General features: G+C 52.0%; 7 protein-coding genes and 2 pseudogenes across 11 annotated transcripts; 2 read left to right on the top strand and 7 right to left on the bottom strand.

Annotated features, from left to right (window-relative positions):
- Positions 1 to 25,209: 25,209 nt before the first annotated feature.
- Positions 25,210 to 35,394, bottom strand: GHRHR (growth hormone releasing hormone receptor). The gene is made up of 13 exons (XM_016222256.2): positions 35,338 to 35,394; positions 34,831 to 34,933; positions 34,601 to 34,708; positions 33,852 to 33,949; positions 32,724 to 32,821; positions 31,894 to 32,026; positions 30,325 to 30,478; positions 29,982 to 30,042; positions 29,344 to 29,413; positions 28,565 to 28,656; positions 27,893 to 28,022; positions 27,020 to 27,061; positions 25,210 to 25,335 (listed from the first exon to the last, which is right to left on the bottom strand). Exons 1-13 carry the CDS (start codon positions 35,392 to 35,394, stop codon positions 25,210 to 25,212), a joined length of 1,272 nt encoding a protein of 423 aa, XP_016077742.2.
- Positions 35,395 to 51,449: 16,055 nt separating this feature from the next.
- Positions 51,450 to 62,308, bottom strand: AQP1 (aquaporin 1 (Colton blood group)). Its single transcript, XM_016222249.2, has 4 exons — positions 61,855 to 62,308; positions 53,121 to 53,285; positions 52,707 to 52,787; positions 51,450 to 51,926 (listed from the first exon to the last, which is right to left on the bottom strand). The coding sequence occupies exons 1-4, from the start codon at positions 62,242 to 62,244 to the stop codon at positions 51,747 to 51,749; spliced, it is 816 nt and encodes a 271-aa protein (XP_016077735.2). The 5' UTR covers positions 62,245 to 62,308; the 3' UTR covers positions 51,450 to 51,746.
- An 18,276-nt stretch (positions 62,309 to 80,584) lies between these two features.
- Positions 80,585 to 160,900, bottom strand: MINDY4 (MINDY lysine 48 deubiquitinase 4). The gene is made up of 18 exons (XM_087821244.1): positions 160,838 to 160,900; positions 156,436 to 156,555; positions 153,300 to 153,535; positions 150,111 to 150,357; positions 147,768 to 148,198; positions 127,114 to 127,172; positions 122,780 to 122,886; positions 120,286 to 120,402; positions 119,664 to 119,752; positions 113,374 to 113,475; positions 111,798 to 111,861; positions 110,859 to 110,924; positions 107,316 to 107,383; positions 95,230 to 95,293; positions 93,125 to 93,286; positions 88,695 to 88,875; positions 88,041 to 88,113; positions 80,585 to 81,447 (listed from the first exon to the last, which is right to left on the bottom strand). The coding sequence occupies exons 1-18, from the start codon at positions 160,898 to 160,900 to the stop codon at positions 81,399 to 81,401; spliced, it is 2,298 nt and encodes a 765-aa protein (XP_087677370.1). The 3' UTR covers positions 80,585 to 81,398.
- Positions 82,882 to 84,400, bottom strand: LOC148092304 (oxysterol-binding protein-related protein 9-like; annotated as a pseudogene).
- A 1,648-nt stretch (positions 160,901 to 162,548) lies between the features above and the next one.
- Positions 162,549 to 163,596, bottom strand: INMT (indolethylamine N-methyltransferase). Its single transcript, XM_087820876.1, has 2 exons — positions 163,578 to 163,596; positions 162,549 to 162,967 (listed from the first exon to the last, which is right to left on the bottom strand). Exons 1-2 carry the CDS (start codon positions 163,594 to 163,596, stop codon positions 162,549 to 162,551), a joined length of 438 nt encoding a protein of 145 aa, XP_087677002.1.
- Positions 163,597 to 172,650: 9,054 nt separating this feature from the next.
- Positions 172,651 to 201,462, top strand: CRHR2 (corticotropin releasing hormone receptor 2). 2 transcript variants are annotated; one of them, XM_087821433.1, is made up of 14 exons: positions 172,651 to 172,737; positions 176,500 to 176,527; positions 180,143 to 180,208; positions 183,916 to 184,041; positions 191,332 to 191,417; positions 192,447 to 192,556; positions 192,867 to 192,984; positions 194,573 to 194,726; positions 195,253 to 195,313; positions 196,638 to 196,710; positions 200,009 to 200,094; positions 200,195 to 200,330; positions 200,723 to 200,764; positions 201,322 to 201,462. In XM_087821433.1, exons 1-14 carry the CDS (start codon positions 172,651 to 172,653, stop codon positions 201,460 to 201,462), a joined length of 1,314 nt encoding a protein of 437 aa, XP_087677559.1. The 2 variants fall into 2 exon arrangements, with proteins under 2 accessions (XP_087677559.1, XP_087677558.1); XM_087821432.1 differs by lacking the exon at positions 176,500 to 176,527 and adding an exon at positions 174,644 to 174,664 and having other exon boundaries at positions 180,133 to 180,208.
- Positions 201,463 to 214,351: 12,889 nt separating this feature from the next.
- GARS1 (glycyl-tRNA synthetase 1) lies at positions 214,352 to 247,307 on the bottom strand. Its single transcript, XM_087821243.1, has 17 exons — positions 247,059 to 247,307; positions 242,540 to 242,641; positions 241,684 to 241,786; positions 240,160 to 240,301; positions 239,052 to 239,140; positions 238,592 to 238,668; positions 235,723 to 235,868; positions 233,582 to 233,731; positions 228,891 to 229,053; positions 227,650 to 227,814; positions 225,386 to 225,521; positions 224,557 to 224,695; positions 221,376 to 221,461; positions 219,328 to 219,437; positions 216,809 to 216,902; positions 215,992 to 216,182; positions 214,352 to 214,645 (listed from the first exon to the last, which is right to left on the bottom strand). The coding sequence occupies exons 1-17, from the start codon at positions 247,290 to 247,292 to the stop codon at positions 214,520 to 214,522; spliced, it is 2,253 nt and encodes a 750-aa protein (XP_087677369.1). The 5' UTR covers positions 247,293 to 247,307; the 3' UTR covers positions 214,352 to 214,519.
- Positions 247,308 to 259,330: 12,023 nt separating this feature from the next.
- Positions 259,331 to 263,002, bottom strand: LOC107544419 (ER membrane protein complex subunit 5 pseudogene; annotated as a pseudogene). 2 transcript variants are annotated; one of them, XR_001603908.2, is made up of 3 exons: positions 262,834 to 263,002; positions 261,350 to 261,448; positions 259,331 to 260,585 (listed from the first exon to the last, which is right to left on the bottom strand). The product of XR_001603908.2 is annotated as an ER membrane protein complex subunit 5 pseudogene, transcript variant X1 (transcript). The 2 variants fall into 2 exon arrangements; XR_001603910.2 differs by lacking the exon at positions 262,834 to 263,002 and adding an exon at positions 261,688 to 261,730.
- GGCT (gamma-glutamylcyclotransferase) lies at positions 262,032 to 266,851 on the top strand. 2 transcript variants are annotated; one of them, XR_001603907.2, is made up of 4 exons: positions 262,032 to 262,219; positions 263,780 to 263,837; positions 265,111 to 265,246; positions 266,273 to 266,359. XR_001603907.2 is itself a non-coding variant. In XM_016222308.2 (4 exons), exons 1-4 carry the CDS (start codon positions 262,079 to 262,081, stop codon positions 266,414 to 266,416), a joined length of 567 nt encoding a protein of 188 aa, XP_016077794.2. In that variant the 5' UTR covers positions 262,037 to 262,078; the 3' UTR covers positions 266,417 to 266,851. The 2 variants fall into 2 exon arrangements, 1 of the variants encoding a protein (XP_016077794.2); XM_016222308.2 differs by having other exon boundaries at positions 262,037 to 262,219; positions 263,780 to 263,925; positions 266,273 to 266,851.
- The last annotated feature ends 1,654 nt before the right edge of the window (positions 266,852 to 268,505 follow it).

Raw genomic sequence — 268,505 nt, 5'->3', positions numbered from 1 at the left:
AGAACCCACAATCCCCTCTGGTTTCATTTGTTCTACCTTCCCTCCTCCTTGCACTGAGAGGTTAAGACAGCCTTTGTGACTAGAGTTTCACATCCTCTCAAGCTACCCGCTCTTGAATAAACCTGCTTTCCTTCCATTTCCAATTTTTGCTCAGCAGGCTGCTTCAGGTGCAATTCGGGTTCGGCCCCCACAGAGATGGTAAAGGCCAGAAATCCATGCACTGCAGAGCCATGTCTGCCCAGAAAGGGTGACTTTTTCTAATTTTCACAACGGGGGCCAGAGGGGCTGACAATATCCTTGCCTATCTGGCTGCCTGTTGCTGCCAGGTGCCCAGTCCCAATGGAACTCCCCATTGAAACAGTGGTCCCTTCTGGTGCCTCTGGACTTGCTGGGCCTCGTGAGACCCAGCTTGGATGGGAAATGGCTGGATCTTTGCTCTAGACCTGGGAATCTGCTGGAGGTGGGACACACCTCCTTACCCCAACCTCACCTTGTGGGTGCTGGGAAATCTCCCCCACTCCCCTCACCCTCACCCTCAGCTATCCAGATGCAGAAACAGCAGTCCCCAGGACTCTCTCTCTCCTCTCTTCACATCTCCCTTGGGTCCCACCTCCCAGGACCAGCTCCAGCTTCCACATCTCTCAGGACCTATGTGGAATGGTGGCCTTAACACAAGAGTGACTGTAACCAATGAAAGAACTGCCCAGCTACCAGAACCTTTACATCCTGGCAGTGGCCAGGGGATAGGCTAACAGCAAAGCCAGCTGGGAGAAGGACCCTCACCAGTGGCATGGAGTAAAGAGCAGAAGGTGGCTTCTGGATCTTGGAGCAAATGGTTCTGGAAACCCTGTTTAATAAATGTTCAGTGTCCTGTTAGGACTGTTGGGACAGCTCTCTGAAGACTGTTCAGGGCCCATCCCACAGGCCTCTGACATCCTGGCTCTTGTCTCAGACCATTAAAGTCTGGAAGCCTAGAGATTATCCCCCACCCTTCCATACATGGGGAAACTGAGGACTAGAACCGTGAGATTCCAAATAGAGTGTTCTGGAAAGAAAGGGTCACTGAGAGGGCAGTGCTAGGAGGATGAGGTGTAGGGAGGGCAGCCAGGGACTCTGAGCGACTTTCCCAGGCCCCCTGGTCCCAGCCCTCCCCCTTCCTGACCCCACTCAGGCTTTGTCTGATTACTCCCTGTGACAGCTGGGGGGGCTGGGCCTCGCCCCGGCTCCTGCCATCAGCCATCTCTGTGTGGCACTAAAGATGTGTTCGGAGCCAGGCCCCGGCAGCGAGCTTGGCAGGCAGCTCGGCGTTGCCTGGGAGACCACAGAGGAGGAAAGCTGCTCCACACAGCTACAAGGCTACCCAGGGACAAGCAGCGGGTGGTCCCAGAGGTGCCTCTCTGGGGGGGCTACAGCCTCAATATACTTTGCTGGGGTCTCCCACACACCCATGAGGCAGACAGAAAAATTGAGGTGCCAAAGCATGGAGAGGCTCACTCTAGTCACACTGAGGGTCAGTGGCCAGGAACTGAGAACACAGCCCTGGGCTCTGCCCATCTCCTGGAGCTGCAGCCCAGGAACACACAGCCAGGGGGCATGTTGTTATCTGAGGCCAGCTCCCCACTCTGCCCCTCTGGAAAGACCTCAGGCTCTGCTAAAGGCCAAAAACTCCCAGCTCTGGCCCGGGATGAGCAAACACCGAGGAATGGAAGCTGGGCTCTGTGCTGGGCCCATGGGGAGCCAAAGCGGGGGGGGGGGGGGGGCTCAGAGCCGGGAAGTCCACCCCTTTCCTCCACACAGGAGGAAAGCCAAGTGTGTGGGCTTGGGTGAGGGGAGAGTGTAAGCTCCTTAAAAAGGCTGTCTGGCCTGGTTCCCTCCTCAAAGCTGGAGAAGCAGGGGTGGGGCCTCCCTCAGACCTGCAGAGACCCACGGCGGGGGGCCTGGATGGAAGGTTTGTTCTCAAGGTGCATATGGGTGTTTTGCTGCACGTGATTCTAAAATAAACACTCCCTTTTTAAAAAAATAAATAAATGAGCCATTTCAATACTCAATATTGTGGGGGCTGGTGGGGGTGGGCTATCAGCAAGGAATGGGGAAGGCATGGAAGTCGAGTCAGAGAAGGGGAGGGACAGGGGACAAGCCCGTCCTGGGGGAGATCTGGAGATAACCAGGGCAGCTCCAAGCACAGATCTAGACCAGTCTCTTCTCACCCAGGAGGGGGACGGCTGGAGCTTTTCAGCACTGACATTCAGGCATGAATTAAATGGGGACACAGCCAGGTGGCTCTCCGGTTCACACAACTGAGTGAAATTGCCCCACAGCCCTCTCCTCCATGTGGCAAACGGAAATCCCCGCCTGCTGGAGGTTGTCAGTTGTCTCCCAGGCAGTGTCAGCACCGTGGAGCTGCCTGCAGCCCCGGGGCCTCCCACCCCCAGCCCCCACCTGCTGCCTGAGCTGTCAGCCGACTCCCCAACAGGCTGATTATCCCCATCTAGGGAAAACAAAACCTGTCAGCAGCTGCCTGGGAACAGGCCTGTCTTTTTGTGAAAAGGAATCCAGGAACACTCCCAGCTCTGATCTGCAATAGGAAGTGAGTAAGCACCCACGGCTTTCTCCTGACGCAAGGCAGCAGGCTTCCACCAACATCACCTCCTCCGGGAAGCCTTACAGGCCTAGGCTGACCCTGCCCAGGCCCACTGCAGGCTTCACTGAGCCCTCCCAGGCTCTGCAGTGAGTTTTTAGTCAATATCCTCCTGTGCAGCCCCAGAATTTGGCCTGTATTTCAAAAGTGGATGCTTGGCCCTGGCCAGTGTGGATCAGTGGTTAGAGCATCGTTGGGAAGGGAACCAACATTCTCTGAACGCTTGCTTCTTCCACTGTGCCAGGTAAAGTGATAGCATTTCCCACACTGATCTGATCTAACACTCACAGCATCACGAAGTGTTTGGTGTCAAGCTCCCCACTTTACAGATAGAAAAACTGAGGCTCAGAGAAGATATAGGTCCTCAGTGGCAGAGCAATGATCTGAATCCCAAGCCTCTTGCTTCCTGAGCCAGGGCTCTTTCTTCACCATTGGAACAGGGTTCCAAAGACCAAGCCTCAGGAAAGGAGCACTGTTCCTGGGCTGGCCGCCACACAGGCGTCACCATCGGCTAACTGTTAAGAGGCCTATGCCTAACGCCAGGTGCACTGCTAAGTGTTTTGCCAGAACTGATGCGTGATAAATTTCACAGCAACTCTTTGATATTCGTGCTTTTAGAATCTCCACATTGCAGATGAGGAAACCAAGTCAGAGAGGTTAGGAAACTTGCCTAAGATCACAGCTAGCAAGTGGCAGAGACCATATCCTTAATAACATTCAGGCTGGAAACAGAAACTGCATTAGCCAGAATGATGCCCTGGGGAGAGCTCCCATCCCCCCCACCATTTGGCAAAGTGCAGGGTGCCAGCTCTCCTGTCCAGCCTGCCCGCAGCTCCTGAGGGGGCACCCAGAGTTCACCACACTCTTTCCCTGACTCCCCACCCCTGCTGTGAGTTCATCAAGGGCAGGGACCAGATTCACCCTCTTTTATTTCCTCTCTGGGGAGCAGAGACCAGCACTGAACAAAAAGGGAGCATAATGCACTTGCATTTACATTTTACACATGCATTTACGTTTTACACATGCATTTACACATGCATTTACGTTTTACTCTGCTTCCAAGTAGATGGAAGGTGGCTCTGGATATTGGGATGCGGAACTAGGACAATACAATTAATTCTTTCAGGCAGAGCTTCTGGGGTCCAGCAGCGGTCTGGGAGATGGAGTTCTCTGGGGCAGCTGTGAGGCCCCAGGAACCTGGGTTCACGTCCCTGGCTTTGCCACAACCAGTATCGTGTAAGTAGCTCCTCCCTCTGGACTCTCAGCGTAAAACAGGTAGGTGAGTGTATCACACAGAGATTGAAGGCAATCGCTGATTTTGCTAACTGCCGGAGCCCTGGGGGTTAATCAGGGACACTGCAGTGGCTGCTGTGGGTGGGCCAGGAGGCCGGGGGTCAGTAGGTGGGCCCAGCGCCCACCCCCACCACAAGCAGAGTGACTACTCTCCTGTATCTCAGTCACTGAGCTTCTGCTAGAAATGTTTGGAAAACTACACCGGAGAAGACGTTCCCTAAAGTCCTTACACTATAAAGCCGGCTCCCCCTCGCCTTGCTGCAGGGCCCTCTGCCCACACCAAGCCTCTGTTCTGGGCACAGCCCCTTGTTCCCAGAGGGATGTTTGAGCCCAGGGGTGACACCCTGGTGCCCCTTAGCAAGGGGGATACAGTTCAGGGGCTCGCACCTAGCGGAGGTTGAAACAGCAGAAGCTGGGACCCTTTTCTCCCTAGACTGGAGCTCGCCCTGGGGCTTGTGCACTGCTCAGGGAGCCATGGATTTCTGGGGCCACCCTCACCCCTCCTCAGCTCAGTTACACAGTCCCCAGGCTGCAGGCAAGTTCGAGGACACTGTCTCCTCAAGACATCACCTCGGACATGGGCAGGAAGGCGGGTGGCCCAGATAAGCTCCTGTCCACCTTCGGGGACTGGATGTTCCAGCCACCGCGGCTTCGGGGATGACTCAGCACCGCCTAGAGGGCCGGTGCTCCCAGGTGCTGGCTCCTCTCAGCCATCGGCATGGCTGTGGTGCTGACTTGGATCACGGTGGCACAGTGGGTGGCACAGAGCCATCCGCTCTCCCAGCCAGTGTCCCTGTGACAAATTTGCTGGTATACTTTGTCACCTTAAAGCCTGAGCCTCCCCCATGACCTTGCCCTCAGCCTCCTTGACTGCACTCACCGCCACTCCTGCTCTGCCTCCCCTTCAATGATGGTGGCCCCGACCCTCTTCTCACTCTTAGCAGAACCTCTTAGGCAGCACTTATGTCACCTTTTTACTTTACAGCTGGGAACAATTAGGACAAAGAGAGGTTACCCAAGGTCTTTAACAAGGTCACACAGTAGGGAAGTGGTCCAGGTATAAGGCATCTGACACAAATCAAGTTTCTTGGGATGGTCTGCTCAATTTGGAACCCCTGTGGTTGGGTGGGGGGCTGGGGAGGGGCATTGCTACCTGTGGTTGGGTGGGGGGCTGGGGAGGGGCACTGCTACCTGTGGTTGGGTGGGGGTCGGGGAGGGGCATTGCTACCTGTGGTCTCCCTCCCCAGACCACCAGGGTAGTACCCACGTGGGTACTGCAGGGGAGGAGCTGGCCTTACCCACCTGCCAGGCTCAGAGAGTACAAGGCCAGCTGGAAAAAAAACAGTCGTGCTCTGGCAGTGGCTCAGTTGGCTGGAGCATCACCCTGTGTACCAAAAGACGACAGGTTCGACCCCCGGTCAGGGCACATGCTTGGGCTGTGGGTTCAGTCCCTGGCTGAGGCATGTACGAGAGGCAGCCCATCGATGTTCCTCTCTCACATTGATGTTCCTCTCTCTCTCTCTCTTCCTCTCTCTGAAATCAATAAAAATAAATAAAAAATTATGTAACATTTAAAAAAAAAAATCACACCCAGACACAAAGAAGTTTTGATAAAAGAACAGAGAACAAAAATGAGCTCTGGGAAATTAAAATAAAAAGAGTGATACATTTAAAAATCAATCAAAGGCCCGGCTAGCGTGGCTCAGCAGTTGAGCTTCAATCTATGATCCTGGAGGTAAGGGTTCGATTCCCGGTCAGGGCACATGCCCGGGTTGTGGGCTCGATCCCTAGTAGGGGGTGTGCAGGAGGCAGCCGACAAATGTTTCACTCTCACATTGATGTTTCTCTCTCTCTTCCTTCCTCTCTCTTTAGAAATCAATAAAAAAATATTACATTAGAATATTAATTCTCTTGATGACGGAGTCTGGGTGCCTCTTAAATTTTGCACCCAGGCCAGCACCTCCCTCTCCCTGCCCCTAGTTCTGGCCTTGAAACTGGCATTCTTGTCCGACCCCCTTGCCTGGGCCTGCAGCTTGGGACACACGTAATCCTTGCTCCAAGCCTCCGACGCAGAGGGGGCTGCCCGCGGCGCCGGCCTGCCCGGGGGGGTGGGCTGCAGGCAGGGCAGTCTTGGTTTCTGGAGACCTTCCCGGGAAGACCCAGCACAGCCGGCCTTCCTGGCTCCCTCTGCTCCCGGGGCAGCCTCAACATGAGCGATGGCTGTACTGCCCTATGTGGGCTGGGAAACTCCTGTGGAGGGAAAACCCGCATCCCTGCAAACCCCTCTTTCTGGAAAAGCCATCCAAACAGTCCGGGCACAGAACCCTTCAGCTTCCTGAGAGAGGAAGCTTAATGCCTGCTCCCGGCTTGACCAGCTAATGCTCCTGTGTTCCACACTGGGCTCAGGGACCTTTGAGATCCAGTGTGGCTGATGTTGCGTGATAGTAATTATCACTCACCACGCACCAGATGTTATGCTGGGCTTCAGGCAGATCTCTCAGTGCACTCTCATGCCACCTCATGAGGCAGATACCATTTTCACCTGTGTTGTATAGACGAGGAAACTGATGCCCAGAGAGGTGAAATGACTTGCTGGAGGTCACACAGATGGCAGAGGGTGGAGCTGGAATTGGCACTCTGTCACCCTGGCCCCCATATTTGGAAGCATTCCGTCATTCAGACTCTACAAGAAGTGTCTAGAGTTCAGATGGGAGCCAGGCCCACTTGTCTTTGATCTGTAACCTCCTGACCACGGCGAGGTCCCACCCTCCCACTTCTCCCACCCACCCCTATTCCCTCCTTCCTGGCCCTCTCCTTCCAGAGCATCTTGGTCCCCAATTAGTCAGAGCTGCAGGAGGCCTGCCAGGGAAGAAATTAGAGTCACGCATCAGCTATTCTTTACTTACCACCTGACGACTAAGGAGGATCTATCTTCTGCACAATTAAATGAAAAGAGTTTTAATATCGGCAGGCAAAGGACTCGAGCGTCGATGGAGAATTAGGTTAGAGCCGGCAATTGGATTAGCACCGAGCTGCAAGTCAAATGAGGACTCGGACACGGCTGGGTCATCTTTCTCCCTGTGACAGACCCTTGGTGGGTGGGGAGGCTGGGCTGCTGGGACTGGCCTGACCCCCAACGCTGAGGACCAAAGACTAGGAGGGGCAATCCTCTGTGAAGAGAAAGCCCTGGGCCAGGGGTGGTAGATGAACAGAAACAGGGGTCCTCCCAGCCAGGCAGCCACCCCCTCACCACTGAGAGTAAGAGCTTATCGGCCTCTCATTCATTTCCCCTCTGTCCTGCCATCATCTCCCTTCCCTAGAGCTGCTGCAGCCAACCCCCCACCCGCCTCTTCCGCCCACTTCTAACCCAACCTGTAAACCTGCACACACCAGTCTCCCCAAGCCAGCCTCCTGCCCTGAAGCTGAGCACAGCAAAGACGCCAGTCAAATAGTTGTCCTTTCCTTGTTTTCTTCCAATTTTTCACTGAGTTCTTGTCTTTAAACTTAACCATGTGGCCTGGCTGGCATGGCTCAGTGGTTGAATATCAGCCCATGAAACAGATCACAGTTTGATTCCCGGTCAGGGCACATGCCTGGGTTGTGGGCTCAATCCCCAGTCTGGGGCGTGCAGGAGGCAGCTGGTCAATGACTCTCTCTCATCATCGATGTTCCTATCTCTCTCTCTATCTCCCTTCCTTTCTCTGAAATCAATAAAAATTTTAAAAAATCAATAAATTTAAAAAAAAATTTATCCATGTGAATTGCACGAATGCACTCTAGCTTTGCTAAGTGACTATTTGGGGGGCAAATCCCTGCATTGCCTATAAAGAGACGGCATGTGCATGTCACTCATTTGGTTTCTGGCGCTCTCTGCCTTTCCCATGCACCACAGCTGCCCTGACAGAGCAAACACAGATCCATGGCTGGAAAGAAGGCAAGTTCTTCCTATCAGCTCCCTGGAGGTGGGCATCACATCTCCCATTCCAAACAGAGCCCCGAGAGTCAGGCAGTCCAGCCCTGCCTTGTGAAAACATGCCAGCCAGTCCATTTGTGCAGACATCCAGAACCAAAGATGCAGCAGCCAACGGGGTCTCCTCTGGTTGAGGCCCTCCCCTATCCCTGACAGCAAGTGCTTCCTTCCTCTCCCCTAAGTCTCTCTGGGAGGAGTCCAAGCATGCTGGCATCATCTCAGGAGAAGACAGGAATCAGCTGATGATCACCAGAGAACGCCAGCCATCTCCCCCCAAACTCACAAATCCAACAGCCAGGGTGTGAACTAGGGGTCCCGGGTTGGTATCTGCATCATAGAGGGTAAAACTGAGGCCCCAAGCCCTGGCCAGTGTGGCTCAGTGATTAGAGCATTGGCCCGTGGAATGCAGGGTAGTGGGTTCGATTCCTGGTCAAGGGCACATACCTGGGTTGCAGGTTTGATCCCTGGCCCTTGTCAGGGCGTGTGTGGGAGGCAAACAAGCGATGTGTCTCTTTCACATTGATGTTTCTCTCCCCCCCGCTTTCTCCTTTCCACTCTCTCTAAAAATCAACGGAAAAAATATCTTTGGGTTAGGATTAACAAAACAAAACAAAAGAAAATCCCTGAGGCCCCAGGAAGTAAAACGACAACCAGCAAATTAGATATGGGATGGGACTGTCCTGAAATTCCCTGATCCCAAGATCAGCAGGTGGAGAGTACACCTGCTATTGTCCGTCGGCCCACTCTGTGCCCAGTCCTGTGCTGAGCTGTGCTTGGCAGTGTCAAGAACAGTGCAGGGTCTGAGACTTTGCCCTATTTATGAGCTCACAAGTTAGCCTGCTACTGAAGATACAGGACTTCTGCCTGGGTCAGAGAAAAAGGACTTTGCTACTCAGGGCAGAAGCAGTAACCAAAGTTTCATGTTGATTAACTCTGGTTCTCTCATGCCACCCATAAAGGCAGTGCAAGGGGCCATAATGGGTGGGCCACTCAGTGGGTTATGTTATAGGAGAGGAACACTGAGCTTGAGAGAGTCCTCACTTTTCTATTAAGTGGAAGGAAATTTCCTCTCTGCATGGTGACAGATGTATCTCTCAAGGTTGCTCATGGCAAGCATGACCTTGAGGAATAGCCCAGGTGAAGAGTGATCAGGGTCTTGCATTTTTGGCATACCCAGGAGGAAAGTTCTGGAATGCCCAAGGTCCATCACAAACTGTCTCTCTCAACAGGGGGAAGATATAGGAGGAGGGGCTGGCATTGTTCCTGCCCTGAGCTTACTCCAGATGACCATACTCAGGGGGGGCTGCCTTGTACATGCACAGGGGACATCTCCTTGGAGTCCCACCTTTTCATCACAGAAGCAACATCATGAGTCAGGGCTGGGTTCCCGGGTATCCCACAGTAAAAGCAAGTAGGCGAAAAGAATCGTCAAATGAGGTCTGAGTAAGACCATCTGAAAATACTGGAGAAATAGATCTAAATACATGCAAAATCCCAGACTAAAACTGGACTCCTATTACTTCATGAGTGTATCAGTTAGGATGAGCTAGGCTAGGCTGCAGTAACAAAAACTCCTCCAAACCTCAGTGGTGGAAAATCACGCAGGAATTTTTCTTATTCATGCTACATGGCCGTTGTGGCTCGTGGGGGCTCTGCTTCAGGCTCCAGGCCGGTCAGACTGATGGTCAGCCACTATCTGGAACTTTGCCAGGAACCAAGGCTGAAGGAAAAGAATGGATGGGGGAGCCTGTGCTGGCTCTTAAAGGTTCTGCCAGATGTGACCCCCATCATGTCCACTTACATCCATCACCCAGGGTAAGCCATATGGCCATAACTCACTTTAGGTGGCTGGAAAGGAAGAAAGCCAGAGAACGTGCACCCTAGACCACCCCATCAAGGATCTGCGCTCTCACTACTCTATAGAGAAACCAGAACAGGGAGTCAAGCCTGGGGCATCTTGAGTGTGGTTGATGAAAAATAAACAAAACAAAGTTCCAATCAGCACACTCCTGCCCCGGCTCTGCATCAACAGTGGGTCATGGATACACACATTTTTTAAGTTGTCCCAAAATATTTAAGATACTCGTGTCCCAAAGTTGCTGATTCTCTACTTTAACTGACCATTTCAGTTAAACGATAGTCTTGTATCTTCCTTAAACTAAATACTCCCTGGACCCCAGGGGATAGTTAAGTAGCTCTTTACTGAAGGATTCGAATAAATAAATAAACTTACTCCAAACTGGGGGCAGACTTTGAAGGGGAGCCCAGGTGGCCACTCTCTTACACCCTAATCTTTCCCTTCTCTTCAAGTCTCTTCGCCTGACAGCACTGCTCTTCCTCTTATCAGATGAGTAACCTTTGCCAAGTCACGTAAGCTCTTTGTGCCTCGGTTTTCTCACACATAAAATGGGGGTGCCAGCAGTGTCTACCCCATAGGGTTTTATGAGGACTAGTTAAGATGACACATGCAACATACTTAGAACATACAGCCTAATGTCTAATTATAGCCTAATATCTAATAACTAATGTCTGAGATAGAAAAGCATTTGTGGTTTTTATCATTGGTCCATGGACACACACCCTGCTCCCAAGATTAGGAAGTTTCCTGACCCCACTCCCTCCTGGAGCCACGTAAGTGATGCCACCTTAGGCGTTTGCTAGGTATCTGTGATGTCCTCTTGTACATTTTCTGCTGCCCCCAGGTGGGGAGAAGGCACCTCTACCCCTTCCGTGTCCATGAGGAAGTCAGTGGGCGCCTCTGGCTGCTCTTTCTGTCCAAGCAGCGCTGTGTCTGGTTTTCTCCCTCACCCCTAAAAGCAAGTACAACTCCCACTGAGAACTGAGTTCCTGTCTAGTCTCTCTGGAGAGTATCAGCTTCTCCAGCCACCCCAGTTTGGACCCTAATCCCTGGGAAATAACAGGCCAGGTGTGTGACCCGAAGGGTGGATTTGTCTCTTTCTTGGCGGAGCATCTGGACAACTGGGTTTCCATGGGAACTGACAGTGTTGATGCTTTCGGAGGCACCCTGTCCAGAGAGCTTCCCACCTGTCCTAGCTGCTGGGCTGCTCTCACGAATATCACAGACCCTGCGGCTTAAAGAGCAGGCATTTCCTTTCTCACAGTTCTGGGGGCTGAAGTCCTGGATCAAGGTATCAGCAGGGTGGGTTTCTTCTGAGGCCTCTTTCCTTGGCTTGTGGATGACGGTCATCAGTCTGTCTTTGAGTGGTCCTCCTTCTACACCTGTCTGTGTTCAAATTATCTTTATAAGACACAGTCAGATTGGATTAGGGCCCCACCCCAATGACCTTACTTTACGTTACTCACCTCTTGAAAGGCCCTATCTCCAAATACAGAAACTGGGGGTCAGGACCTCACCATATGAATTTGGAGGGCCAATTAGGTCCATAACCCCTCCCATCCTCAAGTCTCAGCCCCAACAGCAGGGTGGGGGCACGTTTTGACCCATCTCAGTCTGTGCTATGAGTTGCCTGCTCTGTTATCGCCACTCAACCATCTCCTCCATTGCCCCCAACTATTTCACTCTTCCCCCTGCTCCAGTCCACACTCACCTTCCCACCTCTAATCTCCCAGCTGGTTCCCCAACTGTCCCTGGAGAGCAAGCTCCCATGGGCTCAGCCAGCACCCCTGCCCCTGCCCCTCAGCCTGGGGTTCCTTCAGGAGAGCCAACATCCCCACTGCGCCCCATAGAGACCCCAGGATGTGCACAGGATGGACTTGGGCTCCTCTGAGAGGCCAGAGCTGCAGACAGGAAGAGAAGGGTCTTGTGGGGAGGCTGGGGAAGCGCCAGGCCCCCTGGCTCTGGCAGTGACATTGGGATTTGGGAGCAGGAAGAGGCCTGTGGAATCTGCTTTTCCTCCCGGCCCCACCCCTGGCCCCAGTGAGCCCTGGCCCAGGCTTCCTCCGTGGGAGATGACGGCTACCAGATGTTCCAGATGCTCCCAGGGGCTCCTCAGCCTCCAAGTGCAGCAGAGGGTCAAAGGGCAGCCTTGTCATTTCCTGGCAGAGGAACCTGGGCTAACCATGGGCCTACGGTTTGTAAAGTTTCCGTGTGCCTCGTCGCACTTCTGTTTTGAATACTTTTTCTGTGTGTGTCTCTTTATTGCCCTGATTGTCTGCCCTTCTCATTGTCGGTCTCGCAGCTGCACACGGCTCTGTAATGGAGAGGGAGAGGCTACATCAGAGACCATGCAAGTCTTGTTCTGCTCTGATATTTACGTGTCTATACCCCGGGTGCCTGGAACAAGTATCTGGTACATAGGAGAACATGTTCAAAAAAATTGTTTGAATGAAAACAAGGATGGGCAAACCTGGTCTCAGGCCCCTGGTGTGCTGTTTAGACTAGAGAAGTGGTACCAGGGGGACACAATAGCCCTGTAAACGTGGAGGGACAAGCAGCATGTGAGGGTCCTTAAGAGCACCAGCTGGGAAGACAGGGAACTTGAACTCTAAGGCCTGGTTCAAAAAAGGTCAGGAGAACAGAAACAGAGAGAGATCAAGAGAAAGCACAGTTGGTAGTAAGCTCCCTGTCACTGGAGGCATGCAAGGTTAGCTAGACACCAGGAGTCCAGGATACTACCCAGAGGGAACATACCAGAGGTCCTGAAAGCACAGACACCGAACTCTGACTCCAGACCTGGCCCTACCTCTGGGCCCCTGGGACCAGGGCAGGCTCTCGCCTTCTCTGGGCCTTAGCTTCCCCCTTTATAGTATGGCAGAAAGATGTATGGCCTTGAATTTCATGGCAGCCCCTCTAGCCCTGAAGACCCATATTCTTGAGCCTTGGGAGAACTGGCCCAAAAGGGTGGGCGGTCATCCCCCCCAGACTGCTCTCTGGAGGGAGAAGGAGAGGGAACAAGGCAGCAGGGAACCCTGGTGGAGGCTTACAAGGCCTCGGTGAGAACTGGCTTTGCCCTGACTCCCACCCCTCCAGCCAGCCCCCAAAGGCCCTGGGCCCTGAATCGGTGGCCCCGATGGTGCTGGAGGACTGCATGAAGGCTTAGCAGGGTCAGGGGCCATGCATCCTCTGGGGCGGCCCAGGCTGGAGGCAGGGCCTCCAGATAACATCCATCAGGCCGTGGAAGGGACTAGGGCGAGGAGACAGGAGGCCTGGGCCTGGGCCTGGCCCAAACTCTGATTCTCTGTGTGGCAAGTCACTCTCCCTCTCTGAGTCCCAGTGTCCAAATTGACCAAGGCCAGGCCTGGGCTCTGCTGAGAAGAGGCAGGACAGAGGCAAGGTGAAGCAGACAGGGTCCCAGCCTTCAGGAGCTCGGGATGGGGCTGACATTTGGGAAAGGAGCAAGCAGTGACACGTGACAAAGGATAAACATGGCAAAATCTGTAAAATGGGTTTGCTATCTCTGCCCTGCCTTCCCGCCTCTTTGCGAGAGCAAAGCAATAAAAGCCTGTATCTGAGTGTCACTTTCCAGTCCTGGAGTGTCCTCTGGTTTATCATCTCATTTGATCTCAGCAAGGTGACCTAGAAACTTGGTGTCACCATGAGGAAACAGGTGTCACCATACGAGCTCTTCTCCCTGTCCCTGCTTCATATCCCTGGTGCTTCCCTGTCACACTCATGTCATTGTTTCCTGTTCCCTTGTCAGCCTCCTCACTGGGCTGTGAGCTCCAGGAGGGCAGGGTGTGTCTCGCTGGTTCACAGCTGTATTTACAGAACTGGGCACCGAGGAGGGAACAGGTGGGGCCAGGCCCTGAATCTGAGCTGGATCCCACCCAAAGAAAGGCCTAGAGCCACACGGGAACGTCAAAGAAAGGTTCCTTTGGATGACTTTGGTTTCAGAGAATTATATGCGGAAGTTTCAGAGAAGCCCTGGGGGAAGTCAGAATTCTGGACCTCTTTACATGTGTTTTCATTCTATTTCAAGTCATTTCCACACACATTTTCCCACGCCAGCTCTGTGCTGGGCACAGTTGAACAAACTAAACAAACCCCCGCCTCATGGAGCTTACGTTCTGCTGGAGGGAGAGATTATAAACAAGGCAGATACGTAAGTCTTGCAGAATTTTAGCAGCAGGTACCATGAAAAAGAAAACAAAGGGAGGACATGGCATAAGATACATGCCATAAGGCACGTCTGGTGTGAGTATCTGCGGGAAGACTGCTCTGGGCAGAGAGAGCAAGTGCAAAGGCCCTGGGGCAGGAACAGCAAGGACGCCAGCATGGCCGGAGCCAAGCAAGTGAAGGAAAGAAGGAAGCGGGGGCCAGTAACAGAGCACCCAGGCCTTCGAGACCCTGTGTGGGCCACCGTAAGGCCCTTGGAGTTACTTTGAGGGAAACGGGGAGCCGCTGGAGAGTGTGGCAGATATTAGGGTTTATTTGGGATTACACTGTTGTGGAAGGCGGGGCAGGGATAGCCGCCTTATTGCTCTCTGAATCCAGGTCCAACTAACTCCAAGCTCAGTGCTCACTCTGGTCATGCCTCCGAGAAGAGAGAGGCTGGGGGTGGAAGGGACCTGTTAGCTGTGAGGGCCGTGCCCTAGGTGGGGGGCATGGGTCAGGGCGGAGGGAAGAAAGCCAGAGGCCCTGGGCAGCCTTACTGGGCTCTGAGCGGCTCTGTGAAGGAGTGTGGCTCCCTCCGCAGCACAAGAAATGCGGCTCCTGCCCTCTGGCCGCCAGCTGCGGATTGCGTGGGGAGAGGGAAAGGAAAGAAACGAAAGCCGGCGCGAGCCCAGGATTGCTCAACAGATTCCGCTGGAGTCGGGTCCAGGCTCTCCTCACGCTGGTCCTCCCCACCCCGTGCTCCCAGCTCCCTGGGAGCCTCCGGAGTCACACTGCCTCGGGGTCACAGAGCTGCTTCCAAACAGACCCCAGAGTCCTGCAGGCCCCTGGGGGAGGGGCCTCAGGGGACCTTGGCAGGAGCCCCCTTGGGGTACAGGAGGGGGGAGAGATGGACATGGAGGTGGGGTGGGAGGGTCAGAGCACATCTGGCCCCTGCCTACCCGTGATCAGAACCTCCCTGGCTGCCATCCAGACCTAGATTTGAACCCAGCTCCGATGTGCATGAGTTGCCTGACTTGGAGCAAGCAGATGAAGCTCCTGGAGCCTCAGTTTCCTCATCTGTGGAATGGAAAGAACACGCTACTTAAAAGATGGTACAAGCTGAGTGCTTGGCACAGAGCCGGGCACATGGTGAGCATCCATGGCACAGTGGTCCCTTTATCATCGCTCAGTCAGTAAGGTCACCGCTCTCTCCGCATGGCCCCCAGCCTGGGCTTGGCTCCACGGTGAGGGCCGGGGGACTTCTGGGCTCAGCATGATGGGAAACCTAGGCTGGCTGGGTTGATGCAAGAACCTAAATAGGACACGAGAAGTGAGGCACAACCCTCAGGACCATTTTCCAGACTTTTGGTTTGCTTCACCCACAGCGAGAAACGCATCTTTCATTAAGAAGCCACATAAACATGCGCAGATATGCAAAATGGGAATTAAAGTTTCATGAAACAGTACGCGCCCTCACTAGCTGGGCTGCACTCTCCTTTCGATTCTCTTCCATTTCATTAAAATTATTAAATGCTGCTCACAACCCACACATAAAAAAGATTAACGAGCTCATGTGAAGCACGGCCCCAGGTCTGGAACGCGGTGGGGCTCGCAGTTAGCCTGGCTCAGGGCTGTGTGGGCTGGTGGGGAGCGTGTCCACAGCCGCGTGATTGTCCTCATCAAGTCCCTGCGGGGCCGCTGAGAGACCTGGAGAGAGGGCCCGGGGCAGACGCTCCCGAGAGGCTGCTGCAGACCCTCTCGAGGAGGGCCCTTCCGTAGAGCAGAGGCACCTGCAGGGGGCCAGGGGGGTTGTCTCTGGGCAGAAGAGACCAGATGGCCGCTCACCAGACGGACTGCACAGTGTGTATCTGGCCTGGGAAGGACCAAGGGACTTGGGGACCGGAGAGTGGCAATATAGCATGGTGGTTAACGCAGAGCCTTTGTTGCCAGACTGCCTGGATCCAAACTCTGCTCCATGAACTCCTAGCTCTACAGCCATTGGCAACCCCCCTAACCTCTCTGTGCCTCAGTATTCTTGCCTATAAAATGGGATGATGGTAGTTCCTCAAAGGGTTCTGTGTGTGTGTGTGTGTGGGGGGTGATCTAGAAAAGTCCCTGGCATTAACATTTCTATTGCTCGGTCAGATGGAGGGGCTTGCTGGTTCAAGGCCAGCCTGGTTGTGTGCCAACATATGCCATATGGGGCCTCTCTGGGTTGTCTCTCTCCACGGCCCTCACACCACTGAGCCAGGTTCTCACTGAGACTGAGGGGTAGGGACCCAGAGAGCCCAGCTCAGGCGACACGGATGAGTGTCCCCCATAACTGCCCTCTGCAGAGGAAGTTCTCTGCCCCACAGCCTTGGCCCTGGAGTCAGACAGCCCTGCGTTCATAGCCCAGCTCCACTAGTCACAGCTTCATGCCCTGACGCTTGCTACCCGATCTCTGTGAGGCCAGGTCTGGCACGGGAACCACTGGCAAGGTCCCGACCCTGCAGGGCCGCTGCGAGAACCCAACACCGTGAAGATGGAATGAACCAGCGCCGTGCCTGACACTCGCAGGCTCGTGACCAACACTGTCCTCCCCCTCCGTGGCCTCTCCGCCCAGTCCCCACCCAGCCCTCCCCGGGAGCCCCAGCTCTCAGCACAGCCTCCCCCGAGGCTCTTCCGGGCGCTCGCTCTGTAAACCGGCCTGGTGGCAGCATCAGGGCCTTAATTTTAGTTCTGCGCCGGGTAATTTTCCGTGATTACAGGCCCTGTCGATGCACGGCACTGCAGCTGCTGGGAAGCCAGCGGCCTCGCCGGGCAGGGCTGGGGCCCATGCGCACATGTGCCCACACACGTGCCCACACACGTGCCCACACACACATCTTCCAAGAGTAGGACCCAGGGGACCTGAGCCAGGCTGCACACACACCACACACACACCCGTTCCTGCAGGAGGGACTTGAAGCAACACACAGGCGCTCTACCTTCCCTGCGACGGATGACGGGCCTGACGCAGGGAGACGACAGGGATAGGGAAGGTTGTAGGACCAGGGCTCTCACCTACGCCCCCCTGCAGAATCTTCCTTCTCTCCCCTCCTCATCTTCTCTCACCTCCCTCCCCTGTGCTCTGTCCTGGCCACACCCACTTTCTCATGGCCCCCCAAGACTGGGGGGTCTGAGTGTGTAGGTGTGAGGCAGGTCAGTGGATGGACAAATATTCATGAGACATCTGTGAACCTTGACCCTGACCCCGGGGCCAGCAGTGAGCAAGATAAAGGGAGGCCTGCCAATACACAGGAGCACATATAGGATGCAGCTGGTCTGCATCACTTGCAGATTCCACGCTCGTGAATTTGCCGCCATCTGACACTCGCTAGTCCCCCGAAAGGCAGCACTCAGTGGTCAGTCGTCCTCGACACGCACAGAGTGGTAAAGAGCTCGAGTGGCCCGATGCTGTGTTCCCAGCTGAGGTCCCACAGGCGACACTCTGCCTCCCTGTTCCAGCTCCCACGCTATGAACTGGTGTCCTTTCTGTGGTCTTTGTGGGGCCAGCTTTTTCTCCTTGGGGGGCTTTTTGGTGGCGATTTTGTTGATTCAAAGCGGCCCTAAGCGCAGAGCTGAAGTGCTGTCTAGTGTTCCTGAGGGCAGGGAGGCGGTGAGGGGCCTTATAGGGAAAGTATACGTGTTAGATAAGCTTCACTCAATCACAGGGTGTAGCCTTGGCCTTGGGTTCACTGTCAATGCATCGATGATATACAGACGGTCCTGACTTATGATGGTTTAACTTACAATAGTTCGAATTCTGAATTGTGAATTTTGATATTTCCCTGGCTAGCGATATGTGGTATGACACTCTCCCGTGACACTGGCTGGGGGCGGTGAGCCGAAGCTCCCCGTCAGCCCCACCACCGCGAGGGTCAACGGCCCCTGCTCTACAGTGCCCGGTGGTGTCAGCATTTCTGGATATTGTGTTTTGTATTTTCACGTCCCATCGTGGTCTGCAAAACGCCCATCTGTGGCTCCTACTTGTGGTGACAGGAGGAAGGCAATGGCTCTTGAGATGAAACTCAAGGGTATTTCACTGTAGGGTAACTGAAGTGTTCTGAGCACATTTAAAGGAGGCGAGGAGGCTACGCTATCCTGTTCGGCAGGTTAGGTGTGTTAAATGCATTTTCGACTTACTATATTTTCAACGTGTGGTGGGTTTATCCAAACGTAACCCCATCGTAAGTCAAGGAGCACCTGTGTATTAAATAAGGTGTCTGTACACAGACACACACGGTTGTGAATTAATGGGTGGACAGACATGTCGCGACACAGGCATTCAGGAACCCCAGGCTGGATTTCTCCCGGGGGCTGCGGTGCTGTGTCTGCTCGCTCAGAGTTCACGGCGGCTTTATAGGGCATAACCACCGTGAACAATGAGAATTGGCTGTAATTACTGCTAATTACACGTGGCAAATCAAACAAGGAAATGCAAAGTGGCGGTGAGGGATGTCACGGGGAGGTCAGGGTGGGCCTCTCTGAGGCGGTGGCATGGAGTGGGGATTGGGGCTAGGACCGCAGTCACGGAGAGCGGTGGGGAAAGAGCGTTCCCAGCGACAGTTGTGTTGAGATGAACACAGGCGGCAGGGTGGGGGTCTGGGGGCGTGAGAAGGTGGTGTGGCCAGGGCAGAGCACAGGCGAGGAGGGGCAGAAGCTGAGGCTGGGGGGCCGGCTGACCCAGGCCGCGCAGGGCCCTGCCCGCTCAGGAGAGTAACTTGAGTGCCCGGACTGATTGGCTTTACCCCCGCCGTGTGGGCCGGAGCCCGGGGGCCGTAGCAAAGGCAGGCTCTGAGCTTGAACCTCCTAATGGAGATTCAGGAAATACTCCTGGGGTCGGGCAGGAACCCCTGGGCGGGTGGGGTTAACACTCACGGAACTGGGGGGCCAGCAGGGGAGCTGGCCTGCGGCCTGCTATGGGAGGGATGCCCAGACACCCGCGTGGAGCCGTCGAGGGGACGGCTGCACCCGGAGCCTGGGCTTGGTAGGGGCACAAGGGTGGGAGTCTCATGTGTGCCCTGGGTGGAGGGCCTCGCACCCGGCTGCTGGCAGGGCCTGGCAAGGCCCCCCCTGAGGGATTTCACAGGGCCCTGCTAACCTACCCCGACCCTGTCCTCCGGGCCACTTCCTGTGCTCGAGCAAAACACAGCGAAATCCCAAGAAACCTCCACAGGCACAGATCTTCTCTTTTCGAAAGATCTAATTCAATCCAATAGTCATGTGCTCTGGCAGCAGCTCCTCCTCCAGATCATTTCTTTCTTCAAATACTACTCATCTTTTTCGGCCCCGCACCCCACCGTCTCTGCCAGGGCACTTCTCTGCCTGCTCTGCCCCACGCCGACCCCCGACGTTCGACCCCCACAGCCCCTGTTCTCAGCAGGCATACATGCCCCAACAGCAGGGCGGAGGTCTCCCGGTTTTCCCCTCCACTCACTGCGGTCCCCGGGGCCCAGCCCTGGCGAGAGGCCGGCAGGAGATGAGATGAGACTAAGGCAAAGGCCACAGTCAAAGCCAAGATTCCTGCAGGGCCCAAGTTGAGGGCCGAGGCTGTGCTCATTTAGGGCTCCAGTTGGGCCTGAGTTCAGACTGAGGAAGGGGCTGCAGAAAGGACTGGGGCTGTAGATGGGGCTGGGGCTTGGCCTGGGGTCAAGGCCAGGACTGAGCTTCAGGCTGGCCGGAGCTGAGTCAGCTGGTGTGGGAGGCAAGTTTGTCCCCATGGCTGCTGGGCTGAGCAGAGGCTGGCCCGGGGCTGGTTGCCTCCCACCTGACTCCTCTGGCCCATGGATGCCCGGGAGGGACCCTGCCTGGCAGGGATCTGTCCAGTGCGAGCCCAAAGCTGCTCCGTGCCAGCACCGTGCCTGGCAGTGCTGTGGGCCACATGGGTACCATGGTGATGCCACCGCAACTAGCCTTTCCCATCCGGTAACCATGGGAATGTGCGCAGGGCTGCGGATGCTTATGCAACACCTCGATGCAGGGAAACAACTGCCCCTCAACTCCATCCCCTCTGCCTGCCTGACCCGCTCCTGGGGGAGCCTACAGGGGGATCTGCGAACTTGGGTTATGTCGTCCACCTGCCATCCCCAGGACCACCCCCCAACACACACACACAGCACCCTGTCTCTGGAAGGGACGTTTGGGTTAGAATGGCCCTACAGGCCCTACAGGTCTGGGGGTAGGGGGGAGATGGCGGGGAGAAAGCAAGCCACGGTTGTAGGGGGTGGGCAGAGGGAACCAGAGGAGAATTCTGACAGCTGGGGCAGCTGGCCGTCTGCATGCATGTGAAAAGCTCCAGCCACCCTCCACCAGCCCCAGGACCCAGATGTCCTGTGTCACAGAGACAGGCCAGCTGCTGATGGGCTGTTCTGTCACTTCTCACAGCTGGAGGCTGGGGCCTTACAAACAGAAAGAAACAGAGACAGAAACAGAAACAAAGAGAGAAACAGAGACAGGGACAGACAGACAGAGAGAGAGACAGGGAGAGGGAGACACAGAGAGAGATACTGAGAGGTAGAGAAAGAGACAGAGACACAGACACACAGACACACAGAAAGAGAGGCGCAGAGAGACACAGAGCAGGGAGAGTGCCAGAAGAGAAATATCCACACAAAGAGACTCACACAGAAGAGACAGAACAGACTGTCAAAAAATAAATTAAAAATCCCAAACATCTGCGGTTTGCGGCTTCTTGCTGGTTTCCAAAGCCTGGCTCTACCTCTGAAGGCAGCCCAGCTCCTATTGGTCCCACTCCTCCTCCCCACCTGTTGGTTCTTGTCGAGACCCCGCACCCCCCCCCCCCCCCCGCACCCCCCAGCGGACAGCAGCCAGGGCGGGGAGGAAGTGAGGCAGGGCTCCCAGCGGCAGCAGCAGGCCCCTCCCGGCCTTAGGCAGAAGCACCGAGTACGGGGGACTTGAGGGAGCTCACCTGTCCCCAGGAGCGCAGCGGGAGGGGCGCCCACCCCGCACCAGGAGACCCCTGTGGAGAATTTCCCACTGACCGCTTTAGGTGGCAGACGCAGCTGTTCACACCAGCAACACTGAGGACGGAACACCAGACACGCCACGCGGTGGTCCCGAAAGGCCAAACTCATTCACCACCACGCCTGCCAAAAACTCACTTCCACCTGGCGCTGGCTTCCACCTGTTGCTCTCTCCCAAACCCTCAGCCTCTTGAGTTCGAATGTTCTGGAGTTGTCGGCAGCTGTGTTTCTAGGCTCTAGCAACGACTTAGGAACTACTTAGTAAGTGAATGAATGGGTGGCCCAGCAGAGCCCAGAGCCCCAGCAAGAAAGGCCAGGGGCATTCTCGGGAAAGGCAAAGCTTGGGTGTGTCGCCCACCATCCTTTCCTGCCAGACCCTACCTGCAAGCGGTGCTCCCCGAGCTGAGATCTGCCATATTCCCGCTTCCTGCCCAGCAGAGGGTGGCGCTTGGCCTGGTGGGGTTCTAGGGTCTATACAACCAGCCCGTGTCCCCTCCTCCAGGAAGCCTTCCCCGGTTGCTCCTGCCCTCACCCACACCCTGTCCTCTGAGCTTCCACCACCCAGAGAGTCTGAGCCCACATCCCTGTTCTTATTCACACCCAGGTTATGACTCATCCCTAGGGATCTCCCTGACATTTCTGGGGGCTCTCCAGGGACAGGAAACGGGCCCCTCGCTTTTGTTCTTGCCTCCTCCTGGCAGCATAGAGGAACACAGGCTGGCCACAACGGGAGGGAAGTTTCTTCATTCCCTGTAGGAAATTCCTTCCAGGACCTGAGTGGAGGCCCCAGGAGGAGGCTGCAGTGGGCGATGGGAAATCTGCTTTCCCTGCACAGAGCCAGGGGCCCTGGGGGACCTGCTCTGCTCAGAACCCTGCCCAGGGCCTGGGCCTCAGCCAGGGAGCACCGGTCAGCCCCGCCAGGGTCCTCGGCCGGGTCGTTCTGCCACCTCGTGGCGAAGTTGAGCATTGCTCATCTCAACGGCCCCACTGCAGGCGGTCCCACATCCCGCTGAAGAGTCCTGGAAGTCACCTACTGACTGACTCCTTACGGCCGCGCAGGGGCGTGCTGGGCCCCTGGAGGAGGGTGGGGTTTGCCAGTCAAGGGACCGGCCCGGAACCCTCACTGTAGCCTCAGTGGAAGAGACTAGACAAGGGCAGGAATTGGAGGCTCCGGTTGAACCAGAACGAAGCAAGGAGCCAACTCCCAGCCACAGATGAAGCCTCTAGGGAAGGGACAGACAAGTCGCATGAGCGGACTGCTACTGCTGGTCACCACCACGAACTCACTGCGAACACTGACCTCTAACTACCAACTGACACTAACCCCTGACTGCTAACTACTCACTAACACCCCTATCAGGCTGACAGACATTAATGATCCTAACGATGTAGAAACCAGCTCCCTTACGTGGCTTATCCGACACACCTGGGCCAGCTCTTCCCGGAGGCAATTTGCCAACAGGAATTAAAAGACTTATCATGCGAATGACATCTGCTCAAAATTTGTAGGTCTCAGAGTTCATTCAGAATTTTTATCTCTTTGAGATGCACATGAAGAATTGTATGCAAGAAAGTTAATCACGACTATTTATTTAAAAAATTGGGAGCAACCTCCACCGATAGATTTGATGCATAATTATTAGCTAAATAAAAAACATATACAGACTTCACAAATTACGCAGCAGAACAAAGGTTGGCAAGTGCTCTGCAGCAGCCATCCACTTACTCTTTTTGGTGACAATTTTAGTGAGATATAATCCACGTCATAAATTTCACCTGTTTAAAGTGCACGACTCCGTGGTTTTACCACGTTCGCAGAGCGTGCGACCATCACCACTAGCTAATTGTAGAACATTTCGTCACCCCTGAAAGAAGCCCGGTACCCGTCAGCAATCAGCCCCCATGCCCCCTCCTCCCACCAGCTGGAAACTTCTAATCTATCGTCTATCTCTGTGGATCTACCTATTTTGGACATTTCACGTAAATGGAACCACACACTATGTGGCCTTCTGTGGCTAACTTCTCTCACTTAGCGAATTGTTTCCTGGGCTCATCCATATTGCACCCTGTGTCAGTATTTCATTCCTTTTATTATAGAATAATAGTCTGCGTGGATATGCCTCATTTTGTTCATCCATTCACCAATCGATGGACATTTGGCAATTACGAGTGATGCGGCTATAAACACTCATGTGCAAGTCTCTGTATAGACACGTGGGTTCAGTCCTTTTACCTGCACACCAAGGAGTGGGTCTGCTGGGCCCTACAGGAACCCATTGGTGGACTTTTTGAGGCACTGCCAGGCTTTTTGAGCAACTGCACCCTTCGACACTCCCACCAGCAACATATGAGAGCGCCGATTTCTCCACACCCTCATCAACTCTTGTTTTTGCCCATTTGCTCATTGCAGCCGTCCTGGCAGGTGTGAAACGGTATCTCACTGCGGTTTTGTCATTGACTGTGGTTTTCCCAATGACTAATGATATCGAGCATCTCTTCATGGACTCATTGGCCATTTTTAAATTGTGTATGTTACTTTTAAGCATAAGAAACAAGACACAAATTTATAAATATCATATGATCCCAGATGTTTCAAAAATGTACAGAAAAAATGTTTTCAGAAAACCTACAAAAATATCAATGGTAATTGTCTCTGGGTAATGAGGTTGGGGATGACTTTTATTTTCTTTTTTAACCCCTTCTCTGTCTCCCAAATGCCCCGCAATGAGTATGAATTTCTCTCGTGATCCGAGGCTGAAGGAAGGAACGCACGATAGGGTTTTTAGCCTGGGGTGCACCTTGACATTGGTGTGGCCAGGAAGGTGCTGGGCTGTCGGGCAGCACGGCCCCAGTGTGACCTTGGGTTTCCTGTGGCCGCACCTCTTTTCACTAGGACTCCATGACTAGGCAGGAGGGTGTCCGTCAGAGGGGATGGCAGGGAGGGCTTCCTGGGGCCAGGGAATGGGGCCAAGCGTGCAGGGAGATCTGCTTTGCGTAGACCAGGAAAGGGAGAGACCTCGTTCTGACCTCAGTGTCCATTTCTGCTAGTTCTCTGTCCTGAAATCTCCCTCATTTTCCTCCCTCCTGCCAAGGGACAGGGTGGGCAAGGGATGGACCATGACGCTGTGTGACATCAGGGGCCGCATCAGGCCGGGGGCACAAGAAGGCACACAATGGAGATGACATAAGAGAGAGACCTAGAACTGACTCAGCTCCACTCGAAAAGAAAATATACAAATGGATGGACCTAAGCCATTTCCAGAAGCATTAACCCAAAAGGCTAACAGGCCCAAGGAGAGCCGCTCACTCACTAGTCACCAGAGAAATGCAAATGAAAACAACTGAGATGCCACTTTACACCCGTCTGACTTGCAAACGTTAAAACGCTGGGTACTGCCAAGTGTTAGCGGCGCTGCTGGAGGGAGCGGAGACTCTGCAGGCATCTGCAGCGCCATCTGTCGCCCTGTCACACTAGGAAAAGCTCTAACCATGACCGGGGCGCGTCTACTCACAGGCCCATAAGGGGCCTGTGAGCATCCACCTGGAGGGAGGGGGACACAGGGCAGGTCACACATGGGAGGTGGCACCATGTGGCACCAGACAGCTGGCAAATCAAGGGGCCGGATGAGCGCGCGGCACCGGGGAGATCTCTTAAAACCCAGCGCGAAGGGGAGAGGCGCCCTAAGCAGGGTGTCAGGCACGTAACGGGCCGCATGTGTGTGAGCGAAAACACTGCGTATTTCACAAGAAACACAAATGTTCACGTTGAACACATTGGAATGTTTGCCTGTGGGAGGAGGGCAATGGGAGTGGAGGTGGAAACAAAGGAGAATTCATGTTAAAATAAACTAAACAGGAGATCCCTGCACAGGCAAATAAATGATGGTGATGTCGCATGGACTGAGGAGCGACGCGTGCGCCGTGCCCCAGAGATCTGAATGAGGCGGCCGATCCCTCACCTGCGAGGCAGGGGCATCCACTCACATGGGGATCTACTCATCTACAAGTTTATTGGCTCCTCTGGCCTCGAGCTACGGCCCAGACGCTGGGAAGGGGCACATGAGAAGAACAGAGACAGAGGAACCAGGGAACCTGGATTAGACACGCGGGGACCTAGGGAAAGTGTCAGGGACAGGACAGGGAAGAAAGGCTGCCCTGCCCAGCCTGGGTGGCCGTGTGAACTGCGGGCTCCCAGGTGGCCTTGGTCCCACTCCTCTGGAACGTGGTGGACCATCTGTAGCTGCCCAAGTTCAGGCGTAGACTCCAGGCAGGGGATGTAGCCGGCCTAGCACACAGATGTCAGCACCTTAGTCCCTGAGCGGAAGGGCACTGTCCACCTGGCGTGAGTCCTCCGGGCTGGCAGAAGCTCAGGGTTGTGGCCATGCCATCTCCGTGAGAGCTCAGTCCTCACCTCCAGGGACAAGGGGGGAAATGTTAGAAAGGTCCTGCTGCCACTCTTTACTCAGTCCCAGGGGCCTGAGAGTGTGGGGAGAGACCATGCAAGAGAAACGGACAGGGGTGCCTGGGGCAGCAGAAGCCATGGTTGGCCACAGCCTCTGCTAAGTACTGCCTCTGAAGGATACTACTTCCTCCTTCCTGTATATATTTCTGGCCATTCCCTTTAGCTCCTTTCTCTGTGTTTTAGCACTGCCTTTGTCTGGGCCCAGATAAAGACATTTCTGGGTGTTTTCTTGAGTTTCTGGCCAGATAACTATTCTGTCCCCCCTGAATAGCTTAGATTATCCCCTGCTCTGGGGTTCAGCCCTTCTGTGGCCCACTGAGCTGAACTGTGGCCACTGGGAAACCTGTCCAGCAGACACGACCTAAAGGGTGAGAGGACCCCACACTTTGCCTGAGGATCTGCAGTTGAGGAGACTGAGAGCAACTGAAAGAAAAATAGCCTGGGAGGTGCAGGAGGAAATGTCTGTATCTTCACATCTCCAAGGGGCTGTCGGGGTGGAGGGACCTGAGGCTGTGGCCTGCCTGACAGAGCTGAATTAGGCTGTGGTGAGAGACAAAAGGGAAACAGGTTTCTGTCCAGCATCAGGTGAGCTGTCTGACAACAGAAAGAGCTATAGAGATAGTGAGCTCCCCATCACCAGAAGTATGTAACTCCCTGGTCCCCAACAATGCTTCCTGGCACAGAGTCCTTTACAACTCTCTGTGGAATCCCCTTTCTCAGGGCCCATCGGCCTCAGCCAGGGCTGTTCCTTGCCTCTCCCTGCATCCCCAGGGCCCATCAGCTAGAGTCTGGGGTGTGAGCAAAGACTATCAGAGGAGAGAGAGCCAGTCAGATGTAGCAGGTGAGGGGAGAGCAGCGCCCCAGAGCTGGGGGACAGGCACATGCACCCGGGTCTCCAGCAGAAGGCAGAGCCCGCAACAAACCCATGGCCACTAGAGGGAGCCATAGCGCGGGGCCTGGCTGGCTGGGCACCGGGCTCAGATCTCCCCCGTCTCCCCACAAAGCAAGCCTGTCCTAAGGAAAGCATACGAGGTGCCTTCTGGGTGGGATGCTTTAACTGGCTCCTCCGCCGCCTTTCCCTATTTCTACATGTGCATCCACACCGCCTATTCCGTCTACTCCGTGCGTGTCCACCTATTTGGGCTGCTCTTTGTGTGTCTCTCTTCCATGTTCCCTCTCGCTCGCTCTCAGTGTCCCTGGTCCCCCCTGTTTCTGCACCCAACTCTTTTTCCTTAGGTCTCTGTATATCTATCTACCTCTGGCTTTCTCGGTTCCTCTGTCTCTTTGCTCTTTCTTCTGGGGCTGGCTTATTCCCTCTCCCACTCTCCCTTTTTGTTCATTTTTAGGAACACAGAGCCACCCCTGGATCCCTCTTCTGATCCTAAAAGGCCTCCCCACCCCTTGCAGAATGGAGAGTAAACGTGGCCCAGCCCAGAGGAGGGAGGGGTAAAAGATGTTTACAGGAAGCATTCAGGCCCAGCTTGATCCAGAAGCTCAGGACAGGCTCCTACAGAGGATCGCAGGAGTCAGGGTTTGGCCTGAGCTGGGACTGACAGAGTGTGAACAGACGATAGAGGCCCTGGGACGGGTGGGAGGGAAGGCGATGAGTAAGGATAGCTGCAGAGTCACATACCTCTTGGTTGAGGAAGCAATACAGAGTGGCAACAATGAAGCCCTGGGGACCAGAGAGAAAGGACCCAATCAGAATAGCTTGGCCTGGCCTCAAGGTGTTTCTGCCACCTTTCCCCCCACCTCCCACCCTCAGGCTGTGGCTTGAGCCAGGTCTTTGAGACAAAGGGAAGGTAGCTGCATCACTTACTACGTGCCAGCCTATTGTCTCATGTAATCATTATAGCAAGCCTGTCATCTGCACGGTTGGTCTTATGTCTCTGATTTTCTTTATCTGTGCATCCCCCAGCACTGAGCACAGAGCCTGGCATATGATAGGTGCTGAGTAAATATTGAATAGATTGGATGGATGAGTGGATGGATGGATGGATGGATGGGTGGATTTGTGGATTTGTGGATTTGTGGATTTGTGGATGGATGGATGAATGGATGGATTGGTGGATGGATGGATGAATGAATGGATTGGTGGATGGATGAATAGATGTGTAGGTGGATAGATAAGTGGATGGATGGATGGATGGATGGATGGATGGATGGATGGATGGATGGATGGATGGATGGATGGATGGACCAATGGATGAGTAGATGGGTAGGTGGATAGATAGGTGGGTGGGTGGGTGGATGGATGGATGGATGAGTGGGTGGATGGGTGGGTGGATGGATGGGTAGATGGGTGGGTAGGTAGATACAGCGTAGTTGAATGAACAGGAAGATGGACAGATGGAAAATGGACAAATAGTTGAATAAATAGATGAGGGGCCAGGAGGAAGAATAACCAGCCAGCAGCCCTCACTCTACCATGAAGCCGATCAAGCCTGTGGCGGCAGCATTTTCCTCCGGCCAAGGACTCCGAGGGAAGGAGTGCCTGCGGGCTCACCTGAAAGGAGCCCAGCCCCAGCTCCAGGGGGAGGCGGATGCCCAGGCCAGCGCTGTCGGGCAGGAAGTTGAAGACGATGTAGTGGATTCCAAACAGCGGGATGAGGAGAAGGGTTGACTTAGAGAGGCGCCTGCAAGAGAGGAGAAGCCTCATGCTCCAAGGCTAGAATCGCAAGCTCCCACCTGCCCCAGCCTGCTCCACTTTCCACCAGCTCCGCATGTCAACTCTACCCAGCAAACTCCATCCCCCTACATGCGCCCTGCACTTCCTTACTTTGGGCCTCAGGATCCTGCTATTCTCTGTGCCAAATGCTCGTCTCAGTTTACTCCAGTCAAAGTCTATGCATGTTTCAAAGTCCAGTTCAAAGACCACTTCCTCCAGGAAGTCTTCCCTGACCATATCCCATCCCCACCCCCTATCTAGAAAGGATCTCCCCCTGCAGGCTCTCACAGAAATTGATCCCCACGCTCATTAGTCTATTTGGCCTGGTAACTGGACGTTTGGGGCCTCTATCCTTCCCATCCTATGATCTCCTGGAAGACAGGGACCAGATCTGTTCGGGCTCTGGGAACACAGGGAGGAACATGGGTCAGGATCATGAATAAAACAGAGCCACACTGACTCCTGCTGCGGTTATGTCCCAGAATCCCCCAATACATGTGTGCACGTTACCAGTACTGAGACTGGGTGTGGAGGCTGCCCTGAGCTGGCTCCAGTTTCCTCAGCAGGATGCGAATAATATTGAGAAAAAGCCCAAAGTTCACCTGGAAATAGATGTGCAGAAAGGTGGAAGCAAGGGTCAGGGGGTGGCCCTGGTGGAATGTGGTGGGGCTCTTTGGCAACCAGAAAATCCAAGTCCTTGAGACACAGGGCTGTGCAGGTGGATGAATGCACAGATCATTGCTCTAGAACCTGTATCCTGGAGACGGGGAGGCCCCACGAGCCAACTTCAGAGGGCAGTGGCTCAGGGTCCCCCTCCCCTTTCCATCCTGGGACCAAGGGTAGGAGGCCAGGCCTTGACATCTGCATTCAGTAGCTCCCAGGGGCTCCTCTGGCACAAAGCTCTGGCCTTCATTTTGCACCATTGTGAAATTGGGAAAATGGGCACATTTGCCAAGGCCATGCAAAGCAGTCCTGGCCGCCCTGTTTCCTTGTGGGAGCAGGTGGTGGGTTTCAGGTGCAGAGGTCCCCCCCACCCCTGCACACCCAGCCTCTCAGTGCAGTAGTAGATGAGCTCTAACCAGAGCACCAGATTCATCCTAGAAGGGTCCCGAGCTCTGAACTAGAAGGGGCCTGAGCGCTGGTCGAGACCACCTCCTGGTTTTATCAATAGGATTGAGGTCCAGAGGGGGCCTCACAGCCTGGAGTCGTGTTTCCTACTATGTAGGGACCCTCAGTGGACCCAGGGAGGTTGGCTGAATAAAGCAGGGGCACTGGCCCCAGGGACTGACCCCAACAGAGAAGACAATGGGCCCTTTGATGATCCACCAGTAGGGGGAGCTGTCGTTCAGGTCCCAGCACCTAGGGAGAGGACAGGCCAGGACAGAGGCTGGTGCCCTTTTCCGTGGTAACCCCATGCACCTCCCTTCTCCCCACCCTCTACCTACTGGCCTCCTGGCTCCTGGCTCTGGCACTGGAACCTCCCCCTCCCCCTCCTCACCGCCCATGCAGCCTATCTTGCCTTTCAGAGAATTGGGTCCCTTTTAGAGGGGTGCCCCCATCCATGCTGGGCTCACCCATTCTCTCTACCTAGATGGATAAGCTTCTGGAAAGTCAGTCTGCTTGCTGATTTCTTGCTGGCCCCAACACTCCCCCTGTTCCAGGAGGCCCCCACTAATACCAGCCCCTCCCCCAACTCTCCCTGAGCCCCAAAGTCCTAAGAATCTGAGGCCCCTTCCCACCCAGGTTCCTATTCCTCCTGCGCCATCCATGGACGGCCTCCACATCTACCACCCCTCCCAGCCTGGGGGACCCTGAAGGCAGGACCGGGCTCCTCCTCCCCAGCCTGGAGAACAGCCACCTTGCCTGACTGTCCAGCCCACGCCCACTGGGGACTTGGGACAGGTGTGATGAGGTCACCCAGACTCACGCAGCATCCTCGAAGGCCAACTTGCAGCCCACCCATGTGCCAGTGAAGAGCAGGGGAAACCCTGTGGGGTAAGAGGGGACACGAGGGAGGGGTCTACATCTTTGGCTTGAAGACCTGCCCCCACATCCCACCACCACTGCCCACCGCACAGGACACAGTGAAGGTGGGACCAGGCGAGAGCCCAGAGGTACCTCCTCCAACAACTTGCTGTAGGGCTTCCAATATCCCTTCCCCTCTCTGGTCACTGTCACTGAGCTAAGGGGATCTTTGTGTGAGCTCCCTGGGCATTTGCAGCCCTCCACCTCACCCACGCTGCGCCCCCAATCCAGCCCTTGGGACTCACCCCAGCTAGCGAGAACCAGCCACCAGAAGGTTCTCCTGGTGCTGGGCAACGTGGAGGCCAAGAGGCAGGTCAAGTAGACAGCTTCTGCCAACAGCCAGCTGAAGTTGGTCATGGTGGCGAAGTGGCAGGTGGCTACAGAGACCTTGCACAGAACCTGCGGGCCGGGGACTGGGTGCTTCAGAGCTGGGACACCCATGGGAGCCCACTCAAGTCTCCCTACCCCACGCAGGCCCCCTCCACGCTGGCTGCCGCAGAGGGGCTGCAGTAATATAATGTGGCTGTTAAGAGCACGTATGTGGGATCCGATGCCCTGGGTTCAAATTGACCACCTATTAGCTGGCTCACTTCCCTTCTCCTTAGCTGTTCATTTGTAGAAGGAAAACTTCCAGTACCTATGGCCTCGCCATAGGGACTAAACAGAAACTGTATGATTGCTGCTACTTTCACTTTCATCACATCTCTCCTGAGCTCAAGTCAGTCCCTAGAGCTGTGGACAGGGAACACCACTGACTCATGCACAGCTCTGTCCAGCCAAAGTCCATGCATCTTTCAAAGTCTAGTTCAAAGGCCACTTCCTCCAGGGAGTCTTCCCTGACCATGCCCCATCCACGCCCTCATCCATCCCTGCAGGACTCATTCATCTGCCAGGGGTGAGGAGCACCACCTCTGAACTCACATGACCCAGGCTTGGCCCCAGTCCCACCACTAAGCAGCTGATGACATTGCCAACTGTCCCTCATCTACAAATGGGACTAAAATGGAAACACGTAGGAAAGAAAAGGCGATGATACATGCAAAGCAGTTAGTGATAGACCCAGCACGTGCGTAAGTGCTCAATAGACATTGTTATTCATCTTCCTTTCATTCATTCGTTCAGGTCATCGCTTGGTTTGCTCTTTACTTGTCTGTTCAGTTCTAGCACAGCCTTCGAGCACCTTCTAAGGGCGGGGCCCCCACAGTCCGCCCTTCTTTCTTTCATTTTCAGTCTCCTCCAATTCTCCCACCTCCCCTCCCCCATGACGGCTTCCCAGTTTCTTGGACAGGCCCCAGGTTCTCCTGGGCACAAGTTCATTCACCCTGGTCCTTCCAGATACCGTGTCCCCGCTCCCCTGCTCCGTCATTGCTGCCCACCCAGCTCCCAAGCCATCTCCCTCCTGAAGCCCCTCTTGGTCTCTCCCAGCTCTCAGCTCCCTTCGCCCGGTGCCCCCATAATCTGGTGCATTCTGTGTCCTAGGAGGGAGGTACCAACTCAGGCCCCCCCTTACATACCCACACCCATCCCAGACAAGCTGTGCTCGAGGGCGGGTGGAAGGAAAGACTGGGCGAGGTGCATGGTCTAGGGTGGCATATGGGATGGGAGGTGCCACGTGGCATGGAGTGGAACGCGGGAAATGACATGGATGGGCACCAGGGTCCGTAACTGGCAGCTCTAGGACGTGGGTGGGAAGGCAGGGGCCATGCCAGAGCCCGGGTTAGCCAACAGGGCTGCCAGGCTGGGGCAGGCGCCTGGAGGTGTCTACCCGGGCCTCTGCCCCCCCCCGCCCAGCGCCCCCCACCCACGGCTGTTACAGTGGAGAGGCTGCAGTGGTCCGTGTTCTCGCCGTGGAGGAGGGTGGTGTCCTTTAGGATCACGGCCCCGGCCTTGAGGATGAAGGTGGTGAACAGCTGAGTGTGGATGTAGTTCCGGGGGCAGTGGAGCCTCCTGCGGGGGTGGGAGGGGTGCGGGACAGATGGGAGATGGAGGAGGGCAGGTGTGGGAGGCTGAGTGGGGAAGGGGAGGAGCTGAATTGGCTTGGACTGAGGAGTTATTAAACTGGGTTGGGCTGACCTTGAGTTTTAGCCTTGCAGGACAGCTGACTAACCACTGCCCAGGGCTCAGAGGTGAGGGGACAGAGAACTCCAGTCTCTGCCTCCAGGGAGCTCATAGTCTGGGGACAGAGGCAGAAATAGCAGGACATTGCCCAGCGGAGCCTCCTGGGTGATTGTGGAGACGAGGCTCATCCCCATGGACAGAGAACAGCACAGGCCAGGTCCTGGGGCTCAAACCCTAAAGTCTGGTAGGGGGAGTGGGGTGCTTAAAAGGGCCAATGGTCAAAGGGTTGAAACAGTCAAGAAGGGCTGCATGGAGGAGGCAACGAAGATTCTTAGAAGAGGGTGGGAGCTGGGCTTTGAGTTTGGACAGCTGCAGATGCGTGGAGAAGAAAGCAGGCAGGCAGCACACGCATATAGAATAAGCTCCCCGTGAGCCACGGTGTAGATCTGGGCGGGAGTCCCGGGAGGGTCTACCCGTGGGCGAAGGAAGGGGGGAGCTAGAAACGGCCGTGGCCTAGGTCTGGGGACCTCCTGCATAACCAGGAGGGGGGAGCAAATGGTCTGGAGCGGGTGGTGCAGGTGCGAACCTGAGAGCAACCAGGATGGCAATGGCCACCAGGAGGGCCACGATCGAGATGCTGTGGCCCAGGGTGTAGATGATCTTCACCGTGGAGAAGTAAGATTTCTGGGGAGAGGGGAGACAGAAAGTCTCAGAGACGGTGCCTCTGGGGGAGGGAGGCTCGGCAATCTAGCAGGTGACGGTCTCAGTTCTCCCCCGAAACTCCCCACCTGGGGCCAGGAGTGCCAAGGGGACCACGGCAAGCTCCCTCCGTGAACTGAAGCGTTTGTTTTTAACCTGTCCTCTGCTTGACCCTCTGCTGCTGACAGAGGGGCGGGGACAGGGGTGCTTCGTTCCCCCTGCTCGGGGCTGGATGGGGCGGGAGCAGCAACGCCGCATCCCTGGGGAACCATAGAGGCCCAGGAGGAAATTGGGCTTGTTTATTGACATCCAGCTTGCGTGTCAGCTTGGGAACAAGATGTCCTCAAATAAAGGGGACAGCCAGCGACAACCATAAGGAAAAGCTCCTTCTCTGATCAAGTGTTTGGATCAGTCAAGGTCCAGCTTGGACCCCAGAGACAGAGACAGGGGTTCAAGAGGAGAATGGGAGCAATCACGGGCCCTCTGACTCGGTCTTTTCACCTGAAAAATGGCCAGACTCATGCTTTACCCTGCAGGGCTAGGGGAGAGATATGGGGTTATGGGCGTGGAGGCACCTCGAAAAAGCCCCGCTCAATTCGGAGGTGGGGGGCGTGCCAGCTACAGTAAGGGTGACTGTGGCCACTTCTGGGCAGGATTTTCCCTTTTGCCCCCAGCACAGCCAAGCTCACTGCTCCACAGCCCGACTAGACGGGGCAGGAGCTGGCCCAGGATCACCTGGAACCACCCAAGACTCCCCGCCCTGGAGGCCTGGGCACAGAGAGGGCACACCAAGGAGATGGTGACCAGTGCATCTCCTACCCTGCCCTCTCGTCCCCACCCTCCTAGCCATGTGGCCCGCCTGCCACACTTGAGCAGATTAGCAAAAGACCCCTCTTCCAGGCACTGGCACCTTCTGGGCATCTGCTGTAACTGCTGTTCCAACCTGCTGGCTGCAATGGACATGCAGCCCCCACACAGACATCCACTGAGGCCTTGCCTTCAAGATGCCTCCTACCTCTTCTGTCAGCAGCTCCAGGGGCACCGGGCAGGCCACAGGATAGGGCGGGAAGGGCTCGGACCAGCCCACTATGGTGCAATCCCGCTTCACTGCGCCTGGGGGGCAAGAGGAGGTGGGAAGCAGCTTCCCCCCCAACCCCGGGAGGGATGGGGGAGCCATGGCCATAGGGGAGCCCTGGCAGGCTGCACACACAGCCCCTGTAGGTGGCAGAGAGAGGGGAGCCTGCTCTCCAAAGGCCTGAGTTCCAGGTCCTGCCTGGGACACATTCTGGGGCCCTCCTGCCGGCCTCAGAGTCCCCCCATCTATTAAACAGAGAGAATCGTTCTCTTGGGAGGCAGAGTCATGAGTTGGGCTCCCAGGGTCCTCAGGGCAGGGGGACTGCTCCTGGGGGGACTGCCCACCCCAGACACCCAGGCCAGGGAGTGGAGGCAGAGCAGTGCCCCCCCCCCCCCCCGCATTAGGCAGCTGGGGGCATCTTGGCACAGACAGCCCTCCGGCTAACATCCAGAGAGTGAGGCCCTGGGTCTAGCACCTCCCTGCTCTGCTCACTAACCCTCACCCCCTGCGAGGGCACAGGTCAGGAAGCCAAGGGTCGGGTCGGAGGCAGGCTGACTTGCCAAGGTCACCCCGAAGGAAAGGAAGTTGTTTAAATCCAGGTCTGCCTGCCCTCCCGCCAGGGATGTGTCTGCCACATTCTAGCACCCCGGGTGAAAACGGCCCTCCCTGCCTGCCACACCCCGCCTCACCTGGCTCCGAGCTGAAGTAAGAGAAGAAGGCTGGGCAGGGGAGAGTCACCCACTCGCCAGGGCCCGCCGTGGGCCAGCACAGCAGCCCGTCCCAGGTCCCGGGGCAGCCTGGAAAGAGGCGTGGGAGCAGCGTGGAGTCAGCCCGGGGACAGCCCCACCCGCATCCTGAGAGGTGAGGCTGGGGGGCAAAGGAATGTAAGAAGCCGTCCCCTCTCCTCCAAGGCCCGTACCCAGGGTGATGTTGGGCATCCCCTCTGCTGCTTGCAGACACGCACTCTCATCCTCTCTCAGCCGGGTGATCAAGTCACACTCTGGGTGCACATGGCCCAGTACCTGCAGGAAAGAGTTAACGGGATGGACCAAGCCAGTGGGGGAAGGGAAGGGAAGGGAAGGGAAGGGAAGGGAAGGGAAGGGAAGGGAAGGGAAGGGAAGGGAAGGGAAGGGAAGGGAAGGGAAGGGAAGGGAAGGGAAGGGAAGGGAAGGGAAGGGAAGGGAAGGGAAGGGAAGGGAAGGGAAGGGAAGGGAAGGGAAGGGAAGGGAAGGGAAGGGAAGGGAAGGGAAGGGGCCACAGGTATCAAGAGTTCTCCAAGCCACGGTGCCACCTGCTTGTTGGGGAGAGACTCCTACAGTTGGGAAGGGCAGTGGGACCCCCTGGGCTCTAGCTGGACCCCCTATGTCCCCATGGCTCCTGGGTCCGGAGCCCAGCCAGAGCAGGAGGATCTGAACTGGCTACTCACAATTGGTAATGGGCTCAGTAGGCAGAGGATACAGGCCCCCCACATCCTGCTGTCCATGGTGGGAGCTCAGCAGGGCTCCCTCAGCCAGCCTCGCGGAGCCCTGGCCCTCTCCTGTCCCTTTCCAGGCAGCTGATTGCGTAGGCAGAAGCCAAAAGAGGGGACAGAACCAGCTGAATATTCACCAGGACTGTAGGACACTGTGCCCAGCTCTGCCCCAGCCCTGGCGTGGGACTCCGTGTCCCCAGCTGGGAGGGGCTGAGCCCCTCCACCCCCTTCCTCTCTGTTTGTAAGTCAACACGGGTGACTGTCCTGATAGTGAGGGCCCAGGGAGGTGACAACTACAGGACACTTCTTGCCCCAGAGGTCAATTCTTTACCACTCTGCTGGCCCATTGTGGAAAGACGCCCCCCCACACACACAAGGAGTCTCAGAGAAGAGGCCAGAGACATGGACCAGCCCTCAGGGAGCTCCCAGCTTGGTTGGTGATCCCAGCCTCATCCCAGGGCTGGAGGGTGGGCTCAGGGCTATGGGGACCCAGGCTGGGTGGGATAGGGTGTCAGTGGGGTCTCTGGAGAGGAAGATGAGTTGAGGAAAGGAGGGTGACCACGCACCTGCAAGGGCGGGCCAAGCAGGTGTCATATCGGCAGGACCTGGTTTCTTTCCCCACAAGGGTGCTAGGTGGGATGGTGAGGGGAAGGCTGCAGATGTCAGGGCTCTGGGCTTCACGGGGGTTGAGGGGGCACTGGTCAGGGTCTTTCCAGAAGTCTCCGTGGCCACAGGAAGAAATGAGGCTGAAAGGTATTCACACAGCCCTTCGTGCACCGGCCATGCCCAACGGGGCAAGGCCGTTCTCAGCGGCGGAGATGCGAGGACTGCACAGCCCCTCAAGTTATTTTTCACATTTGTTACCTGATCATTTTTATTACACTTTTACACCTTAAAACGTGGAAGCCGAGTTGACCAGCTAAAGGCAGTGTTCTGAATATCCTGGGTCTTGCCCAGCATTTGGGGATTTGAAAGCGCATTGCAATGGCCCAGGGCCTGGGAGGTGCTGACACTGGTGTCCCCAGAGCTCACTGGGCTGGACGCAGGTGACTCTAGACATGTTTACAGCTGACAGGGGCCATGAATGATGAGGCCCCCGCCCCCGCCACATCTGGGTCCAGTAACCGGTTTGCATCAGCAGGGTTTTATGTTTCCACCTGTCCTCATCGGCAACAAGGTGTGAAGAAAAGTAAATTGAAAAGAAAACATGAGCCACCCCAAGCCCCAGACCCCCGGCCCGGCACAGGCTTGAACAGGATGCGGACAGGCTGCACACGCACGGAGCTCGGCCCGCGGCGGGGACCCGCGCAGCGAGCGCCTCTGCTGCAGGCCGGGGGCTCCAGGCAGGGAGAGCAGAGCCCTGAGAAGGTGCAACTTAGAGAAAAAGCCAGAACCTCTGTCCTTCAGCTACGAAGCAGCAAGAGCCCAAGGACAAATGTTATTCATCACTGTTGATCATTACTGTCAGCGTCATTCGCATTAATGATGGTTACTAATTGATATTATTGTCAGATCATAATAATTATCATAACAGTGTATCATAATAATTATTATGACCTGAACTAGTGGTTCTTAACAGAACGATGTATCCCCCAGGGAGCATTTGTCAATGCCTGGGGACAGTTTGCATTATCCCAGTCAGGGGTCAAGGTCAAGGAGGGGTGGGAAGGTGCTACTGATGTGTAACGGGTAGTAACCAGGGACGCTGTTAAACATGCTACACTGGACAGGACGGGCCCCCACACCTTAGAGCAAATGATCCCGTTCACGAGGGCAATGGGACTATGGTTAAGAAACCCTGATCTAACTGTTCATGTTCCCCAAGGATTCCCCCTGGCCCACTGTCCCCTCTGAACAGGGAAGGGTCACTGAATTCCCATCTGTAACTATCCCTGTGTCTACTCAGGGTTCAAGTTCTGCCTCCACCACCTGCTAGATATGCAACCTTGGGCAAGGTATTGAAACTTTCTGAGGATCAGTTTCCCCACCTGAAAAATGGGGAGGATTCCCTGCTTTGTAGGGTTGATGGAATAGGTGGTGAAGGAAAAGCAAATAAAACGCCTCCTACAGAGCCTAGCCCACCGTGGGCAATTATTAACGGTGATACGGAACCGGGATGAGCCATCAGCAAGTAAGGTCAGAACAATTGAGTCTTTGTGTGGAAAAAATAAGGTTAGATCTCTGGCTCCCATTTACGAACTATAAAGCCTAGAAGTTTGAAAGCCCTGACTATAAAACAATAAAGTAAGGTTTTTTCCCCCTCAATGATAAAAATTTGTTTTTATGACCTTAGAAGAAAGGAGACTTTCCAAATAAAAAAGGAAAACTATAAATAAAAGATTAATGTTCAACCACATTAACATTTTATAAAATATGTATGTTCAAGAAAAGACAAACAGGTAAAACTACAAGCAAGTCACAGACTGAAAGAATATTTGTGACCAAGAATGGCAAATAAAGAGATAATATCAAAAAATATTTTTAAAATACCTACAAATCAATAATAAAGGGAAAATAAACCAATAGAAAGTGAGCAAAGGACCTAAACAGACAATTAAAAAAATAAGTAAAATATAAGACCCATGAACAGAGACGCTCAACATTCCTAACACTCAACATTCCTAACACTCAACAAAAGAAGACTTAAAATAATAATGTCTACCCTTTTTTCACCTATCTTATTGCCTAAACTTGTAATGTCTGGTAATACGATGTTCGGAAATAATGTGGGGAGATGGTACTTCCACGCTGTGCAGGTGAGAGTGAACACTGGCAGGCACGCCCACCACCCACTTTGAAGAGCGGTGTAATATGACCTATCGAATCTGTAAATGAACATACCCTACAGACCAGAGGTTCTGCTGGGTCTTTACCCCAGAGGGCGGCGTTGGTTATAATGTGTAGTAAAAAAAAACACAACACAAACGTCCAGCAGCAATAGAATAGCTAAGTAAAAGGTGATATATTCACACAGTGAGATTCTTAGAGCCTTAAAAGCATGAATTAAATCTATTTATATCAACAAGAGAGAGTTCAAAATAACATAATTGAGGCCTGACCGGGCGTGGCTCAGTGGTGGAGCGTCGGCCTATGGACCAGGAAGGAGGTCATCATTCGATTCCTGGGTCAATGTTTCTTTCTCTCGCTCTCTCTTCTGTCTTCGCTCTGAAATCAATAAAAGAAGAAAGAAAAAACTCGAGACCCAACTATATGCTACCTACAAGAAACTATTTTCAGGAAAAGGAATAGTGCTATGCTTGTACAATTAAAAATTTTGGAAGATCGCAGTCACTGGTGTTTCATTTTTCCCTTCCACCGGGCGGACACTGAAGGCCTCGGGGTCGTCTGTCTGTCCCACAGCAGGGGGCTCCTTGAGGGCAGGGATGGGCAGTTTCTGCCCAGCATGTAGCCCACAGCACAACCCCAGGGCACCGGCCACAGGTGCTCTGCCGTCCTGTCCATGTCCGGTGCCCCCTGGTGGTCCTGCTGAGCAAGCGCAGCCCCTTCCTGACGGTGGCTGATGTCTCCGGGTGGCGGCTGCCTTGCCCGTTGCTGGGGCTGGGGTCTTGTAGCTAGTGATGGGCTTTGGGGAGCAGATATTTCTGGATACTTGGCCAGATATCCCTTGCTGGGCTGAGCTGGAGGCAGAAGGTACTCAGGACAAGGCCAGAGTGACCCCTATCCCTGGCCAAGTTTTAGCCCCTCACTCTGCTCCCCGACTCTGTCCTTTCCGCAGGGGCAGGAACCGTCTAGCACAGGAGCAGGGGCCCTGGCGCCTCAGAATGGATCCTACAGACAGAAGCCCCATCCTCAGCCCTGCAAGAGGGCACCCCACTTAGCTGGGGCTCTTCAGGGGCACCAGCTGTCTGGAGCCACCGGCCACTGTCACACAGACCCTGTAACTAGGCTCTCCATGGGGTCACTGTCAGAGTTCAATCTCTCTTCAGGGTTGGAGCTCAGCCTGTCATGTGTTTGGGGTTTTTAGGTGGACCAGTGTTGAAGCTGAGACTGGGGGTCAAGGTCAGGGCTAAGTTTGGGGCTGGCTCCGTCTCTGGCCAGGGTCAGGATCAGGGAGAGAACCAGGGCCGAGAGCCCTTGGGGTGCCACTAATCAGGATGCTATGATTTGTGGCCTCTGGATGGCAATGCGGGTTCTGCCTTGAGGCTTCCAGGTCAATTGCACAGTCGCAAAGTGATTTTTCTGCTGAACAGAAAGTATGGTTCCTGCAGAGCACCTGCTCGTTGGGGGGCAGGGGGCAGGAGGAGGGATGGCCTCCCGCCAGGCTACGTGAGAACAATGTGACACTTTGTTTTCCTCCAGCGGAAGGAGGTGCTTTGATTTGTACATGGGTAACTCATCTCTTGTAAATTTTAAACTTCGTCGCAGACTTTGCCCTTCTCCTGGAGCAAGCTTTACCTAGCCAGGCCTGACGGGAGGGGCTCCCCTGAGGGAAGCGGACCCAGCTGCCCCTGGCATTAGCCCAGCAAGGACAGTGTCCTTATGTTGCAGAAGAAGAAACTGAGGTGCCCGCGTTTGCACAGGAAATTATTCTTTCAGTTGGGTCGGGGACCCCAGTCCCTCCTGGCTCCCAGCCCTGGGTGCTGTCTGTGGACCGAGTTGCACGCTGTGACTCACCATGAGGTACTGAGTCTAAATTTCAGTGGCTTATTTGGTCTTCAAGGGGTTCTACACACAACCTCAAGGCGCTGGGAGCAGAGCCCCAGGCACTGGGAGAGCCTCAGAGTGCAGATGCCCACCGAGCCCCAGAGAGAGAAGGGAGCAGGGCCGCACGCCCCCCACGCTGTCCAGCCTGGCCCGCTCCCCGGGTGGGGCACAGCACCGCCTCCTGGAAGAGGAAAAGCCTGGCTGCTGAGAAATAACCGACCACTTTGCCTAATCTCTTCATAGGTGGGGACACTGTGGCCCCAAAAAGGCGGGAGACCTACCTAGGGTCACCCAGCCAGTCAGAAGCAAAGCTAGGGCACTAGCTGGCCAGCCACCTGCCCCAGAGCAACAGGAGAAGGGGCAGTGCCCATGAAAAGTGACCCCAGATCCAGGTGGGGACAGAGCCAGGGCTGCAGGCTGAGGAGGGATGATCAGAGTGCCGCCCGAGGGGGGCCGAGAGGCTCCGAAGCTGGTGGGGGAGGGATCTGTGCGGCATGGAGCTCTCCCTGGCTGCAGCGTGGCCACGGTCAGGAGGGGACAGGAGTGGCCGGGGAGAAACCAGTGGTGGCAGGTCCCCACAGGAAATGCCCTCCTGCCACAGGCAAGGTTCACATGGACAGATCTCAGGAACAGAAGGTAGAGGGAACATGCCAGGAAACCATCTACAGTATGCCACCATTTTTATCAAGTTCACAGGAGGGACATTAAGCAATAGATTGGTTAGGTGTGTATACATGCATGGAAACAAAAAATTTTTTTAAACCAAGGAATGACAGACACAAAATTCAGGATATTGGGCACCTCTAAGGGCTCTTTGGGGAGTAGGGAAATAGACACAAATTTCTGGAGAGGTTGTAGTTCTTGGAGGATGGGTTCGTGGGTATTTACTATATTATTAAACTTTATAGTTTATAATAATTACTATGGATATAGAGCTACAGTGTGTCAGGCCCTTTTAATAAGCACATTACATCCATAAGCTCAATTAATCCTCACAACAGCTCTATGAGGTGGGTCCCATTTTACAGGTGAGGAAACTGAGGCACCAGTGGTTTGTTGGAGATTGCAGCTAACAAGAGACCCCGGGTTCTCACCTGGGCAGCCTGATTTCAGAGCCCATGGTCTAAACCATTGTACTCGTGTAGCAACATGTATTATTGTATAAGTATGTGATGTTTTAATGTGATAGAAAATTGCAAGCGCACTGGGAAAAGTAGGAAGGAAGCTGCCCCTTTGTCCCAGGTGAGATACGGATGTCCCGCACCTGCTCCCTTCCCCAGGTAAAACCTCTCCCCTCCCTTCCCCTCCTGTGTCCCTTCCTTCCCTCCCTTTCCCCTCTACCAACCCAACAGCCCACCTCTGTCTTCTCTGGGCACCCCACACTGAAGACACTGTGCTTTCCTGGGCACCCTGGGTGGCCTGGTGCAGTCAAGGCAGCTGGACCGAGCCTGGAAGACTCATGGAGGAAGCAGCCCTGTTCCCCTCTGGGGGGGTTGCTGAGCCTGGGGCTAGGCCCAGGGGAGCCGGCCCTTGGTCCTGATCTGCAGGGGGCCTGCCCCTGGGGTGGCAGGGGGTGGTGAGTGCAAGGAGGGGCTGGATGTCCCTGCCCCTCCGAGGCCTTCTCCTGGCCTCTCCTGCAGCTCACCCTCCCCACCCAAACCAGCTCGGCCCCTCCCAGCCCCCGTATTTAGAAACCATCTGTGCTTGTGTCCCTGCCTGCCCCTACTGTTTGTGCAAAGCCTCAGCTGTTTCCCCTGATAACCCGAGGACCCGAGGTCCTGGAAAATGGGGAGGGGCTCAGGGCAAGTGGAGTTCAGGGGTGCTCTGCTTGCCCCTCCCTGCTCAGGAAACTTCAGGGGCTCCCCATGGACGCAGGGCCCGGTGCAGAGAATGTGCTCAAAAGGCAGTAGCTGTCCCCATTTAAAAATTGGATTCTGTTGTTGCCTCCAGGAGCAATGGCAGACGGCTTGGCCAGCCCCTCCAAGTCCCCGGAGGGAATTTAGAGTATCACCGGGAGGGGAAGGGACTGACCCCACTCACCGCAGGCCCCTGGGCGGGCTCCCTGGTTCACCGCACGCCTCCCGCCAGCCAACAGGGAGCGACGCGGGGAGCGCGGCCTGGGCTGTGGCTCAGCTCCCGAGCTGCCCTTTCGAGCTGCGGAACTGCATCGGTGGCCTAAACTCTTGGATTCGTACTTTCTTCATCTATAAAATGTGAGCCTTGTCGCCCGCCAGCGTGGCTCAGTTGGTTGAGGGTCATCCCATGCGCCAGGAGGTCGCCTGTTAGATTCCCGGTCGGGGCACAAGCCCAGTAGGGGGCGTGCGGGAGGCAGCCGATCAACGTTTCTCTCATCACTGATGTTTCTCTCTTCCTTCCTCTCTCTGAAACCAATAAAAACATATTTAAAAAAAAAAAATTAAACAGTAAGCCTTGTCTGTTTTGTTCAATACCCAGTACCCAGAACAGTGCTTGACACACAGTAGGAGCTTAGTAAATATTTCTCGGTGGATGAAGGCGGGAATCGCTAGCTCTCAGCTCATGTATGATCATCAAGCAAAGCATCGCAGATGGAGCTCCCACATAGCGCCCCACGTGGCAAGGACGTTACAAATGGCAAAATGCCCCTTCGCTGATCACTCGGGGTTCCAGCCTCCTTCTGACCCCAGCCCGGGAGTGCTGAGCCGAAGGGGCCTGCTCGGGGCACTCCAGGCTGACCTCCTCCTGCCCAGCAGAGCCTTAGGGCCATGACCCCACCTTTCTACCTACCCCACGTTCCCTCCAGATAGTATCTGGGGAAACAGTGCCCCCGGCCACCCCTTGGTGCCCCAGCCCCCTCACCCTTGGGGTCCCGCCTGCAATACCTGGGTCCCCTGGGCACCCTTTTCTCTCTTCTCTTTCATAGCGAATGTTTCTCTCCCCCTGTAACGGGTCAGGTGCAAGGCGGGCAGCTGAGCGGGCTGTGGTCGGAGCAGGGAGCCTGGACATCATGCCTCGGGCACCCACTGTGCTCCAGGCAGTTCTGGGGCGATAAAGGCCTTTGCAGGGATGGGTTAGGGCTTCCCCACGGGGACAAGGGAAGGCCAAGGCAAGAAATGGCCCCAGTAAAAGGCAGCCAGAGATGAGGCGCAGAGAGGAGACGGGCTCGTCCAAGGTGCCACAGGAAGTCGGTGGCAGAGGCCGACCTAGAAGTCCTGGCCCACTGCTCATCCACTTCCAACGGCCCTGGCAGCAAGAGCACCCTGGTGCGCCAGGCATGCCCGGCCACTTGGGTGGCCCTGGTTCTGGAGGCCCCGGATGGGGATCTGGCTCGGCTCAGGCTCAGCCCCAGCCTGTGCCACCTTTGCCCACAGCTCCAGGAGCCTGGCCGGGACGCCAGCCCCCGCTGCTTCCAGCACAATGGAAGGCCAGTCAATGATTCACAGAGGCTCTTTTGGGAGGCCTTCTCCCCACGTACCAGGCACCTGCTGCTGGCTCCTGGACAAGCTCCCCAGGGAGACAGGACAGGGCAGGATGGGGGTTAATCAGTGATGGGCCCAGAGGAAGTCACTGCGAGGAGGAAGGGCCTCCCCACCCATCCCCAGGCGGAGCACAGCCCACTCCACCCCCAGTCCTTCCTCCCTCTTCTCTCTCTCTGTGTCTCACAACCACTGTAATCTCTTGGTTTCTCCTAAAAGCCGGCTATTTCTATCTCTCCTGGGCACTGTCCCCCCCTCCCCCCTCAGTCTCTCTCATGCACACGCATACACACACTAGCTGCTCCCACTACCCTGTACCCCAGCCCCCTCACTCTGAACTCAGAACTTCTCTCTGGCCCTCTTCCCTCCACCTGCCCTCAGGAGATAAACCAAGCCACCTGGGGTTTTAAATTGGGGAATCTGAAAGCTAAGGGGCCCTCAGAAATAATGCCCAGGCCAACATTTGCAGGCTGTGTTCTGTAGAAAAGCAGTCCCCTGAAACAGCAATACGAGTTACTTCTGGGAGAGCTCTGTGGACAAATACGTGTGGTGAGCCCTGGCTTATAAAGTGAAGTGGGTTTTTTTATTGCAGGACTTGTCAGAGCCTTTACTATGGTTAGTCTCCTCCCAGAGGGCGATGTGTTTTCTTAAATTGCCTCATCACAGGAGCTGGGGCTCTCATTCTGCGAGGACCACAGAGGGCAGGTGACTCACCGAAGCCCAGCTGAGTTACCTGAGCCCATTCACTCAGGCCTTGGCCAGGCTCGAGAATGGCACCTGTTGGTAAAAGCCCCAGGCTGCTAAGCTCCATTTCAAATCTAACTCTCTAGGATTTTCACTCTGGAAAATCTACCTGAGGGCGGCCTGAGATGGCTTCACACTTAGGGAGGAGAGAAATGGGCATAGAGCCCTCAGAATTTTCTGGAACGGAAGATGTGGGCCCCATGGAGGCATCCTGGGCTTGGTGTCTCTGGGCCCCACATTCCTGGAGGCAGATGCCTCTGCTCCTCCAGCCCAGGAAGTCGCTGCCAGACGTGGAAATTCTTGGAGTTCGTTTCGGATGGAAGGAGTCCCGGCCCATTGGTCATGACCCAGGTGCATCAGCGACTCCTGGAACTTGACACAGCTTAACAGAGTCATTCTCACCATAGGGACCAGGAATCCTGGGCATGGAACAGAAACACCTCCCCGAGTCTGCAGAGAAGCAGAGAGGGGGAAAGTGAGGCAAGAGACAAAAAGGTACAGGTGTGCGGAGGACCAGGAACTCCTGCTTGTCCGAGTCTTCGCTGCTGAGACCCAGAAACATGGGCAGAAGCAGAGGGCACTAGACCAGAAAGTCACAAATACTTTGTCAGAGTTGCAGGTGCATGCTTGGCGTGGGCACGTGCCAGGGGGCCTGCCAAAATGAAAGGGCCTGTGCCCTGTGACTGTGAGAGGCTGCCTCCAAAACCAGCGTCAGGCAGTAATCTGATGGAGACACAAAACTAGCTCCTTAAACACTGAACTCACCCCCCAGTGCCTAACTTCACAGGGCACGTTAGCCAAGGAAACGTGAGACATGAAAGCAGAGGCTGCCAGCATTCTTCCCCAATGTGTGATTTATTAGGCGCTTCTCACTGAAAAAAATTCTCATTGGCCAAAAAGCCCCCCAAAACAAGAAAAAAAAAATGAACACCTTACGTGTAATCTGTCCAACAAGGGGACCTGACTTGGCGACGGGGAAGGGAGCCAGGCCTCCACCAGACCCCCCAGGAAGCTGCCTTTTCCAAAGGCAGATCAATACCGACTGCCTGGAACTGAGCAGCTGCTTGTCCACCCTGTGGGTCTGATAAAGTGTCCTTGTGTTGGTCACAAACTCAAGCTCGACTGAAGGGACATTTCCTTGGAGTCCAAATAATCAGAAAGCTGTGGTCGGGTCATGTCATCCACTGGTTACAATCCAGAAGACCCTGTAGGAGGTTCCACGGTCAACTTCGACATTACTGATTCCTTCTCCATGGGCCTCACGTCACTCTCCCCCACCCAACCCCACACCTACCAAAGTGATACTCAAAATACACACACACACACACACACACACACACACCCCTTTTCTAACTCGGACCTTACTGAATGGACTCCTCTCACACATATATGAATTGGATGCTTTTTGCAGTCCACCCAGAGGTGACTGCAAAATACATAACAGCCACATGTGTCAAGGGGACCAATCCACCAGAACTGCCCTCAAGGACAGTGATGGATAAGGTCCTGGTAGCCCCCTGCTGATGACAGGGTCGATCCCTCAAATCCTGGGCTGTGGAGAGGCCCAGAGGTGCCCAGAGCCTGGAGAAGGTAGCCAGGGAGGCGAGGCGGGGGGAGGGACGCCTAAGGAGCTCAGCCCAGATGGAGGTGTTTTAATATTTAAGAGCCCGGGGAGGCCGTGCTGACCCATAGGGCTGAAGGTCAGTCGTGCCCTCAGCTCGTTCCCGGTCAATACGCTGGAAAGGACAGAAAAATAAGCAGAACCCTATATGCAGAAAATGGGATTTGATTGGAATGAGGTAGAGTCAACTAAGCAGAACCAGCTCGTTAAAATTTCTGGGTCCCCTTCACCAGTGGCCTCTGCACACGAGGGCCCAAAGCATTGTGGGAACTATCTCTGGATTGCTGGGACGAAGGTCCAGCAAGCAAAGGCCTCAACTGCCTTCCTACCTCCAGAGTCGCCCCTTTCCAGCAGTAAGGACAGGGAACATCACCACCTGTGGGTCCTCAGTCCCCGAGAATGGCCTGGCCCTGGCCCCCCAGCTCGCAGCAAATTCCATTCATCGTCCTCATTGTATTCTAAACCTAAAGAAAACAAGGCGTCATGCCCAGCAGCTCGTCCATAAAACATTAATCACTGTCCCCCTCCTTGAGAGGCTCCTGACCAGTGAAGGTGTGAGCTACAGGAGGGATGGAAAAATCCTAATGGGTCAGCACGTGGCCGGGCCACGCCGAGGGCGGGGGCCCCTGGCACTAGTCCCTCCAGTGCTTTTCCAGACCAGCTCCAGACCTTGGTTCCAAGGACACTGAGGACCAGCCTGGGAACCCCAAAAGGAAGAGAACCCCCCTGCATCTACCAATTCCCCCAAAGGTGCTGTGGTCCTTGGGGCCAAGTGGCAAATGGCTGCATTGAGCCATTCATAGCCGTTCATTCAGTCCCTCCTTGAGCCCACAGGAGCTTTTGAGATAAATAAAGATGCTGGGATCAGAACAGGGTCACAGGCCCCACGGAGGCTGAATGGCATCTAAGCCTGACCAGTTGACTGACTCCAGTCCAGGGTAGCTTCAAAGATCCATCCTTCTCTGGTAGACCTCTCAGCACCTCTCCAGGGCCTGGAAGGAGGAATCCCTTTGATCATGGAGGAGAAAGGGAGGTATTAAGAGATATACGGATTCCTGGATGCTTAGAACCCAGGACTGATTAACCCAGTGCTTGAGGTCATCTATATGTGCATCTAAAAAGCTACTTGAGATTGAACTGAGCATTGATAACTGGATGATGTTCCTCTAAAAGGCTTTGGAAAATCAGGGTTCCTAGGAGGCCTCAGAATAGGTGGGGCAACTGTGGAAGTGCAATTTTTTTGCTCTTATGAGTTTAATGGAGAGACAAATATTCTAGGATTGAGTAAATGCTGGATTACATCCTGCTTCCTGCTGGGCCATGTGCAGAGGACACGGCCTTCCGGGCCAGCTGAATTCTCTCCATGTGCACATCTTGGGACCATGGGGGAGTCCAGTGAAGGAAGGGACTTGTTATCTGGTCTCAGCAGAGACCCAGTGGAAGGGGTGATAAGTGCCCCCCACAAAAGCACCTTACATGTTCATTTGCATGAATGCTAGGCATCTGAGGAATAAAGGTTGAGTCATGGAATCTTTCAGGAAATTTACTCTCCATTAAAGTTTGATGAAAAAAGTAACAAGGGCTCTGGTTGTTCCAGAAGCCCCATGCAAGTTCTGATTATTCCTCCCAAACCTCTCCTCTATGCTGGGCTGGATAGAACATGAGCAAAGCGGAGTCAGGAATGACCCTTGAGAGATGGGGTACCTGAAGCACTGAACCCACAGGCTGGAAGATGACAGGGAGTTTGGGACAGCCTGGCCCCAAAGCTTTTGCCCCCAGGCCCGAATGGTTTCTGAGGCCCCTTCATAGTTCACTATTATTCCTCAGTGTGCAGCATTGGCCTTCCCTTCCTCATGTACTCTGATGGGAGAGGACAACCTCTGGATAAGCAGGTTTAGCAGACATTTTCTTTCCAGATAGAGAAGCAGTCAGGACTTAAGGGCACTGGGGAGGCCATGATGGTGCCAGTGTCAGAGGAGCAGCCTGGGGCCAGGTGGTGCCAGTGTGTCTCAAGCAGACACTGTGTCCAGCTGCCCCCAGAATGAACAGCGCTTCTCCTAGGGCTAGAATCCCCTCTAGCCAGGTGTTCTTTTCCCTTCCTCTTTCCTCTTAACACATTTCAGGCAGAGGAAGCCTGGCTATCCAACTGGCCCAGAGCTAATCTTAATGGAGGTCATGAGAAAACAGGTGAGCACCATAGGGTAGAAAAAGCCCCATCTTTGAAGTCAGGCAGAGCAGGATCAAATCCCAATTCTGCCACCAACATGCTGTGTGGCCTTGAGGAAGTCGTTTCATCTTCAGGGGCCTCAGCAGCCTCTGTAATTGGGGGCAGTCATCTCTACCTTCCAAGGATGTTGGAAAGTTTTGAAAGCAATACCAGCTCCCCGACCTCTTCCTTGGGCCCTGTCTCTTGGCACCAGACAAGTTATAACTAAACAATCAATAAGAAAGGTCCTGTCCTGGAATGTCCAGGGGTGGCCAGGAAGAGCACGGATTGAGGTGGAGGTGGCTGGGGCCCATAGCGGGGAGTGGGAGGGCTTCGTGCCTGGGAGGATAGGACAAGATAAGAAGACAAGCCAAGAAGGGCTGTGTGAGATAGCCTTGGCATACTCTCACAGTTGGGCCTATGTTTCTGTGGGTTAGTCCATATCCTATTCCCATAGCCGGGCTGTACTCAACCTAGGAGATGCATGCACAGTTTAAATTGGCTGAGACAGCCCAGGTGCCACTCCCAGTGGCCCAGTGCAAATCCTGTTCCAACAGCACTGGCTCAGCCTTCACTGGGGTGACTTAGCCCCAGGCCCTGCTCAGCCACCCTCCCATCACCATCAGCCAAGCCCTCCAATGAGGGAGGCAGGAAGTGTGTGTCTCTCAGGAGCATTGTTGGGTTGCCAGACACCCCTCCTCTGCTCAGCCCACATCCATGGTAGCACCTACCTGTGTGGCCCCTGTGACCTCCGAAAGGTTGATGGTTCCCTGAGCCAGCCAGACTCCGGGCCACCAGCAAAATGCAAGCCTGCTCATTGGAATAGGGCCTGTCCCCTCTAATGGGGCCCCCACTTTCCCAATATAGTTGTCTCTGCTTGGAGAAACTAGCCCTAAGTGTGTGAGCATGCAGGGATATCAGGGTTCTGGGCCCAAGGGTCAGCTTGACATGGACTTTGTCCAGAGATTTCGGGGCATTCTCTGAGTATCCATCTCCCCTCTGTTGAATGGGGACATGCACACTCTCCAAGCCCCCCCACCCTGCAAGGGGAGCCATGAGTGGGGAGTGATTTTGTGAGTTCAAGAGGCCTGGGGGTGGGGGACAGGGCTTTTTTCAGCCCACACTGGCTTTGGGCTGCACAGGGACGTGTGGAAGGACAAGAACAGATAAAGGGGTCCTTTCCTGGCTCCTGTCACCCTCTAGGCAGAGGCCAGCCCACTCTGGCCTCCCTTTTCTGACGAAAGCCACAGGCCCTCCAGGGAAAATGCACATTCCCACTGAATGTGGCTCTTGATTCAGGAGCAGAGATGCTCACAAGACCTCAGGGCCGAAGCTGCTCTCTCTCCCTCAGCTTCTGCAGGTCACCCCCACCATGGCTGAGCATCACTGTGCGGGTGCTCACCTCACTCAGCTCAGATGGAGGAGTCCTGCTCGCCCATGGGACTGAGCCCTGGGCCCCAGTACCCAGCATAGGCATGGGTGAAGAAACAGAAGGAGGGACACCTGGGCAGTCCGGGGTGCCCCCTGAATCCTGCCATGAGCGCAGAGGGGCTAATGGGGCTGTCACCCTTCAATCCTGCCGATCCTCATCCCTTCACATGCTAGAATCAAAAATGGATCCTCTCAGGGGCAGGACCCTGCACCCCTCAGACGGAGTACTGGGCTGGGGTTGCATTCACCCCCTGAGACCAGGGTCCCGGGGCAGGAGGGCAGGCAGTGGCTCCCCTCAGACTGCATCCCGAGAGTGGGCCCCAGTTTCCTCCCAGACCCAGAGATCCTTTGCAGAAATACGGTGACGAAAGAAAACTCCAGGAAGCCTGGGTGACCGTAGACGTCATTTGCCTTTATTTTCTTAACATATAATGAAATTCCAATTCCAAAGAGATGTATATGCAGAGCAGGCAGAAGCAGGGTCCAGGTATACAGCAGCAGGGGCCCGAAGGGGTGCAGATCTGAGCCCTATTCCCCTCCAGCACAACCCTCAGCCCTCCTTGGCCCTGGCCATTGCCTAGGCAGAAACCAAGAAGCTGGAGATGAGAGGAGTGATCTCATGGTCCAGATAGCAGCCAGAGACATGGCCTTGGCTGCTAGGCCTGGCCAAATCACGACCTAGCTGTGGGACCTTGGGCCTCCGTTTCCTCATCTGTTTAGTGGGCTATAGGTCCCTGCCAGGGAATGGAGAAGAGTGTGCAGGTGTCATGATGGGTCGGTGACGGTTGAGGCCTCCTGCTCCTAGATGTCTGGGTATGGTGTCTCAGTTTTTGTCACCATTGTGGCTATGGGCCCGTGGGTGCACCTGCTCTGGCCCTGGTGGAATTGAATGGACTGTGTAGGTAGCTGCCCCTGAAACAGACTGGGCTTGAACTGTACTTGGGCTACAGCCGTAGCTCCTCCATCAGCTCAAGGCTGACTCTGCTTCCAGGTAAGTGAGGGGGGAAGGCTGTGGCCTGGGTAACACCGGGAGCCTGCGCAGGTCACCGAGGTGCCCGAAATGCCCCCAACCAGGAACTCAGCAGTAAGAGGGGAATCTGCCTCTCCTCCCCGCTCAGAATCGGCTGGGGGTGTGGTAACCCCCCGAGGGCCCAGCAAGGGCATCTGCTCCCGTGGGCTGAGCCACATCACGGTCATCTGTCCCCAGGCTTGGGGCTTCGGATAACAAACTATCCTTTAATAAGCTCACCCCTGTGTAACAGTGACCAGTTCTACTCTGGCAGGAGGAAGTGGAGAACCGAATAGTGGTCCAGATGATGCAGTGACAGGTGGAAAAGAGCAAGAAAAACTCAGTGAGGAAACGTGGGTGCTCCTCCTTTGACCTCTAAATGACCTTGACTTGGCAGCAGCAGGCCCTGTCCGGTGAAGCCGCTGCAGAGGGAAGCTCCAACGCCTGGGTGTCTGCTGCTCGCTGCTCTGAAACCGGCCCGCACGTGAACACATGTTCACATAGGCACAGGTGCAGCTCGGTGCTCGGGGGAGCACCCAGCGCAGCTGGGAGACACAGCACTGGTCCCGACTACACCTTCCAGAACCCACGGTGTGTCTACACTTACAGGATCCCAGAGAGGGACCGCAGGCCCACAGAGCTCTCTCCCTGGCCCTGCCCTTTACAGACGGGGTCACCGAGGCCCCCAGAGAGGGACGATCTCAAGCTCTGGCAGCACATCCGAGGGAGGGCCCTGGAAGCAAGCCAAATGGCAGGGACCAAGCTTGTCACCCCTTGCTTCTAACACGGCCCTTCCTGGGGTCTCTTTCCCTCAAAGCACCCTTGGGGGCAAACTGCATGTTCCCAGGAAAGGGCCATGCCCACCCAGAAGCACGAAACAATGGTCATGGAGCCCCAGGCACCTGCGTCAGGTGAGCTGCTTTGGGATGAGGGGGGCTTTCTGGCACACCTCCTGTCACACTCTGAGAGTGGGTCCCTCTCTTTCACCTCCTCTCTGACTTCAAGGGAGCGGGTGAGTGGGAAGTCTTGGTCTCCAGGAAGCCCCGAGGCCAGGAAACAGAGAAAGAGAAAGAAAATGACAGAAACAGCCCCAAATCAGGCTTGGCCATGAAAGTCCCCTGAATCTTTGACGAGTGACTTTGGCCAGCGTGTCAGAGTGTCTACAATATGGATTTCACCCCGCCCCCTCCACCCACCCCTGCCCCCAGCCCCGGGGATGTGCACCAGGCCCCTCTATTTGGGCTTCATCTCCACCCTGGAGTTGATGTCGTCTCCATCCAGGTCGTACTCCTCCACCTGGCCGCTGGTGCACACTTTCATGCGGTCGGAGAGGTCGCCGCTGCGTGGGGCCAGGATGAAGTCATAGATGAGCACAGCCAGGGCGGCCCCGATGAACGGCCCCACCCAGAAAACCTAAGAGCAGAGCACACACACTCAGAGGGCGTCCGGCCCAGCCGTCGAGGTGCCACCCAAAGCACCCCCGAGTCCCCTGCCCGCCACCCCGCTGGATAGCTTCTTTCCCACCTGTGTCTGGGACAGAGACAGGCAGTGCTGCACCCCAACATCCTGATTCCAGTGCTCCCCACAACCAGCTCAAGCCAGGATGTGGTAGTGGCATCTCCCTGCCTCTGAGGCCCAGCTCAGCGCGCCGGGCATGGTCAGACCAGCCCCTTCTTGAGGGGGCCCCACCCCGCCCAGCTGTGGAAGACCCAGAGGCTGGTTTGGTAGAAGGGTGGCCTGAAGCAGAAACACCAGCAGTGGCAACAGCCAGGTCCATGGAGTGCATGCTCCATGCTGAGCTCAGCTTACAGGCGGCGAGGCCCTTTGGCCTCCCGGCAGCCTGGGTGGGAGGGAGGTGCCACCGCACCCCCCACGTCACCGCTCGGGAAATAGGCATGGGGAGGGCCAGTAGCCTGCCCAAGGTCATGCTCCGCTGGAAAGTGGCCGAGCCAGGATTTGGGCCTTGCTCTCAGCCATGCTTCTGGGTGACTTGGGGTAGGTCTGAGCTAGGAGGGGGCGCCCAGCCCACCCTGGCCAAGGCACGGCCCCACCGGCCCTTTCATCTCAGGTCCTGGTGTCCTGATTCCCTGGGCCCTGGCTGCCTCCCAGAGCCTCTGTGATGGGAGACGTCGCTGAGCGGGGTCGGGCACCAAAGCCTCCAGCCCACCTCCGGGGCAGCCCTTCAACCCTTACCCAGTGGTCCCTGAAGTTGTTACTGATCACCGATGAGCCAAAGGAGCGGGCAGGGTTGATGCTGCAGCCGGTGTAGTCGATCTGGAAGGGGAAGGGACGGGTGGGCAGAGGGAGGGAGACAGAGAACCAGACAGGGGGAGAGGAAGAAAGAAAGGGACACACAGACGAAAAAGACAGACGGCAATCAGAACCCAAAAGAGAGGCATAGGGACCAAGAAAGATGGGTAGGAGGTCCCTGTGCTTCCCCCTCATGGGCAGAACCTGCCCCCCACAAGGCCCGAAGAGCTGATGCCCTCCCCATGGAATAAACCCAGTCAGGGGTCCCTTCCACTGTCCATGACAGGGCACCCCACCAGCCCCTGCCTGACCCTGCTCTCTCCACCCCCACCCCCACCTGGGAAGGTCCCCACTCACCGCCAGCAGGTGTCCCAAGGCCACAGAGAGGCCTATGGCAAGGGGGGCCGAGCCCCCGAGGTCGCGACGCCTCCGGTCGGTGGTGGCCAGCACGCACAGCACCAGCTGCAGGGTGGCGATGATCTCAATGCCCAGGCCCTGGCCTGCATTCACGCCAGAGGCCAGCTGCAGGGGACAGGAGAGCGAGGCTCGGTGAGCAGGGCAGGTGGGGACTGTGTCTCAGGGCCTTCAGGGCCCATCACGTCAGCCCCTGGCTTGGCACAGAGGGGGCTGGGCCCTGCCCACATACACACAGCTGGCAGTGGCCATCCAGCCTTGTCCCTTCTCACGCCTATTGAGGAAGCACCAGCTGGGCCCCTGGTACCTGCCTAGACCTTGGGATGCTCTGCCTAGTGACCAGGGAGGCCTGGGGTGAGGTGGGGAGTCTACATCCAGCCACACCCAGGCCATAGCTTGCGGGGATCAAGGCCATAGGCCAAGGGCCCAGGCATGGGAGGCCCAGGCATGGGAGGAGATGGTCAGGGACACTCAGGGACAGTCATAGGATAAGAGAAGCAAATGGGTGGGAGGGCCCAGCTGTAGACATTGCTTTTTATCCCAGAAGTCCAGAACACTCTATCCCATCCCTGGCTACATCCAGAACCCCCACAGCCGGGGAAGGTGTCCTCTGTTAGCTGGCCAGCTCCCTCGGTCCCTCTCTCTTTCATGTCTGTCTCCCCTGTTGCCCCACCTCCATCTCCTTCCCCACCTCTGTCTGTCCCTACCCTGGTCCAGGGTCTCTGTCCCATTTCCTCTTGGCTCTGCCCTCCCTAACTGCCCCCTCCCTCTCCCTCCTGGCCCAGCCCCCTCCCTCCCTCTGGCCACATAGGTCCCGCCACCACCGTTTAGCTGTCCCTTGCTCCTGGGCCACTTTTAGTAACATGACTCATGGAAAAGGAAGGGAACGGGAGCTGCCGTGAGGTCACCGGAGCCCTCCCCCTGCAGCTGCCCCAGGGAGACCCTTCCCAGGAGACCCTCCCCCTCCCCCATGCGGGGGTCTCAGGGGCCAGGTGAGCCCACACAGGGGAGCTGACCCACATCAGCAGGGGCCCACTCAACTCACAAAGATGCCTGGATGTGGCCACACAGGCTGCCTCCTCCCGGGCAGGGCTGGAGCGTCCACATGAGCCTGAACTTGAAGTCTCAAGCAGGGTAGGGGGATGTCTCCAAGGCACTGGGGCGTTTTGAAAGATCCTCGGCCGGGGACACTCCCCCACCCGCCCGAATGCTCTCAGCCCCACACTGAGGGCCTTATGAGAACAATTCTCTTCCCGCCTTTGTCTGCAGCCCTGGGTCATGGGGAAAGTGACTCACATCCCTGCCCCTGCGCCACAGCCCCAGCTCCGGGCCAACCCCAGAGCCGCGACCTCAGCCCAGCCAGCCCGCGGGGCAATGCCGAGGCCACGGCCCTTGCCTTCGCTGGTCCTCAGTTTCCCCAAGTATAAAGCAGATCAAAGGCAAGGGGGCTGTCTTGGGCCATTTGGAAAGGGCTGCAGGGGCAGGAGGATCAGGAGAGTTGCGGATTTGTCCTGGTTCTGGTTCTGGTTCTTTTGCTCTCACCCCGGGACGGGGGACAGGCAGGAGGGGAGGGGCCTTGCTGCACAGGGGTGTGGGGATGGGCGTGAGGCCTGCCTGGCGCCGAAACAGGCTCCACGGACGTCAGGCTGGCGAGGCAGGGCCGCTTGCACCGATGCCCGTCACACTCACACTCACACCTGCCACTACCCTCGTGTCTGAGCACTCGGGAAGCTCTGGGCCCCTTCTCCTGCCTCCGCTCTCCAGGGCCCATCTAATTGTAAGCTGGCCGGAGGCCTGAAGCCAGCCCTGCCACGCTGATTAATGGAGCCGTTGCTCTAAGTGGCTCCTGCCTCACACTCCCAGCCCCACCCGCCCCTCTCACAGATGCGGCCGGGATGAGCTCATCTCCTCCCCTGGTTCTTAACTAGGTCTGGGCATCCCAGCACCTGCTCTCTCCAGAGGCACCACTTTTCAAGCAAAGCGAGCAGGGACTGGTGCCATGGCCAGCGCTCCGTCTCCACAGGAATGGGCCACCTGCCCTGCGATCTTCAGGATGTCCCTTCCCGACTGCCCAGGCCCTTTAGAACCTGACTGCCCAGAGCCACATGCGTCAGTAACCTTCCTCTCCCAAAACCCATTACCACCACCACCACCAGGAAGCCTCCCGATTGCTTCACTGTCTACTGACCACTTCTCCTTCGACTGCCAATGCAGTTGTGTTACTTACATCTGGAAAAACTTGATAATTCAGAATTGGAAGGGGTAGTTAAAGGTCTGTTGAAACTTGATATCCAGGAAAGAGCATATAAAAATTCAAAACATATGTTACTCTTTATAACCCATTAAGTTGAAAACAATTCAAAGTAGGGCCAATCCCAGTTGTGGTCACTTGTTATTAAATATATATATATGTTTGCATACCCCCAGGTCGTTTTGCCCAGACTAGGTCTGAGAGTTCACTGATTAAGGCCGCCAAAAAAAGTCACCATCAGTTTTGTGAATGCAAATATAAACAACAGAATAATCCACACATTCCATGCGGAGCCCCTGAAAGATGCGAGCTTGCATGCCAAGCCCACCGAAGCCACCTCTCAAGGTGCATTCAGTCCTCTCCCAGCTCCAAGAAGTCTTCCCAGGTCCCCGGCTGGACTTGGCTTCTGCGGTTACCCTGTGCCCTCACTGAACTGACCTCCTGCCTCCTGTGGGGTGCTCCACCTCCCTGGCGAGAGCTCAGTGAGGACAGGGCGGGGAGATCTTTCCATCTCCCTGCCCGGACCTTGGAGGGGACATTTGCTGTGTGGTCACATAAGTGATGGAGGATGCTAATTATCTAGAGCTGCCCCCTCTCTGAAGGCAGCCTGGATCCAGGGAAGCTCTCTGACCCCAAGGATAGTTTGTTTTCTAGCTGGGGGACCACAGGCCAGTCTTAGTCTTTGTGGTCCTTGCAGGGCAGCCGGTGCAAGGGCTCTGTGAGATGGTGGGTGGGGAAACTGAGGCTCAGGGAGGAGACAGCAAAGCCAGGATCCTTGTCCTGGGGTCTGTGCCTTCCACACTCACAGGCCAAGGTGCTGGCTACCCACAGGCCCAGCCAAGGGACCTGGCTGTTTCCAGCATGAGCTGGGGAGCCGGCAGAAGATGGCTCTTCAGCTGCCAGTGTGTCCTGGCTCCAGAGTGGCACAGGGCTGACCTCTCCAGGCAATAAGCCTCAAACCCTCTCTGCTGCCATGGTCAACCCATGCACCAAGAGGTCGCCAGTTCGATCCCCAGTGGGGGGCACGCAGGAGGCAGCCCATCAATGTTTCTCTCATTGATGTTTCTCTCTCTCTCTCCCTCTCCCTTCCTGTCTCTCTAAAAAGCAATAAAAACATATTTTTCAAAAAAGAATAGGGGATGGGAGACAACAAGGCTGCCCCGCATACCCACTGCCTCCAAGACTCAGGACTCACAGTGGGGGGCCTCAGAGGGCCCTTGTGTGGCCCCTCCATGGGCATTCATGTGTGCATGTGCTTGATTTAAGGAAAATACCTAAAACCCTGCACATGCAAATTTGAGAATATACAGTTTTTCAGCCCACACGGGGCATTCAGACAAGCTGGCTGTGCACTGGCCCATGTGTCAGTTGATTCTGGGAACCCCCAACCCCACAGGGTCCCGGCTCTCACTGAGGTGGGCTGGGTGTGCGGGGGTGTGGGGGTGTCTCTGTGTAGCATGTGGCCCTGAACAACGACCATGCTGTGTGTCTGACGGCATTTCTGATTGTGTCCGTGTGTCGCACACCCACACAAAGGTGCCACTGCTGGCCGGGGAGTGGGGAGGAGACGGGAAGGAGGCCCCTCAAGTGAGAGAGAGAGCAGGTCTCAAAAGGCCCTTTATTTGCTCGCAGAAGCCATTTCTTCTTCCTGACAAGAAACAATACACAAAGCAATGGCTTCCTCCTGCCTCCCTCCCTCCTTTCCTTACTCGGGCAGCCCCTGCCCTGCCGCCAGGGAGAGGAAGAGGCTCCTGTGAGGAGTCCCTGCCCCACCCTCCTGGGTCCCGAGGCCTGAGTGGAGCCCCTAGACTTGAGAATTGCCCCACGCCTGCATGTGTGTGCCTCTGTGCTAAGTACCGGTGTGTGTGTGTGTGAGTGTGTGTGTGTGTGTGTGTGTGTGTTGGTGCAGCTTAAGCTTGTCCACTTGGGACAATGGGAGCCTTGGCTCTGATTCTAGCCCAGAGAGCTTCCAGGATCCCTCCCTTTCTGACGTGGACCCCTGCCTCCAAGACCCTCGGTCATCCTCCTGGCCAGGATCCAGAAACAGCCCAGCACAGCAGAAGGCCTGCTACAGGACCTCCCGCTGACCTGCTGAGCCGCACGGCCAGGCGCCCCGGAGCAGCCAACTGTCAGGCAGATTCTACGTGCACACCCCCAATGAAGGGAGCTTGCTAGCTCAGAGGCAGCCTCTTCCCAGTTAAAATGCCTTCCTTACTCTGAGCAGACAGTGGATGTCAGGCACTCAAGGGAACCGCTCTTTTTTCAGGCTCTTCTACCATCTTTTGAGTTGGGGGTCTCAGTCTCGGGGTGTGCTCACCCCACTGGGCAGCCCTGTGGGCAAGGAGGCCCTCTGGTCCCTGGGGAGAGGCCCTAGCTGAGGGGACCCTGGCCGGGACATTTTTCTGCCTATACCCACAGGTGTGTAGGCTCAGCCCCCCCCATTGGCTCTTCCACAGGACAGGGACCAGCACCCCCAGGGAGGCTCTGCCTATAAGGATGGGGGATTCCTGTGCCCGCATGAAAAGTTTCCCAAGCCAATCCCCAAGGCACAGTCAGGGGGCACATTTGGGCTGCCTGGGGAGAGCCCCACTGGGTGGGGCCCTAGAGAAAGCAGAGAGCAGGATCTGAGCCCGAGCTCAGGTTGGGGAGGCCTGAGGTGGCAGAGGGGCACTGTGGCCTGGGGAGGGAGGCGATTCGAGTCCCTTAGGTGGAGGCACTCCCTCAGAGCGTCACCCCTTCCAGTGCAGGTTCCCCAAGGCGAGCCCTGGTTAGGGCCAGAATTGAGGCAGGCAATGAGGGGCCAGCGGGGCTGCTCTGAGGGCTCTCAGGGGGGTAAACAGCCTCTGAAGTTTCCGTGGGGAGGGAAGTCTCCACCACAAAGGGCCTGTCTCTCTTTGTGCCCTCCCCCTCATCTGGTCCTGGCTGGAAACAGTAATTATAGGTCCCATCTGTGGCACCACCAGCCAGCCCCAGCCCCCTCCCTGAGCAGGCCTGGCTGGACAGGGTTTAGAAAAGTTTGGTTTCCCTTTCCCTGGCCCACCCCAAACTCTGGAGGAGGCAGGTATGTTCCCCAACCCTGGAAAAAGTGGTGGCACCGGGGCCTCTCACTCTGTGGTTGGGGAAACTAAGGCCCAGGAAACCAGGGAAGGGGCAAGTTTAGGGCTGAAGTCAGGCCCAGAATTGGCAGCGCTAAGAGAGACCCCCCCAAAGAGGGGAGGTTTGTGCTCTGTCTGAGCCCCCTAAGGAGTTGACATCACAGGCTGTGGGATGGCCAGGAATCTAGCCCCTCTAGAACAGTGAGACACTGGCCTGAATCCTGACCACTAGCCATCCTTGAGAGCCCTAGCCTCCCACCGTGACCCCAGGCTGGCCATCACCTCCCGCTGACCCCTAGCCTGTGCCCAAAAGCCCTTCCCTAGCAGGGTCTCCTCATTCAGGCTCATGTGGCACCTCCTCCCTGAAGCCTTCCTGACCTGACCCTCCCCGTAAGGTCAGAAGTTCCCTGGCTGCCCTGCCACCTCTTATCACACCTGCCTCCTGCCTCATATCATGGGCAGCTGTGCACGGGGCTTATCTCGCCCAGACCGTGAGCTTCCCTGGGGCAGGGAACCAACTGACTCAGCGCGCACTGAGCCTGCAGCAGTCCTGGCCCTGTGTACAGAGAGCCCAGGTGAGAGAGCTGGAGAGTGGAAGAGCCGAGCCAGAATGGTCAGGACTTCTGGGTGCACGAACAAGCATCTTCCACATCCCAGAGCCCAGCCACGCCTTGCTACGTCCCTAATTCACAGACAGGAACTAGGACCTTAAGGGCCAGGTCGCATGCTTAAAGTCACACAGGGTAACAGTGGCTGAGCTCTGGCAGGAGCAAGCCCGGGCACCAACCCCTGCCCTGAGCCTCTCACCTTGGCTGAAGCTGGGGTTTGACTCTTAGAACCAGCCGGGAATCCTGCAGGTTGGACAGAGGCCCGTGGCATCTCCAGGGCGTATCCTGAGCCCTGACTCAGTGGAGAGAAAGTTCTCCCCACCATGTCCCCGGGGGACACCCCTGACTCACTCCAACCACTTCCTGCCACTTCTTTCCCTGTTTTCCTTGTCAATCTCCATGTCAACGACTGGCTCCACCCGGCCTTGGGTCAGGGTGGGGCCCGGGGCCCAAGGGGAGCCTCCCGGAGGGTCTGCAGGAAAGAGTAAGCCCCCTGCTGGGTAAATTGGTCTCTGACCCTCTTGAGGCATTGAGGCCATCCCCCAGGTCCCATCAGGGCCTGGGTCCAGTGTGTGAGAGCATCCTTTGTTGGGTGGGAGACACTTTCTCTGTTTCTATCATGTGGGCGGATGGGGCGAGCCTGGGCCCCCACCACCATGCTCATACATTTGTGTCCAGCACGGCCCCTCTCAGGCCTCTTAGCCGAACCTCTGGGAAGGGTGATAAACTCCAGCTCACAAAGCGAGCTTGCAGGGAGTATGGGTGCGGCCAAGAGCTATCAAGACACCTAGGTTCCCTGCTAACACAGCAAGTTAGCAGCAGATAGGACCTGCCCCGCAGCACAGGGCTGGCCCTGAGCTAGGCTGCCGCTTTCTCCTCCCTGACTGCAACCTGCCCAGCCCAGGTATTGGGGTGACTCTGGAAAGTGGAGGCCAGAGAGGGGAAGAGACACTGGAGCAGGGCGTGGCCTGATCAGGATGGCACAGAGCTGCCGCCCTCCCGGCATCTGCCTGGGACGCCCGTGTCGGAGGGGACCAAGCCCACCAACAGAGGCTTGTCCTGCCTGTCCCTGGAAAAAGAGGGTTAAGGGGGGACCGGAAAGCCTGGGGAGACATAGCTCGTCCCCTCTGAGGACTGTTTCCCCAGTCCATCCTGCCTGCTGAGCTCCACCGTGCACCTGCCCCTGCCCAGAGGGCACACCCTGAGGTCACCTGGGTCTGCCCCGGTCACACTGGCACTGGAGAGAAGGGGCCCGGAGGGCCTTGGCCCTTACACCAGCGTGGCCACGTCTTCGCTGACTAGAGTCTAAACTCCAGCCCACGGGGCTAATCTTTAACTTTGGGCTGCACAGCGTTTGGCTCCGCAGCGGGCTGGCTGAGGTGTCACAGTGACACGAGAAGCGCTAATGCCCCGGTGGCAGGGCCATGCTAGCTGCCCTTTCCAGGGACCTTACCAAGCCGGGATCTGAACTTCGGCTGGGAAGCCAGAGGACAGTCACTATAATCACCCACTGCCATCTCCCTTACTCTTCCCACGCCCGCCTGCCCTGCCCAGGGCCCCGCCAGCTTCCTTTCTCCAGGTCCGATCCCTCCTCGCTCCTCCCTGGCCTCTCGGCCTCCCTGGGAGAGCACCCCAACCCAGGTGCTCCAGGACATCCTTCAAGCCTTAGTCAGCCTCTCGGGCCAAATCTCCCCTGCTGTGGCCCAAGCCCGGTCTGAGTATGCACTTGGCTCCGGGTCTGGAAAAGCCCAGGTCTGCGACAGCAGGCAGCAGCAGCCAAAGGCCAATTAGCTGTGCTAAGCGGCCCACGAGGAATTCTTTTCAGCGGCTGCCACCCAGTTGCCAACATCTGCTTATCGTTAGTGCCCCAGCCTAGGCCCCACTCAAGCCAGGAGCGGTAGGCACCACAGGGACACCCTCGCCCCCACCCAGGCTCACGCGGCAGCACTAACACTCTCAAAGACATGCTTGTAGAAACAGACACCCACGGGCGCTCACAGTTTACGCGAACTCGAGACCCACGCCGGCACCCACGTGTATCACCCGTTTACACACAGGCACACAGCCACACCTCTCAGTGCCCAGCGACAGAGTGGAGCACAGACAGGAGGCAAGATGTCCCAGCCCTGGCCGCCCTGCAGTCCAGGAAAACCACCTGCAAACAGCCCAGGAAGGATTTTCTACCCCCACTCTGTCCGATTTCTGGCGCCGGAGGAGCACAAGGGGATTTCCCTGAAGGCAGTTTGTTTGCAGACCCGTGTGAATGTGGGGCTCCCTGGAGGTCAGTGGGGCCCCCACATGAGTCCTGCCCGCACACCTGCAGACCTGGCTGCCAGGCATCTGGTTCGGGGAGGCTGGGGGCAGGGGCAGAGTTTCCCCGGGGTCCAGGCTGCAGGAGGAGGGAGCTGGCTGCACAGGCAGGGCTGAGGGGGGCCAGAAACGACAGGCGAGAGGTGAGGAACTGCCGGCCCAAGCATTAGCTGCCTCCAGGGCTTAGTCCCCACGATAGATGCCCTCAGGGGACGTTGGCAAGACTGTTTTTCTCTGGGCCTCAGCTTCCCACAGTGCCTGGCAGGAAACAGGCTCTGGGCTGCATGTGGAGCTGAGTTCCAGCCCCCACTCTGCATGACCTCCAGCAACCCCTCGTCCTCTCTGTCCCTTAGTGTCCCCATCTGCACGATGGGTGGAGGACGAGACTGGTGCCATGTCAGCACCCTACTCACCCCATTGCTGCCCAGTGAGTTGTTGGGCAGGGAAGAGGTGATGCCCGAGAGGATGGCGGTGGCGACGATGGCCCCCACACACTGGGCGATGATGTACAAGACAGCCCGAAGGACGCTGATCTGGCAGCTGAGCAGCAGCCCCAGGGTGACGGCCGGGTTGAGGTGGGCGCCGCTGATGTGGCCCACGCTCTGGGCCATCGTGGCGATGCTCAGACCAAAGGCCAGCGACACCTTCACATTGTCCTGAGCTGCACCTAACGTTTGGTTGCTCTTCACGGGGAAATTGAAGCCCAGGGCAGAGCCGATGCTGATGACAATGAAGAGGATCATGGCCAGGAACTCGGCCACCACCGCCCTCCAGAAGAGCTTCTTCTTGAACTCACTGGCCATGCTGGCAGGGGGCTTGGCTGGAGACCGCTGCCTGGTGCTCGACTCCCTCTGAGAGCTGAGCCACAGCCCGGGCTGGGCCTATTTATAGGGCCCCCCGGGGGGGGGTGAGGCGAGGAGGGGGAGCACAAAGGGAGGAAGGCCTCTCCTTGCTCCTGGCCCGCCCCACACCGCACGGGCCTCCTCTCCGCAATGGATGCAGACACAGCTCTGCTGTTGGCCTGCCAACTTTTTTCCCTTCCTCCTCTCACCCCTCCCTCCCTCCCTCCCTCCACCCTCGCCCTGCCCAGCCTGAGGAGGCAGGCAGAAGGCTGCCACTGCTCTAATAGGCTTTGGGAAATTCCTCCAAGTTGGCCCCACTCAGGGGGCCAGAGAAAGCCAGGTGTCCCCGCCCTGTGTACATAGCTTAGGGGGTGCCCGAGGGCAGAATGGGGCACTTCAGATGGGGCGGGGTGGGCAGGCTGGCCTCTGTGGGTGGACATTGCCCTCCCTGGGGGCGGGCACCATGACTGCTGGCCTGGCATCTCCATCCCACCCCAGACTGGCATTAGTCTGGAGTCCACAGGTCCAGGGATCCGGAGGGGCAGTCGGGGCCTCCTGCACTCCAGTCCCAGCCTGGCCACTGGATGCCACCTCAGGGATGTCCCAGAGCCTCCCTGCACACTGGCCGGTCTCAGCTGATGGGGGCACTGAGGCATCAGAGTCTCAGAGAGCTGGTCTGTGGACCACCCTGCACTCTGTGGCCAAGGGCAGGCTGAGGTGAGGGTGTGGCAGCCCCAACGCTAAGACGCTTCAAGCTTTCAGAGCATTGGAATCAGTGATTTGGGGGCAGAACCACTGGGGAGGCAGAGGCATGGCAGCCCAGCCTGGAGACTGGCTGGCCGAGAGGGAAAGGAGAGAGACGGGAGAGTGAGAGAGGAAGGACAGACAGGCCGGGAAGGGAAAGGGAGAGAGGACACAGACCAGCAGAGAGGAAGACAGACTAAGAGGGAAGTAGAGTCACCACAAGAATGTAAGTGAACGAGACAGGCCCCCAGGCAGGGCCAGTGACACAGGCCAGGGCTGAGAAAGAGACGAAGAGCGTGCACAGAGGTTGAGACCTGCTGAAAGAGGGGAGACCCGGCTGGACCTAGAGACCAGAAGCAAAAAGAGGAAGATGCGTGAGGAGTGGGAGGTGGGGGGAGGAACCAGACAAGCTCCCCCTCCCTACCCCCAGCAGAAGGGGGGAAGAAGGGATGCAGACCTCACAGTCCAGCCTGTGATCTGTGCGTCCCCAAGCAGAGGCCCAGCGGCAGCTGAAGAACTGCGCAAACATCTGGATTCCTGGGCCCCGAGGCTGGGGGGAAACCCACGGCCCAGTCTACCTGCCTGCGGCCCATGAGTGTGCAGAAGGAGCCTGGCAGAGCCCGAGCAGTGAGGCAGGCCCAGGAGAGAGGGGCCCTCCTTGGCCTTCCCCTCCTGCCTCCTGCTTGCCCCACCACAACCCTACGTGGAAGTGTTGGCTTCTCCCCATTTTATGGGTGGGAAACTGAGGCCCAGTGAGGGGAAGGACTTTCTTAGTTCTACATGTGGCAGGGGCGGGGCAGGGCACAGATGAGCCTGTGAGTCTTGTGCTTCCTATCCAGGGGCCATCTGCAGAGATGACACCAGGCACCTTCCCTGGCCACCCTCCTGCCCAGCCACAGCACAAACCAGGGCCATCCTGGCCCCCGCGATAAGCCACCAGGGGTCAGCCTGGTGTTTGCTGGGAGGAGGCCCGCTAGGGGTGGAGGTGGGGGGAGCGTGGTCTACCCACGTACACCTAAGTGCCTGTAAGTACAGGATGGAGTGGACACAAGGCTAGAGTCAGCATAGTGGCTGGCGGGTCCTGCCTGCTCAGAGACCCAGCAGCCGAGGCCCAAGGTACTCTGTGCCTGATTAACCATCCAAGACTGGGGGGGGGGGGGGGCGGAGCCAGCCCACTGGGCCAATTCCAGAACCTCCCCCACATCCGTTGCTCTGGGCAGCATGGACTCAGCTTTCCCCAGCCCCAGTGGCTCTCTCTCCCTTGGCCCCTCATCTCAGGGCTCCTTCCTCAGGCCTGAGATCCCCCCACACCCAGGCTTTGGAGGATGGCCCTGTTTCCCCCCCAGACCAGGCTCCAGGGACAGGGCTGGGGGCCCCTCAGCCAGGGTGTTCTGGAGCAGGGCAGGAGATGGGAGACCAGGGGTCCCATGGTAGGCAAAGCACTTTTGCACAGGCCAATTAGGCACCCACCAGTCTCAAGGTGATAAATAAGGTCCTCAGGGCATCCCCCTGGCCACGCCCTGCATCTCCCACCCTCTTCCCCATGCCAGCAGGGTTTCCACTTAAGTGCCACCATTACACTCCATTTAAGTGCCACCATTACACTCCATTTCCACTTAAGTGCCACCATTACACTCGTCCAAAGGCATTCACATCTCCAGAAAGTGCCATCAGCTTACAGGCATTTCCAGCATAGAGCCCACCTCATTCATCCACCATCTCCCATAATGTAAAGGGGCCTCTGTTGCCAGGACCTGACTATTTCAATGGGAAAGGAGGAAGGTCCCCTACTGGGGCCTCAGACCCAGGAAGGCCCCAAATCCCTCCACTGCCTTCTCTCTGGTCTGCCACAAATCTGGGCCAACCAGGAAGGAAGCAGCTTCTAGCTGATGGCCCATCTTCACCACAACCCTGGGAAGCTCAGATGCCAAGTGATTTGCCAAGGAATGGCAGTGCTGGCACTAGAACTCAGTGCCAAAGCCCAAGTCTGGTTCTCTGCCTGCCTGTCAGGTAGGGCCCTGATGGGCATGGTTACCAGGTGAACTCCCCAGGAACAGGTACACGGGCTGGGGAATCCAGGCCCCAGAGGTGCCAAGATGGGTGAGGAGTGACAGTGAGGAAACCTCTTCAACTTTCCTGAATAATTAGGGTGCAGTCATGGGGGTGGATGGAGAAGGAGCACGGGGTTAAGAAGGGCACACAGAGAAGCTGGGAGAGGCCAGAGTCACCCCTGCAGACCCACTGGCCTGGGAGCTGGGGCTCCATGCAGGGCCGGGCCTCCACCCCAGCTCCGCCCCGGCAGGCTCTGTGCCCCTCCCATGGACAATGGCACAGGCCCAGCCTCGAGAGCCTGTGGGCCTTAGTCAGGCTAAATAAGGGGGGGACTGCCGCCCACCCCAGCTTCTGAGCCCTGGGTGGAGCTTGAGGGCACCGTCTGGCCCTGCCAGAGCAATGCTCTCAACAAACGCTTTTCCAGATGTGCCTTATTCCTGATGTGCCCGGCAGGACCCAAATTCTTGTCACAGCTGGCTGTTCCCACAACAGCCTGGCCTCTGTCCTGTCCCCACAGGGACCCAGTGGGAGAACCTCAGGCTTTGTCCAGAGGTGGTGCATGAGCCTCAGATACCTGCTGGCTAAGGATCTGGACCTCAGGCTCTGTGGGGAGGAGACGCCCATGGGTGTGGTGAGGTTGTCACTCTCTTAGCCAGAAGCTTCTGTGGCTCGAAAGGCAGAGGGGCAAAGGGGCATGGAGCCTCCCTTCGGGGGCCAGGCAGGGATTGCCCATCACAGGCTGGGCTACAGGAAACAGTGATGTCACCACCTCCAGGAGGCCCACCAGGAAGATGGTGTTTGGGGCAAGAGGGAACTCAGCTGACTGGTAGGATCATTCAGGCACTATCAGCTCACCAGCAGATTGGATGAATTTTCCAGAATCACTCAGGCTTTCCTGAATGGAGGTGGAGATAGAGGGTAAGCAAACAGGACAAAGCCCCTGGGGGTCCTGGAAAGGCTGTGAGAACCAGAAGACACCCCTTCCAGACAAGCCCTCTGCCACCTCCCAGCTCTGCCCCTCCACAGGGAGCTCATAGCCATCTCTCCCCGACTTTAATCTTGGACCTGTGGGCCCTGTTTCTGAGCCACTCAGAAGGGGCCTGTCTCCCTCCCAGACTCTATAGGAGGCATGGGTCCAAATGGGCCTTTAGCACCAGTGTGGACCCAGCCTTCCCATGAGGCATGGCCATCCCCTCCCAGGGGAGCAGCGGAGGGACCCAGGCCCAGAGCACAGAGACCAAGAAGGACACAGGGTGTCCCCTCACACTCCTCAGCCCAGCCCTCCAGCTGTCCACTCGCCACCCTGGATGGCACTCACTGCTACCTCTTCCGACTCCAGACAAGGGCCCAGTTCCCGTGCCACCGGGCTTACTGCACCTGGGTGTTGGTGTGCACATCCCTCCTCCTTCCTACCTGCTCCAGGCCCCCTGGTCCCCTCCTCCACGGCAGCACCCACAGTTATGAGCATGAGCTCACCCAGCCTGGGCTGCCCCCTCATGGCCCCACAGGGTAAGGCTGTGCCCCCAGCAGCGCGGATCACAGCGCTGGGCGTGGGGAGGAGTGAATCCGCTCTCTATCTGACCCCCCCAAGGGCATGGCACCCACCTCTTAAAGCATGTGAATTCCTCCCTGTCTGACAGATAACTCCTGGCCATGCAGGCGTCACACGATCCCCCTTAAATCAAAACCGGATTTAGTGGGCCACCAGGGATTCACCAGGCAAGGAACAATTTAGTGATTTTCTAAGCTACTGCCTCCCATTCACTTCTCCTGCGCCCTCACCCCCAGCCCTGCTGCCCTGAGCAATGTCGAGGCTTATCGGGGGGACACAGGGGAGGGACAATATCCAACCTACTTCTGGAAAACAGGATTTTCTATTCTGATGTTTTGCCAACTCTCCAGAAATTGCCCCCCACTTGATGCCACAGAAGAGAGTCGGGGAGACCGGACAGGAAAAGGTGCCCCCAGCCCAGCTAGCATCTGCGAGAACACAGAGAGGCGACAGCCAGGCTGGGCTCCCAGCCCTGAATGAGGGCACTGTGAGCACAGGGCTGCCCCATCCCACCCCCCCTCTGCTTGGACAGAGGTCCTCCAAGGGGGGGTGAGGTCACGGTTTCCCAGCCCTGCCCCGCGGCGAGGAGGATGCTGGGCCAGGAAGGCGGCATTCCTCAGTTCCAGAAAGGCCTGGTGGTGGCATCTGTACAGGGCTGCCAGCCACGCCCTTGGGGGCCAGGGTGGGCTGGGTGGGGACAATCTCTGTTTTGCAGATCCCTGGAAGGGAAGTCGTCATGTGTGTGATTTTGGGTCATTTTCACACACACACACACACACACACACACACAAACACACACACACACACACACACACGGCACTTCCCCTGCCCCCACCTGGCTGCCACGTAGCTGCTCGCTCTAACTCTCCAAGCCCCCGGCCCCTCCTGCCCTAGGCTCTCAAACCTCTCCTGTCTTTGCCTTGTTAGATCATAAAACACCACACTTGGAGAAAGGGGCAGATAGCATTGAATCTGATGCCCTCATTTTGCTCATAGGGAAACTGAGGTTCCAAAAGTGAGGTGACACGCCTGGGGTCCTTTAGTGGGTCAAGGCAGAGGCAGGGCTGGGATCCAGGTCTCCTGGTCCCCCCCGAGGCTGAGTCTGCTGGCCACACTCAGTCTCTCCTGGCTCTGTTCTCTGATGACAACAGGCCACCTCCTTCTTAGACTCCAGCAAGGACTCAGCAAAGGGCCCTCCTTGACCCAGAAGCAAGAGGCCTCAGACAGCCAGAAAGCACCCATGAGGGAGCCTGCCTTCTACTCCCCTAGGTCCCCCAAACCTGACCTGTGCAGAGGCACCTCAATCCCCAGCAACACTGCAGTCCCCTCGCATCCACTCTGTGGCTCCTAGAGTTCTCCTCATCTTCTGAGGTTCCGTGCCCCTGTCCCAGCCCACTCCTCAGAATGGCCCATATTCCCAGAGGGAGTGTCAGGTGTTCACAGCAAGTCCTGCAGGTGGGGACTCTAGGCTCCCTCTCCTCCTGCTCCAGCCCCTCTCCTGAATGCCCTGTGCCATCTGGCCACCAGGCCTCGCCGCCCTCTGTGGGCCTCACGGCCTCTGCCGTTCTTACTGCATCTTTCTCAGCTCTGGCTCCTCTGGAGAAGGCCTGTGGCTGCTGGCCCCTGTTCCGGCCACACCTCGGTCCCATCACCCGTGCTGGGTTGGCCTTGCCTCCTCCGGGCCTTGCTGTTGGGACCAGCTAGGTGCTTCCCAGGGCTTTTCCCATGGGAACAGGCGCCCACCTGGTGCAGCCTCCCGCTCCCGCCCGGGCTCTACAGCAGGACTGCCGGGTGATGCCGCGAGTACCAGGGCTTCGGGGAAGTCCCTCCTTGATGGTTAGTGGCTGTTCCCACAGCTCACCTCCAGGATTAAAATACTCGTGCTAATACCAACCCAGGTGTGAAATTCAGTTCTTAGTATTGTTTTGTGGAGGAAGAAGCCACAACAGCAAAATGAAAGTTGTAATGTGGTTGTGACCACCACAGCCACCACCGCCACTGTGGTGGCCTGATGGCAGTGCACGGGACGGCTAGAGATGGGCACACTCCAGCCGTGCTCACTGACCCTCCGGCATGGAAAGTGCACTCCTGGGCTGAGTTGTATCCCCAGCCCTCTCTCCCTGACGACGAGTCCTCCATCCCTCTGACCTGCCCCCACCAAGTCACACTTGGCCAGGGCACCACAATATAGGCCTGGTTGTCCCTTCCTCCTCCCCGACACTGCATGGGCTTGCAGGCATGCAAGCACACATACACACATACACACATAGCACATGCTTGCACACACATACACGTGGGCATGGATAGTGCCATTATATACATGCAATGCATATACACTGGTTGCCTGTACAGCACATCATTGCATGTGTGCACATGTAGGCCACGTGCAAACACATGTACATGCCTGTACACATGCAAGTGCACACACATCCTCACATGGACACATGCATGCAAGCACACAGTAAACACATGCATCATGGCCGTGAACCCTGGCACCTCCTAAACCCTCTGTCACGTACACTGTAGCCTCTGCTGCCAGTATCCTGAGCCTGGGTCCTCTGCATGGTCTCTGTGGCACATAATCCAGGGCCTCTCTCATCTCATCCCATCTCATCTCATCTCATCCCATCTCATCTCATCTCATCTCATCCCATCTCATCCCATCTCATCCCATCTCATCTCATCCCATCCCATCCCATCCCATCCCATCTCATCTCATCTCATCTCATCTCATCTCATCTCATCTCATCTCATCTCATCTCATCACGGAGCTGAATTTAAATGGGGACGGCAGGAGCTGTGCACAGGAGTTATGCAGTGGTGGGCATCTCTGTCTATTGGTATGTGTCCTAGTCACTTCATCTCCAGATGGGAGCCCCCACCTTGGGTGGGGATGGGGACTGGGACTGGCCCAGCTCTCTGGTCACAGCCAGGTGGGAGCAGACTGTGTGCCAGGCAGCTCAGTTTTCAAAGGTGAGCAGAATGAGCCAGCTGCCAGCCGCCAGCCAGCGTCTGAAGGGGTATGCTAGGCACCCATGGAGCAGGGACAAGCAGGGCCGCCTATGGGACCACCCTCTTTCACTCTTTGGCTTCCTAGGATGTCAAGATGTTGTGCACCAGGGCTGGTGGGGCTGAGTCTAGGAGGGTGAGAGGAAGGGTGGACAGGACCCGCCTTGTCCTATCCACTGGAGACCCCTCCCCCTGTGGTTTGGTCTGGGGATTCTATTCATGTAAAGCCAACATTCCTGGAGCCCACGGGGCAGCGAGATCATCTCGCACAGGGAGATCGCTGTCTTGCCTAATGAGAAAATGATGACATGGCCCCCTGTCCCGGGCCCCTGCTCCCAGCTAGGCCCCTGCTCCCCAGCCCCCAGCGCGTGTCCTCAGCCAGCACACACATCTCCTGCTTTGTGCGAGTGCCTACAGGTAGGCCTACCAGTCCTGGGAAGCCAGCCCACAGGCCCTGGGCCACCTCCTCCAGGAGGGGTCTCCTGTTACCAGGGTTGGAGCATAGGGACAGGAGGGCTTTCCTATCATTAAGACCCTATAGCACAAAGGTAAACTGAGCCCAGGAGCTTAAGTGGCTCCTCAACATCGTACACAGTGAACCAGTCTCAATACCCCCAGCAGGGCATGCTGCGGACAGGAAGGACTTGTTGCCTGAGCAAGGCAGGAACCCTCTTCCTCCCCGAGCACCCCGCCCCGCCCCTGCCCCGGGCCGACATCACTGGGACCTCTGAAGAGCCAGGGCTGGAGGGCTGGGGCTGCAGTGTCGGGAAATCATATTGAACATGCCTCTGCCAAGGCCTGTAAGAGAATGAATGTAGTGTTCCAGCAGCCTAGAGGCGGGTGAGAGGCCTTTCCCAAGCCCTCATGTTTGAGAGCCAGAAGGCCTAGAAGTGGCCATTTTTAGAGCCACCAGGGAAAGAGGGACCCACCAGGCCCTGGGTCAGCTAACTGCCTGCATCTCTGGCTCACCAGTCTGAGGACAAGTTGGAAAAGGAGGAGACCCAGGCCCTGGGTTGCTAGGTTGGTTGGGGATCCCAGACATACACAAGGCATTCAGAGAAATGCCTGGGCAAGGTTATAAACTCAGGAGAAGGGCGTTATCGGTAAGGGGGGGAGAAGTCATAGAGGCCTTCCTGGAGGAGGCAGGACTTTGAATCATAGACTCTCAGGATCTGAAGGGATCACAAAGGCTGCCTAAAATTGCACCTCATCAGACCCAGGAACCTCCTTGACGCCGTTCCTTCCAGAGGGCTATGATCCCCTATGTGAGTCCCTCCCCCACTGGGGACCTATCTTCTCATGGTGGGACAGCTCAGACGGGCAGAGAGCTGCTCCTTACCTGTCACTTCCCAGCACTGCTGACACCTTTCCCAGTGCTGCCCTTTGGGGTCACAGACTAAGTGTATCCCCTCTCCAATCCCAAGTGACAACTCTTTAGAGCAGAAGCATGGACACGAGGACCCATTTTCCGGGGACCGCCACCTCTCAGGTGGGCCATCCCCAGGTCTCCCAGGCCCTCTGTGTTCCTTTGTCATCCTGGTGGCAGTGGGGGGCCCAGGCCCGGCCCCATCACACCAGAACAATCCCATTACTTCCAGAGTGGCCAGCAGCAGCCATTGCCACGAGCCCAACACCACAGGAGGATGACCTTGGTCAACGAGGGAGCACACAGCCGGCTCATGGAGGGCCCCCTGTCCAGGAGCACAGGCCCACCACCTGCCTCATCCCCACCGTAACCAGACCCTGCCGGAAAGCAGATCTGAGGGCCCGAATCAAAGCCTGGGCTGGCTGGAAGTGGTGGAGTCAGGCCTGGGCAGGGCGGCAGCAGAGGTGAATTCCTTAGGCAGAGAAATCGGGGTGGGAGGGGGAGACTCATTGCAGGTCTTGTTTTAGGGACCTATCTTACCTGGAGGACTCCATCAGTGCTTCTCAGACTTCGATGTGAACGTGAATCCCCTGGAGATCTTGTTAAAATGCAGCCTGATTCCTAGGTCTGGGGCCGGGCCTGCGATCCCACATTGCTAACAGGCCCCCAGGTGCTGCTGCTGCTGCGGGTCTCAGGACCCCTGGTCTCAGGGCTTCGAGCAGCAGAGGCTGAATTACAAAAAACAAACAAACAAACAACAACCAAGGACAACACCACCCAATCACAATGTAATTAAAATGAAAACACAGAGGGAGGAACCTTCTCACGATACCAGAAAGAGATCGCAATTGAGCCTCACTTTCCATCTGAGCTTCCTGGAAGCCACGGTAAGAAGGAAGGAAGGGTTCACCAACTCCTCCTCCGTGACAGCAGGGACAGCTGCCTGCTATCAGGAGAAAGCCTCTTGATTCTGCCGGGGAGCTGATCAAGCAGATATCGTCAGCAGATGTGAGAAGCAGGCTGTGTTTTAGGGGCACTGCAGGCCTTTCCATGAGCCTGGGTGCCTTAGTGGGGCGTAATCCTAATGGTGTCCAGTTGGGCCAGGCCATGGTCAGTGCCCATCAGAGACCATTCTTCCACCACTTACTGGCCCAGACATTAGCTGGCTCAAGTGCCCCTGATGACAGAGGGAAGTCTGGGTCTCGGATGGGCCGCCACGCAGCCCTGGATGTTCAGGGGAGGGTAGCTGAGGCCCAGGCCCTGAGCCTCAGGAAGGGGTGAGGTGGATCTGTGGGCAGCGGAAAAGCCCCACCTCGTTCCAGTAATCAGGAAAGGCTTCCTGGAGGAGGGGACGTGGCAGACAGATTTGTTTATGTAAAGGAAGGGAGGCAGTTTGGGGAAAGTCCAAGCAGAAGGAGAGATGAGATGGGTGGGCTTCCAGCCACAGTGGGAGTGGGGAGGCTCCCTCACGGCCCCTCTCTGCACGGCTGGCTCAGGCCCTCAGAGAGGGGCTGGTGGGGATGGGATGGCACACGGCCCACTGCCCACTTGTCATCCCCACGCCCAGTGTGCCCTGTGTGACTCCATCTTCACAGTCTGAATCTCTGCTTCCCCTCAGGGCCCTGCCCACCTCGGGGTGCACCCAGGCTAGGGGTGCAGAGGCTCTGTCCTCAGGGAGGTCCCTACCTGGGCTGGTCGGTGGGAGCTGGGGCTGACGGGAGAGTTTGGTCAATCAGGCCTCTTACTGTGACTGTGGGCACAAGCACGGACAGGACACAGAGTGGGCAAACTTGGTCAGCCTCGTGCCCGAGACCTCGGGAACTCACTGCCGCCGCAGCAGCGTCTCACCCGTAAATAGGTGCGTTCCTCTGACAGGCCGACCCGGTGGTCATCTCAGCCTGAAGGGGGGCCAGGGGGGCACAGCACAGGGGGGCACAGGTGCTGGGTTCTCAGCCCTCCTCGCTCCTCCCCCAGGTGACCTGGAACACCCCTTGTCTTCCCAGCCTCCTCTGCGATGAAAGGGACATGCAGGGCCCTGATGACTTTCGAGAAAAGGAAATGGAAAATCTTAGACAAATACAGCCGAGGTGTGTCCGCATTTGGGGGGAAGAAGGAAAAAGGCGGCGGGCGTTTTCTGTGACTGCCAAAGCCACCGGGGGCTGGGGGGCAGTGGGGAGCGGGGTTTGCTGGAGCCACTGGGGTTGGACGGCTGCTCCCACCGTGGCCGACCAGGCTCCCTCCTGGGCAGGGCCACGGGGGCTCCGACCCATCTTCTCTCCGCTGCTCGCAGGGAGAAGTCTGAATTGAAGGAAAGGCTGGGCTCCCACACAATAGCTCCTGGGGTAGAAACCAGGACGCTCACAGATATTCCCAGAGCCCCGAAGTCTCAGGCCTGGGCTGGTGACAGGGGAGGAAATAAGGGGAGATAGGAGAGGAGGGGTTCCAGGAAGCCCCACCCTCTTGTCCGCCCTGCTCGGGGGCTTCCAGGATGCAGGGGAGCCAGTAGGAAGAACTTGGCACCTGCCTTTTCTTAGCCTCTGCACCCTGGGCGAGCGCCTGACTGTCTGAGACTCAGTTTCCCCATTTGGAAGCAGGAGGTTGGGTGATTGGCCCGTCAGGAGCTGCACACAGGGCCGGCCACCATGCTGTGGGTCTCTGTCCTGGGGGTGATCAGTGATGAGAACACATAAGGCATCTCATCCAATCACTTCATTTTACAAGCAGGGGACCAGAGCCCCAAGTAGGGTTTGGGGGGCTGAGAAGAACCACCAGAGAGAAGGCATCTCTCCAGCTAGCTCAAGAGTAGCTCTGGGGCCCGGCAAGAGCTGAGAAAGGAGAAGATGCACTGCCACTGCGGGTGGGCTTGGAAAAGGGACTGATCACAGGGGTCAGGTGGCACGGCTAAGGTCCCACTGGCCTCACTCTGTCACAACATTGCATGTGGTCACACTTCTTTTTGCTTTTTTAAAAAATTTATTTTATTGTTTAGAGTATTACAGATGTCCCTCAATTTCTCTCCTTCCCCCCCCCCCCCATCTCCCTACACTTCCTGATGCTCAGGGAGTTAGGTCCACCCCAATCCTACTTCCTCCCATCCAGCTCCCAGCAAAACAGCCAACATCTGTCTCCTGGGTGCAGACTAGAAGCTAGCTCCTGTTCCAAGCACTGCACCCTCCCTCCTCACACCAACTCTTAGAGGTACAGGATACGAATATTCCCATTTTACAGGCAGGGACACTGACTCTCAGAGGTTTCTATTTGGTCTGTTTTGTAACCTAATTTAGGTTCCACAACTGAGAAATTGGAGCTAAGATCTAAACCGAGGTAGAGAACTCCAGGGATGAGCCCATAACCACTCCACCAGGCTGCCCAGGACCCCTCAGAGTGCACACTCCATGCAGTGAGGATCCCCAAAACCAGAGAGGACAGCAGGTGGACAGCCTTGGACCTTCTACCTACAGGTCCAGGAGAGCCAGGGAGGCCCCTGTCTGTTATCCTGCCTGGGAGATTCCTGGTCCTCAGGAGATGAGCAGTTTCCATAATGCCTGCTGATACCCCAAGTGGCCAGAGCTGGGGGTCCCAGACTCCAAGAACACAGATGGGGCCCAGAGGTCCTCCCCAGGGCCACTGAGGAACTGAGATCCATCCTGCCAGCCTGTCTGTCTTCCATGTGCTCTTGGAGGTGGCCAGGCGCAAGGGAACCCAATGGTCCCATCCAGCTGGCCCAAGGTCACCAACAGCTTCATAAACAATGGGCAGTGGGTCCAGCCGCAGCCGGAACCAGAACAAAGGCCTGGGCACTTCCTCGCATTGAGGACCCTCCTTCATGGTCTGCCAAGCCAGGGGCAAAGGAAGCCTTCATCGGGAGGGAGGGATGTTTTGCAGACTGTTCCCGGGAGAGCTGCGGCTGCCAGTGCCAACAGAGGAGCCGAAAGAGGGAATGACCACTCGAGGCTGAGATCTGCCTGCCAGAAAGTCAAGGGGGGCCTTGACTCTAGTTTGTGGGTCCCCCACCTTGCCCCCCAGGCTGAATCAATGCTTTGCAAGGTATCTCCCACCTGCTACCCTCTCCATGGCCCATGCTCAGAAGCTGGCATCTTCCCTCAGATATACTCTCCACACTGTTGCAATACCAGTCTTTTAAAACAGTTGGACTCACCACCACCTTGCTCCTGAAACCCCCCATGGCTCCCCAGTGCTCATAGGAGGCAGCTCAAGCTCCTTCACCTGACATTCAAAGCCTTCAGGATTCAGCTCTCAACTTTCCCACCACCCCAGACCCCCAAACCCCTTCCCCTGGCAGCTCTGGTCCTGCCCACCCTGCCTGGTGTGCCTCTGCCCCTCCTCCTCCCCAACCCTCCTTCAGGATCCAACCTCAACCCTCCTCCTCCAAGAAGCTTCCCTGACTGCTCCAGCCTATATAGGTTTCCCCCTCCCCGAGCCCTATGCCCCCAATAAATTCTAAGAAGGATCTGAGCCCAGGAGTTTGGAGAATGATGTCAGGAGATCCATCAGTAACAGAACAATCCTACTTTAGATTAAGTTCCCATACACAGCACGGTCTGTTTACACAATTGTCCTGATATGATTATTAATAGCACCCCCTCAGGCCTGTGCTGGGACAAAGGAGGGCTGAGGCCGAGGGGGCAGGGCCCAGAGATGATGCCCCGTGAGTCTACACTGGGCGGCCAGCAGGGCATGGGAAGGTGGGTGCTTATCACCCAGGGCTCCACTCCTAGGACAGGCGGGACTTTGCCAACCTCTCAGATGTTCACAGGCTTTGAAAGAGAAAATGCCTGATAAGAACCCCGATTGCCCTTATTTGGGGCCACAGGAAGGGCGCCAGGTTTAATCTTAAAACCACACCCGGAATCAACAGTTTAGGGCCCAGGTAGCCCTGCCTCCCCACCCCAAAACTCAGTGACTAGGGCTTTATGCCTGGAGGTGGGGCAGGGCCGGGCTTCTTCAAAGAGGGGCCGTGAACCTTGGGCCTCACCTCCAAGGACAGGACGGTCCAGAGAAGACCAGGAGCCCCAGGCCCAGAATAAGGAAACAGCCTGGTGGAGAGAGCTGTGTGTGTGCGCACATGTGCGCACGTGTGTGCGGGTGTGTGTGTGTGCAGGTGTATGTGTGTGCCGGCAGTAACAGGGAAACCTGTAGCTGGGTGACCAACCCCCACAAACTGGGATCTGGGCTCGAGAGAGGAGCTGACGGGGGACACTCAGGGGGTAAGGGCTGCATTTCCAGCCGGGGACGCAGGAGCGCCTCCCAGGGGGGCCTTGAAGCCGGGCCTTGAGGGACGGGTAGAATCTGACGGATGGCAGAGCGAGTCCAAGGGCAGGAACCAGGCACAACAGAGCACCAGCAGAGGCTTTGGGCAGCGAAGGACTCTTGGGGGAAGCAGCCACTGTGGCGTGGGGTGGGTGGGGCTGGAGGAGAGATGGGGGAATGAACGGCAGGTTGCCACCACGCCCTCCCCCCATCAGATACCAGGTATATTCCCTTTAGCCCCCAAACCATCTGGTGGTCTGGTCCCTGTCCTCTGGGAAAGGGAAATTTCCCAGGAGGGCTCTTAACTGAGGATTGCCGTCTGGGCCTCAGTTTCCCCACCAGTAAAGAGAAGGCCTTCAGTGACTTCCCGAGGACATAGGATGGGCATGTTGTGGAAACCTGGGCAGGATAGTGGAATGAGACCATGATCATAGATGGCATGAAAGGGGGGGTGCCAACCTCGGGTTTCTGCAGTCACCGAGCAGCCGGCCAGTGGGGCTTTGTCCCTCTCGTGCAGAGTCGGTCGGCCAGAGCTCCCTGCAGGCTCTGGCAGTACCGCCCCGAAACCCCGGGCAGCTGGCCTGCCCACTTCCCCGCCTGCCCCTCGTCCTGCATTAAGCAATCTCCTTATCACAAATGCCGGGCATTTTTGCCTTGTAACTACAGCTCCCACAGCCCCAGAGGATTAGGACATGATTAGGGAGTAGGAGGATTCTGGTGGGTGGAGAGAGATACCTGCAAATGGACTTGGCAGCCAGATAGCCTCCTGCAAGTTTCAGGGTCCCAGAGGGCTTGGGGGCCCGTGAGGATTGTCCACAGGGCCTCTGGGAGCCAAGGCTATCAGCATCTGTCAACCCCATGCCCCCCTTGCCCCACACTCACTGCCTTCACTGGGAGCACTGGGGGAGCCCCTCAATGTGCCCCCTGCTCTGCCCCACCCCCACTCCCCTGCTGGGGGAAAGGTCTGAAGCAGAGTTCTGAGCAGTCTCGAGTCCCATGTCCTGGGAAAATGTCCCAGCCCCCGCCCACCGGCTAAGGTCATCACCTACTGTCTGCCTCTTCTCCCAACCCTCCGGGCTCCCACTCTTGGGTTACCCCCCATGACCCCTACAGACATGGACATTCAGTCTTTCGGCTCTCACTGTTCCTTTCAACTGCAAAGATCTTCCATCCAGCTCTCCACTTGTCAAAACCTGGCCCACCCGGCCAGGCCCAGGTGAGATGCTGCCACCTCTGGGGAAACTCCCCAAGCCCCCTGGGATAATTAAAAGCAAACATTCCTTGAGTCCCTGTGAAGGGCCAGGCCCTGCTCTACACTCTTCACAACTTACTGATGCACTGGATCCCCATTCCAGCCCTGAGAGGTGGAATGTTCCTCATTTTACAGATGAGGAAACTAAGGCCCAGGAGGAAGCAGTGGGTCAGCGCCAAACCCCGGCCCTCTGGTCCCGCAGCAGCTTCTCTGATGTGACCTCTCCTGCTCGTCCCTTCAGTATTTCTTCCCGGTGGGGACGATGTCCGAGTTTCCACAGTTACCCCCAAAACATCGCAAGCTCTGGAGCAGAGCTTCTTAAACTTGAATCTGACGTGAGGGTTTTGTTAAAATGCAGCTCTGATTCAGCAGGTCTGGCTGGGCTGGAGCCCGAGGTTCCGCCTGTCTAGGTGCTCAGACACTATGGATGCTGCTGGTCTGCGGACCCCACGCTGAGTCACGAGGCTCGGGTCTGAACCAGGGCAGAAGCCTCGGGTGGCCACTGCTTGCTTAACAGAGCCCAGGGCCATTGGGAGCCTCACAGACATAGGTCCTCCTCTGTGGTCCCTCTTCTGCCCCCTGACTTCCCTCTGGCTCAGACACAGAGACCCTGGGGGGCAGTCAGGTGGGCTCTGGACACACCCTTGTTTTAGCAAATCCCCAACAGCCCTCCAAGCCCTGGCCCAGCTCTGACTCCCTGGGAAGTCTTGCAGCTCTGGAAATTGTTCTTACCTAAGCTGTGGCCCTGTGGAACTTACAGAGAGTGGTGCAAATGGTCCTGCCACCACTGGTCCATCACATCCTCCAGCCATGGGACAAGGGGAAGAGATCACTGGGCTGGCAGTGGAGGAGGCCAGCAGCTAGTGAGGACTTGGAGAGAGGTGTCAGGGTGTGGGGGTCTCCTTCCCCCAGCTGTGGAGTAAAAAGGGGTGGTCTCCTCTCCTACAGCCAAGTGAAGGAAGCTCCGAGAAAACTGCTTGAGAGCTTGCCCTGTGTGCCCCGCAGTGTGGGATGGCTCACAACTCCTGCCTGGGGACACAGAGATGCCACTGCTCCCAACGGGTGGCTGAGCAGACGGGCAGGCTGAAGTGGGAAAGGTCTGACCTCCAGAATTGGGGAGGTGAAGATGTACCGTTGCTTTGCATGGCTCCAACATGGATCCTGCAGAAGGCAGACTCAGGTCTTCTTGATAGGGAAGCAGGAAGGTGGGCCCACCAGAAGCAGCAGCCGGAGCATGAACCACCTGACTCCGGAGAGATCCCAGTGATGGGAGGCCCCCCCATAAGAGGAAGTCCCCCTCAGAAGCTTCCCATCAGTGAGAACATGTTAAATGTTACCATCAAACTGGTCTTACTGCTCACACTGCCCTCAAAGCAGCAGAATCGACCTGCTCTTTCACCCAGAGACCAAGAAACAAACAGTAGCAAAAAGGAGAGTCCAATGGGAAGTTACAGTGAGAAAGACAGGCTGCTTCCTGCGCACGCCCTGAGGACCAGACCCGAGACGGAGGCGGCTCCACTCTAGGACGTGGTTGGCTCTTAACCTTTTGAGGGGAAAGGGGGACATTATCCCAAGTGCAAGGCCATGAGGAAGGCAAGGATCCTCTCCCCAGAAAATTACACGTATGTGCATGTTACACAGAGATTTTAATGTAATTGGGGGAGGGAGGCTGTGGCCCTCTAAAGCTCACCTACAGACTCCCAGAAAACTATGCACCCCAGATGGAGAACGGCCGTGAGCCAGGATGCAGACCTGGCCCAGCACCCTGAGTTCGTTCTAGCTCTGGGCCTGGGAGAGCTGGTGCCAGGCTTTGCCCATCTTTGGTTCCAGAAAGCTCCAGGCAAAGGGCGTCGAGCTGCAAGTGTACCTGTCTTGGATCCCAGATCAGTGCCTTTATAACTTTTTGGAACTGGTCTTCTCAAGCAATGCTGGGAATATTTTGACTTCTCCGGCTCTGCCAATGCGACCCTGGTCAGGAGGTTAAGTGAGTTTCATTGAAAAGACAGCTTTCCTTCCAGGCTGATAAACAGGCTGCTGCAAGGAAACCACCTTCCTCCGCTGGCCGCTCAGCCAGAGCAGCCTGTCCCTGGCCAAGGAAAACAAATGCATAAACATTTCTGGGACATATAGGAAGCAGTTCTGCTGGACGCCTGCTGAGAGTGGCCACTGGAGTTTACATAGCAAACCCCGCCGGGGCCTCTGCACAGTCCGGACAAAGCACTCCCTGCCCTCACTTCCCTCCGGGCTCCTCCCTGACGGTCCCCAAAGACTGACGGTGGCCACAACTCATGCACAGCCCAAAAGAACACCAGGCAGGCTTGCTAGCTGGCAGCACCAGAGGCCAGCTTTGCCCTGCACACCTCACACTTACAGAGAAGAGGTCTCCTTTCAGCCAGCACTAGTGACACAGCCTCTGAGCTGCTTGTATCCTGAGCCCCAGGGGTCACACGGAGGGTGGGGACTGGCCACCATCCAGTATCTACGGTCTTCTGTGGTCTCTCCCTGGGCTAGAGGATGGAGTGTCCTGGTTCCCTTGTGTAAACACCCACCTCTGCGGGCACTGCTCAGAGTCCCAGCCCAAGCACTCGCTGGGCCCGGCAGGGACGGCATGGGACTGCAGCCCCGAGGGCTCTGCTGTTACGTGGCCCATTGCTTCTCATGCAGACAGCCGTGGGACAGGCCACTGGAGGCGGGGCTCGGCCTCTGGGTCCCTCCCCCAATCATGGTGTTGGGAGCCACTGCAAAGGGTTCCCAACTTCAGTTTTTGGCACCACTCTCTCTCTGGTCCTTCTCACCAGCTTCCCGTTGCATTTCTACACTTCCTCATATTCCTCCTGCAATCCATAGGATGTAAATTAACAGAATGAAGGTGGCTTCAACTGCACAAATCCCCTTCAGGAGTGATTGTTTTTCCCATGCCCACCTACCCCATCCTGACTCCAGAAGGCGAGGGTCTCCACAGGCTGCCCACCCACATTTTCAGCAAGTTTCTGCACATGCCCCACTACAGGCACAGGGGAACCACACCTGGTTCCTCTGCTCATCCCCATCTTACTGCCCTCGGTGGCCAAGAGGCCCCTCCTAGAGGGTCCTTTCCCTAATATCCACTTGGCCAGGTCCAGCTGAACCTCCAGGTCCACATGACTATCCCCTCAGGGCCCTGCAGGAATCCAGGCCCATCCTGAGATGGGCTCCTGGGGGACCCGAGCTGCTCCTGGTCAGCACAGCTTATGGAAGCTGGTGCCTGAAAGGTGGGTCTGATCAGTAGAAGTCAGGCTAAACCACAAGTCCAGCCAGGAACACCACAAGACAAAAAAACATCACTTGCCTGCAGAGACCCTGGTTAGGTGACATCTTAGCCCACAGGTCACCAGGGCTCTGGGGCCCTTCCATTGGGACTCTTCCCACCCCAGCCATGAGCCACGCAGATCTGGCACTTCCTTTGCGGCAATAGAACAAATGTGTCTTGGCTCTTGCAGTGGGTTTCACTCCTGTTTTATAGAAAGCGAACTACCAGACAGAACGAGCACCCAGGGTCCCAGGCTGACCATATCACAGGCTTGGCAAGGGGTGGTCCAGCAGGGAGTGAGGGATGCAGGCGAAAGGTAGCCAAGGGCCAGCAGCTGGCCTTCTTCCTGACTTGGCATCACAGCTCCACTGGGAGGGAGCCACACAGCAGCAGCACCACGGGCCCTCATCACAGTCCAGGGCAGGCCCTTCATGGAAAGGACAGGGAGGTTCTGGATGTTTCTGCAGCAGTGCTGGCGCAGGTGGGGGTGACACCCTTCTGAGAGACTGGTCCCTGAGGCCTAGGGCTCAGCTGTCACCCGTGTGATGAGTGGAGACATAGGACTCACCCACATGAAAGCTCACAGGATTGGGTCTGAGCCATTCCAGTTAACGGATGCCCCCTTCCACCTAAGAGCAGAGGGACAGAAAAAGAGTCAGAGCTGCAGGCCTACAGAGGGGCCATCTCATGCCCTCACTCACCCACAGAGGGGCCATCTCATGCCCTCACTCACCCACAGAGGGGCCATCTCATGCCCTCACTCACCCACAGAGGGGCCATCTCATGTGCTCGCACACCTGAAATTCTTGTCTTGAGGTCTTGGAGGAGTCAGTTTCCACCCTCCACCCTCACCCCTCCACACTGGCACACAAACCTACACTCCCAACCCTTACAAAACACAAATGCACCCAAGAGCCTGGAGAGCAATAGAGGGTCAGGTCACTCATTCATTCCTTCCTGCCATGAATTCATCAAATCTCCTGGGTGTCTGGCCTTGCGCGGACCTCGGCTGATGTGAGATCCACACACATATGAATCCAGCCACTTTCCAGGGGTACCTGGTGATGGCATTTTAAAGGCACAAGGGAAGAGCTAGATACGGGAAATCCTGGCGCATTCCAAATGCAGAGGGGGGTCGGTTGCTGGGGTCCAAAAGGTGCAGAGAGAAGTGCAGCAGAGGGTAGGGAACGGGCAGGACCCGGAGGCCTTGTGAGGATTCTGGTCTTTGCCCTAAGAGCCACAGAGGGCTAGTGAAGGTCTGTGGGCCGTCCAATAAAACACAGATATGCATTTAAAACAAATACCATCTGACACCCTAAGAAGCACTGAGCATAATTAAACTGTAGCCCAGGCTTAGATACCATTTAATGGCAGTTCAAGTCCCAAATCAGTTACTATATGTGAGACCACGACATTCCCCAACGTGTGACTCATACGTGGCACTATTTTTCAAAAATGACTCAGAGAAATCACATCTGTGGCAGATGGCACATTCCTGCAGGCCTTGGCATTGGGTGTCTTACACATACACGTATACCTGAGATGGTATGGGCTGGGAAGCAGGTGTTACGCCCCCCACAGCGCTGCTACAGTGCAGAGTCTGAGGCTGGGGTCTAGAAAAGCATTTCACAGCACAGGGTCTGGGGGGGAGGGAGGGAGCAGATGTTTTCAAAACCTGAAGTTTTTCTCCAGGACAAAGTTCAAAATGGTAACTTTCACAGAGGAGGAAGAAAGAGAAGCTTTTCTCACTTTAACTGCACACCTGCATCAGAAAGTCCAGCAGCCAGAGACTGCAGGGCAAGGGAAAGGGAGGGACGGCCTCGCCCAAAATACAACGGATGCCTTTCCCAACAGAAAGCTGGGAGCACTGAGGGTTTCATCACACACCCAGCACTCTTCATCGCCATGAATAACCTTGACGCCCACCGAAGCTCTTTCCTTCCTCAGCTTCTGCTCTTTTCTTCCTTCCTGGCTGTGCCTGGCTGCGGGCACCGCATCCCTGCCCAACTTAGGCGGAGAGGGACGGCCTTCTAGGTACATTCTGCTCTTCCAACTTACCGTTCTCATTCCAGACTGTGTGTTCCCCTGCTGAATACTGTGCCTACTTTACACCATTCCGTTCCCCTTTCAAATGGGCAAAAAGGCTTCTTGTCCTTCGGAGGAAAAAATCTTAGCGGTATTTCCGTGCTTCGTGCTGCCACAGGAAGGCTTAGTGCAGGAGATGTCTGCAGAGCCCGCTCTGGAACAATCAGTGCATTCCCGCGGCTCCACCCAGGGCGCTGGGGGCAGGCCGTCCACAGCCGCGGGAATGTGCGGGCGTAACGCTCAGCGTGGTCTGAGCGAGACGGCCCTGCCCCGGGCCGCGCAGGGCGATAAGCACCCAGGAAATCTCCACCTGTCCACATGTGAAGGCTGAATCGCTCCTTGTAAAAACACTCGGGGTGACAGGCTGAGATGGGGGATGGTGGACAAGCTGCTTGGCACGAACGTCACGCTGCTTTAGGAAGCAGGTCCTCCCAAACTAGCTCTGTGTTCTCTTCCGGGGCATCGGTAACGCCTGTGATACTAACAAATCTCACCCCAAATGAGGTTATGTGGCTTTTTGGCCACCTAGCCTTTCCTTCCTGCACGACCGGCTGAGTGGTACCATTGCACTGCCTGCACCACTTGCTCCTGGGATCCTTCAGAAGCAGGGCTGGGTGCGCAAACATGTTTGCATACCTCTCTGGAAGAGGCCTTCTCTCAAGAGTGACTGCTGGAAGAACTACCTTAGTAAGACACATTCCACACCTAACCCGTGGACAGAGATGCATCACCTGCACATGCTCATCCACAGGCCCTGCCTCCCCTTCATCATCAGTTCCGTCACATGAATCAGAGGGTCAGCATCACTTGTCCCATTGGATGTGGGAGAATGAAGTGATTCTGTGGAGTCTGGGTGCTTCAGACTTTGTCCTAAGCTGCTGTGTGTCAGCACTAAGGTCCATCCAGAGGGAGCTATTAGGTGTCTAGGGGTCCATCAGCACCCTCACATGGGACTGTACCTGGAGACAACCCAACCTGGCTGGGAGAGGGTGGACTGCTCCTGGGTGCTAGTGCCCACTGCCTGCACTGTTTGTGCCAGAGCCTGATGATGTCCCCAGGTAGCTAACAGAGGTGCAGTCGGTAGGGAAGGCAGATGCTGTGCTGGCTTGCAGGCTGAGCAGGTCTGGAGGTGAGACAGGCTGGGAAGGCACGGTGCTGAGCACAGGTTCCCAGGGACGAGGCTGATCCCTGTGTCCGCTGCATAAAATAGTGCTTCAGAAATCTGTAGCCACACAACCCAGGGCTTAATTGATTCTACCATGCAACTTGAGATGTTCAGTTTTCTTTCTCCTTTCATCATCTTTGCAGTTTTGAAGCATGACATTAAAAAGCTTTTACTGTTCTATGAAGATTTGTGGGTAAGCATCAGCCTCTGTTAGCTACTTACCGAGCTTTTGGACTCTAGGGACACAGAAAGGCAGCAGAAGGGAGGCAGGAAGGAGACAGATGTTCTGTCCACAGCCAGGTTTGCAAAGGGGAACTGACTGCCCACACCATGGTGGGTTCTCACCCCTAATCATGGCAAGAATGAGGGTAAGAGTCATAAACGGACCAGACTGTCTGTATTCCTGTAAGATTCATCCTCAGCCTGTCCCTCAAGGCCCTCCCCATCCCTCCCCATCCCTCCTAGCCTGTGTTCTCCCCACTCAACAGGTGGGAAAATTCGGTGCAGAGCAGAACCAAACCTTCTGGAGGTCACGCGATGTGACCTCATAGAGCAGGACTCGGCTGAGGCCAGACTCTGTTCTGTGTTCTTTCCCGGCATCCTGGAGCTCAGTGTTCTGTGGGCCCAACCAGGTACAAGGATACCTGGGGCAGGTGAGCCTAAGGGCTGCAGGGCAGGGACTCAGAAGACAGCAGCTGGAGCAGTGGGAGCACCCAGTGAACCCTCCTACCACAGGTGACCCTCATGTGGGTGGCGGACAGCAGGGGAGCAGGGCACGGGGCTCCAGTCCTGGGAAGGCAACATTCCCAGCTGAAATTACATTTTCAGTTTCTTGTTGGAGCCTCCAAACAGAAACATCTGTGGCCCAGCCCCAGGCCCCAGTTATGAGTCCTTTCCTTTTTTTTCTGGACTGGAGACAACTGTTTCATTCTCTCCCCTCTAGCTAGGCTGGGAGGTTGAGCGGTCACTGTGTGTCTTGTTGGGAAATGACCATAAATGAGCCTGTTTTGCTGAGATGGTTAGAGAGCAGCGGGAGGAAGGGGGTGGGAGACAGGCCCTAATTTCCTGATACAAGCGAGTGAAGGTAACAGGAGACTCTCTGAGGCCGAGATGTGCGTCACACCAGACAGTAGAGATGGCATAGGACCTGAGGACTGTTCAACTTAAGATGATCTTCTCCAAAGGCAAAACCCCAACTCTGGTCTTGTGCAATGTCTCCATGGCAACAAAGCCAGGTGATGGGAAGTCACACTGCCCACTCAGTGACCTTCCCCTGGGCTGGGACAGCTCGAGCCTGAGCTTTAGGCCCAGTGCTGCGTGTGACTAGAGGTGTGGCCCAGGGCACAGAGCTGCACTCTGAGAGCCCTGACTGTGAAAGGGCGGGCCATGCCTGGTGGTGAGCAAGGGTCGATTTGTGGATCCAAGGTGCCAGCTGGCCATGTGTGTGATGTGCTCTGTGCTGGTCAGGGCGAGTGTCGGATGTCCTTCTGGGCAACAGAGCTGGGTTTGAGGGTAGACAGTGCATCTCTCCCTGGACTGGAATAGAGTGGATTCTGAACTTGACTTCTATTTGACTGTGAACTCTGAGAGCAAGAACCAAGTCGTATCCAGCTGCTTCTTCCATGGAGTCCAGCCCAGGGTTCTATGGGGCTGAAGTGATAGGAGGGGAACCCACCTGCCCACAGGTTCATCCTACAGTGAGCACAGCACCCAGACTCACCTCAGCAGGTGCTTGGGATCTGACTGGCCTTAGAAATGACCTGAGCTTGGGCCAGGGCACCACAGACTCCCTTCCCATCAAGGCAGGGACTTTACTGGAGTGGGACTTATCCCTCAAAAGGCAGGCCCATGTCCAGCGGGTCCTCACTGACCATAAAGGCCACTTCCCCAAGTTTCTCCCTTTGAGCTGTTTGAGAATCTGGGATGAAAGCAAAATGCAAAACCTTTGTAATCCAACCCCTCAGAGCAGGATTCCGGGAGGCTGGGCCAGCTGTTTCCCATTACAAAGGAACGTTATCTGATGGGGACAGAGGGGGGAAACCCAGTGGTCCCACTCCACCCACTCCAGTTTTCCCGGAATAACGCTGGGAAAAGTCTCCCCATGTTAACTGCCAAGGTAGACCCCCAAGGCAGGGCAAGTGATGGGGAAGTGCGGCTGGCAGACGGGGTTCCAGGAAAGTCTTAGCAAAGCAGGGAGCACACCTGGAGGGCAGGGGGATGGGCAACCAGTGGGGCCAAAAAGACAGTCCTCCAGGCCCTGTGCGGTGCAATGAGCCAGATGTGCCAGATGCAGGAGGGTCGGCACTTCCAGTGAGACATCCAGTCTCACAAGGCAGCCAGGAAGGGGGGCACTATCTTTTCAGGCACCGGAAGTGTGGTCCTTGGGGTGTGGGCCAGGGATAGCAGCACCAGAAGCACCTGGGAACTACTCAGAAATGCACATTCTTGGGCCCCACAGTAGACCTCTCAACAGAAGCCCTGGGGTGAATGAGAACCAGTGGTCTCTGTTTACCACGCCTCCTCCAGGAGGTGCTGCTAAAGCCTAAGATGACATGCTAGAGCACATCTTCCCAATGGGTGAGCCAAAGCCAATACAGGAGTACTGGGACATCAATCCCTCAGCCACCGGGAGCTGAGTGGGGTCTGCACCAGCCAGAGTCCGCAGGCCAGTTGTCCCTAACCCTGGGTGCTGCACAAATATGATTTCCTATCTGTGACAAGGACAGGAGGAGATGCCAGGGCTCAGCCTTGCCCAAGCCCATCCCGCAACAGGGAGCAGGGACAGGTGAGGGCACAGTGGACCACCTGCCCCAGGCCGAGGACATGCTCCTTAAGGAATGCCGCCTCCCACATCATTCCACATGCCATCATTTCACTGTTTCACTTCATGGCACATGGCCATGAGTGGACAGGGGGAGGTCCTGGGAGAAGGGGACAGCTGCCAGAAGAGGAGGAGGTGCTCCAGGCCCATGTTCACATTCAGATGTCTCTGGACTGAGACCCCTGACAGAGCAGAGCCCCAGGTCATTTTCAAGCACTTGCCAATTAGGGCTGAGCCCAGGAAGTCCAACCCCAGGTCCATGGGAGGTGCTCGGAGAGTCCAGCAGCAGAAGCTCTCTTGGGAAGGAGGAGGACCTCCAGGTGGGGCAGGGGAGAAGCTCAGGGTGGTGGGCTGCCCCTGTGAGGGGTGCAGGGTCAAATGCACTCTCAGCTAGGACCCCCGGGTCCAGAGGTGGGCGGAGTCCGTGCCCAGGGTATGGTCCAGAGCCCGGCTTGGCAAGCCTGCCTGCAGGAAGGATGGCCTGTGGCCTCCCACCCTGCCCTGCAGAGGCGCCAAGGCCAGCGTCACCTCCTTTCCCCGCTGCTCGCCCTTCTCTCATCACTCTAATGAGTGGCCCTTTGTACATGAAAGGAAAGCGACCTCCACGTGCCTTTAATCCTCCCAATGACAGAAACGCCAGCACATGACCCCACAGGAATGCTTTGGCCTTGGCCCAGTGGGCGGGCAGGTGGGCAGGTGAGCAGACAGACAGATGGATGAGGCGTAATGGGGATGTCTCAGCATCTCCCACGCCCTCGCCCTGTATATGTGGTGTTTTCTTTCTCTATGTGGCTCCATTCAAGGGCCTGTTTGCCTGCGAGGGGACAGCGCCCCTGGGCTCCCGGCAAACCCTCTGGATCTCAGAGCCACAGGGACTCAATCATCACCTTGTCTCTCCGCCCCAACCCTGATCACTTCACAAACAGGGAAATGGCAGTTCCACCTGCGGTCACACCAACTCACAAGTGGCTGAGACAACAGTAACGAGAGCTGCTTACAGAGCTCTTGGTAACATCCTGGGCACCCTGGGAACCCTGTGAGCCAGGCACTGCCATGATCAGGTCTGTTGGTGGGTCTTCCTTCCTGCAGGCCCAACTACCACACTCCTGCCACTCGGGTGAGGCTCTACAGCCAGAGGTGACCCAACTCACTTGGTCCTGATGCAGAGCTCGAGGGGCGGGACGAGGTCTCCATCTCCATGCTCAGGAACAGTTTGGGTGGTGTCTGGGGAGGCGAGAGGGAAGCACACGCTCAGCCCAGGGCCCAAGCTCACCCTGAGCTCGGCACTAACAACTGAACTCCCGAGTCCCAACTTTCCTGGCAGCTGCCCCTCCTCCCTCCCTACTGGACGAACCTAGTTCCTGCCCCTCATTTTTCACCTGGACACCACAGCCCTCTCCTCACTGGCCCCCACCTCCAGTCTCCACCCCAAACTCCTGCCCCCACTTCAGCTACCAGAATAATTCTCTTTAAAAACACATCTGATTCCACCACTTCCCTGCTCCAAAACCTCCCAGGGCTCCCTATTGTCCAGAGAATAAAACCCAAACTTGTTGGCATGGTATCCCCGGCTCTTCAGTACATGCTCTCGGCCTCGTCTTATACCCTTAATGCCATCAGTTTCTCAGGCCCAACTCTGGCTCCCTCCTGCAGGACCCCTGACACCTGCCCTCTGATCCCCCAGCCCTGACACTCAAGAGAGTCTGCACCGTTCTCTGACCACCCTGCACAGCTATGCTAAGGCCCGTTTCCAGCCTGGCCTGGATCCCCAAGGATGCGCAGGGACAGGGTGGGAGGCGGCGCACCGACAGTCAGCCGAATGGGCTCCTGCTGGTTGGCCAGGCCGTCGTAGTAGTAGAGGTCGAAGAGCCTCTCGGTCCTCCAGTCGCGCAGGAGCTCGGGCTGCAGGCTGAAGAGCACGCTGAAGTGGCTCTCGCTGCACACCACCCAGATGGGGACCCGCGGGGTCTTCAGGAAGCAGCCGACCTGGCGAGGGGAAGAGGGCGGGGATGCACATGCATCACTCCTCATGGTAACACGCCTGCCAGCTGCTTGCACACTGGGCTGTGCCCTTAGCACCAAGAGCAGGGAGTACAGTCAATATAAGCAAATGTTTGATGAGCAAAGGCCCTCATGAGAGAGGTGAATCAGGAACTAGGTAGGACTTTCCCTTGAAGACAGGTGGGGAGAAGGGAAAGGGGGCCTCTGGGTGAGCAGGGAGAGGGGAGGCTGGGAGCTGGGACTCCGTCCTGGTGAGGGGCTCCCTTGGAGAGTCCCAGCAGAGGAGGCCATGGTAGAGGGGTGGGTGTTCAGGGAGCAGATCCATGGCACATGCACTGGTCCCTCAGCCCTGCTGCTGTCCTGCCTGCCAGGGGGAGTCAGATGCCTGGTTGGCTTTACCCCTCAGCCGGGCTACCCTCTCTGCTTTCTCTCCGTCACCTGTGACTCCCATGGGTGCCCCTCTCCCTACACGGGCCCTGGTTTATTCAGCTCTGTACGTGCTATGAGCTGGGAGGGCTGATTATGGCCTAAATCCCCACCAGCCCTGGGAGATGTTTGCTTGCTCAGGTATTTACAGAGCAGCCTGTGGATTAAGGAAAGAATGGGAATTATTTTTCCAGTGGGGAGAAGGGCATACTTTCTACGGACCCGTCACAGAATAGTGGCCGGCAGTCTCCCTCGGGCCGCTTGGAGCCCACCCGGGATGGACTCTGGGCTGGCATGCCTCGAACAGGGCTGTGCTCAGAAGGCCCTCAACCAGGTCCCTGGTGAAGAACTCACTCGTGAACAGCCATCTCCTCCAGAGGGTGGGAGGGCGACCTTTACAATGTGTTCATTTGCTCTCTGTCCAAGGCCCTGCCCCCACCTGGCCGGGGGCCCCTCACTCCAGTCCCGTGCGACATTACGTGACCACAGAGCCCGCTCCTCGGTGGGATGCAGGGGAATTAGATGTCTTAAAGGACGTGGCTGGACGTGCCCAAACCCCACTGCAAACTTGGCTTCCGTTCCAGGCTCAAGAAGCTTTTCTGGTGAGGGCGTCACCTCGAACCGGGAGCCTGTAGGCCGGGGGACCCAGGGCTCACTCAGGGCAGGAACAGGAGCTACACAGCCTCCAGGGAGCCTCATCTGCATGATCAGTCACCCTGAATTTTCCAGCCGAGGGACAAAAGGGCAGCTTGCCATTTATACAGTGGTCAGAGGATTAAGGACAAAAAAAGCTGCCCAGAGAGTTTATAAATGAGTTTTCTCATTCAGGAGCCTCTTCCAAGTGGGTGACATTTTCCAAAGATGAAATTCACTTCCTTGGGATTCTGGGGCAGCTGACCAAAGGCCTGGGGCAAGGAGGGGATGGTGGGGGCGCGTTTCCTCCAGCACGGGCTGAGGCTTTCTCCTGGCGGGGGACTGTGCAGCACAACCAAGGACTCCTTTTCAATGAGGGTTCTTCCATCTTTGAAGGGGGGGTGGAGGGTATGAACGTGCCAAGCCCATCTGTGGACTGCGGCTTAGAAGCCCTGATGTAAAAGGATCAATGTTTGCTTGCTGGAGGGTTACAGTCTGTCATCTCCGAGGGTGACACCCATGAGGAGCTGGCTGTCCAACGGCAGCCCACACTGTAGCCCCACCCTCACGGCCAAGCTCTAGGATGATGCGAGTCAGATGAGCAAGACCAGACCAGTGGGGTCACAGAGAGCTGAGGAAGGCCCCCAGCCCCAAGGCAGAGGAGCAAGCATCACCTTGCTGTAGGGGTAGAATCCCAGTCTTCAGCCAAGCACACAGCAGCAGACAGGGGTCTATGTGGGTTCAAGGATTCAGATCTTTGAAGGGCCTGAGTTTCTATTCTTTCCCCCCCCCTTTTTATTGAATTTATTGGACTGAAATTGGTTAATAAAATCATACAGGTTTCAGTTATACGATTTATAACACATCACCTATCTACATACTGTACTGTGTGTTCACCACCCCAAGTCAAGTCCCCTGCCATCACCACTTATCCCTCCTGTACCCTCTTCCACCGCCCCCACCCCACTATTTCTCTGGCAACCACCATACTGCTGTGTCTACAAGGGTTTTTTTGTGTTTTCTTTTTGCTTAATCCCTTCACCGTTTTTACCCAGCCCCACGGCCCTCTCCCCTCTGATAGCTGTCAGTCCACGTTCTATCTGTGTCTGTTTCTATTGTGTTGGCTTATTTTGTTCACTAGGTTCTACATGAGTGCAATCATATGGTCCTTGTCTTTCTCTGCCTGGCTTATTTCACTCAGCATAATGCTCTCCAGGTCCATTCATGCTGCTGCAAAATATAAGATTTCCTTTTTTTTTACAGCCGCATAGTAGCCCATGGTGTAAATGTCCCACAGCTTCTTCATCCACTCATCTACTGATGGGCACTGGGGCTGCTTCCAGATCTTGGCCACTGTAAATAACTCTGCAATGAACATAGGGGTGCATATATTCTTTCAAATCAGTGTTTTAGGTTTCTTCAGATATACTTCCAGAAGTGGCATCGCTGGGTAATAAGGCAGTTCCAAGGGCCTGAATTTCTTCTATCAGCATTTTATTCCAAGGGAAGGATGACCCCCAACTGATGTTCTCATCAATTACCCTCAGCAGACCAAAGGAACATAGTTTACTTTTTGACCAACGCCCTCAACGCAAGAATGAAACCAGGGCGCACGGTAAGCCTGGGGATTCCATGAGTGCGGCCAAGGTTACCCTCTCGGCCGTGGAATTTCAACCTGCATGCTTTCAGAGCCCACCCAGGGTGTGATGTTCTGGTGTTTCTCACAGGCCATGTGGCCACATTCCTGGGCTCCTTCCAAACACCAGCACATCCAGGAAATAACCATTATCACTTTTCTACACAAGTCTTTGGAACCCACAAGTCTGCTTCCTGTCCATGGATGGGGTGGGGGTCATCCAGAGAGACCTGGGGACGGGGCCACACCACGTGGCCCATGAGCACTGGGACAGTGCACCTGCACATGCGATCATGCAGGAGGGGTGTGATGAAACCAAGCCCTACCGTAGAACGCTGGTCTCCATCCGCTCTGCAAATCCAATTGCCTAGCACTGTCTGAGTGTCCCCTTGGGTGACTGTGTCCCTGGTTCTGGGGGTGCACAGTGAACGAGGCCTCGTCTTGACCCTCCAAGAACCTGTGCAGGGCAACCACCACAGAAAGAGCTCCTGCTGCCCTCCTCAGGACACCTCTTACCACGTAATCAACCAGAGAGCAATGTCTTCTCTGAAAACATGAAAACCGAGGCTCAGGGGAGGGCCCACAGCAGGCTGGGCCAAGAACACAGGGCCCAGGCCTCCCCTGCCCATGCTGCCCGAGATATGGTCACACTACCCCGTCCAGCTTCCCTTGGGGATCTGGCCCTTTCCGAGACCCTGGCTGCAGTGAGAGAGGAGGTAGAGACTGAGACACTAGCAAACAGACTGAGTGAGGCCTGATGAGGGTAGAATTACGTCTCCCAGAAAGATATGTAGAAGTCCTAGCCCACAGTACGCCAGAATGTGACCTATTTGGAAAATAGAGTTGTTGCAGATGTAACAGTTAAGTGAGGTTAGTGGACTAGGGTGGGCCCTTAATCCAACGCGAGTGACATCCTTACAAGGAAAGGAAAAGACGCACAGGAAGGAGATGGCAAGGTAATGGCAGAGGCAGAGACTGGCGGGGCAGGGAGGGCAGCAATAAGCTGAGAACACCAAGGATGGCTGGAAAACACCAAAACCTAGGACAGACAGGAAGGATTCTCCCTGTAGGTTCCAGGGGAAGCATGGCCTTGGCAACACCTGGACTCCGGGCTTCAGCTAGGAGACAGCCTGTGATCCAGGACAGTGAGACAATGCGTTTCTATTGTTTTAAGCTGCCAGTTCATAGTGCTTGGTTGCAGCAGCCCAAGGACACTAATACAGGGCCTATAAGCTCAGGTCCCAGTCCCTGGAGAAGACACCCCCACCATACACACACACAACAGTAGCAGCCACTCTGACCCACAATCACACAATAAACCCCTAGAAGACCCTTTCCAACAACCTCTCCCGGAACTTGGTGTCGTCTGGCTCTGGGTGTGAATTTAGTGCCCAGTACCCAAAGGCAGTGAAGCCGCACTTCCTCCCAAAACCCCCGTGAGGGAAACTGAACCCGAGTTTCCACAGCTCCCCTTCCCCAGCCTCCTCGCTGGTCACAGGGAGCCAGGCTCCGAGTCTCCGAGACCTGTCCTGCTGGTACCTGGCACACGTTGTAGTGCTCAAAGAGAGACAGGAAGCCAATGTCGCTGCGAGCGGCAATGCCTTTGAGGAGCGTGATGTTCCCGTTCCCTGAGTCCAGCTCCAGCACGTCGTTGAAAACATTGGACACGGCTCTCCCGGTCAGGAGCAGATTGACAAGTTCCTGTTGATGAGAGAAAGGGAAAGGCTGATCAAGGGGACACCAGGAACAAGGCAAGAGGGTGGAGAAGGAAGGAAAGCAAGCGAGGAGGGAGGCCGAAACCAGAGGGGCTTAGACTCGTGTCCCACGGGCCCTCAGGGGGAGCTGCCGGCTCTCTCATGGAAGTCACTCAGGGCACTTGTCAATCTATTCCGAGAGCATTTATCAAGTACCAACGGTGCACAAGGCCCTTGGGGGGTGTCCTGCGGGAGGGGAGAATAGCTCCTGACCTTGGGCCTGGGGTCCACAGTGGGGTTCCAGGTATGTGCCTGCATGTTACAGAATGTGACTGGGGCTAGGAAACTGTACTCAGAGCGTTTGGGGGCCCAGGCTGACACAGGACCACATGACTAGTCAGAGCAACTTGGAGAGAAGTGACATTTGGGTGGGTCTTGAAGAAGGGTAATTTTTTAAATATCCCTTTTTATTTTGAAATAATTTTAGACTCAAAAGCATTTGTAAGAATAGTACAGAGAATTCCTGTGTACCCTTCACCCAACTTCCCTCAGTGATAACATCTTACATAACCGAGCACATTTACATAACCAGAGCACATGAGCAAGGCCAGGAAACTGACAATGGTGCCGGACCAGTAACTCGATCCCAGGCCTCACTCGGGTCTCACCAGGGACGGCGGGGTCTGCAAGAGGGAAGGGAGAGCAGAGGGCAGCAGTAGCAGGGATGTGGGTCCTAGCTCTGTCTGTAGCTTCATCGGCTGCATGGGATCCGGATTCAGTAGCCGCATGACTTGTGCCCCACACCCAACAGGTCCACAAGTCTGCTGACCCCAGAACCAGGAGATGGTGCATCAGGGTGACGGGAAGGGCCCTTCCTTATGCAGAGCATCTGGGGATCCAACCTCCTGTTAGGAATGGGGAAACTGAGGCTCACAGATGGGAAAGGATTTGCCCAAGCCACACGGCTGGTTAACAACAGAGCTGGACTTTCACCCATGTGTCCTGGCTCCCTGTCTGGTGGTCCCTTCCCTCTCCACTTACTTGCCACCCTCAAGGTACCACCTGGCAAACCAAAGATTCGAGCTGAAAGAAACTGCTAAGTGCTTGCTGACCACTGAGCAAAGAGTCACGAGAGCCTGGACTCAGTGCTGGGCGGGCAGGACCCTCGGGCTAGCCCACCTCTTGCCAGGGCTGGCGCAGGGCGCATGGGAATGGCCATTGCAGCCCTTCCTCTGGAGGGCAGAGTTCACAGAGTGCTTTCCTCCGAATCGTGAGAGCGGTGCCCCCTAACAAATCCCTCTGTCAGCACTGAGACCCCTGCTCCACTGACAGTAAAAAAGACCTCTGATGGCCACAGAGGGAGGTCTCGGGGCTTTGCCGTGCCCTTGCAGAGGAAACGAGAAGGAATTTGGAGGAAATGGCAGCTCTGAGATACTGCACTTCAAGGGCAGTGGCTGCTAGAAAGACGGCCTTTCCAGACAGGTTCGACCTTTCCAATCCCTTGAAAAAAAGGCTCCTGCCCCCCATCTGGGGTGTCTCAAACCTTCCCCAGAGCAGAAAGCCTTCTTGAAATGGGGGTGAAGGAGCCACAGGCTGCTCCCCGCCCTAGACTCACAATCGCACAGTGGCAAAGCTCAGTGGTCAGCAGCCCCTCGTTACTCAAAGGGTGGTCTGAGGACCAATGGCATCACCCTCCCTGCGTAGCCTGCTAGAAATCAGAATCCCTGGCCCCAGCCCAGACCCTGAAGCTGAGCCTGCTTGTCAACAAGACCTTGGGGGTTCATATGCACATTCAAGTTCAATGAGCTCTGGTCTGGACCAAGCATCTCACTCCACCAATGAGGAGACTGAGTCTCAGGGAGGCAAAGATAATCACCCCAGCTCATTCCACAAGAGAAACAGCCAATGCAGCTCAGAACCTGGCACCCCAGCCTCTCCTGCACCCCTGACCTGTGTACAGTAGCTGTGCGCTCCAATCAGGTGGCTGGTAGGGACGTCGAAGTCCTGGCGGATGCTGGAAAATATGGGAAAAGTAGTGTTAACATGTCTCTGCCTGACTCAGGCCATTGGGCAAACCTCGCTGGGTGGCCAGGGACTCCCTTGGGCTCCAGGCTGAGGTCCAGAATGCCGGCTGGGGCTCTCTGCTCTGTGTCCTCCCTTGGGGCTGGAGGCTGGGTCTTCCTGAGCCACCCATAGTCTCTCTAAGCAACAGCCTCCACTCTGGCCTCACCGGGCCCTCTGAGGACACAGAAGAAAGGCCCCTGGGTTTGGAATGCAACACCCTGCATTCACTTCCCAACTGTCACTAATGGTGGGGACTGGAACATCGTCTGCCATCTCGGGGCCTAGTCTGTGAGTCTGTTAAATGGGAGGAATGGTCTAAAGTAGTAGCGGCCACCACCTGGGCCCTGTACACACATTGCTCCTAAACCCTGAGAGAGAACCAAGGCTCAGAGAAGGGCTGACTTCTGGAACAAAGTGAGAAGTCCCTTTGCCAAAAGAAATCCCTCAAGCCAAAAGGAACGGGCTTCTGGGACTTACTCCTTTTATCTACCTGAAATCACTCCCTGGGGAGATGGAGCACTATTGTTGAATACAGCCGGGGACAGGTAAACAGAAAAGGAGCCATCGTCTCTCTTTTTTTTTAATCCTCACTGGAGGATACTTTTTCCACTGATTTTCAGAGAGAGTAGGGGAGGGAGGGAGAGAGAGAGATACATAGATTGGTTGCCTCCTGCACATGCCCTGACCAGGGACAGGCATTGAGCCTACAACCGAGATATGTGTTGTTGGCCAGAATCAAACCCAGGACCCTTTAGTCCGAAGGTCAACACTCTAACCACTAAGCCAAACTGGCTAGAGAGGAGCCACCATCTCTTGACCACACTCAGAGGACAATAGTGCCAGCCCTCCAGCCCCCCAGGGAAATAAACATTACTATACTTTATAGACATGGGGAAAAACTCGGAGACGTAACACCAGGGAGGCAATGTGAGGCTGTGACCTGGATGCACACGGCCCTGGCACATGCCGCCCACCCAGCCCGGTGCCCCGGCCAGCATGCCTCCTTCACCCCCAGCTGACAGAGAGGGTGGAGAGGAGGCCTGGAGGCAGGAGGGCTCAGCAATCATGTTTGTTTTTCCTTTTAGTGGAAGAGAAGAGAAACCTGGTCTCAATTTTATGCTTTAAATCTAAGATCAGTCCAAAACCCTAACACACACACCCTGGACCCTGCGTCCTTCCCGACTGAGGTTAGAAACCCGAGCTCCATGACCTCTGCAGGAGAAACGCTGTCCTGTGGTTTCTAATAACCATGGCCAAACAGGGCCGGTCGTAGTCCATATGAGAAGACAGGCTGGGGTTGGAACTATGAGTCCCAGCTGAGAACCACAGAGGCCTGGGGCCTCAGGAAGGGCCCAGAAGGCCTGGGAAGGAGCCCACTGTGGGGGACAAATGGCCGAGGGTTGCGCTCGGCTGGCACGAGCTCAGGCTGGAGAACTGATGGAAACGTTCTCCGTGGTGTATACGGGCATCTTCTGGAGAGAAGAAAATAACCTCAGAGCGGCGCAGGGTAGGCTGATAAGCATCGCTGGCCCCGAGCCACCAGGAGCTCGCAGAAGCAGTCTGATCTCTGTAATCTCCCAGCCTCGTGTTCACCCAGCGGGACTGAGAGCCTGCGTCAGCTGAGAGCAGAGGGACAGGCAGAAAGGACAATGGGAGGAAATGGTAATTGCATCCTTAGGTGCAAACACGATGGGAAATTCAGAAGTGGGCTTGGATCTTAAAAGGGAGGAACATCTGTATTTCACGTTAGGGCATTCGGAGGACGCCAAGGAGCAGCTTATGGCTTAAGAGATTTACAACTTTGGCAAATCTAGATGCCCAGACCTCCCTCCAGGGGAATTCCCTGGAGGACTGAGTGTAGAGGAATCCTTGAGCGAAGGAACAATGGCCTCCGGTCGGCCAGCAGAGAGAGGAGGTGGTTCACATGGCAGGGCTGCACGGGGCCTGAGCTCTAGCCCCAGTTAGCTGTGTGGCCAAAAACCTCCCCTCTCTAGGGCTCAGGCTCCCCTTTTGAGGGGCTCACACAAGACAAGTGGTGTTATGGGCTGGATCGTGCCCCCCAGAATTCATAGGTTGAAACCCTAGCCCCCAGGACCTCAGAATGTGACTGTATTTGGAGTCTGAAGCTTTAAGGGGTGATTAAATTAAGTAGGCTCGTTAGGATAGGCTCTAACCCAATCTGACCGGTGTCCTTTTAGGAAGAGGGCATTTGGACACACAGAGGGACACCAGGGCTGTGTGCACAGAGGAAAGACCATGTGAGATCAGAGAGAAGGCGGCTGTCCTCAGAGGAAACCAACTCTGCCCACACCTTGATCTTGGATTTCCAGCATCCAGAGCTGTGAGAATAAACTTCACTGGTTCAGGCCACCCAGTCTGTGGGACTTTGTTATGGCCGCCTGTGGAGCTAATACGAGGGCCTCCAACATCTCTTTAGACTCAGAGCCTTTCTTCAATGGACATCTACATGCAGAAGCCCCAAGTAGAAAACTCGAGGCAGAGCTGCTCTGGCCGAGGCTGTGCAGACTACTCCCCCCTTCCTCCTTGCTAGCAGCCCCTGCCGCCCCTCTGCTGAAACCCTAGTCTCTAAGGTCCTGGGAGCAGGAGCAGGTCCTAGAGGGATTGCCTGAGCTCAGAGGTTCCTACACTTTCTGGGCTTCTGAGCAACAGGCTGTGACAAGCCCTTCCCTGGGAATGATGACTATTCCACTCTATGAGAAGGCTGTCCATCTGGGGGCTGGACAACGCTGGGCCCCAGGAGAATTCTGCACAGCCCAAGGACCCCAACACCAGGCTGGTGACAGGAGCCAGGAGGAGCCAGGAGGGGCCACGACCAGGAGCTGGCCGGGTCTGGGATTCCAGGAAGCAGAGTGAGGGGAGCCTGCATGGACTTGCCCAGGGTACGGACACTGACGAGGAGGAGCTTGGCCCTGGCCACCTGCTGTAACTTTCCGCAGCATTCTGGGAACAAAGTGCCAGCACCAGGTCTGGTTGACGGCACAGCCACAGGGTGTCCAGCTCACTCCTTGACAAAGGAGGGGAACAGAGAGCTGTGCCCAGGATGCCAGCAGGGACTGCCTCTCCCACAGGAGGGCCCCACAGACACCGCTGACCAAGGAGCAGAACTAAGAGGGTGTCAGGGGTGGCGGAACCCTCCAGGGCTCAGCATTCAGACGGACAAGGGTGCCCAGGGAAAGAACAAAACCAGCCCCGTGACAGAGACCAGCCCAGATCCAGCACCGGGAGCCAGGCCCAGTGCTCCCCTGCCTCTCTCAACTCCACCCCCATCACATGTTTTGGGGGCAGAGGCTCTGCCACTGAGCAGCTCAGGACACCCAAGCCTTGAATCTGCACAATCTCACCCCCTTTCACATACACTATCCCCTCTAAAGCCTGTGGGGCCAGGAGGGCAAGAACTACCATCTGTGTTACTGATGGTAAACTGAGGCCCAGAAAGCGGAAGGGACTTGTGGTCACACAGAGTCAGTGGGCCAGCACTGTGTCCTCAGTATCAACATCACAGTGTCTGCTGTGGCCTGAAACCTGTGATGGTCAGGCAGCTGGGAGCCCTGAAACTCCACTCCTGATGGGGTGCAGTTTGTCCCCTAACCCTAAAGCCGACTCACATGTGCCTGAACAAGTGAATGAATGAATGAATAAATGAATGAATTAACCTGAGCAATTCCTTTGAACAATGAATCTGTCCAAGTGGCCTAGAGACATGGTTCCAGCCTATGGTGGACTTGCCATTCAACCTAAAATCAAGTCCACAAGGCGTTGGACTGGCTGAGTGGCCTCAGGCAAGTCCCTGCCTCTCTGTCAGCTATGTCCTCATTTATAAAGCCAGAGGGCTGGAGCAAGGGGTCTTTGGGGACCTTCTGGGATGTGAGTGAGTATGCCTGGCCCATGACTGATATTTAAAATATCTTGCTTAAAATAGGCAGTAATTAACCTGGGAGGACCCAACCAGCTACCTCCCCTCCACCTGAGCTCTAGGGCCCCAGGCCCCAGGGGCACTGCCACACCCCTCAGGGCCAGCTCCTGCCTGTCCTCCCAACAGATCCTCCCCCAGAGACTGCACTATCCACTGTACTCCCCAGCCCCTGCAACAACCTCCAGACACAGCCCCCTTCGTGTAGTGGGACTTCTGTTGACTTTTGAGGACAACATCACTAGTGCAGAGGGCAGCTGTGGAACCACTAAGAGAACCTGGGCTTGGAAGTCAGGGAGCCCTGGATTCAAATCCAGCTGCTTACCAGCTGCTCCCCTCTCTGAGCCTCAGTTTCCCTACTTGCGACACGGGTATGATGACGTCTCCTTCTATTACAGGTTGCTGTGAGAACTGAGTGAGATAAACTGTACAAAGCACTTGGCATTTGGTAAATATCGCTTCCTTTTTCCTACAATAACAGCAATGATAACAACAAACCCAAAACAATGAGAGGTCATGATTCCTGCAACCTCAGCCTTTCATACCACGGCCAAGAACCCAGAATAAACAGAGGACTTCGAGCGGTCAAAATGCAGCCACGAGCCTCTGAGAAGGGATTTCGGTTGGGCGGATACTGTGTTTTCCCAGGAAGGCTGAGAGGAAGTGGGCGGAGTCAGAACACCTGGGTGTCAGGCCCCCTCTGCCACCTGCACTGTGTGGCCTTCGGCGAAATGCTTTCCATCCCTGAGCCTTGGGTATATCACCCCTGATGGGGACAATAGTATACACGGTGTCCCAAAAACATGTATACACACTTTAACAGCTGAGAGCTCGCTTGATGTTTCTTTCTTCTCAGCCAGACTAAGCTCTGAACAAAGGAAATTCATCCTAAAATGCTACTGGAAGTTTGAAAATGCAGTTGAAGTACAAACACTGCCTTTATAATTATTCACACGGTGTACCAAAAAAATGTATACAGACTTTAACAACTGATAACTCATTTAATTTTCATTCCTTTTCAGATTTAACTGATTTGAAATAATGGGTGAAGCCAGACTATGCTTGAACAAGAAAACTTATCCACTAGACTTTTTTACGGGATACATAAAAGGTAAAGTTTACTGCTCAAAACTAGCACAGTTGACAAATTGAGGGCACACAAATCCTGAAAGAAGTGATTCTTGATGTTTGCAATTCCATTGCTTCGCGTCATCAGCAGTGCCTGGACCAGAACAGTCATCAATTTGAAAACAGGCATTGGCCAAAAAAAGTATTTACTTCTGTAGATTCTTTTAAATTTTGAAAATGAACTGTATGTTAATAAACACTGATTTTATAATCATTCAAAGTGTGCATACATTTTGGGGGGACACCCTATGTAACGGCCTCAGAGTGTTGTTGCAATAGGTCTGAGGCCATAGAAAGGCCTGGCAAGCTGCAGACTGCTCCACAGGGGCTGGGGAGGAGGGGCTAGGTAAGGTCCAAGAGGCAGGGCAAGGGGTATGGAAGGAGAGAAGGGAAAGTAGAGATGCCCAAGCCCCTCCCAAGCGGCCTTCCTCCTCACCACCCACCCGTCCTCCCACATGCCGGCCCCTTCCTCCCCAACCAGACCTTGTACAAGACCACCACTGGTCTCTGCCTGCTCCACTCCCACTGTCCCCCTTCCCACACATCCCTCGGGGCCCTGCAAAATGTCACTCCTCCATAAGGAGACACCTCCCTTGCCCCAGGACAGATGTGCCCCATCTCCCCTTGGACGTCCCCTTCCTAGAAACACCCACCTAGGAAGCTGCTCTTCCCGTCTGCCTTGACCCTCCAGGAGCAGGGACTGTGAGGGCAGGTCACGATGTCTCCATCTGGCCCCTGGTGCCCAGAACGGGGCCCTAAACCTTCAGGTGCACAGACCAGCTCTAACTCCTGTGAGCCTGGCCACACCCATCCTGGGAGCAGCTGCAGGGAAGGCCACAGTGAAATGGCCTCCGGGAGCTAGGTCCTGAGAGGTATACAGAGGCAGGTGGAAGGAGGCTTCCTACCCACGCAGCAGAGGCTGGTCTGAGCAGAAGAGTCTTCCAGAAGGGTCCTCACCTCTCCCTCCTCCCAAGGCCTGTCCTCTTTGGCCACCCAAACCCTTCATGGAACAAAGAGGTATATAGCCCTTGGCTGAGTAGATAGGAGTGTTGGATGCACTGAGGATCAGGGGACCCCCCCGCACTGCCACTAACTCCAGTGTGTCCCAGGCTTGGTCACCCTTTGTTGTCGTGGGAGGTGAGCCCAACATTCAGCCTTTAGTCTCAGTGTCCATGGGCAGACCTACTATGTCAGTCACACCAGCTGCCGCTCACTGGCCATGACCTGCCATCTCAGCAGCCCGGGACCAGGCTTGCTTTTGCCCAGACCACAAGGGCAAAGATTAAATGGAGAGTGAAGTACGGGGACAAGCATCTGGTCCATAGGGGCCGAACGAGGGTCCTGTTTCCCATTTCTCCTCCTCAGTGGCAGACACAGCAGAGCAGCACCTGCCACTCCTCCCCCAGCACAGGAAGGGCAGCACAGGCACCAGGTCTGAGGCTGGCAGTGATGCTGTTTGCCAACCTGCCCTTAAATCCCGGGAGCCTTGGTCCCCACAGCTGTAAAATGGGATAATGGCCCCAGGCCGGTGGGCCTGCCCCTGGGGTTCCCACAAGCCCCAAAAGCTTTAGGTGGCAGCGAGGGCCCCTTCCTTTTCCCTCCACAGGGTGAGGAACCTCACTGGGACGCCCAGAGGGAGCCAGCCAGAGATCCACAGAACAGCGCTCCGGTCACTGCATAGGAGCTGGCGGCTCCCAGGGAAGGGACCAGGGGAGGAAGGAGGGCTAGTCAAGGAAAGAGGGGACAGGGGGTGGCATCTGCTATTTCCAACGGCACAGTTTGGGTCTATCTCCCACCCAGCACCTTGGGCCTTTGAGACACATTTGCTGAAGTGATCATGGCTCCCCCGAATCTGAATCAAAGTCGAAGGTGATTTGGAGTTCATTGAGGAAGTTCCTCCCCTTCCGTTCCCCGCTGCAGTCAAAAGACCTTGGCATGTAGGGTAGGAAGGGCTCCTAACCATCCTGTCCCGCCTTTCATGTTACACGTGGGAGACCCAGGTGAGAGAGGCCTCGCTATTCCGGGATGGAAGAGTTCAGGTGGGGTGACAGAGGGTGGAGAAAGCAGACACATATCCTATCTGTCCTCTCCCATCAGCACAGACACGTGGGACCACCAAGAACCTGGGATTCTCAACAAGAATAGCCCCTGCTCAAACCCTGGCCTGGAGCCTGTGTGGGCCTCCACTACAGCCCAGATCTGACCCAGCCCCACACTCACATCTGCTCTCCTGATACAGCCCAAACTCCCCATTCCCGACCTGCTATCCCATCTCTTCCCGGCCAGTGTGGTAGGCCTCTGTGGTTTCCTAGCCCCTGTGTTCACATGCCCCATGAGGCATCAGGAATGGGGGCATGGCTCCCAGCAGGCACAGGGGTGCTAGAGAAAGGAGTCCCCCACCAGCCCCTGAGAACACGGCTGAGACAGAGGAAAGGAGACTAAAGAGACAAAAGAAAGAACATCAGGTCCCCGAGACACTGTCTGGGCTCCAGGTCCAGGCCCTCCTAAAGCCCTAAGCCTTTGATATGAGCCGATCAATAGTGTAGTCTCCAGCTGACACTGGCTAAAAACTGAGTTTCTGTCTCTTGCCTCTGCACAACCAAAACTCACGGTTGGCTTTCATTTGGGGGCTGTTTCCACAAACACGTAAACTGTGCTGCTGTTGTTGTTTTCATGCTTGGACAGAACTGGAGAGCAACAGAGCACCATGGTGCACACACCGCCCCTAGCCCCCACTGCCTGGCTGGGCTGTCCAAAAACTACTTCCGCACATGACAAACCACCTCCTATTCGGGACTTTCAGGATGGCCTTGGGCAACTGAGTTGCCACTGTAACGAATGCCAAGGGTCTGCTTCATGAAAAGGTTCTCTTTACAAGCTGTCTCCCCCACCCCCAGGCCTGAGCCATCAGAAGGGGAACCGCCCAAGCCCCCCGATGCCAGGCCACGTCACCGCTGGCTCCCCGAGGCGCTGAGCCCCCGCCCTGCGCAGGCCTGGCTTGGAGTGGCCCTCACCCCAGGGCCCGGAGCATCCTTGGGAGCGTGCTGGAAAGTTCTAGGCTGTGTGGTTTGGAAAGCTGGGAGCTAGGGGAACACGAGAGCCTGTATGAGATTTACTGTGAGCAACTCGAGATCTGAGGAAAGAAAATAGAGGGCTTGAAATCAAGTGGAAAAAAACAAAACCTTCATACGGCTACACAGTGGGCCCAGGGTAAACAACACTCAAAGGCCAGTTTTGCTCCTGCTCTTTAGCCTTGAGGGTGGAGTGGCCAAGCCGCACGCCCTCGCCCTGGCTCCACCCAGCGGTGGGGACATCAGGGGGACAGGAGATGTTGACTGTGGTGTGAGGGCGGCTCCTGGGCCTCAGGTATGAGTCTGAGAGCCTTGCTAGGAGGGAGGGATAGCCATACCCTCAGTCTCATACACACACACAGGCGTACACACACTCTTGCTCATACACAGACACACATCCATACACTCACACACACACGCACATATACTCACATACATACACATACACTCACACACACATATACATTTACATACACATACACTCACACATACACACAATCAAGTCACCCTTCCCACAATCAAACACAACCACCACCAACACCATATTGCCTCACACCCAGCCCTGAAGCCTCACCTATCTCTCATCCACGCACACACCACCACAAGCACACGTGTGTACACACACACACACACACAGTGTTTGTAAAGAACTGGGTGGGCTTCCCAGCCCCCCACTCCACTTCGCTCTGGCTGAAGGGCCTGTGGTCTGAGACACTCTGCTCTCTCTCTGGGCCACCAGGAGATGTCGTCAACTGCACAGATGGTAACAGATCCCTCTGCAACGGCCTCGAAGGCTTTGGCACAGCTGAATCTGAACCCAGAGCAGGACGACCCTTGGCTAACGTCTGGCCCAATGGTTTTCAAAGTGGGGGCTTCTCCATAAGAGGAGTCTCTGCCTCCACACTCCCTCTGCTCCCCTCAAAGCAGTTTTGCCTCAGTGAGCTTTGGGATATGGTTTCTTTAGAAAAATCTGATTTCTTTTCACGACAAAAAGACGTTAAGAGGCACGAATCCAATCCCTCCTGTTGGAGATGTGAACGCTGAGGTGCAGGTGGTATCAGCCTCACGGCTTGTGAGCAGGGTGAAGATGGGGACCAGAAGTCCTGCAGCTACATCATAGCCAATGAAGGGGATACTTTCTCTTGTGTGACTTGTCACCCACCGGGCTGCCTTGGACAAGCCCTCAGCTCTGTCTGACAAATGGTGCCTGTGCTGGGGGACGTTTCCCCTGAGAGCCCAAATGTCTATGAAGAGAGGCCTTCGCAAGCAGCTAACCCAAGGCAGGCCAGGATGAGATGGGTCTCCATTGTCCCGGGACCATTACCACTGCCAAGCGGATCACAACAAACCCTGAGCCAGGCCCGGCATCCCTCCCGAGGCAGGAGACCAGAGGCTCTCAGAAGCGGAAGAAGCCCTGTGGGGCCTGCAATGTGACCGACCCATGAGGGGCTTGGCCAACTCCAGGAGCTCCCTTCCCCGAAGGCCAAGGTGCAAACGGCTTCTTCAGAGGGCCCCTCAGAAATGCCAGGAATGCTCAGTGCTATTTTAAGTAACTTCAGCATGATCCTCTCACAGATCTGGGCAGCATCACGCCTGCTCAGGCTAGTCCGTCCTCCCCGCCAGTCCTGTCTTTCCTCCTCAGCTGTCACCCCCTAAGGATGCCATTGTCTCTGGCAGCCCTGGGGCATGGAGTGGTCAGGCAGCCATCCTGGGACTGCCTGGGAGGGAGGGAACATAGCTTAGAGAAGACCCCAGAGGTGGCAGCTCAAGGCCTGCCCTATGCCCCACATGACGCCCTCAGGTAGCCTAACTGAAAGTCATCTTCAACTTAAACACAAGAGCGAGCTGGTGTCGCCTCCAGCACACCTCTGGGCAGCGCACTCACAGGCAGGGAAGGGTCCTCCGCTGTCTTCTCCTGCCCCATCTGAGGAACAGCACATGGTGCCCAGGGAGCCTTGGGCCACTCGGGATGTACCAGCCAAGGGTGAGCACAGCTGCAGGAGGACCCATCACCTGTAGCCATGTCTCCACCAGGCTGGGCAAAGCTGCCAGGGGAGGCCTCAAAACCATAGGCCTCCAGGACCCAGGAAGGTCCTGAGAGGCCGTGAAGGGAAGGGGACTGTCAATCATAATGCTCTCTCTCCCCTGCCCTGGGAACGAGGGGAAGAGGTGACTACAACTGGATTGTACATGGGTGTCTGTGTGTGTGTCTGCCTGTATGTGTGTCTGTCTCTCTGCATGTGTGCATGTGCCTGTAGTGAATGGGAAGGGGTTTGGTAGGATTGTAACTTCAGGCCCATTGGCATGAGGCTTGGTAGGTCCAACAAGGCAGCCTTCCCCACACACATGCCCCACAGGTGCCATGGCTGGGCAGGGACTGACCCCTGCCTGACGTAGGCAAATGGGTCAGGAAGGGGACAGAAGCAGCCCATCATCCAGCTCTGGAGAGCGTGAAGAGCAGCCTGGACGCGGGGCCTGAAGTCCCTGCAGCTGGACAGACTGCCAGAGATGCTTCCTGCAGGAGTAGACATGTAAACAGGGTGCCCGCTCCCAATCTGGGGAACCAGGGCCTAGACCCCCAGAGCAAAAGGGGCCACTGTACAGGTAGGGAAACTGAGGCTGAGTGAATCACGCACCCAGACGTCACCAGGCCTGTCTCTTCTGAAAGCTCAGCTTCCTTTCATTGAGGTCAGGGGTCTCACCCACAGCTGGAGACACCCCCCCAACCACCAGCACCCAGTCAGCCCAGGGATTAGCAAACCCAGGCCTGGGAAGAAGGCAGCGCAGCTTATGGTCTCCATGCACGTGAGCCCAGGCCAGGAATGAATCATATCATTGTGGCAGGATTAGAAGAAAATGTCATTAGAAAGCCCTGTGCACACGTGTTGAATAAGGTCAGCAGCAGCAGCCAGCAGGCAGGCGGGCAGCACCAGGCCTCAGACCCTGCCGTCCTCCCACCGGCACAGGAAGCCACAGGGAGCATGACTGGCCGGCCCAGGCACAGCCACAGGAGCAAGTGTCTCCTTCTTCCTGGGCCTCCCCAGCCTGGGCACCCCATGGTGACACTTTCTGCCTCCTCACTTCCCAAGGCCCACCTGCTTAGGGTTATTCCAAATCTTCCCCACACCAAGCACCCCAAAGTGGAAATGCATTCCCCCAGGTCTCCACGCTCCCAGGGCTTGCTCTCTGACTGGAAGTGAATATGGCAATAGATTGTACTCCACAAGATTATTAATGTGCCATTAATCTGAACTCTCCCTGGTGACGTAGGCCCAGGTATGGATCTGGATAAGAAGTCTAGAGAGCTTCTAGGGAATGAGCGCAATGGAGGAACTCCAGCTCTGAGGCCACATTTGATAAGGATGCCTGGAGATGGGGACCAGCCTTCTGCTCCCTCTGCATCCACAGCCCCCAAGCACCTGCCCAGTCATCTCTCAGGGCTGCCCATAGACAAGAGTCTTGCAGCTAGCAGACTGCCTTGGCCTAGGGTGAGTCACCCTTTCCCTGAACTCTTAGGGGCCCTCGGTTGCCTCCCAGGTCTCAGACTCAATTGCCTATCCTCACACATGTCCCAGGGGAGTCTGCATGAGTGCTGAAGTATGCCCAGCAAACTCGCAGATCATCCCCCAGACTCCCGAGCACATGCAGGGAGACCAAAGAGAAGGTGGCACTGAACACATGGGTATGTAGAATGTAACTGCCCTCTCTTCCCCAGCCTTCATTCATCCTTCCAACCAGGCTCACTAGGTAAGCACCCACTGTGTGCCAAGCACCACCTGGGCTCTAGGGAGGCACAGTGAACAAGACAAGACGCCCGGGAGGTGAGGGACAAAGATACTCACAGCTCTGTGGACCGGGACAGGATGGCAGACAGGGTGAGCAGGATGCATCCAAAGGGGCCTACTTCAAACTGGGAGAAAGGAGAGGAGAAAGGAATGAGCACCCGTCAGGTCTGCACCTTCCTCCTCTCACTTCCTTGGGGGCCACAGCCCAGGGAAAAGCCTGACCCTGAGCCAGCTGCCTCCAGCCTGGCCCCAGAGGTAGCTGGGTGGCCCCAAGGCAGACCCCCTAAGGGATGAGGAGCACTCCAGCCTGAGTGACACAGTGTTCACCAAGGAGCACACACTCCACCTCCAAGCCCTGGAGGCTCAAGAGGGAGCAGTGGCAGGAGCAGCCTCCGTAACCAATGCATGTGTCATGCCCATCATCACATTTGAACTATGGCAGAGCTGTTCCGTAAGGGCTATTATGCCCTGTGCAGGATAAGGAAATTGGGGCTCAGAAACTGAGCAAGTGGCCCAGAACATGCAGCTGATAAGCAGACCGGTGGGCTTGCAGGGGGCTGCATCTGATTCCAAATTCCTTACTCCGAAGAACTGTGCCATGGAGAGAGTAACAGAGAGCAGGTCTGGAGCAGAGTTGGGTCAGGAGGGGCAGTGAGATGAGATGGGCAAGAGCAAGGGCAGATCTGGCCTTTTAAAAATTTTTGTATTTCCTTCCTCATGGATTATTTGGATTAACTTTGTTATTTTTTAGATATTGCATTACAATGTTATTTATGCTGATTACTGAGGTTTGGGGTACCCCCTTAAATTTGGCACCCAAGGTAAGCACCTTACTTGTCTCCCCCTAGTCCTGGCCCTGGTTTGGAGCTCACAGCTTAGAGCCGGGCTGCCTGGTTTAAATCTCGGCTCTGCCACTCCTAGCTAGGTGACCACAGGGACATTTCTTAAGTTCTCTGTCACCAGTCAAAGTGAGATCACCTTTGTAAAGCACTTGGAACAGGGCCTAGCACCTGTGTTAGCTGTTAGTGGAATGCTGGTTCCCCACTGCCCACCTGTCCAGTGAGCTCCGCAGGCCACAGTCTACTGGGCTGGACTATGTCACTTTGGTTCCCTAGAGAAATGCTATCCCCCAGCTACAAATCAGTGTGAAAATCTTACTCATCCCACTTCCATGAACTGTTGTCTAAGATGCTGCCTGTTAAAATAGTTCTTTACATGTGATCAGTTATAACTAGAAAAAAGCTTTTTTTCCTGGAACAATAAGAATTATAGAATTTATCATATTTTCATTTTTGCCTTGGCTGCCAGGAAGCTCAGAGCCAAATATGGTGCTCAACTGTGGTAACTATTTTAGTTCAAGCTTCTGATAAAATTAACTGTTCTTTTTCTCAAAATATGTCTTTACTTTCATCCAATAACTCAATTAGTCATTTAAAAAAAAGTGCCACATGAAATCTCTGTGCCAAGAGAATGCTACCTGCTAAGGTTGTACAGGTGGACACAGAGCTGCTCTCGTGAGAAGTCAGTCAGGGAAGAAAGGATAATCAGCAGCTGAAAGGGCGGGGAAGGGGCTCTGCTCTGAGGGAAATACAAGGTCCTCTGGAAACGCACAGGCAGGGCCCTCAGTACAGACGCAGGGTTTAGGGAAGGAGGGGGCATCAAGAAAGGCTTTCTGGAGGAAGTGATGTCTGAACAGAAACCCAAGGGACAGGGAGGAATCAGAGGGAAAGCAGTTCCACTCAAAAGGGAAAGCTCGTGCAAAGGCCCAGAGGCAAGAGAGGGCAGGTTTACTCTAGTTAAAACGCAGAGAAGCCTGAGGACGCCATTTTTCAATAAGTAACTTTCCATCTTTTTTTGGAAGTAGAAACAAAATGAATGAATCAACAGCAGTATCAGGCAGTCACTTCCCTTCTGTTGTCCATAGTGTCCCCATTTGCAGAATGAGGATAGTGAATACCTACTCCGGATGTTTCCGTGGGCTGCGGTGCACACGGGACAAGACCATGTCTGTGGACATGTTGTGACAATTGCAAAGAGTAGTCCTGATGTCCTTGCAGCAGGGGACAGAGGACTAGAGAGCTTGGGCCACCTGCATCCTTGTCACAGCTCTACGACAGATTTGCATGTCGCCTTAGGGAGTGACAAAGCTCTGCTAGCCTCAGTCTCCCCTTCTGGAATGCCTGCCTACTTCTGCCTTGGGCTTGCACACTGTCTTGAGGAAGCCATGACACTTTTTGGATCTGCCTCCCCTTCGCCAGGCCTGCAATGCCCGTCTAGTCACAGGACTGCGATGGAGTGGGGGCACAGAGCCTGCTGTCAGCCCTCACTCTCCATAAACGTAAAGAACTGTTATTACTACTGGGGCCAGCCTTTTCCACAGTTGCTGGAACACCCCGAGGGGACCTGAGCACGAGCCCCGATTAGGCAAGACTACAGACGGTGAGGAAGTGACCCCCGCCTGGGCTTCTGGCCCTTGCCAGAATATGACTGAATGGCACCCATATCCCATTTTATTTTTATAAAAAAAAAACACATTTATTAAAATTATCTCATCAAATTCAAGCTGCCAAGACATGGGAGACCACAGGGCCAGGCGCCTATGCTGAAAGGCCAGAAACCATCGTTAGGGGCAGGAAAATGTCTGTCCCCTGGGGAAGGAGGGCCGTTCCCCGCGCTTCTGGGGCCTACAGAGACCAGACCCCATCAGTAACCCCAATCGGAGGCAGGGGCGCAGGCATCACCAGCTCACAGGCCAGCCAGACATCACGCCCCGAGGGCGAGCGGTAATGAAAACACAGCAAGGAGGCTATTTATTTTGGGCAGAGATGGCTCGGTGTTTATTTCCAGGCCTGGCACGAGGAAGCCCTCTTAGGCCCAGGCCATGAAAAATGAATTTGGTGAGGGTTGTGCTGAGGCAGCTCCATGGCTTCCAGCAAAAACACAAATTAAACTGCAGGGGAAAACATGGCCTTCCAGAGAAAAGAGGGCCAGCTATCGACCGCTTGTACCCAGGGACCAGAGTGGGGCAAGGGGGGGTTGCTGAGCCCAGAGGCCGACAGAAGGAAGGCGCGCCCTCCCCTGGCACAGGCCCCACGCTCTGAACCTCATTCACAGTCTCTGTCTTGCTGGGGCTTCATGGACACCTGGGGGTACAGGGCCCATTTTATACCAAGGACCTTGGTCCTGAAGGGTCACCCAGGGGCCATCAGTGGGCAGTGACAAAGGGTTCTTTGCTCTGGAGGTGGCTGCTTCCCCTCAGACAGGGAGAAAACTCTCATAACTATGGTCTAGAAGCTTCTTCCCTTCATTTGCACCCCACTCCGTCCCCGCTACAGCCCCCACGGTGGCAGCCATGACGAGCCCCCAAGAAGGTAATGACAGTGGACAGATCCCTGCTCCCCAGGCCCACTCTTCTCCAGTCTAAATCCCCCACTGCCCTCAGTCACAGCGCCCAGGGCCAGCATCAGCTCCTTCCTAGCCTCTGCCCCCACCTCCCAGGGTAGGGGTGAGGGAGGACAACTCCAGTTCACCAGCATCTCATCCACAAACCAAGTGGAAGGCTTAACGCTGCACGCCCACAAACTAAACCACAGTGCGTACCTGATGGATGTTTTGTTGAAGGAAAGTCACCAGCTCCTCATAGCAGGTCAAACTGTGGAGTATGAGCTGAGAAGACACAAACACACAGGGTGAACTGCCCGAGCCCGGGGAATCTCAGGAGCACATGGGGGGGAGGGGGGAGGGGGCCCGGGGGGGGCAGACGACTATGGGACAGGTGTCCTATCCAAATCACCACCCAGGCCAGTTCTAAATCCAGCAGGCAGAGTCCTGAGTCAAGTGGAAAGCAGCAGATACTAGTTTCTTTTGCTTTCTCAGGCACGTCAGGAAAAATCACTTCTAGAGAAAACATTCAATAAAGTGAAATCCTTCCTTAGGCTCCCAAGACCACAGGCACCCAGACCCAGGTCACATGAAACCCACGAGGTAAAGCAAAAGTCCTCCGTGAAGAGGAGAGTTGATTTATTTGCTGTTAGTAAGTCCTCAGTGAGGAGGTCGTTTCTGCATCGTCGCATGTCTCTTGCTGTCCCTTCCTTTGTCTTCCTTAGGTCTGGATTTATGGCGGATGCTTCATCCTACCAACGCTCTTCTGCACCTTCTAACTTCCTCTCCCCTGAGCACACACGCACACACACACACACACACACACACACTCCTCTCAAAGCAATCCCAGGGAGGTCGCTGAAGACGTGACGCGGGGCATGGAGAGGCTGGGTTATGTGGGACAGCTGGGGGACTTTGGGCTTGGCACAACCTCGAAATCACAGGCCGCCCGTCAGCCTTTTCTGGCCATAGCTGGTCTGTAAGAGCCCATCCCCAGAGCCCCCACCTCTGCCCACCCCGGTCCCAGGTGGAGGGTTCTGCCGGCGGGGCCACAGGGCAAGCTGGCCGCTCCCAGCTGCGGAAGGATTTACTTATATGAAAGGAGACCGTGCCCAAACAAAGCCAAGGGTTGCGTGATAATTTTCCAGAAAGCCGTACTGTTTCTAAGACTCCATCTGCTTTGTATTTCCCTGTTGGAATGAACTGCTGTGTTCCCGAAGCCCTAAAAAGGAAATGGAGACACATGAGTCCTACGCGTGGAAAGGAGACATGACCTTGAGCCAGGGCGAAACCACATGCGCCATGAAATGAGGTAGGAGGAGAGGGTGGCTGGGGGGCGGGGGAGATGGGAGCCAAGGTGCTCTCAGCTCTCCCCACTAGGCTGGGTCCCGAGAGCGCCACTTACAGAAGAAAGGGAAAAAGGAATGGAGACAGAAGGAGAGCTTCGGATGACCAAGCCCAAGTCCTGGCAGGAGGTCGGCCTGTCACCCACAGCTGACACACACATTTGCAGACTAAGGGGTGCTGACTTGCCCTTCGTTTTCAGGGGTCAGGGACCGCAGGAATCCCAGCCTCTGAGGCTCCCACCGACCCCATCAGCATGTTTCCACAGCATCCTGTGTGTGCCGCCCAGGGAGACTGGACTAGAAGCTGGGCTTGGGTTTGGGGCCCCCGTGCCATTAGCCTGCTGTGTAGCCTTGGGCCAGCCACTGCCCCTCTCTGGGCTTCTTTTTCCTAGTCTATAAGAAATTGAATTTTTGCCCCATCTGCTCTCAGGGCTGCCAGGCAGGTCCTAAGGACCAGGGTTAGTAAGTTCACTGGAACATGGGTACCAAGGACGAGCACTCTATAAGAACATGAGAAAACAGTGATAACACCTACACTGACGTGGCACTTGTATGTGTCAGACATTGTCCCGAGCACTCCACATCTGTTATTATTTATCATTTATATGAATTTATGATTTAAACCAATAAATATCAGTTATTATACATTTTATTTTCATTGACTCATTTAATTCCCTCATAATCACCCAATTATGTCATCATCTCACCCCCATTTGCCAGATGAGTAAACAGATGAAGCACAGAGAGGTTGAGTCGGTTGTCCAAGGTCACACTGCCAATAAGCGACAGTGTTGGGAAGAGGCACCCCCTTTACTAAAGCCTGGCCATTCTGAAGGATCAGGCCAGAAAGCCATCCATCCATCGTGTGGATTAGAGGATGGCACCTCTATCTGGGGTAGGAAGGAGGTAGCAGGGAGAACACTGTGGGCTCCACCACCAACCACACACCTGAGTCCCCTCCTCAGAGGAATGGGGACCCAAGTGACAAAGCAAACAGAATGTGCTTTGGGGATTGGGAAGAAGGTACAAATGGGGGGGTGATTGGGTGAATCGAGGGGCTATTTTCTGATGCTTCCAGATTAGGAAATTATAGAGGGGAGGCTACCTGGGTGAGAGGTTTCCTCAGGGAGGTTCCACCTCCCAGAGCTCCCCGGGGGGGAAGGGGAGCAGATCTGACCACCCTGAGATGAGAACGAGCCCCCTCCCCGGGCTGGGCTGCTCAGTACCTCAGGCCAACTCCCTGGGCTGGTCCCAGCATGGGGCACAGGGCTGGGGGCTGGGAGGACACACAGACTCTGTCCTTGTCCGGGGCGCCACACAGCCAAGTTGCCCACAGCTGTGCCAGCCCGAGGTTAAGTGGTAGTAACATAGCCCTGGGGAGCACTTACAGTGCGACCACGGCTCTCTCGTGGCCCCCAGCCCGCCACAAAATGTCCGCGATGGCCAGGCCCAGGCAGTGGGTCCTGTGGGCGCTCGAGGGTTGCAGCTGCCTGAGGACGAAAAGAGGAATGTGTTTACGTCACAGAAACCAGAGACAGTACACCCTTGTAGCAGATGACCCATCCTTTCCTATGCCACCCAGAGGGGCTCCCTGCAGAGCCTGGGAGACACCTCCTCAGATGCGGACCAAGGGAAGAGTCTAGAGGGAGGGGCCGGGCGGGGCTGGCGGAGCAGCAAGGGGGCTGGAGCCTGGGGGGGGGGGGGGGACACGACAAAGATTGGTGAGTTCTGATAGCCCAGGAAGCCAAGCAGACGTGCCCCAGGCCTGCTGCCATTGGAGGAAGGAAAGCCATCCTGGGCACAGGCAAGGCACTGCCCTGTCCCAGCCATGCCCAGCCTGACACTGCTCCCCCCCCCCCCCTGCAGAGACCTTGGCTGGGGCAAGCAGTGGTCTCCACCCCCCCCAGCCGTATGGAAATGAGGTCACTGGGTCAGGCGGGGGGGGGGGGCAGAGAGCAGCCTGGCTTGCTGGTGACTTCGAAGTTGGGGGGCATGGGGATGCAGGAGAAAAAGGACTTGAGATGAAGATCACAGGGCGGGATGGGGGCTGAGGGAGCAGCCGGAGGTGCCTGTGGTGAATCTGTAGAACACACCTAAAGCCCAGGAGGGCGGCCAGGGCCCAGTGCAGGTCTCAGAGCCACCAGCACCTGAGGGTTCTTTGGCACTGTGAGTGGCTAAGCTTGCCCAGAAGACGAAGAAGGGCAGAGGGGGTGGCCAAGGAGGGAACCCCGGGGAACTCCAGCATATGGGGGAGGCAGAGGAGGCAGACTTGGGAGGTGGTGCCTTCCCACAACCCTAAGAACAAAAGGACTTTAAGAAGCATGGGCAGTCAGCAGTGCCCAAAATGGCAGAGATCTCTTATGAAGAAACCCTGTACCTAGAGGCCCCTGGGGCGTGAGGTGAATGACAGGGAGGAGGGCCAACAGCCAAACGCAGACGCTTCCTTCGGTTTCCCTTTTCCAGGGCTCTGGACAGCTGTACTTTCATTAGCCATTAAAACCACCCTGTGAAGGAGGCAGGTACTATAACCCCCTTTTCAAAATGGGAAAACTGAGGCACAGAGACCAAAAAATTCACCCTAAATCACACAGTAAAAATTAGACACCTTAAAACAGCATTCAGAGAGGAAGTCTCAAGGACTTGGGAAATGGAACGGACCGTCTGGCGCACTTGGCTTTGAGAACCAGCCTCCCTCTGCCTTCGAGCTGTCTTTCCAGCCCCTTTCCAGCCCCATGCTCCTGGTTACAGACCCTCAGAACCTGTTTCTACACAAAAGGCCTCGCTCTTTTCCGGGCTTCCACTTAGTCACTTCTCGGTGTCTCTGTCCTTCCCTGAGCCTCCCCGGCCTGCTCATGTGACACAGCGTTCCGGAGAGCACCGTGGAGTCGGGCAAGTGCAGCAGTCGGGCCTGGGTTCCACTCCTGGCTCCAAGGCCTTGGGAAGCCCCTTACCCTTGCTGACTTTTGCCTCCCCACCTATAAATGGAGCACTGGGTATCATTCCAGTCTTGCCACCCTGCCATTTAACCAGCCCCAGGGAAGACTGGGTGTGCGTGCTGGTGTGAAAATCAGGAAGGGGTGATGCGCTCAATCACCCAGGCTCCACTGCCACCAGATGAGTGGTGTCTGCTTCACTGGCCACATCTTGGTGACCAGGACGGTTCTGAGTTGCCTTGATCAGTCAGACACACATCTATCAAAGTCCTACCAAGCATCTCGCACCTGGCCGGGCTCTTAAACCAAGAAGTTTAAGACTCTACTTTGCACAGGAAGAGTGCAGGATGAACACACTTGTCTGGGGATGGGGTGGGAGCGGGGAAAGGGTCCATTCTGCATTTGCCTAAATTACCCAAGTTTCGGAGATGTTTCGACCCTAATATCTTAAAACAGCCTGAACTGCCCACTCCTACAGGCCCACCAGTCTGAGCTCATAGGAAAATCAGAGGAAAGCTGGCCAATGAGTGGGGGTCAGTTAGTCCATCTGCTCCCTCTCACACGGTCCAAAGCTGCTGGAGGGCTGGGAAGAAGGCTGCCCTGGGGGCCCCTGGACCTGGGTCCCAAGCCTGGCTTTGCTCCCAGTGTCTGGAGGGGTCTCGGGCAAGTGCCCCCCCCTCTAGGCCTCAAACTCCCCAATTTCAGAAGGAAAGTGAAGGTGAGAGGACCCTGTTCACTCCGCAGCTCTGTCCAGGCCTGCGGGGCAATGAGGGCTCATCGTCTTTTCCCACCAGCTAAGCGGCTGGCACACCCCCTCCTCGAGTGGAAAAACACTGAGCACTGCCGCCCGGCACTGTCCTCCCGCATGGAAAAGAGGCCAGCTGCCGGCCTGATGGAGTGAGTCTTAATGAAGCCAGACGGTCCCGTAGAAAAAACACCACCCCTGCCAAGAAACCTTTATTTCAGCATGACTTCCCTGGAGGGCGCAGTCACATCCTCCTGGCTTTCACAGAACCATTTCTCCAATGGTCCAGAGGGGAGAGCAAGGAGGGTCTCCACCCCGTCTGCAGACCCAGCCAGGAAGGCAAGTGTGGAGCCCCTCTGGGGCCACAGGTCCTGGAGCCCCCTCCCTAGAGCTCGCCAGCTGCAGGCGCTGCCCAGGTGGGCTGTGCCAGGTGTTCCTGAAGAGACAGGCGTGTGCCTGCTTTTTTTAAAACTGGATCATTTCTGAGATCCTGGAATTTCAGAGTCAGAAGGCAGCACTAAAGCCTCAAACTCAATCCAGCACACATGGCCAGTGCCAGATCATCAATGGCCCAGTCAGTCAATATCAAAATTAAAGAAATAAATCATGAACCAGAGGGGCTGGGGACTAAGAGAGGCCCCCACAGAGATGCCAGGTGTCACCCTTTTTTCATGTGAGGCAGCAGGTTCCCAGGTATTTGCTGTCTTGGTTTTTGTACACTTCTGTATTGATTTTTTCCAAATTAGGGGAAAAGGGGAGGTTCTGCTGAGAAGCCCTTCATAAAACACAGAGCAGACGGGGATCCCAGGGGTGGGGTGGGGGATACAAGGCTGCATTCCCTCCTCCCCAGCAAAGCCTTGGCAGAATTCTCCATCTAATCGCTGCTTTAATAGATAGACATCTGTCCATATATACTGGGCCTGAGTCTGTGCTTGGCCAGTGGCTGACTGGCAGGCAGTGAGAGGTAGAACCTTACTTCCCACAGCTGGCACAGTTTTCTTTCCTCCCACAACCCACCTTGGGTCCCCAACCTGGATGGTTTTCTGTCTCCCGAGCCCTGGCTCTTGTCTCTGGTGTGCAGAGCAAGGCTCAGTCCCAACGATGTGCCTGGGGACCCAGGGGATCTCACGTCCCATTAGTGGGCATGCAGGGTGGGCAATAAGGAACCAAGCCTGCCCAAAGCCCTGGGCAGACACAGCCATTCCTGGAACCAACTTAAAATCCTTGCCTCGACTATCGAAACACAATCCACAACTTCCTCAGAAGTCCAGAGTCCAAGTTCAAAAGCAGCTCCGAAGGGGCATGGGGCTGCAATGAGTTGTAAGACATCTCCCGTGAGGGCCAGGGCCAACGCTTGACCCGAGCAGGTGGCCAGGCACCAAGGCCCCTCTGGCAGCCTGGCCCTGACCCATCCACTGTCCCGGTCTTGTCCTGCCCTGGTCTCATCCTGCCCTGGTCTCCCCCTGCCCCTCCAAACTCTGCCCTGGCCACCCCAGGCCACCCTCAGCTCTTCTCCCAGCCCTGCTGCCCCTCCCCTCGGGCCCCTCCGGATGTCGCTCTCCTGACTGGAACACCATTCCCCTCCCCTCCGTCAGTCTGGATTACTCATGCATTTGTCCATGCATTCATTCAGCAACAATTCTGAGGGCCTCTTCTGAGGACTAGGCCTGGGCGGGAGGCCAGAGACGGGCTGTGAACCAGGCAGCCCAGGAAGGCCCCTGTTCTCCTAGGGCTTGTGTCTGGGTGGGGCCTGTGGACAGACAATGACAGGCAGCGATGTGGATGAACAGGGCACTAATTAGGGGGGAGGGCTTGGAGGCAGGCCCAGGTTTGTCTCAAGTGGGGAGGTCCGGGAAGGCCTCCCTGAAGTCAGGGACCCTGTGCAGTGAGAAGCCAGCACACGAGGCCTAAAGAGCAGGGAAGGAGTGGGAGGGGTCTGCGGGGAAGGGGACACTGAGGGAGGAATAAGCGTGTGAGAGGCTGTGTGTGAAGAGGAATCAGCAGTCGTGCTCATCCTCCAGCCTGCGGCAAGATGAACTGTCACTCCCGTCGCTCCTCCCGCAGCCTGCCGACCCTCACATCCAGGCCAATCCTTAGCATCCTGCATGTCCCCTGTAACCCCCTACTTGTCTGGCTCTCGAGGTCAACTGGAGGTGTCATGAGGGCAAGACCACAGCTGTCACACTGAGCCCCGTCTTCCCTCTAAGCACCTGCTAAGCCCTCCCTGCACGCTTCCTTCCAGTGCGGGGAGGGAAGAGGCAGGTGGGCACGGTGTGCTCAGAGGGGCCCCTGCACTCTCGAGGGCAGCCAGGGCCCCTCACTGAGCAGAGCCCACCACCCAGTCAGGAGCGTTTCTGAACATCCCACATCGTGCTGGTCTCTCAGGAGGGTCAACAAGCTGCCTGCACTCGGCTGGGCCTGGGCATCCAGAGCAGACCATGGGAGTGGTCCTGACAGATGGAAACAGCAAGGGATGGACCTGGGTGATGGGAGGAGCAGGGTGGGACGGGGAGGGGGTCTAGAGAACAAGGACAAGTGAGTTGTCACTGTGCTTCTGATTAGGGTGATGCTGTGCTTATAGTTAGCATCTCTTGACTTGAGAAAAACACCTTATTACTTTGTAAAGCAACTATTAGACAAATGATAAAATGCCAAGCATGACAAGCCACCTTCACTTGGACCCTGTCTAAGACAAGGTCATCGAAGCTGGTAGCGTGTTTCATTTGCACCAAGCTTGTCTGATCATCTGGGGAATCTGAACCCAAGTGAATGGGGAATGGGCATTGTTGCTTTATAACACCTGAGCTTAAAAAAAAGGTGATGAGCCCAGCCAGCATGGCTCAGTGGTTGAGCATCAAATTATGATCCAGGAGATCGCGGTTCGATTCCCAGTCAGGGCACATGCCCGGGCTGCGGGCTCAATCCCCAGTTGGGGGTGTGCAGGAGGCAGCCAGTCAATGACGCTCTCATCATTGGTGTTTCTACCTCTCTCTCTCCCTCTCCCTTCCTCTCTCTGAAATCAATACAGACATATTTTTAAAAAAGAAAAAAAAAAAGGGAATGAATGCTTAGTTCAAAAAACAATGGCTTTCAATTCTAGGTCAGGAACTGGCTAAACTAAAGTGTGACTTTAGGGTCTGTTTAATGACAGCTTTGGGGAGGAGAATGGACGTATCTCCTGGACAGGATTCTTCTGGGCACTGGATGATGTAATTACGGGTGTGCTTTGGCATAATTCATTAAGCAGAACACTGTGAGTTGTGTAGTTTTGGATTGTGCACTTTTCTGTATGTGTGCTCTATTTCAACTAAAACAACAAGCTAGCAACTGGCCTGCAGCGAGGAAAAGGGAAGAAGGCAGCCTGCCCACTGAGGCCCTGCGGGCCTGGCCCCAGCCAGCGCGCCACCCAGCTCCTGTCTGCACTACCCATGGTGCAGGAGTACGGATCTCTATCCACCCATCAGCTGGACAGAGCATTTCTGGAGAATAGAGGCTCCATATCTTATGCCAGCACAGAAATGTTCCAGAAATGTCTGCTGAGTGAGTGAGAGTGAGACTGAGGTGCCCATGAGCAAACACTTGATGTGAGAGCTGGGGAACAGATGGCAGGAGGGCGTGGCTGCTGGTCCCGGGGGCTGGCTGGGATGCGTGGCAGCGGCTGCTGGCAGAGGTGAGGTAACGGGGAGGGAGGTGAGACCCAGGCTCAGGGGAAGGGTCAGCAGGCGTGGGTGTGGACGGCTGCTGCACTTGACTTTGGAGGGGGGTGGTCTCAGTTCCGATGCCATCCTGGCAGCCAATGACCACATGGACAGCACGGAGCAACCCTCCCTGCCTTTAGACACGTGCATGCAACCCATTTCACGGGGCAGGGCAGGCCCCGTTAGGCAGCCACCGTTCCCCTTTCCAGGAGACAGAAGTGCCATGCGCTTCCTTATTTTCCTGACCACTTAGGGGGAGCCTCGGGAAAAGAAGGTGACTGCAGGAATGAGTGCCGACTTACAGAGCGCAGTCAGCTCCGCTGTCTCCTTCAAATAGGAGCTTCTGTAGGACACAGGCTTGGACAACCGCCAGAACCCCACAGGGACCACCCTGCAGAGAAGGACACGTGTTAGTGCCAGTGTGAAGTGACCTAGGGCAGAGCCGTCTGTTCCTGCAGAATCAGCTCTGCCCACAGGTGACAGAACACAGGGCCCCTCCAATCCACGGCCTCAGAGACAGGGGTCTCTGACGTGCTGACCCCCAGTCATGGAAAGGAGATGACCAAAGCCCATGCAGCCATGACTAGAAGGAGGAGTGAGTCTGCAATGTCTGATGGAAGGAAAGTGACTTCACAACCAGCCAGATATAAAGCCAGGACATCACCATCGGTTTCCAGTCCCCCAGGGAAATGCTTCTGTGTCCACAGGCTGAGGGTGTCACCTGTCTCCCCAGCCTTGAAGGCCTATCCTGAAGGCCTCAGGCGAAGTTCCTACACTGGTGACAACCAGCAAATGGGGGGCTGGCCAGCACGGGTAGCCCAAGTAATGTTTGTAGGGTTTAGGGCTTATCCCACTGGGGTACACGCCACCCCTGTCCATGAGGGGCCCATGGAAAGGTCCTGGGGAAACGTAAGAGCTACCTGCCTTGTTCTGCACAATGCCATATTTCAACGAGGTTGTGTCATTAAACGAAAAACTCTGAAGTTTCCATTCTTCATTGAAACAGCAAAAACTGGAACCGAACAGAAGGGTCTTTATGTCCTGTCAAAGGAAGAGAGCATTTCATTGGCTGTTTTAAGAGTAAACAGCACACTACTCGGTAGGTGTGTTCCCACAGGAGCTGGTGTTGAATCCTGCAGGGCCGTCCATTCTCCAGAAGCATACCTATTTTCCTTTTATTTGAAAACCCATTCTTCTCATATTGGGAGTAATAAAATCAACCCTGAGGGTCTTACCTCCAGAACATCTGTAAACCAAACCAGCCTGTGCTGACCCAGGCCAAAACCTTTTCAGGTTCCTTAGAGGAAACGTGAAACACAAAATTTTAGTTTTACAAGGGAACTTGGAAGTTATTGACTGCACATTGTAATCACCTACTAAGCTCTTAATAATCCTGATGCCCAGGCCACATGCCAGGCCCACGAAATCAGAAACCCTGGGCTTCAGACTCCGGTGCCTATATTTTTAAAAGCTCCCAGGTGATTCCAGTGTGCAGCCAAGTTTGAGAACTGGTGCTCTAGGCTAGGCTTAGCAAACCTACAGGCCACATCTGGCCCCCTACTTGTTTTATAAAGTCTTGTTGAAACACAGTAATCAATGTCCATTTGTTCATATATTATCTATGTTTGCTTTTACATTGCAATGGCAGAGTTAAGTGGTTGCAACAGAGAGCCAAAAATATACTATCTGGCCCTTTAGAGAAAAAGTCTGCCAACCCCTGTTCTAGTATAACCCCTTACTACATGTAAGAATCTCCTCTTCAACATCACCTAAGAGTGGTCCCCCAAGACCTTGGCTGGAACACAGCTACCATCCAGTGAAGGAGTTCCCACCATCTTCCAAGGCTCTGTCTTCTCTAAACTTCTGGCTCACATTGAGCTCATGGTTAATCTCCCATCAACCCAAGCCCCATGCTCCAGAGCCCCAGAAAGAGCCAACCCCTACCCACTGACTGCCCTTGGACAGGAAGGCAGAGCCTCTCTCTGGATGCCCACTCCCTGTACTGACTACCTCCTCTCTCTCCGCCATAATTTTACATCCAGGGATCTCTGAAGATGCCAGCATGTGGATTCTGATGCCACCTCTGCAGAGCCCTACCCTGGCTGAGATATTTCCCACAAGCTCATATTTCCCTCTAAAATTGCTTTTTTCTTTTCATGGAGTACAAGGGAAATCTCTGTGACAAAGCATTTGTCCACATGCCATCAAAGGTGGGCTGGTGGCACAGGAAAGGGGGGTGGGTGAGCTCATCTGCAGGGCTTGGCTCCTTGCACCAACTACCATCATCCATGTACTTGAACTGAGTTTCCCGAGAGCCCAGAACCTAGCGGGACCTGAATGTCCTGGCTGAAACCCATCTGTTCTCTTAATCACAGAATGACAGCTCCCAGCTAGGCCCAGCATGGTTGCCAGGTCACAGGGCTAGAGCCAGGAGCCCTGGGCCCTCCTTTTCTGTATGGGCCTCAGGTTTTCCAGCTGCTTTAGGAGATGCTACTGCTAATTGGTCTCTGCAGGCCTCTAAGGACCCTTCCCAAGATGTGGGTCGCCACTGCAGAGAACCACAGCCCTGTGGCAACAGGTCACCAGAGTACTTCTTCCAAGGTTCAGGGCCACTAACACATACCTGACCCTTTGTGGTTTCAAAGAAGGAAGGAAAAGGGAGGGGAGGGAGTGAAAAACGCTAGAAAAATCTTTGACTTTTGATCTATGTGCTGAGTACATACCTGGTAAATAGGAAGAGAAGGGGTCAGCTGTGCCCCCAGGAGTTTTATTTTTTCCTCCTGGGTCCTGGCTGAAGAGCCAGTGATGGACAGCAGGAGCAGAATTCATTCCACTGGCAAAGGGTAGGGGTGCGGCCATCTGGTAGCTGAGATGGGGTGCAGAATCCTGGACACCCCTGCAGACGAGGCTGCTAAGGCCAGGAATCTGCTCCCTAGGTCCCAGACATCCTCCTGGGAGACCATAGGTGTGAGCCCAGAGGGTGCTGAAGAACTGTTAACACCTCCCTGTCCTTCCTCACTGCCACCCAGCCTGAGCCCAGAGAGGAGAGCAGGAGCAGAGCCAGTCAAGTGAGGACAATTATCCCACGGCCGTCCCAGCTCTGGAGCTGCCTCGGGACGAAAGAACAGGAGCCTGCAAAGTCTGAATGGGAGGAGGCTGAGACCTTTCACCTTGGGGAGGGCTGGGAGCCGCCAGGACTAGGCCATTTTCCTCTCAGGTCAGGTTTCCTTCTACATCCCACCCACATTTCCATTTGGACGACAACTGAGGCGCAGTTATACTGCATGGATGGGGCCAGAAGGATCAAAACCCCCTCATTCACACCAATTCAGATCAAACTGCCTCCAATTCACACCGCCCCAGTTCACACCCATTCAGATCGAGATGTATCAACTCGCGCTTCTAGGTTGACACCTACCTTTGCCACTGAGAGGTCGATTGGTACTGACACTGTTTGCAGCTTGAGTGCTGATGGGACCGGAGAGAGAATGGCTTCCTCACGCATCGATTCATCTTCCACATCCTCTGAAAGAGAGCGCAGCATGAGCTCCTCCTTCTGACCCGCGGAGCTGGACCGCCACGCCGCTTAACCCCAACAGCAGGATGAGTTCTGAGAGGCTCTGAATGACAGGCGGGCTCCTCCACCAACACCAACCCTTGCCCTTGTCCAAACCCCACGCTGGCCCAGGCCACAAGGCTGCTGGCGGGTGACACTGGGCTACTGGTCCCCTGCAAGTTCTGCTTGAGGGCACGCAGAGGAACAAGTGCCAGGGGCCTGAGCCCTCAAGTGGGGCCAAGAAAGCCTCGCCCAGACACATTTCTTATGAAAGATGGGCAGGATGCACAAGTCTGTCCCGAGGACAAACATGAAGAGGGCAGAATTAGCACAGGAAATATCGCCATTCCTGATAAAATAACAGATTAGCACTATTACCTTTTTCACTTATTAACCACTCGTGTTTTATCACCTAAGCCCCTAAGGGAGTAATTATCATACCTCCCCTTTACAGATGAGAAAACTGAGGCTTAGAGAAGGTAAATAACTGACCCAAAGTCACGGAGATGGGAAGTGGCAGACACGAGGCAAAAACGCAGGCCTTCTCCTCACTGGTCTGCCTTCCGGCCAGCCCTACGTCCCTGGACCTCCAGCCAGAAGAGACACTTGGTCACATTCCGGATTACAGTCTCCTTACAGCTGGGGCGACTGAGGCCCAGACAGGGTCCCACGTGAGTCTGGCAGCACCAGCCTGTGCCTTCCTGGCAGCCGAGGCTCCCTCTCACCATCCACCCACCACGGCAGCGTTTCCCAGAACACTCAGAGGAAGGACCCAAGTGAGAACCACCCAAGGCAATTAAGCTGGCAGAGCTGAGCAGGCCGGTCTCCAGAGGGCCTCTGGAGCCTCCTGTTTTCTTCCCATTTTCCCAAGATTAAATGGTAATTATAAAAAGCGCACTACACTGGATAGGTATCAACATTCTTTCCCATAATTCTGTGCATCTGGGACTACAGACTTGTCACTCTTCCTGCCCCACATCTTCTGGAGATGGTACCCAAAGGCCAATAACGCTGGGACACATGTCTTAACCTTATATCTTACTCTAGGGCCTCCTTTTCTGCCCTGGGGGAGGACCAGGCACAGCAAGAGGCCTACGCCTGGGGGCTCAGTCCACCACAAAGGAGGAGGGAAGGCTTTGCAAAGATCAATACAAGAATTTTGGCTGCTGGAATAGAAATAATTCAACCACAGAACCAGAGGCCCACAACAGAGGGAGAGAGTAACCTGAGTGGTTCCCCAAGGCCCTGAGGGCTCCTTGCAATGCCTCAGGCCAGACTCTTTCCTGGAGAAACAGAAGGGGCAACATCTAAGCCTATTTGGAGGCTGCTGTTTAACCTGAGGTTGTCCAGGAGGGAGCCGGGCTGAACCGTGCTCTGCTTGGGCCCCATCGAGTGAGTCTAGGGATGCAGGTTGAAGGCCCAGGGAAAGCAGAGCGGGTGGAGGCGCAGGAGACAGCCTGCCTTGGCTTCCACCAGGAGGATGCTGGCCCCTGTTCAGGCAGTTGGTTCAGCACCACATGGCAGGCCTCAGGGCCCAGATGTGGCGGGACCGCCATGGGAGGGAAAAACAAAGCACTGCTGAATGACACATTAGCCAAGCAGACAAAACTGGCTGCAAATGCCGGTGGTTGGAGAATGCTATTTTTAAGGCCCTGGCATAAATATCTGGTTGAAAAGAAGCAGAGATTTTGTTTCCCACCCCATTTCATTTACCCCTTGGAGGAAAACATATGTAGATTCTAACACAGAATAGAGGCCCCTGATATGTCTTTTCCCAGGTGCCTGTGGGTATTTCTTACTGATTGCAAGGTATCTTTCTCCTGAAGTACCCAGCACCCCTGAGAGTCTCAGCACAGCACCCCTCAGGCCTTGGCTTTGAAAGCAGACTCCATCTCCCCAGCCCTCCACCAGGGACCCTCTTCCACACTCCACGCTGCACCAGCCTCCAGGTCATTCTGCCTCCAGAATGTCTCCTACCTTGCCCTGCCCTTTCTCTCACTGCTACAGGAACATGTCATTATTTTTCCATTTGCCCACCAAGCATTTTACTCGTAATGTGCCAGGGGTTGTGTGGGAGAGAAGAGGTGATGACTGAAACATCACCCTGCCTGCAGGGAGACAGATCCCCGACTAGAGGGGGAGACAGAGCCCCAAACTGATAACATGAGGTAAGTGCTGAAACAGAGGAGTGTGCAAAGGGTTTAAGAGCAGAGGGGAAGAGGCAAGTCAGTCTTCCTTAAAAGGTCAGGGAAACATCCCATAAAAGGTAAATATTTGAGCAGGGTCTTGAAATACCCATAGCTCTTCCCCATAGAGAACAGGGGGCCAACCACTCTTATTGGGACTATTCCAAGAGCCCCCTCACCAGTCTCCCAAGGTCCAGGCTCTTCCTCCTAACACCCATCCCCCACACACATCCAGAGATGGCCCCAAACACACAGCCAGGGACGTGTTACTAGCCAGCACAGACGCCTGCCTGCTGGCTAATGGTTCACAGTCCCTTTCTTTAGCACAGCGCTCAAGACCATCCTTGCCTGCCCCAGCCCTCCTTCCTGGCCTCATCTGCCTGCACCCCACAGCTCCCCCTCCAGGCAGGTCACCACAAGCCGACCTCTCTCTCTCACACTCGGCCTTGGCCCATGAGGCTTGCTTCATACCTCCACTTGGCAAGACTTTGCCCATCCTTTGAAGCCCAGTCTAAATCCCACCTCGCCATGTAAACTTCCAGAAGCCTGCGCTGCCACCCAGCCCTGCGCTCTGAGGGGGAAAGCAGTTGATTCGCCTCCGTCTCCTCGCGGCGGTCCTGCATGCGCCCTGGCGCAGAACTGCCAGCAAGTTGCTGAACTGAGCCAAGGAGAAAGGAATTGGGGTGGGGAGAGAGTGCTGCTTCTCTGACCAAATCCTACTCCTTGCTCCCGCCCCCGCCCCAAAACCTCACTCCCTTCCTCTGGCGACTGGGTTCCATGGGCCTTTTGTCTCCTCCTCTATGAAATCCCGAGCTGACCCGCTGGCAAAGAGGGGCTGCGTCTTCTAGAAAACACATGCGTGCTTCAAAGAGCCGGGTTCCGAGGGGTCTGCTAAAAGCCTTCCTTCCACTAGAAGCCCGCTGGGCTCTGAAGGCCAGGGACAGCTTTACTTCATGGCCAAACGAGAGTGCTTTCGGTGGGAAATCCTCAAGTGAGGCTCCCCCAGCATGGCCCACACCAGCTCTTCCTGGCTCCGTACTCACTCTGCACGGCCGGGGGCAGAGAGCGGCCCCTTCCCGGGGGCCAGGCGACCCCCAGCAGCCATCTCCGATGAGTCAAACCCTGAGGACCTGCTGCCTCTGAAGTGAGCTAAGCAGGACGGACAAGGCTCTGCCTCACCACCCAGGCTGCCCCACCTTTCAGCTCCATCAACGGGAACCATCAGCCGGCACAGCACGTCTCCCAGGCCCTTCTGAGGGGCCGCTGCTTCCCGCCTTCAGTTTAAAAGGGAGTGAAGCTTAAAAGGAGAGGGAAAGTGTGTGCACAGCTCTCATCAACAGGCAAATCACTGGCTCCCAGAAGAATAGGGAATATAAAAGGCCCTCGGCCCATCCGGTCCTGTCTGGTGGGTGCTCATCACCCTCCATCCACTGCCGCCTTTGCCAAGCCCGCAGACACACCCGTCTTTGGGGATTGGGGAATTACGGAAAGAGGGGGAAAGGCTGCTTCAAAACTAAGGCGTGCACGAGGAGCGAGGCCTGTCTACATACGCGAGCATGCACCGAGCTGAGCACTGAAGGCTTGCGCCCTCACCACCTCACTGGTCCTATTTTACTCCTCAATCACGCGTTGATACATTTTTTAGAAGAAGGGGCATCCCCAGGCACAGCTGAACTAATATTTTGACTGAGAACAGCTTTCTGGAGACCTCTGCAGATTCTGAATGGCCCTAAGAGAACCCCCAAATGCAGAAAAGGCTCCTCTGGCCCCCAGTGTGGATGCGGAGAAGCACAGAATCCTCATGAGATTTCTCCAGGAGGGAAAGACAGTGGTGCAAGGAGAGAGAGAAGCGTGCTCTGCGTGCTGCCAGCCCCTCCTTCCTGAGGTTGGGGGGAGGAAAGGAGCCCCCACTGGCCAGTACAGAGCCCACCCCCCGTCACCTCCCAGAAGGAGGACAGGGCGACTCCTGAGTCCCAACAGGCACAGCACAGAGGCCGCAGTCACACCTACCAAGCTGCAGGGCACCCAGCTCACCGTCAGCTGTGCTGGACACTGGCAACTGAGTTTTCCTAGAAAGAAAAAAAATGTCAATGTATCCGAGGAGAATGGCAGAGATGCAAACAGCAGGAGAGAATGGGAAGCCACTGGACGGGGTTCAAGAGACAGGTTCTCTCCAGCCCTGGCCCTATCGCGCTGTGTGTGCCCCGCACTGGTCGCTCTCCCTCTCTGAGCCACGGGTTCCATATTGGATTGGACCAAATCATCGCCAAGGTGCCTCTCAATGCTGAATGTTCTTACAGACAGACACACACACCCACAATATAGTTTGACACCTGCCAAGAACCTAATGCAAGTTAATTTGCTGATGTCACCATGATACTGCTGGGAAACACACACACACACACACACGAGTTCTTGTATCATTAGGCAGATTACTTCCACCTCATCTCTAGTTTGCCTCCTTTCTCCCAGCTTTCCTGTAAAGCTATCAGCAGCCATCTCAACGCCCCAGAGCCTGTCCTGTACCCTTCTCTCTTACCTCAGAAACTGCTGCACTTCTGATTTGTGAACTAGGTGTTTGCATGAGGAACTTTCCTAAAACAATCTACCTGTATTTAACTCTCTTTAGGATCCCCCACCGCAGCAGGCATCCATCTGAACTAAAGTAAAATCATTTTCTAAAAAGAATGTATTAAAAATAACAATGTGACATAACTCTCTGAAAACCCATTCACTATGTTCAAAATGACAGCTCTTTTGATGGTGGCATTGAAATATATTTTCCTCCAACATCCCTGCGGGGTAAGATATGATTGAAGTAACAATTGTAATCTTGCCACGGGAGGTTCTATTGAATTGGCTTCCTCCCGAAGATGTATGAAGGGGCGTGAGTGGAAGACCGCCGAGGACATGCAGTACCAAATCCGAGCGCTCGGGTTTCCTACGCTGGTGCTGGAACACGGAGCGCTTCCCCCTCCCCCCAGGCGGCCACACTCCTCCCCTGGCCCCCCCACTCATCCAGCCATTTTGCTCCATTCAAAACCGCCCCGCTCTGTGCCCCAGCTGCCAGGATTCTGTGACCATCCTCCTGGGGAATGGCCCAGAAGGTGCAGCAAAGAGGTGCAAAGGCATGGGTGGGCAGCAGAGGGTGTGACAGCCCCCGGCACTCACATCAGAAGCCTCCGCCTGCCCTCCCACCCCGACCAGCTCCTCCACTGAAGGCTGAGGACCTGAGTCCCACTTCTGTCTAAACCGTCTATCACTGTTCCATCCAGAGATTAAGACAAGGTGTCCTTCCCTTGCTGCACATCAGCACCCCCCTCTGAAAAGCAGTAACTGAGACAGGTGTGAGACACCTCTGGAGCATCCCGAGGGTGGTAATGTCTCTCAAGGACCCATCTCTGCTCTCTGCCTCTTCATCTCTTACCCAGATCGTTGCTACAGCCTCCTAGCTGGTTTCTGGACCCCCGAGTGGAACACCCCACCCTGTGCCGGCCCCCTACATCTTCACATGGGTGTCAAAGGCATCTTTTTTTTTTTTTAAATATATCTTTATTGATTTCAGAGAGAGGAAAGGAGACGGAGAGGTAGAGATAGAAACATCAGTGATGACAGAGTCATTGATCGGCTGCAGCCCGCAACCCTGGCATGTGCCCTGACCGGGAATCGAGCCCTGATCGCCTGGATCCTAGGTGGATGCTCAACCGCTGAGCCACGCCCGGCTGAGCAAAGGCATCTTTCTTAAAGAGAACATCGGACCATACTGCTGCCTGGCTGAGCTTCTTCAAAGGTTCCCCATCATCATCATCATTATCAATAATAATATTCATTAAAATGACAGCAATGCAACAGCAAATACTGCTATCTGACTCCTCTGACTGTTGCAGGCACCACGCTGAATGTTTTGCAAGTATCAAAAGTCCTCTGCTTCTCAAAACAGTAGTTACTGCACTGAGTCTCAGAGAGGTCCGGTAATTTTCCCGGAGTTACACAGCAAGGAAGCGGCAGCACAGGAATCTGAGCGCAGGCAATGGCTCCAAAGACCCCCACATATACTGCTTCCTTATAAAGTAAAATCCAGGCCCACTTGGGTGCCTTGTGGGCTGTCTATGACCAGGCCACCCACCACCCCAGCTCATCCCCCTCTGCACCCTCACACTCCGAGACCCTGCATTCCCTTCATGCCCAACTTCTCAGCCCAAGACTCTAAACCTTTTTATAAGCTGTTCACTTTGCCTAGAATATCCGTTGGCAACCCACACTCTTCTTCTACAGCCCAACTGGGTTGTTGCCTCCTTCTCAACTCCAAAGCATGCACTCATTCATGTCTTCACTCACTCGCCCAGCAAACATGCGGCAGTTATCCGGCAGGCCTGTCTCCCTGCCAAGGGAGACCCAGCCTTGTAGAATGGACACACATAACTGCAATATGAGGTGGTGTGGTAGGCTGAACAACGGCCCCCAGTGAAATCCACACCCTAGAACCTGGGAATGGTACCTTATATGGTATAAGGACTTTGTAAATAAGATTAAGTATCTTGAGATGCAGGAGGGTATCCTGGATTACCCAGGTGAGACCTTGTAAGAGGGAAGCAGAAGATTTGACAGAGAAGAAGAGAGCTGATGTGACGACGAAAGCAGAGGCTGGAGTGATACACTATGAAGTCGGAGGAATGGGCCACAAGCCAAGGAATGCGGTGGCCATAGAAGCTACAAAGGGCAAGGAAAAGAGTCTCCCTGGAACCTCCAGAAAGAACTAGCCCTGCCAACATCTTGACTGTAGCCCAGTGGAACTGGTCTCAGACTTCAGTCCTCCAGAACAGTGAGATAATAAAGTCAACATGTTTTAAGCCACAAAGTCTGTCGTGATTCACTACAGCAGCCATGGGAAACCAATACATGTGGTAAGAGAAATAATCAAGGAGGAACAAAGGACAGAGGATTCTCCTGGCCACCTCTGTATCCCTTGTGCCCAGCACCTAGGCAGTGCTCCCAAATGGACGCCAAGGATCAAGTGACCCTCCTAGGAGCTGGCGACTCACATAAGGTAACACAACTTAGATGTGCCAGAGCCAGGACTCAAACCCAGGCCGCTGGCTCTAAATGCTCTGTTTGGCTCTTTCTTCTGTTTTACACTTCCTTCCCAGCCCAGAATCCTCCGTGGATCCCTGTGGACCGTGGGACAAAGTCCAAACCTCTCAAGTGGCCCCCCTGGCTCCTGAGGGCAAAGCCACGAGGCACGAGGGTGGCCCTGAGTTGTGGTGAGAGGGTGGGGGTGATATTCCTGCTGAGCAGGGTACAGCTGGGCCTCTCCCGGTCATGGGACTTCCACCCAGAGCGCCATCCATCAGCCGCAGGAGCCCAGCTCAGATGCTTTGTGCCCATTTCCCATAGATCTCATCACCAGAGGAGACTTCAAGTATGCTCACACCCAGGGAATGTGCCTTTTGTTCCTTTTATGTCTCCCTTTGTGGCATGAGCATTACAAAGTTTAAAAGGTCAGTTCAAAAGCATGTTCTTCCCTTTAAATGAAAACTATTATGAAAAAAACAATGACAAAAAGATAAATCAAGGATTCAAAACACTTTTTCAAAATTTGATTCTGCAGATAACCCAGAGGTATGTGTCAAAATGTGCATCTAATAAATCCACGGGAGGCAGGCCACAGGCAGCCAGCTCGCCTGCTGTGTCTGGGCCTCCACTTTCCATTCGAGTTCCCCTCTGTGCCCCTGAGGGAGAGGCAAGGGCCAGGTCACTGCGGGTGTTTGGAGCTACCTGGGGCCAGGAATCAATCCCCGGGTAACTGAATCTTGGCGGGTGGAAAGGGCCACTCGGAGGCCTGAGTTATTGTCCCTGCTCCCCCTCACTCCATGACCATGGGCAAGTCACTTACCCTCTGTGGGCATCCAGTTGCCTCACCTGTGCCTTGGGGGACGACTGAGCATGCCCACTCACTGTGGGACATGATCAGGTTCAGGGGCTATGAGAGGTTGTGCCCATACTATTCTTGAAGATGCCCTACTATGTATGTATCCCAACAGTCAGAAAATTTCACCAGCTCTTGACACAAAAACAGAGCTCATGAGGAAATGCTCTGTCCTTTATGTTTGGTACTGGATACTTGACTAAATTACTTATGGATTCCAAAAAGGTGTCCCATGAGAATAAAGATGCTGATCACTTATTGTATGTCCTACTTGATGAAAACAGAACCCAGTATGAATGGAGTCCAAATTGACCTCACTCATGGAACACAAGAATCCAGAATATAAGAAATTAACATAAGACTTCCCAGGCCAGTGACATCCCCTCACACGTAACCAAAGCAATGTGAAATTACCTGGGGGCACTTCCACAGAGGGTCCACAGAGGGTGCATCAGAAAATGATGCACCAAAAGTGAAAACCGGTTAAACCAACCAGGACTCCCAAGAACTCAAGAGAGCACAACAACAATCTAAAGGACTTGTAATTTGACATATTAGAGAAAGTTTTTTTAAAAAAGAAATGAAAATTATAAGAAAAAGACTATGAGAGAAAAAATGGGCAGCTGTGAAAAGTAAATAGAGTTATAAAAAGAACTTATGGGCATAATAATAATGGTGATAGATAATAACATATCTAATATATTTTTTAAATCTATGAGTCTGCTTTGAGGAGGAAGGGAGGGAGGGACAGGTCACGGAAAGTTCTTCTCTATAGAAAACCATCAACTAATGAATTAAAAAGAGTGATAAAAATTAGCAAATCACAATTTTGTAAACTCCTGATACAGGAAAAGGTCACTGACGGATGCTAAAACCACTGGTTGAAAGGTTTTTGAGGAACAGGATAGTCACATGGTCTGAAAATCACAGATTCCTTATTAATTGCAAAAAGCAAAGTTACCTTTATAATGATGGAGAAACCACCTTAATGGAGCAATCCAACTTAGCATCACCAAAAATAAAACAAACTGACCTTGCAATGTGATGTAATGGGAAATGCACAGCATCATAAATGTACTGTCCTTGCCAACAGTGTTTAACACAAATCTGATAATAAAAAAGACATATCTAGAATGTGGTCATTCTATAAGACAACGAGACTACACTCATCATGAGAAACTAAAAAATGAGGGGAAAATGTTTGAGATTAAAAGAAACTAGAAAGACACAACTAAACTAAACTAAAGCCTTGAAGGATATTTTGGAGCCACTGGGGAGAAATTTGATTATAGGCTTCATGTTAGCTGGTGTTATTGAATCAATGTGAAATTCCTGATCATGGAACTGTAGTTGTGAAGGAGAATGTTCTTGTCCTTGCTGAAATATTTAGGGGTACAATGCCCTGATATCTGAATTTTACTTTCAAATAGGTGTGTGTGTTACAAATACACATAATTTCTAGAGAGGAAAGAAGAGAGAAAAAGACAAATGAGACAAAATCTTAGAATTGCTGAATGTAGGTGAAGGTTATATAAGTGTTCGTTGTACTATTCTTTCAACTTTTCTACAGGTTAGAACTTTTTAAAAGTTGGGAATAAACTCTTGGTAAGCTTAAACAAGGAGAACAGATACAGTGAAGAAGCAATAAATGACTAGGAGCTATCAGATGACATTACTCAAAGTCCATATACACCTAAAAGGAGTTCCAGAAGAAAAGAATAAAGAGAATGTAAGAAAGGAAATTATTGAAAAGATAACTGCTAAGAACTGACCAGACAGAAATCCTCACAAAAGCAAAATAAGCCTCAAATGGTACTTGTGACAATAAATGAGCACCTACTACACCCAGATGTGTCCTATTGAAGCTACCGAAATACCAACGACAATGAGACAAATCTTGGAGAAAAGAAAGATTATCCATTGTCAGCATTACTTAAACAAGAGGTATCTTTAATATTCAAAAAATTAAAGGTAAGAACAAAATGAAGACATTTTCAGACACTGACTAAAACAGTTTACGATCATAGACCTTCACCAAATGAACTACTGCAGGATTTGCTCCAGGAAGAAGGAAATGGAACCCGCAACATTGTGAATGTACCAAATGCCACTGAATTGTTCGCTTTAAAATGGTTAAAAAGGAAAAAGAAAAAAGAAATAAAGAAAAAGTGTGAAAAATTAAAGTATAAAATATAACAGGACAAATTATTTCATGTATATCAGTAATTATAAGATAGCAAACAAATTAACTTTGTCAGTAAGATTGATTTTTTAAATCAGCAATACTCTGTTTCACAAGATATGGGACACAGAGGTGAAGAGGAAAGCACTGGGAAAAAGGCATCACTGGTATGCCAACCATTTAGAAGTGAAAGTAGCTAAGTACTATCAGATAAAAATAGGCTTTGGGATAAAAAGCATTATTCGAGAAAACCTGTTTGTTACAGAATAACAGAGAACAATTCAACAGGAAATTTTAGCCATCACGAACCTCCATAAAATGAGGTTAATAATAGAGTCCTGCCTCCAAAGATGCTGGTATTAAACAAGTTAATGTAGCAAGTACTAAGAATAGTACCCACACACAATAATTGCTACGTAAGTAGCTGAGATGATGATGATGGTGGTATTGGTTAATGAGGCTACTACAACCTTGATTCTAAAACCTAACTTATAAGTGCAAAATATGAAATAAAATAACAGACAATTACATCAGCCATGAGTTTGAAGAAAAGTGTGAACAAGTGGGGGTGCAAGAATATTGTAACAATTATAACATTAAAAAATTGAGTAATGCACTTCATATCAACAGGTTAGAGGGGAAAATGTAAAAGCCCAACAGAAGCAGAAAAAGTATTTTTAAAAAATAAATACTCATATATATTTTAAAAATAAGAACTTAGCAAGCTCATGGGAAGAAAAGGGTTTTGCTCATGTATCTGGGCCCTAAAGAACTTTCTAACACTGAAGCACCAGAGGCCTCCCCACTGTGGGCTGTGGCCAGATGAGAAGTGCACATCCCACAAGATTTAAAATCACATTAGAGATACACTAGAGGCAAGACAAGTGAATCTGGCACAGCGCTGGAGTCCAGGTTTCCTGACACCGGTTCAGCACTCTTGCTACCATGCGCTTCAAACAGAACATCCTTTTGGAATGAACCCAGAAGGTAAGATGGTAACGAAGCAGCAAGTTGTTCAATTCTCCGTGGGCACATAGGAATTGGACAGACCTGCCATAGGACCAGCTCGTGCCAGAGAAGATTGGCATCACCTAGCAATAAACTAATTGCCTTGAGTCTCGACCTCCGTTTGACCACACTCTTCCTGGGGAGGCTGCAAAGACCACAACATCTAGATTCGGGCTTCATCCCTCCAGACCCACTCCACCCCCAACCACAGCCCCTTCTTGGCCATGTGTGCCCACAGCAAGCACTGAGGAGAGGCTGTTTGCTGTTTTCTGCTGTCCCAACAATGACTTTGCCCAGCCCTTCTGCTGCTTAAAGGCTCTCATCAAACACTAAACTTCGGGAGGAGTAAGGCTAAGAGAGGCACGTCCCTGAGGGCAAGCTGATTTAAAAAGGGCTTTTTGTTTAATTGAAGTTCACAGAAGAGCAGATTTTTTTTTCACTTTCCTTCTCTCCATTTCCCTTCGGCTTCCTACAGAAGCTCAGCCAAGCTGCCCCAGAAAGGATGAGGTACGGAGTCGTGGTGAGTTAGACTTGGGAGGTGGTGTGGGAACCACCCGGCAGAGCCTTGGTTTTCAGATGAGGACGCTGAGCTCTGCAGAGAGGAAAGGGCACCTCCCGTGTCTTCAGTCCCAGGAGTCACCCGAGGGGGTCGGGAAGGGCTCCACACCCTGGGCCTCTGACTCAGCAGGCGGTTTTCAAGTTAAGCCCTAAAGAACCCTCATTAAGGGCTGGGTTATCGAGAAGTCATCGAGTGCACTGACCATCACAATGTGTAGTGACTTTAACAGATCTCTCTCATACCCAGCACTTGCCAGTTCTGTTGACCTTCAACATAAAAAAAAGAATCTTTTTTTTTCCTCTCTCTGTTCTTTGCTCTGAAGGATGTGGAAAACCTGACTGGAGCAGCCTGCACTGCCATTTCCTGTGAGAAAGCTGTTTGGAATACTGTGAAAGCAATCTGCCTTAACAATTCAACCCAAATAAATGATCTTCCTGAAGCTGGTGAACGACTTTCATTGGGAATTGGGCTGCATACCCAAGTCTCTCTCATCCGGGTCCATGATGACGAAGGTTGGACAAAAATAGGGACTGTCGGGTGAGGACAGATTGGGGTGGGGGACACTGATGGCCCTGGGTCCTCCTGGAAAAGCCATCGGCTCAGCCGGTCGAGCGGGAGAGAAGACACATTGTCCTGCCGCCTGGCCCATTGTTCTTCGGGGGTGAAGATTCCTCAGCCTAATTATCTTTCCGTATGGCCCCTCCCGCGGGCTCCGGCACACGCCCTGGACGAGAAGTCGAAGAGCCAGAGTGAGACCCGAGACCAAGCCCAACATGGCTCTTGCCTTGAGTCAGGCCGGACTTGGGCACATTACAGGAACAGAAAAGAAATCTAGTGTGGTCACCAAGGCATCAGGCTGGGCAGGTTCCCTCAAGGGCACACCACTGGCAAACAAAACAGCCAGATGTGACCTCCCCTCATATTCTCATATTCTCCCATTCTCCCAATTTGGCACAAGGCCTTGGCATACAACTGGTGTTTAATGGATGCTCCCTCTGGAAGCCAAGTACTCAGTTCCCTGGATACGGCCGTCCATCTGAAAGGGCTAGAAGACCAACCCGACCTCCCAGTTTAATCCTGTGGCCCTGGCAGGGGTAGGGGTGAGGGTCAGAGCTTTTGCCAAGGCCCCCTGGGTAGTGGGCAAAGCCAGAAACAGAATTTTAGGCTCCGGGTTCACCGTGGTTGATTTTCATCTATCCCCTGCTAGATGTTAGCGGCACTGACTCCATTTTCTTAAGATGCAACATGCATTAGGACAGGTTGGGGGCTCTTCCCTTAAGGGACATAAGCCAGCAGGGCTTCGTGGCTCTCACAGTTCCCATCTCCCTGCCCTGCACTCAGGCTGCAGGTTCCTGGGTGTAGCTAAGATCAGTTCCACGAGGAGACTGAGAGGCCGGTGCTGCTCAGCAGGCAGGAAAAAGGAGGGTAGAGATGACGTTGCTCCAGGGAAAGAGAAACATCCCCTGGAGGGAAGAGTGGTTTCTGGGGAGTACATCTTGGGAACATGGCCAGATGCACGGAGTAACCAATCTCTCCTGAGATATGCAGCTCACCAAGCAGAAGGTGGCCAGCCGGTGAGCTCTGTTCTTGGTCGTGACCCTCCTCTCTGTCCACCAACACCTGGCTGCCTGGTTCGGCCAAGCCCACCCATCGTGAGATGCTGGATGAGCCAAGTGACCAGGGCCAAAGCTAGAGATGTGATATGGTGCCTAGCCCAGGTCACAGCCCCCACCCCCACCCCTGTGAGCGCTAGACTGCACACCCAGTGGGCAGGGTCACTGAGGCTGCCTTGGTTCGGGCTCCTGACAGTAGATCAAGGACCCAATGGGATGCTCTACCAGAGACGAAGGTTCCCCCTGCCCAGCCCTGCCCTGCCCTCCCCGAGGCTGGTATGAGAAGCTGGGATGGAAGGACTGCCTCTACACCTTGGCCCTGTCCCAGGGCGTCTGAAGGCCCACTTGGTGTTATAAAAAGGAAGGGTCTAATGCACAGCCTAAAAGACATTACACAAGAGTTGCTGCCGGTTTCCATAGTGGCCTGGAAAGCTGTGTGGAGATGTTGACTTGGCTGCTAGGAGAAGCTGCTTTCTGGCACCTTCACTGTCCTAATAAAGGCCAGTATATCCAGGAAAGGAGCTGCCCCAACAGGAAGAGGCCGACTTTCTCCGAGTCCCATTAAACATCAAATCCACTTGGGTTCTGTTTGGTTAAATATGCCAAAAGGTGGCTTAAAACAACTTCTGGGATGAAATATGTTCCGCTTGAACTCATAAAACGTTCCCCTGCACAAGTATTAATGAAAGAGCTGTGAGCAGTGGCTTTGAAATGACACTGTCTGGGTCCCAGGTTCACTTCCTACCACTTGAAAATAAAGACATGTGGGTTTGTTTGCCTTTAGAAAAGGTAAGGAGGCTTATACTTAAATGACACTTCTTTTTGGAGCTCATGTCTTTCCCCAAGTGGCCAAGGGCTCTCATTTTCCTTTCTGTGACATTCTAAGGGTTTAAAGCTCCTATAGTTTTGTCCTTACAAATAATAGTTGTTTATCCGGGGGTTGTTTCTACTTTACCAAGCACTTGAGAAGCACAGCTTTTGTGGGTGGAGGCACAGAGACTTTTTAGCCCTGTTTTCATGAATGAGGACATTGAGGGTCAGAAAATTGGAACACAAGTCAGTGACACAGTGGCTGATGATGATATGAGGAAAATCAGCGACAATTCGGTGACCCTTTCACAAGGCTTAATTACTTTGTTCATCCTTTTAGAGATTAGACTTTTAGTTCAAAATTATATCTATATTTAAATTTTATAAAATTGTTTTCATAGTTATACTTAGCCAGAGAGATAAATAATAACAACAACCTGATTTACCATGGAGTTCATGGGGTAAAGTTCCAGGGACCCTCCTTGCACAAGTCCCTTCCAAGAGGCCCTAGCAATGTGTGCCTACAGTCTTCTGTTTTTGTAAAATTGGGAAAAATTAAATACTTTGATATTCTTTGTCCTAAGCCACCCAAGCTGTGTTAGTTTCAGGCCCACCTGAAGCTGGTCCTCCAGGTGTCTGGTTCTGGTCTCTGTGGTTGTTTTGCCGACCCATGAGCACCCAGTGACCCGCTGCACCAGATCGATGACTCAGTCCCCTCTGGTCCTAAGGCCATATAGCTGCCTTCCCCTCGTCTGTATCAGGAAAGACACAGCCAAGAGCTTCTCTTTTTTCCACCCCACATGACCCACCATGAAGAAAGGATCTCCAGGAAATTCTGACCTACTCTGAAAGCACAGAGGACTGATTGTTTTCTGGGCGTTTCTTAGAAAAAGGAGAAACACTCGGCTTGAAACCCAAGTGAGCTTTGCAGACGTTGAGCGCTGCGCCAGTCATACACACAAAACCAGAGGGCTATGGAATGTCCACGGGAGAGCCAGCCCCAGCTCGGGACGAGCACACCCTGCGCTAAAATTAGCCGTGTCCCCGAGCCAACTAGGCGGCCACCCGGTGCCTCTCCTGGCAGCTGTTTTCACTTGCAATGGGGTGTGAGAGTCCTTGGGTACCAACCAGACTATGGGGCTCCTCCCTCTGTACCCCTCTGGGATTACCATCCAGGCCTCTGATGAGGGTTCCCAGCTATTCAACACTCACGGGTGGGGGGCCCGGCAGGTGGGGGTGTTCAGTGGGGAGCTGGCGTGTGGCTGAGAACAGCCCCACAAAGATAGAGCATCTGTGCTGGAACCTCCCGTGATCCCCAAAGCAGAGGAGCACAGGGCCCGCCTCACATAGAACTCAGGAAGTGGGGACTCAGAATTAGCACAGGGCCAGTGTTCACTCTTTAAGAGGTAACAATATTTTATGTTTATAAGAGAGAGAGAGAAAAATCAAAGCAGCTCAACCTCTTCTCCTTAATAGTGGAACTTCAGCAGAAGCGGAATGAGGCCCTTTGGCCAGGCTCTGACTTCCCTGGTTTCTAGGGATCCGAATCCAAATAACACAGGCAGAGGCGGGAGGCACACGCCCCCAGCACCCCCAGAGCCTGGCTTTCCAGGCTGCACCCTCACGCTGCCCCACCGTCTCCAGTCCTCCCTGGGGCAGACGTGCTGGGGCCTACAGACTGCAGCCCCTTCGGGATCGTGTGGGCGGGAAATGGCCCCAGCAACGTGCCAACAGGAAGAGCTCTGACCAAAGGTATCTGGAGCTTTTTCCAGAACAAATATAAAAACCATGTGAAGCAGCTGGACGCACGTCGGGTGGCCGCCTGTTGCAAATGTCACATTGAGCCTGACGATGCGCGTGTAATGAAAGGATTGGGGGTTTCGAGAAAACATGCAGAGGGTCAGCGGAGGGAAGCCACGGCCAGCTAGTACTGCGGGGCTGTGGGTGTGCGGATTCCAGGCCCAGGGGGCGGGGGGAGGATGGGTCTGCAAGGGAGGGTAGGAATCAGCCTTGTAATGCCCATCAGGATGACACTGAAGGAGGCTGCTTTCTGCGCATCTGGAAAATACGTGTAAGCTATTGTTTCGGGAACAGCCACTGGTTCCTTGGAGGTCAAGGGCTTCCCTCTTACATCCATATATAGCAGGAAGGGGCTGCCACGCCCCACTCACCAGGCGTCCTGGGGGTTTTTTGGGCTGGCCTGTGTTTTACCTCACCCAGATTCCAACATTTATAGACATACTACGACCTCGTGACGCATATTTACGATGCTCATTGAGAAACAAGGACGGAGCCTACTGACCATTCACTCCTTTTTCCTCTCTGTTCCATGCGGGTTTTATTTTCCCTTCTTTATTTTGAAAAATGTTAAACCTACAGGAAAATTAAAAGACAGACACAATGAAAACCAGTCTACCCTTCATTCACCCTGACAAATTGCTAACACTTTGCCATAGTGCTTTCCCTCTCTCTCTCTACACACACACACACACACACACACACACACACACACACACAGTTTTTCCTGAACCATCTGAGCCTGAATCTCCTAAGAACCCTCTACCCTCCTGAGCTGCCATCCTGTCCTGTCCCTAGGCTTCCCTTCACCTCATATTTCCTTAAAAAACCTCCACATCCTCTGTGCCTCTAGACCAGACTGCCCGTGTGAATTCAGAATTCAGACTGGCCGGCTGTTCTGTGCCTCATTTTCCCCATCTATAAAATAGAGGCCAGTAACCCGCCCAGTGTTGCTGTCAGGATGAAATAATACGTCTAATGCTCCTGCAACAGGACCTGCCAAATAGTGAGCACGCAATACATATCCACAGCTTAATTGTCCCTGAAATGACCCCGACCCCAGCTCCGCCCTTATCCCCTGATCACTTCTTTTGATCCTATAGAACAGTTACTTGTATGGCTGCCTCAGTCTCTTTGGAGTAGGAACCTCACCTTCCCATCCCTCTCCCCAACACTATTCAAGAAACAGGAGGCATTCCATAAACACTTTGTTGAGTTGAATAAAACTGAATAACATGTATTTAGAGTGAGATCAAAAACTGTTTACTCCATCAGGAAAAGGCCCCACTTCTGAGCTACCCGTGGCCATGAACCTGGCCCCAACAGGATATGGAAGGAATCCCGTGGCTTTAGTACGGCTCGCGGAATGAGCAGAGAAAACAAAGTCGAATTTTCTGGAATGAGGCGCACACATGGAATCCAGCTATACAGGAAACCACCCTGGCAGGTCATCTTTGTGATTTGAAGAACACTGCCCAGAGTGCCCGACAGAACTCAGCATCAAAGGACGTCTTTCCAAGGTGGCGGCACCAGCCTGCCTGAGTCACGGCAGCACCCTGTCCACGGCCTCCACGGGGAAAACCAGGCAGGAATCATGCATCACGAGGGAAGGCCCACTCCAGCAGCACGGTTGGGAGTTGGCAGTGGAAGGACTTCTACTCTCCCTGCCCAGCCCAAAGGTAGCCAGCCTTTCAGTCACACTCAGGGTGGGAGCAAGGATGGCCCTCTTTTCCCTCAAGCAAAGCCCTCTCCAATCCTTAGGGAAGCTCTGGGCTTAGGCTCTTTCTCCTCAAGCCACCAACCATAAGTGCACATTGTCCAAAAGTGTCTGCAAATGCAGCAGAACCCAAGGCAGACCCAGAAAAAAGGGCTGATGGACAGTAAGAGAGCTGCGTTAGTCTTTAGGGACGAGACCCCAGGGATACCAGCGCATTTGTTCCCAAACAATCTCAGGCTTAAAGGAAGGTGGAGAGAGTGATGAGCATGTCCAGGCACAGCCATGACGCCCTTGGCTGCCCCCATCTGGGCTACTCCAACTCTGCCCATTCTTCCAGGCCCAGCCCAGCAACAGCCCCCTCCTCTAAGGTCCTATGGCACCTCAACGGGCATCATCCATCTGGCTCTGGCACAGATGCTATTTTTAGGTGGCTTCCTATTTGCTGAATCACTAACCCACTCTCTTATGTGCCCCCCCTTTTTTTTAAATATACCTTTATTGATTTCAGAGTGGGGGGGGAGAAAGAGAGAGAGAAACATCAATGATGAGAGAGTCATTGATCGGCTGCCTCCTGCACGCCCCCCACTGGGGATCAAGCCCACAACTGGGGCATTGGCCCTGACCAGGAATCGAACCGCGATCTCCAGAATCCTAGGTCGATGCTCAACCACTGAGCCACGCCGGCCAGGCTCTTATGTGCCCCTTGAGTCAAGAGAAGACCTCACACTTCACTTCCCCCTCCCTCAAGGCAAAGCTAATAATTCAGCTCTATCTAGCAACTTTGGGACAATTCTGAACTGAGGGAGGCAGGGTCACAGACAACTCACCCCACACTCAGCTGACAGTCCAGCAGGAGAAGCAAGGCAGTCTGTCATCTCTCCCCACAGTGTGACATGGGCTCTGAGAGGTATGAGAAGGGGACCGTGCCCAGGTACAGGAGCAGAGAAGAGACTGGGAAAGGCTTCCTAAAGAAGGAACATTCAAGATGACTTAACCACGGGACACTGCAGCTGTGATGGGTTGGTTTGGTTGGTTGAACAGGTGGTTGGTTGGATGATTAATTGGGTAAATGAATGTACAAATAAAAAAATGAATAAGTGAATGAATGAATGCCAACAAGTGAACTTGAAGATAAAGTTTGGATTGTTCCAATTCTAATAAAGATGATCAGTTTAATTTTCATGACACTGCCCCAAACAGATGAACATAAATTTTCCTTCCAGTCTTCTTACTATGTTCATTCTGTCATTTGATCAATATTTATTGGCAGGTCCAAGGATATAGCTTCTGGGGGGCAGGGGGAAGGCCCACTCCAGTCCTCAAGGAGTTCATGGAAGTAAAGATGAGTTATCAAATCATTATGCTGTATTGAGGGTTATCTATGATACCGTGAGAAGCAGAAGAGAAGCTGCCAGACCCTGTGGACCAGACCAGGATTAGGGTGAGACATACTTGGTGCCCAGGGTACAAAATTTAAGGAGGCACTCACTCTCTGGCTCATGCAGGCACCTACACTACAGCTGAACCACCTTGAGAGTGGGTGCCTCCTTAAACTTTGCACCCCGGATGCCTCACTTGCTTCATCTCATCCTGGCACTATTGCTGACATCTACATGGTCCTGTCTGGGGTTCTGGTACCCAAGGTCTGCTGGAAGCTCCTGGAAGACCTGCAGATGAGCATCTTGGAGGAAAAAAAAGCTCCCAGGAAAGAAGAATCTCCACACACCTCCCCTGCTCTCTGACACTCATCTCAGTTTTAATGGCCTGCTTCCATCTAGCAGCAGCGGCTGCCCCTGGATCATTTTTGTGGCTTGTGAGCCACGGACTTGTGCCTAGAACAGAAGAGGATCTCAAGCTTCCCCCACTCTGATGTCCCAAGATGGACAAAATGAGATCACTCACCCTTCCAAGGAGAGGTGTGGACACACTTTCTTGATCTCAAAGGAAATCTGAGTCATGGGAAGTCTCTTTCCCCTGGAGAAACACTGGATCAAAGCCTCGGAAGCCCTGGAACTGAAGGTACCTGGCAGCGGTAAGTACAGCACATGGCAGGGGCAAAGAGCCCATTCCTGGAGGGCGCTGGGCGGCCTATAATACACCCTGGGGCCATTTCTTGTGCTCAATCTCCTGTGTGTGCTCGGGAGAGGCCAGCCTTCGGACAGGGAGAGAACTGGTATTCCTCTGTGGATGGGCACTCACAGGAGAGATGTGGGTAAGAGGTGGGAAGGAGACCAGCTGAACACAGAGCACCGATGGCAGATGGAGTGGGGGGCGAGATGCCCACCAGAGAAGAGAAGTCCCAGGAATCAGTTACGGAAGCGAGGCTGCACCAGCCCAGGAGCCCCAGGCAGGCCACCTGTCTACTCGGGGCCTCTGGCACACAGGAAAGCAACAGTGTGCTGTGTTTGTTTCAAAAGTCAGCTAATTTCGAACCTCTACAGTCTGACATAAAGTCCAAATAATGTGCAGTGTCCAATTAAAATGGAAATTCTCCCCATTACTCGTCCCACACAGTGCATCTGTTGTCAGCCTGGGGGTGCTTGGGTATGGGGAAACAGTCAATAAATGCAAAGGCCACATCCTCTGCTGGGCCCCGGGCAAGCCCCAGGCAGCATTGTTCACTGTCCCTCAGGACACAGCCAGGCATGTGCCAGCCTGCTGGTCTCTGCTCCGGATCTGGAGCCCAGAAGGGGCTGGGGACCCAGGAGGGATGGGATTCACTGGTCTCTCTCCCATCAGAGCAAGCGTCCTCCTTGGTAGGGGCCTGGTGAGTGCCTGTGGAGTGAAATCAGGCAGCAAGGCCAATCTGGGGTCCTGCAGATTGGTGACGATCTGCTGCCACCTGCTGTCCATTTCCTGCAAAACTCTGACAACAACAGAGTGCTAAATCCCTGGAACTGACCACTGGCTCCAACAGAGGCAGGGACACAAAGCATTGGGGCCCTAGTATGTCCAGGCTGCAGAGAGCCACGCAGAACAATGCAGATTATCACAGCCATTCCTCACCAGCTGTCACTGGTCGACCACGAAGTCTTTGCGCTAAACACGGCCTCTGCAAGCCCAGGGCCCTCCTGCTTGGCCCTCAACAGCACCCCCTTAACTGCTCCCCAATCTTCCATCCTCTGTGAGGGCCAAAATTTAGCACCCAATTACAAAGAGCCTCATGTGGGCCCTGGGCCTCAGAGTCAGGGAGCTGTCCTGTCCATACCCAGTGCCAGATCTGGGCTCTGAGAAGGGTGTCAAGAGATACCTCCTATCTAACTGATACAACAGGACACTACCCCACTGTGGCTATTGTTCTGGGCTGCCTCTCCCCATTAGAAGTGCAAGCTTCCAGAGGGCAGGGTCTCAGTCTGCTCTGTTCACATGAATCCCCAGTGGCTAGGGTTGTGGCTGGCACACAGGAGGCCATCACAGATGGGATGCTGATAGACATGAACTGGCTCTCCAGGGAGGGGGACACTGGCAGCATTTGCCAATTTCCATGGTGTAAACATTCCTACCATGACCAATCTCAAGCTACTACCTAGATGTCACTGAACACAGAGTCAGGAAGAGATGCTAACAATCAGCTTTCTGAGCTAGTACAAGCCACTCTAACACACTACAACACCCACTAAAGAGTTGTCGAATAAATTAATTGAATAAATGGTTATTTCTGTGAATTGACAGGGTCTTTTTGAGGACGTAACTCTAGGAACTTGGGTCTGAAATCAAGTTTCTCCAAAACCAAGGGAGTTACTGCTAAAGAAAAGGACCTCATATGTTGATTGGTGAAAACTGTGCTGGAGGCTGACGTTGAATACAGAAAGGACCACATGTATTTAAAGCAAAAGTTCTAAACATTAGCTGGACAGTGAAAACAGAGCTTAGGAAAGGACTTTATGACACCTGCAAGGGCTCAGATGAGTCACTTCCCCTGTTCCCCAACTGCCAACTGGAGGGATTGAATTCTAAGGATCTCACAGAAATGATATTCATTTTACTCCCATCTGATACCCTTTGTTTTCTTTGTCAGTGTGTTTACAACTCAGGAGTAGGAAGAGAATACTATTTAATGAAAACTCAAAAAAATACCCAACTATAATACCCACCTCACAGATTATTATAAAGAACAAATAAGATAATATACACAAGTGCTTAGCATGGTGCACAGCGAAAAGGGAATGTGTTAGGTAAAAACCAAGGCCCCCAAAATGTTTGTTGACTGACCACTATAAAGGTCAACACTATTAAGCATATGTTAAATACCCCTGGTTATACTTCACCTGGTATTGCGGGGAGGAGCTGTGGGAGCATTTCCACCTGCTACCCACTTCCTCTAAGGCAAAGTCCATACCATCTTTCAAGGGTATAATAACTGGTCCAGGGCCACAGCGGTTATAAAGGACAGAGGTGGTTCGCCAGTCCAGGTTGTTAGGCTCCAGAGCTCATGTGCCATATGTCCTAAGTGCCCTATAAACAGTAGCTACTCAAGAGTAACTCTGGGAGTAAGAATCATAGGCCAGCAAAATGCATGAGCTGGAAGGACACTTGGAAATCACCTACCCGGTGGCCACACCTTACAGTCAGGGACACTAAAGTCCAGAGACACAATGACCAATCCAGGTCAACCAGGACAAAGTGAGGACTAGAACCCAGGCTCCAGACACTCCATCCACTCCTCTTTCTGCTCAACCCACCTTCTCTTGCAGATCACTGCAGCCTGAGAATGCTCCCAACCAATAGGTTTGAAACACTATTTCCTTTTCCAGGGCATGGGAGAGCAAAACAAGGCCCTCTGAGTCAGACTATAGGGAAGCAGGTTTCAACTTACTGCAGAGAAGACTTTTCTAATAGAATCAGGCAGAAGTGCTGTGGGAAGCAGGGAGTTCCCCACCATTGAGGTGTTCAAGCTGAAGCAAGGCAGCATTTAAGGCTGTGGAAAGCATTTCTACTCAGGGATAGAAGTAACACCATTCATTCATGTATTTACTAGGCTCTGGGGCTAGCTTCCTGGGTTCAAACCCCTGCTCTGCCTCTTACTAGATAAATAAACTTGGGTGAGTAAAGCAACTCCTCTGAGCGAGTGTCCTTATCTGTAAAGTGGGGATAATAATAGTATTTCTTTTAGGGTTGACATAGCTATATACAGATCTTTAGTCTTTCTACTGGCCTTTATTGTTGTTTACCCAATATGTCTAATTATTCCTACATGACAGCGCCAGGAAAGAAAAGAGAGAATGGGACAAAAAGCAACTTTGAAACAATAACAGACAAATCATTTTAAAACTAATGTAAGGTGCTAATCCACAACTTCTGGAAGCTCGTTATATCAAGCAGAATCGTCAAAGAAAACCACAGCTAGGCACATCATAGTAACACTGTTGAAAATCAAAGGAGAGAATCTTAAAAAAAGCCAGGAGGAAAAAAGCAGCCAGAGGTTTTTTAAAAAAGACATATTACTTCCAAAGGAATAACAATAAAAATGTCAACTGACTTATCAAAAGAGATGATGACAGCCTAAGGCAATGAAATGACACATTTAAAAGTGCTAAAAAAAATAAAGTACCAATCTAGACTTCTATACCCATTGAAAACAGCCTTCAAAAATAAAGGCAAAATAAAGATATTTCCAAATAAAAACTGAAAAATAGTTATTGTAACACTCCTGCTAAAGAAATACTAAAGGGCATTTTTCAAGCAAAAGGGAAATGTAAATATAATATTTATTCCAATTAAAATAAAAAAGTATCACACTGGATTAAAACTCCAAATATATGTTGCTTATAAGAGACAAGCTTTACATATGTACTAAACTATTAAAAAATCTCAACAAACATCAAAAGGATTGAAATCACACTGAGTAGATATGACCAAAGTGGAAAAGTTAGCAATCAACCAAAGAGATAACCAGAAAAATACCCCAATGTTTTGAATTCATCAATACATGTCAAAATAACCCATGGATCAAAAGAAGAAATCACAATGGAAATTAGAAAATATTTTAACTAAATTATATGAATATATAACCTATTAGCATATGGGATATAAACAAAGCATCACTTAGAGGGAAATTGTACCCTTAAAAGATATTACAAAAGAATTATTTAAGACCCATTTGATAAAACAGAAAATAGCAAGTTAAACTCCACTGAAGTAGAATGAAAGAGAGAATAACAATAAGAGTGGAAATCAATGAAATAGAAAACAAACATACAAAACCAAAAGTTAGCTCTCTGAAATACTAGACAATCGATAAACCCCAAGTAAGACAAGTCAAAAACAGGGAAACCCCAAATTACCAGTATCGGGGGTGAAAACAGGAATAGCCCTGCCGATCGCACAGGCTTTAAATGATAATAAGAGGATATTATACTTACATAGTTTTATACCAATAAATTTAAAGTCCAAGTAAAATTCCTTGGAAAAATACAGCTTGCAAAACTGATGCATGAAAAGATAGAATATCTGAACTTAAAATTTTTTTCAATTACATGCATAATTTAAACTCAATGCTCAGAAGGCTTCACTGGTAAATTCTCCTAAATATTTAAGGAAGAAACAACGTCTACCTTACACTAACTCTTCAAGAGAACGGGAAAAGAGGGATCACTTCTAGCTTATCCTAGGCACCAGAATGAATTGCCATAAAGGAAATTCACCAAATTCTCCTTCACAAAACCCTGCACAAAATATTAATGAATTAAGCCCAATGATACATAAAAAGATCATATATCACAACTGAGTGGGTTGGTTCCAGGAATGTAGGATGGTTTAACGGTTGAAATGAACCACAGTAGGAACCACCCAGGTCTGTGTGAGAATAAGAACAGGGTTTTGAAATGGCCCACAGGAGCTGATTCGCTACCCTACCTCGGCCTCCCACAAGAAGCGTCTCATGCCACGTCAGCCTGACCGCGTTGCTGCGGGTGTGGGGGGCCCTTTGCTGAAGGCTTCTTCATTTGGAGAAGTAAGAAGGGCCCAACAAACCTCCCCGCAGGTTCCCTCGTGTGTGCTCTCTGGGCTGTTTTCTCCGAGACAGTGGCATCACCTGGGCGTAGTAAGCTCACCTTACGGGCAGAGGCTGGTTTCCCTGCCTTTTGAACGCTCTCTCCAGCCTCTCCTGGGTCGTCCTGGCGTTCCCCCCTGGCAAGGAGAATTTCAGAGGTGTCCTGTCGGCCTCTGGGCCACCGTCCACGGCTGGGCTGTCCTCCGAAAGGCCTCTCCACCTGCCACCCCCCCTCTGCAGCAGCCCTGGGCTGGGCAAGCGGGGAGGGCTGCTGGCCGTGGGCCTGTGCTTTTCTGCGGGGGGCTCGCTGAGCTGGCCCAGGGGGCCCCTAGAGATGGAGCCAGCGCTGGAAGCCAGGCCCTCCGGCGGGGCGGGACAGGCCGGGGGGCAGGTGGGCAGCTCGGGGGCTTTCCGGCCCTCCTCCTCCTGGTGGGGCTGGGTCACGCTGCTCAGGGCCAGGGGCCGCCTCAGGGAGCGCTTGCGGAGGGACTCCTGAAACGGACAGGGACAAGGCAGTGAGGTCCCTCCCAGGAAGGGGGAAAATACTTTATCCCACTTCGAGCATTTGCCCATGACATTCCCTCCCCCATAAAGCCACTCCCCATCCCCAAGTCCTCCCCTTGAAGTCCCACCTGCTACTTCATAAGATACCCAAAGGTCACTGCTTCCTTAATGCATTCACTGCACCCCACCTGCACAAACCCCAGAGAAGGCCACAGCCCTGCTCCCACCCCCCTTACAGGGAGCAGGTTCGGGGGGGGGGGGGGTAAACACATGGCTCCAGGGTCAGGCCTGGGTTCTCATTCCTGTGTCACCACCCACCAGCTGTGTCCCCTGGGGCAAGTGCCTCACTTCCCTCCCCTGTAATATAACCTGTCCACAATCCACTATCTGTCACTTCTAAATCCCAAAACAAAAATTTCTTTTGGAATCCTGTAACAAATGTTTTTTGAGTGCCCTGAGGTTGCTCAGTCTTTTTTAAGTGTGACTGTTCATGTTTAGTTACAGACATGTTAATGTTTTTGCTCTGCAGACACCACATACCACATAACTACAGGAGTCACATGGTGTAAGGTTTACGCACTGTATCTCTTTTCTGGAAAACAATTCTAAATTCCAAAACACACCAGGCACCAAGGTTGTGGAGGAGGGACTGGGGACCTGGAGTGCCTGCCTCCCACAGTATCATGGTGAGGACTGAAGGAGAGCCCGCCGAAGGCACCAGCACAGAGCCAAACCATCACTGTGGTTCACCAATGTTAGCTACTGTCTGCAGCCTTACTTATGGCCATCTCCCTCCTGCCTGTAGACCAGGAGTGGCAGAGGTCACTCTTCGTTCAGCTCTCGTGTCCACAGCTCCCACTCAGTGACTTACACCTAGTAGGCACCAAGATTTGCTTAGTTTTTGAAATGAAGGAATTCCAAAGAAGTCAACTGACGTGTCCTTTCTTGCTATCCACGATTAACTGATGAAATGGTTAAGTCATGTTGTTACCCATCTAGGGGACAAAAATATACCTGCCAGGCTTTTCCTAGACCTCTCAGCATTTCCAGAAATAATCCTGAGCCAAATGACAAAGCCTGCGCTGGAATAGGAGCAGCTAATTCTGCAGTGTTCTCACCTAGTGGAAATCACTAGGCACTGTAAACCTCCTCCAAACGCCACCCAGGGCACCCCCTGCCACAGAGTAAGGAAAACATCAGTCAACATTCCCAAGGAGACCCGCACTCTGGCCAGGGGCGGGGAACCCAGCCTCTCACTCATCCTTCGTAAGTGCAGAGTGACCTAGTAACTGTGAAAACTGATGAAATAAATAGCAAATCTTGCTCTTTTCTCTTGGGCAACTGATAAGTATGGCAAAGGGACTCAAAGGCCCACAAAACGCCTTCCAGAAAACCTGGGGAAATTCTGCAACAACCCACCTTTCAATGTCCTTCACAGGACTCAGATACCCCAGAGGGAAAGCACACAAAATGACCACTGTAAGAAGAAGTTCGGGGCAATCCATTGGTGGTAAAGGAGATCAAAGTTGTCACCTTCACCCCTGATAGGAAAGTGTCTCAACTGCACACACTGGAGGATTAGAACGCCAGGGTCCACCAATTCTAAGTTCCCTAGACTTGGATGAGTCCCCTGACTCCTGAACTGCGAGATAAAGCTGGGTAGATATGTTCTCACTCAGCAAAGCAATACAAAGCCACGGCATCCACCTCACTGCGTGATGGGAAACTGAGGGCAGGAAAGGAGGTGTGGACTGCTCATGCTCCCACAGAGTGGACAGCAGAGCCCGAGAGAACACATGGAGGTGCTCTTCCATCCCCACCCAATAAACCCAGGCAGTCAGCCCCCACACCCTGGCAGGTTCCCACTTTCCACTCTCATAAAACAGGAAGGAGCAACAACCTGTGGGGAGCTGGCGGTGGGCCCGGCCATCATGCCCCGGACAATCAGGCCAGACTTGCACCTGATCTTCTCTCCCACCCTCTTCGTGTCCGAGTGCGGCTCTGACGACTGGACCTTGTCCGTCTTCTCCCACGCAGGGGCCACAGGCGGGCTTTCGGCCGGGACAGTCTGCGCCGGCTTACTTCTGTGGGGGGGCCTTTTGGATGATACAAAATTACCAAGTATATCCCCATCAAGGTGGTCGTGCCTGCAAAAGAGGAATATTTCCATTAAAACATATTCTCCAAAAGGAATCACTAACCACAATAATAAGTTCCACATTCAACAGGCACTCGCAGCAAACCCACTCACAAATCCGCAGTGATCTCTAGCCCGCCAGTGCTTTACCCTTAAAGGTAAGGGACAGAAACTACTCTCGTATCAGGGCAAGTCTGACCTACAAAATGAGACCAGGAAACAAGCAGCAAAATCAGAGTTGATGATCCACAACAGGATTCCTCAACTATTTTAAATCCTCTAAAGAGCATCCTTATTCTAGACCCAAGTGATTAAGGAAAACTGCAGCCCTTCAGTACGGTCATGGGACATGTGGAGCCACGGAGAGTGGTGAAGAGACTGCAGCAAACCTGGCCTCCCCCGAAGGGGCAGCTACGGCTCAGTAAGGTTAGGCATGCCAACGGCTTCCTTTCCTGGGTTGCCTGGCATTGAAAGAGAGAGAGAAAGAGAACAAGAGAGAACAAGAGGGTTCTTGAGAGACAGTGAGGGCAGCAAGGAGTAACAAGGAACAGGAGTGACAAGGAGACAGAGGCCCAGGTGAGGAGGAATCTGGCCTATGACCTCAGAGCCAGCACTCCTGACACAGGCTAGGCTATTTGCTACCACTTGACTCTGGCACAAAGGGGCACTGACACCTACTATGCCAAGCCGCCTCCCAGGCACTGGGTCACGCATGAGGGAGGCAGCCACGTGTGCTATGATGGGGGTATGTCAGGCAGAACAAGGATTTGGAACCAGCCTGCGGAAATCCAGAAGGGCTTCCAGAGAAGGCAGCAGCTGAGTCTGAAAGAACGGCAGGCGGGAGGTAACAGGAGAGGGCCCCAGGTACCAGCCAGAGACCTGTAAAAGCAGCACCTGCCCAGGTGAGCCGTGGGGACTGACCGGAGAAAGGGTTTTACAAGTTGTCCTAAGGAGCTTGGATTTTATCCTGAAAGCTACAGGAATGTCTGGAGGCCTTTCAGCAGCAGAGCAGCAGGCAGACTTGCTTCGTGGAAAAGCCCACACTGTCGTAGGCCAGGGGTGGATTCAAGGAGATCACTGGAGTCCTGGGACCAGGGAAGAGCCCCGTCATCCAGGGAAAGCAGGAGAGAGTGTACCCTCATTAAGGACCCAAAGATGCAAAGCTAATAGGAAAGGAGGAGTCGAGCAGAGCACCCCCTTCTGCGCTTGGGCAACTGGGTGGAACTCTGGAGCTTCAGCTACTGCACTGCAGAATTTTATCATTTCAGAAATATTTCATTTCCCAGCCAGGCAGCGAGCGTCTGTGGAGGAGGAACCACCTTCTCCGTGCCGCCCTCATTAACTTTCACGTTTAAGCCCTGAGTTAATTTTTTTAATGGTCCTCATCTTTTGACACCCACACCCTCGGCTTTGGCTCCCCTCTAGAAAGGAAATGTTTTTCCACAGCCCTGGAAGAAAACACCCATTCCCAGGGAGTGAGACTCACTCTCGGAGACTACATGCAGAGTGTTAAGGCTGCAATGTAACAGGACAGTTTTCCACATAACAGAGGTTGGATCAAGAATGCCAGGTCACCCTGGCGGGTGGCTCAGCTGGTTGCAGCATCGTCCTGTGCACCACAAAGGCTGCAGGTTCAGTTCCCCATCAGGGCACAAACAGATTGCGGGTTGGATCCCTGGTCAGAGCATGTAGAGAAGGCAACCATTCGATGTTTATCTCCCTCTCTCTCCCCTTCCCTCCCTCCCTTCCTCTCTCTCTCAAATCAATAAAAGCATATCCTCGGGTGAGGATTATAAAATAAATTTTAAAAGAATGCCAATCCATTTTCTTCCTAAGAGTTCCTAAAGGCCTTATTTTTCAGATTTCTCCATCTCTCCAGTATTTTGTTGCCATTTAAGAAATTGTTAACTAAACAAGCCCCTGACCCTTATGAATCCTGAATTTGAATTAAATTTTTAAATCATAAGCATCCTCCATCAAAAAGTGGTCCATTCCCAAGGCCTCTGGAGGAAAGCACCAGTTCTCCACCACAGGGATTTTGAAAGCACAGAGTGTGGAGGCTGGGCGATGGCCCCACAAAAATGGATCCTGACCCCGGAATCTATGATTACATTCCTTACATGAAAAAGGGACTTCGAAGGTGTGATTAAGTTAAAGATCTTAAGGCGGGGAGATTGTCTAGATTATCTGGGCGGGCCCAATGGAATCACAAGAGTCCTCATTAGAGGGAGACAGGAGGATCAGAGTCAGCAGTGAGTGGTGTGATGACAGAAGCAGAGGCTGGGGCAATATGCCCAAAAGACAGAGGAAGTGGCCACTAGAAGCTGAAAAAGGGAGAGCAAACAGAGTCTCCCCTCAAAGTCTCTAGAAGGAACAAGCCCTACTAACACCTTGCCATTAACTCAGTGAGACTGATTCTGGACTTCTGACCTCCAGAACTACAAGATTAACAAATTCATGTTGATTTAAGAGACCACCATGGTCAAATTTCATATGTCAACTTGGCTAGGCTATGGTGCCCAGTTGTTTGGTCACATACTAGCCTATATATTGCCATGAAGGTATTTTTAAGACATAATTAACATCCACAATCAGTTGGTGTAAAGGAGACTGACCTAGATAATATGGGTGGGCCTCACTCAATCGGTTGAAGACCTTAAAAGCAAAAACCGAGGTTCCTCAGAGAAGAAGTAATTATGCTACAAGACTATAACACAGAAATCCTGCCTAAGTTGCCAGCATGCCAGTCTGCCCTACAGATTTCAGACTTGCCAGCCCCCACAATCATATGAGCTAAAAATAAATCTCTTTACACACACACACACACACACACACACCCTCTTGGCTCTTTCGACTGGTTTCTCTAGAGAACTCTGTTACAGCTATTGAGTTTATAGTAACTTGTTCCAGCAGCAAGAGGAAACTAATCCACAGAGTAAATAGGAGAGATACCTGGCTTTGCTCGTTTCTGACAGTGATGTTCTCCATGCCCCATCTTCATCTGCAAGGTCATATATATTTACCAGCGTGGTCTCTGAGCATCTCAACGGTAATTTGTTACTTTTCTTTGGAAGTGAAAGTGCAGGCATTGGCGTTTCTTGAGTGAAATTGTTAGCAGTATTTTCAAAGTGATCCAGAAAGTATCTGGTAATGAGTTCAAGGTTTGTTTTTAGAGGATTTTCCTTTGCCTATCAGTGAAAAAAGAATATATCATTAATTGCATGTACAGCTTCAGAAAAATGGTGAAAAAGATGGCTATTCTAATTCTTTCACATAAGTTTATCAACTTCTCAGTCATACATTCTTTCACGACTGCCTGTTATTGCATGTAAATGACTGGGTTATGACAGAGATGAAGACAAAAATCTCTACCCTAAAAGAACTAGCATCCATTGCATAAGTCAAGCAATTCAATTTCAATTCAAATTTCCTCATTTGTTTCTCCTATGAATAACTTCATAAAATATATATCCTCATTTTAAAAAATAAGCCTTTAGGGATTGCTCACTCCAAAGTTTGTAAACATTTAGGACCTAAATATTCTCTTAGTTCGTATACTCTGCATCTGACACTGGACACTGGGAAATGCAGCAGCAGGTTATACTGCAAAGAACACAGAGAGGCAGTCAGGATTGACTTGGTTTACACCCCAATCTTAAAGACAAGTTACTGGAATTAACATGAAATTGCAGGGCCTCCTTAGAATCACATTAGCTTTGTATGAATGTCAAAGTCATTATGCAATGGACAGATTAATAAGTATAATAAGTATTTTTTCTGTAAAATATAAGCTCCAATTCATTGTATAAGAGCTAATAACTACTGTATAAATCAAATAATCAGGGTACTTATCAAGATCTAATGAAAATATCTTGAGTATCTTAAAATAATAGTTACCTTAGGGAGACTATATTATAGTGGAGAAATAAAAATAACTTGAATGGCAAAGATTCTTCTAGAAAATTGGGTAAAGAGGCATTTACATGCAAAAAATCTCACTGCACCGAAATGGTTAATTGAATTTTCTGGTTAACTGTCTCACTCTTGGTGGAAAAATCTGTCTAAAATGTACAGTCCACTCTCCTGCCCCAAAATGCAGCAAATGGAGGGTCTCTGGATATCTGCTGCCTAGGTCAAGAGTCTTCTCTCTGCAGGACTTCAGCTGGCTGCATACAGGAGTTGGAGGGGCCTGAGTGTCACCCTGGGGCCCAGAGGATGACAGGCATCTAGTGATATCTTTACTGAGCCTCTGACAGGACTCCCCTGGCTGCTGTGGCCATTTCTCCTCCGAGTGGAGCACAGGACCTTCCAGCCACCTGAACGTTCCTGTGGGTTGATACCAGTTGGCTGCAGTTTATAGGTTTGCTTGAAATTCCTTCACTTTATGGAGGGAAGCCTGGCCTAAGATCCTCCCTGGGCTGTGACGTATGTGCACAAGGGTGATTTTCAAGCTGTTTGGAGGTTCCTCCAGGTGTCTCAGAAACAGCCTCGGAGGGCTGAGGGGTGTCCCAGCACCACACCAACTCAATCTGCTAAGATCTCAATAGAGAAAAGGGTTAGAGTTAAAGGGAGCTTGGCGGCCATTACTAGGATAGGACTGGGAATCAGAAGATCTGGTTCTAGCCTTGCTCCTACCAGTCACTGTGAGACCTTGACAAGCTGCTTTTGTCTGGCTCCTTGCTTCCTGGGTAGGGTGCCCTCTCTATCAGTGGGTTAAAAGCTGCTTAGCTCAGCCCTGAAGGGCAGCCCCAGGAGGCCAAGAAGGCAGGGTCTCTTCATCTCCACTTCAAACAGGACTGCTTCTGTTCTTTGTTTTTCATATTGAACTTCTGCAGAAGATATCATTTTATTGCCTTTTGGGTTTTTTTGTTTTTTTAAATATGTTTTTATTGATTATTAGAGAGAAAGGAAGAGAGAGGGATAGAGAGAAATACCAATGAGAGAGAAACTTCATGGATCAGCTGACTCCTGTACGCCCCCTACTGGGGATCAAGCCTGAAACCTGGGCATGTGCACCAACCAGGAATTGAACCGGTGACTTCTTGGTTCCTGGGTTGGTGCTCAACCACTGAGAACACCTGCCAGGCTCATTTTATTGACTTTATTTTTTATTATTATTATTTCTTTTAAATATATCTTTATTGATTTCAGAGAGAGGAAAGGAGAGGGAGAGAGAGAGATAGAAACATCAATGATGAGAGAGTCATTGATCGGCTGCCTCCTGCATGCCCCTGACTGGGGATCGAGCCCGCAACCAGAGCATGAGCCCTGACAGGTAATCTAACCCGGATCCTAGGTCTACACTCAACAGCTGAGCCATGCCCAGCAGGGTTCATTTTATTGACTTTAAAAAAAACTGTAATAAATGCTAAACTGCATGATCATTAGATTCTTTCCAACTCCGATACTGTGCCCCACCACAAGGCAACATCGGCTGGAGAGGCCATTCTCAAGTCCCATTAGAAAATTCTGTCTTCATAACAGAAAGAGCAATTAAGTCAGAATGGTAGGTTCATTCATCCACACATTCATTCAGTCAGTCAGTCACATGATCGGGAAATACATACTATTTACTCTGTCATCAGGCAACAGGGCAAGTGTGGGCTACAACAATGAACAAAATAGACACCACCTCTGGCCTCCTGCTGCATTCAAAGCCGTAGGGGAGGCATATACTAATTAAACACCCACACACATACTCTATTATAACCTTGACAAGACACACCCACACCCACCCATTGGCAACTCCAGTGCACCTGGGGGAGCTGAACCCAAGCCTGGCTTCCCCCTGAATTAAGGAGTAAGGTATTACTCAAAACTGAAGAAGGAAAATCTTAGGCAGGCGGGGAATGGAAAATTTTAGTAAAACTGAACACTATAGTCTTGAGTAAAGTCTGCCTAAAAATAGCCGCCCGCGGGAGGAGGGAGCCCCGGGAATGAGGAGCCTCCGGCTGGGCCTGCACAGTGAGCCCTGGCCGGCCAGGTGGGGCTGTGTCCCCTGGCCACAGGTGTGACCCACCTCCCGCAGCCCCATGCTCTGAGGCCCCACATCGGTTCCCCAGCATCCACCTCACGGGACAGCACGTGCCTTGTTCTCCCTGTAGAGAAATTCCAGGTGCAAAACCTTGCGGAGGCTGTTCCGGCTGTTGATGCTGAGATCAGAGCGCGGGCGTTCCTGGTCCATGGTCACGCACGTCTTCCTCAGGCCCTGCGGGAAGAAAGCGGGATCCTGGGCACCGCCTGTTAGCCCTCCCCTCCAGTCCCTGACACGGAGCAAACGGCAGCTGCTGGTCTTTATTATGTGCCTTCCTATCCTGCCTTCCTCACAAGGATGCTGCAAAGACCAAAACGTGGCCTAAGAATTTGTTTTTATACAACCTTCACGCGTCACAGCCCCTTCGCAGCTACTCCTCTGAATCTTGCAAGGACGCCGTGGGCTGCGCAAAGGAAGGCTGGCGTTGTCGGGCCATTCTATAGAAAAGGGAAGGGAAATTCTGGTAACTGACTCACTGCGGCTGGCTCAGGAGCCCTGGGTTTGGCCCTAGTTTTGGGGCCACAGAATATGAAGCTTTAAAAGCAAACAGAAGGAAAAACAAACAAAAGGCCAGTATTCATTCCCCTCTTTTCTCAGATGGGGAGCCAGGGTTGATACTCCCAGGCAACACAGTGGAGCCACCTAGCCTGAGAGTCCCCAATGCTGGGACCCAGGACCATAGGAAGCAACTTTCCACCATCCAGACCTGCATTCCCAGGAGGCCCAGCTAAGATGCACTCTGGCAATGGGAAGGCCTGCTCCCCCTAGAGCCCAGCTTCTGCATGTAAAAACCACCACAGCAACTTTGGCTGTCCACCTCGCCCGGCCATGGTGATCCTCGAATGGCGAGGACCAGGCAAAAATGCCTCCCGAATAGCTCAGCCTGGCGTAAAGGGAGCCCTTTGCTCTAGAAGGAGCCAGACCTCAGTGCTAGACAGGCCTCAACTCCTCCCTTAGCCTTTGTGTTCAGAATTCTGCAGAGGCGCTCACTGCTGGGAAAACCAGACAAACATGCTGTCAGCCATGAACTGAGGCAAGAAGAATTTGTGAAACAAGAGGTAAGAGCACAGCCTTGAACTAAAGAGAACAAACAGAGAGCGTTAGGGAGGGGGGAACAGAGAAAAGGGTGCATGTGCTGGGAAAACGTAGGGACATGCCTGAGAGCATCAGGGAGAGTCAACTGGAAGAAGAGGTGAGCCTTGAGAGAAGCCCCAGCATTCCTGTGGGCTTTGCCACCCATCAAAGTGAGAAGGAAACCTCTACAATGAGGGCCCTGCTCTGCCGGATAACAGCTGGTCAACAGTTCAGGTCAGCAAGTCTCAGCGCATTTACCGACTTCTCCAGGACTATGAGGCACTCTGGCCACTGGTGTTTAAAAACCACTGGAGTGGTGGACAAGAACACCCTCGGCAACCAGCCAGTCCTCAGTCCCATCCAGCCCTCTTAATCTTCATTCACTCAACAAACATTTGTCATGCACCTACTATGTGCCAGGCTGTTGTAAATGCAGGAAATACAGAAGGAAAAAGGCAAAGTGCCCCCCCCCCCCCGCCTCCCATGGAGCTGACATTCTGATGAGGAAGCAGGCCACAAACAAGGGATAAATTTACAGTGTGGAAGCTGCTAATATGTGTGTTACTACGGAGACAAAACAGAGAGAGCGGAGGCAAAGATGAAGGACACAATTTTAGGTAGTCAGCTGAGATGTGCTCACGCCTATCTTCTGGTGTCCCATCTATGCAATGAAGGGAACGGACCACTAGTCCACTAGTTCAGCTGCTGAAGGCAGAGTAAACAGATCAGAGTCCTGGGGCTCACATTCAGTAGGGCTGAGGGACTGAGACAAGGCAGCAGGAATAGGGATGGAGACGTGAGTGAGGTTGAAGAACAGTTTATGTAGGACTACTGGGGGGTGGGGGCAGGAAGGGGAGCTGGAAATGAGGATGGTGGGGTACTTGGAACTGAAATTATGGAAAGGGTGCAGTACTCGTAATGACAAACCTAGGCCAGGGCCATGGAAAGGGTGGCAGAGGTGGGATGGAGCTCGTCGCTGCAGGAGAGGGGCCACGGACCTGCTGGGGCCACCAGGAGAGTCACCTCGGTGGATCATGACATCACCAGGAGGCTATCATGACTCTCCCTGAGAGGAGGTCACACTTGGTGAGTTCAAGGAGGCCAGTGTAGCCAGGTACAATGCAGGGTCCGGGAATGAGGTCAGAGGGGGAGCAGAGAGCCAGGTCACAGACAGCCCTGAAGGCCCTGGTGAGACCTTCGCTTGGATTTCATTCTAATTGTAACAAGAAGCTCATGGAGGGTTTTGAGCAGAGGAGAAACATACTCTGACCTGCTCACCCTAGGCAAGCTTCTTCATCTCCTGCTCTCACGATAGTCTTACAGGAAAGGGAGTAATTATACCTGCCTTTCAGGACTGTCATGAGGATTTGAGAAAACAAACAGGCACCTAGAAGATACCTCAAACTGTGATGGGAACTCTCTTGGTTATAACTGCTGGCGTCTGCCTTGTGCCAAGCCCTGTGGGGAGTACGCAGTCTCTGCCCCAGGGCAGAAGACGAGGAGAAAAGCAGTCAACCTGGGCTGCAGTCCCAGCTCTCAATGACTTTCTGAGTGACTGTGGGCAACTCTTTTCTTCTCTCAGGGCCTTCGGTGCCCAGATAAAAAATAGGAGGGTGAAGAGGCCAGCTGAGCCAGACGACTGTCAAGGCTCCACCCAGTTCCGGTGCTCGCTTTGTGGACCTACCTGGCAGGTGAGAAAGGCAGATGTATAAACTATAACACGAGCATCAATGAGCGAACCAGACAAGACGCGCCAGTCCTTCCAATTGGAGTTACCTGAGAAGACCTCTTGAGGGAAATGGGACTTGGGTGGAGCAGGGAAGAGCATGTGGAAGAAGCTAGAAATAAGACTGGGATGGTAAGCTGAGGTCAAGGGGAGCGCTGGACATCAGGCGAGGACTTTGGAATTTGTACTCAAGAAAGGAAAGGCATGAGAAAAACTCTGAGAGCTTTGCTTGGTGGCCAGACTTTTTAAAAATGATGGCAGTGGCCAGCCTCCTGGGTATGTCACCGATATCCAATGTCTGGCCAGGACTCAGTAATGAAAAGTCAATTAGCCATAAAAACTGAGCAGATACAATGAAGCTACCTGCCTTTAAAGCTTTTCTAAATAAAAATACACGTTTAAAAAGCACACAAAGACATTCAAACCAGGTGCACATCAGAGATAGAAAGGAGGCAATGTTGAATACTTACTAGGTGCCCCCTACAATGCTTGGGGGCTGCCCATATATTATTATCAATCCTCATTATAAATCTGCCAAGGGTAAGTCTTCTTATTCCTGTTTTCCAGGTAAGGAAATCGAGGCAGTAAGCAACGCACCCCAGCTCACACGGCTACCTAGTAGCGGATATCTGAACGGCTCTCACTCCAAAGACCCACCACTTTCCACCACCCAAAACACTGTCTATTTTGTCTGTGTGTGTGTGAGTCCCAATCAAGCACCCATCGCCCGCCTAACAGGACACCAGGAAGGCCCCAGCCTTCGGTGGCTTTGTGCAGAAGCTGTAATGGGTGCTGTCCCTATGCTCTCATTGGCCATGACCCCCTGCCCTCCCTTTCCAGGGTGCCCTCGCCTCCACTGGGTACTGCCCCAGGAGGCGTTTGATTTTATTGAATATAAACATTTGCTATTTTCCACTTAGAAACCATGCCCTTAGAACATGTTGTCTGGGCAGTTGTGACATGTTATATGTAAACTGTCATATGTAAACGTACATACAGCTATTTAAATACAAAATGCCAAAGACGGCCGTGAGGGGAGCAGCGGAGCGCCCCTCCCGCCCCCAGGCTGAGGGCAGAGGCAGCACCCATCTGGGGCTCTGGGAGCCTCATTTCCTAGACATTCCTCAGACCCCTGGGAGAGCAGCACTCGAGGCATCAGCAGCACCTTTCAGCAAGTCCCGACCGGGCAGAGGGGAGCTGAGGCCTCCCGACCTCCCAGCTCTCCAAAAGCTCTCCTGGGGGCCGGGCAACTGAGCTTCAAAACCGCACCGACTGCGGCGACTGAACTGCCGCTGGACGTGGCCGGACGGCGCGACTCGCAGAGCTTTGGGGCCCTTTGGGCTCCCGTCTGGGGGCAGACGTCCCCGGCGGGACGGAGTCCTGGGACCCGGTGCGTCCTGGAGACCGGCCCTGGGCCGTCGCCCGCGGGCGGGACCAGCCTGCGGACGGCCGCGGTCCTGCCCCCCGCGGGCCCTGCGCGGGGCCGACGGGCTCCTGGGAAGTGTAGTCCCCGCCCGGCCGGGACGGGGGCGCTTCGGGCGGGCATCTCCGGGGCAGGCAGCGCGCGGGGGAAGTCTCCCTCCCCGTAGGGGCAGAGGTCACCGGGGAGCCCCCCGTGCGCCCCCAAGTCAGGGCTGCGGAGGCGGCGCCACGTACCTTTCTGCTGAGAAACTCCCGGACCAGGGAGGCGGCCACCTCCTCCACGAAGAGGCTGTCCATGCCCGCGCTGCCCGCGAGGCCGCGCGCAGCCCCAGGCGGTCGGTTGGCCAGTATGGCCGCGTTGCCGTGGCGACGTGTCGGCGGCGCCGGGAAGCCCCGCCCCTTTTCCGGAGCCGGCGGGGGCGGGGCGGCGGGAAGGGGCGGGGCGGCGGGAAGGGGCGGGGCGGCGGGAAGGGGCGGGGCGGCGGGAAGGGGCGGGGCGGCGGGAAGGGGCGGGGCGGCGGGAAGGGGCGGGGCGGCGGGAAGGGGCGGGGCGGCGGGAAGGGGCGGGGCGGCGGGAAGGGGCGGGGCGTCCTCCAAACCCTCCGCCGCGAGCGCGAAGCGTTGCCCACCCGCAGAAGCCCAAGGGCCAGCCGCGGGCTCCCAGCTGGGGCCCCGGGCCCGGCCCTGTCCATCTGGGGGGCCTGGAACAAGTCACGGCTCCAGTCTCAGTCTCCGTTTTCCAAGACGAGAAATGGGGAGGATGCCTGCCTCCTTGATCCTGGGGGAGTGAAGCCACAGCCCAGGGCCCCCTTGAGGTCCCCTGGCTGCACCGCAGCTGGGGTCACCTGAGGCCTGGACTGCGAGGAGCCCAGCCAGGGCTCTGCCTACTCAGCACTGAAATGAAAGGACAAGTCCCTCCTCCACTTGGTGCCTGCGCTCCCATAAGGAGACTGTTAGTGAAGGAGCACCAAGCATTTTACATATATTATCACACCTTTGATCCTACAACTTCCAGGCGAGGTAGCTGCTCCCTTCTTCAAAACAAGACACAGAGCAGTTTCTAGGCATCTTCCCCCTCTACCGTGCAATGGTTCTTTGAGAAGCCTCCTTGGGGCACTAAGTGCTGGGTGAGAGCACGTGAGTGTAGAGAGAGGAAGGCAGAGCTGCAGGAGGCCATGTGATCCTCTGACCAGAGCACCTGGTGTTCGAGCTACAAATACTCTCTAACGGATGTGTAACAATAAGGACACCCAGTTAAAGTTGAATTTCAGATAAATAATACTTGTTTTGGATAAGTATGTCCCATGCAACATTGGGGACACATGCTGAAAAAAATGTATTTTATCTGAAGTTCAATTAACTGGGAATTCTGTATCTTTATTTACTAAATCTGCCAACCCTTGTTCGGAGGCAGTGCTGCGCTCAGCCAATTGTTAAATTTTTAGGAATTCTGTGGGCCAGTTGTTAAACCCCTGGGAGCTTGTAATCAACTATGGTGGGAGTATTTACACCATGGAAAGGCAATCGTCATAAATCATCTATCCATCTACTTATTTTACATTTTTGCTTTTTTCTTTTTAGCGCTGGTTGTGAAACATTTACCAGTACTCCACTGTCTAAAGGTTTCCTTGTCTTAAACATACTGAGTAAAGACTGAAACCATGTCCCTGAGTATTCAACAGTCACATGGGAGTCAGCATCTGTGGACAGCAGTCAGGCTTAGTGGAGTAGAAAATGGAATAGTCCACTCCTATGGCCCTAGAGCTAGGTATGTTGGAAACTTAGAATTCTAAAACAGGGATGTTTAAATCTCAGAATTTCAGAAGATGGAATGTAAGTGTTGAAAGCAGGGGCTGTTAGACACTACCCGTTCCTAACTCCTCTCTAGCAGACAGATGGGCTGAGGCCTCCAAGCCTAGCCAGACCTCTGGATGGCCCTGCTGGCTCAGGGCCCAGGCCTCTTGTGGACAACAATGAAGCAGACCCCTGTGTTGGCAGCACTGGTGATAGAGGTCAGCAGGAGCTGCTTGATGTCAAAGCCAGTGTCCAGGACAGCCTGCTCCACCTCTTTCCTCTCCAGGGCCATGCAGGAGAACTCACGCTTCCCCACCATGCAGGACAAGAGCCGAAGCATGACTGTGGTCAAGTGGCCGCTTGGCTTGAGCAGTGAGGCAGGATTGCACAGCACTGCGTGGTAGGCATCCAGGCCACAGCAGGCACACTCCGTGGCCAGCAGGGGGAGCACACAGTCAGCAGGAGGAAGCACCACCGTCAGCTGGGTATCCGGGTCCCCACTGCAGAGACGGGGCTGTGTGAATGGCAATGTCTCCTCGTGGCCATCAGAGGGCAGTGCAAGGGAGAAAGCTGCCTCCAGAGGTGCAAAGCGAGCCTGTGTCTGAGGCCTCCTTAGGAAAGAAATCTCCGAGCTCAGGCCACTTTTTGGCCCATAGAGCACCAAGCCTCACCCAGCAGAGAAGCTGTGAGGTGACACATCCAGAGGAGCCTGGAAACCCTTGGACAGGTAAGGCTTCTGTGAAGCCAGAACCCTGCTTGAGAAGCAGGATGGGTCCCAATAAACAGGGTATCACGTACCAGGGCCGGATGGCTCTTCTTTGGGAAGGGGAAGACCAGGAGCGAAGGAAAGGAGGCTGAGCTGCTTCTCTGTGGAGGAGGGAGGGGCGTGTTTGGAACATGGCCTGGAAATACTCACTATTCAGTCAGATCTTTCTGCCAGAGAGGTCAACCCAGCTGAGACCCACCCTGGGCCCGTGTGGCTGCAGACAGAGCACACACACGTCTGTAATTAAGTGAGAAATCCATTTCCCGCCATTGTTAGACTACCCAATACCTGAAAAGAAAGCAACACATTTTTCTTTGTAATCATAACTTCTGGATCTGAGAAAGATGTTGGCTATCAATTCCACTCGACAGCAAAACACCCGCTCCACCTCTCCCCTGGAGTTTTGGTGCTCACTGTAGACCTCAAAAGGCATGCCTGCTTGTTTTTCCTTCAGTGCCACAGAGGAAGGAGGTCTTTTCTACAGAAGCAGCAAAGGCAGGCAGCTCCTGGAAACCCATTAAGAGAGCCCTGCATTTGGCTCTCAGATGGCCAGACACCCCTCACGCCGCATTGCCGTGGTAGCGGGGAGTGGAAAGATGTGATGGAACCCCACAGCTGTTGGGAGACAGGTGCCATGGCCGGAACCCACCCACTGTCCGCCCTTCCCAAAAGCTGGCAGGGGATCCCCGTGCAGGCAGGACCCTTGAAGACCATGGAGTCAACCGCCCAGTTCATGGATGGGAAAACAGGCTCCAAGAGGGGGAGCTGCCCGAGGGCTAGAAACTCAGTGGTAACCATGTGCAGTAGAGTTTCAGCCAGCAGTTGGGAGCCCTGGATTCCTGGCCCAGCTGGACCTCTGATCAGCCCACACCCTCCTCAACATGCAGGTAGTAAAAGGAGGGGGTCCAATGCCTTCTCCTCTTCATCTCAGCATTTCTCTCACATGCAGCAAGTCTCTGCTCTGGACCGGACAGGTGGGTAAGTGCAAAGATGGCAGGAAGGCCAGGTACTGAGGGCGGGGGCACACCAGTGTCCACTGCAGTGTGGCTAGCGAGGGCCTCTATGAAGTGACCTTTCAGGCGAGAGTTGAGAGAGTGAGCCAAGCAGGTATCTGCGCAAGTGCCTTCTAGGAAGAGGGTCCTGAGATGGGAACGTGCCTGGCAAATTCCAGGGACTGTGTGTGCGTGAGCTGTTCATGAAGGTACGTGTACGTGTGCACGCCGGATGTGAGTGCCTGCACGTGTCTGCATGTGTGCTGTTTGTGCGAGGGTCTGTGTGTGTGTGTGCACGGGGGACATGTGTGCCTGTAGGCATGCGTGTGAGTGGCAAGTGTGTTGTTCGTGTAGGACTGTGTGTGCATGTGTACACGCAGGCCATGTGCATGGAGAACCTGTGGGCCGCTGTGAGGCCCAGCTCTTCCCCTGAGGTGGGAGTCATTGCAGGCACTTGAGAGGAGGGGTGACATCGTCAGACTTACCTCAAGTCCAGTGAGGGAGGTAAGTGTGGAAGGGGCTCCTGGGGGGACCTCACACCTCTGCATGGGCATGTGGCTGCTGCCCTGCTGCCACCCCCACTCATGGGTGGGTCTGGGCTCAGTGGTGCTCACCAAAGGCCTGTTCAGGAGGCAGGAGGCAGAGGGGTGCAAAGACGGGGGAGGGGCCCTGCAGTAGAGGGGGCAGGAGGCGGTGGGCTCAGCCCGGGCCCTGGACGATGTCTTGTGCCTGTAACTGTGAAAGAGCAGTCAGTCAGGAAGGAAGAGGGACTCAGTGGCGATCAGAATCACCCTATGCCCGGGCACAGTTCAGAGCACTCTGTAAATAATGCCCCAAATAATTAAAAAGAGATTGTGCACTCCCCCTCCTCCTGCCTCTGGGAAGGGATGTTCATCTGCAAATAAATTAAAACCAAATTCAGCAATTTGCATGACTCCAGCTCTCAGGCTGGCGGATGCCGCCAGCTCCCTTCAAGATGCCTATGGACCGTGGTTATGCTAATAAGGCGCTCCTGGCACATCCCTGCTGGGGCGTCTCCTCTGCTTTATCCACACTGATGAGGTGATTGGGGGACCATGAGGTTAAAGAGGCTCCCATTCATCTTTCTGTTGGGGTGGGGGCTGTGTGAACTGCTCACTGGTGGGTCTTGGGGTGGCCTCCAGAAGCCCCCGTTTACGTCTGAGGATGAAAAGGCTCCGGCTGATCCACGCGGCAGAAAGAGGTGCTGGCATTGAATGGGTTGATGTGACAGGACTTCACAAAGAAATAACAAGGCCATGCAAATTCAAGGTGGAATTACATTATGCAGTCTTGAAATATAAACAGATACCAGCCTGAGCCCTGCTTCTGCGGAGCTAAGCCATCATCTGAAGTCCCGAATTTGTGGCCCCTTGGGAGCCGCAGCCCTCCAGGAGAAGGGGCTGCCTCGGCGAGTACGAACAGGAGTCCTCACTCCAGGAGGGCCTGTGGGAGGCTGTGAGGTCCAGGCCTCCACAGTGGCCTCTGCCCAGGGCTAGCCAGTGGCAGTGGCTCTGGCCCAATTGCTGGCTGCCCCAGGCCAGGACATCTTGTACATGAAAGAAGCCGGGGGACTCCTGGGACCTAGAAGGCCATGTCCTCACTGTCATGAGGACAGGTCCCACCCATCTGCAGGCTCTCTGGGCGGCGGCCTCACCATGCTGAGAACTAGGGCACCCCGTATTGTCCTGGCAAAGGCCCAGGGCTCCGGCCAGCTTGCCACGAGTGACCTACACACAGAGCACTCTTTCCACAGGCTGTGACCTCCCCTATCCAGCAGCCAAAACCAATTACTGGTACCCAGTTATCAACTCTTCCTAGACAATGGACTCACAGGGGGGCACAGGAGCCCTGAGGCCTGCCTGGGAAGGGAGCTGGTCTAAGTGCTCTGAGCTGGGCGTAGAGGCAGGTTTATCACCTTCTCACCTGCTTGAAGGGGCAGAACCCTCTAGAACTCTGTGCCCCGCCAGGGAGCTGGAATTTGATCAGATGGAGCTGCTCCCCACTACCTGCCCAGGGAGGATTATCTGGGCAAACGTTGCTTTCAAGTTCTTGTTGGCAGGTAATAGAGGGCTGTAATAGTAACAGCCATTAATTATGAAGCACCTACTATGTGAAAGGCACTAAATTTCTGTCCTATTCATTCCATGTAAGCCGGGTGCCATTATTTGATTTTATAGACAAGGCAACTAAAAGTTGGTGAAATCAAGAAATTTGCTGAAATTCACAGTGTCGAGCAACTTGCACACGTTGGAATATAATCCTCCCCCTCCATCGTCATTACTACAATGGGACCTCCAGGTATTCATTTCCTTGGGCTGCCAGTTACATTCCCCATCAGTGGTCCTCAACCTGGACGAGCACTGCCCACTCCAAGGGGGTATTTTCATCACTGGAATGCCCAGGGAGTGCTCGTGGCATTTAGTGGTCAGGGCAGGAGATACAGAAAGTTCTGAATTACTTGGGAAGGTCTGTGCCCCCATCTTCACTTCGTAACCACAGTTGGCCACCCCAGCTCACACTGCCATGCTTTTGCACATGCCGTGCCCTCTGCCAAGAGGGACTTTCCCCAGCCAGCCTGACCCCCGGGCATGAACAGAGGAGGAGTTTGTACTTAGTCTCCAGGCAGCTGGGAACTGCTGCCAATCCTGGGCCTTGGTGAGGGCAGGGGAGCACCCAGTTGACTGTGGCCGAGGTGGCTGCCTGTGGCTTGCCTGGTCAGGCCCTTCTCCTGGACATTGAGCCTGGAAAAGAGGAGCTTTCTGGAAAGCACATGGCCTTTCCCAGCTGAGTTTTGCTGAGTAGCTGTGGTGTGGGCTCCAAGTCAACAAACTGCGCCAGGAAAGCCTTTCCAAGGAAAATTTCCACAAATCACTAAAGATTGCCAACTGGAAAATAAACAGAGCAACCTTCACCAAGGGCTCCCTGGGGATTCTTTGGTGTCTATGTGTGTATCTCATCGAAGCATCACAGTGCTGGGAGTAGATATGGGTAGATACATAGGACGGAAGTCCCATGATGAGGGCTTCCCCCTGGTGACCTCACCTAAATCTAAGCAGCTCCCAAAGGCCCCATCTCCTAATACCATCACATCAGGGGTTAGGGCTTTGACATGTGAATTTGGGGGGACACAAATATTCAGTCCATAACAATATGTGTGCAATGCTTCCTTACCCTCTGGCTGTCTCATTGGACTTCTCCAAGGAGCCAAAATGTGAGCAGGGCTTTGAAAGGCAGAGCAGGTCAGTGAGCTGGGCTGTGAGGTTAGGGCGATATCTCTTCCTTCTCCCCAAATCCACCACTTTTCCCAGTAGGTGAAACTCCTACTTTGGCTAGGGGAAACCCCTAGTTGCTCCCCGATCCCATCTCTGTCTAGGTGGACAGCCTCATGCCCACATGGGCCCTGGGCAGGGCTGAGCCATGCTGTTTGGAAGCCTGAGCTAAGCCACTTGGAGAGACCCGAGCGAGATATCCACCACCCCCCAGGCCCCAGCTGGTTCAGCCACCCCAGCCCAGGCTCCAGGTCTGTGAATGAAGTCTTCTTGAAGGCTCCAGCCCCAGCAGACAACTCATAGATATGGCCATTGAGCCTTCCCCAAACCACAGAAACAAGAGCCAATAAATGATTGTCGTCTTAACCATTACACTTGGGGTAGTTTGTTACGCAATAATAGACAACTGAAACAAATTGCAGCTGAAAGACTTCACTCCTTGCCACCCCGGTTCCTGAGTTCAGATAGTGACCGTTCAGATCATGAGGGACACCCAGTCAGGGCAAGACCCCATGCGCTGAGGCGGCCTTGGGTTCAGGCCTCAGCCTTGTCTCTGGTTGGCTGTGTGATGCGGTTGTTCTCGGTGTCAGAGGTGCCTTCCCCATCCTGCAGCCCGCCCGGGCAGGGCCCGTGAGCATCACTCCTGGAGCAGCCCAGGAACCATGTTCCCTGAGCCACGGCACTGCCCTTCTTCAGCAGGGTCTGTGGAAATGTGCTCGGCCTCGTGAGTAATCGGGGGACTGCAAACGAAAGCCAGGGTGCGACTCATCTTCCTGTTGATCAGATTGTCCAAATGAAGATGGATCCTAACTGCTGGCGACAGAGGAAGGACATACTGGGGGTCTCAGGTGCCGGGAGGTGAGCGATTTAGAGGGCAGTTTAGCAGCATCTATGAAAATACAACATGTCTGTTCCCCCCAGTTCAGCAACCCCACTTCTGAGTGTGTACCAGGGAAATAGCTGCACATGTTGCATGAAGAGGCATTGTCAGTGACTGTGAGCCCTGGAGACCTACCTCCTCTCCATTAGCCAGAGCAGCACGTCCTGCTCTGCACATGGGCCGCCGTCACCATATGTGGTATTTCATGCCTCAGCACGGATGACACACATAGACAGCATACATAGCACGAAAATGCAAACACGGAAAGGTATCTAAGACATATTGTTAAGAGAAAGAGCATTTGGCCCTGGCCAGTGTTGCTCAGTGGTTAGAGCCTCGGCCTGAGCACCGAAGGGTGGTGGGTTCAATTCCCGGCCAAGGGCACATACCTCGGTTTCGGGTTCACTCCCTGTCCCTGGTGAGGGGCGCATTCGGGAGGCAACCAGTCGATGTGTCTCTCTCACATCAATCTTTCTTTCTCTCTCTGTCTCCTCCCTCCCTCCTTTCTACTCTCTCTGAAAAGCAATGGAAAAAAAATATCCTCGGTGAAGATTAACAACAAAAAAAAGAGAGAGAGAAAGAGCATCTGTATGGTATGATATTTGTATAAACAGCCTCATAAAAAAACACTTTACAGAGGGAATTGTCATCCAGAGAGCTGAAGTCACTTGCCCAGGGCCAGGCAGCTAGAATGCAGCAGACACAATGCTAACCAGGCAGTCTGGCTTCAATCTGCGCCCCTACTACGTGCATAGGATAGAGGACGACGCACAAAACAAATATCTGAGGGCACCTGTGATGGTACTTATGCTCTGTTCAAAACCCAATCTCCCTTTTCCCGAGCAGCCAGGGGAAATAAACGCAGGGCCGTTTGAATTTCCTTTGTCAATCCTCTACACACCTGCCAAAGGGAGCATTGGCAGATTGTGCGAAGCGATGCATTTCTCCGCACAAATACCTCCTATTATCACGGAATCAATGGCCCTGGTGCACGGTTTGATAGCCCCACCTTTCTCAAGGGAAAGGAAGCTTTTGTGTGAAATTCCAACTCTCCCTTCACAAACAGCCGCCCCGCAAGACTGGCCAAAGGGGTGGATGGTGGATGCCCAGGTGGGCTCCGAAATTCTGTGGGAGGTTCTGGATGGGGGGAGAGCTAAGATTCTCATTTCACGGCAAACCCTGGGAAAAGAAGAGGGGTGTTTCTGAGGACCTGCAGACCTCCAGTGGCCCTTCCTGCAGCAAGACACCCCAGCATGGTGGTTAAGACTCAGACTGCCTGGGTTCAACTCCTGGGTCCACCAGTTATTGACGCTGTGATCTTGGGCCCATAACCTAATCTCTCTATGCTTCAGTCTCTTCATTCCTCAAACACAGACAGCAGTAAGGGTTCGTGAGGATTATATAGGGTGTTTCCCCGAAAATATATACAAAACATTGAATAATTATAAAGGCAGTGTTTGTTTATTAAATACTTTTCATTTTCAAAATTGAGCTATCAGGTGTTAAAGTGTGCATGGATTTTTTGGGGACACCCTGTATATACACATGGTCTTAAAATTTTTGGAAACTACTGAAAAGCACAAAGGAAAAAGTAAATCACTGACACTCCCATGACCCAGTGTTCTGTGTCTAACCACGTGCTTCTGTCCTCTCCTAATAAACATGTTAGACACGTGAGCTTCAGCGATACTTAGTAAAAGGGTTGGGTGCCCCGCCCCCCCCCCCCCAACTAGTACCACTGGGTGTTTGCATGTGGTCTAGGACATTCCCAGAAAGATTCAAGTCAAGCTCACCTTGGGGTCAGACACACGGGCCAGGTTCACGAGATAAATAGGCTAATGTTACATGTCTATTTGGCTGGGCTATGGTGCCCAATTGTTTGGTCAAACACTTATGGGGATGCTACCGTGAAGCTATTTTTTAAAGATGTGATTAACATTTAAATCAGTAGATTTAGAGTAGAGCCGATAACCCTCTGTAGTGTAGGTGGGCCTCCTCCAATCAGTTGAAGGCCTTAAGAACACAGACTGAGGTTTTCCCAGAAAAGGAGTCTGGCCTCAAGACTGCCACTGGGAACCCCTGCGTGGGGTTAGAGGCGGCACACCCAGGAGCAGCAGGGGCTTGGCTGGTGGGGGAGGGTCTGGCCACAGAGCTTCCATGGAGCCAGAGTGGCTGCACCCTGCTCCATGGTGGGGGGCCGGGGGACCCATGGGTGGGTCTGTGCAAGCCCAAAAGATGACACAAGAGCAGGTTGAAGAGGCGAGCGGAAGGCGGGCCTCTGGCTAGAGGTGACGGGGAGAACAGGAGCTCCCTACACGACGCAAGGCCCCCTACCTCCTTGCCCCGGAGGTCACTGCACCTCCCCTGGGACGCAGGATCGCATGCTTACACCAACTTGAGTTAAATCTCAGAGGACAGCTGTCATCACAGGGACAGAGAGGTGGATGGGGAAGCCGAGGAGAAAACAGCCCTCGCACCCTGGGAAGGGACTTTTCTCCTCCCTGTGGGTCCGGCAAGCTGGCCCGAAGGCCCGCGTCCCGCTTCAGGCCCCTTGGAGCCTGGAACAGGCCAACGCCTCCTAGCCCCTGGCTCTTCTCCAGCCTTCAGCACTGTTGGTGGGAGGTGAGGGAATGGGGACAGGCTAGTTTTGAGCTGTCATAACCTCAGCATCCCCCTCATTTGTACTACCCTGGGCGTCATCTCGTCCCAGGAACAGCCCAGCCGTGGAGGAGAGGAGACGACAGAAAGGAAGTGGATTCCACCCATGCCAGTGCCCCTGAGGGAGCTCAGGGGAACAGACCCGGGTGGAAGCACCCAGCTTCTGCCCCGTGTGCTGGGGCTTCTCAAACCCCTCCGTTCCCGACCACCCCAAGCCTCTTGCCCCGAGACTCCTGAAGTCTTCACCATTTGCCCAGTCACTCGACAAACTTCTGTTAAGAACCTGCTCTGTTCTAGGCACCCATGGTCGTGCCTTGTGCGGGGTCTTGCACATAGTGGGTCCCCAGTGCTTGTTGACTTTGAGTAGGAAGACACAACACAATGTTTCTGGGAAGTGGCGTCTACACCTGTTCTCACTTGACGCTCACTGTGTTCTCCACGGGAGGTGTTATTATTTCATTTTGCAGTAAGGGGATTGGGGGGAAGGTGAAGGGAGCGAGCTGTGCATCAGAGCCCCCCCCCCCCCCCCCCCCAGTATCCCAGTTTCTTGAACTCAGGCTGAGTTCTCCAGGGCCTGTGCCCACCTTCCGTGCGCCCTCCTGGGAAAGCTTGGAGCCCCACTAATTACATTCCTCAGATGCTTTCCCCTCGGATCCTAGCGACTACTAAGCCTTTAAACTCCCTGCACCAGCCCCACCTGTTGGAACCACTCCAGAGGCTGCCGCAGCGGCTCAGGGAACAGGCCTTACCTCCTGAGCCCCAGCCCAGCCCCAGGCTGGACCTGTCCCCACCGAGACCCACACTGCTCAGCCCTGCCTGACATTGGGCTCCCTGGGCCATCTCCTGAAACTCACCCATGCCCGCCCCGGCCCAGCCCGTGCCCTCGGCATCTGCATCCAGGTGGGTCCCAGCATGGCTTCATTTGCTGTCCTTGTTGTTTCGGAGTTTTTAAATGTTCTTTAGCACTTTATTTCAAATTTACAGGGAAGCTGGAAGAATGAAAGTATTCCCACACAGCCGTAGCCATGAGTCACCCATTATTTACCCGCTGACCGTCCGCTCTGCTGTCCTCTCCCTATGTATGTGTGTACACACCTGCGCGTCTGTATTTCTGAACCACTTAAAATAGGCTGGAAACCTGGTGTCCTCAGTACACATTTAGCCCTGCGCGTGTTTCCTAACAAGCTCTCTTACTTACCCACAGCGCAGTTACCCAGATGGGGAGTTGGACACTGATACAGCGCGATTATTTAATCAGGATCCGCACTGAACTCCCCATTGTCCCGTCAGGCTCCGGCCCCTGCACGAGCTCCCCAGATAATTAGGATACCGGAGGGGGGGGCACGACCGAGTGGGGGGCTGCAGTCCAGGCGAAGGCAGGGCGGGGAAAGGCATTAACCCCTTCTCTGCCGGCTGGAGCGGAGCTTGGCCCCCGGGTGCCAGGGAAGAGCGGCTGCCCGGCACCCGCTATAAATAACCTGGAGGGGGCGGGCCGCGGGGCGGTGTCACCGCCGCTGGGGGGGGGCAGGGAGAACACCCCGAGCCCTGAGCCTCACCTTCGCCCGCTCCCGGGTGGGGAAGGCGGGGTCCCACTGGCTGTGGCCGGGGCGGGGCGGGCGGGACGGCACGCGGGCCCCGGGAGGCGCGCCCCTCCGACCGCGGCGGGCATGGGGGGTCCCGCGGGGCCCTCGCGCCTCCGGCACGTCCCGCACCCGCTGCTCTGCCTGCTCTGCCTCCTCCCGCAGCTGCTCGAAGTAAGTGCGGGCGGCGGGGTCGCGTCTCGGGCGGGGCGGGGCGGGGCGGGGCGGGGGGCGCGCGCTCAGCTCCTGGGCCGCGCGCGCGAAGGGGGCGCTGGGCGGGGGCCGGGGCGGGGTTGGGGGTTCCTGTGTGCGACGGTGGGTGTGGATCTCCTGCCTGGATGAGGGTCAGGTGGAGCAGAGAGGAAGCTAACAGCAGCCAGGGTAGGGCAGAGAGGCCTGCGGAGGATGGCACACCGGCTGGCCCCCGAGTGTCCCACGGTCCCCTCCTCAGTGCAGAAATTCCTCACCCCCTGTGCATCCTGTCCCCTCCCCTGAGGACCCCCCTCCACCTCCTCCTGCAGGAGGCTCAAGTCCCTTCCTCATTCCCCCTCGCCCCTGCCTGGCCCTCCCCCTAACCACCAAGTAGCAGCCCCCATCACCTGTGGCCCTGTCCCCATCACCTGTGGCCCTGTCCCCATCACCTGTGGCCCTGTCCCCAACACCTGTGGCCCTGTCCCCACCCTCCTCTTAGTGCCTGAAACCAGGCAGCCCCCCCCACCACCACCACCAAATGAGCAGTGGGGCCAAGGGAGTCCTGGAAGGACCAGCCTGCCGAAGGTTTCTCGGAGCTGTGGGTGCCCTGGCCCAGAGTCAGGGTCTGCGGATGGGAGCGGGGGCTGAGAGGGCAGAGAGGAGCTGTAGAGAAAGACCAGCAGCAGAAGCAGGAGGGGCTGGGCGGCCTGGTTCTCAGGGCAGGACTCGCACTCCGACCCTCTCCGCACTTTATAATGAAAAACCTGAGGCTCAGAGAGGGAGGGCAGCCTGTCCTAGGCCACACTTTTCATAAAGAGCCACCACATTAAAAGGATTCAGAGGGCCAAGAGGAGCCAGGAGGCCACACGCTGTGGGGACAGAGCCAGGCTGGGAGTCAGGAGGCCTGGCCCCATGCCGACTCCGCTGTACACCAGCCTTGCCGAGAAGGGTGGGCACCATGCTGAGGTATGCTCAGTGCCCCCAAGGAGACGGCCCCTAGACCTGCCAAATCCTCTTGAAGACACTGTCGGCTATATTGGGATGGGTGGAGGCATGGAGTGGGTTCACTACCACTCCCGCCCCCAAGACCCCCCAAGTTCTGGGCTTTGAGCTCTTTTCACCTCCTATCCTACTTCCTGGGATAGGTGCCCTCCAAGAAAGCCAGTGTCAGGACCTGGGCTGCCCCTTGACCCTCCCCTCTGGGTCAGATGGATAGATGGAGAGGGCTTCTGCTTGCTACTCCAGAGCCAGGCCGGGCAGAGGGGGTCTACGGGAGGGGACCCTGGGTTCTGGGAACATCAGAACCAGAACCTCGGAGACAACAGTCTGCAGTCCCCTTAGAGTCACCCAGGCCCTGCCTTAGCCCCTGGAAGATCCCAGCCTGAGGCTGGAGACTAGTTACTTGCCCAGAGTTACTGAGGATGTAACCAGCCAGACAGGAACTAAACCGAGGTCTCCCCGGCCCCAGAGCGCAGGCCTCTTTGCTCTGTGCGTCGTGGTAATGGGACTTAGTTCTGGGTCCTCGTTGAACCATTCAGAGGCTTCTGCTCACTGCGAAATGAGAACATGAGCAGGCGGTGGGGTGGAAAGGCGGCTCAGAGGGACCTGGTTTTCCGCTCTCATTTATTCAACCAGTGTTGAAGCAGGACCTCACATGGTGGGGACACGGGGAGAAACCCCAGCCCATGCCTCCTGCCCTATGGAGGCGATAGCCTAGAGGGAGACACTGGCAGGAAGAAAATGATGGCAAAGAATTGAATATTTTACAAACTCTGCTAACTACGAAAGAAGTGTATGTGGGAATGAGAGCCTCTGGCAGGATTTGGGGAGGTGCGGTAGAAGGTGGGAAGGATGGCAGGGGTGGAGATGAGGTGATCGTAGGGGAAAGGAAGCAGCGGGGAAGTCCGAGGTGCCCCAACCCTAAGGAGAGAGGGTGTGAGGCTGCAGGGGGACGTGCTGGGTCCTGGTGGGCTCTGATTTCTATCCCAAGGCCAGGGAGTTGTGTAAGCAGGGGGGTAGGGGGGCTGATCTGATTTGCAGTTGGGAAAGTTCCAGCCCGTGGCTGAATGGGGAGGACCTCCTGGCCCAGCCCACACTGCAAGAGCCTAGAGGACCCCAGCCTTGAACCTGGCGCCCCCCGGTTGCCCTCTGAGGCCTTCGGGAAGCTGCTTGGAGAGGCGGTGCTGTGATTCTGGTGCACTGGCCCTGCACCGTGTGTCCCTCTGTGCGTTACTAAAACCCCAGGAAGGCGGGACAGTTCTTTATAGCCCTAAACGGAGGTCAAGTGAGGCTAATGAATATGGCTGCTGTGTTCTGAAACCCTGGATCCCACCCTTTTGAGCTACTGGCCTCTGGCTGGCCCTGAGGAGTCACCAGCCTCTCTCGGCTGAGTCTAGCCCCTCTGACCTCAGGGCAGCAAGATGCTCCCCCTTCCCAGGGTCTTGAAACAGTGCTTCTGTGGGAGCCACCTGTCCTGAGAAGGCTCAGCCAAGAAAGAAGTCCCTGCAGGCGCCAGAAGCCCGAACCCTCCCTAACCCGCACAGCCTCCCCAAGGCCAAAGCCAGGGCCCTGCACACACACTCCCAGGGTCTGCGGGGCAGGAATCTCAAGGGCCGTTTTGCCAGAAGCTAATTCATCTAGCGATTTCCCCCAAATTAACTGCTTTCTGGGTGTGTTCTAACCTGACCTGCTAATTTTTTCCTCTCTGTTTTTGCTATTTTGTTGATATTTAAGTAATTTTTGAAAAGCAGTTTGTCTGAGGGCACCGCTTACCTAATTTTGCATTCCTAGTAAGAGTTGGATTCGCAGGATTGGGGAACTATTCTGTATCCTCTTAGCTGTCATTTTCTCCTTTATCTCGTTTTAACCATGCCCAGCAATCCTCTGCTGATTTGTCTACAGTCGCTTTATTCAAACTTTGATTTTTTTAAGATGTCATTTTGAATCCACTGGAGGGAAGGACAGATTATTTAATAAGCTGTTTTGCTTATTCTGTTGTGCAGCTACACAGGGCTTCCCGTGTGCTCGCGAGGCACTGGTAGCAGCACTGACATACATTATCTACTGTAAACTTCACAGCAGCCCCAGGAAATAAGACCACCCCCATTTCACAAATGAGGAAGCTGCGGCCAGGTCACATGCCCAAGGTCACTGGGCTGGCAAGTGGCAGGGCCAGGATTCAAACCAGGCAGCCCCACTCCAGATTCCCTTCACTTAAGGAAAGTTTCATCTTACTGTGATTTAATTTGAATGTTGCGTTCCTGTTAGGACACTTAAATGCCAAAACAATCCAGAAAAGGGTGACTTTTCAGCAAACTGGACATTAGATGAGTTGCTAATTAAGGAGATAATTTTAGACCTAGTGTCCTGATATAGGGCCTCCTGCTGGCCAGCTCCCTCTCCCTTTTCTGGGTTGAGATATTTCCTCCCTCCTTCCCCTGTCCTCTCCCCCACCCCAGACACCTGTGTGCAGGGCCCAGGGCTTGGCACAGGTAAGGGGAGATGGCCCCGAGAGAGGGAGCCACAGACTTTCGGAGACGGCAGAGCACACAATGAAGGGAGGCCTGGACGTTTCTCCAGGCTAGTGGGAGGCTAAATTAGGACTGCAAGGGAGAGGGGGCATCTTGGGAAAAGGGACCTTTGAGAACAGGCTCAGGGATGGGAGAGCCCGCTGAAAGCTGCTGAGGGGTTCTGGGGTCTGCACTCAAGGTCTGGCACCTGATAAGTTAGAACAAAATATCTAAGGTTTCTTCCCCTTCCAGGAAGCCTGCCAGTTGCTCTAGAAAGAATTACCTGCTTCCTTCCTATGACTTCCCATCCATCACCCTCTGTCTCAGGCAGCCTCAGCCCAGTACTGCCTACTGCGTCCTCTTGCCTGTCCTGGGCCCAGACGGCCTCCTCCTCAGTTCTCGCCCCCTTTCTCTACCCTCCTCTCTCCCCGTTCTCCCCCTCTCATCTCCCCTTCCCCTCCTTCCCTTCTTGGAGGGGGCAGAGCCTGCTGAAACCAGTGAATGAAAGAACCACGGGGAGGAATCCTCTCCCTCCCAGGAGTCCGCTCTGACCTTGGACGGAGAAGGAGGCTGCGGGAGGGGCTCGCCCCCTTCCCCTCTGCTTACTGGCAGCCTGGCTGCAGGACCTGTGGTCCCGTAAATCTCCCAGGCTTAGACCAGGGGCTAAATTTAGATGAAGCTTTGTCGCCAGGCCAGAGGGGAGCATTAGGCTCGGCCAGACCCCCTGGCTCCAAGGAAGTGGCACCTTTGGGGCCTGCCTGGCCCCTAGGGCACAGGTTCTGCCTGGACGGGGCCCAAGGTGGAGGAAGAGCAGCTGGTGTCTTGGCTCTGACCCGCTGCCTCCTCCCCCTGCCAGGGCCTCTCTCCTGCCCTCTTCTAAGGTGAGGGCTTCCGGTTCCAGGCACAGAGGCTTGGACCAGGACCCGGGCTGGCCTCAAAGTGAAAATTCAGAAAGAAGGAAACTTGACAAGCAGGAAGAGCCCAGAGCCTGAGCTCCCAGAACTGCGGTAAGGACGCAGCTCTGCCTGGCTGAGAGAACCGTCCATCCAGTCGGCCAACAAGCGTTTATTGAGCACCTACTATGTGCTGGGCTCTGGACTGGGAACAGGGGTGAGGGGCGGGAGTATCCGTGGACCACAGGCCTTGGCTTCCTCTCCCAGGACCAGCTCTTCCATGTGTATCTGACTAAGTCATAACCTCCCAGACCGTCTGTCCAATCCTGCCTCTGCCTCTAACCTGCTGTGTGGCCCTGGGAGTTGACTTCATTCCTGCAACAGTTGCTACATCTGTAAAATGGGTTTATTTACAGCTACCTCGGAGGCTATCGAGAGAATTCTGTCTCTCCCTTTCCTTTCCTCTCTCTGAAAATCAATAAAAGTATATTTTTAAAAAAGAGAGAGGGAGAATTAAATAAGCTATTTAGTGCTGTGTCCAGTACACAGGAAGTGCCGGCTTCACACCAAACAAGCCTCTGCTCCCCACCTGTGCGGGTGCACCTTTGGGGCCCTGGGTCCAGGGGGGGTGCTGAGGGCTAAGGGGATCCACACTGGCTGCAGAGTTGGGGAAGGAGGGTCGCAGGGTTTCTAGGAAGCTTTTCTGGAGAAGGACTTGAGCTGGGCTGTGGGACTCCCCACGGTGGGCCTTGAACCCCACCTCTGAGCTCTGAGTGGACCTCCTAGTCTTTGACAAGGGCCACCACTTAACACGTGCCTTCTGTGAGCTGGGTCTTGATACAGTACTTTGTTTGAGTCACACCAAAACCCCTAGGGGGGGGTGTATTGTCCCATTTTAAATATGAGCAGACCAAGGCTCGTAGGAGTTAAGTAACTTGGCCAAGGCCACCGAGCTAAGCAGCAGCTCCCCAGAGCCGTGGACACAGGGACGTGTAGTCTCCCCTCCCGGAGAGCTCATGGCCCAGGCCTTGCTAATTATTCACACTGCGGCCCGCTTTCCCTGGCCCCCTGTGCTTCCTGAGGGCATGGCCTCCTCCTCATCACGCTCCCTGCCCACCAGCCGCTCCACCCCAAGTGGGCACCTCCAGGGTGTGCTGTGGGTTTGCACTGAGTCGATCCACCAGCGAGCCCCTTGAAGAGCGTGAGCGTCTTTGGCTGTGCCCTTACTGGACCAGCGGACAAGTCACAGGAGATGGAGCCAGATCTGGGGGTCACTCCAAAACCACCCCTGACCCGCTCGCACATGGTTCCCAGGCCCTAACAGCAAGCATGGTGCTGAGCACAGCGGCCCCGTGCTTTGCCCAGCAAGGAGACTCAGCCACAGCCTCAGATCGCAGCGTCTGAAGCAGGGACAGCCCCTGCACCCTGCATTGTGGGTGAGGGTTGGCAGATCCGGTGCAGTGAGTGCCTGTAAATGCCATCCCTGCAGCCCTAGGTTGGGGGGCTGCAGCGCTCTCCCATCTGACCAGAGGCGGTGATTAGTTAGGAGCTCCAGGCCAGCCTGGCGAGGCTGAGCGAGTGGCCTGCAGCCCCATCACAGGAAATAGACTGAGCCCCATGTAGGGAATGTGATGTTTGAGGGCTATCGAATCCTGGCCCTGGGGACATCCTGGGATAAACATTGACCCAGTTGTCAGAAAGGGAACATCTGACAGGCAGGGGGAAAGGGAAGGGCAACCCACTGGTGGAGCAGTGGCTTCTAGAATCCTAGAATCAGTTACGTCAAGGTTGGGAGGGGAGCAAAAGTCATCCTCCATCTACACACACGCACACACATGTGCACACAACTCGTGCACATGCATTGGCCACAGAGCAGGAAAAGTGGTAGTCTTGAGAGAAAGAGTGCTGAGGATTAGTATTCGAGAGTGCATTGCTCTCTGTCAGTCTCACACCATGAATTTTCTAGCCTCTCAGCCTTTGCACATGCTGTGCTCTCTACCCAGGATGCCCTGCCTGGCACTGCCCTTATCAGTTGGGCGAACTCCTACTCAACCTTCAAAGCCCACATCAACATGACCACCTTTGTGACACTACCCCATTCCTTCCTAGCAAATTGTACATGCTATAACAAGTTGGTCACCCATCCATCCTTCCCACCAGAAGCTAGTCCCCTGAAGCACAGATAATCATACCTACTTTACCCCTCCATGCCCAGCACCCACTCTCATGAGTTTTTCAGGAGATGGGGTCCTGGGTGGTTTTTATCTTTTGGATGGGTTGCCATTGTTGCAACCACCACACGTCTGTTCTCTGGTGAGTGCTCACACTGGCACAGTGGTCCCTTTTTCTCTACTCATCCTCTGGTTGTCCCCAAAGTGCTGCCTCTTCCAGGAAGCCTCCCTTGTCTTCCCATGTCCAGGTTAAGTGTCTCTTGCATGTGTGAATCTAACACCTTTGGCAACTGCTTGTTTACTTGTGACAGTGTGAAACACCCACTCTCCCCTGCTCCCTTCTGCACCTTCTAAATCTAGAGGATCCCTACCTGGCCTGAGACTACCCAAGTACATCCACTGGCTTCCCCAGCCAGGGCCAGGCACACAGTAGGTGTCCTACAAATATTTATTGGGCAAATGAACTGCTGGTGATCTCTACCTGGCTTTGCTGGCAGAAGGACACAGGTACAGGAGTGCATCCCAGCCTGCGGAGGAGACCTCTGGGGGCTGAGGGATGCACAGAGCAGGTTCCTATCTCAGAGGTCAAGCTGTACGGGACCAATTCTGGGGACGGGGTTCCAGACCTGGCCAGGCTGCTATTCTGCTGTTTGGCCTTGGGCATTTTCCGCCTCAGTTTCCCCCTCTGTACACCACAGGTGAGAGGAGTAAGGGATGAATGACAGAACAGGGCAGAGGACAGACGTGTGCTGTCAACAGCTACCCAGGACCTCACCTGTCACCCTCGCCCCTCCTGTTTCCTAGGCATCTGGAGACCAGCACCCGTGGGCGTTACTGGAGCAGTACTGCCACACCGTCACCACCCTTGCCAACTTCTCAGGTATGCCAGCTGCCTGCCAGCACCATAGGGTGGACCCAGGGATGAGCGTGGGTCCCAGAGCGGTGCGGGCATTCCTGGCAGAGGGAACAGCACGTGCAAAGGTGCAGAGGTCCAGGGACTGACAAGCTGTTCCAAGGGGCATCTCAAGTTGAGCAGGAGGGAGAAGATGGGAGATAAATGGTCATGAAGAATGTCCTTTGTGGTGCTAGAGAGCTGGGCTCCATCCTGAGGGCCATCGGGAGCCACCCTTGCGAGTGACATGATCACCGGCCCAGTCCGGCTTCTGCAGACATGAGGATGGCCTGGGACGGGTCGGCGCGGGGAATTCCCTTTCCTCCTCTAGGCTTCCCTCTGCCTATCTCTCTGTAAATGAAAATGTGGGATCGGAAGTTTGCAGAGGGCCCTTGCTGGCCCCACAGTCTGGTCCAGGGTTCAGCATAAAACACCAGGCCATCCCCCCTGTGCCCGGGTGGGTAGGCGGGCTGGAGTGGGGGCACTGTCCCCAGTGTCACAGGGCAAGAGTGGAGTACCTCCTGGCCTCACCCGAGTCAACCGCACAGCTGTGTCCCAGCTCTGCACACCCCTGTCTTTTCAGTCTGGCTGCACACAGCCCCTTAGAGAGGCAAAGACAGACTGTCCCCTTACACCCTGTTTTCCAGTTGACGTTGGATGGGTGGTCGGGTGAATGAGTGTGTGACACCGTGAAAACATGTGACTGTGTGTGACGCCGTGTGTGTTTTCACCGTGCTCTGCATGCCTACTTGATGCCAGGCGTTAGGCTGTGACCAGAGGCGCATGCTGAGTGTCTGAGCTTGCCCGGAACTGGTCACTGCCTCTGCAGCTGACACCCGAGGTGAGCCAGAGGCACCTGCCCCGCCCCGTGCTGCCTGTGACACACAGGTGTCCTCCCCAGCACCTGTCACATTTCCCCGAACTTGCGTGCAGCCTGTCCCACCAGCCTGGGGCACACACTGTCCCAATTACCTCTCCCCCTGGCTTCCATCCCAGGGGCCACCCATCTACCTCTGCTTCCTTAAATAGTAAAAAGGCCCAGACCTTATTTATTTGTAGTTGGATTTAATCTAATTGAAAGACATCTTAGCTCTTGACAATTTCCTCCCATTTACCTATTTTCAAACAGTAAAGTGAGCTGTAAAAACAATTTGTTCCAAAGCTGCTACCTTTCTGTTCCCTCTCTGTCACACCCAGAATAAGACAATTGTGCCTCTAATAATGAGATCCGTGAAGAAACAGCCCTGCGTCCCGGAAACCAGGGGACCTTGGATCTGCGGGGCTCTACTCAGACCCCAACTGGCCAGTCAAGATGCAGAATGGCCTTTGGCTCTGTCACTGAAAGGGTCACTCCCAAGAAGAGCCTTTATCACATGTACTCTGCCAATTGAGAGCAGTCCAGTCACCCAGGCCAGCCTTCCATCCTGCAGAAAACGGCATGTGAGATGCAGTTTGGCCTCTGTCATTGGGCGCTCGCCACCCCTGACATAGCTGCTTCCCCTGAGTGGTGGCTCCAGTGATGGGCAGCTAATAACTTAGCTTCACTTCTCCCTTTCCTCTGCACCGAGGTCAGTGTATGGAGGGCCCTCCCCGGTGCCTGAAGGAGACTATTTCTCAGCGAAGACAAGGGCTGATGTGCCAGCCACCCTCTAGCCTATGTGGGGTCCTGGGAGGCAAGGCTAAGTCTGGGACTGGGGACAGGACTCTGCCCAGGATTGGGGTTGGGACTTGGGTCTGAGGTGGGGGTTGGGACTCAATTCTCCCACTGGTCATGATGGACACCAAGGAACCTTTGCCTCTGCAGCTGCCCAGAACTGAGCCTAGGGCTCTGATTGTCCCTTCAGGAGGCAGAGGACAGACCTGGCTGGCTAGCCTGCACCTTGTACCTGCCGGTCAGCAGCCCTGGAGAGATGTCCATACTGAGAGCCCTGTAGGGGGTCTAGGGGGTCTGCCTGAGCAGTGACCGCAGCATTAACAGGGAGGCTAGTGAGACTGGAGCAAACAAAGGCAGCCCAGCTGCCTCCCCGCTCTCGCTGCTCAGGGCACAGTGCTGGCTCAGGGGGCTCAGCCTTCTCTGGCAGCTGTGTTCCCAGTGGAGTCTGGCAAGAGGGGCAGGACTAGTTTCCCGGGGGGGCCTCCACCCCAGCTGGGCCTGGGCCCCTCTCCCTGCCCTCGAAACATAGAAACGCACAACACACAGACACACACTCACATGCGCGGACATCCCTCATTCTTTGCATCTCAAAATTCAGAACCAGAGTCTCTCAGGCCTGGGAGGGGCCTCAGAGAACATTTCACTGATGTAGAAACAGCCCCAGAAGAGAGGGTAAGAACCTGGGTGACTTGCAGGAAGAGTAGAGACAGGGCAGGACCAGAACCCAGCCAGAGTTGGGGTGTACCACGCCCCTGGCCCTGTCTCCTGAGCCCAGCCGACCCTCCCTCCCCCAAAGCAGGCATGAGTAGGGGACTCACCTGGGCACTGAGAATGGAGCCGCAGCAGATTCCAGAGCAGGGAGTTCTGATGGGGCCGGAGCAGGGTCCACAGGAAGGCTTTTACCCCTTCACACTTGCTGTGGGGCCTGATCTGCGTACATATACACGCGCGCACACACGCACACACACGTGCACACACACGCACACACGCGCACACACGTGCACACACGCGCACACACACGCACACACGCGCACGCACACACACGCACACACGTGCGCGCGGAAGCCACTCTCAGGTGGCCGTGCGGGGCCAGGAGGCAGAGAGGCCACTCCCTCAGGAGCGCAGGGCCGGCAGCCCCAGGTGCCCCAGATCATCCTCCAGATGATCCCAGACAGCGTCTCCCTGGACTTGTCACCGGCTCCTCCCCCTGGTCCCCCGCACCCGCAGGTCTCCTCGCAGCTCCCTCTCCATCCCGCCCAGGTCCTCACCCATTCGGGCACCGGGCACCTCGTTCTCACTACACTTTCCGGTGGCCTCCCCGTTTCCCTCGAAGTCCCTCCAATCCACTCCCTGCTCGGAGGCCGCCAGGAGCTTTTCTGGGGCGCGGATCTGCGCGCGGACGGCAGCGGGCCCCTCGGGCGGGGTGGCGGGCGCGCTGCCCCCGCAGACCCGCGGACGGGGCCCCCGCCGCCCCAGGCCCACGCCCTCCACCCCGCCGCCCTCCTCTGCCCCGCGCAGCGGCCGGACCCTGGGTGGGGGGCTGGAGGAGCCGCCCGGCCCCGCCCCCTGACGGCGCCATTGGCCGCGACCGAAAGGGTGGGCCCGCAGCCCGGGCGCCCCGCTGCCCCCTCCCTGACGGTCCTGACTCGGAGGCGCCGGGCGATTGGGCGCAGCGCCCGCGGGCGGCGGCAGGTCGGGGCGGGCGGGCAGGACCCAGCCCCGCGTCCCGCGGGCGCCCCCCGCGGCCGCGCGCTCACACCCCCTCTGCGCACGGCCGGGCGCGATGGACGCGGCGCCGCTGCTCCGCCCGCTGGAAGCCAACTGCAGCCTGGCGCTGGCCGAAGAGCTGTTCCCGGACGGCTGGGCGCTGCCCCCGGGCCCCGAGGGTAGGCGGGGGGCGAGCGGACCCGGCGGCGCGGGCTCCTTCGCGGGCGCGCTGGTGCGTCCCGGGCGCCGCGCTCCGAGCGCCCCGCATCCCGCGCGCCCCGCGCGCCCCGGCAACCCCTCTGAGTCCCGCTCCGCTCCCCTCTCTCGCCGCTAGGTCCCTACTCCTCCTGCAACACGACCTTGGACGCGATCGGGACGTGCTGGCCCCGGAGCGCGGCCGGAGCCCTGGTGGAGAGGCCGTGCCCCGAGTACTATAACGGCATCAAGTACAACGCCACGCGTGAGTGTCCCGGGCCCCCCGCGGGCCCGGCCCCGCTGCAGGAGCGCGGTTTGGGAGCGGAGGGGCTCGCGACCCCGCGTCGGGACGTGCTGCGGGGCTGGGCGCCGTCCCCCCGCGCGCCGCGGACCCGCCCCTGCGCCCACCCCGCTGCGGCTGCGGCCCCACGGAGGCGGCGCTTTGCCCGCGGCCCCCGGGCTCCGACCTGAACCGCGGGAGCCCAGAGAGGGGAGAAGAAAAAGTCCCTCCCTCTTGAGGGCGAACCCCGCTTCCACGTCGTACAGCCGGGAGCGCAGGGTCCCCGCGGGGCGCGCTGTTCAGCCAGTGCCACCCCCGGGCGGGGGCGGGGGCGGGGGCGGGGGCGGGGGCGGGGGCTGCGTCCGCGGAGGGCCCTCCTCCCGGCGTGAGTGGGGGGTCGCCCTTGACCGCAGAGACCAGGAGGCAGGAGGCGGGAAAGACGGGGTGAGCGCGCGTGGGGAAAGCGAGCTGTGCGCAGGAGCTGCTGGGTCGGGGTGCGGGGTGGGGGTTGCCGCTTCCTACCCACGTTTCCAGGCTGACCCTCTGGGCTTTGAGTCAGGGGCCGTGGGCTGCATTACTCCAGCGCCCAGGTAATCAGCCCCCCCCCTTCCTCCTGGCTTCACACAGAGGCTGCAGGAGGCGCCCAGCTCTGGGAGTAGGGGGTGCCTGAGTCTATGCCCGCGGAAGACCTGATGGGAGCCGTGTGGGAGTGTCTTGTGCGGCTGTAGGGCAGCAATCGCTGGTCCACCCTGAAGGACACTGGCATCCCCAGCCCCACCCCACCAGCAGAGAGCCTTCTGAGAGGGGGAGGGGTGTCTGAAGCCCCCACGCGCCCTGGAAACATCACAGCAGCCTCTCCCTGAATGTTTGTGTCTAAAGTGGCACAGCTGGCCCCTCCCCTCTCGTGCACAGGTGCACACACACACACACACACACACACACACACGCTTGTCTCAGAGCCTGAGGCCTTGGCAGAGAGATGGTTGGAGGGCAGGGTGGCAGGGCCTGCATCTGACGCTAAGCGCCGCTCCCTGATCTGCACTGGAGGGCTCTGCCGGGCCCCAGGAGCAGCTGTGCCCCAAGGAGTCCGACAGCAGACCTGCTCCTAATGGGAGGGGACAGGAGAGAGAGAGGCCACTCAGAAAGATTTCTGCATCATCTGAGGACATGTTTTCTATCCACTGTTAAAACAGACCTCCCTGCTTGGAAGTGAGGTCCCTGACCAGGCAGGTATGCAAGCAGAAGGAACGATTTCCATGCTCCTTCCCAGTCCTGAGATTATAAAACTGTATTTTTAGGATCCTGCGAGCTGTGTGGGGTGTGGCGGTGGAGCTCAGGATCCTGATTCAGCCTGGGCAGGGAGACTAAGGGCTAACCAAGGTGATAAGGCATCTCCACCCATAGCCTGGGGACTGGGGGCTGGGGGGCAGTGCTGCTCTGGTTCCTACCCCAGCCTGGGCTGTCCCTGTGGTCCTCACAGCTACAAAGAGGCTGCTGCCTCCCCCTGGCTGATGCCTACCTTCCTCCTAAGCCCAGCTCAGCCTCGGCCTCTGGATCTCAGGCCCTGTTGGGGAGAATCTCCTGTTCAGCCCTGAGGGGACAGAGGTGATGGGAATGGCCGAGCCCTGCCCTCAGGGAGCCCAGGCTGCTTAAAGACCAGACTCACACAATTCGACAGTCAGGGACTGGAAAGAGGGGCTCAGCGGGCACTGGAGCATTCCCGAAAGGCTTCCTGGAGAGGGGGGCAGTGGGCCCAGACACAGTGGGGATGTCACAATTCTGGAAGGCAGGTGCAGGGACAGGGCCTAAAGGAGGGTCCCAGATAGACAGGGCAGAGGGCACAGCTGACTGCATCTTCTGGGACATGGTGTAGCAGAGAGCGCCTCTTCCTGCCAGACACACTGGCTCCAGGGGCTCCCATGAGAACGTACATCCCAGGGGAGAGAGATCTAGTTCTCCCTGTTCATTGCTGGTGACCCTGGACATGTCACTTTCCCTCTTTGGGTCCCTTTAGACCCAATAAGGGAGAAGTTGCCTCCCCCTCTCAAATTGCCAAGGAGATGCCTGCTGACTCAGTTTCCAACGTGCTTTTCTGGGGACAGTCAAGCACTGAATCTGCCCTGAATCTGGAGGGTACAGACCACAGGCTTGCTGTTTTAGGCTGAGGCTCCTACCCCAGGTGGGGGTGGACTTCCGGCGCCAGCAGTCCTGGAAGCAGGGCTCAACTGGCCTGTGGCATGTGTACGAGACCCTAGATGGTCCTCTCCTGTGTGACCATTTGCATTTGCCATGCAGCTTGGCGGGGCCAGGGGTCCACAGTGGCCGACTCTAAGCCTCTCCTCATTCAGGGATCCCCCGTCTCCTAGGCAACAGCATCACCTCGGTCCGTCCTGAGCCCCTGCGTAGTCCGCTCTGTGTAGCCCTTCAGAAAGGACCAGAGGAGCGGCCGCCTGGACCCTGCCTCCTTAGGCTGGCTGGGAAACCCTGGCCCGGCCTGAACGAGGAGGGGGGCAGCTGAGCCCTCAGGCGGGCTGGGCAGTCGTGGAAGCATCTGGAAGACCTAGGGCTGAAGCTGGGCCTTCGAGAGGGTCGTGGACTAGTGTAGCCCCAGGGCCTTGGGCAAAAGGCAGGGTAGGAGGGCTGGGCTCTGGGATCTCTCCAAGGTAGGGGTGCCGCCTAGGTGGTGGGAACGGGTTTGTCCCGCTGTCCGTGGTGCTGAACACTCCTGCCCTGCGCAGTGAGCTCATTCCTTCAATAAATACTGCTTCTGAGACGTCCTTCCCACCTCCCTCCTTGCCATTACCCATGGCCATGTTACTGCCCCTCCACCGCAGTCCCACTCGCTGCCCACGCCCAACCTGTCTCTTGCGCTGTCCCCCATAACTACCACCAAAATCAGTTGGTCCCCCATGGCCCGTCTCCTGTGCCTATCTATCTCCAGTGCATTACCAGTTAACAGAGATAGCAGGGCCAACCTAGTGGACACTTGAAAGTGGTGTAGGGATGTTTGGGGCTGTCACAATAACTCGTGGTTACTACTGGCACGTCGCACGTTGAGAAGGCCACACGACAAATACTCGACCCACCTGTGATGCCAGTACCATCAGTGGGAACCAATTTACCTTCCTTTTTCTGAGAGGGGAAACTGAGGCCAAGAGGGAAGGGACTTAGCCAAGGTCACTTAGCCAGCCAGAGACAAAACTACAGGTGGAATATAGGCCCCCATCTTTTCCCAGCCAAGCTTCTGGACCACTCAGGTGACTGCCTGAAGCAGGAACTCCTATTAAAACATCACATCTGAAAGGAGGGCGCCCATTGTAATGGGGGCTTTCAACAGGCTGGGGCCACTCTGGGGGCAGAGTCCTAGCACGTTGCTGGGGACAGGGTCCAGGCTTCCCAGGCCACGGAGCCCTGGAGGAGAAGCCCCTGCCTGCATCGTTCAGACCCTAATGCCCCTGGCAGGCCGCACCGCACACCACGGCATCGATCTCCGGCCGGGGCACCTGTGTTGCTGTGGTAACAGACACCCACCTCGCTCCCTCCACCCCCAGATTCTGGCCTGGCCACCTGCCCTCAGACTTTCTGTGCCCATCTTCCCGTGGTTCCCAGGGGAGACTCTTTCTGTCTTACTCTCTCCTGTGCCAGGCTGTGCCCGAGGGCTCGGAATCCTCATTAGCCAGATCCCTTGAAGGGCTGGGAGCATCTGTCATCCAGTCCCCTGGTACCCAGTGTCTGTGGCCTCACCCCCAGGCACGGCTGAGCCTCTGAGGGGAGCGCCCTCCTGCTACCACATCCCACATCCCGGACCCTGCTTCCCGAGCTTTCGGCCGGCCTGAGTCAGTTCAATGCAGCCCACGTGTACTCAGTGGCTCAGTCCTGAGGGGGAGCCGGTGGCCCCAGTATGGTCTCTGCCTACTTGTCTGGCCCCAGGGAGCACAGCTTCAGAATCAAAGAATAGTATCCAGTCCAATGAGATGATGGGCGTCATGAATTATGGCAAATGCTCTCATAGAGATTTTTGTTTGTCACACTCCAGGTTGTAGCACAATCATGGATTGTGAAGTCAGTTTAGTGGGGCCACGACCAGCATTTGTATATAAAATAAACAGAATTTGTTAGTATGGAATATAAAGGAAACTATGACTGTGGATAAGATAGCTTTCGCTTTGCGAAGCTGAATTCAGTGGTGTGGGGTGGTGCGCGTGTGTGTGTGCACGTGTGTGTCTGTGTACTGCATTGCGATAGGAAATGGATGTGTTGCTGTGTGTCAAGGACAGTAGAACATGAAGGCCTGTGTTTCAAGGACTGGAACAGAGAGGAGGTGTTTTATATAAAGAAGAGCCCTGGATGGGTTTGCTCAGTGGTCAGAGCTACCATGCCCCCCGACTGATTACCAGTCAAGGCACGTACTTTGGTTGCAGGTCTGATCCCCGCTCTGGTTGGAGAGCGTACAGGAGGCATCCAATCGCTGTGTCTCTCTCACGTCGAAGTTTCTCTCTTCCCCTCTCCCTTTCCTCCCTCCCATCCATTCTCTCTGAAAATCAATGGAAAAAATATCCTCGGGTAAGGATTTAAAAGGTAAACTTTTAAAAAGAAGGAATTACTTAATATCTCGGGTGTTGAGGAAGCCTCCAGAAGGAGCTGGCATTTGAGCTGGGGTTTAGGAGACAGATAGGAGTTTGCCAGTGAGCAGTGGCTGACAGTGAGGAGGGTGTTTCAAGGGGCGGTTCAGCAGAGAGCCGGTTGTGCAAATGCCAACTGCCATGTGGACTGCTGGAGATGTGTCAGGAAAGTTAGGCAGGGGCCCGAGTGTCTGGGGCCTTGAATATCACACCAGGAAAGTTGGACTTGATTCCCACGAGCAATGAAAAGCTGCCTATGGCTTTTAAGCATAAATCGACATGATCACTGACAGTCTGGGTAAAGGAAAGAGAGTCAAGGGGCAAGAGAAAAAGCAGGGAGGCAAAATAGGAGGCCGGGACCAGTCTAAGCAAGACGACCAGAGAGGGCGGAGGGATGGGCAGGAGTGGGGTGGACTCCAGAAAAAAAAGAGGAGACAGAATTCAGAGACCTTGGTACCCTGGCAGCATTGATATAAGGGACCAGAGAGGTCTCAGATTTGCAGCATCTCTCTCCTGACCCTTTCCCATCCACAAGCCCAGCCTGTGGTCAGTGCCACCTGCGATGCCATACTTTGGGATGAGTACTCTGAGACCCTGTCCTCAGGGAGTCTCACACTCATCAGAGACCAGCCTCATGCACCTGAACAATCCAGGCCAGGTCATGAGCAAGGGCTGGAAGCGTGAGGCTCAGACCATCAGGACTGGATGCGGGGAGTCTCAAGAGAGAGAAAGAGCTGTGAGATGGGAGCAATCGAGGAGGCCTTCCTGGAGGAAGGGTCTTAGCACTGCACTTCAAGAAGGCTGGGTAACATCTTTGAACACATTCCCAGAAGACAAATGTTTCTCTTTGAACCGCAGCTAGAATCAGGGTCTGTCCCGCCTCACACAGGCCTGTTGAGAGGGACTCTAAACCCCCATCAGGAAGGGATTGTTCATTTTACAGAAGGACCCATCCTCCTAAGATACTTGACACAGGTCCTTTGGCTTCACTCCACACTCTGCCCTTCAGTTCAGCAACATCACTGACCCTCTACATCAGATTCTCTTAACAACAACCTTTCTGTAGTAACCCGAGGAGGGAGAAAACCCAAGTAGGGAATCGAGCGCCATGATCAGAGTCGGGGCACCGGCATCCTCACATTGGGGTTGGAATTGGGGTTGGACCAGCACTGGCCTGGTTCACTCACACCCGGGGCAGGGTCCTGCCAGAGGCGGCCTTGCACTGATAGGCCCCAGAGGCAGGAAGAGGCCAGTAGCAACCCTGAATTTGAAAAATCTGTGAGCTCAGATCTCCAAATTAAAAAACAATTAAGCTAATAGAATCTCCCCTGTTGTTTCTGCTCTCCAGCAAGTGCTCCTTAATAATTCCATTGCTTTTTGCTCACTGTCAGCTCAACGGAAGTGGGTTTTTAAAGTAACTTAATTATTTTAGAACTCACTGCTTCCAAAAACAATCTAAGGTTCCCCCTCTAGCTCTGCAACTGCTCTGTGTGCTATTTATTTTCATTAGCTTTATATTGTATATCTAACATAAGTCAAAAGAAAATTCTGCAAACAACCATCCATTAGCCAGAGAGCGGAACCCTGATACAAATCACCCCCCAACAATGGATCACTTAGAATTTATAACCAAGTGGGGGAGGTAAGAGTCACACGGATAGTGCGATGCAGAGCAGAGGCCGGCAAAGGGCTTTGGGGGCTCTCAGGTGGGAGGGGTTCCTCCTGGTGAGAGGTTGAGGGTGGGCTGCCTGGAGGAGGGGGCTGAGGAGGGAGACCTTGCTAGTCAAGCTAGAATTTAAAGAAAGGTAAATAGGAGCATTCTTTCCTCCGTACATTCCCCTTGGATAAAACCTGCACTTTTGTGTATCAGACATTGAGGTCCTTTCACACATCACATTCCAACTTTAACACAGAGGCGCAAACATTGGGAGACATCACGTCACCCAGGCAGCCACGGCTCAAGGTCAGCAGGACAGTCCTGTTTCCCCAAATGTCCCCCATTCCTATGTGCTCAGTAGCCTAGAGGTTAGGAGCATGAAGCCTAAGCCAGACCTTCTGGGTCTGAATCCTCTCTTGTCCGTGTGTCTTTGGCAGGCAGCCTAATCTCTCTGGGCCTCAGTTTTCTCTCCGAGCAATGGGTTACTGTTAGTCCCTCTTTCACGAGGTTGCTGCGGACACTGAATGGGCAGCGTATAAAGCGGAGAGTATCGGGCGCGTGGTCAACACCGGCTATGTGAGTGGTAGCTGTTATTAAAGTGAAAGTGCTGATACTGGTAGGAAACGTAGGGACCCATCAAGCATAGAATGGCTGAGATAAAGATGGAAATCGTCATCTGCTTTATGATTATGAAAGCCGTGAATCTTCACCCACGACTGAGGCTTACAATTGGGTTCAGTTTCAAACAAATTTAAGGAAGCGTTCAGACTGAAGATTGTATCAAAACTGGGCTGATCCGTGCCTTTCAGCTGCATGTTGCTAAGCCTTGTGTGCGGTTTTCACACAGGCCTTGCAGATGCACTTGTAGATGCAGCTTGTGTTTCCTGGCCTGGGGAAGCCAAGAAGTATGGGCCTTATCCTGGGGGAACCAGGGAGCCGGGGAGTGTTCTTGAGGAGGGGAGTGACCTGCCTCGTGGTGGTTGGCACGTTTTGCAGGAAACGCCTACCGAGAGTGCTTGGAGAACGGGACGTGGGCCTCGCGGATCAACTACTCACAGTGTGTGCCCATTTTGGATGAAGAGGTGAGTGCCCCCTTTCCCTGACCCTGGATGGCTCAGGTGGAACACACAGGATCCCCAGGATGGCACAACCAGTCCTGTCTCCCAACCGCTCCACTTTGTCCCACTTGCTCTGAAACGGAAGTCCCTGCTTCCTGCGGGGCCAGCCGTCTCCCTTCAAAGCTACACCTCAGTTCTGACCCAAAATGATATGTCCCACCTCCAGGCCCCTCCTCATTCACCCGACACAGTCCTCAGCGGGGCTGGTGGGAAACCCAGTTGTCTACCCTGAGAAAGCGATTCTTCAAAATGTGAGCCAAACGGGGACTTCAGTGAGGGCCGGGGAGTGGCAGTGGGACAGGGCATGAAGGGGAGCGCGAGGCTTCCCCAGCCCTCTGTTCTCAGCTCCAGCTCACAGCCCCTCTGAGGTGGCAAAGCAGAGTGGGGCTGGGGGCGTCTCCTGTGGCGGGGAGGAGTGCTTCCTCGCTGCCTGTTTAGAAGTGCCAGCCCTTGGTGACAGTAACAAGCAGACTGGCTTTTATTTGGCTTTGATACTGTTCTAAGCACTCTGCAGTCAATGCCCTCCCACCCCACATGGCTGCACCAGGGCAGACGGAGCCCAGGGCAGCCCTCAGACCTCCCATCCGTCACTGCCTCTGAGCAGGAGGGCAGGTTGGCCCCATTGTGCAGATGTCAAAACTGAGTCCCAGAGATTTGAACCCATCCACTCTCAGTTGCTCAGCCAGCTGGGGTCTGAGCTGAGACTAAATCCAGGGGTGGCAACTCCCAGTACAGAGTTAAAAAGAAAAGAAAATCTACCTGCACCTCTGGCATGTCTCAGAACACACTATGTCCAGATCTGCTCCAAAATTGCAAGAGCCGCCCAGGGCCAACGGGAGGAAGTCATATGCAGGAGCCAGGCACAATGATGACACTTAGAGCCCTTCTGCCATCATGGTCAGGACACACAGGGTGGCCGTGGCTGGAGTTCCCAGCGCCACCCTCCATGTGCTCCATGCCTCCGTCTGCCGGTGTGTCTGTCTGTCTGTCCAGCAGATGAAGTACAGCCTGCATTACCACATCGCCCTCATGGTCAACTACCTGGGCCACTGTGTTTCTATGGCAGCCCTCGTGGCTGCTTTCCTGCTTTTCCTGGCCCTGCGGTGAGTCACCTGCCCCTGATTTCTCCCTGTCCCTCCTCCCAGCATCCCCTTCTCCTGTCCTAGACATTCCCACCTCCACTCCAGGGGCCCTGGAGCCAGTGGACAGAGGCATGGGGGAGGGGCCCCTGGCAGGCATGCAGATGCCCAGGAGGCTGGCAGTGAGAAGGCCAACTGTGGCCACCATGGCGGCAGGAATTTGGGTCCCGGTGCAGCCCTGCCCTCACGCCAGGCTGAGTCTCCACCTGGCCTCCGGGGGCTCAGTCCTAGCCGGTTCCTGACCCTGGCTGACCCCTGACCTGGCCTCCCACAGGAGCATTCGCTGTCTTCGGAATGTGATTCACTGGAACCTCATTAGCACCTTTATCCTGCGGAACGTCATGTGGTTCCTGCTGCAGCTCATCGACCATGAAGTGCATGAAAACAATGAGGTCACTGGGCAGAGGCTTGGGGCCGGGGCTGGGCCTGGGGGCTCCGGGCTCTGGGGCACCCACCTCTTAGGTCCAGTCCAACCCTTGTCCCTCCAGAGCTGGGGAGGCGGGGAGCTGCTGCACTGGGGTCCTGACAGTAGACTTCGATTCCTCCTGCCCCACGCGCCGTCTTTGAGCTCAGACCTTGCAAAGACCCTTAGAGAAGAGGCTGGAGTTGACCTCTGTCGCTCTGTATCTCACTCAGTCCCAATGGGAGGCTTGTAGGCATCATGATGCAGACATGGAAATGGCCTTGAAGGGGTTGGGTGACACATCTGAGTCTACATCTGGGCAGCAGGATTGAGAGCAGGCCGTCCACATATTAGCTGCCCACCAGATTTGTGTCAACACTGTGCACTGTGTCCCCCGTCATTGAGAAGCTGAGACTAGAGTGGGCCATGCAGAGTTCTCTGACACACCGTTAGACTTCTCAGTACATTTTGTTTGGGTGGCTGGACCTGAGCACGCACTCAGCCTGGTTGGACCCTGAACTTGGCCACCCATTGAGCCCTGCCTCAGCACCAACCAAGTTCAATACACTGTTGGGGTGTCCTGCAGCCAGGTATTGGCTGGTGCTGATAAGATGTCGCTTAACTTAGAGAAAAAGCAGGGTTGGCAGGAGGGATCTTTAGCTCCCCTCCTCAGCAGGACTTTCTCAGAAAGGAAAGACACGCAGCCACGTGGGGACCCAGATCAGGGCCGGGGTCATGGGGGAGCTGCGAGCAGCTCAGTGCGTCACAGAGAGGGGACAGGCCGTCCACAGGAGCAGAGAGCCCCCATCACAGGGCTCCTGTGACCACCATTCCCACATCCCCACCTCAGCTCTGAGGGTGCTCTGCAGGTGGACCCGTGGGAAAGACGGCCAGGGAGGTCTGTGGAGAAGAGCTCTGACTTGGGGCCCAGGACCTGGCCATGGCTCCCGGTGGCTCTGGGCAGGTCCTCCTCTGTCCCCACCCATCTCCCCTCTGTGAGGTGTGCTTGGGGACAGGTAGCCCTGCTCAGAAGGACAGGGACATATTCTCCTCTGCTGGGGATGCAAAGAGCAGCAACCAACATTCATCGTCCCAAACCCGGAGACTGGAGACTCGCCTCCGCAGCCTCCGCCCGCCTTCATAGACCCTGTACTATTACTCACAGCACAATTTCCTTTTAACCGAATCACTTTACACTAAATCACTTTCCTACTGAAATTTCATGTTCCATCCCTAAGTGCAAACCAGAGAGACTTACGGATTAAAGGTGACCTTCCAAAAAACAGCACCACGAAAACACAACAGTGGTACCCTTCCTAGACGCTGCCTGCAAAGAGAGTGGAGCCAGACGCCCTCTTTCTTGATTAGAAGGGGAATTAGAAAGCCTTGGAGGGAAGTCCCGGGCACCCCAGTGCCCGTGGAGAGGGGCGCCTTAACTCAAACAGTGAGGGAAGCGGCCAAGGACGAACCACCCAGAGTGGGATTGGAGGGTACTTAACGCCATGGCCGTGAGCCACTAAGGTGGCCGGGCCTCCGTGGCGCCCGGCCCGCGGCCCTGACCGCGCCTGTCCCTGCAGGTCTGGTGCCGCTGCATCACCACCGTCTTCAACTACTTCGTGGTGACAAACTTCTTCTGGATGTTGGTAGAGGGCTGCTACCTGCACACGGCCATCGCCATGACCTACTCCACCGAGCGCCTGCGCAAGTGGCTCTTCCTCTTCATCGGCTGGTGTGAGGGTCCCCAGGGGGGTGGTAGGGCCAGGCAGGGGCGGGGGGACTGCTGACAAGGTCACGTCTCTTCATCTTGGGTCCAAGGACAGAACCACAGCCCTGCCCACCGCCCCAGGACTGTCCACAATGCAGCCGGTCCCCTCCATGCTGGCCAGAAAGGAGCAAATAGTGCCCCCCCCCCCGAGAGAACCTTCCACAAGCGGCCCTCCTCCCCTGCCTGGGATGGCAGGTCCAAAGGCCTTTGTCTCTGTCTCTGAAAGAGATGCCACCAGCTGCATTTCCCTATCAGATAATCTCGGAAAATCACACAGGCCCCTCATCTCTCACCGGCTTGGAGGGGAGGCTGAGAATGGGGGAGGGGAGGAGCTGGGTCCAGGGACAGGGCCCCTGGAGTCATGGATGGTCAGCAGTAGGTGACTGGAAACATGATCCCAGGCCCCTTATGGTCCCCTCACCCTGTGTTCTATGAGGGGGTCCCCTGTCCATCTGTCTGTCCACTACAACCCATGTCTGTTCCTTTTTGCAGGCATCCCCTGCCCCATCATCATTGCCTGGGCCTTTGGAAAGCTCTACTATGAGAATGAACAGTAAGTAGGACAGGTCAGCCACAGGGGGTCAGGGGGGTGTTAGGACAGGGCAGCTGTGGGCAGGGCAGCCTCACAGGACAGCTTGGCTTTTCATCACCCTTAAATGAAAAAATATGTCCCTGGCACCCAGAGGTGCTCATGTAGTTGGTGACAAGCCAACTTTGTTGAACTGAATTAGGATTTCTGGTTTCTTTAAGCTCCCAAATGCATGACCCCTCTGGCCTCTGGGAAGGTCTCCTTAGAACTGAAGTCCATGGAGGAGGCCAGGGGCTCCTGGCTGTCATCCCAGAGCACATCCAAGGCTGGGAAAGTGAGCCTCTCAAAGACCCTGGGGCCAGGGTCCTGTCCTAGAGCCCTACCTGCGTCAGAGCCTCTGCTATACTAAGCCACACCCAGGTGATGCCAACCTGGCCATGGATCAGCCACGGAGCGGCTGGGAAGTCAGGTGCCACCAGCTGAGAGAAGAGGGGACAGGGGAACATTGTCTGAGGCTGGAGAAGACAGATGGGATTTGTGGGGGACAGGAATAGAGTGCAGTCAGGAACTTAACATTAGAAAGTGCTCTTAATGATAAAAGCTGCCCAAGAATAAGATTGGCAGCTTTATGATTGTGCAGAATGAGAGTGACCTTCCTGTCAAAGGGGGTATTCAAGCAGAGGGCAGAACCCCCGGTGCTGGGGGCAGCTGGGGAGATTCCTATCTGAGGCAGTGTGCACTGGATGACCTCTGAGGTTGTAGGGGACACAGGCATGGGGCCTTCCCGAGGTCCAGAAGGAGTTGCTGGCAGAGCCAGACTGGCTCCTGGCCCAACCCTCTCCCAGACCCAGACCCTGAAGCTTCACCCTGGAGAGCAACTGAACCTCTGGCGGCAGCAGGCTCCCTCTCCTGGGTGAATGAGACTCGCCTGGAAGGAAGGCAGGCTCAGGGCAGAAGGTTCCTGCCTCCATACCTGCTGTCTTGTGAGGCTGAGTGCCTGGCACACGGAGCAGCGGGCTCCAAGCAATGCACAGATGGGCACAGGGCAGCTGGACCCAGGGCCATTGGGGGGCAACTCAGGTCCCCATCATGAGCCCTGGGCCTGGCAATCTAGAATGGGTGAGGGAGCGTGGAGGGAGGAGACTCGGGCTGCCCTCAGGCCGGCTGGGGAGACCGACCCTGAGCAGGGTGCTCAGTAGGGCTGGGACCATCCACCCAGGCTTCTGGGGAGGGTGCAGCCCTGGAGAATGGGTCTTTGGAAGGGTCAAGCCGGAGGACCATGGGCCCGAGTCTACAGTGGTCCCCAGCTGTGGCTCAGCAGGCTGCTGACAGCCCCCCACCTTTGCAGGTGCTGGTTTGGGAAGGAGCCTGGCAACCTAGTGGACTACATCTACCAGGGTCCCATCATCCTCGTGCTCGTGGTAGGTGGACACTGGGGTGAGACTGGGGGCCAAAGGAGCAGCTGAGGACACACCCAGCAGACTCTGGGGTGGGATGTGGCATGGGGAGTCCCCCGCTCCCCCCACTGTCCACGCCACCCTGCTTCCTGACGCCTCCCTTCCGAGCTCGCTCTCCCCACGCTCCCTGCCCATGCAGCCCCCTCCCCTCTCTGGCACTGGGTTCTTCCTCTGGGCAGAGAATGGGTCTGACTGGCCCGTTTCCAGTGCCTTCCCACAGCTCACATCCCCTTGCCAGGTACAATGCTGAGAGCCAGGCCAGGGGGGCAGCTGGTTGCAAGAGAAGAGTGTGCAGGCTTCTGTTCAGCCCAGACCTCCACCCTCCTCCACCCCCAGTGATCCCCTCCGAGACCCAACTCCCCCCCCTGCCCCGAGCCCTGGTATCAGACTGAAGCATAATAAGCAATTGTTCCCGGTTCAGCTCTCACCCTTTACCAAATGTTTTCGAATCTAAGGTATAATTGCTGCTTGTCTTTAATCCACAGCGAGCTTTAATTAAGGTAGAGTTTAAGTAGGGGCTGCATTCTGCAAAAATGAACCCATTATATATTGTATGCAAAAAAAGAGAGAGGCACACACAAAAAGGCCCCATAAGAAACTGGCATTTACGTAAGACTTATTTCAGGCTCGGTAATTTCAGGCTCCTGTAGGTACCAGCTCCCTTAAAGGGCCACAGGCTCCTGGGAACCGAGAGAGCCGCATCCATACCCCTCTTGCACACAGCAGGTGCCTAATGAAGGCCTCTTTGGTCTACCTGGGGGCGATTACTGTTTATCTCTTTTATTCCCTTACTCTCTTTCTCCTGACTTTTTCCGGGATTCATTTGACCCCCATCTTTGGAGTGTCCTTGATGTGTGAACTGGCAATGACTAAGAAGGTTTTTCATCTGAGGCCTGGAATTGCACCATCAGGGCTCTGTTATTTCAGAGGCAAAGCCAGTCCCTGTCAGCAGTCAGTAGGGGATGGATTGTCCTTGGAGTCCCAGCTGCAATGAGTCACCCACCCCCAGTGGGACTGGAAACCCCATGGGACCCATCCCCTCCCGGCCAGCTGCTGAGAGCCCATCCTGGAGGACAGGGCTTTTCACGAGCCTGGAACCCAGCCAAGGAAGGCTGGCCTGGGTGCGGAACCAACCATAATGGGGAGCAAGCCCCTGAGGCAAGCATGCGGGACGGTGGTGAGGAAATGAGTGGAGCAAGGGTGGAGGGCTTCACGTCGACTCAACTCCCGGCTTCCTCTCCATGCCCTTCCCGTTGGCCCAGCCCACACCCAGCTGTTTGCACCATAGGGCTCCCAGGTTCCAAGGTTAGCCCTTCCAGAAGCTCTGTCTTCATTAAGTACAGTCCTCACCTTCCCCAATATCTGGAAGGAGGGAGCATGCTTCCCATTTCACAGATGAAAACACTGAGAGACGGAACAACCTGCCTAAGGTCACCGTAACTGCCAGCTGAGCTGAGACTCAGAGGCGGGTCACCCACCATCTGCCTGCCATGCTCTCTGTTGGGTCTGTGCTTGGTGTCCCTGTACCCGCCGCGCCCCCCCCCCCCCCAGTAGTTCACAGCAGCATTGCTGCTGGTGAGAGAGACATGCTTGCTTCTGGGTGCTGGGGAGTGAGTCAGCTGGTTGCGTTTGCAGGAGGCTGTTGTGGGGAAGGAGTGTGGCATTTCTGGGCCCCTCTCGGGGCCAGGCAGGGGCTCTGTGGTTATCTGTTGGACAGGTGAGGAAGCAGAAGCTCAGAGAGGCTAATCAGGCTGCTTGCCCAAGGCCACGCAGATGCCAACTGGAACAACCAGAATCAGAGCCTGTGACAAGGACTTGGTGCCAGACGTTCATTTGGGAGGTGGGCCCGGGAAGCACAGCGGGGGGGGGGGAGTGGAAGACAAGGAAAGGAGGAAACCAGCAAAGCCCCCACCTCCGCTGCTGGTCAGAAAGCTGGGATTCTTAGCCACAGGCTCCATTCCTCCTCGATGGAGGTTGTCTCGGGGACATTAAATCTCCACATTTCCAGCCCCCACCCCCGTTTTCAGGCTCGCTCCCAGGGCCCCAGACTGGTGCCTGCAGCGTGCAGCACGTCAGGTCTGTCTGGCTGAAGCCTGAGCTCTTCCTTGCATAGATAGCGTCTCCTTGCTCAGTGCCCCTCCCAGCAACATCCCAGCTGCTCCAGTTCCCAATGCTGATTCCAGGGCCCCCACCTGCCACTGGGCATGTCTGGAGTGGGCCCAGGATCTGCATCTGGTACCTTTGACCTGCACACTCTAGTTGGAGGACCGTGGTGTCTGGGGCCCTGTGGGGCAGGGATGAGTGTGGTCTGAGCTTTCTCTGTGGCCAACCAGGCCCCTGCACACACTGGGGCTTGGGGTTTGGGCTTTTGGGACTCCACCTGCCTAGAAAATGCCATCAGGAGGGGAAAGCTGAGGCATCTAGTGAGGACCAGACTCTGAGCATCAGATACACCCTCACACACTCTCCAAGGCAAACAAGCACAGAGGATAGACCTGCAGGCTCGCAGGGGCCATGCGGAGGGTGCACAGCCACACGGACAAGCCAACAAGGTTTAACAGGATACCTGCAGCCCACAGGAGCCCAGGGGCCCAGGCAGGCGGGTCCCGGGGAGAGGAGGAGGGCGGTGGGCTCTGGTTCTGAGACAGCTCAGAACGAAGACAAATGAGGCCCTTCCAGAAGCCTCTGAGGCAGCCCAGCAGCTAGTTCATCCTCACTGACTCAGGGGTGTCTGCGAAGGTCCTGGAGTTGCACTGGCATAGGGATGGTTGGTGAGAGGTGAAGCAGTTCCTTCGGCAACTGGGGCGTTATTCACCCATGTGGCCAGGTCGGCTCCACAGGGCAGGGCTGGCCTCAGTAAGAAGGGCCTTGGGGAGACCCTCCATAGTGAGGTGGGGACCCTGCAGTAGAGGGGCAGGGGCTCGGGCAATGCCCTGGGCCCAGGTCCTGCTATGTTCCGAGCAGGGCAGTCAGGGACCTGAGGAGTGGCCTCAGGAGGAGTGGCATCTGCACCTCATTAGCTGCCTCTGGGCCACTTTAGAGAAGCAGGCCCTGGAGCCCTCAGGTGACAGGCAGCTGAGCAAAAATGAGAAGGGGCACCTCCCTGTCCCTGAGAGAGGCCTTGGGACCCCAGGAAGGTGCTGGGGTGATGAATGTGACGTGTGCACACCTGGAACATGGGTGCTCAGTGGGTTACAGGGAGGTGGCTGCCTCAGCTTATGCCACCTCCTGTCCTTCCCCCTCTCTGCTTCCCTCCCTCCAGATCAATTTTATATTTCTGTTCAACATCGTCAGGATCCTAATGACAAAACTACGAGCATCCACCACGTCGGAGACAATCCAGTACAGGTGAGTGATGGGCGCCTGGCCCCCGGCAGGGAGAAATGACTGTGCCTCCAGGCAGCGCCCTCTGTGTCCGCCCCGCCTGAGCGGCACCCTCTGCCCCCAGGAAAGCGGTGAAGGCCACCCTGGTTCTCCTGCCCCTTCTGGGTATCACCTACATGCTCTTCTTCGTCAACCCTGGGGAGGACGAGCTGTCGCAGATTGTATTCATCTATTTCAACTCCTTCCTGCATTCATTCCAGGTGGGCACAGGGCCACATGGGTTTGCAGCAAACTTCCCTGACCTGGGACGCTCAGGTGCCCTCACGAGACGGTCACACGGGACAGGTGCACACGTGGTTCGCTTGGGTACACACTGACCCCGAGCCTGGCCCCTGTCACCACCCCCCCAAGTGCCCAACTGGGCCCACCTGACAGGGTCTGGGTCACCCAGCTGGTACCTACTGCTGGCCCAGCACCCGCTCTTAGGATTCACGGCAGCCTGTCACACACAATGTACCATGAGGGGTGGGCCCCCCCAGTTCTGAGACTCTTGGGTCCTGGGTCAGAGGGTTCCCTCTACCCTGTCCCCCTCTGCCCCTCCAAGCAGAGCAATCCCCATGGAGATCCCTGACCCTCTCTCCTTCCTTTCCAGGGCTTCTTCGTGTCCGTCTTCTACTGCTTCCTAAATGGAGAGGTACAAGGCCGGGCCCCAGGGTCCTGGGCTCTGCGGGCCTCACACCCATTCTGGGGCAGATCCAGCACACGCGACCAGCCTCTCAGGACTGTTGGGGTCCCTGGCTCTGCTCAGATCCACAGTGGAAAAGGGGGGAGACCTGGGAAACCACCCAGCCTTGGGGGGACAGGAAGGCTGGCTGAGGGACTCCAGCAGTGAAGGTCGAGTATGCAGCCAGGAACAACAGCCACCAGCCCTCTGCGCCCCGTGAGAACTGGGTGGGCAGGGGACCCTGGGCTACAGGGTCTCTCGGCAGAGGAGCCAGAATAGAGGTGGTGGCAGGAGAGAGCGCGGCTCCCTGAGCCCACCTCGAGGTGTGTGGGACTGTGCAGGTGTCTCTTCTGCTCCTGGGTCCATAAATTCCAGATGCAGGGCTCACTCCTAACGTGCCAAGGGTGGCCGTCAGGAAGGCCACCCCGTGGTCTTCCTTAATGGCTCTGAAAGGGGCAGGGGGGAGGACTGTCCAGGGCCCCAGGATTGGCCCCCGAGGGCTCAGCTAAGTCTGTGCCTCCCTACAGGTGTGCTCAGCCGTGAGGAAGAGGTGGCACCGGTGGCGGGACCATCACTCCCTCCGTGTCCCCGGGGCCCGGGCCATGTCCATCCCCACGTCACCCACACGGATCAGCTTCCACAGCATCAAGCAGACGGCCGCTGTATGACCCTGCCTGCCACCTGCCTCGCCTGTCACTCCAGGGACAGCTTCCCCACCCTCCGCTGCCCGCTGCCCGCTGCAGCTCTCCTTGCCATGCAGTCCCAGTGGGGACAGAAGGGAGGGGCGAGACCAGCCCTCCAGCCTGTGCAGCGGCTCGAGGGGCTCCAAGGGACCAGGGCCAGCAGGGCCAGAGCAGAGTGGAAAAGTCACAGGAACCCCGAGAAGGGAGAGAACAGCAGGGCAGGTGTCTCCAGGAGTTTGTGCCACACCAGCCTCTCACACTAGATCCTCATGTAGCCCCATTTGCAGATGAGGAAACTGAGGCCCAGGGCCTGGAAGGGCCTGCCCAAGGCCCACAGCTAGTTTGTCGTGGACCTGGGTTCCCCTGCCCCCTCGTGGTGTGGGCCTTCCTGCCAGCAAAAGGGTGATGGCTGGCCCTGCTCCCTGCCAGTAGCCTCACCACTCAGTGGTGCCCTCTGCAGTCAGGGGGAGGCTCAGCAGCTGGAGTAAGAATTCATTTGGGGGGCTTCATCCCAGGGCCTCGCCCCTGGAGGAGCCTCCGCTACACCCACCCCTGCTCTGGCCACCCCGCTGCGCCTGGGGCTTCCTGAAGAATGCTGACTCCTTTCTGGGAGACCTCAGCCTCGGCCACAGATTCAAGGGTTTGGGGAGGGGCAGGTGGGGAGAAGTGTGGCCAGGGCAGCCACACTTAGGCCTGTCAGGTCCATAGTGCAGGAGAAGCGCGGGGGCCTGGCTGGGGCAAGGAGTGGGGTAGAAGTAGCAGAAACTAAAGTGTGTCTTTAGTGATAGGAGCTAATTCTCCAGCCCCCACCTGAGCCTGGGCACCAGCCTCCCCTCAAAAACAAATTTTTTTCTCCGTGGAATAAACCACACCTCTACGGAAACTGCCTCCCCAGCGGTTAAGTGGACCAGGCATCCGAGGGGGTGCTGTGGGGCAAGGGTCCGTCCTTGCTTGCAGACTGTGGAGCTGGGCTGGGGCCAGTTCTCTCTCTCTGCCATGTCCCCACAGGTCTGACCCTTATCATTCCCCCAGGACACTATCTGCCCCTCCTCCCAACCAATAGAGTTCGGCACAGAGAGGTGTCGCTCACTCCTACGCCCAGGCCTGTCCCAGAGGCCCAGGCTCTGGAATCCCGAGGAACAGGTGGATAAGGCCCACGGTCTCCCTGAGCAACAACCCCGGGGCAGTTTCCTTCCTGGCTTCCATCCCTGCCGCCCAGCAGGAGGGGCTGGGAGCCCAGGGGCAAGAGGAGCCATCAGGCCAGGGTTCAAAAGGGCTTTTGCTCTTGGTACATCTCACTGCCCTCAGTTTTTAAAATTGTATATATCTTGTCTTGCACATTTTTATGTTAACATCTAATATTTTTTACGTACATTTTAAAACTTGTGAGAGATGCGATTTCTGGCATTTGGTAAATATTTGTGAGCTAAAATAAAACTGCCACAATACTTTAAAAACATCATACAGGCTCCAAACACAGCACTGATTGATACCTACCCTCACCTATTTAAAAACCCCACAGCCGCTCTTCTTTAAAGGTGGGAGATTCACACGGTTCCTTTTCTCTTTGAACTGTGTCTCCATTCCACGTCCCCTGTGGAATCTTATACGAATGCAGCATTTTTTATGGTTGAAAGTCTTTTACTGCTCACCTCACCATAGCCCTCTGCCACAAAATATATTTAGAAATTGAAATAGAAATATTTGATTTCCTGGGACCAAAGTTTCTGAGGGTGTTTGTTGTTGTTGTTGTTGTTAATCTTCACCTGGGGATATTTTTTTCCATTGCTTTTCAGAGAGAGTAGAAACTGGGGGGAGGGGGGGCAGGGAGAGACATCTATTGGTTGTCTCCTATACGCGCCCTGGGGCTGGGGATCGAACTTGCAACCCCTCGATTGGCAGGCTGATGCTCTTAACTGCTGAGCCACACCGGCCAGGGCTCTAAGGTGTTTTGTTTTAAAGTCTTCTAAATTGAGTCATTACAACTATTTCTTTATATAAAATGTAGTGTATGGTTGAGGAAAACAACATGGTTGCTAATTGTTGAATCTAAAAAGGAAAGTTTATTGAAAACACATCTCAGTGGAACGGATAGGACCTTAAGGGTTCGTGAGTCCATGGGTGAACATATTGCAAGAATGAAGCGGGACTCAGCGTCCTGTCCTCTTTTCACCTTGTGGAACTACATGCTGAGAGGCCTTTGCCCATAAATGAGGAGATGCTGCTCGACTCTCTGAACTCCTGAGACATATGCCAAAAACTGCATAGTGATCTGTCACCACAAATGGCCTGTCTGCTGGCCACTTGAAGACGCCCCCTTTAAACGTGGTTAAAAACATGAATCGAGAATGAGCAGACTTGCCAAGGGCTTTGCTGCCTCTGCTCGTTTAATTTCTCACCGTGGACACCTGGGTGCCAGAGAGGGGTTAGGTGCGGGGGGGAACCACAGTGCACTGTTCACTGGGAAGGCGCTGGGATGCCCTGACTTTGTCCCTTCCCGAGAGACTCGGAAAGTCTTCCTGCGTACTCAGAAGCAGCCGATGACTGCTTTCTTTGCCATCATGAGGGCTCTCGTGGAGAGAGGAGCCATCAATGGCCTGGCCCCAGATGCTCATCAAGGCTCCTCAGACGTCCCAGCTCAATACCCCACCTGCTCCCTGAAGGGCCCGCCCTGAAGGCACGAAAGTCTCTCACCTGTTTTCAGCCGGAGGTTGCCCCACTCCCCCTCCGGTTAGGAGGAGGCGCCTCCTTGGTCCCACGCTGACCCTGTATCTCCTCATTATGGGGGCCCCTGGTCATGGTTCCCGGTGAGCTCTGGCCATGAAATGCCACCAGAGCCATTAGGCCCTGTCCCCTACTTGTTGGTCTCATAAGGCACCTGTTCTGGTAGCCAAGCCCCGTCCTTGTTAGTGGCTGACTCCATGTGGACAGCCCCTCGCTGGGCTGCCTTCCTGGAAAGTGTCCTTATTAGCAGGCTCCCCTCTGGGGTTCGGCACCCAGACCCCTGGACCCTAGGCTCTCCTGTTTAACTCTTTCACCCCCTCCTCCACCTCTGCAATTAATAAACTGGAGGAGGCTCACAAGGTATTCCTCACACCAACCGCTGGCCCCAGGCCCACTGAGACCACCAAGAGAGCCCTGACCCCAGAGCTGCCTCCAAGCCCCAGGCCACCATGAGAGTGGGGCAGGAGCCAGGGAATGACAAACATGCCAACAGGAGTGGCAGGCAATGTCACCTGGGGGAGAGAAGGTTGTGGTAGAGGTCTCACCCGAGGGCTGAAGCCACAAGCCCCCCAGTCTCCTGGACTGATGAAATGGACGTAGGGTGGCGCAAAGACACTCAAAGAAACTGACCTCTCACGTGGGGACTAATGTGGAGACGTGGATACACACAGAGGCTCTCAGACCTACAGGTGGACACTCCTGGGCCGTAGAGGGACTCCCAGGAACACACAGAGGTGGGCCTGGAGGCTAGAGGCAAGGGGCTCACCAGTTAGCCATCCTCACAGGCCAGGTGTGGAAACAACACCGCGTGAGACCAGCTTCCTGCTTCAGGAAACTCGGAGACGAGTGGAGAGGAAACAGCTCCCACACAGAGCCAGGTGCAAGCAGGCAGGTGTGTGCTCGGTGTCGTACCTGCGAGGCGCTCTGCCTGTCCTGGTGGGGAGGAGGGGGCTCAGGCCTGAGGACTGGGCACGTGTCAGCTTCTGCCATCAGCACGTGCTTGTTATGTGTCTCCGAGCCACACCCACAGTGGCCCCAAGCTAGTCAGGTTTGTGGGACACAAGAACCTCAGCCGCCCTCCCCCATTTCTTTCCTACTTCCCACCAACCAGGACTGGGGCACCCCAGACTTAGAGACAGATGGGGAAAGGAGCCCAGTGTTTGCTGCTCCTACTTCCTGTGCGTTCTCAGGACCCCAGGCAGGCGGGCCCATGGGCAGTGAGGCAGCTGGGGCTGGAGGGAAAGGGGCAGGTTTAAAACATATAAATCTATTCATCAATACGCTCCGTGTGGTTTACCAGGCTCTGCCTCTAAGGTACCGCTAGGTCTCCTGAGGGGGCAGCTCCACGTAGGGATGTTAATCGAAGGAAGGGGCGGAGGGTGGGTTCAGATCTCTGCCTGGTGTTGGCTGCATTTCCTCCAGATTTCCTCCTTAGGGATTTCTTTGCTTGGAGCTTAGGGCCCTCCCACAGAGCTGTAGTGTGGCTCCCCCAACACAGAACTATCACAGTGGCCTCCATGAGCAAGTCCCGTCTGTCCTACAGGACCCAGATCAAAGTGCCTCTCTCCCATGAAGCCTCCAGCATCGGGTGGACGTGTCCCCACCAGGCTTCAGGATGGGCAGGGATTGCTGGAGGCGTGGGTTGTGACACCCATAGAGAGAGTTCTGCACCCAGCAGGAGCTCTAGAAACACGAAATAAACTAGCTTTTCCTATTTGTTCCGCCCAGAGCTGGTTAACTCCCAGGCCAGAGTCTTGGGCTAGCAACACAGACCAAAGGCACAAAGAATCCCAGAGATCTATTAGCTTTGCACAGAGAAAACCCATCCTCCAATCCATACCCACCAGCAAGAGAGGCTAGAGGCCTGGCCCTGACCCCTTCCCCGCTTCACACATCAACAGAAAACTGGAGGACAGCCTGCAACATCCTACCAGGGCACCAAGGTGCCACTGCAGGTGTCCACAGAGCCATTTCACCCCCAGGGACCTCACTAGACAGAATTAGCCTTCACCAGGCCCTCTGGAGGGTGACCAGCCCTGGCCAGCTCACCTAGGTTTATGACTGTCACCCTGGTGTGATGACAAGCACATCCCCTCTACAGGTGTTGCGGTTTTAACTATCAAGACTGTGATCACCCTACTTAAACCCCGCATTTGTTGGTGGGCATAGGAGGGGCGCAGATGCTGCTTGAACGGATAAGCGATGGAAGCCAGCTGGGCAGAAACGTCCATGTCACACTGTGGACCTGAGGAGAAGGGCCCTCCGAGGCCAGTTCCCGAGTCCAGCCTTGGTGACTGCTTGTTGGACAGATGAGTGAGCGGGGATGGGCGGGGAGGAGTGGTTCTTGGTGTGGGAGGAAACTGTCCCCAGCCTCTGCTGTGAATACAGCAAAGTAATTAATTGTGCCTCTTAATTAGTTCTGCAGGACACAGAGCAGGTCTCCTCTGCTCACCGAGGCCCAGTCCTGATAAACAAGCCAGCGTCAGGGATTCCCACCAAGGCCCCTCTGCCCAAGAAGGCAGAGCAACTCAGCCACAGCGGTTCCTCCTCACCCCGTCCTGGTTCCCCGTTCTCTAGGGACCGCTGCTGGGGTTCAGGGAGCAGGCCTGCTGCTGTCTCCCTTCCTCCTCCTTCCAGTTCCACCCAAACACCTTGTCCTTTCGGGGCTTTTCCAAAGTGTGCACTACAGAGTCTATGCCTCAAGGCCCTAAGCAAAGGACACCCCCAGCTGTGTCTCAAAAGGCATCTCTGCCTCGGCTTGCAACAGATGCCAGGCTGCCCCCCACACCCTCAGCACCGCAGACTCGGATGTTAGGCCTTTGCAGCTGGACGCAGGAGGAAGCTGCCCAGAAATGATGGGTTCTTTTCCTTAGAAAAATATAAGTGTATAAGATGTAAAAATACAGCCTATTCAATAGTGCATGAAACTTCTACAGATTCCTCAAAGGAACCACGGATCCAGGTTTAAGAGCACCTGCCCTCAGGGTAAAATTAAACTGCTCTAATTTAGCTAAGTTTTCCCTAATTGGTGGTGCTCAAGCCTGCCTGTTAGAAGCAATGGGCCCTTTAAGCCTCTGGGTTTCTGAGCCCGCTCCAGACCTCCTGAAACACAACGCGAGGTAGGAACTCGCCCTTCTAACAGCTCTACAAGCGGACCTCACACAGGGGGACCCTGGAAGCCACCAGCACGCAAGGCTCTTCGACTGCTGCTTGCTGTGTCCCCCATGGTGCCCACCACCCACTGCAATGGGAGAGCTGGGCCATGCTCTCCTTGATGGCCATTCACCTACTGGACAGAAGGCTGGGTCTGGGAATGGCTTTAAGGCAGGACTGTGTCTGTCCCAGCCCAGAATTCTGAGTACCTGGGAAATATCAGGGTTCCAAGACATTTCATTTGGACAAAGGATTCCAAAAGCATGGATCCGAAGACCACTGAAGCACACAGCCTTAGTCCCTGAGACGCTGCTCTCTTCATGCATAGGGGTAGGAAGTCGTTTTCTAAGTGAGGGGCCTTCTCCAGAAGTTCCATGGGATCAAACAAGACCAGTCATGAGTTTTTGCACTTAGTTAAGACCAGGTGCATCAGGATGGTAGTCCCATTCTGAACATCGAGGGAAGGTGGAGTTGATGGCCTGGACATAGCATGTGAGAGAAGACGGGCCAAGACTGGCACCCAGGAGCTGTCACTAACCGAGAGGACAGCTAAAGAGAGTGGACCAGCTCACATGCTTGCTTCAGAATCCTTTCCAGAAAAATGGAAGTTCTGCTTTCAGTTTTAAAAAGAACATTAATAAAAATTTTTTAAAGCCTGTTGGTGTTTTTTCCCCTTTCCCACAGTCTCATTTTGCTTAATCTCACTATCAATTAGCTCGCACTCAGATGCAGAACAGGGGGTTGCGATGAGCCAAAAAAGGCTTTAATTAGAGCAAGTGGGTTTAGTTAGCACAACTGCTGTGGCACTAATTGTTGTGACTGAGTTTTAAGACCTAATGAAGGCAGACACTGGCTGGGAAAATTCTATGCGATCATGTCTGCACCAAGTCCTGACCTAGAAGAGGAGAGAGCGAGCTTTGGCTCCAGAAGAGAGGGCTTTCTTCCCAGCACCAAGCTCATGAAACTTTCATTAGGTTCAGACTCAGGCCGTGGCCTGCACCCAAGTCATGGAGGGTTAGAGCAGGGCTACCACAGAGATTCTGGGACTGGAACCTACTCTGTTTCCAGCATGGAGCTCCCAAGTCCCTGTGCACTTCAGCTGCAGCCGCCCCGTCCAACGGGATCAAGGCTGGTCCGACCACCCCAGGAAACTAAAATCCCACTGCTCACTCCCCCGCCTTCACACCTGTCTGTCTAGTTGCCTCACTAAACACAAGGTTCGTATAATTCATACTCTCAAAGGGAAACCCCTTTCCGGAGAGCAGTGGGTCCAGCATTTGCATAACGTAGGCGTTCCCAATGGCACGAGGGTGGGAAACACTGAAAGGAACACAACCTCCTCTGAGGGAGCTCCTCCAGCTCATGACATCATCCCGTCGCCAGGCTCAGGCTCCCAGAGCAAAGGGCCAGTTCACACCTGTGGATTTAAACGGTGCCCTTTCTCCTTGAAATTGCACAGGACATGGAGTGACGCCTCCTTACCCCGCATCCAGGCTGTGGCTCTGCAACATCCCCTCTGGCCGTTGTCCAGTGGCCTTGGATTTAAAGATACACACACACACACATCCCAAGCTGGAAGTGGCTCGCCAGTCAGCCTTGTTCACTTAACAGAGCCAGTCAGCCCACTGGGCCCCACGCAGGTCCTACACCTCTGATGGTGGTTTTTTCTTTTCTTTTTAACTGAGGACTTAAAGTTTCTGTCATGGTAAAGGACGGTCCCCTTCAGGTTATACTGACTGCCCAGGGAACACTACCTAGGGTGTCAGAGCCCAATTCACGTGTGGACGTGTCTGTCTCCAGCATCTATCATTTAACTGTGATAGTACCTCACCCACAGGAAGTGACACTGAGCAGTAAAACGCAAATGGCTGCAGATTCCTAACCCAGCTATTAACAAGTGCAGGGGAGCCAGGCAAGGGCAGGAGCCTCCCTCTCCACCAGCTCCGACGGAAGCTCCAGGGAGCGAGAGAAGACGTATGACTCAGCTGTTTCATGGACAGATGGACTAAACATTGAAATCATTCCATTCAACTACCTTCAGAAAAAGAAACGCACCCTCAAGGAGGGGAAGAAGGACCGAGTGACTCAGGCGATAACTCAGCTCTCCCCTCTCCAAGCAAGGGCCTTTCCTCACAGTTCCTTCTGTAACGCAGCTCTGCACAGGTCCCTGCCTGGCCGGATGGACCGCTGACTCAACGCCCAGACACATGGTTTCACAAATATAACTCTAGGTATCAAAGCAAATAGGAATGCTCTGCAAGGGCCTTGTGGTGCCAAGTGCTTTGGGTAACTGCCCCAAATGGGCTAATGCTGAGCAGTAAACAGGAGATAGAAGCAGCAAGATGAGCAAGGGCCGGATCAGAGCGAGCGAGAGGACGGAAGCCGGGCACATGGAGATGGAAAGTATCCGTCCTGCTGCCTAGCAGTGGCCTGTGAACAGCCTGACCCCTTCTCCCTGGTCCTCTTTGGGGTTAGCCACACCCTCCTCCCCTCCTTAAGGAGAGGTCAGCAGACACAGCTTCTCTTAAAACAGTCATGGCTGATAAAATGAAGCCTTCCTAGCCTGGCTGAGAATCTGCTTTGGCCAACTCCAAGGCGTGGGACAAGAAGGAAAGGTCCAGAGCTATAGGGCAAGCTTACAATAGAAGTTAGCACGTCCTGATAGCAAGAAACAGCTTAAGCTTTTTAAGCCTTGCAATAGGGTACAGAGGATGGCTTGGGTGCAGTTGGGACAGTGACAAGGACAGGGAAAGTCAGTACCAGGAGCTCCATCCCTTACACACCTACCGGAAGCCACAAAGCCAGCTCCAAGACTCCACAATAGCGATTCAGTGACTCTCAGCTCCGGGTCAGGCATGTTGACAGTGAGAGATCAGGCTGCCCCTGCGTGTGAGACGGTGAGTGTCCACAGCTGTCGGAGTGATGTCCTCACTCACAGAGGCTGGTAACCCGGAGCACCTTTCTTTCTAAAGAAAAGGTTCCTTAGATCCTTCAAGGCACTTTCTCAAGTCACCTTCATCCCTATATAACCATGTACTTTCAACTTGGTTCAAAATTGCTCCTGCCCCTGCTAGCGAAGTGAACCTGAGAAGGCGTGGTTTCCTTTCCTTTCCTGTAATAGGACAATTATGACACTTCAATTACTGTAAGGATTAAAAGAGATGACCACCTAGGAACCCTCTTAGAACACAGCCTGGTACATGGTAGGCACCCAACAAACAGCCTTTCTCCCTGGAAACACCAAGGTACAGTCTCAGCGAAGTCCCTGGGGAAACAGCAGACCAGGCTCGTGGGGCACAGGAGAGGAATTCATTCACCCAACACTACGCAACAGAAGCAGGATGTAAGCTTGGAGTTCATGAGGGCTCATTTATGGTCATCTCAGTAGAGCAATACAAAAACAACGCCCTCTAAACTCATCTTTCCTGGACACTTTGGTGTTGACAACTTGACCCCTATTGTCAGAAGACACCCCTCATTCAACAGACCTTCCCCCACTCTGGGGGTTCAGGCTCTTTAGGGCTTGAGCAGAGACATCCGCTATGGCATGTTTCTCCTAACGTGTTTTCCAAACAACTTATCTATCATCTGTCTATCTATCTATCTATCACCTATCATCTATCTATCTATCTATCTATCTATCTATCTATCTATCTATCTATCTATCTATCTATCTATCATCTATCAGTTCATCTATCATGTGTGTGTGTGTGTGTGTGTGTATATATAAATATATACATGGTTTTTTAAATCCTCAACTGAGGGTATTTTTTCCATTGCTTTTCAGAGAGAGTGGAAGGGAGCGAGAGAGAGAAACTTCGTGAGAGAGACACATCGACTGATTGCCTCCTGCATGAGCCCAGACTGGGGCCAGGGATCGAGCCTGCAACTGAGGCATGTGCCCTTGGCAGGCATCAAATCTGGCACCCCTCAGTCTGAAGGCTGATGCTCTAACCACTGAGAAAACCTGGCTAGGGCTCCAAATAATATCGATGCCCAGGTCCCAGCCAGGAGACACTCATTAAACTGGGTTGAAGGGCACAGACATGAGTATTTCTGTAAAGCTCTAACATGCAGCCAGGATTAGAACCACTGCCCTGGCACCGTTTACTGCTGCAACAGGTTTAAAAAGGTGTGTCCTTGGATCTGCAGGGAAGATACCCATCAAGCTGGGAGAACAGCCTGTCACCAGCAGGAGGGCAGAGCCACAGGCTGCTTCTCAGGCAATTCGGGCCCAAGCTCCCAAATTATATCCCAGCTTCCGGAAAAGACATTAATTCCATCCACATGGTCTCAACACAATTACTGCTTAGAGGGAGCACAATTACCAAGAATTACTGAAGAGGCAACAAGAGGTGAGTTTTGAGGCGCAGCAAAATTATTCATCTATTCACCCACTGCATCTTCGACTAAATTTTTGTGGTGTTGGCCAAATGCCAAAAAACTAAAACAAAAAAACCTGCCTTAAACAGACACCATCAGCAAAAACACTGGTCAAGGCTCCTTAATAGGAGCAAGGCTATCAAAATCTCACCCCACCCCACTCAGGAGACAGGTAACAGTCTTCCCTGGTGATAGGCTAATTGAAATGCAGCGGCATCCAGAGATGATTTGGGTTTATTTCCAAGGCATCTGGTTCTCTTATGAATAGACTCCACTGGCTAAGACAGTCATTGCCATTACCCTAAGTTTATGCTGGTTAAAGGAACAGTAAATGAAGGCCTAGAATGAATCTATGTCGTGATTTACTGAACAAAAACTTTCACAAGTCGTCATCGCCAAGAACATGGACGTCTGACATCTCTGGTACGATCTCATGCAATGAGTAAGGTCACTTCTAGGCAATGAATTCCTTTTCTGAGCCATCCATCGACATGCAGTATTTCACTATAATGAGCTGTGAGGTGACATTAAGGCTCTTGTCTCCTGCAGAAATCAGGCACAGACAGACCACTTCTCTAGACATAACTCAGGAGTATTTGACTGGGAGGGAATCAATGGGGACAAAAAAGGGGACATCAGTAATACTTTCAACAATAAAGATAAACTTAAAAAAAAAAAGTCAACAATAAAAAAGAGCATTTGACTGAATGTCCTGAATTCCAATCCAAGGTAAGTTTTAAAGAAACCAGTGTTCTTATATATATTCCACGAACACCAGCTAGAATCTGAGCCTTCCTCATCACTATTTGTGGGGGGAGAGATTTCAGTAGTAATTTCTCTGAGACAGTGCTATTTATCTGGCTCTTATTGAGCTAGTCCAGTGATACATCAGATTCATAAATAATAAAAAAGGCTTCACAGGGCATCAAGCTAGAAAGACCTTGGCTTTATTTAAATACACATTGGGCTTGAATAAAAGAGGTGTGTGCGCGTACATGTGTATACAACTCACGTACAGAGCCTCTTTGTTTAGAAAACAGCTCTTTACCTGCCTGTACTAAGAAGTGAGCCTACACAGCACAGACAGAACCAGACAGCTCTGCTGCTGGCCCATCCTTCCCCACTCAGGTGATCAATCACTTTACGGACAGTGGCGTTCTCGGGAGAAATCGCGCAGTATCCCTGGAGGAGGCACAGACGAAGGGAGGGCTTGCGGATTTAATATCCAGCATCTAACTCAGGAAAAATCTATTTGCCAATGAAAAGTGAAGAGAGCTTTGGCTCCAATCCCTTTATAATCCAAAGTAGGCAAATCCCACTACATATTTAATATATCTTTTCCTATTAGTGAGTGAGCTCATCACAATGTCTGAGGTGGTGGTGGTGACTGACTAGGGAGGCACTGGCTGTAAAAAGGAGAAAATGAATGAGAGGAAGACATCTCTTCCGTGGGGGAATTTGGCTACAAATTCCTTGTAGCCACGGTAAGAGCTACAAGGAATTTGCGGTAAAGGGAATTCCCTAGAAAATGAAAGCTCAAATGTATTAAAATCGAGTTCCTTCTTGTAATGAATGCTTTAAAAAGCACCAAGCAGAAGAGAAATTAGTTTCAGTATAAGACTCTTCCCCAAGAGGTTTGTTCAGAAATTCACAACTCACCTGCCTGCAGACTGAATGCTTGCTGGGCAGTGCTGCGGTGGGCGTCGCCGGAGATGAGACGCAAGGAGAGCGGCTCTGGGGATTCTCCACCTCCATGTCTCTTCGTACCCAAGACAAAGGCCAACATTCCGGTCACCCCTCCCCTCCCTATACTGTGAGACAGGAAGCCGGGACACTAGGCAAGGTCTTAACTCTGCCAATAAAGAGCTGTTCAAATTCACCCATCCTGGAATTTTTTCCTAACAAATAAGCCCATGTGCTGAGTGTTCCATACAAAAATATAATAAGAGTGCAGCTCCTCAGAAAACTACTTGGCTAGAATGAAGGCACCGTGGTGGCTGAGAATCGCCAAGTTAGATAAGACAGGTGGGGCTCCTGCAGCATTAGGGGTTCAGTGGTTTCCAGGGCTACTTGGGAAGCTAAGTTCAAGTACATGTCCTGCCCATGTACCACCCCCTGGAGACTAAAGAGCAAAGATCTCTGTCCACAGAACATTCTGGTGGCTGCCCTTACATCCCCCACCAGAACGCCTCCTCCTCCTGCTCTCTGCACCTGGGCCTCCCCACAATGCCATCCTCAGCTGTGTCCTCAGCACAATACATCACTTTCTCAGAAAAAATAAGTAGAAAGGCGATCTATAGAAACAGAAAAAACATACAGTCGCTTGGCACTGGGGCTGGAATGTGGAGTGAGCTAAACGCACAGATTTCTTTTTGGAGCGAAGGGAATGTTCTAAAATCGGATTGTGGTGGCGGTTGAACAACTCCGTAAATCTACTAAACGTTACTGAATTACTTCACATGGCTGAATCTTATGGTATGTAAATTATACCCCAATAAAGCTGCTAATTATAAAAATGTATCAGCTGTGTTTAACAGAAAGCTGAGTGTGTGACCCAAAGGTGGGAGAAACAGCTTTGCTGAGAATGCGGAAACAGGAGCACATGGATGACAAGTTTGTTCGGAATTCCTCCAACTTTAATTGGGTAAAATCAGGCAGCCCCTGAGGATAAAATGCAGTCCCTGGGAGCAATCGCAATGCTGTTTTTTTGTAAAGTGGACATGAACACGGTAAGAGTTATTTTTTTATTAGCGCAAGTGGTCAAAAGTTACTGAAATTGTCCTCATTCCTCGATTGTCTCTTTTTTACCGGTTTCTTGCCCTTCAAAGAGAGGATACCTGGTCTCCACATCGGCCCACATGATGCTGCCATTGGCCAGATCACGGACTACATTGGGCAGTTCAGAGACCTGGGATAAAAGGAAAGAGAAGTCCAAGAGTCAGCCAACTTGATTAGATTGTCAAAAAGGATTCACCCCGAATTCAGGAACCCTTAGAGCCAAACCACTGTTTAAATAATGACAGGATCCCTCTACAAACTGATCCCCAGAGAATGTTTCTTGTCCATCCCTCTACATTCCCCTCATTTATCATACACACCTCCCTCCCAGACCTGGGTTCCTGCTCTTCTTCCAGCCGAATGCCTGCCAAACCCCCGAAAACCCAATTCTCCCACACAGCCCTTTCTAATTATTCCAAGTCTCTGTGTCACGTGCAGTTACTTCACGTGTGCTAAATTTAACTTTTAGAACAGGGGTAACTCAGGTAACGTGAGTGCGGGAGCCAGGGGACACTCGTACACTGGAGAGCCCCAGCTAAGGGGGCAGGCTTAGTCCCAATTGTAACCAACACTGGCCACCACACAGCAGCAGGTCTCAAACCTGAGCAGCAGGACCACTGGAAGATCTTGATAGAATAGTTCTGCCCCTTCTTCCTCTCCCCCCCCAACCCCACCCCAGCTTCTGATTCAGTAGGTCTGGGGCAGAGATTCTGCTTATCGCACAAGCTCCCAGGTTATGTGGATGCTGCTGGCCCAGAGACTACCTTTGAGAACCACTGAGAGATGGGAATGTAGGTCCAGAGGAATCAGATCTGGTTTTGTAAAAAGCCAAGCCAGAAATCTGTGACTTCTGAACTAGACTGTAAACTCCTTTGGAGAAGCAGTCTTTACCTCTATTTCTCCTATGACTAACTCTCTGTACCAAGCTGAGCAATTACCAGGCACTTTAAATAAAAACCAGCTCAAGATTAATAAATTAGGAGGCTGTCAATTAAAGTGGCCCCCCCTCTCCTTTCCCTTCTGTACTTTTTCTGTCTCCATTATTCCATTCTCATTAAGTAAATTACTAAAACATATGCACTGTTTCAAATGGATTAACATGGAGAAGTTTATACATACACATGCATACATTTATACTGAAATGTAAAGATTAAAAAATCTAAGTCCCTCAAAGCCTGCCAATAAAACTATGGCAACAACTGCTTGGGGTCCTATTTCTCCTGTCCAAATAAACTAACAGGTATAAAAGCAAACTGCCAGAGAATGAGCCCAGAGTGATCCAAGTGGCCATAAAATATTAGAGAAGTGTTAATGGATATTTTCATAATGAAACCAAGGGGACTTGGCAATCTGTGCTCTAAGCCTATGATTAAAATTAAAAAGAAAAAAAAGGAGAGCATAAATACATCAACACCCAGCTCAAATGGGAAGGAACCAGCACATTTCTACAACTACAAAGGCCAAGGGAAAAGGCACCTCTGCTCGAATCTGCCGCATGGAGTCCCGGTCCCGCAGAGTTGCAGTGTGTGGGGTCTTGTTCACGGTATCGAAGTCGATGGTGATGCCAAAAGCCACACCAATCTCATCAGTCCTGGCATAGCGTCTTCCAATGGACCCAGAGGAATCGTCGACTTTGTGGGAGACGCCATTCTTGGTCAGGGCTTCCGCTAGCCAAAATAAATAAAGTAAATTCAAAATAAAATCATGGAGAGTCCCAGTGTCATCTAAATGTTGTCTTACAAGTTGAGGAAACTTATAAAAGGAACTGAGACAGGAGAGTAATAAGTTACAGTTCCAAGAGAAAGAAAATTCACCAAAGTTTAGTAAGTCCCTTGCTGGAGCCCAACCCCTTACTCAGCTGCAGGGGAGTATCAGACCAACAGCCAAGGCTAGAGGCTGGTTCTGACTCCACCACCTCACCTGCATGACCCCGAGCTGCTCACTGAACATTCCTGTTTCCCAAGCCTGAAATAAATGAGCTACTCCAGGTGACCACAAGGCTCCTTGTTGGTGCTGTGGGTTCAGGGGCTGGAGATCCACTAGGGACTCCCATGAAGTGAGCAGAACACCAAGGTCAACAAGAGAAGCTAGGCTGCTTTCAATCTGACTACTGGGTCCCACCTCGACTCATTTCTATGCTAGGAGAAGACATCCTGAGCAAGCACACTCACTCTTAGAAATAAGAGCAGAGGGCTAAAATCACTTCGATTTTATTTAAAAACAAAACACATTTCCTAAAGTTCAGTCTACTTGACTGTGTTTCCATGAAGATCGCTCAGTTGGATTTGCTTACATAATTCCCTGACAAATGGCATGAACTCCTGGTTTTGGCTCAGTGGAAGGACGGAACATTTGAATGGAGCAACCACGGCAGGGAAACTGAAGAACTGGATGAAAGAGAGAAATACCAACATGTGAGTTAATAAAAATCTAATTGCTAATGTCCAAATTTCACTATCAAAACAGCAGAACACACACTAGGAAAACTGGCATGACAAAAAGAGAAAAAGGCGGCTAACCAGAACCAGAAAGGTCTGCTTTTTAGCTCTGAATTCAGACCAACTCAGTTGAGCTCTCTCTCTGGACCTTAGTTTCTCATCTGAAAAGAAGGTCTCTACCGCCTGCTCTGCGTGCTCACAGGTCTGCTGTAAACCTTAGGTGATTGGAAAGCACTCTCAAAGCCGCCACAGAAGATGCCAATTTTTGGGTACCCTATAAAATCCCTCACAGCCTTCTCTCTTTCTGTGGAAATTCCTATAGAACCTCCCTCCGATCACCCAATAGTAAGTGGGAGTGGCCCTGAAACAAAACTCTGCTCTGTCCTTGAAGAATTCCAGCACCGCAGACAAACCTATGGGCCTTAGTGTCTGAGTAAAGCCAGCAAGTTTAATTAGCTCACAAGTGTATGTCCAAAAGAAATAATATAAAACAAACAAACAACAAAAAACTGTTTGTGCACTTCAACCAAAAAGTACAGTCCTCTAAAACTGCTCCTGAAACAGGCTTCGGAGTGACTCGGAAATAAACGAAAGTGAGGATGTTCTCTGGAAGGCAAACTTGCTGCTGTCTGGGGTTGAAAACGAGTTCTTAAATAATATTTATACCAAGGGTTTGCTTGCAGGCGAGAATATGAAACTCAGAATGAACAGGTCCCATAAAAATAATAAATGACACGAGTTCCAGGTTAGCTCACCCCCAAGACCTAATCAACTTCCGCTGGGAGTAAATCCTGGGCTCCAGCGGTGCAGCTGCCAGAGTCACACACTCAAAATCCTACTTCTCACCTCCATCTGTGATAATTATATGTGAGAGGGAAATGGGGACCTGCCTTCATGGAAAAAAATTTTTTAAAATCTTACTGACAATGTTTTTATACCAAATTCACAGGGAAATGGATTTAGGAACTAATGTACTAATAACTTAAAAACATTTTTGGCTTCCCACAGTCTAATCAAATTTCTATTCGTGACTAAAATCTTCAATTCATTAAACACTGTCACTAATTTACTCTGGCTTAGCCCTTACACAACTTCTACCAGAACTCTAGTTTTATCGATATTGTTAGATTCAAATGAACAGCTAAAAGATCTTTTAAAACCTGTTGAAAAAAACACAGAAAAGCTTGAAGCAAACTTGGCATCTAAGAAGAACACATTCAGCTATGAATGCCATAACTCTGAGAAGAGCCAGCCTGTGCCTGCCTGCCTGGTGTCCAGCACAGGTCCTCACTCTGCTGAATGAATGAAAAGCTGCTCCTTAAATGTCAGGAAGTGAAGGTGCAACTTTAGAGCAGAGAATAAAATAGCAAACTTATTAGCTACCTACTACAACAGTAAGGATGCCAGACTGCAAAATACTGGCACTGATTGCTCATTGGTCCATTCTTTAGGGTTAAGTGTTCCAGAAAGAGCTGCAGAGTTATGTCCACCACAACACACACACTTGGCTTTAGAGTGCATGGTCGTGCGGATGAGAATGCTCCTTCTAGTTAATCTAACATACACAGCCCCTCTTCTCTAGCCATTCTTCCTCTGAATTTCTCTTATAAATTAAGGAGTATCATTTCCGCAGGCAGAGGCGAGGTGAGAAAGGTGAAGGAAGGCAAAATGGAGATAAAGTGGCGGACATGAGGCAGTAATTCAGAAGCACCAGAGCCAAAAGGAAACTTATGCAGTTAACAGACTTCTTATAAATATTTCCCTTCAGCAATGCTTGAGTGGTAAGGCTATATCACAAACACCAGTGCCCAATTTACGATCTGTCAATCTCCCAGACTGCAATTACCTGGATTCCTATAAAAAAAATACAGATCCCTGGATCTAAGACTTAGTAAATCTAGTTCCCTGAACTAGAACCTAAGAATCTGTCTTTACCCCTAAAGTACCCCAGACAATTTTATGCCATTTAAGATTCCCCTAAATGCGTTACCAGTGCAGATATGTGGTTCTTTTGGTTGGGCCAAATTCTATAGGCCATCCCTTCCTTTCCAATTTTCTAACAATATGAGTATATCCAAAAACTATCATTCCTTCCAACATAGACAGTTCCCCCAAAGTGGTAAATTCTATCTCTGGATAGAGAACACCAATAACTAAACCACTGGCACTGAGAAAAACCACACACCCGAAGCTCAAGTGAAGTAACGGTGAGGCAGTGCACTGCTCTGTGGACACTTGACACAAAGATGAGCGAACGGTAACGTCCCTAGTACACGGCAGTGACTAACAACTAATTGATCACTCAGTCTTTAATGCGCTTTAGCAAGTTTCATTTCTGACACTGTAAGGAAGATACCTGTATGGGACAGCTTACCGTTCTCTGTTCGTCTCCCTCGCGCACATGGAATGTATGTTCTAATACCGTATACATGATCCTGCCCAGGCCGAAGGAGGGTTCAATTACATTTGGAACAACTTCTTCCACTGTGCGAGAGAGAGATTCAGTAACATTCTCAACCCCACATAATGCATTTCCTCTAAACAATCCTCATTAGCACTAAAAATATCTCTTCTAGATGAAATTTGATCAATCTTGTACATCAGAATGAAGAAACATTCCCAAGAACTACTCTCGGGTAGGAAACATAAAGCCTTTCAAGAGAAAGTTGGGGTGAAAACAATCTCATCAAATTAAATTCTTTGTTAGAATTTATATGCATATATGCACAACCCAAGGACACGGACAATGGCAGGGAGAGTGACTGGGGAGGGGGAAGGAACGGGGGGGGGGGGGGAAGGGCCAGTGGGGAGAAAAAGGAACATCTGTAATACTGTAAACAAAAGTAAAAATTAAATTCTTTGTTTACAGAGTGTAAAAGTGAAACAAGGAACCCCGGTGTTTCTTCCCCCGGGGGTAAGCTGTGAATAGCGGCTATACTAACTGCCTTGCCTGCACAGAAGTTAGTAAAACTCTAGAGCTTTTGTTAGGATTTTTTTAGAATTAACAATCTACCATGATAGCTGGCAAAATTAACTGAAAGAATTCCTACACACACAAGTATCAAATGGTTTGTTTTGCTTCCTATCTTGCTATCTGAATGAGAAGTCTTTAAGACAGCCAAGTTACTGCTGCTGCATTTCCAAGGTTCTGGGGTCAGGGGCCCCTAAAGAAGAGTGCTCAGGGATCAGCACTCACTCAAAGACATTCATTTACCAGGCACCCCACAGCATTTCCCATGGGGGAGGCTGTAACTGTGGTACACATAGGAAATAGACTCATTAGTACATTTTACTCAGAAAAGAAGCATGGCTAAGCACGTCCAGGTCTAAGGTAACTGACCTTGGAGAGTTTACTTTTCAAGGAAAATGAGGTAATTAGAACTAAAAACTCACATATGTGGGAGAAAAGAGAGGCTATTTCTTTTGTCTATGTGATAAAGTGAGAAAAATGTATTAGAAATACCATCAAGGCATTTTCTGCCCCTCCTTCCCTGGCATCGAGCAGTGGTATAGTACGGCTCAAAGAGATACTGGATGGTGACTAAGAAGCCCCAGACCATGAAGAATCCCCACTTACTGCGACCACTACTCTGACTGCTTCCACAGCTCACTGAAGCCTGGCTACAAAGCAGGCCGGAAATGAGTGGAAAAGCAGGCCTGCTCTCTCCACTGGCAGGAGCTCCCAAATACCCACTACGATCAGCTTCCAGGACCTTTAGTGCAGCCACAATTAACCATGAGTACCCTCCAAAACACTCATTTCCCAATTCATAGAATTTGTTCTGTAAAAAAAATACACCTCCCTGGATTTTAAAAAAGCATGAAAGATCATTAATCTGCCCGGCCAGGCATGGCTCAACAGTTGAGCATTGACCTAGGATCCAGCAGATCGCGGTTTGATTCCCAGTCAGGGCACATGCCCAGGTTGCAGGCTAGATCCCCAGTCGGGGGCATGCAGGAGGCAGCCGATCAATGACAACTTTCTCATCATTGATGTTTCTCTCTCTCTCCCTTCCTCTCTCTGAAATCAATAAAGATATATTTTTTTTAAAAAAAGGATCATTAATCAAAGTGAATTTTAACAATTTCCCCTCCCCCCAAAAAAGCAGAAGGGTTGTGAAATCCCTCTTTTGCTTAGGAAACGAAAGCATTTTCAGGCTATTCTTCATATGCACCTGAGGTAACAGGAGGTATAAAGGTGACTTCACACATTATTCTCGGCAGCAGTGCAATTATGTTTCTTAAAAAGGCCCAAGATAATGCCTTACACGCCGTCATCAAATTTAGGGTTATGGCATTAAAGAATTTATGCTTCCTCTTCAAAGTTTCAGTAAAATGGTTATAATATAAAGTAAAACAAAACAAAACTTTAAAGAGTAATAATATTTTTGGTTTGTTTCTTAATCATTTCTACAAACTTACCATATAGTGTTTTCTGGAATCTCTTCACACTGACCATGTCTCCTGTTAACTGAAATGTCTTCCCTTCAGTTTCAATAGTGAATTCCCTACAAGGAAACATTACATATTAGTGAAAACAGGCATCCCTGTGTCTGAATTCAAAGGAACTTTACAGGCTGCTAAAATGTTTTTTACTTTAAATGTAATACAACTTAGTCAACTCTCCAGATATAATAGCTGAAGCCAAACTTAAATTATTTCATAAGAAACACCAAATTAAATATTATTCTAACAATAGCACCAGTGTTCTGGGAGGCACCCCAAAATATGCCTAGTTTATAAAATTCCATAAGTGCTTTAATGGTCAATTCCTTCGGTTTTGGGATCAAGGTAAAACCAAAAACAATATTTTAAAAATTTAGTTTTAGAATAGTGACAAATTTTCAGAAACAGGCCTGCTCACAAAGACCACTGTTCTCTTTATTGTCCCAACAATTGTAAGAATGACCAGCTTGTCACTGTACAGAAATTAATTTCAAAACTCCCACACTATTTCCAAAATAAACTTTGACATTCATGTTGATGATCAGCTGAAAGTTTAGTTATTGTTTGTCATGTCAATATAAAATATTACCCCCCACACCCCTAAATAACTGACCACAGTATATTCCTATCCTGAGATACACCCATTCCGTTTCAGATTAAAGACTTCATTTTTATAAAGCGCTTAGGAGGCATTTTCTCACATTATGAAGATCAATTTGGATTTCTCACAAGCAGCTCAGTGCTCGGAAAAGAGAGCCCTCCTATGGTTGTCTGACGCTGTATGGCTGTGTTTTGCTAGTTTCTAGTAGTGATAATCTCATGCATCACATCAGTGATTTCCATTTATTCCCTCCCTTTGTACATTCTGTCTGAAGTTTGTGTGTGTGCGTTAAAGATCCCACTACATGGACAGTATCATATATATTCTCTGTGCAAGCACAGTCTAAGTATAGAGTAGGTAATAGTTATTAAAAAGCTGAAATGAGCGAGGAGGAAGCCATTACTTGAGAATTTAAAAAAGGAAACTGTCTTATTTGTGGGTAACAATATCTAACTGGTGATCTATATCCATTTTAATAAGATTTGATGTTGTTTTAACATAAATAGATGTTAATTCTGGGAGACCAGAAATATTTTAAAATTTCCTACTGAAATGGACAATTGTATCCTCAACTTACAGGGATTCCTCTTGCGATGATTCTCTTGACAAATGTGTATCGACATGTAACCACCAAGCTCCAGAGGTTCCCATGTCCCCTACCCCAATCCCCTCCAGCCCCAGTCAACCACTGACGTGCTTCCTATCACTATAAACCAGGCTTGTCGTTCCTAGAGTTTTGCACATAATCTTTTGTGTAAGACTTCTTTCACTTAGCCTAACGTCTGACAGGTGTTGGCAAGCTTTCTGTACAGGCCAGATATAAAACACTCCAAGGGTTTGCAGGCCACATGCAATTCCCTTGTGTCCTTTTCTCAAACAACCCTTTGCAAATGCAAAATTCATCCTTAGCTGGAGGGCTGTACAAAAACAACATGGAAGATGCTTCAAGTGCACTTAAAAAAATGTGTATTCTGATTAGACATTCTCCGACAATAAATTAATGGTGATCTTCGACTTCCTATTGTTTTTTTGTGTACTTGCTCTACCAATTACTGGGAAAGGGGTGAAGAAATCTCCAACTGTAATTGTCTATTTTTCTTTTCAGTTCTGTCAGGTTTGCTTTATGTATTTTGAGGTTGTTTTTAGTTGCATATACATTTAGAAGTCCACTATCTTTTCAAGAAATTAAGAGATGTCATTTTAAAGAAATCAATGAAAACATCATTTATATTTACCTACATCTTTGGCATTTGTAGAGCTCCTAATTTCTTTGGGTGGATCTAAATTTCCACACTTCTGCTTGAAGAACATCCTCTAACATTTTTTGTTGATAGGTCTGCTGACAATGTATTCTCTGAGCTTTTGTCTGTCTGAAAGCATTTTCTCTTCATTTTTGAAGGATATTTTTGCTGCGTCTAAGATTTTTGTCTGTAAGTACTTTAAAAAATTTCATTCTATTGTACTGTGGCTTGCCTAGTGTTTGATGAGAACTGTAATCATTCCTATCTTTGCTCCTTTTTATGTAACCAGCCTTTTCTCACCAGGAGTTTTCTATTCATTACTGATTTCCAGCAATTTGATTCTTATGTGCCTTTATGTGGTTTTCTTTGCTTATTCTGCTCAGGTTGAACTTCGTAAATCCCTGGGTTTATAGTATGCATCAAATTTGGAAAATTTTTCAGCTACTGATGTATCTTCAGATATTTTCACTGTATATACTCCCTGTGATTTGCAATTACATGTTAGACTGCCTCTTATTGTTCCAAAGGACATTTTTTTCTCCCAGTCTCTTTTTCTATGATTCATTTTATTCATTTTAAATAGTTTCTATTGCTACATTGAGTTCAATCTTTTCTTCTGCAATGTTTAATCCACTGTTAACCCCATTCAGTGAGTTTTCAGTTGAGATATTGCCTCTAGATGTTCCATTGGTTCTTTTTCTATATATTTTCACCTCTCACCTTATATGTTCATAAGTTCCCTTATGTCTTTAAGCATATAAAGCATATTTATAACTGTTTTAATATCCTTATATATTTATTCCATCATGTTTGTCATTTCTGGGTATTTCTTTTGACCAATTCTTCCTCATTATATGAGGGTCACATTTTCATGTCTACAAATTTTTATTGTTTGCCAGACACAGTAAATGTTATACTCTTTAGTGCTGGATTTTGTTGTATTTCTTTAAAGATTCTCCTCTACTGTTTTTATATTTATGCTTAAAACAATTACAGAGACTACTCCAAAGTTCAAAAACAGAATACTGACTTGAAGACAGAAATAAGTTTCTAATCCTTCCTCAGTCACTACCTTGGACAAGTCTCCTCCTCTAAGAAAGTTATTGGGGGGGAAAAAGTCTTTATAGTCCATTTCAAATCTATTTCCAGCTATAGTATCTAAATCTCAGCAAGCCCAGTATTTTAAATGTAGCCAAGAGATAGTACTTACCTGCAAAGAATTTCTGAAGATACTAATCTCACCCTAATTTCAGAACCTGGCAGAAAAACCATATTTGACTGGAGCCCATGTAAAAGTACACATCTTAAATCTTACCCTTTTTCACTCAGTAGTTTCTCCATTTCTGTAATGTAACACTCATCACAAATGGCAAGGTACTCCATTACCAGCTTTGCATCCTTCTTATACGCCTTACCAATTGCTCCCTTATTGGGTTCAAACTGAACAACATTGACTGTTTTGTATGAAGTAGTCAAGGAATCCAAAAATGCAGAACTACCTCAGAATTTCGGGAAATGATCTTGAGAACCACAAAAACATTCAAAATAAGTAAAAACCATCATTTTTTTTCCAAGTTACAGAAAGATAAAGGGATTTATTATCTAATCAGCAATACAACCCCATACATAGCATAATAACTTCTGATAATAATTTATTCATTTCTAAAAGATTCCAACACCGCTGGCCTAGCCCTAAAATCAGCTCACAACTTCACTGTCTGGTAAAGGAAAGAAATGTCCACTGTGCTGATTAACATAACAAGTGAGCTAAATTATCATTTTATCTATCATAAAATGGCAACTCATCTTTTAACAGAGAAAGTATTCACCAGGTACTCTTAAGGTAAAGAGTATGGAGATAGGTGCAGGTGCGGAGAAATGCATTTTAAAAACGGCTGACAAAAATTGGTCCATACCCTGAAAGAAATTTAGAGCATATTCGTGAAAATACCTCTTTTTAAGAACCAAATATTGAGTTGGCATATGTCAGATTATAAGTAGAGAGAACAGGAAAGGAGCAGTGATGGGTGAAATAATAGGTTTCATTAACTGTCACCTCAATATCCAACATTCCAGTTTACCCACAGAACAAGGTACAGACCTGCACTTATCTACTTCCAAGATGTTCGTTCACACATTAGTACTGAGTTGAGAAGTAACTAGAAAGGATATGGGCTCTTTCAGGGGCTTCTCCGCTACAAGTGGGACTTTGGTGGCTCGCGCGTGACAAGAAAGGTCATAACAGGACCGATCAGCACATCCGACAATCTCAATCCAGCCCTAAGAAGACAGGATAGATAAAAATGTTCGTTCCTTACATTAGGGTCATTCACAAATGTACGCAGATTATAACTAATCCTTTCATACACTCAGGGACAGCTCAATTACAGAATCTCCACTCCACTTTTACAAGTGTTTGAAATGGGGATAGTTTTACATGTGAGGCAGCTAACAGCCTTTCCACACGTACACAAAGCAGTCTTCTTACTTCCTGGACAGGTTTATTTTGCCACACTGAATGTGGGCAAAACTAACAAATTCTAGGATTTAACTGTGGAAATAAAATGTGAAACAAGAAAAACCGCCGGTTTGTTTCAAATTTGTGAGCAGGGTTCAAAATAAATCTGGCAGAAACCACTATGCTCTTTCGATGAAGTGTCTACAGCTCTCACATCTCGGCATCAGATGGCTGTTTCTTCCCCAACAGAAGAAAATTCCGTTAAGAGCAGGAAATGTCTAGGTCACAGAATAAAGCTTAATAACACTTGGGTGCCAGGTTCCATTTCTTGTTAGTACCCAAGATACTTTTCAAAGCACAATCTAAATTGTTTACAAAGACCCTTAAGAATCTGCTCTTTCACCCGGCCAGGCGTGGCTCAGCGCTTGAGCGTCGACCTAGGATCCAGGCTATCGGGGTTCAATTCCCGGTCAGGGCACATGCCCGGTTGCGGGCTTGATCAATGACTCTCTCATCATTGATGTTTCTATCTCTCTCTCTCTCCCTCTCTTTTCCTCTCTCTGAAATCAATAAAGATATATTAAAAAAAAAAAAAAAAATCTGCTCTTTGAATAAGAACAAAAGTAAAAGGCTTATTTTAGTAAGTATCCAGTTAGTTCTTAGAATTATTTACCATCAAGAGCTTTCCAAGTGCATGTTACCAACATGGGGCACTTGAAATAAAGAGAGCAAATAAAAAACGCATGTAAGCTCAGAAACCGCAACACAAATAACAAAAAAAACACACCAGAAAATAAAGAACAAAGCCTAAAAACATGTAACTTGACCATCTGATATTCACTAAGATGTGTATGTTTGTGGTGCATTTTATATGCATCTGGATCAGGGATTGACAAACCAAGGTCCAGGGGGCTAAGAATGGTTTTTACATGTTTAAATGGTTGTAAAAAACCCCCACCAACAACAACAAAGAAGACAGGCAACAGATATCTGTAAAGCCTAAAATATTTGCTACAGAAAATGTCTGATCTAGAAAAGAAACATGAAACACTTTGGAAGAGAGGCATACAATTAGAAGTCTCTTCCTATATAGTGTTCTTCAGAATTACTTTTTTGCTTTTTGTTTTACAAAAAGGAGTAACTGGGTTTTTTTATGACTTATTTTTAATTTAAAAATTAATCTTAAAAAAAAAAAGACACTTAAAAAAGTGCAAAGTGAAACTTAGGGCATATGGGACCATGACCGTGGGCTAGTCTCTACATAGGTGAGAAGACTCTTTAGGACCAAAGGGCTGCGAGAAGGCTCTCCCCCGGGTCTGCATGCCACCTTGTTCCCACTGACACCAATGCAGAAAGTACCTCCTAATTCCAAATGCCTTCCAATCCTAAACTTCAGTACTGATGGTCATGGTTGGGGGACGGGGGTGGAAAGGTACAGTGAAGAGATAACCTGGAGGTCTTCTCTGAATTATTAAATGCATAGAATTTGAGAAAAGGCAGTTCCCAAACAAGAGCTCAGAATCTAGTAGTCTATCCCCCAATCACCAAATAGTTCTCTAAACTCAAAGCACTATGGCTTTCTCTGCTCAGCTCCACCATTTCCAATGTCTGCTGGGGTCCTTGTCAGGAGGGATGCCACCGCACCTCAGCTGCACTCAGGATATTACCAATAACACTGCTCACCCCAGGAATACACACCAGCACTGTGCCATACAGGTGCGTGTTCTCTCTGTAAAAGACATCTAAGTCTACACAGGGATGCTGGGACACAGAGTAGGCCCTCCTTATAAGAGCACAAGGGAAAATGAGTTTTCCAATTTGCTCAGGAAAAGATCTCTTATCTTTTTGTTCTGCTCTGACATAAAGCACACAAAAGGCAGACTTTGCTCTCCATGCTTCTAAGTTAACAATGTGAAAACCACACACTAAAAACCAATCCACTCTACTTACATAGGACGTTTTGGATTCGGCATCCCAACAGTCACAGGCATAATGGGCCATCTCGTTCTCCATGTGCTGTCGGAAGCGGAGTTTATCTGGAGATACTCCAACCTTCGTGAGGTAGAGGTAGATTCGGCCAATGAAATAGCCTAATACTGAGTTGTTAATCACACCCTAAAAAATAAATGAACAAACAAATAAGTAAATAACTACGCAAAGCAAGCATGCAAGCAAGCACAGAGAAAGGAAAACACACATTAGCACTTTGGAAGGCCAAGGCACTATATTCCATTGCGTTACTCATAATGTACTGAAACACATTTGAAACACAAGGTAAACTAACTTATCCAGCTTTCCAAATAATCTCAAAACCTAGCAGGTGATCTTGGCTATTTTTAAAGGGGTTAATGTCAAGTTAACAAGTTGATAATAATGGAGTTACTAAACACCTTTCTACCATACTCAGTCAGTAAAAATTCAGCCCAATACCTTATACCTCCTAGATCTACAATGCTAAAAATGGTGTTCGCAATAATTACCCTAAGGAATGACAATTATGTTCCTTCTGAATTAACAAAAGTAATAAGGAATGTTAAGTGTTAAGGGGATTTTAATGCATTCTTATCCCCTGATATCTGTGAGCCCCATACAGTATTATATGTAATCTCACAATTTAGTACTGAAGGATCTTAGAAATCATCTAGCCCCATCTCCTGCCCACTGAAGGGCCAAGAAGTTATTACCCAGCCTCTACTTGAGTATTTTCAGGGGCAGGAAGCTCATTGTTCCCTGGGGTAATTCATGCCACTACAGGGAAGCAACTGCTATTATAAAAGTTCTCACTCACGCATTTCTCTAAGCAAATAATTAGAGAAATTCTATTACATGTAAGACTCTCTTCCAATTGCCATGAGTAATAGAAAAAGAGTTTAAAATCCAGAGAGCCTGCTCTCTGTGAGTCAGAATGTCTCCCCCAAAGTAGTACATATTGTTGATAAGGCGCAGTTCAAACCAAGATCTCTTTTCCAAGTGGTCTTCTAAACATTTTCTCACGTTAGCCCCAATGGCCCACCAACTGTCACATTAAGGTAATTTCCCCCCACTGTAATAACAGTGTATAATAAATATTGTATAAAAACAATAAAATGACTGCTAAAATAAAGTATTTGTCATCCAGTATACACAGATTTGCTAAGTGTTACAAGCCCCAAATAGGTACAATCTAAATTAAGGTACCTATGGAATCTTACCTGTTCAACAGCATCCCCTAGGCGCATTTTCCGAGCAGACTGTCCGCTGACCTGGGCTTTTGCTGAATACAAACAAAGGTGGAGGTCTGCCACATTCTGGAACTTGGGATGGTCTTTCTCACTGGGGTCTACAAAGTGCTCGATTTCTGCCATTGTAAATTCTCTGAAAGCAAAAATATAAGGGACAAAAGTTGCATGAAAAAAAGAGACAAGGCCCTTATTTTCAACTTCATTCTATAGTGATATAGGCCATCACACTACAGGAATTTAGTGATAATTTCCTATCACTAAACAGGAAATTGTTTCCTAAGGGAACGGCAAAAAAAAAGTCACATTAGGTTTGTCTTAAGTGGTTGTTAATTTTAACTGCATTAATGAAAACTTTACTACTCACTTAAATAGTATTTTAAATAAACAAACACAATCAAACTTCTCTCAAACATTAATTCCTTTTGTCTAGTGAAAGATTCTTTACTTGACCAAACTTTACTCGGGCTCCTGAACCTTCTCGTAGGCCCATCTGTGCAGTTCCCTGTAAAATCTAGTTTTAGTAAGGACCCTGCTGGTCACCGTCATCCTCCACTGTCCCCCAGCTGATGTCTGATGCCCTGGCCTGTCTTCAGCAAGAACCCTGTTAGGTCAGTTTAGGCAGAATCCCCCTTATCCTTGCTGTTCCCTTAGTAATTCCCCATCCACTGACTGCTACCCTGCTCCTCAGCTATAAATCCCCACTTGCCCATGCCGTACAGTGGTCCCCCCTTATCCATGGTTTTGCTTTCCAAGGTTTCAGTTACACTTGGTGAAGTGAGGTCTGAAAATATTAAATGGAAAATTCCAGAAATAAATAACTTATAAGTTTTAAAATGCGTGCCACTCTGAGTAGTGTGATGTAATCTCACACCATCCCACTCTATCCTGCCCAGGATGTAAATCATGCCTGGGTCCAGTGTATCCACACTGTATACATACACTACCCACCTAACAGTCACTTAGTAGGCTCTTGGTTATCAAATGGACTGTCATGGTATCACAGTGCTTGTCACCTTTACAGTAGCCTAACGTTACATCACGATGCCTCTGTCACTCACCTCACCTTATCTCATCACACAGGCACTGTATCATCTCACGTCACAAGAAGGGTGAGGACAGTACAGTAAGATATTTGAGAGAAAAAAACACATTCTCATAACTTTTATCACAGTTTATTGTTATAAATATTCTATTCTATATGAGTTATTGTTGTTAATCTCTTACTCTGCCTGATGTATAAATTAAACTTATCATAGGTAAAGCATAGTGTATAGGGTTTGGCACTACCTACAGTTTCAGGCATCCCCCGGGGCCGTGGAGCGCACCCCCCATGGGTAGTATCGGGCTGCTACATTCAGAACTGAGCCCTGCTCTACAATGAGGCCTCTTTTTCCCTATTGCAAGACTCCTGAGTAAAATCTTGTTTTCGCCACTTTAAGTACTACCCATCTGTTTTTCCTTTGACGTTAGCCGCAACCACAAAAGATTATTACTTTTAATGAAAAACAATTTTTAAAGAACAGATTAACAGTTTTTTAAAACTAGAAAAACTTAAGCAAATGTCAGACACAATAAGAAATGAAACACAGAAGTGACTTCCAAATAAAATAGTTTTCCTTAAAGCATTAGCAAGTCTGATATTTATGAGCTCCCAACATTTACTTTTCAAAGAACGGGAAATTAATAGTGAACTGAAATTGTTCTTTGGCTTTTATAGTAGTTTGATTTCTTTTTTATTGCCCTGAACAAGTCAGTGACTGATGATGGCACCATACAGCTGGTTTCTTTGGAGTAACAGCTTCTTAAATAGTGTTATTCAAGGCAGATGACATAGGCATGAGTTGAACAAGCTAACATCAGGCTAATTGCATATGATGAAATAAATATGCACACAGTAACAGTTTCCCAAAGAGATTCCTCTGAATGGCAATTTAGTAGCTATTGGAGGGAAAAGTGTTTTAAGTTAATTTTATGAGTAAAATCAAATCTTTCTTGTTTAAAACACACACACATTTACTAGTGAACTTTCATGATTATCTCAGATGTTTTAGAAGTAATGAAAAATTGCTTAAATGGATCTAAAAATACACAAAATGAATTGCAAAAGAGCTTTAATTTTTTAGTTTTATTTTTTAAATGGCATTTCTTATTTAGTCCTGCAGCACCTATACCTAAACTATCAAATATCTTCTGTGTACACAGAAACATAAGAGAGACTGGGAAGCACAATGTCTGTCCTCACAGAGCTTAGAACTGGGCTGATAGCAACAGAACATCTAAAATGCAGAGCAGATCAAAATAAGGGCCTTGCCCTGCTTCCCAAAATAATCTGCTGCCAGTCTTTGCATCTGTGCTGTCAAATCATCCCAGCTCGCAAACAGGAGACAGAAATCAACACTAACACTGATTTTACCAGGTGGCTTTTGTCTTTGAGTTCAGAGACTGTGCCTGGAACTATGGAAACTAAGATATACACAGGCTGTTAAAAAGAAAAATGGAGTCACTTCTGCTAAGCCCCATGTCAGCAAACCAAGACTTAATACCTCACCTAATTATAGTTTTCACAGTCTCTCCCAGAAATGTAACCTTTAACCAGTCGATCTGGAATTACCTGGTCAGCACTAGTAAGGTAACAGTAGGTCCCTTCCCTTCCCCTTTGGAGGGTGACCTTATCTGAAACAATACATTCTTACTAATAATTTCTTTTTACCACCCCCTTTCTGGCTTTAAAAACCTTTCATTCAGTATAATCCTTTAGAGCTCCTTCTATTTGCTAGATGGGATGCTACTCAGTTATTGAATCATTCAATAAAGCCAATTAGATCTTTAAAATTTACTCGGATAAATTTGTTATTTAACAAGGCCTAGAACCAGGCAATCAAAATTCAATTAAATTTTTAAAATTTCATATGAACAACCTAAACAAAAGGAATTGCAGCTATACAAAAACTAATCACCTGATGACTCTATGTCATCAAGAAGTCATAACACCAAACAAATCCTAGCTCTACAACAAAAACTATGGGGATACTGACTCATGGAAGAATGAGAATACTTCTTTCTAGTGAGGATCTTACAGACACACAATAAATAAATAAAAAAAGAGCCAAAACCCACACAGGATGCTTTGAAGTGCAATACAACATCAGGAGGCCCCAAGGGCCCTGTGCCAGTTACCTCCCAGGGTGGCTCCTCAGATATGAGCCAGTTTTCCTATTTGCCACTTTTCTGCACAGGCCTCAAATTTTGCCTTATTTCACCATCCTTTACAATCTTTTTTTTCAATTACAGTTGACATTCAATACTATTGTGCATTAGTCTCAGGTGTGCCGTACAGCAGTTAGACAGTCATGCATGTTGCAGAGCGGTCCTTCCATATTCCGATAGCTACTCAGAAATCCTCTCCAAGCACTGGCTTTAGACAGGGTCACACAGCCTCCTCCACATTTTGAAAGCAGGCTTGCGGGCACCAGTGGAACCAAGGGGGAGCCAAAAGAACAAAAGGGAAAGTGATACCAAACCCCCAGATGTTGGGAAATAAAACCGACTCAAATCTGACAAGCTTTCATTGCCCTAACATCTGGTTCAAGCTTTGGACTACCCCCTCTTCCTGCACGAAGGCCCCAGGAGTCCTCCCACCCCATTTCTCAGAGTTGTGCAAGCTCTCTGCTCCACGAAGTCTCCCCTTTCTGGACCATAGGCTAAGGGATTTAGGCCTGCAGATAAGTTTGGTCAGAACACACGCCATTTCCTCAGGAGTGGTAGGGACTAACGAGATTAGGCAGATGGCTGAGGTGCTGTGATGCAGAGTCAGCGGCTGAGAAATGCTAGGACTGAAGCCTGTAATTAGAGCAAGGAAAAAAAAGAGTGGAAATGGGTGGGGCAGTGGGGCTGCAGAAGATACTTTTGGAGCCTAAGAAAGTTGTTTACCTACATACATATCTTTTTCTACATATGGAATTTACTGCCCTAAGAGATGATATCAGTAAGAAAATATATAGAAATCACAAAAAGCTTAAGTTACAAACAGATAAGTCCTAAAATGTTCCTAAAGGAAGAAGTAACTAAATAGTGCCCGTCCACCTTCCCACACATTCCTAGGCACATCTGACAAAGGGAGGTCATTGGAACAGAGGCCACTGGATGTCTAAACAAGAGTAGATGGGGGTAAACTTCCTAGCTGGACTCTCTGTCAGATAGACTCCCTAAATATCTGGAGGAACACCAACTGGTTACTGAAACACCCTCACCCCAATCCCAGCAATGCTGTCCTAGGATGATCCTCCGGTCACAACCCTCACCCCAGGCCCACCTCACCCTACACTTCCATGCATCACCGCCACCAGAAAATGTCTTGGGTTAGATAATCAAGATCTCACCATCCTCTAAACACATGACGAACAAAGGGAAGGTAATTCTGGAGCAGAAAGGCACTTAGTTCTTCACCCTCCCTTCCTGTCCCTTCAGGTTCCCTTTAGTTACTCAGAACTGCCTGTCATCCCAGAGATTACATCTGGAGACACAAATGTAAAACATGCTTTTTTGTAGGACAAAAGTAATTACACAATCATATAAGAATGAAGCACAATGGCAAGTTTTCATGTCCAATTGAATGCCAAGGTCATTTACTAAATTTACCACAAGAGCAACGTGGGCAGTACCTGACTCTGATCAGTCCAGACCGAGGGGAGATCTCATTTCTAAAAGAATTTCCAATCTGGGCAGCAGCAAAAGGCAACTTTCCTTGGTTGAATTCCAAAAGTCTTTTGAAATTCAGGAAAATCCCCTGTGCAGTTTCTGGTCTCAAGTACCTGTAAATTTAAATCAATCAGTCTGTTACAAAGAAACTATGTTTTCCAACAAACCTGAAATTCTAGATGCAAATCCTAGGAGTCCTAAATATACTATTTTCACACAAAGCTGTATGAGCCCTAAGACGAAGTTTTAGAAATAGGTATTTTCCTCGGCAGCAAACATTCTCAAGCAGGTATTAGAAAATGGTAATGGGTATGGCAATAGTACTGTTAGAAATATCATTTTATTTAACAGTTCCAGTGAGTCAAATACTACCTCTCAAAATGTCCCTAAAACATCTGATATTCTGATGACAATGTCGAATCCTTCTGAAAATCAGACCCCTGCCTGAGTATATCTCTGTTAACCCACATATTAAAGCGTAACTGTGGGACTGAAAAGAAGCCCATGTGCGCTAACATTTACATTACAGCTCACTCATCACAATCATCACACGGAGCTGGGAAACTTTTGAGGTTTCTCATTGTCATGTTCTTCTTTGTGGTACTTCGCATTTTTGGCCAGAGGCTTTCTCCATACGTTAAAGATAGAGCCAAGCAAATTTACCATTAGAGCCCTTGTCCCTCTTCTGAATTTCACAGAGAATAGTCTGTGCAAAACAACAACTATGAAAGTCTTCCCAACAGCCTACTTCACAATAAATATTTTATGGAAACAACTTCAAAACAAAGAAAGAAAAACAATAATAAAATTTTACCCTTGTCTCACTCTAACACACCCAACTCTTCTGACTTTTGTGCTCCTTCCTAGGTTTCACCCAAATAAAAGTATGGCTATAGTTTATGTGCATGTTTATAAGTAGAATGTATAAAATTATGTATTCTTCCATTTATTTTATACTTTCCACTTTCTAATTAACTAAAAATTTCTCATATTTAACAGCTGCAGAGTATTCTACAAACATGTTCTACTTGGCTGTCATTTATTTCACCATCCTCAAGTTATAGAACAATTAGGTTAGTTCTACTTTTAATTTGACAAGTATCACTTTCTCACCTTTTGAATTACTTTCTTAGATAAATTCCTAGGAGTGGGATGACAGATGAGGGGATATGACCCATTTTATGACTCTTTGTATGTACTGTCAAAATGAAAGGTATACCTTTGGCCTCCTCCCACAAAATATCCCAAGTCAACCGGTTTCTTATTAAAGTAATTCTAGTAATACATTCTGTCACAATTAACTTTATTATTCTTTAGTTTCTACTCCAGGAAACATGATCTATTTAGTTTCATCTTGCAAAAACCTATGCTCTCTCTGACCGTTTAAAATGAGAGCATAAGAAAAATATCCGGAGCTATGAAATGGAATATTTTGGCTAAGTGAGTTAACAATGAACAAAGAATCTGGAAATACAGTCTAGTTCTGGATCATACTATACACTGTTCAGGTTTTCTTTACTGTGTGAAAATCACATCTTTTAAATCAATGAGCTAAACCTGTACTGTACGCTGTGGTAGGCAATTAGTCATGTCTACTTAAATTTAAATTAATTAAAATTAAATAAATTTTAAAACTGTTTCTCAGAAGCACTGGCCCAATTCAAGTGCCTAATGATCACACATGGCCACCAAACTGGACAGTGCAGAGTACAGAACAGTTCTATCTATCCCTGCAGATGGTCTGCTGGACAGTGCTGATCTGGACTAAACAGTTTCTCGTATCCTTCAGCAGTAAGTTCAATGACTTTCAAAATCATTCTTCAGCTGTCTTTCCTGCACTGTGCAGCTCTAACTAGAACACGTGATCACACACTTTTGTTTACTTCATAGCAAAAAAAAATCAACATATACACTAAAAATTATATTCAGAATTAGAAGAAATAAAATTTAAGAATGTGTGTCATAATGCCTCCTTAATATATTTAGCTCTACACTTTCTATATATCACTTTTCAAAATTTTTCCTTCATGGCCAATACTGATATTTATCTTTTAAGACAAACAATTTTAATAACTTTGTTATACAAACAATAAGTGATACATACCCAGGCATGTTTCCTCCAGGCCCAATGAAGGTCTTGAACATTAAGTTAAAAGATACTGGAGGGGAGAGATCATTTCCAGTAATGGGGGATTTTACATTATAGTTCACAAAAAGATCCCCAAGCTCTTGCTGTCCATAGTTATCGAGCTAAAGAATATGTCAAGAAAATAATCAGTGTAAAAGACTGAAAAAAAACAAGGCATAAGGTAAGTATTATATATTAAACCCCATCCACCATTAAAACCCACCCAAAATAAGAACATCAGAATTAACCTAACCTTCCAGACACCCATAGTAAAACCATAACCAGTTGACACACTTTTCATTTACCAACAGAAAAATGAAGTATCTTTCTGGGAATGACCTAAAATTCACACACTCATCATTTCACAAAGATAAGGCAAAATACCTCTTGTTCAATTACAACAGTTACTGGTTGGCAAGAATCTGAAACCACTTAAATAAGTTTTAAAGTTGAGCTTTAAAACTGCATTTTAAGAGTCAGGGGCACTTCCCTGTCTATTAATTAAATGTGCATTTAGCTTTTCTTTCCCACTAGATATGAAGTTGTTGAAGACAATCGGAAAAATGTGAACATTGACTAAACATGTGACAATATAAAAATTATTATTTACTAAAATAACAGCAGTGAGGTACAATATTTTTCTTTTTTTTTGGATTTTTGTGTTTTCGAGATAACCTAATGAAATATTTACAAATGTAATAAAATGGTGTTTGAGAGGTGCTTCAAAAAAATTGGGGGGACAACAGATTCAACAAAATTTGGTAACACTGAAACAGGCTGATGGGTATATAAGTATTTATTATATGATTATTTTTATATTTTGAATTTTCCATAAGCTAAAAATGACTTTAAAAACTGGTACATACAGAGATGGGTCGGCGAAAATGGACAGAGAAGGGAAATAAGAGAATTCTGAGCTGTTGAACTCATATAACAGGAATAAAGCTCTTCCTATCACCAAGGGTAAGTCGGTGCCTTTTTTTTTTTAATCCTCACCAGAGGATATTTTTTCCATTGCTTTTCAGAGAGAGTGGAAGGGAGAGAGAGAAACATCGATGTGAGAGAGACATCTACTGACCGCCTCCCTCACATCACCTGGACCAGGGCCAAGGATCAAGCCCAAAACTGAGATAGGTGCCCTTGGCAGGAATCGAACCTGGGACCCTTTAGTCTACTGGCCAACACTCTAACCACTGAGCCAAACCAGCCAGGGCAAGTCAGTGCCTTTTAAAGAAACTATCATGCTTCATAAAGTTGAAAAGGAGTTACAGGCATTAACAGGTACAAAAATGCTATCTCATGTGCTTGAGCTATGGATGGGACTTCAGCAGCGAATCCACAGGGGCCATGTTTGAGTACTAGACCATTCCCCATGGGTCCCTAACTTTTCACTGAAAATTAGATTGATAGTTGTGTATATATCTGAGATGGCAAATAAAAAAATAGACTGTTCTGCTAGAACGTGGATTTCAGATGAAACAAAGTCAATGCTCAAGCCATAAAATATGACTTAACAAATCAACTAATTACTTCCTGCTTCTGACAAGTTACTTGGAAATAAATGAAACTGTTATGATCAAAGACATACACACAAAACCTTAGTAAGTCTAATATTCTGAGTAGGAAACAGTAATTTAGGGATAATTAGACATGCTTTTCATATGTTTTTCTAATAATAATAATAATAATAATAATAATAAAGTTCATGCCTTTGGGGGAAAAAAGGAAATGAGAAATAAATGTGTAGCTATAATGATGTCAAAATACAAGAACTGACAATGAACTTCAAGCAAGGAATAAAATATACTTCACAAGGACCCAAAATAATTGCCCGATTAAGATTTTCAATTTAAATGAGGAAGGGGAAAATTTCTCAGCTAATGCTGGAAAGCTAGATAGCACAGAGAAAAATCAGCTCATTAAAAAATAATTAGAACAACAGTGGGAAAATATCCAATAAATTCTCATGAGATAAAAGCAGTTAGGGAGCCCTACATTCAGCCTCACATATTTATATACCAATGTAAAGAAAATATGTATGAACGCATCACTGGTGGTTGTGTTTTTGTGTGTGTTTTTTTTTAACCCAAGGAAAAAGGTAAAATTAAGAGGTGAGCTGTGGTGGACCTCATGATCAAATACGGTGTTGGAGAAATGGACTTTGCTTCAATAGATACATCGGGTGAGAAATTAGCAACATATACATATGGACATGTGCATCCTCCTGGGGCGAAGATGTGCAGTTTTCATTAATCATGTTCTAAAGTGGTCTGTGACCCACAAAAAGGGTAAGAACTACTTCTGATATAGAAGGTGTTCCTGCACTTGGGAAAAGTCAGATTGTCTCTATGGTCTCTTCTGTCTTCCCTAAAATTTGTCAGCTTAAGTAGAACTTTTAAAACTCTAATGGAAAAGCAAGGGTCAGCTCATCAGGTCCTAAGAATAATAACGTGTAGCCAGGGACAGGGCAACCGGAAGCTGATCAAGTGCCTGATGAGACAGTGCTCACAAAAAGATCTGCCCCAAGTCTCCATAGCTACACTGAACACTGTTCATCATTCACCCTCCCCTGGTTTTTGCTATTAAACCCAGAAAACTGATTTGCAAGGAGATTTATGCCTGTTTAAATGAACTTGCTGGTTTTGGCTAAAATAAAGTGTTATCCACAGAAAGTAGAGAGAGAAGAAAATATGCAATAGAAGATGCTATGAGGGACAGAAGGTAAACTTGGCTTCCCGACCACTACAGCCAGGGTCAGCACCATGTGGAATTCAACAGTCGTCAAATGCCGGAAGAAAGACAGCACCTGTTGAGGTACCAGTGGTAACATCTCTCAGGTACTCACCTGAGCCAAGACACTTTCCATCTCTGATTTCTTCTCAGCAGAACACTTCTTATCAGACATCAATTTCTGTAAATGAGCTACAAGAACAATGTTGGTACATGGCAATTCAATCAATGGGGAAAAGGGGAAAATGCATTTTTGAGTTTCAGTGCTGGACAGATAAAAAGAATGAATTCAAGGATAATGTTCTTAATTGGTATGAATCCCTTGGTTTACTTTACAGGGAAAGTCATAACACTGTCTTGATTCTTTTGCTGACTTAGAATTTCTAATTATCTGTATACATTTTTTTTAAAAATAAGAGATTTGATCTGTATACTTAAGATCTGTGTACTTTTGCCTTTGCATGCTATGCATCCCCAAAAAATTTAATAGAAAAAATTTATGAAAGTTTTAATCTGAAACCTTTGTATGGACCAATCCTACCTGAAAAGTGTTTATCTGCGATGAAGAACCGTACCTTTTAACAAGTGATCAGCACGAAAACACTCTCCACTTTTCATGTCTTTTACCATGAAGTCAGCAAATTTGTCTACATGGCCAGAGGTCCTAAGGTAACAAATGCCAAGCCAATCTGTCATTTTCATACAAATTAACACATAGATTTTACCTTTTAAGACAATCCCAATTCTGTATGTTTATCCATAGTTTATATCCATGCCTATCCCGTTATTACTAGCGATACAAGCAAAGGCCAAACCATGGTGAGTGTGACTAGCCAAGAACCTTTATCTCATTACAGACAATGAACCTTTGCTCTCTGCTATCAAAACCTGCACAGACATTGGTATTGTCTCTACACAGTTCCTATCAGTGGAGCAAGTAGCTAAAGAATAGGTTCTGATCTTTTAGATCCATCATCAGAAAATCATCTTGTCTTAACTGGCTGCAATTATTAAGAGAGAGCCTAAAGGGTGGAAACAGCAAAAATTAGCTCTTTACCAGGCAACATTAAATGAAGTGGTGAAATACAAACCGGGAAGAATTCTTTCTTCAAAGGTTTTGTATTCAAAACATCCTGCTCTTCTTTCAACAATGTTGATGGGAATAATCTAAATTTCTACACTGAACTTCAATACAAATATTTTGATAAAAAATGTATACACACCTTTGTTATTAGAGTTCCTAATAACTTATACTAAGGAAATAGTCAGGGATATACACAAAAATTCACCTATCAGAATGTTCCATGCAGTAAAAAATTAGAAACAACTTAAGTGCCTACAATGTGGAATAGCTAAATAGATCATGGCACATCCATAAAACAGAGTACTGTGCTGTTATTAAAATGCTTTAGAAAACGAGTGACAGGAGTCAATGTTCACCTATGTGAAGTGAAAAAGAGCAGTGTGCTGATAACATGAATACATACATAGGGACTTACAGAGAAAAAAGACAGGATAACTACGACGATTTTAACATGGCTATCCATGAATAGTAGGTGAAGATTTTCTTTGTTTTCCTTTATTTTCTAGATATTTATAATGAACACAGGTAGCTTTTTATAATCAGAAAAAGTTACTTAAATATGCACATTATGAATTTCAGTCCTCAAGCTATAATCTTACTTTAAAACTGGCTCAGGAGTGAGCATGGTGCAGTCAATTTCTAGGATCTGTTCCTCTTGGATAAAGTGCTGCCTCCAAGTCTGAATAATGTTGTTCTTCAAAGCACATCCAACTGGCCCGAAGTCATACAGGCCACTAACACCTGTAAAAAGTGAGCAAGGGAAACATGTACTTTACCTTGTCACTCTGAACAAATGAAGGCAAGGAGACGTGAGAAACCAATACCTGTGAGACTTCACATACTCTCTAAAAATGTGTTCAAGTCAACATTCAAATCCCTCAGTACTGAAAAGTCTTCCCTCCACTAGCTGACAGAGGTAAAATTCAAAAGTTCTTACTCCATTTACTATTTTCATATTAAGAATTTCAAGTAGGATTAGCAAAAAGACTAAAAGCAAAAGAAGTTCAAATTCCTCCATATACAAGAACAGAATGAAAAAAGAGATTATAGTTTTCTGGCACAGAAATTAGAAAATAATTTCTTGCATTAGTTGATAATAATGATAATTTTAGCACCGAATTCTCTAATTTATTCTTCGGTATCTGAGCCACTACTTAAACCTCACAAAATGAAACATTTAAGAGATCTGCTTAGCCAAACTTGAATCGAGTTTCAGTGGCAAAATACCAAAAGTCTAATATTGTTTCAATGATCCCTGTTGACTATGAAAAATACTGTTCTACATTTAATCAGTGAATTATATTCGCCTACATACCTTCACATAGCATTCAGAAAAATGTAGAGATTTATCTATATACCTATGAAAAATGTTCTTTCCTGGCAATTGCCAGAAAAAATCATCTAGGGACTTTGGTTTATCACTGCCTTTGTGTGGAGGTACAAGGTACAAGGTGGCCTGTGTGACAGTAGCCCTCTACTGCTTCAAAGTCTCTACTGCATTTTAAGAAGTCTATCTAATACATAGCTGATCCTTGAACAAATGGGAAGTTAGGGGTCCTGACCCCCATGGAGTAAAAAATCTGCATCTAACTTCTGACTCCCCCAAAACTCCACTACTAATATCCCACTGAAGACCAGAAGCTTTATTGATAACAGCAGATTAAAACATATTTTATGTTATATGCATTATATACTGTATTCTTATAATAAAGTAAGGTAGAGAAAAGAAACTGTTATTAAGAAAATCGTAAGGAAGAGAAAATACATTTACAGTATTTATTGAAAACAATCCACGTATAAGTGGACCCGCACAGTTCAAAACCATGTTGTTCAAGGGTCAACTGTACATGGACACATCAAATGCTTCATACCTGAGCCTCCTATAATTCCCTACACCCTGATGGGGAAAAAAAAACAGTCTTCAAGAATAAATAGGGTAGAGGAAAATAAACACAGACTTCACATCAAATGGTTGAATCTAAACAAATGAAAGCAAAATATCTATCCTCTGCTTTAGGTGACCTCATACAATTAGGTATCAATTGGCAAGCCACGTTTTTGATTTAATAACAATATTCAAGCCACTAACAACCCAATTCTTCTTTCCATCACTAATCCCCTACCTCCATAAATAGCAAAAGCTTGATCGTAGAAAAACCTCCTCTTCAGGGTATCTTCCATTTTTGCTCTGTCTACAATGTCATCTTTGGGCTGTAATGCCAGCTCCTATAAGGATTTTAAAATAGAAAACATATGATTGGAGGAATGAGTAGTAATACAAATTTACATATGTGAATTTAGTTTATTCCTCAGCAAAATTCAATATAAAATTTATCAGACAAGATTTTGATACTCTGAAAAAAACACACAGAAAAAACCTTGGGGTTTCTTTTCCCCTTTGAGTTATAGAAAAGATACCTTTACTTAATTACTTAGGAAAGTATATGATCATTTCCAAGATTACAAGACTAAACTTATTTAGATGCAGATACTGATAAATAATATTTAAATTTTTAGTGGATCACTGCAGCAAAATAGAGACTTAAAATTCCAAACTACTGTTTGGTGATGGAAGATTTATTGTTTGAAAAATTTGGGAGCAGGTATCAGATGGAGAGATCTTTCCCTTAAAAGAAAAAAAAAAACTATTATTTCCATGCATAGAAGACTCCATAAGGAAGAGCAAGCACTGTGCCCTTCCACGGAAACTCGTGGGGCATACTGAGTCTATGATATGGGAGAAGGGGCAGGTCAGGGGTCGGGAAGACTTCAAAGAGAAGATGATATTTTGAGTTGCACGTTGAAAGGATGAGAAGTGTGCCAGGTAGAAGAGGAGGGGAAGGCATCTCGGGTAAATAGAGATAAAGCAAATGGTACTTGTTCAGAAACTTTTCTAGGTCTTTCCCACCCAAAGAGATTAAATAAAGATGAACAATCCTATACCTACTTCCATTCCTGTTTTAGAATCCCATGACTCACCTTTGCTTCCAAAACCCTCTTCCGGGCTTTGAGCTCAGCTACTGCTCTGTCTACATCGACTTGGGGTGCTTTATCTTCTTTCAGCTTTCGCACAAAATCTCCCTAGCCAACAAAGAGAATTTACATTCAGGATTAGTTTCAAAAGTCATGAAAGGTGCCCTGGCCGCTGTGGCTCAGTTGGTTGGGTATCATACCATGCACTGAAAAAGTGTGGGTTTGATTCCCGGTCAAGGCACATGCCTGGAATGTGGGCTCAATCCACAGTAGGGGGCATGAAGAAGGCGGCGGATATCTGTTTTGCTCTCATATCAATGTTGTGCTCTTTCTCTCCCTCCTCTCTCAAAATCAGTAAAATAAAAGTCAAGAAAGGTTAGGAATGTGTTTTTAAGCATGCCTTTTAAAAGTAGCTGTGTAAATAAGGCCATTTGAATGTTTATTAGATGAGAGGTCATTAGGAAAACTAAAGGTCTCTGCCCTCAGCATTATAATCCAGCAGAATATACAAACAAGTATACAAATAACGGTGCCCTCAGAGTTTAAGGTGATTATCACTAGTGTGGTGTGTGTGTTTTCTTTTGGAGAAGGAATCAGGTAGAGAAGGAGAGAAAAGCATTGATAGAAAGTAGGAAGATTAGTACAGAGAACAAAGAACCAAAAAATAGGCTACCCTCTCCTTGAATCTCTCTCCTCTCGCCTTACAAAAAATACTGTCTTGGTCACTGCAGGATAGTAATGGAGAATTCCAAAATGTCTGGAGTAAAAGGGTACACTAGGTCAGACAGTTTCAGAGCCAATGAATTAGTTCCATCCTGACCTCTGGAGCTAAAACACCCTCAGCCACCTTCCAACGTTATTTCAGCTTCTTCAATACACTTACGGTATCTGAAGTCACCCTATCAATGCACTGGCTTACCCATGTAAGCATCTGATCTGTCCTTGTCTTAAGACAGGCACTTTGGCACGTCAATTCGGGCACTCAAATGTTTGTTGACTGATATCACAAATAAACCTAGCACAGTGCCAAGCACTTAATATTCAGTAAATATTATTCATTTACTCTTCACTCACTTGGTGTTCTTTTTCCTTCCTCTACTTGTCAGAGCACCTACCTCCTAATGCTCACTAACAGTGCTTTTTGATGGGGATAAGAACCCGTGAGAGCCTCTGTTCTGAGGAGAGGTGGACAAGCAGTAATTCTCAGTGAATGTTGTAAAGAAGCAGGCAAGCAGGTCTTCTGAATATCTCCCCTCAGTGTCAAGTACTGCCGCTCCCCCATATTCCACCTATTTTTTTCTTTTGGAGCTTCACAGTTGAATAGAGGGCACAGATGGGCAAAGGGCCCACCACAAGTAAAAGTAAAGGCAGGAAGTATTTAAAATTAATTTCCCTGAATCACTTTTAAAATCATGACTTATAACGATCCAATTCTGAAAACAAAAGGATTGGAGGTGATCTAAACATGGACAAAAGTCCTTAAGGATTACTAATTTCTAATTATTTTTCTTCTCTCCTCTTCACTACCCAACTATATTTTGGGGGGGGGTGCGAGCGCGCGTGGGTGTGTGTGTGTGTGTGTGTATTGAATGAAACTGGTGTGAAAAGTCCTCAACATCTCTACACTACCCTTAAGATATGTCAACTAGAAGCTTAGTTCCTGGGTAAATTCTTACCTAAAGACATATATTTGAAATAACAGCCTGTGATTATAAAGCTAAGCAGTTGTTAGATGAGAAATCATTCCACAGAATCTTCATGGATCCTTTATATATATCATGATGCATACTCAGCTGGCCAAGAAAAAACAAAAACCTCACCTTTGTAAGGTGTTTGGTTTTACACATACGGGTTCTTGTTAAGATTAATGAGTTTGTCTCAGATTTCCAAATGTTCTCCAGCTATTGACAAAAACTTCATAAACTTTTCATTCACCCTCTGTGGCTTAAGCAAGAGCTGTAATGGAGACTCTCTGTGCAGAAAATCAAAGCAGAGAAAACCAAGGGCTCTTCATCCTAAGCTGTGATCTTACTACTACTAAGATCTGAATTTTAGCTGTGTCTTCCCAACTACAGTAAAAGAAAATATGAAATACTAAAACACAGTAATGTTATTCACACATCTATTCCTATCCCAATCAAGAAACTCCAGGACAGAGTTTTCATTAATACAGGGTTAAAAAAAAAAAAAAAGACAATATATTAGATCTCTTTTCAAAGTTAAATCTACTAAATATAAAAGACCATTCTTTGCCTGGCAGGGCATGGATCAGCGGTTGAGCATCGACCTAGGATCCAGGAGATCAAGGTTCGATTCATGGTCAGGGCACATGCCCGGGTTGCAGGCTCAATTCCCAGTCAGGGGCATGCAGGAGGCAGCCGATCAGTGATGACTCCCCCATTATTGATGTTTCTATCTCTCTCTGTCTCCCTTCCTCTCTCTGAAATCAATACAGATATATTTAAAAAAAAAAAAAATGAAAGCAGAATTCAGATGGCAGTTTGATGATTGTATTAGTTTTTTAATGTCCTTATTTGTTAAAATAAAAGCTGACCACTCTATGCTAATACATAATTTTTAAAAAATTCAATTGTCCTAAGGTGCCCTTCATAAAAAAACTAATGCATTTTTCTTGATGTTCTGAAGCCCTCCTAGAAGTTCCATAACTCATTCTCCAGTAAACAACTAAGACTATGCCACAGAAAAATACATTTCAGTCAAACAAACCAGCATCAGCATCCACAAAGCCTAGATTAGTAAATTTAAATGAAACACATAATTACACAAAACACATCCCACTAACAAGACCAGTTGTTAAGCATCTTAAAATCTCCAACCCAAGGATGTCTTCAATCGCACAAACTTCACAATGGAAATATCTAAAATGTATAGATGTGACAGTGCATCTCATTTTCCCATAAGCAAAAAAAAAGGGGGGGGTTGGGGGGGGTAACTAGATGACCTTTAAGTTCCCTTCCAGCTGATACTGGCAAAGTTTCAGGTAGTTAACTCATATGAGTGGTTCTGGAAAATTAGAAAGAATCTAACCTAACTTATACAAACTAACATATTCAGAAAATATCTTAAGTTAAAAAATTAACCAAGCCAACATAAACAATATGCAAGGCAGTAAGAGCATGGGAATGGATCAAAGTGTACATAAATGCTTCCACAGTCTCACTGCAGACATAATTTGCACTGCAGTTCCAGGCTAACGTGGCAGAGGGAGGGGTTTGGGTCCCTGTTTTTTAAAATTAGATGCATTCTCCCTTCTAAAGTGAAGGACATGCAAAAAAAAAAATTTGAGTTACAGAAAAGACAAAGGAACCACACCTCATTTAATTTGGGGAGAGTGGGTGTAGGGAGACGGAGAATACGCATACCCAGCGTTCTGATACCAATAATAAGAGAAAAAATTAAGCCCATAGTGAAATTGCAAAATAAAACACTACTGAATCAGTCAGGCTCACACTAGCAAGAAGCAGACACTGCAAAGTGGCAGGATTTGCTGAATTTGTGGCCGATCTGCCCCAATGAATTATGTCGGAGAGGGTTCCACCCTCCGCAGCTAAGACTAGTTATTGCATCAGGCGCCCGCCCGTGCAGGAGAAAGAAACCCGTCCGCCGTTTACTACTAGGTCACCGATCCCAAGCTCTCGGCTCTGCCTGACTGGATGTGAGGATCCATTTGAAATAACCTTTTCCCTGTCTTCTCTAAATTCTGATATCCATGCCCTGCCCTAGGAATAGGAGGCCTGTCCAAATCGCCAAGTCCTCCACGGCGTGAAACCTCCCTCCATTCCGCAAAATCAAATTTCAAAACGCTCCATTCGGAGGGCAGACTTCAGCGAGTAACTCAGCAACCTCTACGGCTTCCCAGGCTTAGGGTCTGAAAGGGCTCGCTCATCCCAAACGGCCCTCTCGGAACCGAGAAAGGATGACAGGGGCGAAGGTCGAAGAACTCACATCATTATTAAAAGGGGGGCGAAAAGTTCAACACCTCCCCACGCGCGCGTTTCCACTATGTCATTCAGCTAAAAATGAAGGCAGGAAGGTGTCAAGAGGGAGCATTATCCAAAGCATCCTGAAGATTATAAAAGAGAGTCCGGCCGTAAACCAGGCGGGGAAATGAGGAGCCTCGCCCCCCAGGATGCACAGAGAACACAGCAGAGATTGGAAAACTGAAGTTGAGGTTACTGAGCCGGGACGGGGGCTCCCAGCCCCATGGGGGAGAGGAGGCGCGGCGGCAACGAGGTCGGGAAAGGAGGACAGATCGCCGGCGGAGGGACGTAGATGTCCACGGGGATCCGAGGAAGTCGCCCAAGGAGAGGCAAGGGCGGAGGTCCACCGGGGGGAAGGTGGCCGACGCACGCGGGGACCTGGGTCCAAAGGGGGGGGGGGGGGGAAGATGCCAAGAAACCCAGGGCTTGCAGAGGATGGAGAGCGGTAACCCGGGAGGAGGGAGGAGAACCAGGAGGAAAAGGGGTGCGAGCCGGGCTGAGGGCAGGGCGCGGAATGCCGGTACCTGCTCGCGCACGGCTAGCCTGAGAGGCGCCAGCACCTCCTCAGCCCCGGCGCCGTCCATGCTGCTCCGGGAGGCGGCCGCGGGGAATGAGGTCCGGGCGGGAGCGGGGGCGCGCGAGCTGAGGGGCCGCCGGGGCGGGGCCGGGGGCGGAGGCCGGGCCGGGAGCCGCGGCGGCGGCGACAGCAGCAGAGCGGCGCGGGCGGCTCTAAGCAGCGCCGGGCGCGGAGAGGGCATGAGCCGGCGGGCAGGGGCGGCGAGGGGGCGGCGGCGGAAGCGGCGCGCGCGGCCCGGCCCCGAGCATGATGAAATCGCCGCGTAAACGCCGCGGCGCGCGCGCAGCCGCACACGCCACACGCCCTGGCGCGCGCGCAGCCGCAGACTCCACACGCCCTGGCGCGCGCGCAGCCGCAGACTCCAAACGCCCGGAAGCGGCTGCGGGTCGCCGCCAGCAGATTCGACACAGACTCCCGGGAGGACCGCGGGTCCCTCAGCCCCCAAGAAGGCGGGGTGCCCATGGTGCGCCCGGGAGAGCTGCGGGGACTCGGGTAGCCCCCCTGCGAACATGTGCACAGTGGTGCGTCAGGCCACCCCAATCGGTGGACATCCAAGGACGCAGCTCCCTCCGAGACCTGGAACTCACGAGGACCTTCAAAGCACAGGCGTGCACACGGGCTGGACGCTCGGGCCGACCCATGGGCCCCTCCCCGGGCCTTAAAGGGTCATTAAACATCGAGTCAGGGACTCAGACTCAGCGCTGCTCAGGCGCAGACGTTCCTCAGATGAGGAAGCGGGTCAAGAGGTAATGCTGTGTCCAGCTTCGCACGTCCGCGCCTTGCCAATGTCAAGACAAAAGCTGGGGAATGGGACGGGAGGAGTGACGGGCTTCCTGGAGAGCAGTGGTCTTCAGGGCGAGCAGGATTTGAGCCAGCGTAGATGAGGAAAGGTAAGAGGCAAAGAGATGACAGAAGGCCAGGAAACATAACGTGGGGAAGTGGGCGGGCGTCCAGGAGCCCGGGATTCTCTCTGCGCGGCCTTGCATCCGCTGACCTGCCTCCTGTGGCCAGGCTGGCCCTGACCACCATCCAGAGATGCCACCCTCCCTCCCTCCTGCCCCAAGGGTGGGCTAACTGGAAAAGCTGAATTCCCTTTGCATAGAGGGGATAGAAACAATGTGTTGGTTATAGAAACAGCATTGCACAGCCCGAAGAGTATGCCTAAAGTGAAAATGATGGGAAACGCCAAGTGATGCGCTGGGAGTCTCCCCCCCTGCTAAGAGGGTCACCTACTGCAGCCACAACTGGAGGACTGTTTGACAGTACCTACTGACGCCAACCATATATAGAATATATATGCGCTGTTTGTCATATATAGAATGTATCTGTGCTGTTTGCATTGTTTTATAGAATAAATAACCCCTGCATTTGGAAAATATTTTTAAATGGGGTAAAATGGAAAGCCCTTCAAAATCGGATTCCTTAATGATAAACACTATTATTACTCAGGTCCACAGTTTGTACTATTTCCAAGCAAATACAAGTCCATTTCACATGCACGCATATAATATTCCCACAGAAGTTAGGGACGCCTTTCTCTCTCATACCCTCCTTCAGCAGGGGAGAAGGGCGGGGTGGGACCTTTGGGGCTCTATTTCCCTCTGTTGTTCTCTTTCTCCTTTCCAGAAGTTTCCAACAGTTTAACCCACTCCTTTGGCTTCTATCCAGTGGAATGTGATTGAACTTGCTGCGCACCACTTCCCAGCCTGGCCTGTGTGAATTCCCATGTGCCATCCTCCGCGCTGGTCCCTTTTCTGCTAGCTGGAAATTGATGTCCATGCGTTAAAGATGGCAGAGCCTGGTTCCTGAGTGACTATGTGGAGCGGAACCCATTGCTCTACTTCTTTCTGATAAGCTTTTTGAACTGGTGACATGAGCAAAGTAAATTTCCATTGCATTTGAGCTATTATACATTCTGGTCTCTTGATTAGTGCAGTAAGTTTGCCCTAACTACTCTATGACCACTGGGCCATGTATGATGAAGGTGGTAAGCTAGGACACAGAAGAAGGGAGAGGGTAAAAAGAGTACTTGACAAAAATTCTGTTTGTACGTACCTTTTTAGGAGTATGGAGTTAGGCCTAGCTGGGATCCCTCCCACAGGCAGATGGGGAATTATCTGAGTACCCGTCTCTGGGTCAGTCTTTCTCCAGGTTTCTGATGCCTCCACTAGAAGGTAGATACCTACCCCACTCCTTTGCCTTCTACCTCTCCTGCCATTTGCCATCCAAGCTAAGGTGTGTATAGGATTCCCAGGAGCCCCGCCCTGGTTCCCCCCAGCCCACACCTCCAGGATCCTAAGGGATGCTTCCCAGACTTGGACAGGGAGGAAAGACCTCATACACCTAGTTCCAGCTTCTCCTTTAACTCTCTGGCCTCAGTCTCCCCCCTCTGAACCTGCTGCCCTCTGACCCACTCTTATAATAGGTTTGTGAAGTTGTGACTTAGGGAAACAAATCCCTAAGAAATGGAAGGAGAGCAGGTCAGTCCAGCAGAGGGGAGCAGCTCCCTACAAACCAGCACCCAGGCAGGGAGAGGGCTATGACAGGGTGTATGCAGGCCTGGCTCTCAGAGGCTTGCAGAACAGAAAACAGCCACTGACCCCAGAGACCTCCCCCCAGAGAGTGAGCACAGGGAAGCCCTCCAAGTCCCTTCCCAGCCCTTACTTAAAGCTCCAGTTGTTAAACTTCCCCTGTGTTAGGGACCAAGACTGGACATGGATGATATACCTGGTGTATGTTCTAACCAGTTAAGAGGGCAAGAGTATCACCTCCATGGTTCTGAACTTAATACCTTTGATGATGCAGCCTAAGACCATCTGAAAGACTGTGTTGAGGCTCCAGGAGAGGGAGGACAGATGATAGGTTCTTTGCTACCAGAAACATTTGTACAGGTCCAGGGGTGTGGTGTGAGGATGGTAAACTGCCTGCTGCAGGAAGGAATGGTATCCATCCTTGCAGGTATCCAATATGCCGGTGCTCAAGCCAGAATTCTTGTTTCTGAATTTGACACTTTTCTCTCCTTTACTCACCAAGTACAGTTCTTGCTTATTTTATTTATCTCCAACTCTTTAAACTCTGTTGCTCCTTTCCCCACTGCCTTCATTACCCCTTACCCGGGTCCCTGCAACAAGTCTCCGTCTTCAGACTGCCTTCCTGCAATCCTTCTTGTTACACTTAATGAGCTTCCCAATTTGGAAATGTGACCATCTGACCTAGACACACACACACACACACACACACACACACCCCACCCCACCCCCTCCCACAACTCTCCATATCCTTCAGGATAAAGTCCAGTCTCCCCACAGCCTACCTCTCAGCCTCACTCCAGCCAGTGTCCTTACTAATCTACAGGAGGTGTGACCTTTTGCCTTTGGCCTCTGCACATATTCAGACCTCTACCCAGAATATTTCATCTCCCCCCCATCTCACCCCTAATCTCCTAGTCCCTTCCACCTGGCTTATGCCTTATACCTGGGAGGGTTCTTGGATACAAACAAGATCCCATTCTGGCTAGCTCAAATGACAGGACATCTATTGGAGGGACAGCTGGAAGGCTCTCAGTCGATGGGAACCTGGGGCACCTGGCTCAAGAATGCACAGACCTGAGAGTTTCAAGTGGCCAAGAAGCAAAGAGTGGTGAATTAGTTAGGAACTGCATTTGACTACAAGTAACAGAAGCATGAGACTTTGTACTAGTCAGGCAGAAACAAGGCTGGCCTGTCTGGGTTTCTGAACAATATGCAGGTGCTGGGAGGCATCTTTCGGGGGCTGCTATTAGCAGCCTTGGGCACAGGACACTTCAGAAGCAGCCATGTCTACAGGAATTTTCCTGTTTTCATTGTATGCGGACAAGGATGACAGAGGGGCATGGAATACCTGGACTGCAGGCACTTCATTGGGTGGCCTTTGTATTTTTTACTGTAGATGGTCTGAAAAGCTGAAAACAAGTCAGTTTTGTTTCAAGGGCCATAGGGGCCTTGCCTGTGTTGGTTACAGAGCTGCTATATTCCCGGGGCCTAGAATATGCCTGGTGCATCACAGGTGCTTAGTAAGTTCATAAGCATTAGGTGCTGTACCTACCCTTTGCCTAGCTAATTCTTTTAAACTCTTTTATTTCCATTTCATTTTGCTGTTTTTGTTATTCCTGCCTTACAGTATTTGCAGCAGTGTTTTCTTCCCTGGGCTAATTTCTATTTTCCTTCATTTTATTTTTCCGTTTTTTCTGTACTCTTTCTTAAGAGGCAATCTTTTCATTTAGTTTTGAAATGCCTGCCAACTGTTTGGTTACAATTCTTTGGCAGCATTTTCCTTTTTAAATGTTTTAAATGCAATTCCTTTTTTAATTAAATTTATCGGGGTGACACTGCAGCAGCATTTTCCTGGTGTGGATTCTACATCTGCCACTTGCTTTGCCTGTCCCTTTCCTAGGCTTCGAGAGATCCTTCATGGCTTCCTTCCTGATGACTCATCTTTGAATGGAGTTTTTCCTGGACCACTTTGTTGGAGCACCACGTGGGAGAGGTCAGGGCAACGTTCCCCATTAGCTGGAATTTTCCTTCTGACCCAGGGTTTTAGATGTGGGCTTGATCAGCCTTCAGTTCTCAGCACAGGCTCGTCTCGTCATGTTACCTCTGGTAACACGAACACATTGGCCTCTGCGAAGATTTGCATGATTTAATTTTCACTTTTTTCATTTGCTGCCTAAATGATGAGCAGAAGTTTATGTCCCAGGGCCTGGGGGGCAGAGACAGAGGGTGGAAAGAACATTTCACTTCTGCCACACAAGGGCGAGGTCTGAGCAGTCTGGGGAGAGGAGCTGCGGGCAGCAGAAGATATAGCCTCTGCTTCGGGTCTGGATGCCCAGGTGAGATGCCCCAGCACAGCAGGGAAGGCAAGAGCTTGTCCCCACTCCTGCCAGGATTGAGGCCTTATCAGCAGGGGCTGAAGCATTATATCAACTGAGATCTCAGGGTACAGGGGACAGAAACTGGCCTAGCTGATGCATGGGGGACAGGGCTGAAAGAGCTATATGCTCTAAAAAGAAAAAGGAAACAAAAAACTTGTCCTCTTTGGGAACTCTTTAATAGTGATGCAGAGGAAAGAATTCTTGGTCACATTCTGGGAGGAGAGCTTGGTGACCTGAAGGCTGTGCCTGCTAGTGTACTGCTGCCACCCGGTGGAAATAATGGTGTAGGCCTCTGTCCATCAAGACCATCCCTGAGAGACAAGACACTCCCTGGAGGAGAAATACTTGGAAAGAAATTTGCAAGGATTTGCAAGTCTTGCATTCTCAGGTAGGGACAAGAGTTGTAACTGCTACTGTGACCCCCTCTCTCCCCTAATAAGGCTTGGAAAAACTCAGTTATGTGTATTTTCCTACACTTATAAAAATGTTTTCTTTTATACTTTATGATACAGTAAAACCTCAATATCACGGACTAATTCAGGTGAGGGGGTGGTCTGTTAAAGCCGAAAGTCCCTGCCCGGCCAGGCGTGGCTCAGCGGTTGAGCGTTGACCTAGGATCCAGATGATCGGGGTTCGATTCCCGGTCAGGGCACATGCCCAGGTTGTGGGCTCAATCAATGACTCTGTCATCATTGACGTTTCTATCTCTCTCTCCCTCTCCTTTCCTCTCTCTGAACTCAATAAAGATATAATTAAATAAAAAATTAAAAAAAAAAAGCCAAAAGTCCCTTATATAATAGATTTTCCAAATGCTATGTTAAAAAGCTGACAAATTAGTTTACTTGTTTTTACTTATGTAGACATGCTTGTATAACTGAAATTATGTATGTATGAAAAGTTTAATTTCACAGAAACGTTTTCCATATGTATTACTGTAAATGTACATTCATACTGAATAGGTCTGGGAAATGCGTGCATCACCAGTCACCGTGAGTGAACAAGTGAGATTGGTGGTTTTCTCCTGTGCCTTTCTTCCTTTATGGCAAATCCAACCGCTGAAATCACACTTGCTATTATAGCTAGATCAGACTCCATGTAATGAACCTTCCTCTCAGGTATGAAATTCACAGGCACTGCAGCCTGAGCCAGCCTGGCGCTGCCCATGTGGGCAGACTGCTGCTGGTGAGTTCAGGGCCGAGGATGGCTCGGGCTCAACTTGGAAAAGTACTCCCTGCTGTCAAAAATGATTTGCAACAACTATATAGAGTCTAGTGCATTACTTAGGAAGAGGGGTACAATATCAGAGGAAGGTAGTGTAAGAGAAAAATCAATAAGCCTTATATGTATTCTGCAACAAGCATATTGCAAAAAGGGGAAAACCCACAGGTAGGACTGCCCCTGGGCTCTTTAAACCCCAAAGGCCCACCAGGAATTGAGTCACTGTGTCCCTTGCAGGACAGATCCTGCCCTCCTTGGGAGCTTAACTTCTCTCTGATTCTGTTTGCAAACTGGGAAAACTGAAACTTCACTGCAAAACTGGTTGCTTTTTCTACCTTACATAATAGAGGCCATTACTCAGTTATTCACTTATTCAGCTACTCACTATTGAGTGTCTACTCAATAATGGGACAGGTATGTGTACTAAGTGCTGGGAAGTCCTCAGTCTTGAGGGATAGGAAAATGGCCTGCTGAAGCATGGTAAACACTCAATAAACATTTGTTGAATGAATAATTCCTGCCCTCTGTGGTCATCCTGGTCCAGTAGGGGAAGGAAGCATGTCAACAAATAATTAAAATTAGATGGTTTTAATAAGATAGTAAAAGGAGCATCAAGTTTTATAAATACTGAAGACTGTGTTTACCTGGAAGTTAGGGATGGTTTGATAGAGAAGGTAACAGCTATTTAATCTTGAATAATAAATAAGAATTTCCCAGGAAAGTTACGTAGAAGTCTTTGCAGGCAGACCAAAACTATTCACAGCTCCTATTTCTAGCAGGATTCCTTTCACTCCAGTCTAATCCTAATTTGCAACTATAAATATTAATAACTATTTTGCTGAGTTTCAGGCTCTTGAATTCAGTTTTGCTTTTGTTCCCCAGGAAGAGGTTGGCAAAGTTAGATGCAAAACAATTCTGCAAAATAGATTATTTTTGACAGAGTGGATGAAATTAATTCAAAAAAAAAAGAGGGTGTATTCTCAGTTTCTTCCAGAGAAATATTTTAATTTCTCATAATTTCTAAGCAAGATGGAAGATAGTCTTCCTAGAAATGGTCCCCCTGTTACCTCTAAACCTTCCTGGTGCCTGGATGAGAACCCAGAAAGCACCCCTGGTTCCACGCCAGACAGGTATGTACGATTATTTGCTCACTAGGAGCAGTTCAGGAGACCATCAGATATTGTACACACTACACCAGATTGGCAGAAGGACTTGAGACAGCCAATGCAGTCACCTACTTTGTCATTATCAATTCACTAATGATTATTACACATTGAGACGATTCTGAATTGCATGACAGCATGGAAAACCATACTACACGAGAGAGTAGAACTTGCTAAACCAACAGATTTCTCCAAGTTGGAATTTGGAAAGAGCTCTCATTTGTAGCAGGAAACATGAATCAATACTGACACTCACTAAAATGTTTTAATGAACAAGTTCAAGCATTTTGTTTCAAGAAGATACTGGCCTAACAGGACCTGCCACCGCCACCAATGCTAATTACGTATATTTCCATGAAGCTGTCTAACCTGTCCTACTACACCTGTAAACTGCTTTGACAGCCTTAAAGGAAATAAGAAGCAAAGAAAGGATGGGAAACAGAAAGAGCCAAGGAGCTAAACCTTTTCCAGTTTGATAATTTTAGACTCTATCACACTTGCTTCTCACTCAGCCTTGCAAATTCTTATTTTCACCAGCTTGTAACTGTTACTGCATTTAATAGAGGTTGATGGGTATTTTTATACATAACTGCAGTTTCAAACAGATTATCAGGAATTTAACCAGCAAAGCCAAGCAACATTTCTGAGACAGGCCGGTAAGCCAGGTCAAGTGGAATGAGGAAACTGAAACCCATAGCTGAAGACTGGCTGAGTGAGCAATCTATAGCAGATACAGAAGGTTACCTCCTTAGAGATAACATCTAGGCCCCAGTTATATTTCAGCTCCAGATCCAGAAAAGCAGCAAAACCAGGTAGGCAACACCAGGACCAGCTGCAGAGACCAGGACCCTGAAGAGCACACCTGGAAAATTGATGAATATTCTGCTGAAACCTTCCAGAGACCTGCCTTAAGATTCCTGCCTGCAAGAGAGGTTAAAAACCCTCAAGACAAAGGACCCAGTGTGTGCTCTCCCTCTGGGGAGCATGCCAGTGCCTTCCCCTTCTCCCTCTTCTTCCCCTACAGGCACACATCCCCTAAAACTAAGGGTCCCCAAGAGACTTGCAACCAGGGGAGCAAGGGGCAGCGGAAGGGTGTCCTGGACTAACCTCTCACCCTGTCTCCAAGGCCTCCTTTTCTCTGACTTCCCAGTGAGCTAAAGCAGCCCAGCCTAGGCTTTCCTGTTGCTTCTTCTATCCTAAGCCCTTCCTTGTTTCGCTGTCCTCAGCTTTAATAAACATACTCTCATAGTCACCTGAACTCATGTTGTGAAATCTTTCCTACATGAAGTCAGGAACCCACACACTACAGGCTGGCCCTAGGCAGACCCGCTTGGGCGCAGGTCCCCTGTACAGTAACATTTCAATGACTTGATTTGTGATAAAAGGTTGTTATCACCCACCAAGCTAAGCAGTGGCAAACAAGAACAGTACAAAGATTTGGGATTCTTCCCTCTCTAGTGTTTTGTTTTGAGGGTAAAATTATGCTCAAGGACTAATTTTGTTTTTGCCAGCCATTTACTTAACACAGGTTCACTGTAGGAGTGTAACAAGCCAACAGCATCCAGGATAATGTCTCTTAGTAAGACAATAAAAAAAAATAACATATGCCAAAGCAATGACAGAGTAATTATAGTATTATTCCAGGCAAGGAGAGGTGAAAGAAATAATGTCCAAATTTAGCTGAAGTGGACCTGTTTCTACAAGACGGCACTGGGGAGGGCCAGCTTTAACCAACCTGGAGCTGACTTCCAGCTGCAAGCACACAATGAAAAGTCCCTTTTTGCTAGAGCATGCTGCTAAGAAATGACGTAAGTGTTGATAGGCAGGATGATTCCTCCAAGGGGCCACTGCATGGCATTTCACCCTGTCTATGAGGAGCCGCCTCACCAAGACAGTAGCTATGCCCCAAGGGACTCTGGAGACCTAGCTCAGCAAAGTGCGCCTTGCCCAGACCGAAACTCTTGAATACTCCTCACAAACTGTCAGTATTTATCATCTATATAAAACAAATACTACAGATAATACTAACATACCCAGAGTTGCTTCTCCACATTATTGATAAGCCCCAGTGGGGTCACTTGCAGTTGAGCTGCTGATGACTTAACAACAGAGGACATGATGACATCCTGCCACAACCTACTCCACTCATATCAAAACACTTCTAAGAATGTTTTTGTTGTCTTTGTCATAAACAGGTGGATTAAAACAACTACACTTAAATCATAAACAAGTGGTTTTGAAATCATATTAAACCAATAAATAGCATCTAGCTAATGCCATTGCTTGTCTTTAATTTTATGGATAATTTAAGAGTTTAGTTAATATGATTCTTCAAGAACTGAACAATCGTCCTTCAAAATTCAAGGCACTTCCCACATGCTCGGTAACATGCTTCCCACATCAAGGGACTACTACAGCCAAAGTAGTCTGGGAAAATCAGGACTGAATAGGGCTCACCAGGTTTCTTGAGAACAGGTATTCTCAGATCCATCCCTTCCTGTGGTAATGGACACTGGGAATCTCCAAGAGGAAATGTACAATAGAGTCTTTTCCAGCTCATTTGACCACAGAAGCCATTTTTGGATGGAGGATGTGTGAAAAAGGGGGTTACAGAGCGTCATGGCCTCCGACTCATGGTTCTGCACTTCTGCAGCTGGGGCATTAGCCCATCACATTTAGCTGGTTGCCTGGATATTAAGTGAGCCTTCCCATATTCTAGAGAGCCTTCAATAGTTCAAACTTCTGTATGGCACTGAAATCAGTCACCTGCAGGCTGAACTAGCTCACATCACTACATTTTGGGGACTACCTAGGTAGTCGTGGACTAGCTCATAGTGTTATAAATACAATTTTGAACTTAATCATTTAGCACTGTTATGACGCACCCAAATCACCATCAGTCCTATGATACAGACTTGAAAAAGAGAGAAATTCACTAGAGAATATGAAAGAAATTTGGGGAGCTCACCTGGCCTGAGGTATACAAGCTACTAGCAAAGTGAGACACGCCTGAAAACTGCTGTCAGATATCTGCCGAATTATTCAGCATCATTTTTAACAGAATTTTCCTGACTAGGCAGGCAAAAATTGCAAAATCCATTCTAGAGACTAGCCCAATTATCATAAGTAGTAGTGTATCATGAATGCCTGGTTATGAGGCAAAACTATTTAGCATGAGATTGACTAAGAAACCTGTTAGGTATCTGACCCTCTGTTCTTAACATCTACTGATTTCACCAACCACTTCCTTTCATAGCAGTCAGTTCTCAAGATGAGAAGTTCTCACTCCCCATAGAACAAAACCATATTTGGGAAGCCAGTCATGAAAGACCAGAGAGTAAACAAATCCAATTATATTAAAGGACCAGAATAAGCAAATCATAGAGACAGGAAGTAGGTTAGTGGTTGCTGGGGCCTGGGCGGCAGTGGGGGGCTGAGATATGACAGAGGGTACAGAGTTTCTTTTGGGGGCAATGGCAATATTTTCAAATTGACTGTGGTCATGGTTGCACAACTAGTGACTACATTACAAAACCATTGAACTGTACCTTTTAAATGGGTGAATTGCAAGGTATGTGAATGATATCTTAATAAAGTTGCTATGAAAACATATTAGGAAAGGAAGACGGCCCCAAGAGAAGAAAACAGGCTCTTGGGAATCCAGTCATCCCCGAGAAAACAGTATACAACCTGATGTAAGGAGCTGTTTCTCACACGTTTTTATTTTATCGTCATATTTAACCTGTCTTCACATTTTCAACTCACTTCTAAATTATATCAGGTTACCAGATTTCTAACTTTGTTCTCCTTAGAGAGCAGAGTTAAGTGTTCCACCGACAGACTAGGTTGACAAAACAAAACAAACCAATAAAAGCCCAATGACAAAATAATCTCCTGCCTTGGGGCTGTGCATTACCAGGCAGCGCAGAAGAGCTGAGGTTCATTTCTAGTGGCAAAACGCCATCAGGCGGAAGGGCATCATATATGACTCTTGCCTAAAACTCATTTCCTTTTCAAATCTGCAGTTATTTCCTTTACATTATATACTTCGACATAAGTGATGTTTTCATACCTATAGAAGTCAATAAAAGCAATGTTCTCTACCAAGGAATGTTAAGCTTTCTGCAGATCAAAATGTTAGCCAAATTTCCCTAAAACTAAAATTAATTTCTAAAAAAGTCTACTCTGTATCCTCCTCATCTTCAGCAACATACGATAAAGATGGAAAACTCTAAGGCTGCTGCTACAAGTCCAAAGCCACAGAGAAATTTCTTAAATTAGGTTAATTTTTTTTTTTAAAGATAGTAGTTCCAAATATTTAGAGCATTTTGGATCCAATTCCTTTAATGAGAAGTTTACTTTTACTAACTCGCTGGTATAGTACGCAATAAAATAATAGACTTTGAATAAGTTAAATTGGCTAATGACAAGCAATCAGTTTTCCCCAGTGATTAGTCATCTTCTACGTACGCAGAATTAAATCACAATGGGACTTTTTCGTGTATCTTCAACTATTCTTACACTACAAAACCAATTAGAGAAATTTTTTATAAAGAGAACACACGTAGCTGTACAACAAGCTGAGTTTGTTAAATGTATTTGTAATGACAAAGAATTTCTGACACAAAAATTGTTCACGCACACATGACCCCAGAGAAGTGGTGAAACAAGACAGGTGATGTTAGATGGTGTACGGGGGTCAGGTGGGGTGAAGTCAGGGATAAATCAGAAACTGGTAAATATATGCTAAAGCAGAGCCACTTTTTAGAGGCATAAGGAAAACTGATAAATCACCTTTCTTAACCTCTTTAGAGAAGTCCATTTGTTAAGAACTGAAGACCACTGTATTATCATTCATGCTGCAAAATGTAGCATAGTTTCCAAAAGGATCCTAAAAACTGTAGTGCAAAGGAAAAGAAATCTAAACATCAACTTTTTTCCAAAGAAACGATCAAAACAGTGACTTTTACAAAAGATGCAAATTTGTTTTAAATGAAAAGAAGAATTCTATGGCCCTGGCCGGTGTGGCTCAATGGTTAGAGAATTGACCAGCGCACTGAAAGGTCATGGGCTCAATTCCAGGTCAATGGCACGTACCTGGGTTTCGGGTTCACTCCCCATCCCCTTAATGGGGTGTGTGCGGGAGGCAACCAACACATGAATCTTTCTCTCTTTCTCTCTCTCCCCTTCGTCCCTTCCACTCTCTCAGAAAAGCAATGGAAAAAATATCCTCCAGTGAGGATTAAAAAAAAAAAAATTCTATGAAAGATCAGACTCATTTCACAAGATAACTTATACTGCATCAATGATTAACAGTACAAAAACAAGGGCCATAGGCTTTTTAAAATTAAGTCTGAAAGATCAACATAAATACCGACAGGGGGAGGTGCTTTATACCCCAAACTCCAATATTCCAGCTGTGTCCGGTCCTGTTGTTATGATTTGTAAAAATCTTAATGGTGCAAGGATTCAAGTTTCCGTAACTTCAACGACGTGTTAGAAGACAAGGCATCTGGGTTTGAAGAGTTTGTTGTATCCGAGGGCTGGAACAGTACTCTACCACGATGATTGAATACATAAAATGATGGGTGATTCCTTAATGTGTCCAATGTCTTATTTTTCAGTTCTGAAGTGGCATCCATGTCTTTAAACTCCCCTGCAATATGAACTATACCATAACAGGTAACTGCAAAGGCCAGAAGTATCTGAAGGACAATATCTACTGGCAGGGACTCATCTTCCTTTTCTGTTAATCGCATGTAAGAGCGATGCTGTGCAGCGGAAAAGGCCGCGTGGGCTAGAGCCAAAAGGCCAATGCCCACCAGCCCCTTCCACAGCGAGGGCACCATGATTCCGCAAGAGCAGCAGCCCGACAAAAGCAGCGAAGGATTTTATTGTTTTCAGTGACACTGACTTAAGAGACTAAGCTATTTGTTCTGCAGAATGTCCTATCTTTTGCTTTCAATTTTTCCTCTTGGTGTCATTTTTCATCAATCTTGTGGTTCCTGTTTGATTATGTTGAAGTTAAAGATTTTTGGAAACAATACTCACAGATGATGCTGGCGACACATAATATATCGGGTAGGTCAACGTTTAGTGGTGATAAGATTCATCTACGTTAAGGTGGGAGGGGTGAGATTTTTCCACTGTCATTGTTTTCCCCCTGATGACCAGCAAGTAATCCCTGGGGAATAATTTGTGCACATGTTAATACTCTGTTCCCCACTGCCCTTTCACCAAATGGTTTCATTAATGATCCTGGCATGAATCAGTTATTAGGGTCTGCAAAATGGTGATTTTCCTATCATTCATTTTACATTATTTAGCCGGCATGTTTTTGTAAGAACTGTTTCCACATCACTAGGGCCGTTTGATTACTTTGAAATACACCTGCAACTAGAAAGGCAGAATAAATGTTTATTTTCTTCAGTCACCACTTTTCAGAGGCAAGAGTTGGTGTAATAATCACCAAACAGGGTTTTTAAAAAAAAATTGTTTTTTGAATTTGACTCACTCTTTCCTGGGAATGAGTTTTGTACGTTTGTCATTTTCAACCAATTACAGTCATTATTTTGACATTCAAATGGTTCTAACTTTGGCCAGTGGGCATGCCTTCAAGGTGCCTCCCAGGGCCTTTTAAAAGGACCTCATTTTTCTTGGATGCCTCCTGTTCTGTCAGATGTTGCAAACACTCATTCGTCCCCAGCTCCTGACCTGGCCTCGGCCCTTCTCAAAGGAGCCCCGGGACTTTTGAGAGGAGAATGGCATTTAGAGCTCAGAGCCTGGCTGCTAAGGACACTGCTTCTAGGCCCTGAATTCGTATTAATACCATCACTCCAAAGTTAACAGTAGAGGATTTTGTCCCATTGCTCTCGTACGTCTATATCTTATTTTACACTGAGGTTTTTGCACTGAATGACATTAACAAATTACTCTCTTAATACTTACACCAGCCGGCAGCGTCGGAATTTGAACCCGGCACAGTCCTTCGGTCAGGGAAGAGCGCCCGAAACGTTCAGAGGGGCCTCTCCAGGACAAAGAAGGTCCCTAGAAAAGATATCGGGGAGGCCATCAGGGCTGGGGCTGCGGGGAACCGCGCGTGGGGTGAACAGCCCCGTCCGCGCCGACTCCTCCGAACCGGGCCAAGGCGCGGGCTGCCGGGGGAGGAAGCTGCCGCCGCCACGGCCGCTGCTTCGCCTCAGGCGTGCCCAGAACTCCCTAAAGCGCACCCACGGCCACGCACCCACACGCGTGCCTCCCCCACCCACGCCCGAGGGTGAGGAAACCTGGCTGGTACCCCAGGGCCCGGACCGCCGAACGGAGCCCACGCGACCTGACCTGCCTCTGCGCAGCGCCCGACCGCTCGCCAATCGGAGGCGGCCTTGGCCAAGGGGGCGGGACAAGAGAGGACCGTGTCCAATGAGGAGCCAGACTCCGGTCTCCTCCGCACAGAGCATTTCCGAGTCCAAGTGGAAAGTGCAGAGGAGGCGGTGGGCCTGCCAATCAGGAGCGTCGTCGGGACCGACGGCCAATCAGAAGAGCGCTCGCCCCAGCTCGCCCGGCCCACACTTCCCACTTTTCCGCCAACTCCGGAGGCCGCGGCGGCGGTGCCCGGGCTGCCGCGCTCGCCGCCCTCTGCTCAGACCCTGCCGCTGACGCCGGGGCGCCTGGCGGGTCATGGCGGACTCGGGCTGCGCGGACCTGCGGGGCCAGGAGGAGGAGAGCTTCCTGTACTTCGCCTACGGCAGCAACCTGCTGACGGAGCGGATCCACCTCCGCAACCCCTCGGCCGCGTTCTGCTGCGTGGCCCGCCTGCAGGTCAGTGCCCCCGCCGGACCCCGGCGACGTCGCGCCCGCAGCGCAGACGCGGGGCCCGGGATCGCAGCTCTCCCGGTGAGAGTAGGTCGCGTCTTCACCACCCGGCCGCCGCCCTCCCGGCCGGGTGCCTGACCCCTCCCGAGGGCGGCCGCCCCGGCCGCGGTGCCCCCCAGGCTGCCCTGACTCCCCGGTGCCCCCCAGGCTGCCCTGACTCCCCTCCTGTCGTTTCCACAACTGCTCGTTCTGCCCAGATCTGGCCTCCTCTCGCCCTCTAACTGAGGGGTGTCCTCGCAGCACCCATTCATCTGTCACCTCTGAGCAGCTTTCTCTGACCCAAGTCAGGGAATCAGTTGCTTTCTGCTCTGTAGGCATCATCTTTGCTACTGGACTTGTCACCTGGTATTGTAAAAAAATCCGCTCGCCTCTCTTTCGCCCCCCACGCCCACCCCCAGAAGCCCTGAAAGCTGGAACCGTGTCTTTTATTCTTGTAAGGACTGTGCTCAGTTAAGTGGCTGGATGAACTGTCACCCACCTGGGTAAAAATCTGTTCTTCGGTTCATTCATTCATTCATTCATTCATTCATTCATTCAGCACAAGCTCTTCCAGCACTCACCTGGAGACACGAAGATGACTGAGTAAAGCTTTGAGAACCTCCCAGGCTGCAGGAGAAACATCCAGACGGATTATGTAACAAAACCTTTGGGCTTGTTGAACGAGACAGACATGGTCTCTGCTGTTATCAGGGTTCTTAGCTGCAAGCAACAGAAAGCAGCTGATCTAAGCTGAAAAAGAACACATTGAAAGGCTGTTTGGAGAGCTTACAGAATGACCGGGAAGTTAGGACCACAAAGCTGACAAAACAGGCAGGCATAAAGGGAGGCCGGCAGCCGTGACACAGCCAGTGTCACCGCCAGAAGCAGCCCAGGAGGCCAGACTGCAGCCCTGCTGAACCCGGTACATGAGGACACCGCAGTGCATCGCCCGCACCACCTGCTCTGGACCCTGCCCGCCGCTGTCACTGCACCCCTGGGGATCCTGAAACCCAGATGTGTCCGCCACCACCAGGGTGGAGTTTGTGCCATGTGCCCAAGTGAAGCTGGGAGAACCAACTTCTGGCTTTCAAAGCTTCAAAATTGGGAGTCGGGCTCTGGCACTCTCTACCCCGTATGTAGCTTTCACCCAGTTTCAATAATTATGCACACTATGATTGCCGCCAAGTTAAAATCTCTGTGTAAGTAGACTGGGAAGTAGTTTTGAAAAAATGAAAATAGTCGTGGATTATAGGATTTTTCTCCCCCGCCTTAAACCTTTTGTTTGTGGTAAGATACTGTACGTATTAAGTATACATTTCATTTTTTTTTTTTAAATATAAAAACATACAGTCCTTGAGATCTGGGTTTTTGTTTATCTTTGAATTTTCCACATCTTTTACCCATAGAAGGAACTCAAAGTTTATGTTTTAATTGCATGAAATTCAAGGTAAATCCTTTTTTTTTGAGGAAGGCAATTTTGGTTCAAGAGAATATTGATCATATATATCACTTTGGTTTTCTTTGTAGGATTATAAGCTTGACTTTGGCAATTTCCAAGGCAAAACAAGTGAAACTTGGCATGGAGGTATAGCCACCATTTTTCAAAGTCCTGGCGATGAAGTATGGGGAGTAGTATGGAAAATGAACAAAAGCAATTTAAGTTCTCTGGATAAGTAGGTGACTTCTAATTATAAGTTAAATAATTACAAATTCCAAAAGTGGATCATATGCAAGGATGTGTGTGTATATATATATGTTGGTTTTTCAAAGCCATATACTACAGACATATTCTTTACACTTTAGAGTTAACATGAAAGGTATAATGTGCATTTCCTTAAAAGAAAAGGCTAGCCTGTCCGGTATGGCTCAGTGGTTGAGCTTCCACCTAGGAACTAAGAGGTCATGGCTCAATTCCCGGTCAGGGCACATGCCCTGGCTGAGAGCTCAATCCCTAGTAGGGGGTGTGCAGGAGGCAGCCCCATCATTGATATTTCTCTCTCATTGGTGGTTCTCTCTCTCTAGCCCTCTCCCTTCCTCTCTCTAAAAATCAATAAAAACATATTTTAAAAGTAAATAAAAGAAAAAGCCTAGAAGGGCCACACTTTCTGATTGAGATTTGGGGGTGACATATGTAATCTCTCCTGTAAAAGATGGAAGTCCTTATTTTCATTCTATCTTATAAAAATCTTCGTAGTTTCACATGGTGAAGAAGCATGAAGATTTTTGTAATTGTTACATATGTTTATTGATTTTGGAAGCAGTTGTTCAGTTTTCATTAGAGCCAGTTTTTAAAAACTAATTATTTCTGATGGCAGTTGAATCCGTAAAAAGGAAGAATAATTTGTTAAAACTTTAACAAGGTACTAAGGATGCTTTGATACTTTTTGTAACTAGAATCCCCACTAGTGTGTGGCCGAGCATTTCATACAAAGCAAGTTGGCAGGAAAGAGCAGAACTTGAGAAGAGCAGATTATCTGGCATGCTTGGTACTTTACCTCACTTGTGAATGACAATAAGCCATCCTCTCTGCTCTCCTAGGGCTGGATAGTCTCCTGCTGTCAGAACACACAGTCTACTCTTTGGAGCCTAGAGAGCAATGTTTCAGGGGTCTAAAAATGAAAACTACACTGAGGCATGTTTTTACATAGAGATCTGTTAGAAGTTGACCAAGTAATAGCAAGTCTCGGATTTTCTAATTGAAATGCTGTTTACTTTTGATGTGGTAGTATTATAATGTGTTCTACTATATCCCAAAATACAGAGGGAGCAAATACATCCATATATAGTTAAATTCTTAATCCAGTAAACTAACTTGGCTAAGTCAAGTATGGTTAAAATTTGGCTGCTCTTGGTTTCAGGCAAGAAGGGGTTAACAGTGGAACATATGTCCCAATGGAAATTAATGTTTGCACTCAAGAAGGAAAACAAATAACCTGTCGAAGTTATCAGATGAGAAATTATGAGAGCGCTCCCCCTTCACCCCAGTATAAAAAGGTAAGCTACTTACTGAGATTTTTGGTGATTCCTCTTAATTTCCACTGAGCTAAACTAAAGAATATCTTGTTTTTTAAAAGCTTGGTGTGTTTTAAATTCTACATGAACAATTCATTTTAATGAAAAATTTTAAATACAAAAATTATATTTACCTGAAGTGTAATGTTCAGATTTATTTGTAATGGTAGAACTATGTTCCTAAAAGTTTATTGAAAAAAGCTTTTAGAAATATATGTCATAATTGTAGACATATATTTTCTTTCTATACGCAGGCTTTTATAATCTTTTTTTTTCTTTTTTCTCCACAAAACATGAACACCAAGATTAATGGGGGAAAAATATATTTCCTACTACTGAAATGTTTTCCATCCCTAGATAGGAAAAAAAAGTCACACTGCCTTTCAGGGAACCACTCCCAATAAGCACAGGAAAAAATGTGGGGTAGGGACCCCAGCATCCCTTTCCAGAAAGCCCAACTTAGGTATTGTTTCCAGGCCCAAACAGGACATGGCACCAGAGGGGGTGACCCAGTTCCAGGCCTGCTCTGGAACTTTCCAGTATGGGACCTAGAGGATTAGCCTGATGTGGATCTGGGAAGTACCACTGAATATGACTGCCCTTTATTTCCTCACATCTAAGTCACAGGCAGACTAGACTCTGGGATTCAACTAAAACTGCTCCCTTTAAGCTTTAAAGTTTTTAGAATGATGTTTTTTCTTAAAAGACTATGCAAAGTCCATACAATAAGTTTTTTGTCTTAATATAAAAATATATTAAATCATACTAATGAGTAACATTGACATTCCTTGAGGACCTAGCATGGGGCTTTGAAAACTTCCTGCCGTTCATCCCCACTGTGAACTTCCGTCTCCATGTTGTTTCATAATTGTTTATTCTAGAGTTATTCTAAAGTTATCTGAAAGCTGGTATTTCATGCTTTGATACTGCAAATACAACTGTGGTGTACTAAGAGAAATTTGTTCCTAACTAAAAAGAGGTGTTTTTGTTTATTTTAACCATTTCTAGGTCATTTGCATGGGTGCCAAAGAGAATGGTCTGCCACTGGAGTATCAAAAGAAGTTAAATGCGATAGAACCAAATAACTACAGAGGAAGGGTCTCCGAAGAAATTGAAGACATTCTCAGAAAGGGGGAAACAAAAACTCCTTAGAACATACTAGACTGTACCTTTGGGTATTTTCTCTATGTGCTCATTTAATATGTTTTTAACATTTGGAACAGGGATCTGGGATATATCTGCGTTTAAAGTATTTTCAACAGTGCTCTGAAGGGATATCTCACTGGACTGATTCCTTGTTTTCAGACTAAAAAAAGAAACTGGGTTAGGAGTTGGGCAGTTGCAAAGGGAACCATGAGGCACCGAATGCATGATATGTGGATGTGGGTTCTTCCGTGAACACTTTTCTATGCAGTTATTTTCTTGAGTTGATCTGAAGTGTAATCTTGCTCTGTGACAAAGGATAGATTTGCAACTTGATGACGGTGCTGGTGAGTCACTCTGCTCTGGAATTGTTTTTGTTTTATCAGCCTAATAAGAGCAAGCAAGCCGCAGAGACAGTTGACAGTAAACATTTTAAAATTTAAATGCTGGCACTCTCTTCTTCGAGGAATACATGTACTTGTGGTTTAACCTGTATTCCCCATAAAGTACTACATTTCATTTTGTCAGAGAGATTCCAGTCATCACACAAAGTGTGTCTGCTCTTGGCCACATGCGGTCTATGCTGTTAGAGGGTTATTGCACAGACTCGAACCAGACACTGCTCTCTAGCTGGGAGACTTTGGGTTATTTACTCTGCCTTGGTTTCCTCACCTGTAGAGTGAGGACAGCCAAACACCTATATCTTAGGATTGTTTATTTATTTTTAATATATCTCTATTGACTCGAGAGAGAGGAAGGGAGAGGGAGAAACATCAATGAGGAGAGTCATTGATCAGCTGCCTCTTGCACGCCCCCTGCTGGGGATGGAGCCTGCAACCCAGGCATGTGCCCTGACTGGGAATTGAGCCTACATCTGGATCCTAGATCGATGCTCAACCGCTGAGCCACACCAGCTGGGCCTTAGGATTGTTGTGAGGAATAAATATATGTAATTAGCTTAGACTAGAACCTGGCATATAATAAGTATTAGCAGTCATTATAGTTCTTACTGAAGAATTAAGTTTGTACAGGGCCACCCTGGAAGGGGATTTTAAACTAGAAGAGGCAAGGTTGTAAGGGAAAAATGTTTTCTGGAAGTTACAATTTGATTCTTGGCTCAGAAAGAAATGGTCACCTTCTTACATTTATTAACTGGATAAACAGACGAAAGAAGAGTCATGCATAAACCAATCCTGGTTATCAGAAACTCTGCTCTGTCTCTGAAATGCAGGGAACTGGACCTCCAAACAGGTCACTGGAATGCGAGTGAACTAGCTGTAGGAGCATAAAATAAAGATTCGGTTTGTTCTCCTGAGAAAAATGACCACAGGACTTTTCAGGTGCCACTGCAATTGTTAATGATGCTGAGCCATAGACAACAGGTTGGACCATGTTTTAAGCTGTTACATCTCACTATTTTCAAGTATACCCTCCAGTATTCTAGTTTCCTCCAGGTCTTACCTCTTCCAAAAACAACCTGGAGGCAGAAATTAAAAACATAACAGCATTTGCAACTGCCTTTTTTAAACTAACTTTTTTGAGATGAAATTCACATAACATAAAATGAACCACTTTAAAGTGAACAATTCAGTGGCATTTAGTACACTCACAATGTTTTCCACCAGCTCTAGCCACTTCCAAAAGTTTTTATCACCCCAAAAGGAAAACCCATATCTGTTAAGCAGTTATTCCCATTCCTTCTTCCCCCCATTCCCTGGCAACCACCAATCTATCTCTCTGCGTATGCTATCTATTCTGGATATTTCCTATAAAAGGAATTATGCAATATGTGACCTTTTGTGCCTGGCTTCTTTCACTTAGCATAATGTCCTCAAGGTTCGCCAACATTTGGCATACATCAGCACTTCATTCTTTTTTCTGTCTGTATTATATTCTACTGTATGAGCAGACCACAATTTACCTATCAAACCATTGATCACTCGTACATTTGCTGGTGGGAATGTAAAATGGTACAGCTACTCTGGAAAACAGTTTGACAGGTAAGAAACTAAACATGCAACTACCATAATACCCAGCATTTGAACTCCTGGGCATTTATCCTAGAAAAATGAAAACTTTCGTTCACATATAAACCTGT

This window comes from Miniopterus natalensis, chromosome 10 (genome assembly GCF_054644295.1).
Source record: "Miniopterus natalensis isolate mMinNat1 chromosome 10, mMinNat1.hap1, whole genome shotgun sequence".
NCBI lineage: Eukaryota > Metazoa > Chordata > Mammalia > Chiroptera > Miniopteridae > Miniopterus > Miniopterus natalensis.
The sequence above is the reverse complement of the archived record's forward strand: the minus strand, read 5'-3'. Positions and strand labels throughout refer to the sequence as shown.

Bases quoted from the DNA above. Each gene is read 5' to 3' on its own strand.
- GHRHR (XM_016222256.2), bottom strand. From the start codon at position 35,394: ATGGACAGCAGGATGTGGGGGGCCTGTATCCTCTGCCTACTGAGCCCA. The intron at 32,027-32,723 runs GTTCGCACCTGC...CCACCCCCGCAG, and splicing joins GCCATCCTGGTTGCTCTCAG to GAGGCTCCACTGCCCCCGGA. The intron at 28,023-28,564 runs GTAACGTGCACA...CCTCTCTTGCAG, and splicing joins CACACCCAGTCTCAGTACTG to GCGCCTCTCTAAGTCAACCC.
- AQP1 (XM_016222249.2), bottom strand. From the start codon at position 62,244: ATGGCCAGTGAGTTCAAGAAGAAGCTCTTCTGGAGGGCGGTGGTGGCC. The intron at 53,286-61,854 runs GTGAGTAGGGTG...TGTCCCCTGCAG, and splicing joins ACTCACTGGGCAGCAATGGG to CTGGCCTCTGGCGTGAATGC. The intron at 51,927-52,706 runs GTAAGGGTTGAA...CTCTGCTCTTAG, and splicing joins ACAACTTCAGGGACCACTGG to GTTTTCTGGGTGGGGCCGTT.
- MINDY4 (XM_087821244.1), bottom strand. From the start codon at position 160,900: ATGGACAGCCTCTTCGTGGAGGAGGTGGCCGCCTCCCTGGTCCGGGAG. The intron at 107,384-110,858 runs GTACGCACTGTG...CCTTTCTCCCAG, and splicing joins TTCAACAAAACATCCATCAG to TTTGAAGTAGGCCCCTTTGG. The intron at 81,448-88,040 runs GTGAGTTGGGTC...CTCTGCTCTTAG, and splicing joins GAGCTCTGCATCAGGACCAA to GTGGAAGGGGGCATCCGTTA.
- CRHR2 (XM_087821432.1), top strand. From the start codon at position 172,651: ATGGGGGGTCCCGCGGGGCCCTCGCGCCTCCGGCACGTCCCGCACCCG. The intron at 195,314-196,637 runs GTAAGTAGGACA...CCACCTTTGCAG, and splicing joins CTCTACTATGAGAATGAACA to GTGCTGGTTTGGGAAGGAGC. The intron at 200,765-201,321 runs GTACAAGGCCGG...GCCTCCCTACAG, and splicing joins ACTGCTTCCTAAATGGAGAG to GTGTGCTCAGCCGTGAGGAA.
- GARS1 (XM_087821243.1), bottom strand. From the start codon at position 247,292: ATGCCCTCTCCGCGCCCGGCGCTGCTTAGAGCCGCCCGCGCCGCTCTG. The intron at 225,522-227,649 runs GTAAGTAGAGTG...CTGTCTTCTTAG, and splicing joins CCGAATCCAAAACGTCCTAT to GGCTGGATTGAGATTGTCGG. The intron at 219,438-221,375 runs GTAAGTTTGTAG...TCTCTCGCACAG, and splicing joins ATTCCAGAAAACACTATATG to TGGAAGAAGTTGTTCCAAAT.
- GGCT (XM_016222308.2), top strand. From the start codon at position 262,079: ATGGCGGACTCGGGCTGCGCGGACCTGCGGGGCCAGGAGGAGGAGAGC. The intron at 262,220-263,779 runs GTCAGTGCCCCC...TTTTCTTTGTAG, and splicing joins GCTGCGTGGCCCGCCTGCAG to GATTATAAGCTTGACTTTGG. The intron at 263,926-265,110 runs GTAGGTGACTTC...TCTTGGTTTCAG, and splicing joins AATTTAAGTTCTCTGGATAA to GCAAGAAGGGGTTAACAGTG.